The following is a 288,358-nucleotide window of genomic DNA, read 5'->3' on the forward strand; positions in this document are numbered from 1 at the left end:
TCGGCAACAATAGTCCAATGGCCATTCCGGCGGACTTTCGTCAGACTTTTGATGGACTTCCGACGGACTTTTGAACGAACGGACTTGCCTACACACGATCACACCAAAGTCCGACGGATTCGTAAGTGATGACGTACAACCGGACTAAAATAAGGAAGTTGATAGCCAGTAGCCAATAGCTGCCCTAGCGTGGGTTTTCGTCCGTCGGACTAGCATACAGACGAGAGGATTTTTCGACCGGACTCGAGTCCGTCGGAAAGATTTGAAGCATGTTTCAAATCTAAAGTCCATCAGATTTTCGACTGGAAAAGTCCGCTGAAGGTTCGATGAGGCCCATACACGATCGGATTGTCCGCCGGACTCGGTCCATCGGACCAGTCCGGTCGAAAAGTCCGCTCATGTGTACGCTGCATAACAGGTTTTCTTCTAAGAATGCCCTGCATTTGGCTCTATCCATCTTTCCATCAACTCTGACCAGCTTCCCTGTCCCTGCTGAAGAAAAGCATCCCCACAACATGATGCTGCCACCACCATGTTTCACGGTGGAGATGGTGTGTTCAGGGTGATGTGCAGTGTTGGTTTTCCGCCACACATAGCGTTTTGTTGTTAGGCCAAAAAGTTAAATTATGGTCTCATCTGACCAGAGCACCTTATTCCACATGTTTGCTGTGTCCCCCACATCACTGCTGCTCTCTAGGCCCTCCAATCTGATCTGCCCAGATGGAAGGGGACGAATTCCCTTCTATTTTTTTTTTTTTTTAGAGGGTCGGATTGGAGGTAGGCGGGCGTAAACGGACAAAAGTCTGTTTACATTTGCCGTCTGTAGAGGTGAATCGAGGGTCCGATTGGGTAGGACCGATCGTGTGAAAAGGGCCTAAGACTGCTTTTACACTGATGTGCTGCGATTTACCCACACCGCGGGTGCAGCGTAGTACACCTGTGTCTATCCTGCGGGTTAGCTGAACTTTGCCATAGGCTTCGCCTGTGGCAAAAGCGTTGTACAGGAAGCATCAGCTTATGGGGCTCTACTCCGCAGCCGCTTTCTTCCTCTACCACCAGCTTCATTCATAAAACTGATGCTGTGGTATGACGGGTCTGCAACCTGCGATCTGGGCTTGCCAACCCGCCATTCCAAAGCAGGAGGTCGTGGGCCACATCAGAGGTCTCCACGGGCCACTGGTTGGCCACCCCTGGTTTAAGTAGACGGCCATGTCTTGGTAGGTTTGCAGTTGTGCCATACTCTCCATTTTCGGATGATGGATTGAACAGTGTTCTCTGAGATGTTCAAAGCTTGGGATTTTTTTTTTATAACCTAACCCTGCTTTTTGAAAGCTTGAGATATTTTTTTATAACTTAACTAACCTACTTTATAACTTCTCCACAATGTTATCCCTGACCTGTCTGGTGTGTTCCTTGTCCTTCATGATGCTGTTTATTCACTAAGGTTCTCTAACAAACCTCTGAGGGCTTCACAGAACAGCTGTATTTATATTGAGAATCAATTACGCACAGGTGGACTCTATTTACTAATTAGGTAACTTCTGAAGGCAAATGGTTCCACTAGATTTTAGTTAGGGTATCAAAGAAAAGGGGGCTGAATACAAATGCACACCACATTTTTTCAAATACTTATTTGTAAAAAAAATTGAAAACCATTTATCATTTTCCTTCACAATGATGTGCCACTTTGTGTTGGTCTATCTCATAAAATCCCAATAAAATACATTTACGTTTTTGGTTGTAATATGACAAAATGTGGAAAATTTCAAGGGGTATGAATAGTTTTTCAACGCACTGTATAGCAGTAGACTAATTAGGGGAAGGTTTACCTGGAGGGAGCCCGCTCCTCCTTAAAGTGGTTGTAAACCCTTACAATGGAGGTACCCAGTGAAGTGTCTTGCCGCTTCTTTACATCTGTTCAAACTGCTAAAATGGAAAGGTTCTCTGAGCTGTCAGAAAAGAGGGCATGAAGTTACACTCTGTAGAGCTCAGTGAGGAGAGCTCTGAGAGCTGATTGGAGGGAAGAGACCCCCCCCCCCTCAACACAGGAACAAAGCTGAGGCTGTCAATCTGCTACAGGTCAATTCCCTGTCACCATTTTTCTCTTGGTGCCAGGAAAACCTGTCAGAAGTGACTCATGCTGATAGCAAAGGAATGAGGCAGCAGACATAGGTGACACAGTGCTCTGAATCGAGACAAGTACACACTACAGAGGGATATGTTTTGTTCATATTTCATGTCTGAGGTTTACAACCACTTTAAAAGTGCAGAAACGGCAAGTATTTGTGAGACTTTGCATGAGGGCTAAGATAAAACACTGTAGCACATATTCTTTAGGTGGTAAATACATTTTTTCTTAAGCCTGATTTTGTTAAAATATACCCTAATTGTAATGACATACACCTTTTTTAATATGAAATAAAGCTATTTGCATTTTGGTTTAGGCTGTAATCAAATTTAGTGCATTTTTTAACATGGTCTTCCCATAGCAACCTGCCTGTATGTGAAACACTGAAATAACTGAATAGACTGGAAGTTTCAAAAAGTTGCCTTTTTTTTTTTTTTTTTTTTTGTCCACGAAGTTAGTGAATATTCAGTGTCATATTAACTCCAAACTTATTGATGGCTAGCACAGAGCAAAACTGATCTGCTGTAAAAGACACAAAAAAATAGAGGCAAAAAGAATAGAGCCAGCAGGAGTAAACATAAGCGCATACAGCAATCAGCAATGTGTCAGCTACCAGCTCGGCATGTCAATCTGTGCCGAATTGATGCTGGTTTCCTGCAGTGCGGAGAAGTTTGCAGTTCTGTTTCTATACTATCCCAGCCATGACTGGAGCAGCAGTTATCGCTCCCCTTATATTAACGCAACATCCCCTTACAAAGATGCAAGCTCTTGCAAGAAGACATTTACACAGTTGTTACATTGGAAATATTAAGGCTCATATACATATACGTCGGCAGCTGCTGCCACAACCGAGGTATCCATCTCTAGAGCCGACGGTTCTGTTTACGATAATGGTGGTCTCTGCAGTGGATTCACCACGAGATCACCGTTATCGACGGCAGGATAGGTGCCACCCCCCTCCCGCTGCCCTCCCGCGCCCACCGCCGCTTACCGAAGCCGTCGGTAGCGGCGGAGGCGATTGGGTCCTTTCACGTCTGTGGTATGGAGATGAGTGAGGGGAAGATGGCCCCCACCCGTCTCCATGCCATAGGTGGGCGAAAGCGACTTCAAAACATCACTTCCGCCCACATTTTTCTGTTGTCATTTTTTCAAATGACAATTTTTTTTTTTTTTGCATTTTAGTCCAAATATGAGATCTGAGGACTTTTTGACCCCAGATCTCATATTTAAGAGGACCTGTCATGCTTTTTTTCTATTACAAGGGATGTTTACATTCCTTGTAATAGGAATAAAAGTGACCCAATTAAAAAAAAAAAAAAAAAAACTGTGAAAAAAATGTATAAAATCAAGTAAAATAAATAATAAAATTTTTTTTTTTAAAGGGCCCTATCCCGACGAGCTCGCACACAGAAGTGAACGCATACGTGAGTAGCACCCGCATATTGCTCACACAGGTCATGGGCATATGTGGAATTGCACCCCAAAATACATTCTGCTGCTTCTCTTGAGTACGGGGATTCTTGAGTGTGTGGGACTTTTTAGGAGCCTAGCCGCTTACGGGACCCCGAAAACCAATTACCGCCTTCAGGATTTCTAAGGGTGTACATTTTTGATTTCACTCTTCACTGCCTATCACAGTTTCGGAGGTCATGGAATGCCCAGGTGGCACAAACCCCCCCCAAATGACCCCATTTTGGAAAGTAGACACCCCAAGCTATTTGCTGAGAGGCATGGTGAATATTTTGCAGCTCTCATTTGTTTTTGAAAATGAAGAAAGACAAAAAAAAAAATTTTTTTTTTCTTTTTTTAATTTTCAAAACTTTGTGACAAAAAGTGAGGTCTGCAAAATACTCACTATACCGCTCAGCAAATAGCTTTGGGTGTCTACTTTCCAAAATGGGGTCATTTGGGGGGGTTTTGTGCCACCTGGGCATTCCATGGCCTCCGAGACTGTGATAGGCAGTGAAGAGTGAAATCAAAAATTTACGCCTTTAGAAAGCCTGAAGGCGGTGCTTGGTTTTCGGGGTCCCATACGCGGCTAGGCTCCCAAAAAGTCTCACACATGTGGTATCCCCGTACTCAGGAGAAGCAACAGAATGTATTTTGGGGTGTAATTTCACATATTCCCATGGCATGTTTGAGCAATATATCATTTAGTGACAACTTTGAGCAAAAAAAAAAAAAAAAATTTGTTTCTTTCCCGCAACTTGTGTCACAATATAAAATATTCCATGGACTTGACATGCCTCTCAGCAAATAGCTTGGGGTGTCTACTTTCCAAAATGGGGTCATTTGGGGGGGGTTTGAACTGTCCTGGCATTTTATGCACAACATTTAGAAGCTTATGTCACACATCACCCACTCTTCTAACCACTTGAAGACAAAGCCCTTTCTGACACTTTTTGATTACATGAAAAAATTATTTTTTTTTGCAAGAAAATTACTTTGAACCCCCACACATTATATATTTTTTTAAAGCAAATGCCCTACAGATTAAAATGGTGGGTGTTTCATTTTTTTTTTTTCACACAGTATTTGCGCAGCGATTTTTCAAATGCATTTTTTGGGGAAAAAACACACTTTTTTACATATTAATGCACTAAAACACACTATATTGCCCAAATGTTTGATGAAATAAAAAAGATGATCTTAGGCCGAGTACATGGATACCAAACATGACATGCTTTACAATTGCGCACAAACGTGCAGTGGCAACAAAATAAATACATTTTTAAAAGCCTTTAAAAGCCTTTACAGGTTACCACTTTAGATTTACAGAGGAGATCTACTGCTAAAATTACTGCCCTCGATCTGACCGTCGCGGTGATACCTCACATGCATGGTGCAATTGCTGTTTAAATTTGACGCCAGACCGACGCTTGCGTTCGCCTTAGCGCGAGAGCAGGGGGGACAGGGGTGCTTTTTTTTTTTTTTTTTTTTTCTTTATTATTTTTTTGCTTTTTTATCTTATTTTAAAACTGTTCCTTTCATTTTTTTTTTTTTAATCATTTTTATTGTTATCTCAGGGAATGTAAATATCCCCTATGATAGCAATAGGTAGTGACAGGTACTCTTTTTTGAAAAAATTGGGGTCTATTAGACCCTAGATTTCTCCTCTGCCCTCAAAGCATCTGACCACACCAAGATCGGTGTGATAAAATGCTTCCCCAATTTCCCAATGGCGCTATTTACATTCGGCGAAATCTAAGTCATAAAATGCTCGTAGCTTCCGGTTTCTTAGGCCATAGAGATGTTTGGAGCCACTCTGGTCTCTGATCAGCTCTATGGTCAGCTGGCTGAATCACCGGCTGCATTCTCAGGTTCCCTGTTGAGACAGGAGAGCCAGAGAAAAACACGGAAGACGGTGGGGGGGGGGCATTCTCTCCCACTGTTTGTAAAAGCAGTCTAGAGGCTAATTAGCCGTTAGGATTGCTTTTACATGAAAGCCGACCGCTGGCTGAAAAGAATGATACCAAGATGATACCTAAACCTGCAAGCATCATTCTGGTATAACCACTCAAAGTCGTGAATGGTGTACCTGAAGACAAAAAAATGGTTAACAATAAAGCACAGTAAACGGTAAAGTATAAAAAATTGCATACCTGAAAAGCAAACATGATAAAACATAATAACAATAAAACATTGCAGAATAGAATACAGTAAAAAAGAGCAGAACAATAGAGAGAGAGAGAATAGAGAGAGAACAATAAAACGACAACTATTATTTTTTATTTTATATTTTTGTTTGTGTTTTTTTTTTTTTTTTTACACTTTTTTTGTAACTGTAACTTTTATAACTGTAACCGGTTCCAGGTTCGGGTCTCTCAAAATGCGATGGCATCTTGGGAGACCCTGTGAAAGTGTGTCCTAGTCTGTGCAATGCTGTACCCTACGCTAATACTCAACTAGTGAATGGTAGCGTTCAAAACATTCACCAATGCAAAGACCAGGATTGACAGGAGGGACAATAATAGCGGGTGTCACGCCTATATCCGCGTTTGCTGCAGACACAACATCTTTTTTGGGGGGGTTCGTTGGGTAGGGGTACTCGGGAGGACATAAAAATGCCTCTCATGCAGCCGACTGCATTTGGTTGGGGATGTGAATGGGGGAAGTACGGGCGCTGCAGAAGTGGTGGGTTCCCAATTAGGATTGGCGAATGCAGCAGGAAGGGCATTATGGGCACGACGGGCCTGTGTTTGTCTTTTTGGTGGCAGCGGGACACTACTTGTGCTTGCCACCTCACCAGCTTGAACTGCACTTATGGGACTCGCCACGTCACCAAGTGTTACTGCAGTGCTGGTTTGACTACGACCGGGGTGTACTAGGCAGCTGGCGCTTGCCAGTTCACCAAAACGCTACCAAAAAAACTGTTAACGATCGCAGGGATCAGGCCTGACTCTGCGAACGCTGCAGTTATGCGTTTAGTGTTTTGTAAGTGACAGTGATCGATCGATACTGCACTTGGGTGGGCTGGGCTGGGCCAGGCGGAGGGGCAAAACGCAGGTGCTAGCAGGTATCTGGGCTGATCCCACTAACACTGCGTTTTTGGGAACCCTAAACTGCTGGGGACGCCAGTATAGATCTGATCGGATCAGATCAGATATTGATCAGTTCAGATATTATACCACTAAGGGAGGTGTACGGTGCGTGCGTGGGTGTTAGCGCGACCGGCGCTAACCTGACGCTGCCTGGGGCTGGTGCTTGCCAGTTCACCAAAACGCTACCAAAAAAACTGTTAGCGATCGCAGGGATCAGGCCTGACTCTGCGAACGCTGCAGTTATGCGTTTAGTGTTTTGTAAGTGACAGTGATCGATCAATACTGCACTTGGGTGGGCTGGGCTGGGCCGGGCAGAGGGGCAAAACGCTGGTGCTAGCAGGTATCTGGGCTGATCCCGCTAACACTGCGTTTTTGGGAACCCTAAACTGCTGGGGACGCTAGTATAGATCTGAACGGATCAGATATTGATCCGATCAGATACTATACCACTAAGGGAGGCGTATGCTGCGTGCGTGGGTGTTAGCGGTACTGGCGCTATTCTGACGCTGCCTGGGGTGACGCATATCACCGCCGGGCGATCAGGGGGCTAAACCTTTATTCGGTAATAAACGGCGGGTGCCCTGACACTATAAAAAATAAACGAACTAACCAGCGTCACCCGTAACGGTTATACAGTGATCAGTGGTGAAAGGGTTAACTAGGGGGCAATCAAGGGGTTAAAACATTTATTAGATAGTATATGGGGGTCCCTGTCGCTATAAAACGCTGACGGCGAACCTAAATATTTACGTCCCTAACTAGCGTCACCAGCGACACTAATACAGCGATCAGAAAAATGATCGCTTAGCGACACTGGTGACGGGGGGTGATCAAGGGGTTAAAACTTTATTAGGGGGGGGTTAGGGGGGTATCCTAGACCTAAAGGGGGCCTAACACTCACTGCCCTAACACTGTAACTGTCACAAACTGACACCAATACAGTAATCAGAAAAAAAAAAAAAACCTGCTTGGTGTCAGTTTGTGACAGGGGGGGGTGATTGGGGGGGATCGGGGGGGCGATCGGGGGGGGGGGATCGGGGTGTTTTGTGTGCCTGGCATGTTCTACTGTGTGTGTGTGTGTTGGTGCACTCACATTACAGTCTTCTCTCCTCAGCCCGGAACGGAAAATACCGAGCCGAGGAGAGATGACATCATTTCCTCTGCCTCTGTGTACAATACAGAGGCAGGGAAATGATCCCATTGGCTGGGAGCGATCGCGAGGGGGGGGGGGCCACGAATGGATGGCCTCCCCCTCACCACCGATCGCCGGGGGAGATTTGCCGACCGCCGCAGACACCGGGGGGGGGGGTCCGATCGGACCCCCCACCCGCGGGCAGGCAAGGACGTACCTGTAAGTCCTTTTGCCTGCCCGTGCCGCTCTCTCGACGTACATCATCGTGCGGCGGTCGGCAACTGGTTAAGTGGTTAAATAAGATAAGATATCCTGGATGAAAACCTTCTCCAGAGTGCTCAGGACCTCAGACTGGGCCGAAGGTTTACCTTCCAACAAGACAATGACACTAAGCACACAGCTAAAATAACGAAGGAGTGGCTTCACAACAACTCCGTGACTGTTCTTGAATGGCCCAGCCAGAGCCCTGACTTAAACCCAATTGAGCATCTCTGGAGAGACCTAAAAATGGCTGTCCACCAACGTTTACCATCCAACCTGACAGAACTGGAGAGGATCTGCAAGGAGGAATGGCAGAGGATCCCCAAATCCAGGTGTGAAAAACTTGTTGCATCTTTCCCAAAAAGACTCATGGCTGTATTAGATCAAAAGGGTACTTCTACTAAATACTGAGCAAAGGGTCTGAATACTTAGGAGGATGTGATATTTCAGTTTTTCTTTTTTAATAAATCTGCAAAAATGTCAACAATTCTGTGTTTTTCTGTCAATATGGGGTGCTGTGTGTACATTAATGAGGAAAAAAAATGAACTTAAGTGGAGTTCCACCTACTTTTACAACTCTTCAGCATCCCTCACTAAACTGTGCACTGTAAACAAATCGGATATTTTTTTATTTTTTTTCTCAGCACCTACTGTATATCTGCTGTATTCATTTTTCACTTCCTCCTCCCTGGCCGCGGCCCATCGCATCATTTCCTGTTTACAATACCTTCTGGGAAGGGGCAGCAACTTCCTCTGAAACTGCCGTTGCTATGGAAACCTGACCTGAAACCTATTACACTGCTTGTGCTGCACTGAGCATGTGCGAGATCTGCAAGGATGAGATCCAGGAAGAAATACATTCTGGCTTCAGATGCCCACACTTAAGATGGCCATGGCCTGCTGTAAGTTTATAAAATAACAAACTACTGCTATAAACTAACAAAACAGACCTTAGTTTACAGACTAACTTTACTAGAATACATTAAGCTTGTGTATTATGGGGGTATTTTTATTTAAAAAGTATAATTTCGGACGGAACACCACTTTAAATGATTTTAGCAAATGGCTGCAATATAACAAAGAGTGAAAAATTTAAGGGGGTGTGAATACTTTCCGTCCCCACTGTATATATATATATATATGGTGTATACAGTAGATCTGGTGTTTTTGGTGCATTTTCTGAAAGTGCACCAAATTCGTGCATGCTGCATCTTTGGTGAGCTTTCAGAGAATGCACCAAAAAAGCCTGATCCAATAGAACCCTAAGACCTCTTTCACACTAAAAATAGCATCTGTAAAGCCCCTGAAAAAAGCCCCAGCTCCAAACCCAGTGTGAAAGCCTGAGTGCTTTCACACTGGAGCGCTGCGCTGGCAGGGCGTCACAAAAAGTCCTGCCAGCAGTTTCTTTGCAGAGGTGGAGGAGCAGGGCCGTGATACTGCCGGCAAAGCGCCGCTGCAGGGGCGTTTTGCGGGCTGATTTAACCCCTTTTCGGGGCTTTACCGCTGACGCCCTGGGCGGCACAGTGTGAAAGGGGTCTAAGTGAAAGTGTGGGTAACCCACATGAAAACTGCAGGTACAATGCATTGCACCCACTTGCTGCCAAACCGCAGTGTGAAAAGGCCTTAAAGTCATAATGAAATGGAAAAGGGAATCCAAGTGTACCAAGTCTCCATACATTTCGACTGCTATTCATGTAAGCTTAGCTGTTAGTTCTTCATTCCTCATAATGTGACTGAGTTCATTAACCCATTCCTGAGTGCTGGGTATTGTTGGCCAACACCTAGGGATCAGAACTCGACCTGCAAATAGGAAGAATTGAAGGATGCCCAGGCAAGAAGGACAGTAAGGCCACTTTGGGGGGTCTCTGGCCAGGGCCTGTAACTTAATAACATATTTTAACATTGTTCCCAAGTAAGAATTAGTATGAGTGCCGTCCCACCAAATGTGGAGCATAGTACTACCTTTGTGCCCAGATCTCCAGCACCAGTTAGGGACTGATGGAAATCGAATTTTTGCAAATCAGGTCTCTACAGTGCCTTGCAAAAGTATTCACCCCCTTGGCTTTTTACCTATTTTGTTACATTACAGCCTTTAGTTCAATGTTTTTTTTAATCTGAATTTTATGTGATGGATCAAAACACAATAGTCTAAGTTGGTGAAGTAAAATTAGAAAAATATATACATAAAACTATTTTTCAGAAATAAAAAACTGATAACTGGCATGTGCGTATGTATTCACCCCCTTTGTTATAAAGCCCTTAAAAAGCTCTGGTGCAACCAATTACCTTCAGAAGTCACATAATTAGTGAAATGATGTCCACCTGTGCAATCTAAGAGTCACATGATCTGTCCTTACATATACATATACACACCTTTTTGAAAGGCCCCAGAGGCTGCAACACCTAAGCAAGAGGCACCACTAACCAAACACTGCCATGAAGACCAAGGAAATCTCCAAACAAGTAAGGGACAATGTTGTTGAGAAGTACAAGTCAGGGTTAGGTTGTAAAAAAATATCCAAATCTTTGATGATCCCTAGGAGCACCATCAAATCTATCATAACCAAATGGAAAGAACATGGCACAACAGCAAACCCGCTAAGAGTCGGCCACACACTGGGCAAGGAGGGCATTAATTAGAGAGGCAGCACAGAGACCTAAGGTAGCCCTGGAGGAGCTGCAGAGTTCCACAGCAGAGACTGGAGTATCTGTACATAGGACAACAATAAGCCGTATGCTCCATAGAGTTGAGCTTTTATGGCAGAGTGGCCAGAAGAAAGCCATTACTTTCAGCAAAAAAACAAAATGGCATGTTTTGAGTTTGCGAAAAGGCATGTGGGAGACTCTCAAAATGTATGGAGGAAGGTGCTCTGGTCTTATGAGACTAAAATTTAACTTTTTGGCCATCAAAGAAAACGCTATGTCTGGTGTAAACCCAACACATTACATCACCCAAAGAACACCATCCCCACAGTGAAACATGGTGGTGGCAACATCATGCTGTGGGGATGTTTTTCAGAAGTCGGGACTGGGAAACTGGTCAGCGTTGAGGGAAAGATGGATGGTGCTAAATACAGGGATATTCTTGAGCAAAACCTGTACCACTCTGTGTGTGATTTGAGGCTAGGACGGAGGTTCACCTTCCAGCAGGACAATGACCCCAAACACACTGCTAAAGCAACACGAGTAGTTTAAGGGGAACCATGTAAATGTGTTGGAATGGCCTAATCAATGCCCAGACCTCAATCCAATAGAAAATCTGTGGTCAGACTTAAAGATTGCTGTTCAAAAACGCAAACCATCCAACTTGAAGGAGCTGGAACAGTTTTGCAAGGAGGAATGGGCAAAAATCCCAGTGGCAAGATGTGGCAAGCTCATAGAGACTTATCCAAAGCGACTTTGATAGCCGCAAAAGGTGGCTCTACAAAAAAAAAAAACCATATTCAAAGTTGTGGGCATGTTCTGTAAATTAATTGATGCAAATCCTCAAACAATCCATGTTAATTTCAGGTTGTGAGGCAACAAAACACGAAAAATGCCAGGGGGGATACTTTTGCAAGACATTGTAGATCAAGGTGTTATTGCCCCAGTTTCTGTAGCATAATAATTCCAGAGGGTTTTACTCCAATCTGTTCAGTTTCCAAATAAAAAGGAGGAATCTACCACATCTAGGATCTTAAAGCACTAAACGTTTGTATTTGAGCTCAGAAATTTTACATGGAATCCACCAGGTCTGTCATCACCTCCCTTCATTAGGGGCGCTTTTTGAATTCTGTGGACATCATGTCCCCATCTTTTCAGTGCATCAGCAGTCCCTGGTGCTGTGCTGTGGGTACCCTGCTTTTAGCTTGTGGCCCTGCCAGTTGGCCTCTGGCATGCTCATTGTGGGATACTTAGATGACTTGCTGTTGAGGGAAAAGTCGCTGCAGTCTCTTTCTGACAATGTTGCTTTGATTGTCCAAGCAATACAAGGGTTTGGATAAGTCTTGAACATTTAGAAATAGTAGTTAGAATCAGCTTATTGTTTGGAGTGTCTGCATCTAGCCCTAGAAACAATGCAGGCCAGAGTGTTTCTCCCTTGGCAGAAACATCATACTCTCCCATCCCAGGTTCAAATCTCTGATTTTTGCATGCAAGTCCTTTTTCTGATGAAGGCATTTCAATTTGCCCATTTTCACTCCAGACCCCTTCAATGCAGCATTCTGTCATTGTGGGACAAGTAAGTCCAGTCTCTGGACAGACTAATTTGTTTGGCCAAGAGACCAGGTTGTTTTTGGCTTGATGGCTCAGAAATCTGGCTCTGGAATTAGAGAAGCCCTTCCTTCCTGTCTTTTGGAAGTTCCTCACAATGGATACCAGCCTATTGGGCTGCTGAGAAGTCCTGGGCACCCTGTCAGTGCAGGAGACTTGGTCTTTGAAAGAATCCCATCTTCTTATCTTCAACAGTGTGGAGCTTCAGGTGATTTGGATGTGTTTGCAGCAATGGACCATCCTACTTGAAGGTTATCTGATCTAGATTCAGTTGAAGAATCCCATGGCAGTGGCATACATCAACCATCAGGAAGGAATAAGAAGTCTTGCCACAGCCAGAGAGGTAGAGAAGATTTTGTCCTGGGTAGAACTTCAAAATCCAGCCTTGTTTGCCATTTACATCCCAGATGTGGACAATTGGAAGACAGACGTCCTCAGCCAGCAGCATCTGGACCCAAGGGATTGGTTCTTACAGCTGGAGGTGTTCCAGAACCAGTGTCACAGTTGGGGGGGGGGGGTCACCAGATGTGGAACTTCTGGTCTCCAGGTTCAACAAAAAAAGCACAGGTTTCTCTCTAGGTACAGGGATCCTCCAGCAATGGATGCTCTGGTGGCTCAGTTGGATCAGTACACCCTGATCTATGCTCCCCCCCCCCCCGAAATTTTTTTTCTTGTATGCTTTGCAGGATCTAGATGAAGGGCATTCCAGTGATCCTTATTGCTTCAGATTGGCCCGGATGATGTCATACTCTGACCTGGTTTGACTCCTAGCCGACACTCTGTAGACTACCAGATTGTCTGGATCTTCTTTCTGTAAGAACCAATTTGCCATCCTGGGCAACAGGGGGATTCTTGGAATCAGTAATTCATCAAAAAGGTCTATTATTGGATGTGGGAGGCATAATTCTGTCCTTTTTACAGCTGGATTTGAACCAGTTTTTGGTTCTAAGCACTATTAAGGGTCAGGTTTCTGTATTGTGATCTTGTTTCAGAGAACATTGGCCTCTTACCCCCTGTATGTTCCCCTGTGGATCTAAAGCTGGATCTCTCTGCACTTTTATATAGGGACAAGGTGGTGTTAAGACCTAGGACTGCCTTCTTACGTAAGGTAGACTCTGCCTTTCACCTTGTTGCTCTCTCCTCCTCCAGTTAACCCCATGGAAACTTCGTTCCATTGCCTGGATTATTTTGAATGACAATTACTCAGTCATGCAACACTGTACCCATATGAAACGTTTGTCCTTTTTTTCGCACAAATAGAGCTTTATTTTGGTGGTATTTAATCACCGCTGGTTTTGTTTATTTTTTTGCGCTGTAAATTAAAAAAGAACATTCTGCAAAAAAAAAATGAATTTTTCTTAGTTTAGGTTATAATATTTTGTATATTAGTAATTTTTCTTCATAAATGTTGGCAAAACTTTATACTGCTACATATCTTTGGTAAAAATAACCCAAAGCAGTGTATATTATGTGGTCTTTGTGAAAGTTATAGAGTCTACAAGCTATGGTGCCAGTCACTGAAAATTGATAACACCTGATGTACTGATGGCCTCTCATTTCTTGAGACACTAACAAGCCAGGATAGTAGAAATACCCCCCAAATGACCCCTTTTTGGAAAGTAGACATTCCAATGTATTTAGTAAGAGGCATGGTGAGTTTTTTGAAGTTGTCATTTTTTCCCACAATTCTTTGCAAAATGAAGATTTTTTTTATTTTTTTATTTTTATTTTTTACAAAATTGTCATTCTGACAGGTTATTTCTCACACACAGCATATACATACCACAAATTACACCCCAAAACACATTCTACTACTCCTGAGTATGGCGATACCACATGTGTGAGACTTTTACACAGCATGGGCACATACAGAGGCCCAACATGCAGGAAGCACCATCAGGCATTCTAGGAGCATAAGTTACACAGATAATTTCTTGACTACCTCTTGCACTTTTGAAGGCAACAGGACAATGGAAACGCCCCAAACATGACCCCATTTTGGAAAGCAAACACCCTAATGTATATTCTATGAGGCATAATGAGTCTTTTGAACATGTATTTTTTTCCACAAGTTTTTGGAAAATGTGGAATGAAAATGAAAACGCATTTTTTTTTTTTACACAAAATTGTCCATTTATACAATATTTGTAACACATAGCATGTACATAGCAAAAATGACACCCCAAAATACATTCTGCTACTCCTCCTGAGTATGGCAATACCACACGTGTGAGATTTTTCCACAGCCTGGCCACATACAGAGGCCCAACATGCAGGGAGCACCATTAGGTGTTCTAGAGGCATAAATTTCAAATCTAATTTGACTACCTATTACACTTTTGTGAGGCACTGTAGTGTCACTAATGGGCACTGTAGTGGCATGGATGTGGCATGGATGAGAACTGATGTGGCATGGATGTTGCATGGATGAGGCATGGATGAGCATGAATGAGGCATAAATGAGCCATGGATGGTGATGGATGAGCCGTGGATGGGGATGGCTGAGCATGGATGTGGGTGGCTGAGCCATGAATGTGGATGGATGAGCCGTGGATGGGGATGGATGAGCTGTGGATGAGGATGCATGAGCATGGATGGGGATGGTTGAGCCATGAATGTGGATGGATGAGCCATGGATGGGGATGGATGAGCATGGACGGGGATGGCCGAGCCATGAATGTGGATGGATGAGCCATGGATGGGGATGGATGAGCCATGGATGGGGATGGATGAGCATGGATGGAGATGGATGGGGATAGCTGAGCATGGATGGGGGTGGCTGAGCATGGATGGGGATGGCTGAGTATGGATGGGGATGGCTGAGCATGGATGGGAATGCCTGAACCATGAATGTGGATGGATGAGCCGTGGATAGGGATGGATGAGCCATGGATGGGGATGGTTGAGCATGGATGGGGATGGCTGAGCATAAATGGGGATGGCGGAACCATGAATGTGGATGGATGAGCTGTGGATGGGGATGGATGAACTGTGGATGGGGATGGCTGAGCGTGGATGGATGGGGATGGCTGAGCAAGGATGGGGATGGCTGAGCATGGATGGGATGGCTGAGTATGAATGGGGTGGCTGAGCATGGATGGGGATGCCTGAGTATGGATGGGAATGGCTGAGCATAGATGGGATGGCTGAACCATGAATGTGGATGGATGAGCCGTGGATGGGGATGGCTGAGCCATGAATGTGGATGGATGAGCCGTGGATGGGGATGGATAAACTGTGGATGGGGATGGCTGAGCATGGATGGGGATGGCTGAGCATGGATGAGGATGGCTGAGCATGGATGGGATGGCTGAGTATGGATGGGGAAGGCTGAGCGTGGATAGGGATGTCTGAGTATGGATAGGATGGCTGAGCATGGATGGGATGGCTGAGCATGGATGGGGATGGCTGAGCATGGATGGGGATGGCTGAGCATGGATGGGGATGACTGAGTATGGATGGGGATGACTGAGCATGGATGGGGATGGCTGAGTATGGATGGGGATGTCTAAACATGGATGGGATGGCTGAGTATGTATGGGGATGTCCGAGCATCCATGGGATGGCTGAGCATGGATAGGGATGACTGAGCATGGATGGGGATGACTGAGCATGGATGGGAATAGCTGAGCATGGATGGGGATGGCTGAGTATGGATGGGGATGTCTAAACATGGATGGGATGGCTGAGTATGGATTGGGATGTCCGAGCATGGATGGGATGGCTGAGCATGGATGGGGATGACTGAGCATGGATGCGGATGACTGAGCATGGATGGGGATGGCTGAATATGGATAGGGTTGGCTGAGTATGGAGGGGAAGGCTGAGTATGGATGGGGATATCTGAGCATGGATGGGATGGCTGAGTATGGATGAGGATGGCTGAGTATGGATGGGGATGGCTGAGTATGGATGGGGATGGCTGAGCATGGATAGGATGGCTGAATATGGATGGGGATGCACGATTCATACAATGTCATAGCACACCCTCTCAGAGTTATCTGACCGTGCTGTAGCAGTCATTCGGCTATGGCCTGGTCAGCAAGCCTGTGGGACCCAAAAATTTTGAAGGCTTATATGTAAGTTATTGGCCATAGAAAGGGTATGGGGGCCCGCGTACTGCCCTGGGGTACATGCATTAATGCAATTTTTTTTTAAAAGATCATTTTTAAAGGAGCAGTGATTTTAATGATGCTTAAAATGAAACAATAAAAATGAAACATTCTTTTAAATGTAGGGCCTGTGGGGTCCCCTTAGTCTGCCTGTAAAATAGGGCATCTGTACCATGTATAGAGCCTGCTGCAGCAAAACTGACACATATAAAGAAAAAAAAAGATGGGATGGCTGAACCATGAATGTGGATGGATGAGCGGTGGATGGGGATGGATGAGCCGTGGATGGGGATGGATGAGCCGTGGATGGGGATGGATGAGCTATGAATGTGGATGGATGAGCCGTGGATGGGGATGGATGAACTGTGGATGGGGATGGCTGAGCATGGATGGGGATGGCTGAGCATGGATGGGATGGCTGAGTATGGATGGGGAAGGCTGAGCGTGGATAGGGATGTCTGAGTATGGATAGGGATGACTGAGCATGGATGGGGATGGCTGAGTATGGATGGGGCTGTCTAAACATGGATGGGATGGCTGAGTATGGATGGGGATGTCCGAGCATGGATGGGATGGCTGAGCATGGATGGGGATGACTGAGCATGGATGGGGATGATTGAGCATGGATGGGGATATCTGAGCATGGATGGGGATATCTGAGCATGGATGGGGATGGCTGAGTATGGATGGGGATGTCTAAACATGGATGGGATGGCTGAGTATGGATTGGGATGTCCGAGCATGGATGGGATGGCTGAGTATGGATAGGGTTGGCTGAGTATGGATAGGGTTGGCTGAGTATGGATGGGGATGGCTGAGTATGGATGGGGATGGCTGAGTATGGATGGTGATTGCTGAGCATTGATAGGATGTCTGAATATGGATGGAGATGCACGATTCATACGATGTCATAGCACGCCCTTTCAGAGTTATCTGACCGTGCTGTAGCAGTCATTCGGCTATGGCCTGGTCAGCAAGCCTGTGGGACACAACTTGAAAAATTTGGAAGGCTTAAATGTAAGTTATTGGCCATAGAAAGGGTATTGGGCCCCGCGTACTGCCCTGGGGTACATGCATTAATGCAATTTTTTTTTAAAAGATCATTTTTAAAGGAGCAGTGATTTTAATGATGCTTAAAATGAAACAATAAAAATGAAACATTAAATGTAGGGCCTGTGGGGTCCCCTTAGTCTGCCTGTAAAATAGGGCATTTGTACCATGTATAGAGCCTGCTGCAGCAAAACTGACACATATAAAGAAAAAAAAAAGACATTTAAATTGATTTTCTCTGCAAGCTTTCTTTATTTTGCAAACAATGGCTTGGGGAGCCAGTCCCTATGATGTGATAGACCATAAATACTCATAGTTACATAGTTACATAGTAGGTGAGGTTGAAAAAAGACACAAGTCCATCAAGTCCAACCTATGTGTGTGATTATGTGTCAGTATTACATTACATATCCCTGTATATTGCGGTCATTCAGGTGATTATCTAATAGTTTCTTGAAGCTATCAATGCTCCCCGCTGAGACCACCGCCTGTGGAAGGGAATTCCACATCCTTGCCGCTCTTACAGTAAAGAACCCTCTACGTAGTTTAAGGTTAAACCTCTTTTCTTCTAATTGTAATGAGTGGCCACGAGTCTTATTAAACTCTCTTCTGCGAAAAAGTTTTTTCCCTATTGTGGGGTCACCAGTACAGTATTTGTAAATTGAAATCATATCCCCTCTCAAGCGTCTCTTCTCCAGAGAGAATAAGTTCAGTGCTCGCAACCTTTCCTCATAACCAATATCCTCCAGACCCTTTATTAGCTTTGTTGCCCTTCTTTGTACTCGCTCCATTTCCAGTACGTCCCTCCTGAGGACTGGTGCCCAGAACTGGACAGCATACTCCAGGTGCGGCCGGACCAGAGTCTTGTAGAGCGGGAGAATTATCGTTTTATCTCTGCAGTTGATCCCCCTTTTAATGCATGCCAATATTCTGTTTGCTTTATTAGCAGCAGCTTGGCATTGCATGCCATTGCTGAGCCTATCATCCACTAGGACCCCCAAGTCCTTTTCCATCCTAGATTCCCCCAGAGGTTCTCCCCCCAGTGTATAGATTGCATTCATATTTTTGCCACCCAAATGCATTATTTTACATTTTTCTACATTGAACCTCATTTGCCATGTAGTCGCCCACCTCATTAATTTGTTCAGGTCTTTTTGCAAGATTTCCACATCCTGCGGAGAAGTTATTGCCCTGCTTAGCTTAGTATCGTCTGCAAATACAGAGATGGAACTGTTTATCCCATCCTCCAGGTCGTTTATGAACAAATTAAATAGGATTGGTCCCAGCACAGAACCCTGGGGGACCCCACTACCCACCCCTGACCATTCTGAGTACTCCCCATTTATCACCACCCTCTGAACACGCCCTTGTAGCCAGTTTTCAATCCATGTACTCAACCTATGGTCCATGCCAACGCACCTTATTTTGTACAGTAAACGTTTATGGGGAACTGTGTCAAATGCTTTTGCAAAATCCAGATACACCACGTCTACGGGCCTTTCTTTATCTAGATGGCAACTCACCTCCTCATAGAAGGTTAATAGATTGGTTTGGCAAGAACGATTCTTCATGAATCCATGCTGATTACTGCTAATGATATCATTCTTATTACTAAAATCTTGTATATAGTCCCTTATCATCCCCTCCAAGAGTTTACATACTATTGATGCTAGGCTAACTGGTCTGTAATTCCCAGGGATGTTTTTTGGGCCCTTTTTAAATATTGGTGCTACATTGGCTTTTCTCCAATCAGCTGGTACCATTCCAGTCAATAGACTGTCTGTAAAAATTAGGAACAACGGTCTGGCAATCACCTGACTGAGTTCCCTAAGTACCCTCGGATGCAAGCCATCTGGTCCCGGTGATTTATTAATGTTAAGTTTCTCAAGTCTAATTTTAATTCCGTCCTCTGTTAACCATGTAGGTGCTTCCTGTGTTGTGTCATGAGGATAAACACTGCAGTTTTGGTTACTGAAGCCCCCCAATTCACTCGTGAAGACTGAGGAGAAGAATAAATTCAATACCTCTGCCATCTCCCCATCCTTTGTAACCAGATGTCCTTCCTCATTCTTTATGGGGCCAATATGGTCTGTCCTCCCTTTTTTACTGTTTACATACTTAAAGAATTTCTTGAGATTTTTTTTGCTCTCCTCCGCTATGTGTCTTTCATGTTCTATCTTAGCCATCCTAATTGCACCCTTACATTTCTTATTGCATTCTTTATAAATTCTGAATGCTGTGGATGATCCCTCAACCTTGTATTTTTTGAAGGCCTTCTCCTTTGCTTTTATATGCATTTTTACATTGGAGTTAAGGCATCCAGGATGTTTGCTATATCATGCTATGTGATATATTATACAGCCCTCAAAAATTCCACTCGCTTGCTCGCATTTGGCGAGTGGAATTTAGTTGAAGGCGAGTGTTTTGGCGGGTCCCCTCACTCAGGCGGTAGGCGGGTCTGCTCGCCTCGGTCGCTTAGGCAGGTCTGTTTGGCTCGGGCGGGTCACTCGGCTTGGGGGGAGGCAGGTCCGCTCTGGTTGGGCCAGTTTGGCCTGGCTCGGTTGGGGGGGCAGATCCGCTCGGCTCGGGTGAGAGGCGGGTCCGCTCAGCTCGGGCCGGTTCGGCCTGGCTCGGGCGGGGGGCGGATCCGCTTGACTCAGGCGGGGGGCGGGTCTGCTCAGCTCAGGTGCTTAGGCAGGTCCGCTCAGCTGGCTCAGGCTGTGGGCGGGCCACTGGGCTCAGGCGGGGGCGGATCCGCTCGGCTCACACAAGCCGCCTCCCCCAGCTTCACAAAGGGCTCCGTATGCCGTGCTGCACGCTGGGAACTGTAGTTTCCAGTGCAGCCCCGCGGATTCTCTCCTCACCAACATTGTGTTCCTGAGCGGGTCATGTTGCATATCTCAGGAGGAACAATAGCAATCATTGCAGGTTTTCAAACCTGAATTATCAACTATCCTCTCACAAAGTTACTGACTGACAGGATCATGGACATGAAAACTCCATCTTTTCGGGCCAAAAGTGGCCAGATTGAGCCACTATCATCTCGTGTCTATGGGTACCCTAAACCAGCCCTCAAAATTTCCACTCGCCTGTTTGCATTTGGCAACTGGAAATAAGCTGAGGGCGCGTGTTCCGGTTTGGGCAGGGGGTGGCTTCCCCCAGTCAGCTATACGGAGGGCTCCGTGCTCCGCGCTGCACGCTGGAAAGTGTAGTTTCCAGCCCCGTGGATTCTCTTCTCACCAACATGGCGGACAGGAGGCAGCGGAGGAGACATGCGTCCTAGGACAGCAAGGAGGAGGAGGAGGAAGAGTCCAGCAGCGAATGCGCGGAACAGCCAGGCCTATCAGGGAGAAGTGAGAACTGAGAGGGCGGGGAGACCGTCAGAGATCGAGTCAAGTCTGAGTATGTAAGTGTGCACAGGCCGACAGTGTACAGGGATGGTGGGCACAGGAGCTTTTGCCGCACTCAGTTTTCGGTGGTTTTTTTAATTTATTATTACCACTCATTTTACAGTGTTTGCATCCCTTTGCTTACAGACAAACGCATGTCAGTTTGCGGTGTTTGAGATGCCATTAACAATAAATGGCACAGCAAATGTGATATGGTTTTAGCTCGTTTTATAAATGCATTGAAAAAATACACTTTGCATGCATTTACAAAATGCGCAGGTGTGAGTGGAGTCTTAGGAAAGGGATCGGTGCGAACCTAGAAAGAAGGTGTCACTCCCACTCAGGCACCTAGCGTAGCGCACCTCTCAACCCTGCAGTCTGTTTGTATTTACTTAACAAGGCAGTTACGATGTGCACAGTGCCTATAGTAGTCAATCATATTTTATTCTTATTTTATTTATCACAGTCAGAGCAATGAAATATGCTTTATGTTAATATTGCTAAAGTTGTTGTTAATATTTATTTTTGTAACTTAATTCTGCATAAAACAATTAATAGTGTCATTTCATGAGAAAATTTAAGAGGGCGTGTTTAGGGGCAGGGCAGGGTAAGGGTTGGGTGGGGCAACTAGTGGCGAGTAACTCTTAAGACCTAGCCAGTAGCTCAGGACTTGAAATTTTGAGCCCTGTATGTGAAAAATATGAAAGCCTGCGGCAGCTGTCCCCAGGGTGCTACAACCTCAAATTGTCAAGTAAAAATGTATATACAGTGCTTACACTAATAATAGTGATAAAAAACATCCAAATAAAAAAAATCTATATAAAACACACAGGGGTTGATTTACTATAGGCAAATGGACTGTGCACTCTGCAAGTGCAGTTGCTCCAGAGCTTATTAAATGAGGTAAGGCTTCACTTTGCAAAGAGTACCCAATCACGTTCAAGGAAAATAAAAAAAAAATGAATTTTTGCTTGCACATCATTGGATGGTGGAAATCAGCAGAGCTGCTCATTTATTAAGCTCTGGAGCAACTGCACTTGCAGAGTGCAACTGTACTTTGCAAAGTGCACAGTCTTTTGGCTTTAGTAGATCAACCCCACTGTCTATTGAAATGTGCTAAAGTGCTCCAAATGAAGAGAAAGTGCTGAAGTGCTCAATATATATTGCTGTGCCGTGCGCCACACTCCCCTCTTGTGACCCCACTCAGAAAAAATGGACCCTCAGCTTTGCAGTCTGGGGGTCAAACACGCTGTAATCTGGTGATCTGATTTTGGTAGGGTAAACTCTAGGACTCCTCAGAAGGTTCTCCACACATAGACAAGGTCTTGGGGATGACCAAAAAAATCCACCAGGCTCTATATAGACAAAAAAAGAGGCTGATAGTGAAGTACTGTTAAAAAACAGATTTATTGCGCAATCAAAATGCCACTTACGAGATTGCTGATAAAACAGACATAGGACAGGGAATTAACTCAGCCGGGTTCGATGCGGGTCAGGGTGCATTCCACGGAGGGCAGGAGTAACGTCAATGGTTGAAAAAACGGAAATGCGTCAACGCAACCAAATCTGTTTAACACTACTTCAGCCTCTTTTTTGTTTATATCGAGCCTGGTGGATTTTTTGGATAAATTCTGATGTCTCTTTGGCAGACTTTGGATGGAAATAACACATTTTGGCATCACAGTGAGTAAGCCTTACGTGAAGAAGCCAAATTATAGTACACTTAGGCCAAGATTAACAATTTTTAAAGTCTGGTGTCTCTTTCACAGGCTTTGGATAGAAGTAACAGGTGTGGAAAAATTAGGCTTTGGGTGTTAGTGCTGCCCTCACACCGTAACCCTATAGAGGTACTCTTGAAAAAAAAAAAAAAATCTGTTTATTTTTCTTAAAGCGGAGTTCCACCCAAAAATGGATCTTCCACTGATCGGATTCCCCCCCCCCCCCTTCGGTGTCACATTTGGCACCTTTCGGGGGGGGAGCAGATACCTCATTAATCCAGGTATTTGCTCCCACTTCCAGGCATAGATCGCCTCAGGCGTCCACGTTGACGCACAGCGCGACCGATGCATGTGCAGTAGGGAACCAGGCTGTGAAGCCGCAAGGCTTCACTTCCCAATTCCCTTACCAAAGGTGGCGGCGCCTCCACCCGAGAGCCAAGGGACAGATCGACTTCAGGGGGGCCATTGCGGGCGCCCTGGACAGGTAAGTGTCCATATTTTAAAAGTCAGGAGCTGCAGTATTTGTAGCTGCTGACTTTTTTTTTTTTAAATTTGGGGCGGAACTCCGATTTAACAAAAAATACAATAACAATGTCCAACAATAACCTCAAAAGAGAAGTTTCAAAATAAATTTGCAAAACTAATTTGGTAATGGCTTTATTCTCACAGCTTGCCATCTTCTTCCTCCTCCTCTTCTACTCCTTGTATATACAATACATTATTACACCTTATTAGAACTTCTCCAGAAAAATGTCCAGACAATGCCCCATCAATATACTCTTCTGTGTTGGCGAGCTGCATGTTCATGTAGCCATCTACAAAGACCAGGTATCCCTTGTATTCCATACCCCACTTCAGTTTCACCATTACTGGCTTTTGTGTTTAGTGGCAAACTCATTCTGCTGAGTCCACTGATCTACAGACCAGTGAAAAGAAAGACAAATTTCCCCAGTGGAATGCTCCAAGAACACACCACCGGAGAGAGTAGGAAACAGCTAGAGGTAATCTTGATGAAAGCAAGAATCGGCCTTTTGGTAAAAAATGTTAAGTATAGGCACCTGTCAAACAGGTGTGGAAAAATTGGGCTTTGGGTGTTGGTGGTGCCTTCACACCATAACCCTATGGAGGTACTCTTGATGAAAGCAAGAATTGGCCTTGCTGTAAAAAAATTTAATTTGACGCACCTGTCAAACAGGTGTGGAAAAATTGGTCCTTGGGTGTTAATTGTGCCCAAGAAACCTATACCAAAAAATTACTTCAAGATAAAATGAACACCCACAAAACTAGGCAGCCTAGTCTTGCACAGAATCCAGATCCCAAAAACATTTAATCAGTGACATTGGCATCAGGGGCTTGATAACTGCTGCTAATCCAGGACTGATTCATTTTGGCAAATGTCAGCTGGTCAATGGAGTCTGTTGACAGACATGCTCTTTTATCTGTCATAAAACCTCCAGTAGCACTGAATTCCCATTTGGAAAGTACACTGGATGCAGGGTAGCCCAGCAGCTCAATTTCATAATGGGCAAGTTCTGGCCAGTGGTCTATTCTCATGACCCAGTAACCCAGTGGATCGTCTACTGGAAAACCATTTCTGCCCCTAGATAATCTTGCACCATATGATGCAGATGCTGCTGATGGGATGTGGAAGCTGACAGCCCTGGGTGCCGAGGACTAAAATTTTTTTAAATGCATCACTTAGGCAGTGTCACAGTCTGGATTCAAGCTCAGAGGCCAGTAGCTATAGCAGCAGAGCTGATATTCACACAGGTCACCCTGGCTGATGACATGGGTTCACCTGAGGTACGGGGTCTAAGTACTAACCGGTATTCACCAGAGCTCCTGATGGTGGAGATGGGCTTTGCTGCGTGTTATTACCAGGTCACGGTCCTCAGGATAACCCCACCAGGAGGTGAGCAAGCCAGGGTCCAGTAGCAGATATAGCAGGTAGGGATCAAGCAGAAGCGTAGTCCAGAAACAAGCCAAAAGTCGGTAACAAATAGTTGCAGTTTGGGATTCAGCATTAGCATAGTCGAGGAACAAGCCAAATGTCGGTAACGAATGGTAGCGAAGATATGGTTGGCAGCAGGAGAGACAGGAGCAAGATATTGGCTGGTGAAGGCACAATATTCTGGCGACCAGGAAGTGCAGAGATATGGCTTAAATTAGGAAGTTCATGGGAGGAGCAAAGAGTTCAAGGTGCAAGGCAAACAAGATTCAAGACAAGATCATTCAAATAATTATTTAGGGAATTTCCAGCATTCCAGGTGGCTCAGCAAGCAGAGTCACCGCCAGACACAGCAGAGCCAGGTTCAAGCCAATGTCCTAACAGTACTACCCTCCTCCCAGGATGTACCCTGGATGTATTAGGGCCAGGTTTCTGAGCAAACCTCTAGTGGAATTCCCTTGTTAATCTAGGGGCATGAACATTCTTATCAGGCCCCCAAGAATTTTCTTCTGACCCATATCCTTCCAATTGAACCAGATATTGCAATTTGCTCCTAGAGATCCTGGAGTCAAGAATTTTTCCCACCACAAATTATTCTTCACCCTGTACCTCAACAGGTGGAGGAGGAGGATGAAATCTTCCAGAAAAAGGATTTTCATGAAACGGTTTGAGTAGTGACCAGGTTGAGTTGGGCAGAGATCTCAAAAGGTTCCACAAACTTTTGACCCAACTTAGCACATGGAATCTGAACCTTCACATTTTTGGTAGATAACCAAACTTTGTCACCTACGTGAAAGGTAGGAATAGACCTACAATGTCTGTCAGCAGCCTTCTTGTAATATTCCTGCGCATGTATCAGTCAATTTCTCCTGGATTTCCTGTAATGAAGTTAGTCTGTTGGTAACAGCAGGAATTGGAGTTGAGATAGGGAGATCAGGAATAAAAACTGGATGATACCTTGTTTGTAAGAAAAATGGGCTTTGGGAAGTGGAGCTATGTTTAGAGTTATTATAAGCAAACTCTGCCGTAGGAAGGTAGTCCACCCAGTCATCCTGAAGATAACTCACGAAACATCAAAGGTATTGCTCCACAGTTTGATTGGTCCTCTTGGTCTGACCATTACGCCCTGTACACATGGTTAGACATTGATCGGACAATCCGACAACAAAATCCATGGATTTTTTCCGACGGATGTTGGCTCAAACTTGTCTTGCATACACTCGGTCACACAAAGTTGTCAGAAAATCAGATCGTTCTGAACGCGGGGACGTAAAACACGTACGTCGGGACTATAAACGGGGCAGTAGCCAATAGCTTTCCTCTCTTAATTTATTCTGAGCATGCGTGGCACTTTGTGCATCGGATTTGTGTACACACGATCGGAATTTCCGACAACGGATTTTGTTGTCGGAAAATTTTATAGCAAGCTCTCAAACTTTGTGTGTCGGAAATTCCTATGGAAAATGTGTGATGGAGCCTACACACGGTCGGAATTTCCGACAAGGCCTTATCACACATTTTCCATTGGAAAATCCTATCGTGTGTACAGGACATTAGACTGTGGATGAAAACCCGAGGACAGATTAATTGTTACACCCAAAGCTGAGCAAAAACTTCTCCAAAATTTTGAGGTAAACTGTACTCCTCTGTCAGACACCACATCATCAGGAATTCCATGAAACTTAAAAACTTCTCGAACCATTACCTCAGCAGTATGTTCGGCAGAGGGTACCCCCTTTACTGGAATAAAATGAGCCATCTTAGATGGTCAACGACTACCAGGATGGTGGTCATCCCTTTTGAAAGAGGAAGGTTGACCACAAAGTCCACAGAAATTGACCGCCATGGTCTTGATGGAGCAGACAGTGGTAGAAGTAACCCCAGAGGAGAAGATTCGTGGTGTCTTATTGCAAGCACAGGTTAGACACAAAGCCACATAACTCTTTACATCTTTCTTGTACCCTTGCCACCAAAAGGAACGTGATAAGAGTTCTTCTGTCTTAGAAACCCCAAAATGACCAGCAAGTTTAGAGTCATGAACCAACCCCAGAGCTTCTACCCAAACTGATTCACGTACATAGAGGCAATGCGCTTGAGTCCAAAAACCGTTGTTGTACTTGAGGTAAATGTCCTTAGGAGGATTATTAAGAAGTGGATCATTCTTATACCCCTCCTTGAGAAGATTAAGAAATGTCTTCAAACTCATGGCCCCTAGAAAGTTCTTTTGAGGCACGATCATACATTCAGAGTTGCTTTCCTGAAAATGCCCAGACAACATCCACAATAGGGCATCAGCCTTACCATTCCTTGACCCAGGGCGGTCAAGATAACAAAATTGAACCTGGAGAAGAATAGGGTCCAACATGCTTGTCGAGATGACAATGTGAAATGTTGAAAAGTTGCAGGAGCATTGCAAAGTCCAGAGGGCATGACCAAAGACTCAAAATGTCCATATCTGGTTCTGAAAGCAGTTTCCATTTATCTCCGGGACGAATGCGGACAAGGTTGTATGTCCCCCGTAAATCTAATTTGGTAAAGAGCTTGGTGGAGTGGAGTCTCTCAAGCATTTCTGGAATCAGTGGGAATGGATAGCGATTCTTAATTGTGATCCTGTTTAAATCTCTGTAGTCAATACACTGACGCAGGGTGGAGTCCTTTTTTGCCAAGAATAAGGCTGCCCCAGCAGGAGAGGTCGAGTGTCTGATAAAACCCTTCTCTAGATTCTCATTAATCCACTCCCTGAGCACCTTCAGTTCAGGTTCTGATAAAGAATAAAATGTGACCAAATGGTATTTCTGCCCCTGGAAGCAATTAAAATGTGACAATCTTAAGAACATTGAGGAGGCAGCTGATCTGCGTTCTTTTCATCACAAACGTCCCAAAACTCAAGATATTGTGGAGGTAGCTTGTCGGATTACTGGGGAGTTGTCAAAACTGCTTGTAAATCTTTGGTTGGTGGAGGGCTTATTTGATAAGATTCTTTGCAATGTTTTTTGCAATGGTCAGATGTAAAGTGTAAAGAACGTGTCTCCCAGTTGATGGAGGGATTATGGATAGAGAACCTAGGAATGCCCAGGATGATAGGGAACTTGGGTGATGTGATCAGCTGAAAGCTGATAGTTTCCTGATGGTCAGTCTTAATTAGGAGTTTAAGCGGGACGGTCTCGTGGGTAACAGGTCCTGAAGAGAAAGGTGAGCCATCCACAGTTTCCATATCAATAGGGGCGAGTTTATTTCTTATTTGCATGTTATAATTTTGGTTAAATTCAAAGTCCATGAAGTTTCCCTTGGCTCCTGAGTCCAGCATAGCAGAACAAGGTATTTCATCGCTTTCAACGATAATGTCAGAAACCATGAATCAGACCAAGACAGAAGTACAGTTAAATCACACTTGTTTAATAATAAAAGTAAATAGAACAAACATAGTCAAAACATAGCCAAAGTTCGGTAACCAGAACGGATAGTCAGACAAGCCAGAAAGTCAGGAAGCCAGGGAACAGCGTAGTGGAACAGCAAGCAGGATCTGCAGCCAGAAGGAATGTCAGCCAAGCAAGTCTTTAACAGGAACGCAGGAGACAGTCTCTGTGATGTTGACCAAGGCAAATTCAGAGATCATCTGGGCTGGACAGCTTAAGTAGGCAGGACTGACGAGCAGGATATCATCAACAGGTGTGTCACTGTGGAGAGATAGGAGCTGGCAATTAGATGACAACTGAGCAGCCAGCTCAGAGAAGGAAAGGCTGAGCCCAGCCCTGACAAATATCCTTAAAGGGATGACAAAATGAGTTGATAAAGAATTAACTTTATTTGCTTCCTAAATCAAAGGAGAGACAGATTGAGAAATTGAGTTTATTTGTTCAGATACTGTAACATCCATTGCCGCAATTGTTCTTTTAAATCTATTGGGACAATTAACTGCATAATGTCCAGAGTCTCCACAATAAAGACATAAGTTCTCTGAACGTCGTCTTTCTTTCTCCTGAGTAGTAATCCAGCTGCATAGGTTCAGGAGTGTCAGAATCCAGAACAACTCTTGGACCCTTAGGAGTATACTGAGTAGTAGAAAAACGCATGCCACCATTACTGCCTAGGATTCTCAGTCTCTCCTTTCTTCTTTCAGTAAGTCTCTGATTAATTTGAATACATAATTTAATAAAAGCCTCAAGGTCGTCAAGACTTTCTACACTGGCAAGCTCATCTTTCACTTGTTCAGAGAGTCCTTGACAGAACTGACTCTTTTGCGCTGCTGGATTCCAATTGGTATCTGAGATCCAACGTCGGAATTCAGTTGTGTACTCTTCAACAGAGCGTCTACCCTGCCTTAATTTGTGCAATTTTGCCTCAGCAGTAGAGCAGCGGTTAGGATCATCAAAAACTTGGTTCATAGCAGTCACAAAAGAATTGAAATCATCCAGCATGACATCATCTTTCTCCACATAAGGGGAGGCACAGGCTAAGGCTTCCTCAGTCAGGAGGTTGATAATATACAGCACCTTTTTCCTTTCAGAAGTAAATGCAGCAGGTTGCATCTGAAAGTATATACGACATTGATTAAGGAACCCTCTATAATGGTGGTGGTCTCCGTTACACTTGAGTGGTAGGGGCATTCATGCGTAAGTATTTATGGCAGCAGCATCTCGGGCGCGAAAGTCCCACAATTGTTTATGCAGATCAAGGATGTCCTCTTATAGCCCTTTCACTTCAGTTTGTAACTCAGAAACCCATCTCCACCATCAGGAGCTCAGTTTCCTGGTAGTTAACACCAAATGTCTGCAACTTGCTACAAAGGCCTCCATGTTTTGGGCCAGCAGAGCAGATATTCACACAGGTCACCCTGGCTGATGACACGGGTTCACCTGAGCTCCTTTTTTTTAAATCAAATAAGTTTTTTATTTCTTTTATATACAAACATCATAGACAATGATAACAACATACAACCCAAGCACGTATGTTGTTATCGCCCCTGGCCCCCATGCTCCCCCCTCTCTCTCCATTGCTCCCACATCCATCCAGACCCCTCTCGTCATACATCCAGAATATCAAACCATCTTCTCCATATTTTTTCAAATTTCCCTAGACTGCCTCTATGTAAAAAGATATATTTTTCTTTAATTATGGTTTCCCTTACTTGCATTTTCCATTCTGCTACTGTAGGTGGATATGGTGACAATCATATTTGTGCTATAAGCTTACGAGCCTGAAATAAACTTCTATTTATTGATACTGTGTATTCCCCCGGAACTCTTAGTTCATCCAGGATACCCAGGAGACATCTCAATTTCAAATACATTATTAATCATAGATAACACCCCGTACCAATAGCGATGGAGTGTAGGGCATCTCCATATAATGTGTATTAAGTTGGCTGCCCTCCCTTTACATCTAGGGCATTGATCTGTATCCCTCTGTTTCCATTTAAATAATTTCTCTGGTGTATAATGTACCCTATGTAGGATGAATAGTTGTGTTAAATTTTGAGTTGGAGATAGAGAGGCCAGGGGTATTGTCGACAGTGCCAATGCCTACTGTTCATCAGAAATGGGCCCTATATTGCCAGCCCAAGCTGATCTTGCAGGTATATCCACAGCACCTTTAGATTTGTCATATAATATATCATATAATTGTGATATCAAACCCTTTTTTATTACCATCTTATTGAGCAAGGCTATTATCACTGATTTATAAAACTTCAGTTCATGCGATCGACCCTGTGCTTTTAATGCATGCCTGAGCTGTAAAAATTGAAAAAATCTTTGGTTTGGGATATTATATTAATTTCTTAATTAACTAAAGGTTTTCATCTCATCTTCCTAAAATAACTATCATGTACCTTAGACCCTTCAGCCTCCAAATCTCAAACCCTTCCAGTTTCAACAGTTCTGTATAGCTACTATTGTTCCATATTGGACTACAGGGGGTCCCCGGGTTACAAACAAGTTAGGGACTGTAGGTTTGTTCTTAAGTTGAATCTGTTTGTAAGTCAGAACAGGTACATTTTTTAAGTGTAGCTCCAGCCAAAAAAACTATTTTTAAGCTTTTTGGATAGCATAGGGAAGGGTTATTACCCCTGTAACATTTGTTTTGCTGTGTGTGCCCCTGTTCAGAAGATTTCACCTCACTTTCTGTCCCAATGACAATTGGATTTTGAAAATTTTGGGTTGTTGTGGAAACAAGCCTTGGTGTTAAAGCATCAGTAGAGGTACCTTTTTCTCATAATAACTCTTACAGAAATGAATTTCCTCTCCTAGGGGTAGATTTCTTCTCACTTCCTGTTGTCTCCCTTCGTTTGTAAGTAGGAGTCGTTTGTAAGTTGGATGTTTGTAACTAGGGGACCCCCTGTATATGACGTATATCCCTTTATTCCAGTAATTCTTCCTCATTTCCTGCCATACCTTGTCAAATAATATTCCCGTAAAAAATCCTTTATCGGACAATTGATTTCTTGACTCTAGTAGGGAAATCAACGGGTAGTCTTCATAAACTGATAGTTACAGCCTCTGTATAGGATCAGAGTCTGATACTATTATCCAACCACAAAAATGTTGTAATTGAGAGGCTAGAAAATAATTTTTTGGATGGGGGATCGCCAGTCCACCTTCTTCTTTGGTTAGCATTAATGTTAACTTTATACGTGGTTGCTTTTTCCTCCAAATGAGCTCTCTAAAGAGAGATTCTATTTTTCTAAACCAAGGTACTGTAATCCATATAGGTAAATTATTAAACACATAAAGTAGTTGCTGGGTCCAAATCATTTTGATAAGATTTGCTCTACCTATTACCGTCAGGGGTAACTTACACCAGCTTCGGCATTTATCCTTAAATTTTACTAATAGAGGTTTCAAGTTAATATAGTCTTTTACATCCCAAGAGATCTCTATCCCCAGATATTTCACTGTATCCTTAATTTTAATTTTGGAGGCTTGATTTAATAGAGGGGTTTTTAACTCATCTAGGGGTAATAATATGGATTTATCCCAATTAAAGCGGGAGTTCCCCCCAAATTTTTTTTTTTAAAAGTCAGCAGCTACAAATACTGCAGCTGCTGACTTTTAATAAATGGACACTTACCTGTCACAGGGTCCAACGATGTCGGCAGCCGAAGCCGATCAATCGATCGGTTCTCGGCAGCTGCCGCCACCATCCTCGGTGAGGGAATCAGGAAGTGAAGTGTTGCGGCTTTACTTCCCGGTTCCCTTCTGCGCATGCGCGAGTCACGCTGCGCGTCCTAACTGGTCCCCACTATTTCCTGGGACCTGTGTGTTTCCCAGGAGACAGCTGGGGGGGGGGGGGGGAGGGGCATGACTCCCACGGGAGTCTACAGGTATGTGCACCCCCCTCCCCCATGAAAGGTGCCAAATGTGACACCGCTATAGCAAACAATAATGGGGACAGGGGGCAACCCTGCCTTGTCCCGCTGCGATAGTTATCGGGCCCTCTTGTGCCCGGGCTATCACCGCCAACATACGACCCACCTGTTCCCCCATCTCATAATGTTTTGGTTTTGAAAAAATCTGCTATGCTATTTTAGTTAAGGCTAAAGTTTTATAAATTTCCTGGGCCTCCTGCCATGCTAACCGCTTTTCTTCTATGGGATCCATAATGTAATCCTGCTCTGATTTTGCATTACTTCCTCCTCTCGCCTCCTAGTTGAGCTCCTAATTTTATCGATTTCTTTAATCATTATTCCCCGCATAAATGCCTTCATAGTATCCCAAACAACTAATAAAGATGTCGAGTTTTTATTTTTTTTTTTAAATTCAATCAGCTGTAAATCTATCTTGTCTTCCTCTGTCATTAACCACTTCAGCCCCGGACCATTTGGCTGCCCAAAGACCAGAGCACTTTTTGCGATTCGGCACTGCGTCGCTTTAACTGACAATTGCGCGGTCGTGCGACGTTGCTCCCAAACAAAATTGACGTCCTTTTTTTCCCCACAAATAGAGCTTTCTTATGGTGGTATTTGATCACCTCTGCGGTTTTTATTTTTTGTGCTACAAACAAAAAAAGAGCAACAATTTTGAAAAAAAGCAATATTTTTTACTTTTTGCTATAATAAATATCCCCCAAAAATATATAAAAAAACTTTTTTTTCCCTCAGTTTAGGCCGATATGTATTCTTCTACATATTTTTTGTAAAAAAAAAAAAAAAAAATCGCAATAAGCGTAAATTGATTGGTTTTCACAAAAGTTATAGCATCTACAAAATAGGGGATAGTTTTATGGCTTTTTTATTATTTTTATTTTACTAGTAATGGCGTCAATCTGCGATTTTTATCGGGACTGCAACATTATGGCGGACACGTTGGACACTTTTGACACATTTTTGGGACTATTGTCATTTTTACAGCAATCAGTGCTATAAAATTGCTTTGATTACTGTAAAAATGTCACTGGCAGTGAAGGGGTTAACCACTAGGGGGCAGTGAAGGGGTTATGTGTGTCCTATTATGTGTTGTAACTGAAGGGGGATGGGACTGTGCATGGAAGATAACAGATCGTCTGTTCACACTCTGTATGAACAGACGATCTGTCTGTTCTCCCCTCAGAGAACCGGAAACTGTGCCCTGAGCGTTCGTGGGAGCCTGACGGTGATCGCAACCGCCGGGCACTCGCATCGGCTCCGGGTGCATCGGAGCTGATGCGAGTATAACTGCGGCGGCTGGTCGGCATGCAGTTAATAATAGCCATTGTGGATTAATTTTCCAAGGAAGAGAAAGTGTCTGTCCCTCAAACTGTATATTCATTATAAGTGGGGAATGATCTGAAAGCCCCCTAGGACAGTATTGAATTGACTCTACCCAAGGGAGAAAGTTATCATTTCCCAGAGCCAGATCTATTCTTGACAAAGAGCCATATGTGCTTGAGCAACATGAGTATTCTCTTCTTAATGGATATCTAATTCTCCACAAATCTATTAACCCCATCTCTTGTAGTTGTCCAGCAAACCTTGTTCTCTTCATTTTTTGTTTACCTTTTTTGGTGATATACCTATCTTCCTCTTCGTTCATTATGTTATTAAAATCTCCCATTACTAGTGTTGGTAAGTTCAGCCATTGTGCCATTTTCCCAAAAACATATTTCAACACTTCATCATTATAAGGGGAGGGGATATAGGTATTCACCAACAAAAAGTTTTTGTCATTTAATAAGCACCGTAGCAAAATGTAACAACCTTCTGGGTCTAAAAAACTCTTTGCATGAGAACCGTACCAAGCGAGACATTAGGATACTAATACCTCGTGATTAAGTAGTATATACAGCATGGAATTGATCCGGAAATCTTGAAATTTCAAAAAAGCATCGTGTCCTCTTGCTCAAGGTGGGTCTCCTGCAAAAATATTATTTCGGGTTTGTAGAACTCAATTGACTCAAAAACTGCCTGTCTCTTCCTCCTGTCTCCCAACCCCCTCACATTCCATGACAACACCGTTATCTTTCTATTCATTATTTCAGTTCACCCAAAGGTATTGAACTAGAACTCCAGCAGACCTAACAAGATATCCATAGGCCTCAAAAAATTATCTCTCAAAAAAAACCATGGCAAAGAGAGTCCCGACAGAATGCTATGAGTAAAAACAAAGGGGGGGGGAGAGAGAGAGAGAGAGAGAGAGAGAGAGAGAGAGAGAGAGAGAGAGAGAGAGAGAGAGAGAGAGAAAACGGGGCCAAACACACAAAAACAAGAGAAAAAAAAAGGGAAACCCCCCAAAAACAAATCCTCCCCCTCTTACGTGCCCAAACATTCCTGGGAATACCAAAGAAAAAAACATTTTCTCCATAATTCTCAACTTAACTGGAAATAACATTGAATATGTTATCTGTCTTAATCGCAGACTGCGCTTTATCTCTTTAAATTTTGCTAGTTTCTTCTGTACTTCCATCGAAAAATCTGGGAAGAAGGAGATTTTTTTACCATTATATTCAATATTTCCTATTTGATGTGCTTTGGAAAGAATTACATCTCTGTAATTTAACATCTTAAAATTCACTGTTTTGGGTTTGCTTGAAGAGGGAATTGGACGGCTGGGAATGCGATGGGCCCTTTCAATTGTATAAAGTTTTGAAAAACCCTCCATGCCCAATGTATGCGTTATCCATTTTTAAAAAAAAAACGGTTGTTGATTGACCTTTTTCATGTTCGGGAAAGCCCAAGATACAGACGTTGTTACGTCTTTGCCTATTTTCCAAATTATCCAGTCTCTGGGCTTGGTTCTTTACTTGAACTTGGTTTGTTGTAGTTCCCGTTTTAAAGAAGGCAAGGCGTCCTCTGTTGTACTGACCCTATTTTCCAGGTCCATTGTACATTCAACCATAATATCCTTTTTAAAATCTAACATTTGATTTGTTAGAGATAATAAAGAGTTATTGCATGCCTGTATAGCAGAAAAAACATCACTCAATGTTGGTTCCTTTATTTTAATTTAAACATTGCTACCGTATTGATTTAAGCTTCCAGCAGCTTTATTCCCTCCTATACCCTGTTGGTCGCATTCCTCCGTTCTTTCTTGTTGCTCTTGGATCTGATCCTCATTGGGAATAGTGTCTGGTGTCATATCCGATATACATCTTGCCTCCATGCCCCAGGATACCCGGGGAACCCTCGGGGGCTACATTTTATTAGGGTCCTCCTGTATATCATCCTTTGAGATCAGGTCTTTTTCATCCCTGGGTCCCAACCTGGACATACTGCGGGCTTCAGGCATCAACTTTGTCATATCCTCCCCGACACCTTTCTTAAGGATATCCAGCGTTTGTATTTTATTTATACTCCCAACGCTTTTCTGGAGTTGGTCTTCCCCCACATGCGTTTTCTTTTCATTTTTTTTGTTCTCCTTCTTCCCTCTTTTACTTAACATCTTTCAAATTAATACTTTCACCTTCTCCTCTTAATTTAAATCAAATTCTAAGCGCAACTCTATCTTTCCCTCTCCTTTTGCCTCCTCTCTCCCCCCCCACTCCTCTCTGTTCCACCCTTCTCCAACTTCACCTACCCCTCTCCAGTCTTGCCTGTTGGTTCTACCCCGAGATCAGGCCGTTTTAAAAAAAAAAAAATAATACCCGTTCAGTGATACTTTCAATATAATATTTAAAATTCCATATTCAGTGCTGTATACAGTATTAATATATATATTTTTTTTTTTTCTATTTTTAGTAATCACTACTCAGCACTGTACAATATTCATAAGCAATGACTGTTCAGCATTCAATGTTCGGCTTTCAGTACACGTTATTCAGTGTTCGGGGCTCTACACAGTAATTATAACCATACGTTATTCAATGGAGTATTCCAACATCCACACACGACTTAATATTCCTTAACCGTGTCCTGTTCAGTTTCCAATGTTCAGTACTCAACACCAGGGCCGTCTTTAATATGGTTTGGACCCCGGGCAAACATTTTTTTTGGGCCCCCCCCAATTCAATTTTGCTCTTCACCCCAACATCTCAAAAAACAGACACAAACATAGATTTATCTTTAAAAAACATTACAGCCTCGTCATATCACAGCTCCCATTACATTGCAGCCTCCTCATATCACAGCCCCCATTGCATTGCAGACCTTTCCACATTATAGTGCCCCTTTACACATCACAGCGCCCCTGTTACATTAGAGTCCCCTTCATGTCCAGGGCTGGACTGGGACAAAAATGTGGCCCTGGACTTCATCCAGACCGACCCAAGGCATAACACATCAGGGGACAGGACACAGAACATCATGACACAGCACATCAGGGCACAGCACATCAGGGCACAGGGTACAGCACATCAGGGTACAGAGCCCAGCACATCAGGGTAGAGGGTATAGCACATCAGGACACAGCACATCAGGGTACAGGGTATAGCACATCAGGTCACAGCACATCAGGGTACAGAGCCCAGCACATCAGGGCACAGGGCACAGCACATCAGGGTACAGAGCCCAGCACATCAGGGTACAGGGTATAGCACATCAGGACACAGCACATCAGGGTACAGGGTATAGCCCATCAGGACACAGCACATCAGGGCACATCAGGACACAGCACATCAGGGCACATCAGGACACAGCACATCAGGGCACATCAGGACACAGCACATCAGGGTACAGAGCCCAGCACATCAGGGTAGAGGGTATAGCACATCAGGACACCGCACATCAGGGTACAGGGTATAGCACATCAGGACACAACACATCAGGGCACATCATGACACAGCACATCAGGGTACAGAGCCCAGCACATCAGGGTAGAGGGTATAGCACATCAGGACACCGCACATCAGGGTACAGGGTATAGCACATCAGGACACAGCACATCAGGGCACATCAGGACACAGCACATCAGGGCACAGCACATCAGGGTAGAGGGTATAGCACATCAGGACACCGCACATCAGGACACCGCACATCAGGGTACAGGGTATAGCACATCAGGACACAGCACATCAGGGTACAGCACATCAGGACACAGCACATCAGGGTACAGAGCCCAGCACATCAGGGCACAGGGTACAGCACATCAGGGTACAGAGCCCAGCACATCAGGGTACAGGGTATAGCACATCAGGATACAGCACATCAGGGTACAGGGTATAGCACATCAGGACACAGCACATCAGGGTACAGGGTATAGCACATCAGGACACAGCACATCAGGGCACAGCACATCAGGGTACAGGGTATAGCACATTAGCACACAGCACATCAGGGCACAGCACATCAGGGTACAGGGTATAGCACATCAGGACACAGCACATCAGGGCACATCAGGACACAGCACATCAGGGCACAGCACATCAGGGCACAGGTCACAGTACATCAGGGCACACGACATTGGGGCACAGCACATCAGGGCACGGGGCACAAAGCACATCAGGGCATGGGGCACATCAGGGTACATTGGGGCACATCAAAGCACATGGGGCACATCAGGGTACATTGGGGTACATCGCGGCGGACCTCACCGCAGAACAACTGGGAAACGATGCAAAAGGCAAATTAGGCGGCCGCTGGAACCGGCCCACTGAGCCATCGGCCCACCGGGAAACTCCCGGTAGTCCCGATGGCCAGTACATGCCTGTTCATGTCATAGTGCCCCTTTACACATCACAGCACCCCAATTACATTGCAGCCATTGTCACATCACACATTCACATGTATGTGTTTTGGCGGCCCACATTTGCGCAGGCACAGCAGCCCATTCATTTGAATGGGCTGCCATGCCTGCGTTTCCTGCAGAAAAAAAAGTTGCATGCAGCATTTTAAAAATGCAGTGGCCTTGAAATTCATTCGGCTTTTGCACCATGCGACTTACCTGCAGTTCCTGCGCACACAAATGTACTGTGTCTTTAAAAGCGTGGCCTAAACATCTAAAAATGCAGCAAGTTTGCCGGAGCAGGAACTGCAGGTAAGTCACATGGTGCAAAAGTATAATGAACAGACAGTGCTGTATTTCATTGCTTGATGGGCATAGGTGTGTGCAGCCCTATTAAATGCTGCATGCACCTTTTTTTTTTGCAGGAAACGCAGACATGGCAGTCCATTCAAATGATTGGGCACTGTGCCTGCGCAAATGTGGGCCACCAAAACACATACATGTGAACCAGCTAGGCCCAAAATAAGCCCATCAAGCAGTTCACACTGAGGCGCTTTGCAGGCGCTATAGCGCTAAAAATAGTGCCTGCAAAGTGCCCTGAAACAGCGGCTCCATTCACTCCAGTGTGAAAGCCCCAAGGGCTTTCACACTGGATCGGTGCGCTGGCAGGGCGTCAGAAAAAGTCCTGCCAGCAGCTTCTTTGGAGCGCATTAGGAGCGGCGAACTCACCGCTCCTAAAGCGCCCCTGCCCATTGAAATCAATGGGCAGCGCCGCTGAACCGCCGGCAAAGCACCGCCGTAGCGGTGCTTTACAGGCGCTTTTAACCCTTTTTCGGCTGCTAGCAGGGGTTTAAAGTGCCCCGCTAGAGGCCGAAAAGCGCAGAAAAAACGAGGGTAAAGCGCCACTAAAAACAGTGGCGTTTTACCACCAATGCCCGGGTGCTTTCAGTGTGAAAGCAGCCTAAATACAGTATGCCATGTTCCTGTAAATCATGCTGTGTGCTCTCCTCTGAGGCCTCACTCAGCCTGGACAGTGGACTACAGAATTGCTAAGTTTTTTTTAACTTTCTTTTATTACACAAGACATGGCATGGGGATAGGGGGAGCATGAGCCAGGGGAGGAGAAAAGACCTTACCTGGTCGTGGAAAGCTCAGCTAAATTCTCCACACTGCTCCTTAGTTTTTTCACTTCACCAGGCTTCAGTGCACTCTCCACTCCGCGCTGCCCAGGGCCCTGTCTCACTCCTCCTCCGCTTCTCCGCTCCTCCGAGTCAGTGCTAACACAGCACTGTCTGCACGCATAGCAAGGGGCGGGGCCAGAGCGTCAGTGGAGCTCAAGGCCCCGCCCACCCATGGACCGCTCCTCAAATGGAAAAAAAAAGGCACTGGCAGTGTGGGCGCCATGCGCGCCACCGCCGCTGACATCACATAATTCAGCGCCGATTTGCGGGCAGCGCGCAGGGGTAACGGGCAGCTCTGCTTTGGGCCCCAAGCAATGACAGGGCCCTGGGCAGCTGCCCCGTTTGCCCTGCGCTAAAGACGGCCCTGCTCAACACGGTAATCCGAAATAGTCTCAATTTAGTATTCGATACTTAGCATTAATATAATCTATACTGTCCATCCAGTCTTCTATATTCAGAGCTCCGTACCACACTCATTTATAATATAGTTTTGGTATTCAGTTTTCCAGCACAATGTATAATGTCAGTGCCATTTCTGTATTCACTATTCAGAAAACCGTATCAACCTCACTAATGGGTTTATTTCAATATTCAGTATTCTTTATCCCGCACAGTATTTAGTGCCCATGCCAGAACAGTTTTTATTGTTTAACGGGGTGTTCAGTGCAAACAATAACCCATCGGCTTTAACAGTTTATATATTTAAAGCCTATTTGGATATTCACAGTGGATTCCTCAAAGGTTTTCTCTTAACCTGTGTAAGTCCTTGGTAAGTTCCATGGGAATTTTAAACTGCATCCATTCAGACTGTTTTGAAACAAGTTTAGACAAACAGCAACCCACAGCCTATTAACAGTTCACTATTCATTAAACAGCTGGATTCTAGCTATCTCATATAGTATGTTATATCCCCTGTGGGTAGATACAGATATATAGCTTCCCAACCTCTTAGCCCGTGCCCAGGTGCCAAAGTCCTCCACATAGTCCAGCAAACTGACAGACAAATATAATGAAAGCGAATATCCAAAAACAGATTGCAAAAATATAGTATGAATCCTTAAATGCAGCTATATAGTGTAATACCACGGTTCTGAACTTCTATGTTCTTGAATAGTGCTGGATTGTTATGTAGACAGAGTTGTTACTATGCCATATAACAGTGATGGCGAACCTTGGCACCCCAGATGTTTTGGAACTACATTTCCCATGATGCTCATGCACTCTGCAGTGTAGTTGAGCATCATGAGAAATGTAGTTCCAAAACATCTGGGGTGCCAAGGTTCGCCATCACTGCCATATAGAATGCAATCCAATATGATATGATACTTTTGCACTATATTTCTTACGTTCCTGAATAGCTTCCTGGATAGCAGTAAGTGATAATATAGTGATATTATAGTGAGGATACACTGATAACATTTGTATAGTAGTATACTCAGTCTGTAGTGTACTGTGACCTGTGCGAGTCTCTGACTTTCACTCACTGGATCCGATCCTCCAGACGCTGCTTTGTTTGTTTAACACAAGCAGACTCTCACGCTGGCACACTGTCAGCAGAACTGACTAATCAGGCAGGCAGACGAGCGGCTCCTCTCCTCACTTCTCCCCCCCATCCTGACTTTCCGAAATCGACTTCAGTCAACTTCAACATCAGCTTCAATTTCCAGGGTACAGCATAGGATTATAACAAGGTCTCTGTTGTTGTGGAAATATGGAGGACACAGGGAGGCAAGTAAGTAAAGAGCAAATAAAAAGCACACTGCACAGGACACAAAGCTCGGAGCTTACAGTCAATATCAAAAGTCCATTCCACTCTGCTCTGCTGTAAATACACTCCTCTTCACTGCACTGCTCCGCTATTCTCTGAGCGAATTCCTGACATATCCAGATATCTTACTGGGCTGCAGTGTTGCCGTTCCTCTCCAAACCCAGATGGATACTGGATGGCACCTGGAAAGCTCCTGGTTAGTCCGCCGGCGATCCACTTGCACTTACACTAGTGCTTCTGCTCTGCCGACCGAATCGGGGAGGTTTAGAACAGGCTAGGTTAGGAAAGCAGGATTATTCTTTGAGTAGATTTTAAGGGCAATGTAATGATAGAGAAATTATTAAAAAAGAGAATTTTATTAATACAAAAAACGAATAGAATACAAATAGACGTACAAATCAATGATGTGTGTTTGAAAATACAAGATAATTATAAAAAACATCAGATACATGAGAATAAATGATGCGTCCTGCTGCTGAATACAAGTACCACCGAAATTGATGCGATGGCGTCCTGATAGCAGATTCCAACGCGTTTCAACTTTTAATATCAAAATGAAGTCTTCCTCAGGGAAGGACTGCATCACTTTCTAGAATTTCAAATAACAATATGGTTACTAGTATATATGTATGTGTACATATCGCCTATAATCTAAGACAATCGCATTTCCGCTAGAGAAGTTGTATAACATATGCGACTTACATTGAGGCATGTAGCTATGAAAAGTGCTTTCTCAGTGCTGGCAGGGGCCCTAATCACCCATTGTCTGTATCGCTCAAAAAATCCTCTACGGGGCGGCCTGGTGTATTTTTGAAAAAAACAATATTTGGCAGCCAACAAAGCATAGAAGGCTGAAATGACATAAACAATAAAGAAAGTATTGAATAAAAAGTTTTTTGATAATGATGGTATTTCTTAGGAAACCAAATTTCCCAAGGCCATCAGAAAAAGAAAAAGAAAAAAATGGAAAAAATTCATTCAATACCTTAAGCTGGTGTTAGGAAGGAGTTCCAGGTTGTCAGTGATAGAGAGCTCAGGTCCAGGAGTACCTCTCTGTGGAAAAGCCAGTTATAGAATGCTGCCTGTGGCCGTCCCTGGCGTCCTAATATAGGGGGTATGGGCGTGGTTGTGTAATGGGTGTAATGTGCATCTGTGGATAGTCTCTAGATCATTGGTGGTGCAGTGGGAGAGGCGCGGCCTCAATTGGCCGCCGTCAGTGTTGAATAACAACCTTATATGGTATCTTAAAAGGAAGCGTCACCTAGCTTCCTGTTGTCTAGGTGATGGACGCCTAACTCCCTCCCTCTCTCCTCCCCGGCTGTGATGTAAGGATGAAAGCCTTCCACTTCTCCCATGGAGTGTGGGCGCGGCCGGAGGCGGGGAGAGAGGTGCGTCGAATCACCGAGGCAACCTCTCCTGTGAGGGATATTCGATGTGTGTGACGTCGGAGTCACATGGCTCCGACGTCCATTCACTGAGAGGAAGAGGCGCTGTATGATCTTATACAGCGCTATTGGTTGCTTCGTCTGTGACGCAAAAGGCGTCAAAGCATAGAGACTCTGCTGCCTGTCTGTGGGGCATCTAGGTATATGAACACCGCTGATATATGCAATGTTGTGGGGATCACTGTGGAGATGGCGTTTTATAATCCTTAATAAGTGATTTAGACTGGAAAAGAGTAAAGAGGAGTGTGTGTTAAAAAAGGCTCTTTTTAGTTGCATTCAATCTGGGAAGTGATGGATTAAATTTCTATGTTAAATAAAATGGGAACTTAGATGCATTATAGATTTGTTTATTAAACTTAGCCCAACCCCCCATGATACGTTTTGACAGGCACTCGCCCCGAGTGGCAGAAAACGGATATTAGGGCTTATAACCACCGGCACAGTGGAAAAACCCCCCGACACCGCATTGAGATTGGTGTCTTCGGGGTATTTGGTATTTGGGCCATGATCAACCATCATGGCCCCCCCTGTGCCGGGTAGGGATGAGAAGAGCGGGAAAGACATCGGTAGCCTGGACCCAATTTTTGCAGGACTGAGAGACATAATCACAGAACATGGTTACATGCAAAATTGCTTCTATAATGATAACAGCGATCAGAATATTGTACATGATAAACATACAGTTTAAATTGAAAAATAATAATACAAAAAATAGTAAATTTAAAGGTAGGAAAAACTCTTCTGAATTTTTTACCGGGTGAGGTGTAGGATTTAAATCCTGGCAATTTAGAGCACATGACAGTGGGCAAAGAGATCCCCTCTGAGGACCATAGGCCTATTTTGTTGTTAATGGGACCCTTTTTGTATATATGGGTAACCCAGAGGCTTTAAGTGGAGATGATAATTTTTACCGAAAATGACCCCTATTTATATAAGGATAAAAAAACAAAAGAAAATATAATGAACTATTTATTAGTCCGTTTTCCCCGAGCTGAAACCCTCTAAGAAAGGTCTGAAACTTTCGGTTTCATTTAAACCTGGGGGGGTGGTGGCCCTAAGATACCTTATCCAGCGCATTTCCCGTTGAAAGAGGACCTTGTTCCAGTCACCCCCCCTGATTGGCAGATGAATCCCATCAAGGACTGTAAAGTTCACAGAAGGTAGTCGATAATTATGATATCTGGCAACATGCCTTCCCAAGGGTATGTATAGATTGCCAATATACATACTCTGCATATGCTTGTCAACCCGTTTTCTAAATTCTTGTCTGGTTTTACCTACGTAGAAGGCACCACACTGGCACTGCATGAGGTAGACCACACCCTGCGTTTTGCAGTTAGCAAAATGGTGCAGGGAGAAGCTCTCCCCATTGGGCAGTGCCAGTGTGGTCCTCCTACCAATAACTTTGCATTGGGCACAGGATCCACATGGGTAGGTACCCCAAGTTTTGCATGGATCCTTTCTTGCCGTGCCCTTGTATTCACTTTGAACAAGTGCGTTTCCTATTGAGCCAGATTTTCTGTAGGTAATTTGGGGTTTGGGACCAATTAGTCCATTCAAAGTTGGATCATCTGTAAGGATAGACCAATACTTGGAGATTATTTTATTGATTTTAAGATGCTCATTGGAGTATCTTACAATGATCCTTGTGGAGGTATCCTCTTTAGTGGATTTTTTTGAGAAAATCAAATCCCTTCTATTAGTTAGTATGACTCGGTTAAACGCCTTCTTCAAAGATGATTTGGTGTAACCTCTGTCCATGAGCCTGCTGGTAAGTTTATCCGCTTCACATTGAAAGTCTCCGTCATTGCTGCAATTTCTTTTAAGACGAAGAAACTGGCTGTATGGAATAGATCTTTTTAAGGGTTCCGGGTGGAAACTATCTGCGTGCAACAAAGTGTTGCCCGCGGTTTCCTTTCTAAAGAGTTTACTGGACAGTCCACCATCAGGATTTTTAAAGATGGTAACGTCCAGGAAATTTATTTCATGGATGTCGGATGTCATCGTAAAGAAAAGGTTATAGTCGTTGTTGTTCATCAATTTGAGACAGTCCCTCAATTGTTCAGGGGGACCGTCCCAGATGATGAAGAGATCGTCTATGTACCTCTGCCACATGCAGATGTGGCGAGTGTACATAGACGCTGCCTCCCCCTGCAGGAAGTCTTTCTCCCACTCCCCCAGGTACAGGTTGGCATAGGAGGGTGCGCAGCACGTCCCCATGGCCACACCCTGCACCTGGAGGTAGTGGGAGCCTTTGAATAAGAAGGTGTTATGTCTGAGGATATACTCCAGCATGGTTAAGACAAATGCGTTGAATTTCCACTCAGTTGTTGCCCTCTGTTGTAAGACACGTTTGATGGCTGTTATACCTAGATCATGTGGAATGCTATTATAGAGGGACTCCACATCCACTGTAACAAGTAAGGCTGAATTAGGAATCGATATTCCATCAAGAATTTGAAACAGGTGTATGGTATCCCTTGTGTACGATGGTAAATTTTTCTAAGATTGCTCCATATTCTTGCTTTATCTTCATAATGGTGGAACCTGATAATAACGTCTCTAGGTGTATCTTCACTGACGCTTGGGGGTTTCCTTAACCTATGGACCCGATCAATCTTCAGTTCTTCATTTGGGCCTCTATCTAGGATTGGGTTGAAAATAGCATTCATTTTGGTAGGCAGATCTTCGCCATGTTGTTCTGGTAAGGCACGCAGTCTCAGATTTTGTCTGCGACTTTGGTTTTCTTGCTCATCTAATTTATAAAGAATGTCTCGTTGGGCCAACTGCAGATTCCTTACTTGAAGTTTTAATTTGACTATTTCTCGATTCTGGTTCTCAGAGGCCTCCTCCACTATTTCCACTCTCTTCAGCAAATGGCCCATATCAGTTCTAACGTTATAGATTTCTGTTTTGATTACATTTTCCAATTTGGCGAACATTTCCAGAGATTAAGTTTTTGTTGGTAGTGATTCCATGGTACTATCTTCCGCCGGCCAGGTGTCTTTCCTTTCCTCCTCGGATGTTTCACCGTGAGCGCCTTGATTCTTCCCTGATTCTTTCTTTTTATCCTTTCCACTCTGCTGTTTGCTTTCTTGGGCTGGATTCTTTGGGCTTCCCAGGTTTGGTTCCTTCAGGTACTTCTGTATGGAATTTGAATTTAGACTCTCTCTTGGCTGCTTCACTTCCGCTCCTCTTTGAGAGCGCCCTCTCATTTTCTCCTCCCCTCGCGGGCCTCCTCTCACTCTTCCGGCCTACAAAATTTGTTCACTTCTCACTTTCCACACCCCGCTCCGAGCCTCCCCACTGATCCTTTAAGCAAATTTATCACGGAGCCCTGCGATACTACGGTTCGTTCAGACACCTTTGGTGTATAAATGATTCAACTCTGATAGGTTCGCGGCTTTCTGCACATACACCCCTCTTTATCAGTGATGCTGTAGCAGTGGTCCTGACATTCGGCCTGCTACGGTGTGTTATTGAAGTGAATATTGTAATTATTTTCCTTTTTTCCTATATTTTTCCTTTTTTTCCCATTCACGGCGACAGAACTTGGCATTTATTATAGTGCAGCCACCTCCACAGACCTCATTGAACATTGAGCTAGACAGCAACCGAGCAGCTCTTTATACATGTTTAAACTGACCTCCACAACCATTGTATGACTTCAAATAAACATGCTAGCAGTAAACAGTTCTCAGCACATTACCTCAGAGACCGGTACGAAATTCCCAGGGATTCCTTCCAGATTCTCGCTGTTTGACACGGTTCCCGTCTGCCTCGCAGGTTGGGGTCTCAAATAAGGCTTTTCAGCCAGCCGCCCATTTGGACCAAGCCCCGGAATGACCGGAAGATTAAGAAATTGTCCTCCTGCAAGCCGCAGCTTCTCGTTGTACTTCCGGGATGTATTGCGGGTGGTGTGCTGCCTGACCCGCCGTAGATCCGGACAGGGTACAAAGATATCAGAGAGGCTTGCGGGGCTGGGGGGGGGGCAACCGGCGGAAGCCGCGGGGAACGACTCACATCCAGCACAAGTCTGGTGTGGTAGGTGGGGAACAGGACGGAGAGCCCGCTCGGAGCGCGCAGCATCCCATGCAGCCCGGGATCCGAGACAGCCAATCTACTCACGGCTCCGGCAGGGTCGGTGGCTCCTTGTCTCGAGTGCAGCTGATGTTCGGATCTCGCGCTGCTCCGCCAGCCCGCTTCCACGGCGCCGCCGCCAGGCCACTCCCCCATTCGTCACTCACTGGATCCGATCCTCCAGACGCTGCTTTGTTTGTTTAACACAAGCAGACTCTCACGCTGGCACACTGTCAGCAGAACTGACTAATCAGGCAGGCAGACGAGCGGCTCCTCTCCTCACTTCTCCCCCCCCATCCTGACTTTCAGAAATCGACTTCAGTCAACTTCAACATCAGCTTCAATTTCCAGGGTACAGCATAGGATTATAACAAGGGCTCTGTTGTTGTGGAAATATGGAGGACACAGGGAGGCAAGTAAGTAAAGAGCAAATAAAAAGCACACTGCACAGGACACAAAGCTCGGAGCTTACAGTCAATATCAAAAGTCCATTCCGCTCTGTTCTGCTCTAAGTACACTCCTCTTCACTGCACTGCTCCGCTATTCTCTGAGCGAATTCCTGACATATCCGGATATCTTACTGGGCTGCAGTGTTGCTGTTCCTCTCCAAACCCAGATGGATACTGGATGGCACCTGGAAAGCTCCTGGTTAGTCCGCCGGTGATCCACTTGCACTTACACTAGTGCTTCTGCTCTGCCAACTGGATTGGGGAGGTTTAGAACAGGCTAGGTTAGGAAAGCAGGATTAGTGCTCCAATACTCCGGTGGCATTCATCCTCTTAGAATGGGAATGGCGGCACAGCACAGCATGGGCTGTTGGAAACGCCCACTCACATTGCTTCTGTCTCAGACCACTTCCCCTCCTTTCATATCGCCAGTACCTTGATCACCTGAGCTCCTTAAGGTGGAGATGGGCTTCGCTGCATGTTAGTACCAGGTCACGGTCCTCAGGATAGCCCCACCAGGAGGTGAGCAAGCCAGGGTCCAGTAGCAGATATAGCAGATAGGGATCAAGCAGAAGCGTAATCGAGAAACAAGCCAAAAGTTGGTAACAAATAGTTGCAGGTTGGGATTCAGCAGAAGCATAGTCGAGGAACAAGCCAAATGTCAATAACGAATGGTAGCAAAGATACGGTTGGTCGGCAGCAGGAGAGAAAGGATCAAGACATTGGCTGGTGAAAGCACAATATTCTGGCAACCAGGTAGTGCAGAGCATAGGTGTGCGCAGCCTATTGCATTAGGGTGTGCACCCCAAAGCTCAAACACACACTACTCACTACTACTCACATCACTCACCATGTTCATTCAGAAAGGGAAGGGGCTGATAAATACATATTTACCAGCCCATTCCCTCACTCATCCTAAAACATCTCCGCAGCAACAGCCTGCAGGAGAGGAGAGGAGGGAAGCCAGAAGTGCTGCAGAGGGAAGGAGTGGGGAGCCAGGGCAGTAGGGGGAATCTGTGCTGCGCAGGGTGATTAGGGTGTGCCTGGGCACACCCTGTGCGCAAGCCTATGGTGCAGAGACATGGCTTCAATCAGGAAGTTCATGGAAGGAGCAAAGTGTTCAAGGTTCAAGGCAAACAAGATTCAAGACAAGATCATTCAAAGAGTCTAAAGGAACTGTACAACATTCCAGGTGGCTCAGCAAGCAGAGTCACCACCAGACACAGCAAAAGTCCCAGGTCCTAACAGGCAGCTCCCTTCTCCACACCTCCTCTTTTGACCAACAGAAGCCTCAAAACTACCTTTTCCACAAGACTGTAACCTACTAGAGCCTAGAAAGGTGTTATATAAACTCCTCTTTAAGGTGTCCTCAAGATATTTTATCCTGTGCTCCCTCTGCGAGGGCAAGATAAGTTCCGAAACTTTCCCATTGTAACAGTGGTCAAGGAGGGTTGCCAAACAATAATGAATCTTCTTCTTGATGCCATGAATTCTTGGGTCCTTTCGCAGGCTTTGAATCATAAGGGAGCCCATGCACCGCAAGTTTGCGGCAGCATGAGAAGCAGAGTCCTCGGGGTCACTGAGGATTACACCATCTAGAAGTCCTCCTGTTCCTCCCACTGCTCTGCTTCGAGTGCCCTGTCTATAATACCACAAAGAGTATGCTCCAGCAGGAACACAAGAGGGAAAGTGTCACTGATGCATGCATTGTCACAGCTCACCCTTCTTGTCGCCTCCTCAAATTGTGACAGTGCAGTGCATGCATTCTTTATCAGCAGCCATTGGTGTGGAGAAAAAAAGCTGAGCTCCCCTGAGCCTGTGACCTGGGAAAAGTGTGTCGGCTGCTCAGGCTCGATAGAGAGGGGGTATATGGACAGTGCATCTGCAGCTGCTGCTAGAGTGCTGACAGGGAATGGAGCCCGTCCTGGCTCCTGCAAGAGGTTCAAGAAAGGAAGGGTAACCCCTGGAAGTCGCACATCTATGATGTCCTACTGCAATGAATGGAGTGGCAACCTCAGCCTTGACTTCAACCAGGCCACGCCCCCAACACGTTTCACTCCACCCCCCGGAACTTAGTCATGGGGGATGAGCCTGTGCCTGTCCTTGTGCCATACTCACACAGGTACTCAATGATGGCCCGTCTGCTGCATGTGCAGCCACTGCAGCATTGCCAAAGTTGAGTTCCACCTGGTGGGCATGTCACAAATCAGCTGGTGTACAGTCAGGTGGAATTTCTGCTGAAATTCAGCCAACCAAACCCTGGCTATGTATGACCACCTGAAATGGCTACAGACTCTTCTGGCCTGCCTTAGAAGATCTTGCAAACCTGGGTACCTGTTTAAGAAATGCTGCATCACCAAATTGAGGACATGTGCTAGGCATGGCACACGTGTTAACTTCCCTTGTTGAAGGGTGGACAGAAGGTTAGTTCCATTATTGCACACCACCATTCCTGGCTCAAGCTTTCATAGTGTGAACCACCTCTGGGCCTGTCCATGCAGAGATTAAAGAATCTCTGCTCCGGGGTGGCTCCTGTCCCCTAGACATACCAGCTGAAGCACTGCATGGTATCTTTTAGCCTGAGGGATGTTAGGGGATATTGGTGGTTCATAGGACAATTCAGCAAAGGAGGACATGGAGGAGGGGGAAAGGGTGGAGCTGTCATATCTTGCATCATCACCACCAGCTGCATGGGGATGTGGTGGCAAAACAAGCTGCCGCACTGAGCCTTGTCCTACATCCTTCCTAGTTGCAAGCAGAGTTACTCAGTGAGCTGTGAACAAAAATACATCATACCTGACTATGCTTGCTGGACCATGTATCAGCAGTAAGGTGAACCTTACTGCCTTGCCCAACGATGCCAAAACATTGCCTCCCATGTGCTGGTACAGAGCTGGAATGGTCTTACGTGCAAAGAAATAGCGACTAGGAACCTGCCATTGTGATACAGCACATTCTGCAAATTCATGGAAGGGGGTAGCTGGGGCAGAGAAATTTGCCTGCTATACTCTACAGCTGGTGGTGTACTGCTGGCAGATATGTTGCAAGGACCTATGACACCCTTTGCTATACTATCATCCCTGTCAGTGGAGGCTGCTGAGAGGTCATGAGACTGTATAGCAGGGGTAGAGATGAAAGGTGAGGAGAGAGGAGGAGAAGAATTGTGTCCCTTTTGTGTGGCTTTCGGTTGCTCTTTCCAATGTGCTGAGTGGTGGGAGGTTAAATGCCTTTGCAAGCATGTGGTAACCAAATGGGGGTGTTTTTGCCACGCTTGATCTGCTTGCTGCAGGGATTGAAAATTACAACAGTTTGATCAGCTACACATGTGCAAAAAAAGGCCCACATACTGAGCTGTGGGAGGTGGGCCAGGAGATAACAGCTCCACAATCTGATGGAATAGGGTGGCTACTCTCTACTGTTCCATGATGGCTGCCTCTGGAGGACATCCTGCCTCATTGGGGTTGTGCTGAAGTAGCAGAATATCGGTAAAATGACTGCTGGACAATGAACTCTGGTATGAGAGATTTTTATTCCACTCTTCTGGCCAGAAAAGAATGGACACTCCTGACCCGACTCGTGTCTACACGCCAAGAGATCCTCTCGATACATTTCAAAGTGTTCATATAACTTCCATCATATTACGTCATAAGCGAACAGACAATACATTTCCGTTATAAGACATTCTAACCTTTTAACCCTTTTAAGCAGCCAACCTACTCTTATTGGTGCAAAGTAATTTAGCAAAGCAAATTCTTTTTGTACTCTTGCAAAGTTTGCAGGTTTTGCTCTTGCGGTTTCCTTATCTGCCTTATTAATCAGCTTGACATTCTCTAGCTATAGGGAAGTGTGCATCAGTGTGCTGAGCACAGGTGTCTGTGTTAAGGGGGGTGAAAGGGTGAATTCAGTGTCTTAACCACAGCCTGTAACAAATATTACAGATCTCACAAATGTTCTTAGCATAGTATATAGGAATGGCTTCTTAGCTGAAATTCTAAATCAGTCTTACTACACACATAACCATGGCCATATAAACTGATCCCCGTTCCCACTTCATTCCCCCCTTTGATCATAATCATAGCGATTAATATGAGCGAGATTAAGCATCACTAGATAACATACAGTTTTTTATTTTTTATTTTTTTTATGGTGACCTCACTAGCAGGCACAAAACATTCTTCTACCAAGATTATTCCCCATTGTCGGCTCCAGCCGGGTCTCTCATTAACTTATAAAACACTGGGATAGTGACCCTTGGCCCATGGTAACAATAAGAATGCAAAAAGAGTAAAAAATATTAGCACTCCATACACTATAGGGAGAATCAGAAAATAATTAAAACTTATCTCTGCAATACTTGAGTTGGTGATCAGGGTATGGTTTACCCGCTTACCGGTGGAGCTAAAGCTCCGAATGGTTAGCCAAGTTTTATAGGGAGCATAAGTAGGGTTATAACAGGTTATCTGATTTTCGACGGAGAACATTGAATAGGTAGTCCCATTATGTATGCAGGTACCAGTCTCTGTGCCCTTGCATTGATAATGGGAGTGCCACAGTAACATCTTGGTAGCTATGGATCCTACTCTGGTGGTCCTTATACAAGGGTCACATGAATTACCCTCCCCCTTTTTAGCTCGGCCAGTATCACTGCTATGACTATCAACAGTCTCGTTATAAAGATTTTAGTAAACATTACACCGATGAATATCCTCAGGCTTCAGCTTGTGCGTAGACCAACCAGCGTCCGGGGTGTGGTTGGAGCAGAGCTTAGTAGATATCCTTTATCTTCCGCCGTGTGTTGAGCCAGCAGCTTCCAGGAGTGTGTTGGCCGCAGGGCTGCAGTCTGTCTATCTTCTGCCGTGCGTAAATTCAGCAGCTTCCAGGGGTGTGCTGAACACAGGGCTGGAATTCTTCCTTCTGATTTCTCTGGTCAATCTCAGTCTCAAAGGATCTTGGGGATCTACTGTACTGTGCCAGGAGTCTGTGAGGTCAGCAGCTCGTTTTACCCTGGAGTGGTATATCCAGGGTGTCACCTCAGCTACCCTAATGGCTGTTGGGGTAGATAGCAGAACAGTGTAAGGACCTCTCCATTTTGGCCCTAGTGGGGTTAAGTTCCACTCCTTTACCCACACTGTATCTCCTGGTTTAAAGGTGTGTACTGGGTTCGACAAGTTATGGGAAGTTTCTCTTGAACCCATTTCCCTATGTCTTGCTTACTCTCCCCAAGTCTCTGTATCAGTTCACGGTTAACTACCCCTCCTATCTGATGCAAGTCTCCTCTTATCCCTCTAATGATGGGTGGGGGCCTACCATACAGTACCTCAAAAAGAGACAGATTTGTCCTCTTTGTTGGGCTACTCCGAATTCTCAGTAAAGCAATGGGCAACATCAAGGTCCATTTCATTTGGATTTCCTGACAGAGCTTGGTCAGTTGTGACTTGAGCGTGCGGTTCATCCGTTCAACTTTTCCAGAACTTTGTGGCCTATATGCGGAGTGTAGTTTCCAAGTAATCTTAAGTGCTGTTGCTAATTCCTGGAGGCACTTGTGGACAAAAGCAGGGCCATTGTCTGAGCCTATATCTGGGGATAAACATCTTTTACAAAACTGCTTCCGTCAGTAAAGTACTCAACGTTTGGATTTTCCAAGGGGCTGTCTTTCAAGTCTGGTCGGCTTGCATATCCATTACCTGGAGACAGTCATGAGTTAGGGGTTCTTGTGAGGTGGGGAGCAGAGTGGCTGGGTTTAAAGTGTTTACAGTCTCTAAGTGGATACGAGGATTTTCACACAGCATAGCTTGATATTTAACCATTTTCGACTGTTAGTAAACCAGTGATTTCCATTGTAATCCATTAATGCCTGTACTTGGTGTGGGACTCGGACATAAGTCTCCTGACCCAATGACAACTTGTCAGCTTCGACCACAAGGAGGGCTGTTGCTGCGATAGCCCGCAGGCAGGATGGTCATCCCTGAGCTACAGTGTCCAGTTGTTTTGAAAGGTATGCTACAGGGCGCTGCCAAGACCCAGAGTATTGTGTCAGGACTCCTACTGCTATTCCTTGTTTTTCACTGACATACAAATAGAAGACTTTTTGGCTATCTGGCAAGCCTAGCGCAGGAGCCTGCATTAGGGAGACCTTAATGTCTTGGAATGCTCTGTTTTGTTGTTCTCCCCATTGAAAGGGTTCCTTTTCTCCCCCCTTTGTGGATTCATAGAGGGGTCTGGCTTTTGTGGCAAAGTCCGGTATCCAGATTCAGCAGAATCCTGCCACCCCCAGGAATTCACATACTTGCCGTCTGGTAGTCGGGGTGGGAATCTGACAAACAGCTTCTTTCCTGCCTTCTCCCAATTGTCTCTGTCCTTGTGATACTCTGAATCCCAGGTACTTTACAGTCTCTTGTCAAAATTGCACCTTTCTCCGGGACACCTTATAACCTGCCTCCCACAATAATTGTAACAGTTCATTAGTGACCGCTGGGTACATGATCATTACAGCCTGATTGACCGCTCTGAGGTCTTGAACAGGATGACAGTGAGCTGTTTTGGGTTTCTGCACTGGGAGTAGAGGTGTATTCCAGGGAGACTGACAGGGTTTTAGAATTCCATAGTGTAGGAATTTGTATTCCTACTAGGGCTTTTAGAGGGACTGGGTACTGTTTCAGGCTGACTGGAGTGGCTCCTGATTTTAATTCAATAAGGATTGGGGAAATGTGTCTGGCTAATCCTGGTGGGTTGTCTTCTGCCCATAGTCCCGGGATGTCTTGCAGTATGCGGGCTTCAAAGGGATGGGGCAATTTTAGGATAGCCTGTCCGTCAGATTGGAAGTATATGTACACTCTGAGTTTAGCAAGTAAGTCTCTACCCAGTAAGGGAATAGGGGAATCCGGCATGTACATGAACTGATGTTGGACTTGATGCCCCCCCCCAAAACTACAAAGTCTTTCTAATTGGAAGGGTCTTTTGCCTTTATACTTCTGCACTGCTTGGTTAATTCTGTGTCTCTCCTCAGTATTAAAAAGGGTCAATAAAAGTTGCTGGCAGTCCGACCAAGTGGGGTTATGGGTCTGAGTTATTGACCGGAGCAAATCTGTGATGGCTTGGGGCTTCTCAGAGTAGGCAGGGTTATGAATCTTCCAGTTCAGTAAATCTGTTGTGTTAAAAAGGGGTGTAAACTAGAGTCCGATGTTCCTCCACCGCCTGTTCTCTTAAGGGCATTTGCAGAGGTATGTTGAAAGACGGGGCAAGGGTCCGGCTATTTGCATCAGGATTTCTCGGAGTGGAAGTGGACACTTGATTGGGGAGCCCATTGACTACTACTGAGTTCCCTATTTCTGTCCTGCCTATACCCAGAGTGTTACGGTCAGGAGTATATTTACTGAGATTTGGCATTGACAAACTTGCTGAATCTGATGTAGGTGGACAACAACTTGAGTCCCCTTGTTTACTGGATGGGGCATTTGGACATGGCTCTGACCTGTCTCTATCTGAGGTCCGTTCATCTACATACGGGGGAGGCTGATCTGTCTCTTCGGGTTGAGAATATATGTGTCTTGTTTGTTTTGTCAGTGGTACTACTCTTTGTCATAACCATAATTCTACACTGTTCCTCTTTTTGTGGCTTCTATCCACTGCAGGTCTTTATCTCCCATTTGTCCAAAGGATGCACAATCATCCAGACGGACGTTTTCTCCTAGCTGACTGACTGACTGACTGGCTGAAGATTTGTCCGAAAGATGCACAATCATCTGGACGAACATTCCTCCTGACTGACTGGCTGAGGATTTATCCGAGAGATGCACAATCATCTGGACGGATATTCCTCCTGACTGGCTGAGGATTTATCCGAGAGATGCACAATCATCTGGACAGATATTCCTCCTGACTGGCTGAGGATTTATCCGAGAGATGCACAATCATCTGGACGGATATTCCTCCTGACTGGCTGAGGATTTATCCGAGAGATGCACAATCATCCGAACGAACAGTCCTCCTGGAAGGTGCGTCTTGGTCATGTTTCTGTGAGTCTGACATAATAGACATGTGCATTCGTTTTCGTCCGAATGCATTTTCGTCCGAATTTCAGGTATTTTCGTTATCGTTTTAACAAACGATAACGAAAGTGCAGAATCCGAAAAACGAAACATCCGACATTAACAAATGCTTTATTTTCGTTTTCGTTGCTACAACAGTTCGATATAGATAGGAGATTCGACATGATGATGACAATAACAATCTGTGTCCATCAAACCTGTGGTCGAATGTGCCTAACCTTAACTCTATTAGTCCAAGATTATTCTACATAGAGAGAAAAGATTCGACGTAGGGGAGAAAGATTCGACGTAGGGGAGAAAGATTCGACGTAGGGGAGAAAAGATTCGACGTAGGGGAGAAAAGATAAATAAAAATAATGATGATGATGAATGTTATTGGCTGATTGTAACCAAAGAGGAGGAGCAGTAAAATAGCTAGAACTAAGTACACACGTACTTTGGCTTATGGTGTCTGTTGAAAGTTCTAAGAAGATTCAACGGAGCAGGTAAACTATACGGCGTCGTACAGTTTAGCTGCTCCATCGAATCTTCTTTGAACATTCGACAGACACCATAAGCCTTCAATGACAGATTCGACCTCAATTTGGATTTTCGGACGAATGCAATTTTTAACGAAAAACTAAATAAATAAAAACGAATTTCGGGAGTAACTAAATAAATTTATTTTTTGGACAAAAACGAAATTCCGAAACGAAATATTTCAGTGTGCACATGTCTATGACATAATATTCTCAAATAATCAGTCAATGGTCTCTAAGTCAAGGGTTCCCTGTGGGGGCCACCGCGCTCCATAGCAGGGCCAATCTTTCTCACACAATGTTATCACTTTCTCAGCGCTAAGTTTTAAATTGCAGTTCTTAGCAAATCCCTTCCTAAAGTTGGAGATCATGGTTTGTAGGGGAGATTCAACACTATGTTTCCCACCCATTCTTATAACCTAACAGACACCAAGACAGACACAGAGGGTAGGGTAGATGATGAGAATTCAGTAAGGGGTCTGAATCCTCGACACAAGTAGGAACAATAGACAACGCTTCCCTCGGTCAGTGGCCTGGGCGCGGTCTCCCGGCCAGGAGCCGCACTTAGAAGAGGACCACGGTCACTTCACCACAAAGTGATGTCTCATACACACATCAATCATACCAGACATTCCCACCCAAAAATTACTGACTGACTGAGGATTCGTCCGAAAGACGCACAATCATCTGAACGGACGTCTCTCTCGGAAGGTGATCAGGCTTCCCTTCTCTAGATCCGTCGAGAGGCTGGCTGGCTGTCTGACTGTTATCCAAAAGCAGAAGTAAAAAGACTCTCACCTGTTCCCGTTGGAGCTCCAGCTATCTACTTCTCAGATTCCCAGGTCCTTTTGACGCTACGAAGGTCGTCCACAGCAGGCCACCAAATGGGATACAGCGCAGTCTCCTAGATAACAGTTCTAGAAGGCGCCTTTTGAGACTACGATATAGCCCACAGGGCTGGCCTCTCGGACCACTCCTTGTAGGTCTGGTGGAAAACAGTGCCACCTGCCTCAACAGGTCACACCGATATTCCCCCCCACGGCCAAATGCACCAAATGAAGTAGCAGAATATCGGTAAAATGACTGCTGGACAATGAACTCTGGTATGAGAGATTTTTATTCCACTCTTCTGGCCAGAAAAGAATGGACACTCCTGACCCGACTCGTGTCTACAGGCTAAGAGATCCTCTCGATACATTTCAAAGTGTTCATATAACTTCCATCATATTACGTCATAAGCGAACAGACAATACATTTCCGTTATAAGACATTCTAACCTTTTAACCCTTTTAAGCAGCCAACCTACTCTTATTGGTGCAAAGTAATTTAGCAAAGCAAATTCTTTTTGTACTCTTGCAAAGTTTGCAGGTTTTGCTCTTGCGGTTTCCTTATCTGCCTTATTAATCAGCTTGACATTCTCTAGCTATAGGGAAGTGTGCATCAGTGTGCTGAGCACAGGTGTCTGTGTTAAGGGGGGTGAAAGGGTGAATTCAGTGTCTTAACCACAGCCTGTAACAAATATTACAGATCTCACAAATGTTCTTAGCATAGTATATAGGAATGGCTTCTTAGCTGAAATTCTAAATCAGTCTTACTACACACATAACCATGGCCATATAAACTGATCCCTGTTCCCACTTCAGTGCCTCCCCTTCACTTTGATCCTCTGCTCTATCCAGCACCCAAGTCGTGTTAGTGACCTCATCATCATTAGCCCCTCCATCCTCATCATCACTGGAGCCAACTTAGCAAAATGCTGCGGCTGGGGGAACATGACTGCCAATTTGTTGTTTATCAGTGTTCTCCCCTCTCTGTAGGCTCATGTTGGTTCAACCTCAGAACCAACATCAGAATCAATTAATGCCTAGGCATCGTAATAAATCAAGTGGCTGAAGCTGTATTCTGATAATTCAGCTAACTCCTCCATGCATGATGCTGGGGCTATGGCAGAAGTAGCTGTGGACAAGGAGGCAGAATAAGCCACTTTGGCAGCTGCGGTGGACTGTGCATTAGTCTAAGCTTGGGTGACAGAGGATGAGGATGGTTTAGTAAGCCAGTCCACCACCTCCTCTGCATGCTGTGGCTGGATAGCACAGGCAACATCACTAAACAGAGAAAGATGTGCCCTGCCTGAGGACTGACCACGTCCACCTTTGCCTGTGGACATAGACGCTGCTGGACCCCACATAGTGGAATGGGAATGTCTGCCTCTCCTTGTTGGCCTCCAAGACATGATGAGGGTTGGCTTATTACCCAAATTTAATAGATACTGGGAAATGTGTATTTGGATGCCCTTTATTCAATGAAAAGTGGTGTTTTGTGCTGCCGCTGACAGAAATGTAAAAACAAAATTAAAAAGGGGGAAAAAAGCGTTGCAGTCAGAAAAACTGCGGCTGACAATTTAAAAAAGGGGGCAGGCACAGGACAGAAAAAAAAACGCAGCAACCAAAAAAAATGGGTATACAGCACTGTATATAGCACTGAATGTTATATAATGCTGTGTTAAACACTAACACTACACTGACACTACAGTATACTGACACACTATACTGACACTATAGTGATACACTACACTATGCTCACACTACACTATACTCACACAACACTAACACTTCACTGACACTACACTATACTCACACTATACTCAGACTACACTAAAACTACACTGACACTCTACACTCAGTCGAAAAACCACACTAATTGGCTAGTAGCAAACAGAACACTACTCTATCTCCACTCCAAAAACACACAGCAAAAGGATCATGTGGGAAGGAACTCTTTATAGTGTATAGTGGGACTATGAGCACTGACTTGGTCTTTGTCCAATAATGGCTCTGACTGTGCTCTGTGCCCTGATTGGGCAAAGCCTTGCACCTGACCAGCGGTCAGGTGCATTGTTTCATCCAATTAGGGCCCTATAATGCACTGTGCAGTGCACAGTGCATTGTGGGGCGCAACGGGCGAACATCCTGCCAAGCGCCCCGCAACAGTTCAGCTCAAACTGTTCGTCCATACCTAATTGGGATGTATCCATCGTAGGGGAACTTCTTAGTCCCAATTCCCCAAATCTCCAGTTCATCCAGTTTGTATAGAGGGATGTGTTTCAGATATCAATCATAGAAGTCTCTATACAGCAGCGTGACTTGTGCTCCAGTACCTTGGTATATATGCCTTCTATTTGCATAGACACGATGGGAGAGGGCCCTACCAGCCTCTCTGGCAAATCATCTGGGCTGTCCCTTGGGAGGGCCTGCCTTTGGTTCTGCCTTGCTAACTGCTGGGAGGTCCTGGTAACGACCTTTGGGGCTGGTGAGGCATTGACTTTCTATGCCTGTTTTCCCAACACCAGTGATGGGTTACTTGTCTTGAACGGTGGCAAGGTGGTTTGCCCCAAAATCTTCTTCTGATGTTTAGTGTGGGTCTTCTTTCTCTTTACTCCTTTGGAGCTCTTCATTTCTTCGGGGTTCTTAGTAGGCTCCTGAGACCCCCTGAAGTTTCCCGCCTTCTGACTCAGAAGCAGTTTCTGCAGTACCTCCGGGGCTATCAGATCTGGTTCCCTCTTCCTCTGAGGGCACTGTGCCCTAAAGTGTCCAGGATCTCCACTAAAGGAAGCATTTCCGGGAATCAGGCTTATCTGTCTGCATCTTGGCTTGAGCCTCCATCACTTGCAGCAAGGTCTGCTGCATCTTGGTGCGGGGATCCTGAGACTCTCACTTATCTTCTGTCTCTTCACCAGTTCAAGCACGCTCCATTCTTCCATAACTTGTGTGGCCTGATCCATCCAACTTTCAAACCCCTCCTCCCCTCCATGATGGAGATGCGTCCTGAGAAGAACTGAAGCCTCCTGTGCCCTTTATGGGCTGAGATGGTACTGCTCTTTACCAGACTCTCAACTAGCTTACTCACGTCTGCATAGAAAGAGGCAGACGGCAGGCCGTCTGCTGGGGTTTCAGCTTCCTCTGATGTTGGACTTACTGACCTGAACCGAGAACATTCTTCTTCCAGGTCCCCGGCCGACAACCCCTCAGCCAAGCTCACAGCATCCTTCTGAAAGCAAACAGTACAGTCTTGTTCAGGCTTGGTTTTCATGTCCACAAAGTGAGTCTTCTTGACTCCGGGTATCTCCCTCACTGTGCACAGTTCCAAATTATTGCCTTGCTCCTGGCCACAGGCAGTGGCCTCTCTCTCTTTAGCTCTTGACTTGTCACCTGGCATGCTTGGGCAACCCATTAAGGGTATCCCAGATGAGCCCCCAAATGCAGAGATACCCCCATGAGGGCTGCTTAAAGATACTGTACCCCAATGGTTGCCCTGACCTTGCAAATCTCGTGACACCTCTGACACACTGGGTTGACATTTCAATGAAGAAATATGAATACAGACACAGAATAGTTCAAGGTAAACCCAATAAGTTGATTAGTATTGTACACTTAAATGAACAAGCAAAGAAATTATCTACGGTATCTCTCTGAGAAACAATTAAACAAATATGACTAATTGTGGTCTGTGGCTGTAGGTCAGAAAAGGGTAGGAGAATGAGTAATTCTGCAGTCAAACTTTTCCCTTTACCTCCTGATGCCACAGCCCCATCAATGTGTAACTCCGGTTTTAAACTAAACAAAACACTTTGCAGTTCTTTCACCTTTTTCTGTAACAAAGAGAGTCCTTGGTGTAAATATATATATTTAGGCATTTGTGGCTCTGAATGTTCTTATCCCTTGTTGGGGGATATTCTCTAGTCCTTTAAAGAAGTGGGCTTGGAAGAAGTTTTTAGCTTTAGAGTCTTTAGCTAGCTCTTTAAAATGTGCACAATGTGTTCTGACAAGCAAGATGTTTACTAGACTGTTTCTCTGTGAGGGTTGCAGTATAACAAGGGTCCCCTTGCAAGCTTGATGGGATGTTAAAGACAATGGTGTCTGCATGCAGTGTACTTTGGTGTACAAAGAAGGGGCAAGTGCCCACCTAACAATCCCAGCACCCTTCGGGGTTGAAAAGTGGCATGAGGGCTCCGCAGCAGGCCTCTGCAGAATCTGGCTAAAGGGACAGCCCTTGACCTCGCGTCGCACCCTGCTACCGCCCGGCTGGATTTGGCATGGATGTGATAAGAGCAGCTCCCACCGAATGACCAGTAGTGGCACCCCCTCGCGATGACTCTCTCTCTGTAGTACAGACCGCAACTCAGCCACAACATAGTCTGGCACTGGTTGCAGATCCAGGTTGTGGTCCCAAGAGAGCGATTCCGTGCCCACACAGGCTTTTTATTACCTCTCCCAGCATGCCCTTTTGTTTACCAGCCTGGTATTTGTAGTCCACAACAGTCCAACTGAATGTGAAACTTGACTCCCTCTACTACATGACCCCAGAATGCTTTGCCCCACTCCTGGGTCTCCTTCACCCTGCATTCAGGATGTGACGAAATAGAGTTCGAGCTGAGCACTAAAAAAGAACAGTCCTTCTGTATGAATGCTGCAGAGTGTCTCCTGAACATGCAGGCAATATTTGACACAAAAACTATAAGGCTCTCAGGCCAGTCATTATACAGGGGAGATAAGGACTGCCAAAGACATGGAGACAGGGGATCAGGAGGAACCTTCTATACTACAGCTAGGGGAAGCCAGGGGTGCAGAATAAGACACAGACACACAGCCTGAATCTGCAGTACACCCTGATGACACTGACTAGCCCACACTGGGAGAAATATTAAAAGCAATTAACAAATGTATAGCATCTGCTGACAATCTAAAAGAGCGCTTTGGAGGGCTGAGAGAAGTTTCCTTATTGAAACAAAATATCCCAAAAATCAGGGAAAGCACCACTGCTGTCCATAGAGGTTTTAGTGGCATTGAAGACCAGCTGACCCTCTCATTTAAGAGTCTACTACACAGCTAGCCTTTACTATTAATGCCAGAGCAGATGATTTGGAAAACAGCTTGGAGCGTAACTATGTTTGTATTGATAGCAGGCCTGAAAGAGTAGAGGGGAAAAACTACATTGAGTTTGTCAAAACTTGACTTCTTGAACTCTTTGGCAAGGATGCCTTCACACCCTTATTCTCTGTTGAGTGGGCCCACAGAATACCAACGCGCCCCCACTTCCACCAGGGCTTCCTCCTAGGCCTATTCTGGCACATTTTCTCAAGTACAAAATTTGGGAGATAGTCTTATGCCGTAAAGGAGCTAACATTCAGTATAATTGAGAGAAATTCTATTTCTACTCTGATTTCTCCACAGAAGTTCAGCACAAATGAGCAAAATTTGTAAAAGTTAAAAAACGCCTGCAAGGGTTACAGATGGCCTATGCCATGCTCTACCTGACCAGGTTGAGGATTTCAGTGCGGGATCAAGCACAGTTCTTCGACACAGCAACAGAAGCCCCTAACTGGCTGGTTGCGAACTCGGGGTCCCTACGTAATCGCCTCCTGCAAGGAGAGGAAGCCCGATAAAAGATACCTGTTCTGTTCATTCAGACCTGAATAGTAACTAGTTCAAATTGCTTACAACATGTTGATGCCCTGGCTGGGGGTCAGTTACTTTATATCTCCACCGCGATCTCAGTTTCCTTGAGCATAGTTGTCCTTCCCACTTGTTTGCTGTTAAAGCTGAGTTCCACCCCCCCCCCCCCCTGGAAAACTTAAAAGTCAGTAGCTACATATACTGTTGCTGCTGACTTTTTATATTAGGACACTTACTTGTCCTGGAATCCAGCGATATCGGCACCCCAGCTGATGTTTCCATCAGCTCTCGGGTGCTGCCACCGCCATTCGTAGTAAGGGAACCCAGCAGTGAAACCTTTTGGCTTCACAGCCGGTTCTCTATTACACATGCGCGAAGCGCGCTGCGCTGTCTGAATGGCCCGGTGGCATTGAAGGAAGAGGGGGCAGACTCAAGTGGGGACAGGTACCTGTCAAAAACAGGTGCCTATTGCCACTCTCCCCCCCCATGAAAGGTGCCAAATGTGGCACCAAAGAGGGGGAGGAGACAGATAGGTGGAGCTTCCACTTTTGGGTGGAACCCCGCTTTAAAGTCCTCTCTTCCAGAGGAGTTGGTAATGCTGTGTTCTCCAGCTTGGAATTTGTTTTAAAGAGCCTTTTAAAACATACTAAAGCTCCATGCCCCCCACGCAACGACCTGAAGATAGAGGTGCCTCAATAATGCTGGTCACTCTCCACTAACAGATGTCCCAGGACAGTACGCATTTTGCAACCACAATGGAGGATATACCTATAATCTCTTGGAATGTCAGGGAAATTAACAATCCCTTAAGGAGAATTATGATTGCCACCTCTCTCCAGAATTATCAACTGGCAATCTATGTCTCATAAATCTACGAAACTGTTTATTGTTCTTTATCTGCTTTAGTACCCTGGTGTAAGGGGATTTTCTTGCTCTGGAAATGTTTGAACTTTTTCTCAATAACCCCTTCCCGTCGACCGTACGCACATATGCGGCCTCAGCTTTAAGGGGTTATACCGGGATGATGCCTGCAGCTGCACGCATCATCCCAGTACTGTTTTTTAGAGCCAACAGTTGGCTCTTCAGGGTTAACAACCGATGTGGCTAAAAGCTGCTCAGCTGTTATCCCAGAGGAGCGGGAGGGGACGTTCCCCCCTTCCGCCGCCTTCCGCCCCGAGCAACAATCCAGCACTTCCGCTGGCTAGAGTAAGACTGTAAGGAAGCCGGAAATGGCTTCCTTCCAGTCTCCTTTGTGTAAACACGGAAGCGACGTCACGTCGTCACTTCCGGTTTACTCGGTTGCCAATGGTGTCGGTTTTAAAAAAAAATACAGTATTCAGAATCGCCGTTTTTGACGATCTGAATACTTTGAAGTGCAAAGGAGGGATATGGGGTCTTTTAGACCCCCGATCCCCCCATAAAGAGTACCTGTCACCACCTATTACTGTCACAAGGGATGTTTACATTCCTTGTGACAGCAATAAAAGTGATCAAATTTTTTTTTTTTTAAAGTGACAATGTAAAAAAATAAAAATAAATAAAATAAATAAGAGGACATAAAATATTTTTAAAGCGCCCCGTCCCCGCAAGCTCGTGCAGCAAAGAAAACACACTCGTAAGTCGAGCCTGCATATGTAAACGGTGTTCAAATCACACATGTGAGTTATTGCCGTGATCGTCAGAGTGAGAGCAATAATTCTAGCACTAGACCTCCTCTGTAACTCTAATCTGGTAACCGTTATTTTTTTTTAAAGCGCCGCCTATGGAGATTTTTTTAAAGCGCCGCCTATGGAGTGTGCGCAATTTCATAGCATGACATGTTAGGTATCTATTTACTCGGCATAACATCATCTTTCACATTATACCAAAAATTGGGCTGACTTTACTATTTAGTGTTTTTTTAATTAGTGAAAGTGTCTTTTTTCCTAAAAAATTGCGTTTGAAAGACCGCTGTGCAAATACAGTGTGACATAAAATATTGCAACGATCGCCAGTTTATTCTCTAGATTCTCTGCTAAAAAATACATATAATGTTTAGGGGTTCTGAGTAACTTTCTAGCAAAAAATACGGATTCTAACTTGTAAGCAAGTTTTGTCAGAAATAGGCTTAGGCATAAAAGGGATAAAGTCTTTCTTTATGGTTTAAAAAAAAATAATTTTAGTGTATTTTTTTTTTTCTAGAAAATATGACGTAAATATTAATTAAGAAATATAGCCACCCAAGTGGTCAATAGAGCTCACAGCTGTGGGGAATTTGTAGTCTCTGTATAATACTTTTCTCTGAGCCATTTTCATGTTGGGTGATTATGCCTTGTCAATGATATTCTCAGCTATTGCATATATTATCTTGGTTATGGTATAAGGTTTAAATGTCTTGCATTTCTGTTATTACTGTCATTGTAAAATATCTTTCAATAAAACTTTATTCTTAAAAAAAATGTAATACATAAAAATAAATATGAATTATGAAATAAATATGAATAAATAGCTGCTTGGATATCCTGCAACATAAAAAATGACCACCTTTTTATTCTCCAGGGTATTCGCTTTCGGAAAATGTATAATTGTTTGAGGGTTCAAAATAATTTCTAGTAGATTTTAATGTGTGGGCGATAAGCTGCAGGCATGAGGTAGAGAAATGGTTAATGTTTACAACAGACTAAATGCAGTTTAAAAATTCAGTATTTCACCCCGTTCTCACTGAGCATGCTTTTACTAGCTCATGTTTGTACCGGTGTTCTTTTGACACTTCCTGAATGCATTTTTCTGCATTTGAAAGTCACCAAAAACAAATAAACAAGTCAGCAGGCGTAGCAAGGTAGAGAAAAACAATTAGCACCTTCTAGGAAATAAAACATTATTTTATAAAACCACAAGACAAAGACAAAGTAAAAGAAATAGTTTCACAATTTCCACGTCATATGCCTTGGATCACTTATGCCGCGTACACACGATCAGAATTTCGGCCCACAAAAGATCGATGAGATTTTTTCGTTGGAAAATGCGACCGTGTGTATGCTTCATCTGTCTTTTTCTGGCGGATTTCCCTACGCATGCTTGGAAACAATTTGACGCATGCTCTGAAGCATTGAACGTCATTTTCTCGGCTCGTTGTAGTGTTGTACGTCACCGCGTTCTTGACAGTCGTAATTTCAGTGAACTTTTGCGTGACCATGTGTATGCAAGGCAAACTTGAGCGGAATCCCATCGGAAAAGTCGTTATATCTTTTTCCGACGAGAAAACTGATCGTGTGTACGCAGCATTGGACTCCCTAGATACCACTTTCTAAAGTACTTATCCCAATACTCAGAACCTTTGGAAACCAACAAGCTCTTGCTCCAATGGAAATAAGGTTCCTTTCCAATATCTCACTATTAGGTTTTAACCTGATGTTAAATGCTTAAAGGGGTTGTAAACCTTCGTGTTTTTTTACCTTAATGTATCCTATGCATTAACCTGAAAAAAACACGCGGCAGTGACCGGCCGTCCAGCCCCCCAGTTTTACGTACCTGAGCCCTGGAATTTGACCCAGCGGGGACGAGCTGTCTCTCTGCCCGGGGTTCTCGGCTCTTGATTGGATAGATTGATAGCAGTGCAGCCATTGGCTCCCGCCGCTGTCAATCAAATCCAAATGACACGGGGCCGAGTCATACATTTGGTGGCTACGGACGCCGAATGCTGGATTCGGGAGCGCGCCCACAAGGTAACCCCCTCGGGAGAGCGCTTCTCCTAGGGGGTTAACTAATGTGGAGAGGAGCCGCGAGAGCCGCCGGGGGACTCCAGAAGACGAGGTTCGGGGCCACTCTGTGCAAAACGAGCTGCACAGTGGAGGTAAGTATATGTTTGTAAGGGTTTTTAAAAAAAAAAAAAATAACAATCACTTTAGGACTAGTTTACACTTGTTTTGAAACATGGCTTTGGACACGCTTTGTTAAAGCTCTCTGAACACCAGTCAAAGCCCCTGTCACTAAATAAAATGGTTAGCTTACAGCCCTGTTTACACTTGCTTTCGCTTGGTGCTTCGATGAGCCTTTGATGAGGCTTCGTGGGGCTTTGATGAGGCTTCGGTGGGGCTTCAAGCAAGCTTTGCCATAGACTTCTATGGAGGCTTTGCAGGCGCTTGGAAGCACCACTGAAGCTACATGGGATATAATTTTTGAAGCGAAACCAAAGCAAAGCAAAAGCAGGTATAAACAGGACTGTAAGCTAACCATTTTATTTAGTGACAAAAGCTTTGACTAGCGTTCAAAGAGCTTTAACAAAGTCTATTCGAAGCCTTGTTGAAGCCAAAGCAAGTGTAAATGAGCCCTTATTAGAGTTACAATGTTAACGTAACATGTCTTACATCATACATCTTGTATGATTTGTTTTTGTAATACATTCTATTGTGCTTGTTCTCCTTCATTTCCAATAAAAACCTTAAGGGGAAAAAAAAAAAGAAAGAAATATTTTCATGTTAGGATTTTCCATAATCGATGTGGTATTAATTTATGTTAACACACCTAACAACAACAATAAATGCACAAAGTGTTTTCCTGCCTAAGGTAAGAAGTGAGAGCTGGATGTCAGTATCAATTAGGGGTTTGTTTCAATGTTCCCAATAAGACAATGTTGTACATAACCAGTGACAATATGACAAGAAGCAGCAAATTCTTCGACAGACTCTTACACTGGGGTAAGACTTCCCCTTCCACAGTGACGCCCTTTCTAGGAGGAGAAATGATTGCATCACGGTGATAAGACGTCCCTGTACAGTACGTACATGTATGTCACACAGGCGACTAGGTGAGTGAGCCCCACTAATACCACTATAAATCAGGGGTGGAGGGGAGATGGGAAGATTCCATAGAATTGGTGAGAGAGGAGTCATGACTTTCTAACTTTTAGGACCTGTGAAGCTCAGCTATGGAGCACACAACTAAATGAAAGAAACTCTGAGATACATGACTTCCTGTTAGTCAGCATGTCACTCTTTGTCACCGTGGCTGTATCTCAGTCTAAAGTTTTCAGTCAGGAAGAAAAGATAATCACCTGTACATAATAAATGTCACTGCTAACAATGTTACTTTAATAGAACTCTGAATAGAGATAATATTGTATATTGTGCATATGCTTTTTATTCCCATAAAGGACAGCAGCTATTTGCTAAATATAGAACACAAACCCACCCCCTGGATTTCAGTTTGTGGTAAAGTTCCAGGCGACCAGCTAAATACACATATTAAATGCCCATATAAAAGCTGTTTTAGGGCGGGTTCACACCGTGCACGCGCTGTGCAGTCCTGTGCGTCAGACCGCATGCAAAATGCACTCCATTTGCAATCTGCAGCAGGTGTCAATAGAAAATTAATGACACCCCAAACGCAGATCAAACGCAGTGCTTTGTCCACACCTGCCCACAATGCCTTTTAAAAACTAGTGCAGTGCGGTGTGATTTTAGTCTATTCAAAATGAATGGGCTGAAATCGCACTGCACAGAACTTCATGTGAATCACACACAGCGCGTTCCTGTGCAAAATGAATGGGCTGAAATCGCACCGCACAGAACTGCATGTGAATCACACACAACGCGTTCCTGTGCAAAATGAATGGGTTGAAATCGCACTGCACAGAACTGCATGTGAATCACACACAACGCGTTCCTGTGCAAAATGAATGGGTTGAAATCGCACTGCACAGAACTGCATGTGAATCACACACAACGCGTTCCTGTGCAAAATGAATGGGTTGAAATCGCACTGCACAGAACTGCATGTGAGTCACACACAACGCGTTCCTATGCAAAATGAATGGGTTGACATTGCACTGCACAGAACTGCATGTGAATCACACACAGCGCGTTCCTGTGCAAAATGAATGGGTTGAAATCGCACTGCACAGAACTGCATGTGAATCACACACAACGCGTTCCTGTGCAAAATGAATGGGTTGAAATCGCACTGCACAGAACTGCATGTGAATCACACACAGCGCGTTCCTGTGCACAATGAGTGGGCTGAAATCGCACTGCACAGAACTGCATGTGAGTCACACACAACGCGTTCCTATGCAAAATGAATGGGTTGAAATCGCACTGCACAGAACTGCATGTGAATCACACACAGCGCATTCTTGTGCTTAATGAGTGGGCTGAAATCGCACTGCACAGAACTGCATGTGAATCACACACAGCGCGTTCCTGTGCACAATGAGTGGGCTGAAATTGCACTGCACAGAACTGCATGTGATTCACACACAATGTGTTCCTGTGCAAAATGAATGGGTTGAAATCACACTGCACAGAACTGCATGTGAATCACACACACAACGCGTTCCTGTGCAAAATGAATGGGTTGAAATCGCACTGCACAGAACTGCATGTGAGTCACACACAGCGCCTTCCTGTGCAAAATGAATGGAATGAAATCGCACTGCACAGAACTGCATGTGAATCACACACAGCGCACTCCCGTGCAGGCATGAGGTGAACTGGCCCTTAGGCTCCATGCACAGGGCTGTAATAAAACTACTGATCATAAACGCAGGATCTTGCTACCAGAGAGATCCCGCCTAAAAACACGCAGGTATGGTCCATAAAGCGCATGAGTCACATACTTACAGGTAAGTAACAGGTGCATGTTTATACACCTAAAATCCTTTGCACACATATACCTGCATACATTTTTACATGCATAAATTTGTAAATGGCTAACCTCAGGTGCAGATTTTTCTATCCAGAATTTACAGATTTAAACGAAGCACAGTTTTACTGATCTTTATGCACCAAAGACATGAGTCCATAGAAAACGACGATAGAACAATAGTTCTGAAGATAAAGAAAAACACGATGTACTGATGAATGCGCAAATTTATTTACAGTGTCCATGAACCCTTAGCTGCCAAAGGATTTGCTTTTTTTTGTCTATCCAGTCCTGAGATTTACACATGTCTGCTACACAACGCAGCCTTATCTGACAGTAAGGGAGACACAATTTTTCTTTTCTGCAGTTTGGTAATGCTTACAGGTCTACTCCCCACTCCCAGCATGTGACAGTGAAAGGAAAAGCAGGAAAAAAATGAGCTTCTCTTGTCACTCTGCTCTCTGCTACTATCAGCATTCTCCTCACATTTCACCACAGCTAGTTTACTCCTCTTACTGCTTCTTCCTCCGCTAGTACCCTCAAGTACCTATCAAGTCAAAGTTAGGTATTTACTCTTCTTGTATTTGAAAAAATACACTTAAAAGAAGAAGAAGGGCCAAAGCTCCTTTGGCCATACTTCCCCTGTGGGTCACAGGAGTTCACTTAGTTCTGCACTGTCAGCCGACGTCACTCAGCTGGCCCAAGCTCTGGATCGATCTCGACTTTAATGTTGGGATCTGCCCAGATGCCTGACTGGCAGCTGACTCAGCCTCTCAGCGAGCTGCTGAGAGCCTGATCCAGCCACTACCGCCCCCCTCATAGGCTGGCACTCCAGTGAGCACTGCAGGGGCAGAGCAAAGAACCAATGACTGTTCTCTCTTTGCTCGCTGTAGACCAAGAACGAAGCAAGTCTTTAATCGGTCAGTTCAAGTGCAGCATCGGACCAATGCTGCATCCACCTACTGTAGGTGAGTATAATTGTTTTTTTTCAATTCATGAACTTCCCTTTTAAAGCAGACCTTCCATTACTGTATGCACTGGGCATCATTGTTCTCTCCCCTCCAAATATTGTTTTTTGTTTACCTTTGTTTTACATTTTTGGACTGAACCACACTCCAGCTACCATTTTCACCTTGGCAAGAATGGTGTTTTCACCACTTTGAAGCCTTCTGGGATATGTAGCATGAATATGCTTCACGTTCCATTCACCGTTGGAGGAGGGCGGACTCAGCAGTGTGTCATCAGTGGAATGGGTGGGGGGAATTAAGTTCCTCCTTAAAGTGGATGTAAACCCAATGTCATCCTTTCTAAACTACTACCATAGGGGTTATCTATAAGGATATACATGCCTCCTGCATGTATCTTTACCTGTCAAATGTCTCCCCTCTGTCTGTTATGAGACCCGAAAAACTGCATATTCTGTGGGTGGGTCTGTTGTCTGGAGCTGGATGGGTGGAGTCATGATGTCAGTAGACTCCCCGCCCACCTCTACACTCCCCTTGTCAATATTAATTTTCTCCTGTGTATTTCTAACACTGAACTTCTGCTATGATCTCTAACATCCAGTGAAAAGACAGGAAAGTAACCACATGACTTCAGCATGCCAAATCATGCTGAGCTGTGGAACAATCCTTGCAGAACTGCTGAAGAAAGGAGTGGGGGAGGGAATTAAAAAATACTGCATGTGTCTTAGTCTAGTGCACAAGATATGTAAATCACCTGTCACTCACAGCAAGGGGGAGGATTTGACAAAGTTTTTCTCAGTTTGTCAAGAATTATCTCAATGAACAATAAAAGAGGATTGCTCAGAGATGGATTAACTCTGTGTGGCAAGACTGGGCTCAAATGATAGGAAATCTTATACTCTACAGTATGATATATATAAAAATAAATAAATAAATAAATAAATTTCGGGTTTACATCCACTTTAAAGCGGGATTCCGACCGTAAAAAAATAAATAAATAAAAGTCAGCAGCTACAAACACTGTAGCTGCTGACTTTAAATAAGTACTTACCTGTCCTGGGTGCCTGCGATGTCGGCCGCCCGAGGCCAACCCGTCCCTCGGCTCTCGGGTCCCGGCACCGCCATCCTAGGTAAGGGAAACAGGCAGTAGAGCCTTGCGGCTTCACTACCACTTTCCTACTGCGCACGCGCGTGCGCCGCTCTTTGAGGAGCAGAAGACGCAGCGGAAAAGGAAGAGGCAGATTAGGAAGACTGCCCAGCAACAAGGGTTTAGGTAAGTTTAAATGTTTCTTTTTTTTCAAATGTTTTTTTTTATTCTTTTTAGGATTTTTGGTGTAATTTTTTTTTTTCAGGGTGGCCCTCCACTTTAAGGAACTGTTAGCAAGTACAGAGATTTATTTGTGTCTGTTATGTCAGCCTGGAGTTCAGCTTTACCAGTGTGGAGGAACAAAATTATTTTTGTAGGCAATAACTACATAACAATTTGTTAAAAAGGATTTTTTGGAAAAAATAAATAAATAAAGTCAGCATCTACAAATACTGTAGCTGCTGACTTAATAAATAGACACTGGCCCCATATACAATCAGGAGATAGCTCTCCTGATTGTTGCAGCTTTAAATTGCAAAGCAATGTGTGGCCCAGAGTTTGAGCAATGTGTCCCCTACCCCAAGTCAAGTTCCATTGCTGCAGTAACCTCATCTTTCCTCCAGTCCTGTTTCCAGTCCTCTGTGTCCTCTAGTGTTCACTGTACTGCCCCTACAATGACCCCAGTGTGCCCCTTGAGTCCAGTGACCCCTGAGCATCCTATGTCTTCTAGTGACCCAGAGCATCCTTGTGTGCCCCAGGACTTCAGTCACTTCTGAGCATTCTTTATCAGCTGGTGACCCAAATGCACCCCTTGATTCCAGTGACCTCTGAGCATCCTCTGTCAGCAGTGACCCCAGTGCACCCCTCAATTCCAGTGACCCCTGAGCATTCTGTGTGATTGAGTGACCTCAGTGCACCTGTGCGCATCTTCTGGGGAACTGAGATCATGATGGCTAGTCAGAGGTCTTACAATGGAAGGAATCCTCAAATCCTTCTTAAAGAAGACTTCCAAGTATTGTATATTTTTACATAGTTACATTGGTCCAGCTTGTAACTATGTATATACCATACCTGGCTGTTCCGCCTGGAAGCAGGAAAACACAAAAGTGGACACTGCTACTTTAGTGATCTACAATTGCTTCCAGGTCCCATGCTCAGTGGCCAGCATGCTTCATGGTGAACACAGGAGGTCGGCTGCTCCGCATCAGCACCATTGAACAAATGCAAAGTGTTCTCTAATTGGACGAGGTGGAGAGGCAGAAAAATGACATCTCGCTTTCCACCTCATCCAATTGGAAAAACATTTGCATACCTTCACGAAATGCAATACATTTTTTAAATGGCACCAGCACAGGACTCAGGAGCAAGTGGAAATCATTGGAGTAGCAGTTTCTACTTCAGTGGTTTCCAGCTTCCCCTGGGCATTAGTCAGGTATAGTATACACACAGTTACATTTGTCTAAGCTTGACCAATATAACTATGCATAAAATATCCATACCTGGAGTTCACCTTTAATGTAGTTTCCAAGCCTGGTTGCATGGCAGTGGTTCAGCCAGGGGCATTGCAAGGTCTACAAAAAATCTAGGGCTAGAGCCCATAGCCCTTACATCAGGGTCTCCAGAGATCCTCCCCCTTACATCAGGGTCCCCAGAGAGCCTTCCCTTACATCAGAGTCCCTAGAGAGCCTACCCCTTGCATCAAGGGCCCCAGAGAGCCCCTTTCTTACATCACGGTCCCCAGAGAGCCCCACCTTACATCAGGGTCCCCAGAGAGCCTCCCCCTTGCATCAGGGTCCCCAGAGAACCCCCCCTTACATCACAGTCCCCAGAGAGCCCCTCCTTACATAAGGGTCCCCAGAGAGCCTCCCCCTTGCATCAGGGTCCCCAGAGAGCCCTCCTCTTACATAAGGGTCCCCAGAGAGCCCCTCCTTACATCAGGGTCACCAGAGAGAGGGCAGGCAGTGAGAGATGATGTAATCCCTTTGCTGCCCATGGCTGCACAGTGAGGGCAGAACAGTGTTAGTACAGGGCGGGCAGTGAGAGATGATATCATCTCTCTGCTTTCTCACCTGCCGGCCCGGCTCTTCCGTGCTGCCTGCCTGCTCTCTGGCTCTCCCATGCTGCCCGTCGCACTCGCAGCCCGGCTGCAGAGAGGCCACTGCCCGGTAGTGGGCCGCGGCCCTGTGGTTGGGAAGCCCTTCAGAGACTCTGGGCTAGGGGCCCCAGATTCTGAGCTATAGTCCCAAAAGCCACCCCCTAGCGACGCCACTGGATTCAGCTCCGATGTGGTGACATTCAGGAGGGAAAGTGCAGGACACGGGTCTTCTTACCAACTCTTACTGACACAAACGGGTCCTTGCACATTTCCCAATATGGCATGGACAGGAGCCAAATGTATAATGCTCACAAGGCCTTGCAAATCCTTGGTTACAGGTTGGGTCCCTAGGACTAGCCCATGCCATGGCTAAGGACCAAATTATAGTAGCCCAGCCACCCAACAGATTGTATCCTGGACCACCCCACCATTGGGACCTTCTATCACCCAGCAACCACTGCTCCCATCACAAGCTGGCTGCTTCCCCTTCCTTCTCTCCTTAATACCCATAGGGTCCTCACTCATCCATCTTTCCACCACACAACAATGAGGCTATGTAGAATAAATGTAACTACTTTTCCAAATATCATTAATAGTGCAATTCATATCTCTTGTACCCAAGAGGGGGAGGCTGCAGTATAAACATTAACAGACTGAAACTACAACTTAACTGACAAGTATTTAAAGACGAACTCCAGAATAAGCAAATATTCTCTAAATACATCAGCCATTTGTATCCTTACTTGAATTCGGGTGTGCTTTGTGTATTTCTTCCAGATCTGTGCAGTAAACCAGTATGAAACATTGTCTTTGTGCAGCAGCTTCCTGTAATAAAGACTGATCACTGCTGATCTCTCTTCTTGTGCAGGGTGTCTGGTCTTATTCATGCCCCCTCCTGTTATTCTCTGTAGGCAGCCTGTAGTGGATGGGGCCTGCTGGGTCCCTCCCACAGTTCTGCTCTCTGTACAGGCTATAAACAGCACAGTGATGATGTTACTGCTACTTAACAAGGTAAAATCTGGGTTTAAAAGTATATATATAAAATAAAATGTGTCACTATTCAGGAATATATTTGAATGAAGGTTTTTGTGGCTGGAGTGCAGTGCAAGTACGGAGCCCGCTCAGGAATACCCGCTAATGGGGACAAACATGTAAAGTAAAGTACACAGTTAAATCCAACTTATCCTGAAGTCACTCCTTCCCATCTGCACTCCCACCTACAGTTCAACCTACATTATATCACTACAGCATGGGGCATGGAGAGTGCTGAACCAAATCAGGAGGTAAGGACCCAGGGAATTACCATCACAGCAGCAAAACATATGAACTCTTCCTGCTGACATGCCCTGTGACTGTAATGACCCCTGCATTTTGTGTCATCCAGGTACTCATAGTGCACTCTAAGCACCTTCTTGACACATGTGTCTCTATGAAGTCTCTGGCACGCTCCATAATCAGTACCTTCTGCTGCTTCTCCACCCTCAGGTACGCTCCTGCAATCATCCAGACCAGATCATCTTTCTCTCAGTGGAAATGGAACCCTATGTGTGAAAGGCTGGGCCTGGATACAGTATCCATCAATGTGTAGACATTAACTTTTTCTCCAATATCTTCAGTTATGGTAAGTGTCTGGAACTCTTACATATTCAAAATGTATGTGGCGATTATTAAAGCGGAACTAAACCCAACAATTTAACGGTTTCAAAAATCAGTTAGCATTCCCAACATGCCAGGAATGTAACTGTCACATTTGCTTGTGCTCTCAACCAAACCGTCAAACTATCAAATGGCCGGTGTCATAACTGATTACATGTGGAGCACCATGGCAGTTGGATATCAAACAGAGACTAAAATGGCAGCTTCTTTGGCTGAAAAGAGGGTTTACTTTTGCTTTCATTATCCCTTTAGGCTTAATGTACACGGGATGTTTTTAAAACCTCTCCTGAACGATTTGACTTGACAGATAGTAACCCACGTTTAAAACATCCGTTTTGCCGCGTTTACATGCTGCGTTTAGCTATGTTTTTTGCCGCGTTTGTGTTTAGAAGCATTTGAAAAAAAAAATATATTTTTTTTTTAAATAGCCAAAAATGAAAAACACCTGTAAATGAAATGCGGCTAAACGCGAGTTACCGCGTTTAGCCGCATTTAGAAGCGTTTGGCGCTTGAAATGCCTCTAAACTCAGTGTCTGAACTCTTTTGCTTTCCAAAAAAGGCCTCTAAACTCAACTGCCTAGAAACAACTATAAATGACCCTGTGTACATGTACTGATAATATAACATAGAGGAGAGTTCAGGAGCAGTTGAAAAAAATGCCCAACTGCTCCTAAACGTCCGTTTAGCAGCAGCAGTGTACATGAGGCCTTATGCAAACAAAGTTGTACTTTAGGTGCTACTAGCAATCTGCGCAAAGCTTGGCCAAGTTGTTTCATCTCTCGGATGCATATAATGCTCTTTTCTAGGACATCCAGTGGCTATTCTGTATAGTGACCTCTTATTCTAGGAAACACTGTAAAGGGTACCTGTAATGAATAGAGTGATTGCCATTGCTGACCTCCTAAAATTTCCATCTGCCTGGTTGTCTCTGACCTCAGGACTTGGAAGTGAAGTCAGAACTTTTAAACTTCATACTCCATCCAGGTCAAGGATTCGGAAATAATGAAGACTTTAAACCACCATCACAGCCAGGCAACTAATATTTTCAGGAGTTACTCAATGCAAGCCTATATATGTTATATATGTTCTCTTGTGTTTCCACACACACATATTTATATATAACGCAACATGCACACTGGGATTGATTTCCTAAAGAAGAACATTTTTCACTTTGTAAAGCCAATCATGGTTAAAGTGAATTCAGTTTTACAAAGCTAAAGCTGGCCATACACTGGCTTAGTAAAACTGTATCCACAAATTAAGTGGATGGACTATATGGACTGTAGGCAGGTGCAGTGTATTTTCTACACTGCAGGAAGCACTCATCTGCAGCAGCAATTCAGGTGGAGGAGGTAGTCGAGAGGAACTTTTATGGTCAAATTGGATGCTGGCACCCCAAGTGACTTTGGTGGCCATCTTGGGTCAAGAACAGTCTATTTAAGGTCCTGGCTTCTGGGTTTGTTGTAGGGGTGCAACGGATCAAAAAACTCACGATTCGGATCGTTCCTCGGATCAGCAGTCACGGTTCGGATCTTTTTCGGATCAACAAAAAAAAAATCTCTCCCACTGTAATATCCACAATCTCCCTATTGGCAGAGTATTGGCAGAGTATTGGCGGGTATATTGGCAGGGTATATTGGCAGAGTATTGGCGGGTATATTGGCAGAGTATTGGCAGGGTATTGTCAGGGCATGGCAGAGTATTGTCAGGGCATGGCAGAGTATTGTCAGGGCATGGCAGAGTATTGACACGGCATTGCAGAGTATTGACACGGCATTGCAGAGTATTGACACGGCATTGCAGAAGGGTATTGGCAGAGCATTGCAGAAGGGTATTGGCAGGGCATTGCAGAAGGGTATTGGCAGGGCATTGCAGAAGGGTATTGGCAGGGCATTGCAGAGTATTGGCAGGGCATTGCAGAGTATTGGCACTGCTGCCATCCGATCTCTCCCCTCCACTGTACAGATCAGTACACAGAGGGGAGAGAGAGGAACCGGCTTCATGACATGACGCCAGTTTGTTACAAGTGATTGCTCTGTCATTCGACGAAGCGATCACGTGCTAAACGGCCGCCGGGTGTACCAAGATGGCCGCCGCTCCGGAGCTAGGCCAAAGCCGCGGCCTTTCCTATGGCCGAGGCCACAGAGTGCTCCGCGTATCGCGGGTGTCCCGTACGAATCAACCTCCGCGGATCGGATCACGGATCGATGACAATCCATTGCACCCCTAGTTTGTTGTGCGTTTTGCGAGTGGTTAGAGTAGGGACAGGTCACCCGTTTGTCAGACAGCCAGGATGTCTGAGGCCGAGAGAGGTGCTTCTGCGCTTGAAAGCCTCTGTCAGCAGAGGGCGGCACTGAGGCAAGCAGTCAAGAATCTGCAGGAGGGTTATTTCCAGCTTGATGGACGTTTCCATGCCCTCACAGCTTCTATGACTTCCGCTGAAGCTAGCCAAGCCACAAGTCCCAAGCCACAAGTCCCACAACAGCGTCCTGCAATTCCGCTGCTGCCGCTTCACCCTCAGTTTTACTGCCTCCTCCAGAGTCCAGAGTTCCCACTTCTGAGCGCTTTTCAGGGGACCGGCGGAGGTTCAGATCGTTCAGGAATGACTGCAAATGTTATTTTGCCCTTTGCTATAGTGACTGTCTGTGTCACGTACCTGCTAGGTTTTGAGCCCGAAGTGCAGAGAGAGACCTCCCCTATGGCTCCCACTCGCGGCCCTCTGGAATGGGGACAGAGGACACAGGAGTGAGGAGTGGTATGGGTGCCTGGCAGGATCAACAGTCACCCAGAAGTCCAAGAGTGGTGAGGACCCAGGAACCTGGAACTGAAGAGAAGGCTGGAGACTGGAACGCTGACTGGAGCCAGGAACAACAGTAGGTAAGCAGGCAGAAGACTGGAGTGCTGGACTGGAACCAGGAACAACAGCAGGTAGCAGGCTGGAGACTGGAACCAGGAACAACAGCAGGTAGCAGGCTGGAGACTGGAATGCTGGACTGGAACCAGGAACAACAGCAGGTAGCAGGCTGGATACTGGAATGCTGGACTGAAACAACAGCAGGTAGCAGGCTGGGTACTGGAATGCTGGACTGGAACCAGGAACAACAGCAGGTAGCAGGCAGGTATCAGGGATCAGGCAAAAGGATAGTCAGACAGGCCGGTGGTCGATATCAGGTGGACAGTAAGGTACCAGGGATCAAACAGGAGAATGGTCTAAGCAAGCCGGGGGTCAGATGCAGGCAGATAGCTGGATGGTCAAAACAGGTAGCCGGGTCAAGTAACAGGAAGTCTCAGATCAGATCAGGTTTTGGCACACAGAATGCCGTAGAGCAGACAGCGGGGACTGAGTATGACAGGCAGGTTTAAATAGCCCGCCTGGCGCCAACAGGGATGCGCGCGCACGCGCCTGTGTGCGCGGTGGCGCCCGCGGCCGTGCACCAGTGAGCCTGGGACGCCGATTACTGGCAGGATCTTCCTGACAGTCCAACTGGGGTTCATAATCTCCCTCTTGTCTGATGAACCACAATCCTGGGCTCATAACCTCCTAGAATGAAAGGATGAGGTGTTGAACTCAGTTACCATGTTTTTTGAAGCCATGGCTACTTTATATGATAACCCGCAGAAAACTGCCACCGCAGAGTCTGCCCTTCACTCCCTGGTGCAGGGAAGACAACCAATAGAGGATTACATCCGGGAGTTCCATAGATGGGCAGCCGATACCGGATGGAATGACGCAGCTTTGAAGTACCAATTCCATATAGGCCTCTCTGAAACCATAAAGGATGAGCTTGCCAGGGCTGCAGCTCCCACCACGCTAGAGGCTCTTATCCAAGCTGCCATCCAGCTGGATAGGCACCTGCGGGAGCGATGCTCTGAGCGCTCTCCGACCTTTCGGCCAACCTGGGTACTGCCCAAGGTCCCGGCTCCAACAGTTCCTGCCGCTACTCCTCAGAATTCCTCCGATATAGAACCAAGGCAGATTGGTCTGCTCCAACCCACTCTAACCCCCAGAAGAAAGAAAACGCAGGCGACAGAGCAACCTTTGTATTTACTGTGGAGCGTCAGGCCACTTCCTACGCAACTGTCCGGTTCGGCCAAGTAAGTCCAGGCACTTGTACCCTTCATACCTTCAGCTATCTGGGACTGCATCTGCTCACATTATTCTCCCCATATCTTTGCAGGTGGCTGGAAGGGAGGTCAAACTGCGGGCAATCATTGACTCTGGAGCTTGCAGCTGCTTCCTGGACATCAACCTGGCTAAAGACCTGCACATTCCTCTGACTCTCAAAGATCGAAAACTAGATATACACCTAGCTGATGGCATGCCACCCAGTTCAGGACCTATTACACAGGAAACGTACAGGCGTATAGATACAAAGATATTTAAAAATATGCGGCCGGCTGCAGTACACACGCCCATGCAAACAAACAACGGGACGTGTCGCGCAGTGACGTCAGCACGTTGCTCCTCATGATGCGTTTTGTCACTAATCTGACGTCATCCTGGGTGTCCGACCGCATAATTTTAAATATCTTTGTATCTATATGCCTTGTTGGCATTTGTGGAGGATTCGTCCAGCTACTTTCCAGATCAGACGCTCCCGTTGATGCGGTGATTAGACTGGTGTCGGAACACTATTGAAGAAAAGGCCCTGGCTGGGTGTTAGCCACAGGCATTTCTAGCCTGTGCAGCTGGTAAGCTCACATCCTTTTACGGTGGTGGATTCACGGTATCTGTCAAGCAAAAGTCACATGAATTTCACTGAGCTGTTCACAAGCTGATGCACCTTTTGCAAAGGATTTCTTGTTTGACATTGTGATTTTTTTTCATAGAATCATCCACAGGGTCACTAACTTCTTAGTTGGGACTCTGTTTGAACTATCTATTCATCACTTATCATAAGTTGTAAAGGGTTAAGGTTCACTTGCACATTAGTTAGAGCGCAACTATATTTTGTATACACCATCAAGAATAGGTACCCTCTTCCCCTCGTCCCGGAGTTGTTCAAGAGGTTCCGAGCAGCCCGGTATTTAGGAAACTGGACTTGAGGGGGACATATAAGCTGGTGCGGGACGAGTGGAAAACGGCCTTCAGAACGCGCGTTGGCCACTTTGAATACCTTGTGATGCCCTTTGCACTATGCAATGCCCCCGTAACATTTCAACACCTGATCAATGATATCTTCCAAGAGTACCTTGCTTATTTCTGATCGTCTATCTGGAAGATATCCTGATCTTCTCTGCCTCTCTCAAACTCCACAGAGACCATGTCAAGAAGGTACTGAATACCCTCTGCAGGCACGGTTTGTACGCCAAAGCAGAGAAGTGCGATTTTGAAAAACAATCCATTCAATTCTTGGGGCTCATAATCTCCGTTAAAGGGATTTCCATGGATCCCCAGAAAGTCTCAGCAATCCTAGACTGGCCTGCACCTTCAGACAGAAAGGGTGTCCAAAGATTTGCAGGCTTTACCAACTTCTAGCGGGCCTTCATAAGAAAGTCAGCCCTTGGCTGAAGTGCTGTTTGATCTCAGCTGTTACCAACGTTCCTGTGTTTCCTGTTTCCTGTGATCCTTGATTATCGACCCGGCTTGTTCCAGACCTGTCTCCTACCTGCCTCCTGACCTTGACTTCGGCTTGTTAAACGGATCTCCTTGGCCTGCTACCTGTCTTGACCTCGGCTCCCACCTAACCTTGTCTCCTCTGCTATCCACCTGGCACCGAGGCTAAGGGGGACCTTTTTCATATCCAGTAATTACAGAAGCCAGGACAAGCTCCCTTCCAGACCGGCACTCATAGCAGTGGACATTGAGGATTTACACCCCTTCTGAGAGCCTGAGCGGCTCACACATGGGTCTTTTGGCTCGTGATGTATTTAAAATATAGCTGTACTGCACCACACTGCAAATGCACCAAATGAAAAATGTCAAGATGTGAATTTAGCTTAAATTGGAACTACACTTTATCTGAGCACCACAAACCAAAAATTCTATTCAATTCATTTTTAATATTCAAAGCAAACTCTCCCATCCATCCATGTCTCTATGCTTTATTTTAAAAACACTTTGAAAAACACCCCCCTAGCATTTCCAGCCGTGGCCATCTTGAGTAAGGGCAGATTATTCATGTAGCATTTACTTCCTGTGATCTACCTGCTCTTAGATCAGGCATGCAAGCAGAAGAGGGGTTGTTTAGCTGAGAAAGCTAAAGCATCGTCCATCATGGGAAATACATCTTAAATTGTTTTAAGTCTACACCCAGAGGCACCTCTTTTTTTTGTTTTCTTCTCAGGATTTGGAATCTGGTTTCAGTTCTCGGTGAAGGCAGCCCTACTTGTGGACTTATTGTCTTGGTTCTTTGGATTCCTGGACTTTTCCTTGAAATGTTTATGACTGTAATATAAATACCAATATTTATATATCCACGAATGTGGTCTCCTCCCACATACCTATTTATCACATTTCCTAGTTTTAAATCTTTACTGTTTCATATGTGTTGTTTTTAGAGATACTTTTTTTCTAACCATTCATATATCACTTTGGAGGCTGTGGGGGGGGATGTTGTTTTTGTTTTTATTGCCGTCTCCAGTTTATTGCGCCTACACTTGTATACTTAGCTGAGAAAGCTCCTCCTCCTCTCATGAAGACTCCTGGGATGTAAGACATAATTTGCCTTTCGGCTTCACGCACGGTTCCCTACTGCGCATGCGCGAAGCACGCTGCGCATTCCAATTGATCCGGTGGCGAAGAAAGGAGGAGGGGGCCAGACTAATAAAGTACCTCGCCGTGGCGAAGTCCGACAGAAGTGGGGACAGGGTACCTGCCAAAAACAGGTCCCCCCCCCCTGAAAGGTGCCAAATGGTGCACCTGAGGTGGGGGAGGAGACAAATAAGCGGGAGTTCCACTTTTGGGTGGCACTCCGCTTTAATATAAAAACTGTGAAATACCTTTTCTCATCAGCACTATATAGCAGTCTTATGACTTCTATCAGTGTCTGGTTAAAGCTTGTAGAAGGATTTTTCATTCTACTCTGACTGTCCTATGAGGCTGCAGGACAGTGCTGATTGGCCCTGTACCCATCACATGCACCCTCCCAAGAAAGAAAAAGTAACTCTCTAGCAATACACAACAAACAGAGCATGTGCCGAGTGCCCCCAAGGCTCTGTACTATCAGGAGATGGATTGGGGAAAGTAAAAGAAGGGGGGGATCAGAGAAGACAGGATCAAACTGCCTTTTTACACAATGAGCAGGATTAACCCTTTAGGTTCCACAGTGAGTATAACAAGCATGCTTTACTGCATATACAGACTGATTTTACTGTTGTGGCTTTAGTAACACTTTCATTTCTATAAATAGGGGTACTGTATATTTATAAAGTGGCAAATGGACAGTTTGCTAATCCCTTTCCACTTCCCAGCTACTAGACACCCATCGACCAATTCATTGTGGTTTTTTAAAGATCACTAGCCCTTCAACACACTTTTCTAACTATGCAGAGAATATATTTATGTTGATTCAAGTTTTCAGATCACATTATGCCTTTTGCTTTTTTTTTTTTATAGATATAATGGACTGAATCTGTGAGAGATGAGTAACATTAAAGAGTTATCCATTAAGTCACTTTCAGAATGGAATCTTATTGGCCAGGGGCACTTTGGAGATGTTTTCAAAGTGAAGCACACAGAACTCAGGATACCTGTAGCAGTGAAAAAACTTAAGGGGTAAGTATCACCTATACAGTTTTTTGGCTGGCTGGTTAGTTAGTTTCCCAGATAAAATCATTAGTGTTTTTGCTTTTTACACTGTGATCTTGACAACGTTGTAGCGTAATGTATGAAAACGTTACTTGGTGTAGATTCCAGAGAATAGTACCAGAGAACACACAGGACTCAGAACAGATCCACCTGTAGCAAGGTCTCCGGCCTCCTTCAGTCCAATGAGAACCTCCATGGCCAGAGATAGCTGACATGCTTCTGTATGTGGTGGGTTGTAAGGCATAGTGGGTGTAATGCATATATTGATTGGGCGCCAGACACTTCTTGAATGCAAAGAGATTTTTATTTCTCTTGAATAGAACTTTGGGAGAGAGGGTTAGGGCCAGGACTCCCTTAGGTTATGCAATGTTAATTGGCAGACTCTGAGATTTCAACAGGAGGACAGCCATGCAGGGAAAGGCATCCAGCAAGACTCTACATCTGCATGTGTAGGAATGCTGTCTCCTATGGCAACAGTCTTTAACAGTTTCTAACACAAGGTGTAACAGTGCCTTTGCTTCCACTACAATCACTTCTTGTATTTCTTCAGCCCACTGAGCTCCCAGTCTGTCTCACTAGATTGGAGGATTCAGTGGCAGTGAATCATCTAATCTTCACTGTAGTATCTTACTCAAGCGTCACCCCCGCTTCTCTGCTGGGTCCTTAGCTTGGCACTCAAGATACCTCTCAAGCTTCACCCCTACTGGCCTGCTCGGTCCCTGGCTTGACACACAAGGCTGCTCTGCAAGCATCACCTCTGCTGGCGCAGAATCTGAAGTTTCCAGATTCTTCAACGTCCCCGGTTGTTGAGATTTCTGCTCTGGTACTTGCTTCAGCTACTCATTGTAGTCCCTGGTAAAAAAGTGGTTGGTCCCTTAGTGGCGACAGCTTCCCCTCTACCTCCGACAATGATAGGTTCTCCGAATTGTCACTTCTGGTTGGACTGCAAGCCGCAATCCCATCCCTGCGCTGCTCTCTTGCTTCTAGATAGGCCCTCAGACAGCCTAGCAGCCAGATGTGCCCGGGATAGGCCCAAACTCTGGCCTAGCAGCCCAGGCAATACGACACACGTCCACCCAGACAGCCATCCAGGTGGCACAGAACACTGATCACCTGACTTCACCCAAATATTAAAGTTCTCCCAGCAGGCCAAGGGATTTTAGAAAACCCCTGCCCATTCGCTAGGATACCCCATATACCCATAATCTGACCTTGCATTGCCCTTCTCGTATCTAATGCCACCGGGTACCCAGCCACCAAGCGGCAAAAGAGAGAAGTGCATCAATTACAGACTCATGCCGCGTACAGAGAATCGGATTTTCCGACAACAAAAACTGTATTTTTTTCCAACGGATGTTGGCTCAAACTTGTCTTGCACACGGTCACACAAATGTTGTTGGAAATTCCAATCACCAAGAACACGCTGATATACAACACGTATGACAAGCCGAGAAAAATGAAGTTAAATAGCCAGTTTGGCTCTTCTGTTTGATTCAGAGCATGCGTGGAATTTTGTGCATCGGAATGGTCTACACACGGTCGGAATTGATGACAACGGATTTTGTTGTAGAAAAATTTGAGATCCAGCTCTCAAACATCTGTTGTCGGAAATTCCGACAGCAAATGTCCAATGGAGCCTACACACGGTCAGAATTTCCGACAACAAGCTCACATCGAACATTTGTTGTCGGAAATTCCGATCGTGTGTACGCAGCATTAGAGTGAAATCAATTGATTCCAAACAATGGGCCAAGGTAGCTATACCTGGCAGGTAAATTTAGGAGCAACCCTGCCTAAACACCAGGGTGCTACACACCACTCCAACCAAACAAAACCACCATGTGGAACATCCGTAAAATATTTGAATTACTGTAATAAACATAGACATAACTGGGTAGCCACACACCCATACTTTTTTGAATTCTTAACATAATCTTATTGTGCCAGTTTTACTAAATCTCTATGTGATTACTTTGCTGTGTAAAGGGCTACACTTTAAATGAGTCAATCAATAAAAAACATGTTTGAAACCAAATACAGCAACAAAATGGAGACCAATACAAACATTTATTTATTATTTATTTCAGGTACTTATATAGCGCTGTCAATTTTACGCAGCGCTTTACATATATATATTATACATTCACATCAGTCCCTATACCCTCAAGGAGCTTACAATCTAAGGTCCCTAACTCACATTCATACCTATACTAGGGCCGATTTAGACAGGATCCAATTAACCTACCAGCATGTCTTTGGAGTGTGGGAGGAAACCGGAGTACCCGGAGGAAACCCACGCAGACACAGGGAGAACATGCAAACTCCAGGCAGGTAGTGTCGTGGTCGGGATTCGAACCAGCGACCCTTCTTACTGCTAGGCGAGAGTGCTACCCACTGCGCCACTGTGCCGCCCATGCCTTTTGGTGGCTTTGGCACATCACTGGAATGAAATATGATTAAAATGAAAGTGTATCTAAACGCAAGATAAAAATGTAATATATTGCAGGTTACCAGTCCTTACGTAGATGAAGTGGTTGCATTTGTTTTCTTTTTTTCCGGGCTTTTTTTCCCTATATTTTCATCTTGTGATCTTGTCAGGAACAAAAACTCTGGCTTATGGTGGCAACACTCACTGTACTGTATTTGCATTTTCAATTGAGTTCAATTAATAGAAAAAAATGAAAAAAAATATTGTTGGCTTTACATACACTTTAACTATTTGAAACATTAGGTGATTATAAGACTTCAAACCCAGCAAAAAGAGCTCAGCCATTTTCACTAAAAGTAGACTTATATCCAATTCAATTACATATTCCTAGATGCTTCCTTTCCTTCCTTCTTATACAAATGCAGTAAAAAAAAATGTTTCATGTTCACTTCTACAAATGCTCACCTACAGTAGGTCAGGATGACATATCTGGCCACCACTGTCTCCTAGGATGTCACACACATTCTAGGAGGCCATGCACCAGATTCCACACATGCGCAGACAAGCTGTGGGTCTATGGGACCTGGCAGAGACCCACGGAGTGTGTGCACATGTGCTGGATCTTATTTCAAGGGAGCAGTGCATAGCAAGTGGAACTTCACATGTAAGAAAGTAACCCTGGATTCCTTGGACTAGTAAGTATGTTTTATTTTATTTTACATACAGGGACGAGTATTAGGGATTTTATGTTTTATTTAGGATCAGTAGGCAAAAGTTTCTCTTTAAGATCTAATATACAAAATGACCACCACACAATTTTAAAAAAGCCCTCTATTTGTGACTGCTGCATCTCTAGTAATGCCTAAAGCCTCGTAAGCATGATCGGATTTTCGGCAGGGAATTGTGTGATGACAGACTGTTTGCCTAAAACCTGACCGTTTTGTCTGATGGATGACGCTCCATCAGACAATTATTGGTGAAATGTTGGTTAGCAGGCTAGTAAATTTTCGGCGGACAATGGTCTGTTGTCAGATTTTTGCATTGTGTGTACACAAGTCCGTCACACAAAAGTCCAAAGTACAAACACGCATGCATCGGAAGCAAGAACGAGCTGAAAGAGGTCAGTCTTGTTAACTAGCATTCGTAATGCAGATTTAACATTCGTGACGCGGCAAATTATGAATTGGCGAAATGCACCGCACAATTCTCTTCTTCTTTAATGGGATAATAATGAAGCTGCTTTGCTGGTGATACTGATGGAGTTATGGCAAACGTATTTGAAAATTCTTTTGTTTTCTAGTGATATCAAGAATAATAATAATATGCTTGTTTTTTTTTGGCCAAGTTACCACAACACTATTATCCCAGTAGTTTTTAAGATCAAAGATACAACTATGTTGGTGTCCCTTGTTAATTTTACATTGTATTTTTGAAAATGTACTGGCCTACTCCCAAACTGTCATTTGAAGTAAAACAAGTATTATTCTACACAATTTTTTTTATTGTGCATTAAAAAAGAAAACAAATAAAGACATGCTATCCGCCAAAAGAACTTAACCAAAAAGTGCATTTTATGCATCCAAAAATATAGAAAATATAACACATGCATGTGTCCTGCTTCTTAATATAGGGGGTCAACAATGCCAAGAGTTGGTGAAAGCAGGGGTCTGTCATCCGGAGATAATTCCGAAAATCATCCGGATTATTCTCCTGGAGCTCCCACAGCAAAGGCATATGACATAATTGGTCACGATTAAGCAACCAATTTTTGGTCCAAGAAATCCTCCTCCTCCTGTTCCTGGACTTGGGTCAAAGCAATAACTCCATGGCCAATAATAGCACGTTCTATCCTCCGATTGTCCGCAACATGGCTGGTTGACGAACGACTGTTCAGAAACAAACTGAAGAGCGCGAAATGAAAAGCACAAAATGAAAAGCACAAATCAATACTCAACAAACTTCTACTAACACGAAATTAGCAGAAGGAGCCCAAAGGGTGGCGCTTGACAATTGAGCTTCCTCTTTATCGGCTCGTAGTATGTCTAGTATGTCACTACGTTCGTGTTTGTTGTCGACGATTGTGTACCATTTGTATGCAACTCAAGTTCCCCGCACACGCCCTTCCGACAAAAGTCTGTGTTCAATCTTAATTTTATTGGAAAATTATTATACAAATAGACAAATATGCATACATTAATGGCATAATCATACCAGTCAATTTACAAATACATTATACAAGCTTACATAACAAAAAGATTATTATGTCTTATTTAGATTCTGCTTAAATTCCAATAAATCATTCTAATTTCCTGATGACTCCCTATAAATCCTCCAGGGGGCCCATACCTGACGGCATTTTTCATATGTATCTAATTCGTGTGCCAGGAGGGTCTACATCCTCTCAATGTAATCCATTCCAATTATCCATTCCTTCACTGATGGCAATTGTATTGATCGCCAATGTCGCGGGATAACCAATCTTGCCGCTGTTAACCAGTGTCTAAGTAGACCCTTTTTAATATTTTTATAGTAGCCTGGGAGAACTGATAGCAGAGTAATTTGTGGTGTATTGGGGACTAGCTCTCCTGTAATTGTAGTATGCACCTGCATGATCCTGTCCCAAAAATTATGAATTTGGGGGCATTCCCACCAAATGTGTATCAACGAACCCTTAGCAGAACGACACCGCCAACATATGTTAGATGCATCTGGGTATATACGCTGCAGAGATGCTGGACATCGATACCAACGAGAAACAAGCTTATAGCTTGTTTCTTGGGCTTTAGTTGTCAGTGACAAGCAATGTTTGAGAATAAATGATTTCTCCCACTCTTCAGCTCCAATTTGAACATTAAGATCGTATGCCCATTTATTTGTAAATTCTGGGGGCTCATGATGATTTTTTGCAATAAGAATCTCATATATTGCTGATAGAACATGTTTTGGTTTAGTACTTTGTAACAAAATAGACTCAAACAAATTTAGATCTCTATCAAAAGATTGGTTTAAGGGAGTAGAGGACAGGAATGATATTACTTGCTGATATTCCAACCATTGCATAAGTGAGGGCTGTTGTGTAGAAATTAAATTCATTATGGATGGAAGTTTGCCCTGACAGAGAATCTGGCTCACTCTTCGGTGAGACTCCTTATTCCATATTAAAAACTGTAAACGATCGACTGCAGGTGGAAATTGAGAATTGTCAAATAAGGGTGTCATGGGTCCTACTTGCAAAGAAAGCCCTAACCGCAAAATCATTTTATACCAAATGCTCAATAAATGAGATGTAGAAAAGGTAAAGAAGAGAGCATGTCCTATATCACGGAAAGATAGGTTTAACCAAGGAAGTACCTGAAGATCAAACTGATTCAACCCCTCTTCTATTGATACCCATTGTTTGGTATCTGAATGGTGAAACCTGTTCACATCTAGTCAGAACTGCCGCAACATAGTAATAATATAGATCTGGTACACCCACTCCTCCTTTCACTTTTGGTAATGTTAATGTTTTCCTATTTAATCTAGGTCTCTAGTGCTCCCATATAAACTTTGCAAAAGCAGATTGTAGAATCGAAAAAAAAGATCTAGGAACAGGAACAGGGATAGTTTGAAAAAGGTACAGAAAGCGGGGTATTATGTCCACTTTCAGTGTGTTAATCCTCCCGAACCACGAATATAGATTAGAATCATATTTTTTAAGATCTTGAAGAGTATGTTGCATAAGAGGGATATAATTTGTCAAATATAAATGGGTCGGATCTGAAGGAATATTACTTCCTAAATATTTTGGTGTAGATGAGCAGAATCTAAACGAAAAATTATTCTTCATTGTTGTCCCTTGGTGTGATGAAAGTGACACATTAAGAATGTCTGATTTTGATACATTTACCTTAAAATTACTCAGCACTTCAAAACGCTGAAATTCAGATAAAATAAAAGGCATATGCCGCGTACACATGGTCAGAATTTCCGACAACAAATGTTCCTTGTGAGCTTGTTGTCGGAAATTCCGACCGTGTGTAGGCTTCATCGGACATTTGCAACAAAATCCGTTGTCGAAAATTCCGATCGTGTGTACACAATACCGGCGCACAAAATTCCACGCATGCTCGGACTCAAGCAGAAGAGCCGCACTGGCTATTGAACTTCATTTTTCTCGGCTCGTCGTACCTGTTGTACGTCACCATGTTCTTGACGTTCAGAATTTCCAACAACATTTGTGTGAACATGTGTATGCAAGACAAGTTTGAGCCAACATCCGTCGGTAATAAATCCATGGTTTTGTTGTCGGAATGTCCGATCGTGTGTACGCGGCAATAGAGATATGTGTTTATTTCCGGCTGATATAGCTTTATGCCAGTGATAGAAAGATTCTGTCTGATTGCTATTGCTAAATGCCCCATTACTAGAACATAAAGCAAAGGAGACAGAGGGCATCCCTGGCGAGTACCATTATGTATAGGAAAACTTGTAGTCAATGATCCATTAATCCTTATTCTATCCTTGGGTTTAGAATATAGCGCTAAGATCTTATGAAGCAAGTTTGGGCCCATCCATATTTGTCTTAAGGAATGCTAGAGGAAAGGCCACCCGACCCGTATAAAAGCATTCTCAGCGTCAACCGAGAGAAGGCATGCTGGTATTTTATCTGTTTGGGCATAGCCCATAAGCAAGAGCGTTTTTATCGTGTTATCACGTGTTTCTCTTCCTTGAACAAAATGTCTACTCCGATTAAAGATTGGACGATAGCTGGAACATAGCGTCAAGTCCTTATCAGGTTTAGGAATCAAAGTAATTTGGGCTTCCAGTGTTTGAGTTGTAAATAGGTTAGTGGAGGAGATGGAATTAAATGCCTGGAGCATAAATGGGGACAAATATTCTTTAAACGTTTTATAAAATTTTGGAGTGAATCCATCTGGGCCAGGGCTCTTACCTGATGGAATATCCAAAAAAACTCCCAATAATTCCTCACTTGAGAAAGGGTAGTCCAATAATTTCCTATAGTCAGCGTCTAATGTTGGAATAGCAGTTTCCTGTACATAGTCTTCAATAGAACAAGTATAAAATCCCATATCTTCCAGAAACGATGATTGAGCCAGATTATAAAGAGCTGAAAAATATTCCCTGAATGTTTGTTGAAGAAATTGTGGGTCTGAGGTAGTTTCCCCCGACAACTTCCTAATACTAGCAAAACAAGTTTGGGGATAACGGGGATGCAATATACGTGCTAACTGTCACCCACATTTATTCCAATATCTGTAACTACTTAAGGCACACCTATGTTGATATGAGCTGTGAGATGCTTCTAACAACTCTAATAACAATGCACTAGTAGACGATATTTTAGCAAGAAGTTCTGTAGATTGTGAGGCTTTATGTAGAGTTTCTAGGGAATGAAGCATTAATAAAGTATTTTCAATAGCCACGGTTCTTTCTTTTTTGAGACGAGAACCATGTTCGATGAACAACCCTCATAATACCGATTTAAGAGCTTCCCATTTTAGTGGTAGTGCTGTTTCATTCTGTTCATGATCAGTGACAAAGTTGCCAATTGCCTCCACAATTGCTTTGTGACAAAGTGGGTCTGACATGAGCGTATCATTCAAACGCCAAGATCAACTTGTGCCCCGAGTCTGAGGGGGATATTGATAAAAATAGCGGTGAATGGTCAGACCAAATAAATTATCCTATTTCCAAAGGAGGCTTCCACTCCAAAACCTATGTTGATATGAACTGTGAGATGCTTCCAACAACTCTAATAACAATGCCCTAGTAGATGATATTTTAGCTAGAATTTCTGTAGATTGTGAGGCTTTATGTAGAGTTTCCAGGGAATGAAGCTTTAATAAAGTATTTTCAATAGCCACGGTTCTTTCTTTTTTGAGACGAGAACCATGTTGGATGAACAACCCTCGTAATACCGCTTTAAGAGCTTCCCATTTTAGTGGTAGTGCTGTTTCATTCTGTTCATGATCAGTGACAAAGTTGCCAATTGCCTCCACAATTGCTTTGTGACAAAGTGGGTCTGACATGAGCGTATCATTCAAATGCCAAGATCAACTTGTGCCCCGAGTCTGAGGGGGATATTGATAAAAATAGCGGTGAATGGTCAGACCAAATAAACGATCCTATTTCCAAAGGAGGCTTCCACTCCAAAACCTTTGGGCCCAATAAAAAATAGTCTAGTCTACTATAGGAGTTATGGGCTGATGAAAAATATGTATAATTACGATCATTAGGATATAGGATATAGGATATAGGATCCGCCATAGATCAAGTAACCTATGATCAAACAATTGTTTTTTGAGAGCTCTCATTCGGGAGTGAGGAATACTGGAACACTGAGCAGAGGTGTCCAACTGGGGCTTTAAGGCTAAATTTAAATCTCCTCCTACAATGATGACAGCTTTTGCAAAATCCGCTAGGAGCCGAAGATAACGAGAAATTGTCGTAGTCTGAACATGATTCAGAATATAAAAATTAGCAATTGTAAAAAGTTTATCCCACAACCGAAATTTAAGTAAAAATATCTACCATTAGAATCAGCTATATGTTCCAACTACTGAACCGGTACATTTTTATGAAAAGCGATGGAGACCCCTCTTGCCTTTGAATTAGGCATAGTGTTATGAAACCACTGGGGAAAGTGTTTATTAGAACATACAGGAATGTCATCAGTACGAAAATGGGTCTCCTGAAGGACTATGATGTCAGCCCTAGCTTTATGCAAACTATATAAGATCTGACCTCTTTTTGAACCATTATTAAGGCCTTTGACATATTTAAGTGCAAAATTTCAATAAAGATACCAGAATAGAACTTGTTGCCATCTTTAACCACTTGCCAACCGCCCCATAGCCAAATGACGGCTGCAGGGCGGTTGGATAACTCTGGGATCATGTCATATGATGTGATTCCAGAAAACTGCTCCCGCGCGCCCCATGGGGCGCGCACACGGGAACATCCGTGACCGCTGGGTCGAGAGGACCCGGCGCATCACGGATCACGGTAAACGGCCACTCATCGCGGCCGTTTACAATGTGATCGCTCCGTCAAATGGGGCGTCATGTCATGATGCCGGTTCCTCCCTCCCCTCTCTGTACCGATCGGTACAGAGGGGGAGAGATCGGATGGGAGCCGCGCTGTGGGCTGGATGTGTAGTGCCCACAGCGCAGCTCAGTGACATGTACAGTCACATCCATCCATCCCTCCATGCTCAGCCATCCCCCGCATGCTCTGCAATGACCCTGTGCAATACTCTGCAATGACCCTGTGCAATACTCTGCAATGACCCTGTGCAATACTCTGCAATGACCCTGTGCAATGCCCCGCAATACTCTGCAATGCCCCGCAATACTCTGCAATGCCCCGCAATAGTCTGCAATACTCTGCAATGCCCCGCAATACTCTGCAATGCCCCGCAATACTCTGCAATGCCCCGCAATACTCTGCAATGCCCCGCAATACTCTGCAATACTCTGCAATGCCCTGCAATACTCTGCAATACTCCGCCATACTCTGTGATACCCCGCAATACTTTACCATGCTCAGCCATGCTCTGCCATACTCGGCTGTACTCGGCCTCTGTATGTGGCCAGGCTGTGGAAGTCTCACACATGTGGTATCGCCGTACTTAGTAGGAGTAGGAGAATATATTTTGGGGTGTCATTTTTGGTATGTGCATGCTATGTGTTAGAAATATTGTATAAATGGACAACTTTGTGTTAAAAAAAATGTGTTTTAACCACTTCCCGCCCGCTGGCCGTCATGCGACGTCCTTGACTTTGTGCGGGGATATCTGAATGATGGGTGCAGCTATAGGCATCATTCAGATATCAACTTTTTCAGCCAGCGATTCCCTACACCATAGGAATGATCATAGCGGCTGTTCCACTGCTTGATCATTCTTACGGGAGGCGAGAGGGGACGCCCCCCCCTCTCGCCGCCCTCATGTGCTTCTACCGACTCACCGCTACGATCGAAGCCAGGATCTTTTTTTTTTTTTTAATTTCAGGCTTCCCAGCCTAGAGGTGAGATGTGGGGTCTTATTGACCCCATATCTCACTGTAAAGAGGACCTGTCATGCCATATTCCGATTACAGGGGATGTTTACATTCCTTGTAATAGAAATAAAAGTGATCAAAAAATGTATTTTTTGGAAAAAAGCCTCAAACTAAAATAAATAAAGTAAAATGAACAATAAAAAAAAAAAAAAATTTCCCTGTGTCCCCGTGTGCTCGCATGCAGAAGCGAACGCATACGTAAGTCCCGCCCACATATGAAAATGGTGTTCAAACCACACATGTGAGGTATCGCTGCGATCGGTAGAGCAAGAGCAATAATTTTGGCCCTAGACCTCCTCTGTAACTCACGACATGTAACCAGTAAAAAATTTTAAAGCGTCTCCTATGGGGATTTTTAAGTAGCGAAGTTTGGCGCCATTCCACGAGCGTGTGCAATTTTGAAGGGTGACATGTTAGGTATCTATTTACTCGGCATAACTTCATTATTCACATTATGTAAAAACATTGGGCTAACTTTACTGTTTTGTTTTTTTTGAAAGCATAAAACTGTTTTTTTTTTTAAAAAAACGTGTTCGAAAAATTGCTGCGCAAATACCGTGCGAGATAAAAAGTTGCAACGACCGCCATTGTATTCTCTAGGGTCTTTGCTAAAAATATATATATAATGTTTTGGGGTTCTATGTAATTTTCTAGCAAATAAATTATGATTTTTACATGTGGGAGAGAAATGTCAGAATTGGCCTGGGCACTCCAGAAGGCCTGAAGGTGCTCCCCTGCATGTTGGGCCTCTGTATGTGGCCACGCTGTGTAAAAGTCTCACATATGTGGTATCGCCATACTTGGGAGTAATAGCAGAATGTGTTTTGGGGTGTAATTTGTGGTATGCATATGCTGTGTGTGAGAAATAACCTGCTATATGACAATTTTGTGAAAAAAAAAAAAGAAAAAAAAAATCTTGATTTTGCAAAGAATTGTGGGAAAAAATGACAACTTCAAAAAACTCATCATGCATCTTTCTAAATACCTTGGAATGTCTTCTTTCCAAAAAGGAGTCATTTGGGGGGTATTTGTACTTTTCTGGCATGTTAGGGTCTCAAGAAATTAGATAGGCCGTCAGTACTTCAGGTGTGATCAATTTTTAGAGATTGGCACCATAGCTTGTGGACTCTATAACTTTCACAAAGACCAAATAATATACACCGATTTGGGTTATTTTTACCAAAGATATGTAGCGGTATAAATTTTCGCCAAAATATATGAAGAAAAAATTACTAATTTGCAAAATTTTATAACAGAAACGAAGAAAAATGCATTTTTTTGCAGAATTTTCGGTCTTTTTTCTTTTATAGCGCAAAAAATAAAGAACCCAGCGGTGATTAAATACCACCAAAAGAAAGCTCTATTTGTGTGAAAAAAAGGACAAAAATTTCATTTGGGTACAGTGTTGCATGACTGAGTAATTGTCATTCAAATTGTGAGAGAACCGAAAGCTGAAAATTGGTCTGGTTATTAAGGGTGTTTAAGTGCCCAGTGGTCAAGTGGTTAAAAAAAAAAACACCTTACAAATAAAAAGTCTGGAGCTTTGCCTGTGAAAATCCGATCGTGTGTACGAGGCTACCAGACCCAATGGGTCGCTAGTTATAAAATTGTATGAAATAAAAATTGCTGAATATAAATAAAGACAAGTTTTTATTTTTAAAAACATTATTAAAAATAAAAAACATGGTCGCCACTTAGCTGCACGGATATATTCAAAATGATAAAGCATTCCATCTTGTTTCACTGCAAACTTTAACCAAGAACCAGTCTATTGTTATATATTATAATATATATTATATATTGTTATATATTATAGTTGATCAAATCTTATCATAAAACATATGATCCTGTAATAACCATCAGTCACATGAAGGATCCTGTAATGATTGGATCAAATTGCACTTGAAAGCAATAAATTAACCTGCAAATCTAATAATATAAAGTGACAGGAGTTTCACATCTATACATGTTGATACACAAATAATGTCAGCTGGATGTTTGTCAGACAATGTGTAAATACATCCCGGATAATGGCTACTCCAGTACCCTCAGTGACTGTGAAAATGATAAATAGGCTCCTGGCAGAGGATGCACATCCACATTTTCAAGACCTATTTATAGTGTGACCTGTTTGTGGTACTGAATAAATGTGACTATATTATGCAGTCTCCTTATATAGAATAAAGATTTTTCCATCATTGAGGTTAGGGTTTATACACCATGCAGCTTATGCACAGTAGGTACATTTACAATTGCACAAATGTATGCATATCCTTAGAATAGCTTTTCTTGACAGTATTATCTGTAATGGACATACTTAGGGAGTGGAGGCCAAGTATGAAGCCTCTTACCCATGGCAGTATGGTATAGAAATGAGTATGAGTAAAGCAATAAAGGAGTCATTTAAACCCTTCTGCGCTAAATTATGCAGCATGCCAACCTCTGGTCTTTGTTGCAATCAAGGATTATTACAACACAGTGGGGTTGATTTACTAAAACTAGAGAGTGCAGATAAGCTGATTGGCTACCATGCACAGCTTCATCAGATTTTGTGCTCTTCAGTTTTAGTAAATCAACCCCAGTATGTCATCACAATGTAGGTTCCGTTATTTGGACTTTAGTAGAGTCCAAGTAAGGGCACATGACCCATGCCCTCTGAATAAATGGAGGATACTGAAAGGAATTGGGTACAGGTCCAAAGCAGATCACTGGGTTGGATTTGATGGATTACCAAAAGAGCAAAACCAAGCAGATTCACACATAACTGTTGGGGAAAAAAAACACACAAATATAACAGATAATATATATATATTAAATATTGAGAGCAAAGGGAAAATACTTCAGTTATATGATTGTGAAGAGTGTTATTGAATAGTTACTGTTCTGTTAGTTCAGGAAGTGCTGGCTTTTCCTTTGGTTTTTTATTGGAAGTAACACTTATGCCGCGTACACACGAGCGGACTTTACGGCAGAAAAGGTCCGACGGAACGATTCCGTCAGACATTGCGATCGTGTGTGGGCTTCATCAGACCTTCATCGGACCTTTTCTGTCGAAAATTCCGACGGACCTAGAAATAAAACATGTTTTAAATCTTTCCGACGGACTCGATTCCTATCGAAAAATCAGTTTATCTGTATGCTAGTCCGACGGACCAAAAACGACGCAAGGGCAGCTATTGGCTACTGGCTATGAACTTCCTTATTCTAGTCCGGTCGTACGTCATCACGTTCGAAACTATCAGATTTTGGTGTGATCGTGTGTAGGCAAGTCCGTTTCATTGGAACTCCATCGCAACTCCGTTGAAAAGTCGACAAGAAGTCCGCTCATGTGTAGGCAGCATTAGGATAGTGCATTTGCTGGCTGCAATCTTGGCTAGAGTACAATTTACCATTAGTTTACTATTAAAAGGAAAAAACAGTTTGAGGTATGCAATGCAATCATGACAATTATTCTGAGTCCAATCCAGGCCAATTCTGACAAACTAAACACACACCTACACTTTTATATAAATTTAAAGTCAATGTAAACCCTTACATATACCCACTTAAAAAAAATTACACTCAGTGCTTTGGACTGAGGCTAGTACACACTTTAGAGGGATATGCTCTGTTCTTTTTACATTTCAGAAGTTTACATCCACTTTAACCCTTCCCAAAAAAGGTTTTTTTGGAAGGTTGGTAAGTGAATGCCGCTCCTGACTGAGGTTTAGAGCATTTGTTGAGTGCAGAACACCTCCTCATAAACATAATTTACTCAACCCCTGGGTCTTGGCATCAATCAGGGATTCTGGTCAACATGTGAAGTGCCATTAGGCTGCTTTAACTAGAGTATAGGGAGACTTCAGTTAATGCTCCCTAGAACATGTATTCGAATAACATGAAAGGACTTCCAGTTAAAGACATTTTTACATAGCAAGCACAGGAATGTTAGTGAATGCCCTGTTGGGTGTTTAAAATGTCAAAGTAAAGTAATTTCTTCTTTTGTATATATTTCCCAGGGACCACTGCCTGGAGTCCCTGATGTAAAACACACTCTAGTGAGGTTGTGTATAAATTGCCTAATCAATACGATTATAAAAATGGGTCTTGTTGTGCAGTGGATGGGACTTTGACCAAACAAACATTCTCTGGTGGAGAATCAATCACTGTCATGTAAACACATGGACCTGGAAGATTCTCCACCAATGTTTGGTGAAAGTCACATTCACTAACTTTATAATTAGATCCCAGAGTGTTTAGTGGGGTTTCTTTGTAATTATGCTTTTCTGTTATCCTTTCACAGGAATGTACCACATCTTGAGGAGTTACTTGCTGAGGCTGAGAAGATAAAGCATGCCTCCGAAAACTACTACGTAATCCAACTGTTTGGGATAGTGAAAGAACCACCATGTATTGTAATGCAGTGGATGGAGTGTGGCTGCTTAGGCAAACTAATGGAGACAGTTCAAGAGATTCCATGGGCCTTAAAATATCGCTTTCTCCATGAAGTGGCATTAGGTATGAACTGGCTGCATCACCTTTCCCCTCCTCTATTGCACCTGGACCTCAAGCCAAGGAATGTTCTATTAAATGATGCACTCCATATAAGGGTAAGATTCAACTCTGGGCAAGAAGCACAAAACATTAGTACTTGTTATTGTTGTAGCATATACAGTGCCTTAAAAAAGTATTCATACCCCAAGACATTTTCCACACTTTGTCATGTTACAACCAAAAACTTAAATGTATTTTATTGGGATTTTATGTGATAGATCAACACAAAGTGGCACATAATTGTGAAGTGGAAGGAAAATTATGAATGGTTTTCAAAAATGTTTATAAGCAAATATCTGAAAAGTACGGTGTGCATTTGTATTCAGCCCCCTTTACTCTGATACCCCTAACTAAAAGCTAGTGGAACCAATTGCCTTCAGAAGTCACCCAATCAGTAAATAGAGTCCATCTGTGTGTGATTTAATCTCAATATAAATACAGCTGTTCTGTGAAGCCTTCAGAGGTTTGTTAGAGAACCTTAGTGAACAAACAGCATCGTGAAGGCCAAGGAACACACCAGACAGGTCAGGGATAAAGTTGTGGAGATGTTTAAAGCAGGGTTAGGTTATAAAAAAATATCCAAAGCTTTGAACATCTCACAGAGCACTGTTCAATCCATCATCCAAAAATGGAAAAAGTATGGCACAACTGCAAACCTACCAAGACATGGGCGTCCACCTAAACTGATTGGCCAGGGCAAGGAGAGCATTAATCAGAGAAGCAGCCAAGAGGACCATGGTAACTCTGAAAGAGCTGCAGAGATCCACAGCTCAGGTGGGAGAATCTGTCCACAGGACATTAGTTGTTCACTTCAAGCCATTGTTGTAAGAAAGCCATAAGAAGTCCCGTTTGCAGTTTGCGAGAAGCCATGTGGGGGACACAGCAAACATGTGGAAGAAGGTGCTCTGGTCAGATGAGACCAAAATTGAACCTTTTGGCCTAAATGTAAAATGCTATGTGTGGTGGAAATCTAACACTGCACATCACCCTGAACACACCATCCTCACCGTGAAACATGATGGTGGCAGCATCATGTTGTGGGAATGCTTTACTTCAGCAAGGACAGGGAAGCTGGTCAGAGTTGATGGAAAGATGGATGGAGCCAAATACAGGGCAATCTTAGAAGAAAACCTGTTAGAGTCTGCAAAAGACTTGAGACTAGGGTGAAGGTTCATCTTCCAGAAGGACAACGACCCTAAACATACAGCCAGAGCTACAATGGAATGGTTTAGATCAAAACATATTCATGTGTTAGAATGGCCCAGTCAACGTCCAGACCTAAATCCAATTGAGAATCTGTGGAAAGACTTGAAAATTGCTGTTCACAGACGCTATACTTCCAATCTGACAGAGCTTGAGCTATTTTGCAAATAGGAATAGGCAAAAACTTCACTCTCTAGTTGTGCAAAGCTACTAGAGACATCCCCAAAATACACTTGCAACTGTAATTGCAGCGAAAGGTGGTTCTACAAAGTACTGAATAAGGGGGGCCGAATACAAATGCACGCCACACTTTTCACATATTTATTTGTAAAAAGTTTGGAAAACCATTTATCATTTTCCTTTCCCTCCCAATTATGCGCCACTTTGTGTTGGTCTATCACATAAAATACCAATAAAATACATTTACATTTTTGTTGTAACATGACAAAATGTGGAAAATTTCAAGGGGTAGGAATACTTTTTCAAGGCACTAAGATCAGGGTGAGTACAGGGCTTATGCATCATATAGTTGTAGGGTTGCTAAGTGATGTGGCCCACCTGTCACCCTGCCCGGCCCGGCATTCACTTCCCAAACACTCCAAGATAATGAACAGTCCGTTGCTTTGTTTTTGTTATTTTATTGAGGGAATTTAACTTGGATGGGGTACGATAAATATGGGATGCCCAGTAGAATAACAGCAAAATTGCTAGGGACGATTGTATACACTCTTCGTGCACTCTTTCAGGCTCCTCCTGCACACTCTTGCTTGCAGACTATTGCTCTCTCTCTCTCTCTAGGAGCAGCTAGCACATGGTCAGGCCTGACACTGGCTCAGCCAGGCCTTAGGAATTTGCTCTTTGCAGGTAGGGACCGCGGGCCCCTATAGCGTAGCAGAAGTAGAAAGTCTTTAGTACTAGCTGTCCTTATGGTGGACTACTGCTCCCAGTCAGTCCTCTTCAGGCCCTGCTAGCCCTCCTGGCTGCTGCTGCCCGACTTCACTGCCCATGACATTGCAATCCTCACTACTAGCTCCACACCCAGCTCTGACTGTTTCCTCTCAGTCCTCTCTGGCATGCCTTTCCAGTCCTCCCGAATGCACATGTCACTCACCAGCCCTCCTGGCTGCAACCGGTGGTTCCCTCCACAAGACTTGCCCAGCAGTACTAGCTCCTGCTGTCCTCTCTGACTCCTCCTGTGCCTCCTGTCCAGATCCTTCATGCTTTCTTGAAGGGCTCCGTCCTGCACCCGAGTCCCAGGCCCAAGATCACCCCCCTACCCCCCCAGACTGGGGAACACCCTCAAAGGCCCCGATAGCCTAGTACTCCATACTCAATTCTTCCACCCGACAACTCCTACCCAGCTGGGCTGACCCTATGTATTTCAAGTAGGCCTGCCCCCTGCCAATCCTAGTTGGGGATCGGTCAGGGCTCCCTGAGACACCCCAGACAGCTCCACCTCTCTTGCCCTCCTCCTCTTCTATAATCCTCTAGAAGAAAGAGGGAGGTGACAGTGGAGTGATGCTGTCTGTGAGTCACAGCTGCTGCTCTGAGCCACTCCCAGCCCACACAGATTAGAACAAACAGGCCTAACTTCCAGCTAGGCCTGCCTAAATTTGCCTGTACTACAAAAATCCTAACTTCTAGCACCTACCTAGGTAGAGGGTGCTACACAGTAGCTCAAAACAAGTTTTGGATAACTATAGTTGGTTGCCAACCAGTGGTGTCACCTAGTGCCTGCATAAGGATTCATGCACACAAATGCATTTGTAGGCATATGGGCGTACAGTATAAAATACAGCTCTATTAGTGGCGTCCAGGTTCCCCCAGCTTCTGTGTGATTCTTACCACTGGATTGAATTACAAAATATGCTGTTCACAGGTATATGCATGTAAACACCAAGACTTGTGTTTACAGACACTCGCATATGGGCGTATTTTCTTGAATGTGAAACTTGTGATGCACTTAACAAGTGCAATAATGTGTGCTACTGTATGTTAGGGCTTTTGAATAGACTACCTAACATACTATGGACCTGCAGCATTTTCGCTTGTGCAGAACCCCCCAACTCATGGTAATGCGTTACCACACGTTGCAATAGGCTGTAGTACAGATAATATAGCGTGTGCCATGCTTTGCGGTGCCTTACAAAATTTCTGTCACGAATAGACATGTGCAATTCGTTTCGTTCTGAATTCATTTTCGGATGAAATTCGGCATATTCGTTCGTTCGGAAGCATCCGAATGAACGAGACTCTTTTGACGAATGCATATGAAAACAAATTTTCAGAAGAACAAAAATCCGAAAGAACGAAAACCTGAAAAAAATGGAAATGAGAAAATCAGAAAGAAGCAAAATCTGAAAATAAGAACGAAAATACGATAATAAGAATTCAAAAATCCGAAATAACGAAAAACGATTCAACCTACGAGTTTAATGAGTCGATTACATTCGGATAATTTCTTTTTTCGTATACTATTTTCTATTTAGATTTATATATTAACTATTATTATATATTTTGTTATTATTATATTTATTATTAATAATAATAAAAAAATATATATAATAAACTATAAACTATTAAAATATAGGTATTGGAATTTCCTTTCAAATTTAACTAACTGTTAGTGAATGTAACGAATACGAATGCATCTGAATTTACGAATTATCCGAAGTAACGAATACCGCATCTAAACGAAAAAAAGGAAACAAATAGGAAGGCATTCCGAAGTTACAAATGATCCAAAGAAACGAATAATCGGATAACCGAAAAAGAACAAAAACAAATAAAACGAAAAAAAAAATATTTTTTTTTCAGTCATGCACATGTCTAGTCATGAAGCAGAGAGCGCTCAATGGTTGGAGAAGTGCCAGTCATATGACCAGGTTCTCCTCCCAGCTTTTTTTTTCTTACAAGCCTGATTCATTTTTATGACACTCCACCAGGTTAATGCCCTGTACACACGGTTGGACATTGATCGGACATTCCGACAACAAAATCCATGGATTTTTTCCGACGGATGTTGGCTCAAACTTGTCTTGCATACACACGGTCACACAAAGTTATCGGAAAATCCGATCGTTCTGAATGCGGTGACGTAAAACGGGTACGTCGGGACTATAAAAAGGGCAGTAGCCAATAGCTTTCGTCTCTTAATTTAGTCTGAGCATGTGTGGCACTTTGTGCGTCGGATTTGTGTACACACGATCGGAATTTCCGACAACGGATTTTGTTGTCGGAAAATTGTATAGCAACCTCTCAAACTTTGTGTGTCGGAAATTCCGATGGAAAATGTGTGATGGAGCCCACACACGGTCGGAATTTCCGACAACAAGGTCCTATCACACATTTTCCGTCGGAAAATCCAACCGTGTGTATGGGGCATTAGATGCTCTCCACATAGGGGGCTGCTTTGCCCCCCACCCCACCCCCCCGAAGCACCTTGTCATTCTTCCCCTCCGCGATCGCTGGGAGAAGGACTCCTATTCAATCCCGCCTACCGGCGGTGCTGGCCCTCCCCCCTTCCCAGGCAGCCCATCCTTGCCAGCCCTCATTTTCCACAGTGGAAAATTTGAGGGCTGTCTTTAGGGTAAAATATTATTCCTCAGCCCAGTGCTCCAGTGAGCAGGGGGGACAACAGATGCAGCATCCACCTAGGTATGATTTCTAAAAAAAAAAACATACTTCTATTTTAGATTGCTTAGGCCATTCTGTATTTTGGGATGAAGACATGTCATACAGTGCCTTAAAAAAGTATTCATACCCCTTGAAATTTTCCACATTTTGTCACGTTACAATCAAAAACGTAAATGTATTTTATTGGGAATTTATGTGATAGACCAACACAAAGTGGCACATCATTGTGAAGTGAAAGGAAAATGATAATTGGTTTGGCGTGCATTTGTATTCAGCCCCCGAGTCAATACTTTGTAGAACCACCTTTCACTGCAATTACAGCTGCAAGTCTCTTTGGGGATGTCTCTACCAGTTTTGCACAACTAGAGAGTGACATTTTTGCCCATTCTTCTTTGCAAAATAGCTCAAGCTCTGTCAGATTGGATGGAGAGTGTCTGTGAACAGCAATTTTCAAGTCTTGCCACAGATTCTCAACTGGATTTATGTCTGGACTTTGACTGGGCCATTCTAACACATGAATATGCTTTGATCTTAACCATTCCATTGAAGCTCTGGCTGTATGTTTAGGGTAGTTGGCGTGCTGAAAGGTGAACCCCCAGTCTCAAGTCTTTTGCAGACTCTAACAGCTTTTCTTCTAAGATTGCCCTGTATTTGTCTCTGTCCATATTCTCATCAACTCTGACCAGCTTTCCTGTCCCTGCTGAAGAAAAGCACCCCCACAACATGATGCTGCCACCACCATGTTTCACAGTGGGAATAGTGTGTTCAGGGTGATGTGCAGTGTTAGCTTTCCACCACACTTAGCATTTTGCTTTTAGACCAAAAAGTTACATTTTGTTCTCATCTGACCATAGCACCTACTTCCACATGTTTGCTGTGTCCTTTGCTGTTCTTATGGCTTTCTTTCAACAATGGCTTTCTTCTTGCCATTCTTCCATAAAGGACAGATTTGTGGAGTGCACGACTAATAGTTGTCCTGTGGACAGATTCTCCCACCTGAGCTGTGGATCTCTGCAGCTCCTCCGGAGTTACCATGGGCCTCTTGGCTGCTTCTCTGAATAATGATCTCCTTTCAGTCAGTTTAGGTGGACAGCCATGTCTTGATAGGTTTGCAGTTGTGCCATACTCTTTCCATTTCAGATGATGGATTGAACAGTGCTTCTTGATATGTTCAAAGCTTGGAATATTTTTTTATAACATAACCCTTACACTTCTCCTGTCTGGTGTGTTCCTTGGCCTTCATGATGTTGTTTGTTTACTAAGGTTCTCTAACAATCCTCTGAGGACTTCACAGAACAGCTGTAATTATACTGAGATTGAATTACACACAGGAGGACTCTATTTACTAATTCGGTGACTTCTGAAGGCAATGGGCTCCACTAGATTTTAGTTAGGGGTATCAGAGTAAAGGGGGCTGAATACAAATGCATGCTACACTTTTCACATATTTATTTGTAAAAAATGTGGAAACCCATTTATAATTTTCCTTCCACTTCACAATTATGTGCCACTTTGTGTTGGTCTATCACATAAAATCTCAATAAAATACATTTACGTTTTGGTTGTGACAGAATGTGGAAAATGTCAAGGGGTGTGAATACTTTTTCAAGGGACTGTACGTATGCTCTTCACGATCAGGAAGTGAAAAATAGTGGGCTTACTCCTGGAGTGGCAAATGGCCTATTAAGAGCTGGTTCTTTTTCTGCCTTCTGTCAGATTTTCATGTCAGAAATATTCTATTGTGGCCTTAACCTATGAACATGCAGGTATAAATGTCAGGTACTACAACATGCCTGACATCTATTAGGTCTAACTACAGCCAAATTTGTTGTATAATTTAGTGGAGTGTGGGGGACAGAAACTCACTTCCTATTGGATGGATGTTAAACAGAACAGAAAGAAAAATGTATCCGATGGAAACAAATGGGAGCAAAACAGGTTCAGAATGGCAAAGAGCATGCACACACTGTAGAATAATACAAAACAGATTATGAAAGCTGCACATAAAGGAATTCTTCACATCCATGCCGTCTTTCAGGGTAACATGTGGCTGCATAGAATAGTCTATATAACACTCTACTTGCACTTACTCACTTAATTGCACTTACTCACATAAACAACATCCTTCTGAGTGAAATCCAGGGTAACTCTGGTAACACAGGTAAACAGCTGGAGGAATCCATGGAATCATTTCTGCTGCATCTGTGCAACCTGCTTATGGACAGCAGCCTATGGCAAGTAATCAAAATGTGCCTTGTATACCACTGATGTGCTTGAAAGAGGAATAATAACTACAGTGTCAGTTTACTGAGCTGCATTCTGTATCTTTGGTGAATGGACTGTGAATCTGCGCCTTATATGCTAACATGAGAGCTGTTTACTCCACTTTTGTAAATATCATTTTCCACTGCTGCTTATCCGGCAATTAAAGTTACTTCATTTACAATATCACGCAGTGTATCCCTCTATAATACAGCCACACAAATTGCCCCGCTTACATTTTGGCATAGTCGGCAGGATGTCAGAACCATCCTCAACGGTGGCGGAGTGGCTAGAGGGTTAACCATGGCACAATATGGAGCAGCTGATTCCTAAATTTACTGGCACAAATATCTAGACATGTGCAATTCGTTTAGTTCTGAATTCGTTTTTTAACCTCTTACCGACCGGCTCCTGTACATATACGTCGGCACTTTGAAGATGGTTATCTCGGTAACGGCAGCAGCTGCTGCCACAACCAAGGTATCCATCTTTACAGGAGCCGATTCTGTGTACGATAATGGTGGTCTCTGCGGCAGGTTCGCCGCGAGATCACCGTTATCAGCGGCGGGAGAGGTAAGAACCCCCCCTCCCGCCACTCTCCCGCGCCCTCCGCCGCTTACCGGAGCCGTCGGTAGCGGCAGAGGCGATCGGGACCTTTCAGTGCCTGGGTATGGAGACGAGTGAGGCTAAAGATGGCCGCCACCCGTCTCCATACCATTGGACGGCTGAAGCGACGTCATTACGTCAGCTCCGCCCACTTTTCTTAAAGGCATATTTTTTTTTATGTCATTTTTTCAAACGACTTTTTTTTTTTTTTTTTTTTTTTTGCATCTTAGTCCAAATATGAGATCTGAGGACTTTTTGACCCCAGATTTCATATTTAAGAGGACCTGTCATGCTTTTTTCTATTACAAGGGATGTTTACATTCCTTGTAATAGGAATAAAAGTGACACCATTTTTTTTTTTTAAGACAGTGTAAAAATAAAAAAAAATAGTAAAATAAATAATAAAAAAAAAAAAAAAAAATCTTAAAACCCCCCGTCCCGACGAGCTCACGCGCAGAAGCGAACGCATACGCGAGTAGCACCCGCATATGAAAATGGTGGTCAAACCACACATGTGAGGTATCGCCGCGACCGGTAGAGCTAGAGCAATAATTCTAGCCCTAGACCTCCTCTGTAGCGCAAAACATGCAACCTGTAGAATTTTTTAAACGTCGTCTATGGAGATTTTTAAGGGTAAAAGTTTGACGCCATTCCACGAGCGGGCGCAATTTTGAAGCGTGACATGTTGGGTATGAATTTACTTGGTGTAACATTATATTTCACAATATTAAAAAAAATTGGGTTAACTTTACTCTTGTCTTATTTTTTTATTCAAAAAAGTGATTTTTTTCCAAAAAAAGTGCGCCATTTTATTCTCTAGGGTGTTAGAAAAAAAACAATATATAATGTTTGGGGGTTCTAAGTAATTTTCTAGCAAAAAAAAACTGTTTTTAACATGTAAACACCTAAAATCCAAAACGAGGCTAGTCCTTAAGTGGTTAACGAATTTTGACAAATTCGTTAATTCCGAAATTTCCAAATTTCTGAATTTTTCAATTTCCAGAATTTCAGAATTTCAAATTTCCTAATTTCCGAAATTCCTAATTTCCGAATTTCGAATTTCCTAATTTCCAAATTTTGGAATTTCCAGAATTACTGAATTTCAGATTTTTGAATTTTCGGATTTCAGAATTTCAAATTTTTGGATTTCCGAATTTCCCAATTTCGAATTTTCAGATTTCCGAATTTTTGGATTTCCGAATTTGGAATTTTCGAATTCTGAATTTTCGGATCTTTGGAATTCGAAAATTCGGAAATTCAAAAATCCGAAAATCTGAAAAAAGAAAGAAAAATCAGTAAAGTTTGAAATTATAACTAACTAATAATAACTAACTATTAAATTATAGGTATTGGAATTTCATTTCAAATTTGGCTGTTAATGAACGCAATGAGTACGAATGTATCCAAAGTTACGAATTATCTGAAATAATGAATGCCGCATCTAAAAGAATAGAAGGTAACGGTCTAATAATAATAAATAATAATAATAAAACCTTTTTATTATTATTATTCATTATTTATTCCATTCCGTTTGTTTATATGCGGCATTCGTTATTTCAGATAATTCGTAATTTCACATAAATTGGTATTCGTTACGTTCACTAACAGCCAAATTTGAAAGGAAATTCCAATACCTATAATTTAATAGTTAGTTATTATTAGTTATTATTTCGAATTTTACTGATTTTCTTCCTTTTTTCAGATTTTCGAATTTTCGGATTTTCAAATTTCCGAAAAATTCAGAAATTTGGAATTTAAAAATTCGGAATTCCAAATTTCACAAAGTCCAAAATTTGAAATTCGGAAATCCGAAAATTTGAAATTTGGAAATCCAAAAATTTGGAAATTCGAAAATTCAGAAATTCGGAAATTCTGAAATTCGAAAATTCAAAAATTTGAAAATCTGAAATTTTCAAATTTCCGTAAAAAGCAAAAAAATGAATGAAACGAAAACAAAAACAAACAATTTTTTTGTCAGTGCACATGTCTAGAAATATCCCCCTGGCAGACTGGATTGGACAGCTCAGCCCGCTTGTTCCAAATACCCGCTGAGCACATTGCAGATTTGGCTATTAAAGCACTAGAAGGTGAAGCACGCCGGGCTGTAATGGTTCTGCCAGAAAAGGACAGAAACAGCAGAACAGCTATTGTGGTTCATATGGAGAACTTGTGTGGGCAGAGTACACCTATAGCTGAACTCCGGAGGAGATTATATACTTGGAGCCAGCATGACCAAGGGACTATGTCTCAATATGCTGTTGCCCTGCAGGAAATCTGGTGCGAGCTGGAGAAACAAATGGCACCCACTGGAACAGGAGTATCTAACCCTGATCAACTCATCCGGGACCAGTTTCTCTTTGGGGTACGGTCCTCTTCATTAAAGAGAGCCTTAAGGGATAGAGTGAGGGCTGATGACACAGTAAAGTTTGCCGTTATCCTGCAAGAGGCCATTGAGCAAGAACAGGAGGAGCTGGAACATGAACAGGCTATTTCCAGAAGCCAGGTTACCTTTACTCGTGGAGTTGGGTGGCAGTGAGAGCTCAAGGAAGTGACTGCTCCATGCCCCTCATCAAACCCAGCTGCTGTGTTGTCCTCAATAGTAAGAATTGTAAAGGACCTAGCTGATTCCGTGACCTCCCTCAAACAGCAAATGTCAGCTACTCAGAGCGGGTCTACCCAACCCTAGTGCTTCACACAACCCACTCCGGAGAGACCCAGATATAGATCGCAGGTGCTGGCAGTGCGGACGGTTAGGTCACATTTCCAGGAACTGTGTGGGAAAGGGAGCAAAGATTGCCCAACAGCATCCTTTAAACTAGAGGTTCCCGTGGCAGAGGGGCAACTCATGGGAAGCGTTTCTTCACAGCCCCAACAAGATCCTATGATGATATCCACATGCACGTTAGTAACTGTGACTTTCAACGGCCAGCCGGTCAGCTGTTTGATGGACACTGGATCAGAAGTCACTACCATGGCATCTCACTTCTACCTGCACCATTTTGGCAACACCCCAGCTCAAGATCCTTCCTGGCTAAATCTGAAAGCTGCAAATAACCTGCCTATTCCAGTGATAGGGGTCACCTGAATGTCCTTAAAGGTCTATGGGCAGACCCTCACCCAGGTCGGGGTGGTGGTGGCCCATGATGCTTCCTTCCCAGATATTCCAGTGATGTTGGGCATGAATGCCCTGAAGGAACTGGACTTAACCCGCCTCCTTCGGGAGGCTTCTACAGAGGGGTCTAAACGGACAGAAACCCAGCTACAGAATCTTATTAATGCTTGTCAGGCTGTTCAGACATCATGCCACAAATATACAGAGAAAGTTGAGGTCATCCAGCTTCCCGCATGCCAGCGGGTTACTGTACAAGCCCGTCAAGACTTGGTGTGCCCCCTTCCTGTTGTGGCTAGAAGGCACGTAGAAGGAGCCACTGTGATGGTAGAACCACAACGCAATCTAGAAATAAAAGGTGAATGGTTAATAGCCAGGACTTTGTCTGATGTCCAGCAGGGACAGGTATTGGTGCAACTTGTTAACCTAGGGCCTGCCCCTCTCCACTTAACCACTGACTTAGCTATTGCAGATGTGTATACAGTACCTAGAAACTGCATCACTAATCCTTGCAAACTGCATCACTATCCTTGCCCTGGAGAGGAAGCTGCATGTGCTTCTTTGCAATCTGACTAAAGAACATAAAACCAAGCCATGGCATGTTTACAGCATAGTTACCTTTGAGTCCACTTTTTCCCAACCTCAAAGAAACTCATGATGAGAAAAAAAAAAAGAAGAAGAAAAACAGAAGAAAAAAAATTCAGAATGGCATCCTCTAGGACGTGTTTGCCATACAGTATATGGCATTCAAGAAGGCATGAAAAAAGTCAAAATCTGTTGTCCCATGTTGTTTCGTTTTGTCTATCCCACAGAGACGACCTAGTATAGCCTTTTAAGATGCAGTGTCGATATCTATTCACTTAGATAGAACAAGAGCAAGGGAGAGTCAAGAAATTCTATCCAAGGGGACCACACATCCCTAAACTTAGAGTGCTTATCATTCGCTAAAGCTATCATCTCTTCCATGCGCATGATGTTATTCATTTCCACTACCCATTCCCGAATTTATGGTATTGCAGAGGATTTCCAATATCTGGGGATCAGTGCTCTCCCTGCTATCAGCAGAAATCATAATATTCCCATCTTAAAAGATTGGAATGATCCTGGGATCATGGATAGGAGGGCTACTTCTGGGGTCTCTGGCCATACCTTGCCCGTGATCAAATGACTAAGCTGAAGTATGGTCGACCAAAATAGTTTTATTGATGGGCATGACCACCACACATGTAAGTATGTACCTCTTGACTCGCCACATCTCCAACATAGATCTGATGTAGCTGGATTGATTTTTTTTAATAAAGTCAGGCAGCGATACCATCTGGTTAGTATTTTGTAGTTTCTTTTCTGTGAATGGGAAGCTAAAGTGGACTTGAAAGTAAAGGTGAAAGCTTTATCCTAATCCTTCGGAGGCAGGCTCTTGCCCAATTCCCGCTCCCAGTCTCGAACGTAAAAAGAGGCGATTGGGAAACATGTGAATTAATAGCGTACCATATATTTTAGATAAAACATGCAAACATTTGGAGTCAGAAAGACACAGCTCCTCAAATTGAGTCAGCTCCCCATGATGACAGTCCTTAGCCAGCCCTTCCTAAAAGTGTCCCAATTGGAAATATTGTAGCCAATGTCCACTATTTGAACGAGGGAGGGAACTAAGTTCTCCTAGAGGTTTCCGGCCCTTCCAATTTAATGCATGCCAGATGGGTGATGGACGTGATGGTTGCCAGCAAAGAAATCCGTTATCTGATTGACCGGGTAAAAACTCTGGGTTGCCCAATATCGGAGTAAAGGGTTCCGGATGTGAAGATATTCCATTTTTTGTAATGGCCTTGTCCCAGACATACAGGAAATAGGAAAGTAAAAGTGTTAGCTGTGCTGTAGGTGGACGATCAATAGGCAGCAACCAAGGAAGGGAGGTTAGGGGCACAGGTTATAGGTCTATCTCAAGTCTGACCCACTGCTTGACAGATCCATGATGAAACCAATCTAAAACCCTGCTAAGTATTGCCACAGTATGATATAGTTCCAAGTGAGGCAAGCCTGTACCACCGTCGTTTTGCCTACTCACTAAAATGTCATATTTAAGTCTAGCTATAGATCTAGGCCAAATATATTTAAGTATAATAGACCGTGGTGAACAAAAAAATGAGCGAGGTACCCGAATCGGAACAGTTTGAAAGATACAAAGAAATCTGGGAAGGATGTCCGTCCCAGCCAAGAATGTCTTATAGGGGACCATCTATTATAGCTTTGCTACATACTGGACAAAAGTGGACAGTAATTTAGCTCATATAGTTTATGAAGTCGCAATGGTATTTGTATTCCCAGATACTTAATAGAGTGTTGCACCCATTGAAATGGGAATTTATCAACAAGGGAGTCTTGAGTACCTGCAGGAAGAGAGATGTCTAAACAGTACAATTTTGTTGCATTATTTTAAAGTTGCTCAGGGTACCGTACAGTTCCAATTTATTTAAAAGCGAAGGAAAAGCTATAATGGATTGGTGATATGGAGCAAAATATCATCAGCAAATAAACTGATTTTGTACACTGTCCACCCTATGGATTGATTTATTTTTGTTTCAATGTTTTTATTAACGTTTTCAGTTAACAATCCATTAAAATAAAATTAAAATAAAAATAAAATCAGAACAGTCCAGAAGATCTTGTAAAATACATATCTCATGATAACAAATACTTGGTTGCAGACTGGAAGGAGGCACTTTGCAACAGGAAAAAGGTAAAACACTTAAGTCTGAACAAAAGATGCAGTGTGGTTAAATGCGTATAAGAGTTAGTACAGGTGACATATCGAAAGGGACTCGAGATGTTGAGATTGAGGCAACTAATACGGGAAATGAAAAAAGAAAAAGGCACCCCAGTGCCACCCATGGACCCAAACACCCGTATTGGGAGCTTTACTGTGCATGGGTGGGGGGACTGGGCGGGGGCAAGAGACATAGGAACGGAGAGATAGAATTTTTTTACAAAAAAACAAAAAACAAAACAAAAGGATGTAATCGATAGATGAGGGGGAGGGGGGGTGTAAGGGAGGGGCAAGCGGGGGGTGGGGTATCTGCTTGTATGTAAAAAGAACAAAACCAGTGTATTGTGGTAAGGCCGAGTCTGGGGGTTTGGTGTTTGTGTAGCTTGAAGAATGGCTTGAAATTCCATGGATTCTCTGAAGTGGTGCCAGCATGCCCAGGTTTTTTGGTATTTTGTAGGTGTATCTTTTGCTTGGTGGATTAAGTTTTCCATTTCTGCTATTTGCTCAATGCGGCGGAACCAATCCGCAATAGTGGGGGGTTAGGACTTTTCCAGTATACTGGTATACATTGTTTGGCCACATTGATGAGGTGGAGGGTAAGGGATTTTTTGTAAGCTGAGTGGGGTATGGATATGTGGTGGAGTAGATACTGGGTCGGGGTAAAGTCTGGGGTGTAAGTGGTTATACTTGCTGTCAGTCGGTGGACTTCTTGCCAAAAGGGTTGCAAGATTGTGCAGTCCCACCAAATATGTAGCAGGGAGCCTACAGCTGAGTCGCATCTCCAGCATAGCGGGGAGCCTGGGGGGTGAATTTTGTGAATCTTGTCTAGCGTCCTATACCATCTAGAGTATATTTTATAACCATTTTCTTGTGTCGAAATGTTAATTAATCCTTTATGAATGTGGTCGTACACTCGCTCCCACTCATCCTTCCCATTGCTGGTTGATTTTGTTTGCCTTGGGATCATAATCGCTGAAAAGGATCGAGTACACCACCGAGATCAAGTGTCTTAGCTGCACTGTGCTGGTACATAGTGCTTCAAAGGGGGAGTAGTCTCTGTACCATTTAGAGAGGGGTTTTATCTTATTAAGAAAGTGCCTGATTTGTAAATAGTGGAAAAATGGGATGGTGCGATTAGGGAATCGTGAGGCAATGTTCTGAAACGGTATCAGCTGGTCATTAAGAAAAAATTGTTCTGCCTTAACGACCGAATTACAGCTTGGGCTGGTCGGGTCGTATGCCCTAAGGCCGGGAGGGAATTCTGGGTTTAGGTCTAACGGGGTCAGAGGCCCGGGGGACGGGATCAGGGTGAGTTTTTTGCAAGCCGTCCGAAATGTGAGTAAGGTAGGGCCTATTAGCGGATGGTCTATTTGTTCTGCCGGGATCGAATTTCGTTCGATCCAGGGTGTATGGGCTATTGGTACCTATGAAAAAGAGTCTTCTAAGGTGATCCAGTCTTTGGTCTTCGTGTGTATGTGCCAGTCTATGATTCTTGTGAGTTGGCAAGCCCATTGATATTTTTGTACGTCTGGAAGTCCAATCCCCCCTTTCATCTTGGGAAGGACCAATCTATCCCAATTTATTCTAGGGGTGTTGGCTGACCATATGAAGTTTCTGCACAGTTTTTTATAAGAAGTGAAGAATGATGGGGGGGATTTTGGCAGGGTTTGAAATAAGTATAGGAGTCTAGGTAAGATGTTAATTTTAATAATGGCCGCTCTCCCAAACCAAGAAAAGATTCCGAAGAACCATTTACGGAGGTCCTGCTGTATGGATTGTAGTACCGGTGGGAAGTTTCTAGAGAATAGCTCGGCTAGGTTTACCGGGATTTTTATACCCAGATAGGTGATGGCATATCTTTCCCAGCTAAAGGGGAAGTTGGATTGGCAGCATTATAATGGGTGTGGGGAGGGATACGTTCAGTGCTTTGGACTTTGAAAAATTGATTTGGAGGTTGGAGATATGTTTAAAAAGGGTAAAGTCTTTTAGTAAGTTTGGTATGGTTGTTATGGGGTCTGACAGGAATAGCAGAATATCATCTGCGTATGCCGCAATTTTGTATTGTTTGTTGTTGATGGAAATTCCCTTGATGTCTGGGTTGGCCCTTAATCTACGCAGGAGGGGTTCCATGGTAAGTACAAAAATAAGGGGGGGAGAGGGGGCAACCCTGGCGTATACCGTTTGATATCGAGAAGGCGTCCGACAGGCGGCCATTGACCAGGATTCTGGCTGTTGGGGACGTATAGAGTGCCAATATCAGTTGGAGTAGGTTGTCTGGAAAATCCATCACTTGTAATGCTGCCTTCATATAGACCCAGGCCACTCTGTCGAACGCCTTCTCCGCATCAAGGAACAGCATAAAACCTGGCTTGGATTTTGTTGTGAGCCAATGATGTATGTTAATGGCCTTTATGGTATTATCCCTGGCTTCGCGTCCAGGGATAAATCCAACCTGGTCTAAAGAGATTGGGGAGTAAGGGTAGTATTTGGTTTGCGAGAACTTTGGCATAAAGCTTCAAGTCTACATTCAAGAGTGAAATGGGCCGGTAATTGGATACTATAGTGTTATCTTTGCCAGGTTTTGGTATTAATGTCACGTGGGCTTCTAATATGTCTTTGTGGGCATGTGGGGACGAGGATAAAGAGTTGAAGGCTTTCGTGAAATGATGTATTAATACATCAGTGAAGGATTTATAGTAGCTTACGGTTAGGCCGTCTGGGCTGGGGCTCTTGCCAGGTGATAGTTGTTTTAGGGCGGCTAAGGTTTCATCTATTAAAATCGGTCCATTCGCTTCCTGTGATTCCTCTATCGTTAGGGGTGTGGGGCAATACTGTCTTAAGAAGCTGTCAATGGTTTCCCTGCGATCTGGGGTCTGTCCAGATTCACTAGTGGTGGGTATGTTATAAAGTTTGGTAAAATAGTGAACAAACTGGTCGGCAATGGCTTCAGGGGTGGCGAGTGTGGTGCCCGCTGGGTCTTTGATAGTGTGAATGGTTGATGCGGCTTTTTTTTAGTTGTAGCGCCCTGGCTAGGAGTTTCCCCGACTTATTTTCATGTTGATAGAATATTTTTTGTGTGAGTGTGTATTTGCGTTTTAGTGTCTTGTTTAATTCCTCTAAGAGCTCCTCTCTAGCTTTCAGTAAGTCGGAGAGCGCTTTGGTGGCTAAAGTTTGTTTGTGTGTCTGTTCGAGATCGCGGATACGTATGGATAATTCCTCAGTACGTGTTTTTCTGTCTTTAAAGCGTTTGGTAGCCATGGAAAGGTCCCCCCTGATTACGCATTTGTGTGCCGCCCACAGCGTAGCCAGTGAGGAGTCTTGGGAAGCGTTTTCTTGGAAATATTGTGAAAGTCGCTTGGATATCTCTGTCTGGGATATCTCGAGATCCGTCAGTAAGGAGTTATCAAGGCGCCATATGGTGGAGGTGGTGCGTGTGGTGGGGACTGTCAAGGTCATGGAGATGGGATTGTGGTCTGATAGAAGCATGGGGTCTATTGTTGCTTTGGTTAGGAGTATCAAGTTGTTCTGTGACAGGAAGAAATGATCAATCCTGGAATACTTGTTGTGCGGTGGGGAGAAGAACGTAAAGTCTTTGTTGTTTGGGTGGAGCGTGCGCCAAGTGTCGTGTAGGGTCAAATCACTAAGTTGTGTTTTGATGGCTTTTAGGGCTCTGTAGGTAATAGTGGAAGTTCCTGTGGAGGTGTCCTGGGAAGGGGAAAGTGCTACATTAAAGTCTTCCCCTACAATTAGGATACCATTTTGGAAGGATGTGAGAAGTTGTAGCGTCTCACGGAAAAAAGGAACTTGGTTTTTGTTAGGGGCATAGAGATTGGATAATGTTATAGGTCTGTTGTGAATTGATCCTTTGATGAACAAGTATCTTCCGTTAGGGTCGCGTTGGATATCTAGCACTTGAATAGGACAATGCTTGGAGATCAGGATCATAACCCCTTTAGTTTTGGAGTCCGCGTTGGAGGCATGGTATGCTTGTGGAAAGAAATTGTTGTGTAGTTTGGGGATGTTGTCGGTAATAGCATACATAAACTATAGGAGTAAACATACACTATAAAACAGCGCTAATGTTGAGCAAAACTATATAAGAAATCATGCGGCCAACTACGCATAATAAGACAGAGAAGTAGAGAGTCCGTGAAGTGGTCAGAGGAATGTCCATAAGTGACAATACAGCCGTATCCCAGTGTGCGCCTTCCACCGGTCAATGAAATTTCACCCTGTGTTGACACTCTCCCCCTAGGGGTTCAGACTCACCAGATCTGCAAATCATAAAAGCCTCCAAGAGCAAAAAGATCTCCTCAACACCTCTCTCTCAATACCACTCCGGGGGGTTTTCAGGGGGGGTCACAACTCCACACAGATGAGTAAAGAAAAAAGAAAAATGTGCACATAGCATAATTCTGTTTATTGAAGTCAAAACCCACAATCTTCAAGAAAACCCTTCAATCTATATACGTACATATAAAACAGTCAATCAAGCAGAATAAAGAAGGCTGCGTGTCACCATTCAAAAGATCAGCCGGCTCGGTGTCCAGGGGAACAAATCACTTCCTGGTTGTAGATCGGGCTGTGGTGGAACGCAAACCTCACTTCCGGCGTCGTGTAAGCCACGCCCTGACGCGTTTCGTCATATCCTGACTTCGACAGAGGGCGTGGCTACACGGCGTGATGGGAGGCTTATAACACCCGCCCCAATCCTGACCGCCAATCACAAGGCAACAAGTCAGACGTCAGGCGCACGACGTCAGACCAGGAGCCAAGCGGTGGCTAAGCATAGGAACAGAGGAGGGGGCGTGTTTAGCCTCACTGCACATAACGAGTGGCAGTAACAATGTATTGGGATCCATGAGATGAGCGGTCGCTCATCACAAACGTCCACATAATGCACACTATTACAAAACCACTAGCCGGCATGCGTACTAATTAACATACGAGATGCCGCTACAATAGATAAAAATAGGTATGATTATACAAACAATAGATACAAACAGGCATGGATATGCGAACTACATTAGCACTAGGAGCAAATTAAACTAGTACTAGAAATCAACATAATATAATAGTAGCGGTACAACGACCACTTGCAAATCATAATTGCAAAACAGTATATATTAAAAGGAGCCATATTCATAAGAAAGTAAATATATAAAAATAATACTGGTTAGTGTAAACCAGACATCATTATAAATCTGCATAAATGAAAATAAATGAATTGAAAACAATGACATATATCATACATATATAAAAATGTCATACTGAGGACCAGAATAGAAATTAATAACTTAATATAGTCAAATTATTAATAATTAAGATTAGTAGAGTAATTGAAGAACTCTATAACAGAGATAAATATTGCTCATAAACCAACATTAAAATCATTAAAATTAAAATAATAAAAATTATAATAATAATAAAAATGATACTGATATTTACGAATCACTGATAAAACAATTGATGTCTAGGTCAACGTTTAACCCCTTTGGCGCCAAAGTGTCAGCCAAAAATATCCACTGGGTCTCTCTTTTAGAGAGATCACGGACCAGATTGGAACCCCTCCATTTTGGCTTAAGGTGGTCAATGCCCCAAAACTTAAGACCCGACGGGTCCTGGTTATGCACAAGCTTGAAATGCAGAGACACGTTGTGGTCTTTGAAGCCTAGTTTGATGTTGGCTATGTGTTCTGCAATTCTTACTCTTAGACGCCTTTTTGTGCGACCGATATACATCAAGTCGCACGGGCATTGAAGGGCATAGACCACATGTGACGTGTTGCATGTGATAAATTCATCAATGGCAAATTCTCTGCCATTGGAGGTCGACCTAAAATTCTCCACAGCTCTGAGAGGCCTGTTGACCTCTCTGCAAGCTCGACATCGTCTACAGCAAAAAAAGCCATTTCTATCCCAGAAAGTGGGCATCCTGGACGGAGGGTCCAGTACTTTCTGCACTATTTTGTCAGCAAAGCTAAGAGACTTTCTGTATATAAATCTGGGCCTCTCAGGCAAAGCAGAGTGAAGAACTCTATCCATCAGCAACACATGCCAGTGGGTCGAGATAATGTTTTCCACCTCCTTATATTGGGAGTGGAATGCTGATAGAAAGCTCCATTCATGGCTCTCTCTAGCCATTAAAGGTGGAGCTTCATCCAGCAGCGACGATCTTGGTTGGAGGGCTAATTCATGTATAATGGAATCAAGCATCACCTCTTGATACCCCTTCTCCATGAATTTTTTCTTTATAACCTGTGCTTGAATCAGAAAATCTGTATCATCCGAACAGTTCCTTTTTATTCTCGTTAGTTGTCCTTCAGGGATGTTCTTAAGCCACATCGGATGGTGGCCACTAGTGATGGGTAAGTAGCTGTTAGAATCAGTGGGTTTGAAATAAACTTTAGTTGCCAGACAATTCCCTTTCCTGAAGATGGTGACATCCAAAAAATGTATGTCACTCTGACTAGCCTCACTAGTCAATACAATGTTATTCGTATTAGAATTGAGTTCTCTCAAAAATTCATGGAGGCTGTCACTGGTACCATCCCAGATAAAGAATAAATCGTCAATATACCTCCTGTATAGCAAGAGTTGATGGCGGGCGACTGAAAAGATAGTTTTGTCCTCCCACTCACCCATGAATAAGTTTGCTATACTAGGGGCAAATTTTGCCCCCATAGCTACACCTCTGCACTGAGAATAGAACTGCCCATCAAACCAAAAGAAGTTATGGCCTAAACAGAAATCTAAGGCATTCCTAATAAAAACTTTGTGACTGTGCGACAGGTCGTCACGCTGGGATAGGGCCCAATTAAGGGCTAAAAGAGCATCGTCATGTTGGATCACTGAATAAAGTGAAGCAACATCCGCGGTTACCAGATACACTTCTTGTTTCCCTGTTAAGTCAATCTGCTGAAGAATTTGCAGAAGACTTTTAGTATCCTTAAGGAATGCCTTGGTGCATATAACACTGTCCTGTAGGAAATGGTCAAGGTATTGGCCCATACGAGATGTAATGGAACCGATCCCATTCACAATAGGCCTACCTGGAGGGTTATTAAGATCCTTATGTATCTTCGGTAGAGTGTAGATCGTGGGGATTCTACTACTACTCGGTACAAGATATTTTTTCTCTCGGTCAGATAGCACACCCAAAGCATATCCACTTTCAACCAGATTTCTCAAATCTTTCTCGTACTGTACAGTAGGATCTTTTGACAACTTCACATAAGTATTGCTATCATTGAGCATTTCAGTAAGTTGATCATGATAAAACTGTTTATCTAAAATCACTACTCCTCCTGCTGCCTTTTAAGTATTCAGTTTAGATACTGTAAGTCTTTTTATCCTTTATATATTTCAGTTTGTAGTTCTATCTCTGTTAAAACATTAGCTTATCCATTTGGCGCTGAGTGGTGTGCTGCAGGCCTGAGCAAACCTATCCCCATATATAGTTTGGGGATGTTGTCTGATCGGAAATGGGTTTCTTGGACAAATACTATGTGGGCTTTGATCTTTTGTAAAGTATATAATCGTTGGGACCTTTTGCCTGGGGTGTTAAGTCCACGGATGTTCACTGAGTATAGTTTGACCTGAAGTGGGGTCTGGGCTGGGTTGTGATGAGTCATAATGGGAAAGCTGTGTTCTGTAATGCCCCGTACACACGATCGGACTTTGTTCGGACATTCCGACAACAAAATCCATGGATTTTTTCCGAAGGATGTTGGCTCAAACTTGTCTTACATACACACGGTCACACAAAGTTGTTATTAATTAAAGAAAAAGGACGATAGCTTGAACATTTAGACGGATCTTTCTGAACTTTATCTATAAGAGTGTTATGGGCTTCCTGCGATTGTCGCAAGAAGAAACATGTGTCTGAAATTAAATTAAGAGTGTTATCAAGAATAGGGGCTAGAACATCTTGAAATTGTTTATAGAATGCACTTGGGAAACTGGTCCTGGACTCTTGCCAGGAGGTATCGCTATAATCGTTTTACGTATTTCTTCAGCAGAGAAGGGAGTATTCAATGCATCAGCTTTAGGCTGGTCAATTTTGGGTAGGGCTGTTGGGAAGATGTATTGAAGAAGCTTTTTATGTCCCTGCTTATTAGCAGTGAAAGTACAAGGATTGGGAATGTTATAGAGACTTGAGTAATACTCAGAACGTGCGTGCAATATCTTCAGATGATTGCACCAGCCCTCTCTAAGGGCAATGTAATTTAGGAATATGTGTGCGTCCCGATTTTGTGTGAACTGATTTTGCTAATGGTCTACTCACCTTGTTGCCCCACTCGTACATGATTCTACGTGAGCAATCCTTATATCGGAAATATGTCTAAAGTATTTGATAAAGATCTTTGTGTTTACTTTCCAATTGCTGAAAAAGATCAACCTGGAGTGTATGTTTATGAGCAAGCTCTAAAGTTTGAACTTCCTGCAGAAGCCGTGTAATGTCCTTGGAGCGTCCTTTTTTCAATTGTGCAGCCTCTGATATCATAGTCCCTCTTATAACTCATTTTAAAGCCTCCCATTTAAATGGAAGCGTTGTTGTATCTTGTGTATGAGTCATTAAGAAGTGAGCGATTGTAAGTCTTACTGCCTTGCAGGTTTATTCATTTTTTAATAGAGTTTCATTCATCCTCCAAGATGCTATTGATCTTGGAAAGTGTGGTAAGGTAGTAGCAAAAAAAACGATAAATGATCCGACCAGATTTGAGATCCAATCGATGCACCTGGTTATGTGAAACAAAGAATAAGTCAATCCTACAATAAGTAGCATGTGTTCGGGAATGGCATATGTAATCGCGTGCAGTGGGATGGAGCACCCGCCACACATCTACTAGTTGAAATTCGTACAGTTGGCGCTTGAGTCGATTAAGCTGGGACAAAGAAAACCGGGGGGAAATGGACGTTGCGTCTGATAATGGATCAAAAATAATATTTTAGTCCCCTCCCAAAACTATTCTACCTTCAGCCAGGTGATCTAGTTTACGTAAGAGCCTAAGCAGCATCGGGATCTGTCTCTGATTAGGAGCATAGACATTAATCAACGTAAATGGCATGTTATTAATTTTACATTTAAGAATAAGAAATCTTCCCCCAGGGTGGCTTACCGCTTGAATGTCCGAGACTGGGAGCGAAGTATGGAAGCCTATAGCCACACATCTTGATTTGCGTACTGGATTGTTACTAAAGTACCACTGAGCAAAGCGACGAGTAGGCATCGGCAGGGCTGATAAAGTTTTCAAATGCGTCTTTTGTAAAAAAGAGTACATGAACTCGCTGTTTATGCGAATTATATAGGATTTGTGATCGTTTCTGTGGGATATTAAATCCTCTTACATTGAAGGATCCAAATTTTAACGTAAACATTCTAACAGGTTTATCGTCATAAGTGTTTCTCCACTGCAGGCTGGGGATGTTCGGGTATCCACATGTAAATTTTAGCAGAAAAAACTGACCCTCATAGCGTACCACCATTAAAAAGAAATATTTTATTTATAAAAATATATGTAATGCAATAGCCTAATAAAATCAGGTGGAGAGCTGACTTACGCGTTTTGTCATAAGACGTCGTCTGAGGCGCGGCCATCTTGGAACACCCTACGTCTTATATAGTGCGGATGGAGGTGTAAGTATGGCCGCCCGCAAATTAGCCAAATTGCAATCAATAGAAACCATGAACGGAATGCCGTAGACACCGCGCAATCCCCAAACACAGCTAAATGACCAAACTGAGAGAAATGGGCAAGTAAGGCATGACACAGGAAGCGATCCCCAGTGATCAATATTGATATCGCATTGCATGTTAAGGTCAGAAATTGGACAAAAAACAGTTGAGATCTATGTCAACGTTTAAGCCTTTAGGTACTAAAGACCCCAAGCGATATATCCATTTAGTCTCATTCTGAGACACCTGGATCTTCTTATTATCCCCTCTCCAGTGATCATTGATGAGATCTATGCCATAGAAGATTAATCCACAGGGGTCTCTTTGGTGAAATCCATCAAAGTGCCTAGAGAGATTATGCTTAGGGAAGCCTTTCCTGATATTATTAATATGCTCTCTAATCCTGACAAAAAGAGGCCTGGTGGTTCTACCCACATATTGTAAGCGACAGGGATAATCAATCACATATGTTACATGGGTGCTACTGCAGGTAATCAGTTCCCTGATTTGGTATTCTCTGCCAGTCCTAGATTTAAAGACTTCTTTTTTCTTTGGATGTTTTCTGCTGACACGACATGGTAAGCATCTCTGGCACCTATAGAAACCCTTCATCCCTGCGAACAGTTTGATGCTTTTAGGGGGGTCAATGACGTTGTGGACCAATTGGTTTCTGAGAGTGGGGGCTTTTTTATAGATGAATCTTGGTCTCTTTGCAAGTATTTTAGTTAGTGTCCTATCAGATTTCAAAATCGGCCAGTATTTCCTTATAATGTTTTCAATAGACTGGTATTGGATATTGAAGCCACTAATGAATGCCACGTCCATATGGGGGCTTGTAATCTTTTTCTTCTTGACCAATAAGGAATAAATATTATTTATTTATTCCTTATTGGTCAAGAAGAAAAAGATTACAAGCCCCCATATGGACGTGGCATTCATTACTGGCTTCAATAACCAATACCAGTCTATTGAAAACATTATGAGGAAATACTTGCTGATTTTGAAATCTGATAGGACACTAACTAAAATACTTACAGAGAGACCAAGATTCATCTATAAAACAGCCCCCACTCTGACTCTCAGAAACCACAATGTGGTTTCTGAGAGGAACCACATTGGTCCACAATGTCATTGACCCCCCTAAAGGAATCAAACTGTTCGCAGGGATGAAGGGTTTCTATAGGTGCCAGAGATGCTTACCATGTCGTGTCAGCAGAAAACAACCAAAGAAAAAAGAAGCCTTTAAATCTAGGACTGGCAGAGAATACCAAATCAGGGAACTGATTACCTGCAGTAGCACCCATGTAACATATGTGATTGAATGTCCCTCTCGCTTACAATATGTGGGTAGAACCACCAGGCCTCTTTTTGTCAGGATTAGAGAGCATATTAATAATATCAGGAAAGGCTCCCCTAAGCATAATCTCTCTAGGCACTTTGATGAATTTCACCAAAGAGACCCCTCTGGATTAATCTTCTATGGCATAGATCTCATCAGTGATCACTGTAGAGGGGATAATAAGAAGATCCAGGTGTCTCAGAATTAGACCAAATGGATATATCGCTTGAGGTCTTTAGTACCTAAATGCTTAAATGTTGACATAGATCTCAACTGTTTTTTGTCCAATTTTTGACCTTATCATTATTAATCCTCTGTACTGCTTTTTCATAGTTGTGACATGTTTATGGGTGTATGCTGTAGCATACATGTGTATATGCTTTTCCTTGATGACTATCCTTTTTCCTTGATGACCATCTTACTTCCAGTTATCCTTTATGCATACCATCCACCACTACTCAATATTGATCATCCTTTTTGGGTTTGTCTTTCTATTCCCCCTATTTGGTCATTTTCATGCATATACATTTCTATTACACTGTTTGGGGTTTTTGTCACAAATTGCCCCTTTAGTTTTTCTTGTGGGGGCACATAATATCATTATGGGTACATCTGCCCCCTCATGGACGTACACGCCTTTGATGCCCATTTTTGGGAATATATGGTACGTGTCCCTTTATCAAGGATTATTACCATCTCCTTATCGGTTTCTTCTAATTGTAGAATTATCCTTTACGCACTTCACCATTTGTGCATTTGACATATCCATATGGACTTACCTACCTCAGTTACATTAATTTTAAATATATATATATATATATATATATATATATATATATCATACATTATATGTTATATATATATTTTTTCTAACAGTTATTTTTAATATATTTTTATTGTGTTATATATTCCCTTCATGTATTCATTCTAAGGATATATTGCTTATTATGCACATTTATTAACCTTCCTTTATTGTATATGTCTCTATGTGCCGGTTTAGTTTTACTTGATAATATCTGTTTTGCACATTGTTGGAGGTTTATGTCGCCGCATGCAATATCAATATTGACCACTGGGGATCGCCTCCTGTGTCATGCCTTACTTGCCCATTTCTCTCAGTTTGGCCATTTAGCTGTGTTTGGGGATTGCGCAGTGTCTACGACATTCTGTTCACGGTTTCTATTGATTTCAATTTGGCTAATTTGCAGGCGGCCATACTTACATCTCCATCCGCACTATATAAGACGTAGGGTGTTCCAAGATGGCGGCGCCTCAGAACATGTCTTATGACGAAACGCGTAAGGTAGGACTCTTGGTACTACATCATTTATCACTATATACGGCTTGGTACACTCGGTTTACCCAGATTCTCACCTATGTTGGGGATCATTCTCCCTTGTATCGCATTCCAATCTTAGCATCCCTTATATACCACACATATGAGTTTTACATATAATTTATTTTTTGTTGCATAGAACAGCGCCATTTTCCTCTCTTTGTACCTTTTATTGTAGATTTCACTTTGTGAAGTTCGTTTTAGGGAGGCAGCAGTTCTTCCTACTCCTTAGCGCGGAACCCTTGATTACTTTTAAAGATTATAAAAAATAAATAAAAAAGAGAAAGAAAAAAATAAAAAGCTAAAAAATAATAGAAAAAAAGAGGAAAAAATAGTGAGCCCAGTTGTATCTGAACTCAACAAAAAGAGTGTGTCTCATTTCACGCTCTACTCGCCTAGGAAACCCTAGGCGAAAACCTATTTGGGGCTAGAGCCTGTTGGTGGTGCTAATCCCACTCCTGCTTGTAGATATTTATGAAGGGGGCAAGAGAAAGGAAAAAAAAAAAAAAAACAGGAACATTCTAAACACCCACCCCTCTCTAGGGGTTTCATCTAACGCATGGTAGATGCCTATACAAGTCTTCCCACAGACCCCCAAGGAGGATATAAACCCCCTACCAGAAAAAAAAAATAATGTTTAAGGGACTATTGGCCTGGGGGTAACCGGGGAAAAAAAAAAAAAAGCATACACCATACTAGTCCTTTTGGTCACCCTATGTATGCGATAAAGCAAACTAAGTAGTATTCTTTTTAATGGTCTCAAGCTGCTAGACCAAAATTTCTAATCGCATAAGAAAAAAAGAAAAGAAAATAAAAAAAATTTTTTTTTTAAATCGGGGGGGTGGGGGGTGGGGGGGGGATGGTGAGGGGAAAGGCTGTAAGTCCTCGGAGAGCGTTTCCACTTCTATTTCAGCTAATCCTTTATAATTCCATCATGCATTTCCGGCACATCCGGTTTCTCTCGACGCGGTCTGTGGAACGCACAACGTTCAGACCCCGAGACTGTCTTGCTATACCTTGCATGGCTGTTGGAGCATTGCAGCTCCCCATCCGATTTTATTAGGCTATTGCCTTACATATATTTTTATAAATAAAATATTTCTTTTTAACGGTGGTTACGCTATGAGGTACAGTTTTTTCTGCTAAAATTTACATGTGGATACCCGAACATCCCCAGCCTGCAGTGGAGAAAGGAGAATTAGTATTGGTGATTCACTAATAGCTTGTGTATACTCCACGTTACGCTACTCACCCCAGGAGGGACTAGGAGGGACCAGGACTCCAGGCGGAGATCCGATCGGCTGTACCAGGCAGTGGAGGAGGATACACTCCAGGATTGGTCCAGCAGGGATAGGAGTATATCCCATCCATACGCCTTTCACCCCTGCAGGGGTAAGTCGCTCTGGTGAGTGCAAATATGAGAGTAGAGCACGGAAAGTCACTTATATTTCTGGCACTGGAACTTTGAACAGACAGTCACCGTTTATTTTTTGAGTTTGCACCAGTCACTTTGGGATTTTTTTATTTTTTATTTTATCTTCATTTTGTTATATGGACATTTATTTGTGCTTACTGCACATCCATTGGGCCTTTGATTATATTAATTTGTTTTCTGCATTTGAATACGATGTTTGGACATTAATTGGGTTTTTATACCTTATTATTAGTTGTACACCACACCACCATAATTCTTTATATTACATTATTTATTTATTAGGTTTTTTGTTGGGTTCATCATATTAGCCTATATACGGCTTGGTACACTCGGTTTACCCAGATTCTCACCTATGTTGGGGATAATTCTCCCTTGTATCGCATTCCAATCTTAGCATCCCTTATATACCACACATATGAGTTTTACATATAATTTATTTTTTGTTGCATAGAACAGCGCCATTTTCCTCTCTTTGTACCTTTTATTGTAGATTTCACTTTGTGAAGTTCGTTTTAGGGAGGCAGCAGTTCTTCCTACTCCTTAGTGCGGAACCCTTGCTTACTTTTAAAGATTATAAAAAATAAATAAAAAAGAGAAAGAAAAAAATAAAAAGCTAAAAAATAATAGAAAAAAAGAGGAAAAAATAGTGAGCCCAGTTGTATCTGAACTCAACAAAAAGAGTGTGTCTCATTTCACACTCTACTCGCCTAGGAAACCCTAGGCGAAAACCTATTTGGGGCTAGAGCCTGTTGGTGGTTCTAATCCCACTCCTGCTTGTAGATATTTATGAAGGGGGCAAGAGAAAGAAAAAAAAAAAAACAGGAACATTCTAAACACTCACCCCTCTCTAGGGGTTTCATCTAACGCATGGTAGATGCCTATACAAGTCTTCCCACAGACCCCCAAGGAGGATATAAACCCCCTACCAGAAAATAAAAAATAATGTTTAAGGGACTATTGGCCTGGGGGTAACCGGGAAAAAAAAAAAGCATACACCATACTAGTCCTTTTGGTCACCCTATGTATGCGATAAAGCAAACTAAGTAGTATTCTTTTTAATGGTCTCAAGCTGCTAGACCAAAAATTTCTAATCGCATTAGAAAAAAAAAAAAAGAAAATAAAATAAAAAAAAAAAAAAATCGGGGGGGGATGGTGAGGGGAAAGGCTGTAAGTCCTCGGAGAGCGTTTCCACTTCTATTTCAGCTAATCCTTTATAATTCCATCATGCATAGCTATTGCTTTTGAGAGAATCTATACAAAACAATGAACAATCACCATCACTCTAAGACAACAGTCCACCCAGTGAACCACTATCAACCTCTCATGACACCACACATATATTATAACACTTGCCCCACTCCTTTGATATGTGCTTAAGCACCCTGTTAACCATAACAAAAAAATATTTAAAAAGGGAAAGAAAAAATATACAAAAAAGATTATATTCAGTTCCTGCATACATTATTTAAAAATGGTATAGTAAGAAGGAAAAAAAAAAAAGGAAAAAAAAAAATCATATTTGTACTCAACACGGCCATACAGACTGAGCTCATCCTAGAATTTCAGAATCACTGTATGAGTTACTTATAGATCTGTTTACCCCTATCAACGGGGGCGGCCACTCTGATGGTTTTGGAGATTTCCCAGAGTAAGTACGTGCTGGATGCCACGGTTCCTATTCTGGAACAGCTGGGAATGTCAACATCGGGGGATCTGGCCAGAGATCCAATTCCACCGCCGGTAGACCTAAATTTTTGATGAAACTTGGGAGATCCGCAGGAGTGCGGAAAATATAGGTGCTACCATTTTTCTTTGTGTACAAATGAAATGGAAAACCCCACATATATTAGAGCTCAGCTTCCTGGAGAGCTTGTGTTAATGGTCGAAGCGCTCTTCGCTTTGTTAAAGTTTGTTTTGATAAATCTGAATATAAGTTAATTTTTGCATCCTCAAAGTCTATGTTGCCCATCTCTCATGCTTTATTTAGTATTGCTTCCTTCTGTTTGAAGAACATAGAACATCAAGGGGTAACTTGGCAGATGGATTCTATGTGTCCGATCGATATCAATTGAATCCGTGCCTTTGTTGCCTAATATTCTATGGAATATACTAGTAGCTGTAGATATACTGTCACATACCAGGTGCGAGGCTGAGGTGAAGACATAAAAAGAGAGAGGGGCGCACCGGCCATGTGCATTATCTTTTGTAAAACATTTATTAAATAAAATAATAAAAGAAATTACTCACAAGCAGTAGTACAATCAGGTGCCATAAAACTCGAGCAGCAACAAGCAGCAAATAGTTATAGTGATGAGCGAAGCTTTCCAAAGGTCTTAGAGGAACATACAGGCATCACTACAGTGGATGTCTTCCAGGTCATCGATATGGGTCCATAGAGCTTGAATCTGTGCGCGATGTTCAGAAATCGCTATTTGGTGATTTTCTTGCACAGACTGAATCGGTGAGACAACTTTTTCTACCGCCTCCAGCCATTCGTGGAAACTTGCCTGGAGATCCATAAAATGGATACAACTTTTATATAATACCATGAGCGCTAGGGTACAGGTAAATGGACATATATCAGCCCCCTTCTCACTGTATAGAGGAACAAGGCAAGGTTGTCCTATATCTCCACTTATTTTCACGTTAGCCTTAGAACCACTGGGGGTGGCTATCCGTAGTTCCCCGGACATTGTGGGATTTCGGAGAACCACAGGCGAAGACAAAATAGCACTCTATGCGGACAACACCTTAGTGTTTTTGGGGGACACATTTTCAACTTTGTCTGCAGTTATGTCCTTAATTGATGTTTACAGGTCCTTTTCCGGATTTAACATTAACTGAGACAAATCGGTAATATTACCTCTTGACCCTATACATATGGAGCTTTCGCTCCAGGCTCATCAAATTGCTCTGGTTACATCATTTAAAAATTTGGGAGTGAGAATTATTTCCAAGGCTACTGAATTTATAGATACGAACTTGGTTCCTTTGATTGATAAATTTCGGCACGTAGGCAAAACATGGAGTAAATTTCCGCTGGCAGTGATAGGTAGCACAAACTTGGTGAAAATGGTGTGGATGCCCCAACTGTTATATATACTGCATAACTGCCCCGTATGGTTGACGTTGTGGATATTTAAGACTAACGACTCTTTTTTTAGGGATTTTATATGGAAATATGGAAAACCTAGAAACAGACTTGAAGTATTGCAGTTGGTGAAGGATAGTGGGGAAATTGCGATACCCAATGCAAGACTGTATTTTATTGCATCGCAATTACAACATTGGTATGGTTGGGAGGATGTATATATGCAGGACCCCATACAGAAGATCATATTATCTCAAGTTAGAACGTTTCCCTTAGTCCAATCAGTAGTGGCTCATCAATTCCATATTAACCACTTGAGCCCCGGACCATTATGCTGCCTAAGGACCAGAGGTCTTTTTCCAATTTGGCACTGCGTCGCTTTAACTGCTAATTGCGCGGTCATGCAATGCTGTACCCAAACGAAATTTGCGTCCTTTTCTTCCCACAAATAGAGCTTTCTTTTGATGGTATTTGATCACCTCTGCGGTTTTTATTTTTTGCGCTATAAACGGAAAAAGACCGAAAATTTTGAAAAAAAATGATATTTTCTACTTTTTGTTATAAAAAAAATCCAATAAACTAAATTTTAGTCATACATTTAGGCCAAAATGTATTCGGCCACATGTCTTTGGTAAAAAAAATGTCAATAAGCGTATATTTATTGGTTTGCGCAAAAGTTATAGCGTCTACAAACTAGGGTACATTTTCTGGAATTTACACAGCTTTTAGTTTATGACTGCCTATGTCATTTCTTGAGGTGCTAAAATGGCAGGGCAGTACAAAACCCCCCCAAATGACCCCATTTTGGAAAGTAGACACCCCAAGGAAATTGCTGAGAGGCATGTTGAACCCATTGAATATTTATTTTTTTTGTCCCAAGTGATTGAAAAATGACAAAAAAAAAAAAAAAAAAAAATATTTACAAAAAGTCGTCACTAAATGATATATTGCTCACACAGGCCATGGGCCTATGTGGAATTGCACCCCAAAATACATTTAGCTGCTTCTCCTGAGTATGGGGATACCACATGTGTGGGACTTTTTGGGAGCCTAGCCGCGTACGGGGCCCCGAAAACCAATCACCGCCTTCAGGATTTCTAAGGGTGTAAATTTTTGCTTTCACTCTTCACTGCCTATCACAGTTTCGGAGGCCATGGAATGCCCAGGTGGCACAAAACCCCCCAAAATGACCCCATTTTGGAAAGTAGACACCCCAAGCTATTTGCTGAGAGGCATATTGAGTCCATGGAATATTTTATATTTTGACACAAGTTGCGGGAAAGTGACACTTTTTTTTTTTTTTTTTTTTTTTTTTCATAAAGTTGTCACTAAATGATATATTGCTCACACAGGCCATGGGCATATGTGGAATTGCACCCCAAAATACATTTAGCTGCTTCTCCTGAGTATGGGGATACCACATGTGTGGGACTTTTTGGGAGCCTAGCCGCGTACGGGGCCCCGAAAACCAATCACTGCCTTCAGGATTTCTAAGGGTGAAAATTTTTGATTTCACTCTTTACTGCCTATCACAGTTTCGGAGGCCATGGAATGCCCAGGTGGCACAAAACCCCCCCAAATGACCCCATTTTGGAAAGTAGACACCCCAAGCTATTTGCTGAAAGGCATGGTGAGTATTTTGCAGCTCTCATTTGTTTTTGAAAATGAAGAAAGACAAGAAAAAACATTTTTTTTTTTTCTTTTTTCAATTTTCAAAACTTTGTGACAAAAAGTGAGGTCTGCAAAATACTCACTATACCTCTCAGCAAATAGCTTGGGGTGTCTACTTTCCAAAATGGGGTCATTTGGGGGGGTTTTGTGCCACCTGGGCATTCCATGGCCTCCGAAACTGTGATAGGCAGTGAAGAGTGAAATCAAAAATTCACGCCCTTAGAAAGCCTGAAGGCGGTGCTTGGTTTTCGGGGTCCTGTACGCGGCTAGGCTCCCAAAAAGTCTCACACATGTGGTATCCCCGTACTCAGGAGAAGCAGCAGAATGTATTTTGGGGTGTAATTTCACATATTTCCATGGCATGTTTGAGCAATATATCATTTAGTGACAACTTTGTGCAAAAAAAAAAAAAAAAAAAAAAAAATTTGTCTCTTTCCCGCAACTTGTGTCGCAATATAAAATATTCCATGGACTCGACATGCCTCTCAGCAAATAGCTTGGGGTGTCTACTTTCCAAAATGGGGTCATTTGGGGGGGTTTTGAACTGTCCTGGCATTTTATGCACAACATTTAGAAGCTTATGTCACACATCACCCACTCTTCTAACCACTTGAAGACAAAGCCCTTTCTGACACTTATTGTTTACATGAAAAAGTTTTTTTTTTTTGCAAAAAAATTACTTTGAACCCCCAAACATTATATATTTTTTTAAAGCAAATGCCCTACAGATTAAAATGGTGGGTGTTTCATTTTTTTTTTTCACACAGTAATTGCGCAGCGATTTTTCAAACGCATTTTTTGGGGAAAAAACACACTTTTTTTAATTTTAATGCACTAAAACACGCTATATTGCCCAAATGTTTGATGAAATAAAAAAGATGATCTTAGGCCGAGTACATGGATACCAAACATGACATGCTTTAAAATTGCGCACAAACGTGCAGTGGCAACAAAATAAATACATGTTTAAAAGCCTTCAAAAGCCTTTACAGGTTACCACTTTAGATTTACAGAGGAGGTCTACTGCTAAAATTACTACCCTCGATCTGGCCTTCGCGGTGATACATCACATGCATGGTGCAATTGCTGTTTATGTTTGACGACAGACCGCCGCTTGCGTTCGCCTTAGCGCGAGAGCAGGGGGCGACAGGGGTGTTTTTTTTTTTTTTTTTTTTCTTTATTATTTTTTTGCTTTTTTAATCTTACTTTTAAACTGTTCCTTTCATATTTTTTTTTTTAATCATTTTTATTGTTATCTCGGGGAATGTAAATATCCCCTATGATAGCAATAGGTAGTGACAGGTACTCTTTTTTGAAAAAATTGTGGTCTATTAGACCCTAGATCTCTCCTCTGCCCTCAAAGCATCTGACCACACCAAGATCGGTGTGATAAAATGCTTCCCCAATTTCCCAATGGCGCTATTTACATCCGGCGAAATCTAAGTCATGAAATACTCGTAGCTTCCGGTTTCTTAGGCCATAGAGATGTTTGGAGCCACTCTGGTCTCTGATCAGCTCTATGGTCAGCTGGCTGAATCACCGGCTGCATTCTTAGGTTCCCTGTTGAGACAGGAGAGCCAGAGAAAAACACGGAAGACGGTGGGGGGGGGGGGCATTCCCTCCCACGGCTTGTAAAAGCAGTCTAGAGGCTAATTAGCCGCTAGGATTGCTTTTACATGAAAGCCGACCGCTGGCTGAAAAGAATGATACCAAGATGATACCTAAACCTGCAGGCATCATTCTGGTATAACCACTCAAAGTCGTGAATGGCGTACCTGAAGACAAAAAAATGGTTAACAATGGTTAACAATAAAGCACAGTAAAGTGTAAATAATTACACACCTGAAAAACAAACATGATAAAACATAATAACAATAACAATAAAACATTGCAGAATAGAATACAGTAAAAAAGAGCAGAACAATAGAGAGAGAGAATAGAGAGAGAGAGAACAATAAAACAACAACTATTTTTTTTTATTTCATATTTTTTTTTTTTTTTTTACACTTTTTTTGTAACTAACTTTTATAACTGTAACCGGTTCCAGGTTCGGGTCTCTCAAAATGCGATGGCATCTTGGGAGACCCTGTGAAAGTGTGCCTAGTCTGTGCAATGCTGTACCCTACGCTAATACTCAACTAGTGAATGGTAGCGTTCAAAACATTCACCAATGCAAAGACCAGGATTGTCAGGACAGGAGGGACAATAATAGCGGGTGTCACGCCTATATCCGCGCTTGCTGCAGACACGACATCTTTTTTGGGGGTTCGTTGGGTAGGGGTACTCGGGAGGACATAAAAATGCCTCTCATGCAGCCGACTGCATTTGGTTGGGGATGTGAATGGGGGAAGTACGGGCGCTGCAGAAGTGGTGGGTTCCCAATTAGGATTGGCGAATGCAGCAGGAAGGGCACTATGGGCACGACGGGCCTGTGTTTGTCTTTTTGGTGGCAGCGGGACACTACTTGTGCTTGCCACCTCACCAGCTTCAACTGCACTTATGGGACTCGCCACGTCACCAAGTGTTACTGCAGTGCTGGTTTGACTACGACCGGGGTGTACTAGGCCGCTGGCGCTTGCCAGTTCACCAAAACGCTACCAAAAAACGTTAGCGATCGCAGGGATCAGGCCTGACTCTGCGAACGCTGCAGTTATGCGTTTAGTGTTTTGTAAGTGACAGTGATCGATCGATACTGCACTTGGGTGGGCTGGGCCGGGCCGGGCGGAGGGGCAAAACGCAGGTGCTAGCAGGTATCTGGGCTGATCCCGCTAACACTGCGTTTTTGGGAACCCTAAACTGCTGGTGACGCTAGTATAGATCTGATCGGATCAGATATTGATCCGTTCAGATACTATACCACTAAGGGAGGTGTACGGTGCGTGCGTGGGTGTTAGCGGTACTGGCGCTAATCTGACGCTGCCTGGGGCTGGTGCTTGCCAGTTCACCAAAACGCTACAAAAAAAACTGTTAGCGATCGCAGGGATCAGGCCTGACTCTGCGAACGCTGCAGTTATGCGTTTAGTGTTTTGTAAGTGTCAGTGATCGATCGATACTGCACTTGGGTGGGCTGGGCTGGGCCGGGCGGAGGGGCAAAACGCAGGTGCTAGCAGGTATCTGGGCTGATTCCGCTAACACTGCGTTTTTGGGAACCCTAAACTGCTGGGGACGCTAGTATAGATCTGATCGGATCAGATATTGATCCGTTCAGATACTATACCACTAAGGGAGGCGTATGCTGCGTGCGTGGGTGTTAGCGGTACTGGCGCTAATCTGACGCCTGGGGCTGGTGCTTGCCAGTTCACCAAAATGCTACCAAAAAAACTGTTAGCGATCGCAGGGATCAGGCCTGACTCTGCAAACGCTGCAGTTATGCGTTTAGTGTTTTGTAAGTGACAGTGATCGATCGATACTGCACTTGGGTGGGCTGGGCGGAGGCACAAAACGCAGGTGCTAGCAGGTATCTGGGCTGATCCCGCTAACACTGCGTTTTTGGGAACCCTAAACTGCTGGGGACGCTAGTATAGATCTGATCGGATCAGATATTGATCCGATCAGATACTATACCACTAAGGGAGGCGTATGCTGCGTGCGTGGGTGTTAGCGGTACTGGCGCTAATCTGACGCTGCCTGGGGCGACGCATATCACCGCCGGGCGATCAGGGGGCTAAACCTTTATTTGGTAATAAACGGCGGGTGCCCTGACACTATAAAAAATAAACAAACTAACCAGCGTCAACCGTAACAGTTATACGGTGATCAGTGGTGAAAGGGTTAACTAGGGGGCAATCAAGGGGTTAAAACATTTATTCGGTAGTATATGGGGGTCCCTGACGCTATAAAACGCTGACGGCGAACCTAAATATTTACCTCACTAACTAGCGTCACCAGCGACACTAATACAGCGATCAGAAAAATGATCGCTTAGTGACACTGGTGACAGGGGGTGATCAAGGGGTTAAAACTTTATTAGGGGGGGTTAGGGGGGTACCCTAGACCTAAAGGGGGGTAATACTCACTGTCCCAACACTGTAACTGTCACAAACTGACACTATGCAGTAATCAGAAAAAAAAAAAAAAAAAACTGCTGGTGTCAGTTTGTGACAGGGGGGGGGGGGTGATTGGGGGGGGATCGGGGGGCGATCGGGGGGGGGATCGGGGTGTTTTGTGTGCCTGGCATGTTCTACTGTGTGTGTGTGTGTTGGTGCACTCACATAGATGTCTTCTTTCCTCGGGCCGGAACGGAAAATACCGACCCGAGGGGAGATGACATCACTTCCTTTGCTGCTGTTTAGCATACAGCAGCAAAGGAGTGTTTTCATTGGCCGGCGGCGATCGCGAGGGGGGGGCCACGAACGGATGGTCTCCCCCTCATCACCGATCGCCGCTGGACAAAAGACGACCGCCTCGGGCACCGGGGGGGGGTCCGATCGGACCCCCCACCCGCAGAAGGCAAATCACGTACCCTGTACGTGATTTTGCCTGTCCGTGCCACTTTGCCGACGTACATCGGCGTGAGGCGGTCGTCAAGTGGTTAAAAGAACGTTTCTCACTTACTGTTTATTTCATAGGTTATTGGAAGCAGTACAGACTATTACTCAGCATAAAGGCTATACAAAACACATGCCTATATGGGATAATCCTTGTCTATGTGAACTAAATAAGCTGCCTGAGTTTGTAGGGTGGAAGAAGGCTGGTATAGTACTCCTACATCAGTTATATGAAGTGGATGTTTTGTTATATTTTAACCACTTCAATACAGGGCACTTACACACCCTTCTTGCACAGACCAATTTTCAGCTTTCAGCATTCTCACACTTTGAATGCCAATTATTCAGTCATGCAACACTGTACTCAAACAAAATGTTTATCATACAAATGTTTTTTCATACAAATAGAGCTTTCTTTTGGTGGTATTTAATCACCACTGGGTTTTTTTATTTTTTGCAACATAAGTGAAAAAAGAGCAAAAATTTTGAAAAAAAAAACCCACTTTTTTTTAGTTTCTATGATAACATTTTGCAAATAAGTCATTTTTGTTCATAAGTTTGGGCCAAAATTTATACTGCTACATCTCTTTGGTAAAAATAATCAAAATTAGTGGATATTATTTAGTCTCTGTGAAAGTTATAGTCTACAAGCTATGGTGCAAATCATTGAAAATTGATCACACCTGATGTACTGATGGCCTATCTCATTTCTTGAGGCCCTGAAATGTCAGGAAAGTATAAATACCCCCCAAATGACCCCTTTTTGAAAAGTAGACAGTCAAAGGTATTTAGTAAGAGGCATGGTGAGTTTTTTGAAGTTGTAATTTTTTCCCACAATTCTTGGGAAAATGAAGAATTTTTTATTTATTTATTTTTTCACAAAATTGTCATAATAACAAGTTATTTCTCACACACAGCATATGCATACTTCCAATTACACCCAAAAATACATTCTGCTACTCTTCCCAATGTATGGCAATACCACATGTTGGTGACTTTTACACAGCCTGACGAAGGGGTCCTGCGCGGCCCTGAAACGTTGCACCTTCTTTGTGATGTGACCGTTTCCGATTAAAAAACCTTTTTTGGACATGTTTGTTTGCTGATCCATGGTGTGCTGGCGAAGATGTACTTCTGTTTGATGCTTCCAGAACCCAACTGGTAATCATTACAGCACCCATTAATGTTTTTGCCATTTGTCCGGGAACGTGAGCGACTGGAATATTGAATTGACTTTTACACAGCCTGGCCACACTGGGAGGTCCAACATGCAGGGAGCACCATCAGGGGTTCTAGGAGCATTAATTACACATCTAATTTCTAACGACCTATTACATTTTTGAAGGCCCTGGAGCACCAGGACAATGAAATTACCCACAAAATGATCCCATTTTGGAAAGCAAACACCCCAACGTCTATTCTATGAGGCATAATGAGTCTTTTGAACGGTTCATTTTTTTCCACAAGTCTTCAGAAAATGTGGAAAGAAAATTAAAACTTATTTTTTTTTTTTTTAACACAAAGTGGACAGTTTATAAAGGTATTTCTAACTCAAGGCATGTATATAGCAAAAATTACACCCCAAAATACATTCTGCTATTCCTCTGGAGCAGTGATCATCAACCCTGTCCTCAGGGCCCACTAACAGGCCAGGTTTTATGGATTACCTTGGGGAGATGCAGACTAGAATACTGCAATCACTGAGCAGCAAATGATATCACCTGTGATGTATTTCAGTTATCTTGCAAACCTGGCCTGTTAGTGGGCCCTGAGGACAGGGTTGATGACCACTGCTCTGGAGTATGGCAATACCACATGTGCGAGACTTTTACACAGCCTGGCCACATACAGAGGTCCAACATGCAGGGAGCACCGTCAGGCGTTCTAGGAGAATAAATTACACCTCTAATTTCCAATTACACTTTTGAAGGCCCTGGAGCACCAGGACAATGGAATTACCCACAAAATGACCCCATTTTGGAATGCAAACACCCCAACATATATTTTATGAAGCATTATGAGTATTTTGAACGGTTAATTTTTTTACACAAGTCTTCAGAAAACGTGAAAATGAAAACCTATTTTTTTTTTTTTTACACAAAGTTGTCAATTTGTAAGATATTTCTAACTCATAGCATGTATATAGCAAAAATTACACCCCCAAAACACATTCTGCTACTCATCCTGAGTATGGCAAAACCACGTGTGAGACTTTTACACAGCCAGTCCACAACATTGAAGTAGTACCTTCAGGCGTGCTAGGAGCATAAATTACACATCCCATTTCATTCCTACCTATCACACTTTTAAAAGTCCTTGAGCACCTGGACAGTGGAATTACCCACAAAATTACCCCATTTTGGAAAGCAAACACCCCAGCGTATATTCCATGAGGCATGGGCTGCAGATAGGTACTCGGGTACTCTGATGGGCTGGAGACAGGTACTCGGGTAACCTGATGAGCTGCAGATAGGTACTCGGGTACTGTGATTGGCTGGTGATAGGTACTTGGTTACTCTGATGGGCTGGTGACAGGTACTTGGTTACTCTGATGGGCTGGTGACAGGTACTCGGGTACTCTGATGGGCTGGTGACTGGTACTCGGGTACTCTGATGGGCTGGTGACTGGTACTCGGGTACTCTGATGGGCTGGTGACTGGTAATCAGGTACTCTGATGGGTGGTGACAGGTACTCTGAAGGGCGGTGACAGGTACTCAGATGAACTGTGACAGGTAGTCAGGGACTTGGGTACTCAGATGGACTGTGACAGGTACTCAGATAAACTGTGACAGATACTCAGGTACTTAGGTACTCAGATGAACTGTGACAGATACTCGGGTACTCAGATGGGCTGTGGCAGGTGGTCAGGTACTCGGGTACTCAGATGAACTGTGACACATACTCAGGTACTCAGATGGACTGTGACAGATACTCAGGTACTCAGATGGACTGTGACAGGTATTCGGGTACTCAGATGAACTGTGACAGGCACTCGGGTACTCAGATGGACTGTGACAGGTACTCAGGTGCTCGGGTACTCAGATGAACTGTGACAGGTACTCAGGTGGGCTGTGACAGGTACTTTGATGGCTGGTGACAGGTACTCTGATGGTGTACTTTGATGGGTGGTACTTTGATGGGTGTTGACAGGCCCTCTTTATTAGGGGGGGGGCACTGTAAGCGGTAACTGCAATCTCCTTCTCACACACATATAATATTTGTTAGATTCCGCGCTTAGGTGTAAGTTAGGCTGCTGCCTCCCCAAAGGGGCTCCAACTTGAGTACCAATAGTAAAAGTGTATAAAAATAGGGGTGGGTGGTGCTGCCCGTCACCTGAAAAGTGCTCCACCAATGGGTCACTCTTCCCAGGTGAATGTGCAATAAGTAAGTGAAAAAACATAAATGAAAAAAAAATACTGCCGTCACCTAAAGGGTAAACCTCCACAGTGAATCACTCTTTTAAGTGGTGGGTGCTGAGTAGTGTGGTTGCACGAGAAACATTTAACGGGTGTTCCCACTGTGTTTTAAAGCAGGTTTATACAAAAGATAATTAATAAAATAAAAATAAGCAAATCCCTAATGGTGATAATGATTGCAAGCTGACGTGTCAGTCTGCAATATAAAGTGAATGTGCTTAGTGTAATATTGGGTGTTCCCGCCCAATCAGCAATTTTGATCAGATTTTCAACTATTTTTCCTCAGCAACTAGTAACAAAATTCTATTATAAAAAATTTCTCCATAAAAAAAACACATAAAAAACAACATATAAAAATAGTGGTTGATATAAGTTCAGTCTTTTAGTAGTGCAAAAAGTGGCAAAATTTGAAGTGACTTGTGCTTGTCCAAAAGCGACTCGTGCCTATCTAACAGCTTAGGTGACTTCCATGCTCCCCTTCAGTTCCCCACTCACCAGATCCCTGCACCCCTGCAGGGGTAAATCGCATGCAGTGAGTGTAGTGGCAGTCCTCAGGCCATTCACCTCCTCCTTAGCTCCACACATAATGGGATATCTGGATCCTTGTACTCCTCTGAGGATAAGCCGTTCCCGAAAGATTAGGTTAGAATAGTTGCCTCCTCCGTGGTAAACCACAGATTAGCCTCCTTTAGTGGTATACAGCAGGTTTTATGTCTGAGATGTCACTCCTTCTGGCTGAAAAATTCAGCCCGGGAGTGAAGTGGTTAATGTACTTTACCACTTACAGACCGCCCGCCGTCGTATAGGTCTGTATTTTGAAGAGGGATATCGTTGTTATGGCAACAGCTAGCTACCCATAACCCCGGTATCCTCTTCTTCAGTGAGCGGTCTGCTTTCAGATAAAAGTGGTCTCTGCAGCGGATTCACCGCGAGATCACTTTTATCGGCAGCGGGAGAGGGGCGCTCCGGTGCCCTCCGCCACTTACCGGAGCTGCCTACAGCGGCGGAGGTGATTGGGTCCTTCTCCCTGTTAGGTATAGAGACGAGTGAGGGGAAGATGTCCCCCACTCATCTCCATACCATTGCAGGGCGGAAGCGACGTAAAAAAAGACGGCTACAGCGCGGGCCCTAATTGCCGGGAGGGCGTTCATGAACGTCCTCCCGAGCAAGCGCAGTCTGCGCATCCCTGAGAGTCTATGAGACTCGGCTGATCACAGATCAAAGTAAGGGATCGATCCCGGCCCCTTACCATATGATCAGCTGATCACGTGATGTAAACAGAAGCTCGGTAATCGGTAATTTTTTTCCCCTCACGCTGTAAAAAGCCAATCACCGGCTTCTTTCAGAGGACATCGGTCCCTCACAAAGAAAGCCGCGGCTGCATTTTCTGTGCCCACCAGTGTCAGCTGCCAGTGCCCACTGTGCCACCTACCAGTGACACCTATCAGTACCCACCAGTGCCCACAGTGCCACCCATCAATGCCCACAAGTGCCTCATAATCAGTGGCCACAGATCAGTGCTGCCTATCAGCGTCACCTACCAGTGCCTACCAGTGCCCATCAGTGCCACCCATCAGTGATTAGTGCCTATCATTGCCACCTATCAGTGCCCTTCATTGCCACCCACCAGTGCCACCCATCAGTTTCACCTCATCAGTGCTTATCAGTGCCACCTATCACTGTCCATTAGTTCTGCTTTATCAGTGCCTATCAGCGCAGCCTCAACAGCGCACATCAATGAAGGAGAAAATTTACCTATTTTCAAAATTTTATAACAAACTATGAAACTGTGTTTTTTTTTTTTTTTTAATTTTCGGTCTTTTTTTTTGTTTTATTTAGCAAAAAATTAAAAACACAGCAGCAATTAAATACCACCAAAAGAAAGCTCTATCTGTGTGAAAAAAAATTATAATAATTTCATTTGGATACACTGTAGCATGGCTGCGCAATGTTCCATTCAAAAAGTCACAAGGCTGAAAGCTGAAAATTGGCCTGGGCAGGAAGGGGGTTTAAGTGCCCAGTAAGCAAGTGGTTAAAAAAAAAAAAAAAAGACACCTTGCACTCCTCCACCTACTGTTTGAGTATGCTCCAACAAAGACTCAATAGGGTTTACATCTGGAGACATGCTTGCCCAGTCCATCACCTTTACCGTCAGCTTCTTTAGTAAGGCAGTGGTTGTCTTGGAGGTGTGTTTGGGGTCATTATCATGTTTAAATACTGCCCTGCGGCCCAGTTTCCGAAGGGAGGGAATCATGCTCTGCTTCAGTATGTCACAGTACATGTTGGCATTCATGGTTCCCTCAATGAACTGTAGCTCCCCAGTGCCGACAGCACTCATGCCCCAGACCATGACACTCCCACCACCATGCTTGACTGTAGGCAAGACACACTTGTCTTTGTACTCCTCACCTGGTTCCCGTCACACACGCTTGACACCATCTGAACCAAATAAGTTTATCTTGGTCTCATCAGACCACAGGACATGGTTCCAGTAATCCATATCCTTAGTCTGCTTGTCTTCAGCAAACTGTTTGCATGCTTTTTTGTGCATCATCTTTAGAAGAGGCTTCCTTCTGGGACAACACCTATGCAGACCAATTTGATGCAGTGTGCGGCGTATGGTCTGAGCACTGACAGGCTGACCCCCCACCCCTTCAACCTCTGCAGCAATGCTGGCAGCACTCATATGTCTATTTCCCAAAGACAATCTCTGGATATGACGCTGAGCACGTACACTCACTTCTTTGGTCAACCATGACTAGGCCTGTTTTGTGTGGAACTTGTCCTGTTAAACCACTGTATGGTCTTGGCCACCGTGCTGCAGCTCAGTTTCAGGGTCTTGTCAATCTTCTTATAGCCTAGGCCATCTTTATGTAGAGCAACAATTCTTTTTCAGATCCTCAGAGAGTTCCTTCCCTTGAGGTGTCATGTTGAACTTCCAGTGACCAGTGTGAGAGCGATAACACCAAATTTAACACACCTGCTCCCCATTCACACCATTCAGACCTTGTAACACTAACGAGTCACATCACACAGGGAGGGAAAATGGCTAATTGGGCCTAATTTGGACATTTTCACTTAGGGATGTACTCACTTTTGTTGCCAGCGGTCTAGACATTGATGGCTGTGTGTTGAGTTATTTTGAGGGGACAGAAAATTTACACTGTTCTACAAGCTGTACACTCACTAATTTACATTGTAGCAAAGTGTAATTTCTTCAGTCTTGTCACATGAAAAGATATAATAAAATATTTTTAAAAATTTGAGGGGTGTACTCACTTTTGTGAGATACTGTGTATATATATATATATATATATATACACACACACAGTGTGGACGGAAAGTATTCAGACCCCCTTAAATTTTTCACTCTTTGTTATATTGCAGCCATTTGCTAAAATCATTTAAGTTAATTTTTTTTCCTCATTAATGTACACACAGCACCTCATATTGACAGAAAAACACAGAATTGTTGACATTTTTGCAGATTTAGTAAAAAAGAAAAACTGAAATATCACATTGTCCAAAGTATTCAGACCCTTTGCTCAGTATTTAGTAGAAGTGGAGGGCTGCAGTGTTGGTTGACTTTCTACAACTTTCTCCCATCTCCCGACTGCATCTCTGGAGCTCAGCCACAGTGATCTTTGGGTTCTTCTGTACCTCTCTCACCAAGGCTCTTCTCCTCCAATAGCTCAGTTTGGCCGGACGGCCAGCTCTAGGAAGGGTTCTGGTCGTCCCAAAACGTCTTCCATTTAAGGATTATGGAGGCCACTGTGCTCTTAGGAACCTTAAGTGCAGCAAAAAATTTTTTGTAACCTTGGCCAGATCTGTGCCTTGTCACAATTCTGTCTCTGAGCTCTTCAGGCAGTTCCTTTGACCTCACGATTCTCATTTGCTCTGACATGCACTGTGAGCTGTAAGGTCTTATAAAGACAGGTGTGTGCCTTTTTTAATCAAGTCCAATCAGTATAATCAAACACAGCTGGACTCAAATGAAGGTGTAGAACCATCTCAAGGATGGTCAGAAGAAATGGACAGCACCTGAGTTAAATATATGAGTGTCACAGCAAAGGGTCTGAATATTTAGGACCATGTGATATTTCAGTTTTCTTTTTTAATAAATCTGCAAAAATGTCAACAATTCTGTGTTTTTCTGTCAATATGGGGTGCTGTGTGTACATTAATGAGGAAAAAAATGAACTTAAATGATTTTAGCAAATGGCTGCAATATAACAAAGAGTGAAAAATGTAAGGGGGTCTGAATACTTTCTGTCCCCACTATGTATATATATATATATTCAGACCAACCAGGAAATACTGTTTCCTGTGCTTGTGGCCCACTTTTTTTTTAACCACTTCAGCCCCGGAAGGATTTACCCACTTCCTGGCCAGGCCATTTTGTGCGATATAGCACTGTGCCGCTTTAACTGAAAATTACGCAGTCGTCCAACGTTGTACCCAAACAAAATTTATGTCCTTTTTTTCCCCACAAATAGAGCTTTCTTTTGATGGTATTTGATCTCCTTATTTTTTGCTCTATAAACAAAAAAACAACAATTTTGAAAAAAAAAACAAAACTTAATTTTTTTACTTTCTGCTATAAAACATTTCCAAAAAAATGTAAAAAAAACAAATTTACTTATCAGTTTAGGCCGATATGCATTCTGCTACATATTTTTGATTAAAAAAAAAAAAAAGGCAATAAACGTGTATTGTTTGGTTTGCGCAAAAGGTATTGTGTCTACAAAATAGGGGATATTTTTATGCCATTTTTAATATTTTTTTTTTTTTTTACTTGTAATGGCGGTGATCAGTGATTTTTAGTGGGACTGCGACATTCCGGCGGGCAGATTGGACACCGAACGGACATTTTTGACACTTTTTTGAACCAGTGACATTATTACAAATCAGTGCTAAAAATATGCACCGTTATTGTACTCATGACACTGGAAGGGAAGGGGTTAACATCAGGGGCAAGCAAGGGGTTAAATGTGTTGACTGCAGGTGTTTTCTAACTGTATGGGGGACTGTGTGACTGGGGAAACACACAGATCCGTCTTCCTGCTTAGCAGAAAGACAGGATCTGTGTGATCTCCCCTGTCACCTGTCAGAACGGAGATCTGTCTTGTTTACACAGGCAGATCCCCATTCTGTCACTGCGGGGAACGATCGCAAGTGGCTGGTGGACATTGAATCTGCCAGATCCACTGATTGGCTTCCCCACTTGCCAATGGGAGCGCGCATGCGCCCATAAAAGCGAGTTCCCGAGCCGAAGTACAGCTACGGCGATTCTCGGGATCGTTCCACGTTGCCACATTATAATGACGGTGGCTGGTCGGCAAGCGGATAAAGAAAAAGTTCACATGTAACTTACAGTGTTACCCTATTTCCAAAACTTCAAAACCAATCCAGACCACATTTCAGATTCACAGCACCACTGTGCTCATGTACAAATTCTGTATCTGTATCTGTCTCTCTTTCTCTCTCTTTCGCCGCAGCTACCTGCTGTACTGGCCCAAACCCAGACCTCTGGGCAGGAGATCTCCTGTCTCCCGTGTGGAGTCCTGAATTCAGTCAGACCCTTGATTATGAAGGATATGCACACCTGTACACATAGCCTGCTAGTCCCCAGTAAAACCTGGACCCAGAGTTAGAAACTTCTGCCCTTTCAAGTCTCTGGGCTCCAGAACCCAATCCAGGAGTTACCAATCCCGGAGAAAACTGAAAAAACTAATTTCCTCCGTTCAGCATAGACTTTCTGGAGCCCCTCAATCTGCAGAAGTATAGTTTTGGATCCTCCTTTAGGTTTAAATTGCTGTTGGTGTCTCCACTAGAGAAATGTCTTTACTTCATGTCCAGGTGACAGGCATCAGACAGAACAGGAAGTGAAGAGAATATACCTTAGCAAAGACACAAACAGTATTAAAAGCTTTAGGCCCCTTTCACACTGGGGCGGTGGGGGCGTTGGCGGTAAAACAGCGCTATTTTTAGCGTTGCTTTACCGTCGTTTTCGCGGCGGTATTCGGCCGCTAGTGGTGTGGTTTTAACCCCCGCTGGCGGCCGAAAAAGGGTTAAAACCGCTCGCATAGCGCCACTATAGCCGCGCTGCCCCATTGATTTCAATGGGCAGGAGCGGTGAAGGAGCAGTGAATACGCCGCTCCTTCACCGCTCCAAAGATGCGGTTTACAGGAGTTTTTTTTTTCTCCTGCCAGCGCACCGCTTCAGTGTGAAAGCCCTCACCGAGGCGCAATGCAAGGCAAATTACTTGTTATGGTATAACCAGATATGCTGAACTATTTAGCTCAGTGAGATTGTTTTGCCCCCTTAGAGACATTATAGATATGTACACAATGGGGGTTATTTACTAAAGGGGCAAATCCCCTTTGCACTACAAGTGCAAGCTACAAGTGCAAAGTGCACTTGAAATTGCACTGCAAGTGCACTCGCTGTAGATCTGAGGGGGACATGCAAGGAGAATAAAAAACAGCATTTTAGCTTGCAGATGATTGGATAATAAAATCAGCAGAGCTTCCCCTCATTTCAGATCTACCCCTCAGATTTACAGCGACTGCACTTCCAAGTGCACTTTCAGTGCAATTCAAGTGCACTTTGCACTTGTAGTTTGCACTTGTAGTGCAAAGTGGATTTGCCTTTCGTAAACAACCCCTCAATATGCTATAGGCAATATTAACATAAAGTGCTTTCTAAACAGCTTATTGTTTGAACTACAAATAACTAATGCTGACAAATTCAATAGTTGATAATTGCTGCATTTAAATGGGCACAAAGAGCCATTTTAAGCTTAAAGTATTGGTGACTGTAGTCAAAATTGTCTTTGAAGATTCAGATCTTTCCTTTCAGATTACAGATTTTGGTTTGTCCAAATATAGAAGTAGCTCCAATGAAGCAAATGGGGGAACTTTAGAATACATGCCTCCTGAAGCATTTCAAGAGGGATACAACCCAAGTGAGGCCTCTGATGTTTACAGGTACTCAAAGTTTGTATTTTTTCATTAACAAACATAAATCTATCCCTTATGCAGGGTACCTGTCCTTTATTTACTTCAATGCAAACCTGTGGGCATAGAATTATGGGGGCTGACATTTCTGATTTGCTTATTAGACTAAGTTCACACTGCTGTGACATGATTTTGATCTGACTTTCAATTATATTATGTTGTACTACTTTGATAAGGTTTGTATAATCTATGGGGCCACAAAAAAATTGCGCTGGAATCACACTAAAGCAGTACAGGAACCATTTCCAAAATTGCTTTGTGTTGAGTAACATTTCTATGAACAGACACCATTAAAAACATGTCATGCTTTTATGTACGACTCAAGTCACAGCTGAAATCTCATTAGTGTGAACTAGGTAGAGCTGCACGATTCTGGCTAAAATGAGAATCACGATTTTTTTGCTTAGAGGATAGATCACGATTCTCTCACGATTCTCGCGGTGTAACATCATCTTTCACATTAAAACAAAAAAAAATTGCGCTAACTTTACTGTTTCTTTTTTTTTATTTACTGAAGTGTATTTTTTCCCAAAAAATTGCATTTGAAAGACCGCTGGGCAAATACAGTGCGACATAAAATATTGCAGCAATTGCCATTTTATTCCATATTATAAAATATTAGAATATATATATATATATATATATATATATATATATATATATATATATATATATATATATATATATATATATATATATATATTTATTATCTCTAATGTTTGGGGGTTCCAAGTAATTTTTTTTAGCAAAAAATATTGATTTTAACTTAAGAAAGAAGTGTCAGAAAAAGATTTAGACTTTAAGTGGTTAAACTTCCTGCATTTACACGTTGTTTAAAGCTTGGCAGATTGCCCAGATTATTTGTTTACACAGAGAAGTTTATCCCTTTGATCTAAGAAGGAAGTTAGATACAATGTTTCAAGTTCTAAACTTGGCAGAATGCCTGGATGTTTTCTTTTGACAGCTGAGTGAGCAGATAATCTCTCCACTTGTTTATATGAAAGAATCGTCAAACTCAGCAGGAGAGATCGTCAGGGGAGGTGAATCGAGATCACGATTTTTTAACGATTAATTGTGCAGCTCTAGAACTAGGCCTAAAGGCAAAGGATCCTGGTCTCTAATCTTGAACCCTGTAATCACTACCTAATGAGTAAGTTATTGGCCTGGAACAAGTATGCAGATGGAAAGTCAGACTTTCCTGATTTCCCTAGCTGTATGTTTGTGTTAGGTCAGTAATGGAGGGGCATGAATGAAGTGGTGCAAGGTCACAGTGTCTCTTTAATGGCGGTATAAAGCAGGAGTCCAGGAATTATGCTAACACACACATTTGAAATATATACAGTATACATAAATAAATCCAAGAGAGTCAACCACACTCTGAAATTTCTTGCTCAAAACTAAATTTCTTTATTGTCAGTATTAAAGAAATCTTTTCAGAGTAAGGTGAATTTCAGAGCGCGGTGACTGTGTTGGATTTGGATTGGAGTCTGCCTGATATATATATATATATATATATATATGCATATACACTATATTGCCAAAAGTATTGGTATCTTAAGGCGTCAGCATACCAAGACATTTTGGACAATTTCATGCTCCAAACTTTGTGGGGCCCCTTCCTGTTCCAACATGACTGCACACCAGTACACAAAGCAAGGTCCATAAAGACATGGATGAGCAAGTTTGGGGTGGAGGAAGTTGACTGGCCTGCACAGAGTCCTGACCTCAACCCGATAGAACATCTTTGGGATGAATTAGAGCGGAGACTGCGAGCCAGGCCTTCTTGTCCAACATCAGTACCTAACCTTACAAATGCGCTTTTGGAAAAACGGTCAACCATTCCAATAGACACAAACAGACAGCCTTCCCAGAAGAGTTGAAGCGGTTATAGCTGCAAAGGGTGGGCCAACTCAATATTGAACCCTACGGACTAAGTCTGGGATGCCATTAAAGTTCATGATAGTGTAAAGGCAGGTGTCCCAATACTTTTAGCATTATAGTGCATAGCCTAGTCTGGCAAAAGAACTGAGGTCGTTTGATGTAAACGTTAAAATGTAATTTCAACTGCAATAAGTCATAAGGAGAAATAAAGATGCTGGGCTCCATTTTGCATGTGATAAAATTAATTCTAGTGGAGTGCTGTTCATGAACAGGCACTAGCAAAATATTTGGCGCAAACTGCATTATTATTTATTAATTTTATTTTTTTCAATTTGTTTCTGAGATTCCCTAGAAAAGTTTATTCCAGTAGTTGTGCAATTAAATTACTACAACTCTCCATTTTATACAAAGATCCCACATTTTCAACTAGTAAAACAAAGTTGTCATAACCACCCTCCCTCCCCATGCATACACAAGCACATTAACTCAGAAAAGCAACAAAAATTCCAGTGGGTATGATAAAATTTTACAGTATGCCCTACCTAGGGCTGGGCACCAGCCTATCCACAGGTGGGTAAGGACATGCACATATAAATCACCTTGTCTACCTTCCAGTTCTGTACTTCAAAGTGCATGAAGTGAGGGCAAGCAGAAAAGTGTCATTAACATTAATTTAAGTTTAAAATGTTAACAATTATACAATTGTTTAAACAGTTTTCTTTGGAATATAAAAAAAAAAAAATTCAGATTTTAATCTGAGGGCCAGATAAACACTGACTAACTATACTGCTAGATTTTAATTTGCAGCTACAATGAGTATACTGTATAATAATGAGTGTTTCTTGCTTCCCTTTCCCTGCCTGGGCAGTCCTGTTTCTATTTGGTTTAGGCATATTGTATTGATAATTTCACTTTCAGAACAACTGCTCTCTATATTAATTAGGATGATCATTTTTTTGTTATCAATAATCTTTATATATAGATATATAGATAAACTTTGAACAGCGCCATATACAAGAGCAGGGAAGGACTGCTTTACTAATTACCGAGCATATGAAAACACATGTGTAAAGAAAAAAAAGACAATGTAATATTGACTATATTATAGGTAGAGTTGAAAATTCAATATGTCCCCAGATGGGTGAGGTACAATTGAGAGGGAGAGAAGGAAGGGAGGGAGTAGGAAGATGAAGGGGGGGGGGGGGGGGGTGGATAGCAAAGGGAAGCAAGCATGTACCAAAGGGGTATAAACTGGTATAACAGGTAGGAGATGACAATTCACAGATGGCTCTACTCGGTCTAGGAAAGGAGACTATGAGGTTTACCCCCAGTGCTGGGAGTCCAAGACCACAAGTTTCTATCTAAATGGAGTTTAAGAACTTGAAGCGGCTCTGGGATCTGACAGCCAGGGTTGCCAATGTTCATATAATTTGGCAATTCTCAGATGGGTTTTGGCGAACAGAAATTCCATGCATAAATGACCATTGAGTATGTCAATGGTTGTTCATAGAGTGGGTGGGTGAGGTTGCATTCAAAGCCTGGAAACGGAGAGGCGAGCTGCAACGAGTATGTGTGTGATGATGGGGTGAAATTTCTAGGGCCAGGTTGAGAATCCCAGGCCGAAGAGAGCCATATGCGGGGTCAGCGTATTAAAGAGATAAGTAGCATTTTGAATGAGGGTGGATATGTTCCTCCAAAATGGGACAATGGAGGGGCATTCCCACCAGATGTGGAAAATAGATCCATCTTGACCACAGTTCCGCCAGCACTTCCGGGAGTGAGTTGGGTATATACGGTCCAGTCTTACAGGGGTATAATACTGCTTTTCATTAGGGTTTCCCAGTGGGTAATGTTCTTGGAGAAAATGGTGGGAGTACGGGCAGCTTGGTACCAGAAGTAGGGGGAAATCGGAGTTTGTAGGGTGGTTCCTACTGGACCATAGCTGGGAACTTCACTTCCTGATTGGGTCTCAAGAGTAGGTCATAAATGTGAGATATGGCCCGAAACGTATTAGACGTTGAGTTGTAAAAGGCCATTAGATCTTTAGTGATGGTGTTGGATGTATGAGGTGAAGTTTAAAGGATGTGGCGGATTATTAAATAAATGCAGAAATCCTTATTAGAGATATTATAGCGGCCAGAGAGTTGTTGGAAGGATTGGAGCTGTTGTTGGTGATATAAATTGCCCAGTTTGTGGAGATCTGCTGCAGTCCAATGGTGTAAAGGGAGGTCCGAAGATAAGAGCTGCAGGTCCAAGAGCGGAAGTTGGAGTAATGCTTGGACATGGAGCCCATTTGAGGCTTGTCGCACAGCTATCCATGTTGACATAGTGGCATTATGGTTTGAAGAAAAGAGTGAGAAGGGTGATGTCCCAGCCACAATGCTGCCAATAATATAGAGGGATCCTGAGTAAGTGCCGAAGCCCCAATTTGGAGCCAGATCAGCAAAGGATGTGAGGACCACCATTTTTTTGCTTTGTCTAAAATAGTTGCTTTGTAGTATGAGTTAGGATTGGGGGCTCCGAGTCCTGCGTAGGTTCTAGGAATACTGAGTAGGGAAGATTTGATGCAAGGTTTACGTGCGGCCCTAATGAATTGGTTGAGGAGATGTAGGAGCTTTGATAAATTGTATTGTAGAATAGGTATTGAAAGAGTCCTAAAAAAAAATACAATATATGTTGCAACATAAACATCTTGGACATGGCTATATTTCCTGCCCAAGAGGCTTTAACCAAGAGGAGCATTTTAGATACATTCTGGATTTTCTGACATAGTAGAGTGAGATTAGAGCCTAGAAGCATATCGGAGGGGGAGGTTAAGTGAATGCCCAGGTATGTCATGGAGGCGTTGGGAGCTCACGTAAAAAGGGGAAACTTTAGTAATAGCATTCTTAAAATGTGGATGAAGGGAAACTCCTAACATGGCTGATTTATAATGCTTCAGTTTATACATAGATAAATTCCCAACATGCTCTAACAATTGGCAGATGTCATTCGCATCCAAGCCAATCTTGTGGGATACTTGACCAACCGGTAATCCTACAATGAGGGGGTATGATCGGATGCCTTGAGCCAGGGGTTAGATCACAAGCGTGAAAATTAAGGGTGACAATAGGCATCCCTGTCGGGTCCCATTGGTTATCAGAAAGGGGGTGAATAGCATACCCAACGTCCATACTTTAGCGCTAGGGGTGAAATAGAAGCCCAAAATAGCATGGAGGAAAGGGCCATCTATACCGAATTTCCAGAGAACAGAATCCAAGTATTGCCAGTGAACCCTGTCAAATACCTTCTCTGCATCTACAGAGATCAGCAGAGAAGGTGTTTTATGTTGCTCAGCTCAGTGGATGAGGTCTATGAACTGACCTGTTCCATCTGAAGCTTGCCCATGCGGAATAAAGCCCACTTGATCAGGGTGAATGAGCATGGGCATACAGTGGGAAAAATTATTATTTAATTCCCTGCAGATTTTGTAAGTTTTCCCACTTACAAAGAAATGAAGTGTCTATCATTTTTATCATGATAAATGATGTTGGCAAGCACAAAGGGAAGACGTTTCTTGTAGCTGGTTATTAGGTTTGCACACATCTCAGAGGGATTTTGGTTCACTCTTCTATACAGATCTTCTCTAAATCCTTAAGGTTTCTTGGCTGTCGCTTGGTAATTTAAAGTTTCATCTCCTTCCATAAATGATCTATGGGATTAAAGTGTGGAGACTGGCTAGGCCACTCCATGACCTTAATGTGCTTCTTCTTGAGCCACTCCTTTGGTGCCTTGGCGGTATGTTTTGGGTGATTGTCATACTGGACTCATCCACTACCCATATTCAGTGTTCTGGCTGAGGGAAGAAGGTTCTCAAAGATTTTACAATACATGGCCCCGTTGATTGGCCCCTCAATGCGGCAAAGTTGGACTATACCTTTAGCAGAGAAACAGCCCCAAAGTATAATGTTTCCACCTCCATGCTTGACTGTAGGGATGGTATTTTTAGGTTCATAGTCAGCATTTTTCTTCTTCCAAACACAACGAGTCACGCTAATGCCAAAGAGTTTAATTTGGGCCCCATCTGACCACAGCATTTCTTCCAATCCTTCTCTGAATCATTTAGATGTTCATTGGCAAACTTCAGACGGGCCTGTTCATGTGCCTTCTTGAGGAGGGGGACCTTGCGGGCACTGCAGGATTTCAATCCACGGTGACGTATTGTGTTACCAATTATTTGTTTGGTGACTGTGGTCACAACTGCCTTGAGGTCATTCACATGCTCCTCCCGTGTAGTTCTGGGCTGATACCTCACTTTTCTCATGATCATCCTTACTCCATGAGGCGAAATCTTGCATGGAGCTCCAGTCCGCTCAAACAGCTGTCTCCTTCTCACCAAGCTTCTTGCTGATGGTCTTGTAGCCCATTCCAGCCTTGTGTAGGTCTACAATCTTGTCCCTGATGGCCTTTCACAGCTCTTTGGTCTTGCCCATGACAGTGAGGTTTGAATGGAAGAAAGAGATTCTGTGGACAGGTGTCTTTTATACACATAATGGGTTGTCCTTAGGAGCACCTTCTAAAAATTGACAGGCCTAATCTGTGTACCACATGAGCACATACAGTAGCCAGTCTGTAGGAGCCTGAATTATTGTTGTTTGGTAGGGGATCAAATACTTATGTTACTCACTGAACTGCAGCTCAATTTATAACATTTGTATCATGTTTTTTTTTTTTTCTGGATTTTTGGTTGATATTCTGTATCGTTTAAAATATACCTATGATAACAATTGTAGACTCGTCATTTCTTTGTAAGTGGGCAAACTTACAAAATCTTCAGGGGATCAAATAATTATTTTTCCCACTGTATACATCATGAGATGGGTAGCTAAGATCTTTGGATAAAGTTTAAGATCAGTATTTAGGAGAGATATGGGATGGTAATTTGTCGGATCATGAGAGGGTTTGCTGGCTTGTGAATGGTGACTATGAACGCCTCGAGTGATTCCAAGGGTATCTCACAAGTTGCTAGGAATCTGTTGAAGGTATTATAGAAGTACAGAAATAGGGTACGATTTGGTCCAGGTAGGTTTTGTAATATTCGTTAACAAAACCATCAGATCCTGCCACTTTGTGAGATGGGAGATCTTTGATGGCTTTGATAATTTCTTGATGGGTGAATGGTTGCGAGAGGGATTCTAGTTGTGCCAAGGTGATTAAGGGGGGTTGGAGAGGGATCAAAAAGTCTTATATCAGCTGACAGGAAGGTTGGGTTTCAGTAGGAAAAAGTTGTAATTTATATAATTTGGAATAAAAGGAACTAAAACAATCAGCTATGTCTTTTGCGTTTGTTAGTTTACGTCCCTGGGCATCTAAGAGTAACGGTATTTTGGCTTGTGCGACTCTGCGTTTGTATTGTAGAGCTAGGGTTTTACCTGCTTTATTCCCCTGAGAATACCAGGTGAGGCGGAGGCGTCTGAGGTAGAAGTCATGGCCTCTTCGTTAGTAAGAGCTAACCTTATTTCTCAATTTACGGAGTTGAGCGATGTGATCCTGCCCAAGCTGTCCTGCTCCACATTTGTAAAAGTAAAGGACACTGCGGAACAGACTGCGATCATAGCCCCCCTGGCTTTCTTATCAGCTCGTGCTTGGAAGCAATGGGGGTACAATTTGTGAGAGCATTTGGGTGATTAAGTTCCTGAGAAATGCGTCTCCTGGACACAAAGAATATCTTAAAAGGGCTGTTGAGACCCTTGGCATTCAATGAGACAATTTTGAGGGACATGGTAGGTTGACAGGGTACATGCTGTGACAGCTCTGTAATGAGAGATCCCTCTAATCATGCTAGGAGTGTACAAAAGGTGCAGGAAATAAGAGTTCTGACAGAACACAGAGGGGTTGATTTACTAAAGGCCAATAGACTGTTCACCTTGCAAAGTGCAATTGCACTCTGCAAGGGCAGTTGCTCCAGAGCTTAGTAAATGAGGTAAAGCTTCACTTTGCAAAGAATACCCAATCACATGCAAGGAAAATAAAAAAACTACATTTTTGCTTGCACATGATTGGTTGATGAAAGTCAGCAGAGCTTCTGCTCATTTACTAAGCTCTGGAGCAACTGCTCTTACAGTGTGCAACTGCACTTTGCAAAGTGCACAGTCTTTTTGCCTTTAGTAAATCAACCCCAATGAGTGCTAAAGACAAAAATAATCAATGTGAAGGTTTCTGTGTTCCAGAGATCTCTGCACTAATATACAAGAACAATGCAATTCCAAACAAGTGTATTAACCAAAAAATCTAGCCAGGTACAGCAGTTGAAAAAAAGAACATGTGGCTAGTAACCTAGAACAAGGAGGTGTGCTTGGCACACTGCAACAATTGAGCGTGGAAGGGTTATCATCATTGCGTCCACTTTTCCACTGCAGAGTTAAATTATATCATATCCAGTCTGAAGCATGTGCCCCCGTGGAGAGGAGCAGTGAATAAAGGGGCATGCTGAGTGCTACGACAGAGCTCGCAATTCCCAGGGGTTGGAGATTTTGGATGGTTTCGGCTTTGGAGTAGCTGGGAAATATGTGGGATGACACCCTAGTTGTGCAGCTGCTTGAGCCCATCTTTAGGGGTCAGTATTTCTGCCCATCTTTAGGGGTCAGTACTTCTGACACATTTTTGGGACCATTGACAATTATACAGCCATCAGTGCTATAAAAATGCACGGATTACTGTGTAAATGCCACTGGAAGGGAAGGGGTTAACACTAGGGGGCGATCAAGGGGATAACTGTGTTCTCTATGTGTGCGTTCTAACTGTAGGGGGGTGGGAGTGACTAGAGGAAATGACAGATTGTTGTTCCTAGCTAGTAGGAACTCACGATCTGTCTCTCCTCTCCTCACAGAATAGGGATTTGTGTGTTTACACACACACGTCCCTGTTCTGGCTCTCGTGCCCACGATCGCGCGTGACCACCGGCCACGCGCATCGGCACCCCCGCAGTGCAGCGGGTGCGTGCCTCTGGCGGCATGTGCGCACCTGCTATCCCACATAAAGGGACCGACGTACAGCTACAATGGTTTGCGGGATCGTGCCGACCTGCCGCAGTTAAATTATATCATATCCAGTCTGAAGCATGTGCCCCCGCGGAGAGGAGCAGTGAATAAAGGGGCATGCTGAGAGCTACGACAGAGCTCGCAATTCCCAGGGGTTGGAGATTTTGGATGATTTCGGCTTTGGAGTAGCTGGGGAATATGCGAGATGACACCCTAGTTGTGCAGCTGCTTGAGCCCATCTTTAGGGGTCAGTATGGGAACCTTCTGGTTCTGATAAGTTACTAGTAACTTTATGGGATAGCCCCATTGGTAGGTGATTTTATGATCATTGAGAACAGAGGTGACTGGGGCGAAAGCCTTGAGTGCCTGCAAGGTGGCTGTCAAGATGTCATTATAAAGCGATATTTTGACAAAAGGCTCCGGGAGGGAGCGTAAGGATCTCGCCACTTGCATGATATTTCCCTTGGTGTGGAAGAAGTGCTCACGAGCAAGGATATCTCTAGTGATGGAAACTGGCAGGTGTTTCGGCTTGTGGATTCTATGAGCCCAATCAATAAGCATACCATTCGTTGTGAGTGAGGGGATCAGTTTGTGAAACAGCTGGTGCAGGTAAGGTACAATTTCAGAGGAGGAAAGCGATTTGTGTACCCCTCTGACGTTAATATTTTTCCACCTAGAGTGGTCCACCGAATCCTCAACAACTTTTAGAAAGAGCATATGTATAGCTGCAGCTTGTTCACCCTGTATATTCATTATGGGATTATGAGTCTTAGTAACAGCACAGAGATGTTGCTCCTCCAGGCATTCAATCTGATCATGTAAATGGTTAATGGTGGCCTAGAGATCACCTTGAAGATCAACAGGGTTGTCAGTAGCATGGTATACCCCTGGAACTGTGTGGGGAGAGGATTAACATTAAAGAAAAATAAAACTTTGAAATGCTGAACCTGTTTTGAACACAGTTCCCCACTCCAAACCAGGGAACATTTGGAATATTGTGCAGGGCAGAGTGTTCAGTGAATTTTAGAATAAATCAACATTTACTGTATGATTAATATGATTAATAGTACCTTAACCAATTCCCGACCGACTCACATACTTATACTGCGGCACAATGGCTCTCCTGGGCGAAACCCCGTATGGGTACGTCCCTTCCTTTAAGAGCTGCCAGGGAGCGCGCGCCCGCTGCACGGTGGGGGACCCGATGGCGAGAGTGATCGTGTGCACGAGAGCCAGCACAGAGATTTGTGTGTGTAAACACACAAATCCCTGTTCTATCAGGGGAGAGGAGACATATCGTTTGTTCCTACTAAGTAGGAACAACGATATGTCTCCTTCCTCAGTCAGTCCCATCCCCATACAGTTAGAACACATCTAGGGAACACACATTTAACCCTTGATCGCCACCTAGTGTTAACCCCTTCCCTACCAGTGACTTTTACATAGTAATCAGTTAATATTTATAGCACCGATCGCTGTATAAATGTCCATGGTCCCAAAAATGTGTCAAAAGTGTCCGATCTGTCCGTCACAATGTCGCAGTACTGCTAAAAATTCATCGCCATTACTAGTTAAAGATAAATAAATAAATAAATAAAAATGCCATAAATCTTTCCCATAGTTTGTAGACGCTATAGCTTTTTCACAAACCAATCAATATTCGCTTATTGCGATTTTTTTTTTTTTACCAAAATTATGTAGAAGAATATATATTGGCCCAAACTGATGAAGAAATTTGTTTGTTTTTTTTTTAAATTGGGGAATATTTATTATAGCAAAAAGTAAAAAATATTGTTTTTTTTTTTTTTTTTTGTTTTTTTTTAAATTGTCGCTCTTTTTTTGTTTATAGCGCAAAAAATAAAAACTGCAGAGGTGATCAAATACTACCAAAAGAAAGCTCTATTTGTGGGGAAAAAAGGACACAAATTTTGTTTTCGGTACAGCATTGCATGACCGCGCAATTGTTTGTTAAAGCGACGCAGTGCCAAATTGTAAAAAGTGCTCTTTCATCTTGTTTGATGAAATGTAAACATGGGCAAATCTTGTTTATAAAAGGAACAAAAACCACTGTGATAAATACAGTGAATGTGGAAAATCAATATAGGGCGAATGTTGGGTGAATCTTTTGTTAAGTCAATGATAAATATACATCCCATAGTGTTGACCTTTCAAAATTAACCACTTCAGCCCCGGAAGATTTGGCTGCTCAATGACCAGGCCATTTTTTTGAGATACGGCACTGTGTCGATTTAACTGACAATTGCGCGATCATGTGACGCTGTACCCAAACAAAATTTACGTCCTTTTTTCCCCACAAATAGAGCTTTCTTTTGGTGGTATTTGATCATCTCTGCGGTTTTTATTTTTTACGCTATAAACAAAAAAAATAGCGACAATTTTGAAAAAAGAAAACAATATTTTGTACTTTTTGCTATAATAAATATCCCCAATTTTTTTTTTAAAAAAAGCTAATTTTTTCCTCAGTTTAGGCCGATTATGTATTCTTCTACATATTTTTGGTATTAAAAATCGCAATAAGCGTATATTGATTGATTTACGCAAAAGTTATAGCGTCTACAGAACAGGGGAAAGATTTATGGCATTTTTATTATTATTATTTTTTCTACTAGTAATGGCGGTGATCAGCAATTTTTATCGGGACTGCGACATTATGGCGGACAGATCTGACACTTCTGACACATTTTTGGGACCATTGACAATTATACAGCCATCAGTGCTATAAAAATGCACGGATTACTGTGTAAATGCCACTGGAAGGGAAGGGGTTAACACTAGGGGGCGATCAAGGGGATAACTGTGTTCTCTATGTGTGACTGGGGGGTGGGAGTGACTAGAGGAAATGACAGATTGTTGTTTCTAGCTAGTAGGAACTCACGATCTGTCTCTCCTCTCCTCACAAAATAGGGATTTGTGTGTTTACACACACGTCCCTGTCCTGGCTCTCGTGCCCACAATCGCGCGTGACCACCGGCCACGCGCATCGGCACCCCCGCAGTGCAGCGGGCGCGTGCCTCCGGCGGCATGTGCGCACCTGCTATCCCACTTAAAGGGACCGACGTACAGCTACAACGGTTTGTGGGATCGTGCCGACCTGCCGCAGTATGGCGAGAGCAATCGCGTACACGAGAGCCAGCACAGGGATTTGTGTGTGTAAACACACAAATCCCTGTTCTATCAGGAGAGAGGAGACATATCGTTTGTTCCTACTAAGTAGGAACAACGATATGTCTCCTCCCTCAGTCAGTCCCATCAGTTCCTAGCTAGTAGGAACTCACGATCTGTCTCTCCTCTCCTCACAGAATAGGGATTTGTGTGTTTACACACACACACATCCCTGTTCTGTATCTCGTGCCCACGATCGCGCGTGACAGTGGTCACGCGCATCGGCACCCCCGAAGTGCAGCAGGCGCGTGCCTCCGGCGGTGTGTGCGCACCTGCCATCCCACTTAAAGGGACCAACGTACAGCTACAACGGTTTGTGGGATCGTGCCGACCTGCCGCAGTATAATGGCGGCGGCTGGTCAGCAAGTGCTTAAGGGGTTCTAAAGGAAGTTTTTTTTACATGAATACATTCTCTGTATTAAGGTAAGTAAGTTAAGTAACCTTCCGCTGTTTGTACTTCTCCCCCAAACACTTCCCTTACACCAGTCTCAATCTAGAACTGTCCCTGCCGGCAGGCCCGCTCTGCTCTCTCTTAAATCAAGATAGAAACAGACAACTAATAATTTTGGGTGTTTGGTTTGAAAGATCAATTAAATTATTAAATTACACAAGCCCCGCCCACTTCAAAATCTGACATTAATATATTAATCATGTATTTTTTTTTAAATCCTAACACATTTTCCACTGTAGAAAATTTTCTGGAGTTCTGTAATCTGCAAACTGCATGTTGTATAAAAAAATTGCTTTGCCGTGGTGACAAATATATACTCTATGTATGCAGCTTTCTTATAAAAAAAAAAAAATGACAATTTTAAATAAAGATTATAAAAAAAAAGTTTGCTTGCATTTATATTTACCTTATATTATTGACATATTTCTTTCTTTTAGTTTTGCCATCTTATCGGCTGTGGTACTCAGAGGTGCTGACCCTTATCCGGGTAAGATATTGGACTTTATGTCTTGTGGTCTGCTATGTTTGATTTGTAAATGCAGCTACAGGTGCAGAGCAATATACCGTATCTCACTTTCAGCTGTTTAAAAGGGTTAACTTTAATACTTTAAGATACAGAATAAAGTATTCTACAGTAAAAGAACTATGTCAGACACATTTTCAACAACTATTAATGGCTCGTTCACACGAGAACACAGTGCAGGAAACCTGCATTCCTTGCTTGTTTCCCGCACCACATTCAAAACACTCCGGGGGTCAATATATTCCTAATGAGGCCTCAAAGGCAGATCACAAATGCAGTGTGTTTGCCTGCATCAGATCACATTGTACCATGCAATTTGGTGTGATGTGTTTTTGAAAAGTAGTGCACGCACTATGTTTTATGGTATTTCAGTGTGTGTTTTTGTGCAATTCGGGTGTGAACCAGCCCTAAAGGTATTGCCCAGATATGAAGCAATTGTGGTCCAAGTTTGAAAATGACTTGTTAAAGGCTAAGTTCACCTTTGTTCACGTTTTTTTTATTTTTTCTAAATTCCAGCCCCCTATGTACTTATTTAGCAAAAATATCAGATCTTTCCATTACATCTACAAACACTTACTTACTTCACTTGTCCTCATGCATGTTTCCAGATGTATCCATTGGTAATGTCTTACATCCTGGACAGACTAGAGGTCATGGCACAGGAAGGAGTTGACCAGGTGACTTCATTAGCACACACCATGCATCATCCACCCTCCCATTCACAGCTGCACGTTTTTTAAATAAAATGCAATCAATCAGTGATCACCCTTCTCACTAAATACACAATACACAGATTGCATAGTGTATGGCCATCTTTAGAAAAAAGTACATAGAAGGGAGTGGACAGAAACACTCAGCTGTCAAGCCCCGTTCACATCTCTGCAAAGCTGGAACTCACATTCTCACATGCGTCTTTTTTTTTTTTTTAAGAGAGGGGGGGGGGGGCATTTTGCAGCCTTTTTACTCATCACACATAGGACAGCCCATCCACCTGAATGGGCTGCCCTAAACACAGCAATCGCCCCAAAGAAACTTCAGAACTTTTTTTAAAGCGGAGCTTGGTGCGTTTTTTACTGTGATTTTTGGTGCAGCGCATTTCTGAAATGCACAGATGTGAATGGAGCCTCATTGTTCTTGTGTTACTGCACAAATTTCACTTTCAGGCCCCATTCACATCTAGCAGAATGGGAGCGCACGTTTTCTGGATCGTTTTTCCTGTGACACGCATAGGGCAGCCTGTTGATTTCACTTTAGTGAAGTCCCGGCAACCCTGCCAATAAATGAATAAAAATGCCAACCCTGTCAATTTTTTCTCCCAACACCAACACGGACACTCCCTCCTCAAGGTTCTGCAAGACAAAGTACAGGACCAGCAACCTCACTTTCGGCCCCCTTGCTCCATCTCGGCCTGCTGCAACAAAGACAGCCACTCGTGCCATACTTTACTATATGTAGCCCACGTCGTATCACTTACAGACCGTCTGACCCATCCGGCGACAACCCCAAGGCAATCCTCCACAGCCATTCGGGACAAGGAACCCCGCGTTGCTCCAACGCCGGCGCCAACTTCCGGAACCTGTCCCACTGAAAGCGAGACAAAGTGTCAGCTATGACGTTCTCGACTCCGGGGAGGTGAACAACATAGATAAAAACATTTAACTGCAGACATCGCAACACTAGGTGTTGAAGCAGTCGAACCACGGGCGGTGATGAGGCCGTGACCTGGTTGATGGCCTGTACCACCTTAGGGTTGTTCCTGTGGAAACGTACTTTCAGGTCCCTGAAAGACTCCCCACACTTCCATGGCTAGCACCACCGCAAATAATTCCAGGAGCACCAAATTACGGAGAAAACCCACCTCTTTCCACTAATCCGGCCAGGGCCCAGCACTCCAGCGGCCCTGAAAGAAAAGTGAAAAGTTCCAGCTCAAAGTTACTCACCGACCCGGACATCCACAATGCCCGCCCATTAAAGGATTGCAAGAAAGAGTGCCACACTTGCAAGTCATCCCTGTGCCGTTGCACAAGGCGCACAAAATGAGTGGGCGATTTTACCCCGGCTCAATATTGGATTTTGCCATCATAGCCCCTTGCCCATGGTGTTGCACCCAGGAAAACAGCCGCATCAAAGGAAGTGTAGGATACCGAACACGCCTCAGAGTCAATCGCATCATTGACTGAACCTGGTGCTGAATAAGCCAAAACTTAAGGGGCTCTTTCTTCGGCATGACCCCTAAGGGCGAAATAACCAAATCCGCTAAAGGGAAAGGGCTAACCATGCGGCACAACGCAACTTCCTTCCGCAATTTCTCAGAAACCACTTCCGAATGTTGCAAGGCCGAACGCAAGTTCCGGGACACTGGTGGAACCGTGTCCAGGGTAAAGGGTATGCGAAATCCCTCTGAGAAACCCAAGACTAAGAACCGCGCCACCTCTCTATCTGTGTATCTATCGAGGAAAGGCTGCATCCTTTCCACCTTCACTGGCGTCATCCCTTTTGTTAACAGATTCACTGGCACGATCCTTCCCCTGCTTGAAGCAGCGGGACAAGGAGTGAGCACCTCCGCAGCCGGAGCACTCGTGCCTCATTATACTGCCAACATACACCCCTCTTCTTTGCGGCCAGTTGTCTGGGGGTAGATGAGCCACCGACCCCCCCCCCCCCCCAGAGAAAACAGATTAGGGGCCCGCGCCGGGGTCATAAGTCGCATCCACAAACTAATGTCCTTGTGGTCCCACCGCAAGAACAGGCGGATCGCTCTCAGCTGCCGGAACTGCTCGTCATATCTCAACCATGCGACAGCGTTCAGATAACAGAAGAGCGCGAACAGTGTTCCAGATTCTTCTCCCCAGTCACACTTGCCATAATGGGAAAAGCCTGCAGCCAATTAGGGAAAGTCCGCAGGATAAGCCTGTACCACATTTTTTCCTCATCCTCCTTATTCTTCTCTGGCTTGACCCCATCCAGATTCAATGTTTCCAGCGGTAGCAGCGAGAATATCTCCACATACTCACCTTTCCAAATTTTTTTCCGGACCTCTGCTTTAACGTGTATGCCCAGAGGCCCCTCAAAACACACATACACCTCACATTTTGCCAAATTGGCCAGCCTAATGGTATCTTGTTTGGTAGCGGCCTCCCAACCATCTCGACCTTGTCCCCCGATGCTGACTTACCTGCCGCCGCAGACTGTCCCGGCGCCGTGATTGCCATTACGGCTGGCGTCACGGCCTCAGGTGATGAGCCCCAGACCCTGAAGCCCCTGTCGCTGCTGCCCCACCCGCAGGTGGGACCCAGGGTGCCAATGGATTGGCCTGGGCGCTTATCCCAGGTTCAAACCTCTGGACCAGTTCTTTCAAACCCAAAAGGAACCCCTGCAACCCCCCATCTGACCCGGCAGAGACGTGATTGCAGACCGAACTAGCAGGGGAAGACCGCGCGGGCGACTCTGACCGCATGTGCGCAAACTCCTTAGGGACCTAGGCCCACCCCTTAAACTCACATCCTCTTCCCCTTCAGACAATGCAGAACATGTAGAAGCAAAAATGGACTTACCAGGCTGCCTAGGAAGGGTCCCACCAGCCAAAGGTCCTTCCTCCATCGCTGCAGCGCGTCCATGCGACTCCTCCCCTTCTGATGTGGACAGCTCGCCCTCCGATCTCTCAACCATCACCTCTTCTTCCATCTCCGACAGCTCTCCTGGAGATGTGGCCCTGGATGCCAAGGATTCGTGCGGCCGTTGGCCCGCCTCCTCGCACAGGATCCGCCCACCGATTTCCGTGACGCTTTGCCTGGGCCTTGTGGGCTTGCTGCTTGTCTCCCCACTACACTCCTCTGTGTCTCAGACCTCCGCTGGTGCTGTCAGGGCACAGGAGAGCCGCCGGCTGCTGCAGTAGAGGGCCCGGCGGCCGCAGCAGAGCGATTCCCCCGCCGAGGCCCTGCGCCAGCTGACTCATCGCCAGGGGCGAAGCCTGCTTGTTCCTGCTCCTGATGCGGGGCAGGCCTAGGAGAGACACAGACACTCCCAGAGGCCCCGCCGAGCTCTGTCTGTGAAGTGGATTTTTTCCAGGACCACCGCCCCTGGGCTGAGAGACCGTTTCGCAGATGGTCCTGAAGGGGCCCGTACAGGACTGCCGGTATGATGCCAAGCTCTGGGGGAAGAGTCCAGGGAGAAACGCTCTGGCGGCCAAGACCTCCAAGCTTGTGTGGACTCCAGCCCCCCCGTCCCTGACCCGAAGGCCCGATCACCAAGGACAGATGAGAGCTGCTCCTGCAGCTACTCGGCTCCTCTGGATGCCACCTCCGCCCGAACCTGGGACAAAAGCCTGTCCTCCTCCGCCATGACAAGCTTGCTACCTTGCCACGCTATCCACTGGATGCTGGGGCGGGACCATCTCCTTTTAACTACTTGTGTCCCCTCCTCTCCCCCAGGCTGCCCCCAATCGGGTAATCCCTCTTATTTTCACTTGCCCTGTCCCCTGTTCTCACTGTCATGCCAGCCCTTCGTTATTTTTTTTTTTTTTTCTTTCGCTCCAGGCCTCACTTTCCCTCTGGTGTATAAACATCCATAGGGACCTCTCTGGATAACTGCCACTGCTTTAGAGAACCAAGGCGCAACAGAGAAAGACAGTTCAAGAAGAAAATTCTGTCATCAAAGCAGAAAAGGCTCTCTCAGCAGGGAGTGACAGGTCCATCACTTACACACACTAGCATAAAAACAAGGCAATGCTGAAAGTGGGGGAGGGATATGCTGTGCGGTGTCAACCTTTGCTATTTACTAGTGTCCAGTCACCTGGAGGTGGAACATAATCCAATAGTTTAAGAAATAACTCTCCTGTGTCCTGAGAAGTACAATTCATTTTGGGTTGATTTGCTATAACTGGAGAGTGCAAAATCTGGTACAGCTCTGTATAGAAACCAATAAGCTTCCAGGTTTTATTGTCAAAGCTTAAATGAACAAGCTGAAGTTAGAAGCTGATTCGCTACCATGCACAGCTGCACCAGATTTTGCATTCTCCAGTTTTAGCAAATTGAGTAATTGAGTAATGAATAAGGCTTAATGGTACTTGAAAATATTCATGTTCTTGTTTTGCTTCAATTTGACAGTTCACTGTTCTTCATTGATAAGTGTATGCATACCTCAAGGTCAGCGTCCTAGTTTTAAACCCTTGGAGAATATAAAATCTGTGAAGAATCTAGAAAAGGCCATTGCATTTACTATGTGTTGCTGGGATAATGACAAGCGACAAAGACCTTCTTTTGTTGGCAAGTAAAGATTCTTTTTATTCAAGAAAGCAGTCAAGCTTGAGTTAGAGGATGAGTAACAATATTATCTTCCTACAGAATGCTGTAACGAATGGGAAACATTTATATCTGCATACCAAGACAAGGAGATTAGAGATGCTGTAAAAGCTGTACAAAACACGATGGTAAGTAACATGATGGTCATTTTAAACAAAGCTGTTACTGAAAAATACTTCCCAACTTTGTGTTAGAGTGGAATGATACTCCAGCCATTATTCATTTGCAGTATTTCATTAGATTAAAATTGTGAGTAAGGAACACACAGCAGCACATACACTATATTACCAAAAGTATTGGGACCCCTGCCTTTACATGCACATGGACTTTAATGGCATCTCAGTCCTAGTCTGTATGATTCAATATTGAGTTGGCCCACCCTTTGCAGCTATAACAGCTTCAACTCTTCTGGGAAGGCTGTCTACAAGGTTTAGGAGTGTGTCTATGAGAATGTTTGACCATTCTTCTGTTAAGGAAATGATTAAGAGCTCCAATTGAGCCCAAGGTTATCTGCTGCTGTCTCTAATTGGAAAGTGTGGCTATGCATGCATATAAAAGTAAACACTCTGAGACACCATCAGCACCGTTACTTTTTACACTTCTAATTTATTCAAGGCGGTGCTAATGTTTTATACACAAAAATACGTCATTGCTATGTTAGTTTAATAGGTACATCTCATTGGTTAAGATAGAAAAGAAGATGGAGATTCTTCATAACGAGGTTTGGCTGTCCTTGGTTTTATCTTCAGTTCCGCGTTCTTCTGATGTGTGGGATGTAGGGGGTACCCGCCATCTTGAGAAAAATATAGGAACAGCGCAAACCTGTATACTTATATAATGAGTAAGGAGAAAAATATGTATGCACATAAGAAAATAGACATTTTCAGATTATTATTATTATTATTATTATTATTATTATTATCTACATCACATTCCTTCACAGTCCCCCCTACAATGACTATTTTCTCTTTTCTGTCCCTAATACTAAAGGTCCTACTTTGGCCTGGCCCTTCTCCTCAGCAACTCTTTTAGGCTGTATATAGAATTGGGCAGCAACTGTTCACTACCCTCCTCAATACAGCTGGAGAGGTGCAGTCAGGTGCTATCTATCCCTATAACCCTATAGGATTGTGAGGTTATGGACAGGGAGTGACTGTAGAGGAGTGAAGGGTTTGTCATCTTCCATCATAAGGGGGTCCTCTTCTTCTTGGTGGAGAAATGTAGGCGTGCTATTGTCTACAGCCTTGCTCATTAACTTTTTACGAAAGGTAGAATACAGCATACAATCAGGACTAAAAGAACCAGGATTATTAATACCATTACCCCTATCTGGGCGAGCACCTTCTGCCACCCACTCATCCAGCTAAAGTATTGATCCCATGGGTCTGTGATACCTGAGTTCTTCAACTCCAATGACAGATCTTCTAATTTCTTTATAGCAAAAGTAACCTTACCATTTGGGCCAGTATTATCAGGAATGTATGTACAACAGGTTCCCGTTTTTTCCTATGATTTTACAAACACCACCTTTCCCAGCTAGCACCATGTCCAAGGCCATCCAGTCCTGGAATGTCATGTAGGAAGTGGGGGCTAATTGGTCAGCAATTCCCTGGAGGGCATCTTTAGTGTAATTTACAAATCTCTGTTGGTTATAATATGTGTAGTGTCAGGTCACCTAGAGGCTGGGTGACAGATGCACACCCCTGGGATCAGGAGTGCACCGCAAGGTAGTGGACCATATGGCTGACTGCTGCGGCTTGAACCCTGGGAGGTTCAGGAAGCAGGTCTACTGGATCACTGACACAGATCCCACTGGGAGCTAGAGCATAGATTCCCCAGGGCGCGGAGTCTAAGAGCCAGCAGGTGTTCACCAGAGCCTTTAATGGTAAGGATGGACTGCGCTGCAGTCTGGCTCCAGGTCGAGGCCCCCAGGGTCTCACAGCTCATGGTAGACTACAGGAGAAGAGGAAGGAGGCAGCAGGCTGGAACAACAAGGAAAGTAAGGGACAAGCCAAGGTCGGTAACAGGAATCAGATGTAGGAAACACAGCAAGTACACACAGAGGCTAACACACAATGGTTGATCAGCACTGCTGGCTTTCAGTGCACAGGTTAATATAGGTTAATATAGATAGGGCCTGGGGTGGGGCCATGCTTAGAGGAGAGGTTACAAAAGCAGTCAGGTGAGGGTCAGCTGGTCTCTAGAGATGAACACATGGAGACAGGTATGCTGATCGACAAACTCTATTGCATAACCATGACATGTATTTAATCCAATCTACATTCTTGTTGACAGTTGTTATGGGGATCAAAGACTCAAAACCAGCTTTTACCAGGTCCCTGGCTTTAAACTCATCAGGGACCCCCCTTGTAACCCCTATGGCATCTATGTACACATGAGGGTCAAAGCTTCCGGAGAGAGCTGCTCGCTTCCTCCTCTGACTGTGTGCTGGGTCAGTGTATGTATCAGGGGTATCTTTGGTTAGAATATGGGGTGGGGGAATAATGACCTTTTGCAAGGTCACATTCACTGGTCCAGATTCCCTCTTAGATCAAACAGAAAAAGGATATGCAGCACCCGAAAACACGCTCTCCTGCAGTGATAAGCGTGCATTCAGGTGTTCTTCCTGGCCAACTTGACTGAGGTGGCTGTGGTCAGCAAAACTTGGAATGGACCATCATAACTTGGCTCAAGTATCTCCAGACAGTAGTTGGTGTGTTCCTGTATCTAATTCAGGATCTGGAATGGAAGAAAACACCTGGACATGCATTCAGGTTAATTCTCGTGATAATGTGGTTACATAATTAGTCAACACATCAGACTGCAACTGTAACTGTTGTGGAAAGTAACAACCAAGTCTGGGAGCTGAACCAAACAAAATTTCATAATGGGATAGGGCATGTTTCCCCCGGGGGTGTGTCTGACACTGAACAGGGCAATGGGCTAACTGTCTGGCCAACTCATGTTAGTCTCTTGGGCCATCTTTAACATCCTGTTTTTTTTTTTTTTGTTTTTTTTTAGTGTCCCATTCATCCTTTCTACCTTCCCGCTACTTTGAGGGTGGTATGGGGTGTGTAGTGCCAACTGAACCCCCAGTGCTGCCCAAATCTCTTTTGTAAGGGTTGCTGTTAAGGCTGGGCCCTGATCTCTCAATATCACCTCTGGGACCCCAAATCTACATACTATCTCACTCAGTAGTTTCTTAGCTGTGGTCCTGGCAGTTATGACCACTTCCACTAGGGCGTTTTAGAATCTGCCACTTCTTGGCACTTGAGAATGATCAATTTGCATCCTCTGGAATGGGGTATAGGGCTTTTGCCAGGTGCTTCTTCTGTGTTTTTTCTGTGCGTCCTGGGTTACATTTTGTGCAGATAATGCATTATCTGCAGAAGTTGTCCGTCAGTGGAGTAACTCTTGGTGCAACACTTGTTGATAAGAGAGTTCATAAAAGTCTTTGTCAAGTGGGCAGCTCCATGTGCCCATTGCACCACGGCTGGGTACATACTCCTGAGTAGACAAGGCTTCTTGTTGCACTCGAATAGTCCATTTCTGAGAGTTGCTCCTTTCCGTTTCCAGCTTTCCTTCTTATCCGGACTTGCGGTTTCCTGTAGTTCTTTTAGATAAACTCTGTCCACTGGGAGAGTCTGTAAGGTAAGCACAGGGTGGTCTTCTTCTACCACCCTGCTGTCCACTTCCCATGGACCACCAGCTGTCTGTTTGGCAGCTGAATTGGCTAGATGATTGCCTCGAGCTTCCTTTGAGTTCAGTTTGTCGTGTGCTTTTACTCAGAATAGTCACTTGGGTTGGGAGAAGCAAGGCATCAATCAAGTTTTTACAGGTGTTCCTGCAGCCATCAGGAATCCTCTGTCCTAGATAACACCATAATCATGGGCAATGCTGAAAGCATATCTTGAGTCCATATGAATGTTGGCTCTTTTTCCCTCTGCCAATTTACATGCTGTAGTAAGTGCTTACAGCTCTGCCTCCTGTGCAGACATCACCGGTGGTAAGGCTTCAGCTTGTAGAACAGTGTTTTCAGTGGTGACCGCGTGTCCTGTGTGGTCATGGGGTGACAAGTCAAGACTCTACTCCTCCTCCTCCTTTCCCCCCTCAAGAAGTGGAAGAAGGGTGGTAGGGTTCAGTGTTTGACAACTTAATAGAGTAATGCTGTCCAGTAGGAGGGAACACAGGAGTCTCAAGTGTCTGGTAGTGGACAAGTGTTTCGGCTGGATCTTGGTTGAATATGACAACAACGTCATGGGGAGCAAGCAGAACGAGGCAGTGTCCGAGGACCAAGTTCAAAGTTTTGTCAAGCAAGGCTTGTGTAGCAAAGCCAGCTCGCAGACACAATAGGCCTCCTCTTGCTACTGCATCCAGCCAACAGGAATAATATCCTACGGGGCGTAGGCTGATGCCGTGTGATTGGGTGAGTACACCTGCAGCATGTCCCAGATGTTCGGATACAAAGAGCTTGAGCTTTTGTCGTAGTCTGGGAGCCCTAGCACCCGAGATGGCACACTTGAGGGCCTCAAACTTAGATATTTCTTCAGGAGACATCTGGAAGGGTCTGATTGCAGAGCATCAGTAGGAAGGCTTCTGGAATCCAGGCTCTGCACTAGGAAATTAGTCCAAGGAAGGCATGAAGGGATTTCTGACCTTGTGGCAGTGGGATGTCAGAGATTACTTGCACCCTGTCTTCAGTGGGGTGTCTTGTCCCATGGGACAAACAGTGTCCAAGGAAAATGACAGGTGTTGAGCACCACTGCAATTTGGGCTTTGAGGCTCTGCACCCCTGGTTGGCAAGATAGCACAACAGGCTTTCTGAGGTGACTTCAACAGGGGGTAAGTCAGCTGCACAAAGGAGAAGGTCATCAACATGTTGGAAGAGAATCACTTCCGGGTGTTCCTCTTGTCATGTGTCAAGGATGATAGCCATAGTTTTTGCAAACTGGCTTGGAAAGTTCTGTGCCCCTTGTGGCACAACTGTTTAGGTATGTTGCCGTTTCTTTCCGTGGATGAATGCAAAAAGGTACTATCAGGAGGGGTGAGGGTGGACACTGAAGAAAGCGTTTGTAAGGTCCACCTCTGTGAGGTACTTTGCAGTCAAAGGCATCCACAGCAGGTACCTGGTTCTCTTTTAGGATTCTCTTCTTGGGGTTATTGTGGTTTCCGGGGCAATGATGCGCCCTCTTTTAGCTTGACTGAAACTGGTGGCACCTTTAAGTGACCGTTGTCTTCCGGTCCTGTGGACCATAGGCACGCAGGGATTCTGTCAAGTTCTTCCTGCAGTATTGAGCTTGAAGTTTTTGCTTCATGAAGTGTCGTCAGGAGAAGCAGAGAACACAAAGCAGAGGAGTCTTCTAAAGATAGGGGAGTATGTAACTTCATCCCCCCTTCAGGCGTGTCCTGATTGAGGCCTGTAGTCCGGACAACACATCAGCTCCTAGTAGATTCAAGGGACATGTAGAGGACACCACAAATCTGGCAAGCAAATCAGGAAATGTCCCCACTTGGAGTGGCTCAGTAAGTGGACTGGAGCGGGGCACCCCATCCATTCCCACGCAGGAAACGTGTGTGTCTCTTTTCATAGTGGGAGAAACTCAGATCATCAAAGGCCGGTACGAGTCTAGCATGATACTTCTTCAGACTCCCCTTTATCTTGGGTAATATCTTGGATTGTGGTGGTCTGATCCGTCAACTTCTCCTTTGCCCAGTCGTGGAGTTGTGCACAGAACTCCACGCCTAAGGTGTAGGAAGTGGCACTTGTCAGGCTGGCATCATTGAAGGCCGTCTGCATGACTGGCCAAAAGACATGTCCTGCTTTGATTTGGCATAGGCTGATCAAGTCTCTCCAGGCAGCTGAGTAAGTGTCTTGTATCTGCACTATCCTGTGGTAGAAGGGAATTGGCTGCTTCTCTGGGTCAGGCAGACTTGTCACGAAGGCCTCTGCTTGTGATGGAGTAAAAGCGACATACATCACTGGTGCCCCTTCTGGTAACCGAGACTGTTGTTGGGGCGGGGGCTGGCAAGGGGCACTGTTCCTTACGGTTGCCAGGATGTGTTTGAGATCCTCTCGGAAATGAGAGTCTGGAGCCAGATTGGGGGTTAAATCAGCAGGTGGCCTTGCTGCCTGCTGTTGGGCTTCCCACTCAGATGCTTCTTCATCATTAACATATCCGGCCTGGGAATGTGATGCTCCCGTATTGGGGAAGACAGGTGTGTGGTATGAACCATCCTGGTTTAAAACAGGGAGGGCTGGGTACAGGCTGTGTTTAAGCTTACTGGGTGTACCAAGATGGCCGCCGGCAGGAAGTGCACTGGGCTGGGTAGAAAGTGAAGGCATGGGTGCACCAAGATGGCCTTCGGGCGGAGTTGTCACAGTGGGCTGTGCTTGGGCTGGGGTGGAGAGAAGGGAGTGGATGTCAGGCGGAGGGCAGGGTTGTCCCTCCCTTCTCTCGGTCCAGGTTTTTTGATAGGGGGGTGGTTTAGGCACATTATCAATTCTGTGATACACATACATAATACAATTGCCAGCTTTCTTAACTTCCTTTATCCAATTTTCTTTATCACACAGGATTTTTCTCCCTGTTTCTTTAGCAACATAACCTTCGCCACTTCGTTCAACTTTGTTAACTATTTCAACATCTTCTCTCCTCTTCACAATATCACATTCTTCACAATATCACATTCTTTTCTCTCTCTGTTTCTCGGCTAACGGCTTGAGAGGAGAATACGTACAACTAAGAGGTTAATATTCTTCTCACTGCTCCTTATCAACAAATTCCTTGGGTGGGGGCACATAAGGCTGCGCTCCTAGCTGCTACTGTCTGATATAACCCTGTAATGTACGGTTAATCTCAGAACAAGAACAAACACATGAGGGGTAATGGGGAGCAACGGCCCACGACCCAACAGATCCCCCGGGCAGCCCCCCTCCGAACTTAACCAGTCCCCACCCCAACCCCTCTCGTGTATAGCAAACAGTAAACCACAAATACACTCACGACAGGACATTACACCTGCCACTCTTCGAAATGCTAAATCTCAGCAGGCTAAGGTAACCTCAGGGGCAGACAACTCCCCTTAAACCCAGTTTATAGTCGTCATTACAGTTACTCCCAGAGGCCGACAGCTCATCTGGGGGTGAGACTTCTGTAACATTTTCAGACTGCAAAGCCAGCAGCTGAGTACCCTCGTAGGTCCTGGAAACCCCGAGACCCGACTATAACCGTCTACTACAAGGACCGTCTCACTCCAGAGGCCGACAGCTCGTCTGGGGATGAGCACACACATGTAGCACTTTTAGACTGCTGAATTTCGTAGCCCAAAGAATGGCAGACAGTGAACAAATACAGACAGCAGAAACCCATTGGCAGATTCGTTAAAACAGCCTCAGGCGAGGAAATACCTGCCTCTAAAACAGTCTCAGCATACTGTCAGAATCCAGCGGTCAATCGAAAGATAAGAAAGTCGTACAGTGGTAAGAATATAAATCAACTTACCGTACTGTTAGGGCTGCGCAAACCCCCTCTTATCAATCAATTAACGCTCGAATCCTTATCTCGGTATGGCTTTGACTGTAGCCTGAAGCTCCCGGGTTTTGGCACCATCTGTTAAGGAAATGATTAAGAGCTCCAATCGAGCCCAAGGTTATCTGCTGCTGTCTCTAATTGGAAAGTGTGGCTATGCATGCATATAAAAGTAAACACTCTGAGACACGCTCAGCACCGTTGCTTTTTACACTTCTAATTTATTCAAGGCGGTGCTAATGTTTTATACACAAAGATACGTAATTGCTATGTTAGTCTAATAGGTACATCTCATTGGTTAAGATAGAAAAGAAGATGGAGATTCTTCATAACAAGGTTTGGCTGTCCTTGGTTTTATCTTCAGTTCCGCGTTCTTCTGATGTGTGGGATGTAGGGGGTACCCGCCATCTTGAGAAAAATATAGGAACAGAGCAAACCTGTATACTTATATAATGAGTAAGGAGAAAAATATGTATGCACATAAGAAAATAGACATTTTCAGATTATTATTATTATCTACATCACATTCCTTCACACTTCCAAAAACGCATTTGTGAGGTAAGGCATGTTGGAACAGGAAGGGCCAACCCCAAACTGTTCCCACAAAGTTGAGAGCATGAAATTTTCCAAAATATCTTGGTATGCTGATGCCTTAAGAGTTCCCTTCACTGGAACTAAGGGACCAAGCCCAACCCCTAAAAAACAACCCCACACCATAATCACCCCTCCACCAAATGATTTGGACAAGTGCACAAAGCAAGGTCCATAAAGACATGGATAAGCAAGTTTGGGGTGGAGGAACTTAGCCTCAACCGGATAGAATATCTTTGGGATGAATTAGGGCAGAGACTGCAAGCCAGGCCTTCTCTCCCACATCAGTGCCTGACCTCACAAATGCACTTCTGGAAGAATGCTCCTAAACCTTGTGGACAGCCTTCCCAGAAGAGTTAAAGCTGTTATAGCTGCAAAGGGTGGGCCAACTCAATATTGAACCCTACGAACTAAGACTGGGATGCCATTAAAGTCCATGTGCATGTAAAGGCAGGGGTCCCAATACTTTTGGTAATATAGTGTATGTGCTGCTGTGACTGTGATGACATTAAAGTGCATATGTGTGTCCCAATACTTTTGGTAATATAGTATATCTATAATAGGATAAAATATTCAGATAATTTGCGTTTGTGAGATAATCTATTTTTTTTTATTATTCAGAAATTTTCAGTATGCATCTGTTTTATACATTGATACAAAATTCACAAACATTTAGTCTATATATTGTGAATGTATACTGAGTTAAATAAAAGTGTCTCTATATTATGTCTATACCTTGCAAATTAATGGTGTGGCAGTGTGCCTGCTCCTATGTCACTAGAATAACATATCTGCTCCTTCAACCCTCTGAAACCCCTTTACAGACAACTATAAACCTGAAATCTGAAAACTAGTAAATTATTGTTTCCCCCCTCCATTTCTTCATGTGACATGACCAGTCTATTCCAGATATCCCCAACTCTTTCATACCACCCCATACCCTTCCAAACCCCCTTTTACATCTCCCCTTTTTCTTACCCCCCTTTTATTACCAATAATGGACCACACAGGAGTTTGGAGTCTAACTGGCCATAGCAGCCTTTTATTAAACAAATATTAAATCCAATATTACTGTATATACTCGAGTATAAGCCGAGTTTTTCAGCACATTTTTTGTGCTGAAAGTGCCCCCCTCTGCTTATACTCGAGTCACTGTGCCATCTCCCTACCTGATCAGCCGTGTAATGCTCAGACGGCAGCCGACCAGTGTTCAAAAGCCGCACCTCCTCCTCGTCCTTGTCCGTGATAGAGGAATACTTAGTTTCCCAGCAGTGAGTCAGTGTTCAGTGTTCCGCCTATCACGGACGTCCTCTCATTCTCATCCCACGAATGAGAACGAGAGGATGTTCCTGATAGGCGGAACACTGAACCCTGACTGCTGGGAAACTGAGTGTTCCGCCTATCACCGAGGACGAGGAGGAGGCGCGGCTTTTGAACCCTGGATGGCCGCCGTCTGACTGCATGACATGGCTGATCAGGTAGGGAGATCGGCAATGCATACACTGAGGCATAAACAGGAGGCATACACTGAGGCTGCAATCCATACACATGAGGCATACACTGAGGCTGCAATGCATACACAGGAGGCATACACTGAGGCTGCAATGCATACACAGGAGGCATACACTGAGGCTGCAATGCATACACAGGAGGCATACACTGAGGCTGTAATGCATACACAAGAGGCATACACTGAGGCTGCAATGCATACACAGGAGGCATACACTGAGGCTGCAATGGACACAGAGTGAAATACCGTTTAAACCAATCAGTTTTATTAAAGAAAAGTAAATAGGGTACTCACATCATACATTTAAAAAACAGCGCTATGTATCCAACGTGCGGCGAGCTCGTAAGCCTCTGACAATATCTGCAGCCTGTCTCATCCCTACGCGTGACGTCACACCACACGTGACTTCAGAAGTCACGTGTGGTGTGACGTCACGCGTAGGGGCGAGACAGGCTGCAGATATTGTCAGAGGCTTACGAGCTCGCCGCTCGTTGGATACATAGCGCTGTTTTTTAAATGTATGATGTGAGTACCCTATTTACTTTTCTTTAATAAAACTGATTGGTTTAAACGGTATTTCACTATTGGGATCCTTCCTGCCTTTCATATACTCCCCCCCCTGCACCACACCTGAGGGATTACATCCCGGATCCAGGACCGCGAGGGACGTGCTGGAGCCCCTTAGGTGGACACCCCAAAGGCTTATTTTGACCATATGCGCATGCCCTATTACCCTAAGGTAAAGGGCCATTACTCACCTGTGTGTCTGTATACGAAGACACTTGTGATGTTACCCACGTTGAGCACGTTTACTACAACGGCCGCATGCTAAACCGTTGCTGTCACCCATTTCAGCTATATCAAAGGACCCTGTGTATTAGAGCACCGTTTGCACCTTAATGTTTGGGACATTTATCAATTATTATCTCTCACTCACTTGGATGGATGTTTCTTGCACCTATGTCACTTATTAATATGGGGCTCAGACCCATATGATTGCCAATGTTCATTTTACACTGTCACTTTCCTAGTGTCATTTGCACACAGTGTTACCATTTCCTCTCATCCCTATATGCTTGTTTATGATATTTATGATTGCTAATGTTCATTGCACACTGTCACTTTCCTAGTGTCATTTGCACACAGTGTATATTATTTCCTTTTATCCATATATGCTTGCTTATGGTATTATCACTTTATGGTTAGATGCACCTATCGCTTAGAGGTTTCATTTTACCCTCGCCTATTTTCTTACATTACTAATTTTTAGACTTGATATTTGCTACTTGCTGTCACGTGATCTGGTTGTATTTTTTATATTTCCTCACTTTGGTCTATGATAAGTTTTATTTGACACTTGGATTTTTTATTCACCTTTTACACACGGTTGTCTAGTGAGGATAAGCGCTGCACCACTTATTTTTATATTCTTTACTCTGTAGGTCAGGTGTGTACCCTTATCGGTGCTAGCAGCTTTTCCTGTTTTAGCCTTTTTCCATATTTGATAGCGCGGGAATAATTTTATTCTTTTAGTCTCCCTGGTGGATCTGACCCCCAAATCGTTCCCTCCCACATGTAAGACCAGCACATCCCATGGCCTATCTAGCCGAGCGTACTGTTGCACTTCTGACACCACCCTGCTCCATCCCATGCCAGGGATTCCTAACCACCGAATGCACGCTTCCCTTCGCGAGATCCCCAGTTGCCTGCCGTCTGGCCTAACGTCTGCTCTCCTATCCCCCCAAAGTACATAATAATGCCCTAGGATCCAGACGAGGTGTATGTGACCTCCATCTGAAATGATGAGGGGTACAACGAGAGGTAGCATAAATACAACCACATCAAAACTCCCACAAAGCATAAAATTGACAAGTAAAAACACACCCCTTAACCCCAACCCCCCTTGTTTCAACCCCGTCCACTAACAATTGAGGACGCACGTAAGAAAGGAACCTCCTGAATTCCCACCTCCAAATCCTTTTTACCGCCACCTCATCCAACCCACACCTGGCAGCCTCTGTTGCTGCCCCGATGAGAAAGGAGTGTGAGGCGATTTGCGTGCAGTCCAGCCCCACCGCTCTAAGGCATTTTCGAAAAACTGCAACAAACTGAAACCTAAATAAAAAGGAACCATCCTCATGCAACAAGAACGGCCCACCCCTTACAGGACGAACCCCTAAAAATTCCCTCACCACCCTCACTGGGCAAACCCGGGAACCAGGTAGTGTAAACAGCTGCACATTCACCCCTCTCTCCCTCTGATCTGTTTTTGACTTGCGCAACTTTAACACAACCCTATCGTCCCTGACATCCACATCCTGCATTATAAGACCGCCTTCTATACGCCTCACCAAGCTCACCAATTCCCCCACTCGAAATGCTCCAAAAAACGCAATAGAAAGCGCTGCGCTAAACAAAATTACCTCATAACCTGAGGAACACTCACTACCCAATTTCTCGCAAATGACCTGCAAGACTGAAAAAGAGACCGGCCTCCTAGCATCCTTCTGAGAGTGACTCTTACCAATAACCACTCCTTCCATACCTTGGTGTAGGCCACCCAAGTCGACCCACTTACCGACCTTCTGATCCATCCCGCGGCGACTCCAAGGCAACCTCCCAAAGCCAACCCGGGCAAGGAATCCCTTCCTTCTCCGCAGCTGGCGCCAGCTCCCTGAACCTGTCCCACTGAAACCGAGACAGGGAATCAGCCAGGGTGTTGTCAATGCCCGGGATATGTACTGCATAAAGAAAAACGTTTAACTGTAAGCAACACAACACCAGGTGGCGCAGCAATCGTTTTACCGGCTGAGACGACACGGAGATCCGATTGATGGCTTGAACCACCCCCATGTTGTCACAGTTCAACCTAATCTTCAAGTTCCGACAGGCCGTACCCCACAACTCCAGAGCCGGGACCACCGGAAACAATTCCAACAGTACCAGGTTACGAGTAAACCCCGCCTCCACCCAAGACCCAGGCCAAGCCTCTTCGCTCCATTGCCATTGGAAGAAGGCCCCATATCCCGTAGACCCTGACGCGTCTGTAACCAACTCCAAGTCAAAATTACTTACCAGCTCCGCCATCCAAACCGATCGCCCGTTGTACGTTTCCAGGAACGTATGCCAAACTTTCAAATCTTCCTTATGTTCCCTGGTAAGTCTAATGAAATGGGTCAGGGCTTGCACCCCTGCTGTAGCTGCCGACAGCTGTCGGCAAAAAACCCTGCAGTAGATCCATTTCTCAGCATGTGGCTGAGAGTCGTAGCCAACCATGTCTGTTTCCTCCCCAGCCTTGCACTTCAGTGAGCGCTGGAGTAGCAGAGTGGAGAGCAGTGACTGACAGTCACTGTTCTCCACCCTGTGCAGACCAAGAGCTGACTGATTAAAGGTAATGTGATTGCTCAGTTCTCAGTCTAAAGCCCCATACACACGATAGGACTTTGTACAAACTTTCCCTTGGATTTTTGTACAAAGGGCGTTGCCCAAAAGTTTGTCTTGCATACAGACAACAGGACTTTTCCAGCCAACTTTCACCAAATCACGTGGTTTTTCAGCTCTTTACCACCACCCTTTGGTCAACTTCTTTATTGTTGTCTGATATTGTGTCAATCTCGCCACTTTTATTGGTGAGATTGACACCTTGCGAGCCGGGTTTACACTGGTGCGGGGATCCGAGTTGGATCCTCGCCAATACCAGGCACTGTGTTTGGTATGAATCTTGAGGGGGAACTCCACGCCAAATTTTAAATAAAAAACCGGCATGGGTTCCCCTCCAGGGGCATACCAGGCCCTTAGATCTGGTATGGATTTTAAGGGTAACCCCCTACACCAAAAAAACGGCGTGGGGGTCCCCCCAAAATCCATACCAGACCCTTATCCGAGCAAGCAGCCTGGCCGGTCAGGAAAGGGGGTGGGGATGAACGAGCGCCCCCCCCTCTTGAGCCGTACCAGGCCGCATGCCCTCAACATGGGGGGGTGGGTGTTTTGGGGGAGGGGGGCGCCCTGCGGGCCCCCCCACCCCAAAGCACCCTGTCCCCATGTTGATGAGGACAAGGGCCTCTTCCCGACAACCCTGGCCGTTGGTTGTTGGGGTCTGCGGGCAGGGGGCTTATCGGAATCCGGGAGCCCCCTTTAATAAGGGGGCCCCCAGATCCCGGCCCCCCAACCTATGTGAATGAGTAAGGGGTACATCGTACCCCTACCCATTCACCTAGGGAAAAAAGCGTCAATAAAAAACAGTACACAGGTTATTAAATAATTTATTAGGCAGCTCCGGGGTCTTCTTCCAACTTCGGGGGTCCTCTTCCGACTTCGGGGGTCCTCTTCCGACTTCGGACGGTCTCTCCGGCGTCTTCTCCCGGTGTCCGCATCTTCTGCCGGCTCCACCGCTATATTCTGCCGCTCTTTTGCCAGCGGTGGCCTGGACTTCTGGATCGTCTTCTTCCCTCTTCTCTTCCGGAGATGTTGACACAACGCTCTCTCCAGTTGGAATGCTCTCTGAGCGAGAAAGAAAGAAAAGTATTGTTGCGCTACTAAAAAGATTTTTCTCTTAAAAGTGTAAATCAGCAGCCAGCATCACCAGTATGATAACCGTATACAAAATGTGATAAATAAATAAATGCAGCGCTAAGTAACATTAACCATGCGTTTTTCTATGGTTAAATAAATGTGTAATCAAACATGCGTTTTCAGCGATTATACAAACATATAATCAAACATATCACCTTTCATAGGTTATAAGGATGTTCATCCGAAAAAATGTGATGGTGATTCAAAAAAAATATAAGTGAAAATTAACAACAAATTATAAGTGCAGTGTCTACACACATGAATCATCTGATTAGAATAATATATATCACCCTACATTATTGTATAGTAGTATATAAAGGAATAAAGTCCATACATAAAAAATTCTAGCGATAACGCTGTGCAAACTGTCGCACTGATGAGATCCCGTAGTGATTGTTACATCTGGTGGGCAATCTTCCTGCATACAGATTTCATATAGAAATAGTAAGGTGGATGCGCTTACCAGAAGGGATGGACACTCTCACCGTACGGCGGGGTGTCATAAGGGCTTGTGGATCCAGATGATCCTATGGATGTTCACTGGAAACTCAGTGAGGCGTGCCAATGGACAATACCGGAAACTGCATACACAGCGACTTCGGAGACAGAAACTGCATACACAGCGACTTTAGAGACGAGGTAGACTGTAGGTCATCAGATGGATGGATGGATGGATGGATTCACCTCTCCCAATACACTAGTGGCCGAAAGGATGTAGTTCTCACCACGTCACAATGTCATCCACATAAGGAAAAAAAAGGGGAATCTCCACATCTCCAATCTCCACATGTTTCGGACGATTGTCCATCTACAGGGGCATATGCCCCTGTAGATGGACAATCGTCTGAAACATGTCGGGTTGCTGACTGCTGTTACTCTGTTACCACGCTAATTTCCAATCCTATTTTTATTCAACTTGTGATCACTTGTTTAACTTTTTTATCTGATGCTTGTGAAATGTCTGCTGTACCGCTGATGGTTTCAAATAAACCTGCTTTTATCGGTTCATGCACCATGTGGAGATTCCCCCTTTTTTTCCCTATGTGGATGACATTGTGACGTGGTGAGAATTACATCCTTTCGGCCACTAGTGTATTGGGAGAGGTGAATCCATCCATCCATCCATCCATCTGATGACCTACAGTCTACCTCGTCGCTGAAGTCACTGTGTATGCAGTTTCTGTCTCCGAAGTCGCTGTGTACGCAGTTTCCGGTATTGTCCATTGGCACGCCTCACCAAGTTTCCAGTGAACATCCATAGGATCATCTGGATCCACAAGCCCTTATGACACCCCGCCGTACGGTGAGAGTGTCCATCCCTTCTGGTAAGCGCATCCACCTTACTATTTCTATATAATCTGTATGCAGGAAGATTGCCCACCAGATGTAACAATCACTACGGGATCTCATCAGTGCGACAGTTTGCACAGCGTTATCGCTAGAATTTTTTATGTATGGACTTTATTCCTTTATATACTACTATACACTGCTGTAATATAGGGTGATATATATTATTCTAATCAGATGATTCATGTGTGTAGACACTGCACTTATAATTTGTTGTTAATTTTCACTTATATTTTTTCGAATCACCATCACATTTTTTCGGATGAACATCCTTATTACCTATGAAAGGTGATATGTTTGATTATATGTTTGTATAATCGCTGAAAACGCATGTTTGATTACACATTTATTTAACCATAGAAAAACGCATGGTTAATGACACTTAGCGCTGCATTTATTTATTTAATGCTCTCTGAGCGCTCCGCAATGGACTTATATAGGCGGTGACCCCACCCCCCTATGACATCACAGTCCCGGGGCATGCTGGGACTGTGAGGTCATAAGGGGCGTGGTCATGTCATCCTATGACCACGCCCCCTTATGACCTCATAGTCCCAGCATGTACCCTTTACTCATTCACATAGGGTGGGGGGCCGGGATCTGAGGGCCCCCTTATTAGAGGGGGCTCCCGGATTCCGATAAGCCCCCCGCCCGCAGACCTCGACAACCAACGGCCAGGGTTGTCGGGAAGAGGCCCTTGTCCTCATCAACATGGGGAATAGGTGCTTTGGGGTGGGGGGGCCCGCAGGGCATGCGGCCTGGTACGGCTCAGGAGGGGGGGGGGGCGCTCGCTCGTCCCCCACCCCCTTTCCTGACCGGCCAGGCTGCGTGCTCGGATAAGGGTCTGGTATGGATTTTGGGGGGACCCCCCATGCCGTTTTTTCGGCGTAGGGGGTTACCCTTGAAATCCATACCAGACCGAAGGGGTTGGTATTCTCCAGAGGGGAATTCCCTCTCACGCCCGCCGCAGTAGGAAAATGTGTTTTTCCTATTGCAGCTAGCGCAAGATGTACAGTACCCTGCCGCCGAGAACCAGCGCGATCCGATCGCGCTGGAAACATTCTCGCGGCTGCGTACTGTAGTTTGTACAAAAGTCTGATGGCTTTGTGTACACACGATCGGACTTTGCTCCATCGGACATTTGTTGCCGGAAAGTTTGTCCGTTCGCACAGCCAACAAAAGTCCGATGGAAACAAAAAGTTTGTCCGATGGAGCGTACACACGGTCGGATGTTGCTCCAAAACAGCTAATTTGCATGTTTGTTGTCAAAAAGTCCGATCGTGTGTACGGCCCTTTAGAGACATCATGGAACAGCTGCAGCATCACACCAATGTTGTAGCATGGAAGTGAGTATCTTTTTTTAAAAATAATTTCCTACTTCTTCCTTTAATTTAGACAAGGGGCTCAAGTGTATTTGTTTACTGCATCGTGTTTTAATGAATATACATTAAAGCATCCGATACTTTTTTTTCCTTAGCAGACAACATGATACAGTAGGTGTGTGGCTTTGAAATCTTGATTTTGATATAGCTGAATGTATTTTAATCTATTAAATGATTTTGCTTTTTTTGCCATTTCTAATCTCTGCACCTTCCAGGGCTACAGTTGTGTTTCTTAAAATGTTGCTTCTATATTGTACAGTATTAGCTATTCTTTGTGGTACCCCATAAAAGAACATAAACAGTTATTAAAAAGTCCAACAGCTTAGTAGTCCTGTATGTCCCTTCTTCACTGGTTTTCCTTTGTCTTTTTTAGTATTAAGCTGGCCATACACCAAATAAAATGTGGCCAGTTCAGCAGGGACCGGTCAAATTTCGATTAGTGTGTGGCTGTCAATGCTCAACAGAATTAGATCATTAAAAAAAATAAAAATAACCATGGGGCCAGGTTAGGCTTGAATAATATGTTACCCCAACATTTCATATTCCTGATATGTGTCAGTTGTATCATGCACTTCTGTTAAAAGCATTCTGTTCTCTTTGTATTTCTTCCTTTGGGTGTAATACCTGGTGATCCTGCCAGTACCCCTTCTCTCCTATTTCAACTGACCACACTAGGCATGAGAGCACATCCATCCCAGCATGGTCAATTTTCTGGCTGTGCTGAAAGAACACTCTGCCTGTCCTCCAATGATCAGACTTGTGCTGACATGCCTCCCTGCACAGCCATTCACTGGGAAGATAAGTTTACTGCTGTGAATGAAATATTTAGTATCAACACAGAGTGATACTGTGGATACTAAAATACTAAAATACTCTGTGCCACGTCTTATAATTTGAGTAAAAAACTTTTGGAATAGAAGGCTTGGACTTTTTAGGCACGACCACATGGGTAATTGATATATAAAAATGTATTTATTATACATAGAAAAAACATTAAAAAATATATTGACAATAGAAAAAGTCAGTATAACAGGGTTGAATGGTATATACTGTACATAGCCATAGAACCTAGCACGAGCAACTTGGAGGTGAAGAACCACTCATTCCACAGTCAAGTTTTGGATTCCAAGAGTAGGCTATGTAACAGGTTAAAATGATACTCATATCCTGGGCTCTACATGTTACACGCCTTGCGCTTCTTCAGGAGAATCAAAAAGACTTACTAAATAAAAAACAGAATATATAATAGGATCAAATATAAATAAGACATAAAATTATACATTTAAAAATTGGTATAACACTGCGTTTATGGAGAGCTCTAATGGAATGGAAACTGACTGATCACAATGGGGGATGGAAGCACCAAAATTCGTGAACTATGGGGACATGTGTAACATAATCACTATCTTCATATTGAGAATAAATTATTTTAAGGAGCGCATAAACAGGGAAGGTGTGGCAGCACATAACAAAAAATAAACAAAAAAGAAAAGCAGGGAATGGGGGGGGGGGGCGGAGAAGGAAGGGGGAGGCGAAAGGAGACAGGAAAGAAGGTGTGGAAAAAGGAGAAGAAACAGAAAAGAGAAGAAGGGCAAAAAGGAAGGGGGAGAGAATAAAGGGAAACAACGAGGAAAAAAGTTAAATTCTAATTATAAAAGATAATTGAGCTTCATTGTGTATAAACGTGTAATGATATTCAAATTGACCAATCACAAAGATAAAAATTGTAAATAGGTGTACTTACGTGAATATTAGCAATATTACGAAAATAAGTTATAAAGTAGACGCTATATTAACTATACAAAAAAGTGATGTGAGCCAAATGACTACGAAGTAATTGGTGATCTTGGTAACACCAGGTGTGTCTAAAACAAAAAAGAGGTGCTGTAATTACTTGATACTAATCGAGTGTAATTAAAACAGATATAATAATGGAAAAAAAGTGGTAAAATGTTAGGGTGTGAAAACTCACCAATAAACAATACAGGTTGAGGTGACTGATAAACACCAGAGAGACTGGCGGGGTACTAAAACAAGTATCTCAGGATTAACCCAACATTCAAAAAGTTCCTGGGTAAGGAAAACTTTAAAGCAGAAAGGGATAACAAATCCCACAACAATATTAAAAGGAGGATTTTACAACATAGCCAAATTGCTGGTAGTCCGAGGGTATATAGGCAGATCAGAAACCTAGTAGATAGAGAAACAAACAATAAAAGACAAGAGCCTGAGTTAATATAATATATTATTACTGCTAAATAGCAACACCATACCTGATTATGACCATGTAAAGTGAAAGCCCTGTTATGAGCCTCCGCTCGGGTAGGAACAGCTGTGGCAGGGAGTCAAATGACGGACGCTGAACAGCGTCCTTAAGTACACACGCCCCACCTGTAGTCAACCAATCGGCGAAAGCCGATGTGACATCATCCAGACCGGCCGCTCATCGCAAACTGCACATGCGCCCACAAACCTCATCAGCGTTGATGAGTGATACGACGCACAGCGGCGGAGAGGGGAACAGCAGATGCAAAAGAGGACCCAGGCAGAGGAACAGCGCCCTGTGTCTGGTCCAACATCCACCAACACCCCACAGGATAGCAGAATGTGGCACTGGGCAGCCACATAGTACCAGATTAATGGGCCCAATCTGATCGCAAACCAGGCAGGTACCACTAGAGGAACAGCAAATGGATTAGCCACACTAACACACTGCTGTTTCTCCACCCCCAGCTCTCTAAGCCCCTTATGCAGCTCAGTACAGAGATTAGGTGTTCACTTATACTCACATATACTTTTTGTACATTTTTTTTATAGTTTGAAAAGCTACTTAACAGAAGTTTACAATGAAAAAAAAAATTATAAAGGAATTTTGTGCGTATGCGCTGATGTTTTTTTTTTAGGTCATATGCTGTGCTTAGTTGTATATCTTTTTCGTAGGATTAAATGACAATCATGAGAGTATTCATTAATAAATGTTTTTAATGTCTTGATATAAGGATTGTACAGATTCTGCTAGCTGCAGAAGAGATGTCCAACAAAGTGCAAGAGTACCAAACACCAAAGATATGTCAGATATGATTAGGTCAATGCAGACTATCACCATTGGAGAAAATCCATCTGCCAAGCTGGGTAAGATGGGGATATGGGAAGTATATTTAACTTTTTTTTCAGATCACTATTTTGTGCTATCTGGTTTTATTCTTAACTTGCAGATGAGATACACACTATATTACCAAAAGTATTGGGACCCCTGCCTTTACACACACATGAACTTTAATGTCATCCCAGTCTTAGTCCGTAGGGTACAATATTGAGTTGGCCCAACTTTCACAGCTATAACAGCTTCAACTCTTCTGGGAAGACTGTCCACAAGGTTTAGGAGTGTGTCTATGGGAATGTTTGACCATTCTTCCAGAAGTGCATTTGTGAGGTCAGACACTGATGTTGAACGAGAAGGCCTGGCTTGCAGTCTCTGCTCTAATTCATCCCAAAGGCATGTAAAGGCAGGCGTCCCAATACTATTGGATATATACACATATATATATATATATATATATATATATATATATATATATTACAAACACTATACTGTAATTCACCAAATAACTACAGTATGCTGTAATTCACCTGAACCCTTTTTGACAGATTATGGCAATATCATGAAATCATTTTCACTTGCAGAGGCTGTACCTTCAAAAAACTATGGCAGCAGTCATCTAAGAGGAGGTTATAGCCAGCATTTACCATCAGCAAACCAACCAAGGACAAATGTAGGTAAAAAAACACATCTCTGGTATAGCATATCTGGTAAGCCAGGAAAGGGTTGCTCCACCCATAATAATTAGTATAGTGTTCAGTGGACCCTACATAGGTAAACCACTTAGGGCTTCTTATGTCTCTTGAGGCCACCAGTGATAAAATATATGTTCTCAAGCCTAAACATTGCTGCACACTCTTCCTATCTATGTACAAATGTACTTAGAACAGTCAATGAAATCCTGAATTTTTAGATGCTATAAGTGTAATGAACTGAAGTGTGTCTCTAGGCAAAACCTCTTTTTTTTTTTTCATTTAGTGAGTGGTGAAGGGTTAGACCCTCTGTCAAATAGTGTCATTGTCCACTTTGGGGAAATTTGTCCCTCTATTTCTACTGTGATCACCGAGAAATAAAGTGGGGGAAACAGGAGGTAAGGGGAAATCTTCCAATGGGGACACCTGTTCCAGGGACGGCTAAGAGGGGAATTACCCCACCTTGGGAGATTTGCTCTAACTTACTTGTATATCTCTGGGACAAGAAGTAAACAGAAATGTCCTCAAATGGTACACAGACAACAAAGCAAAAACCTAACAGTTTTTTAAACCCTTCCCCTTTCCACTTTAATCAGATGACAATAATAGATACAGTAGATACTTTTAGTCACTCCACCTAAGACCTTTAAAACACATTTTATTATACTATAAAATGATTATGTAGCTTGATTAATGCTTTGTCTTTTAAATCCAGGTTGTTCATCATGGACCAAGTACTCCAAATTACAGGACAGGTAACCTTTCATATCTTTTATACATGCAGCAGCGCACTGATTAATACTGTGCCTAAAAATACCAGTATACATAATGGAACATCGTCATAAAATTAGCTAACAATACACTGAATTGAAACTACTGCAAGCATAATGTTTAAACAAGTGGTAATTAATAAAGAATAATTTCAGGCATGGGTATGTAATACATAGCTGCACTGGTCCAGCCGGGACAAATGTGACTATGTATATATAGCGCCACCCCGATGAGGGCTACTGGAAGATGACTGACCCCAAAGGTTGCCCTGACCTTGCAAACCTCCCGACACCTCTGATACCCTGGGTTCTGACATATTTTAAAGTGATAGTACAAGTACACAGACACCAGACTGTAGCAAAGTAACACGTATTTTACTTAAGTTTCTTGAAGTAGATAAGAGCAAGGCAGATATCTTTCAGTGTTAAACTCCTACTCTTGGTGAATATACAAAGGGTATGCAATGCAAAGAAAATCATGAGTCAAACAGTAGTAACCAGTAGGTCCTAAAAGAACCTTTGACCCCAGGTATGAAAGGGAAAAGAATGACCTTTTATGTCAGACTGCTCCCTTCAAATCCAGATGCCACGGGCCCAACAAGTTTGTGGCACAATTAATAAACAAGTTACAAGTGATGCAATATTTAATCTCTGAGTAGAGTTCCCCTTATGCGTGAGATTGAGTCCTTTAAGTGGGGGGGGAGAAGAGGAGAGTGAAAAAGTGCTTGTGATGTAGATGTTCAGTGTGTAGCACACCCCCTAGGGAGCTGCAAGTAGAATGGCATTCCCCACCCTGCACAGCCAGGCACACATCATTTTCACAGTTATTATTGAGTTAGAGAACAGTCCATGTCTTGGATAGGGATGGGAGTTTATGAGATGTCGACTTGACTTCAAACAAACTTCAGGGACAACTTTTCCTATATACAGTCTTATAAACAGTCTCTATATGCAGCTTCTCTTCTTCCTCCAGCATACTCTTGCTTTTGTAGTGAAAGCTCATTACAAGCAGGGACTTGCAGCCCCTATACTTGGAGAACAGATAGGGTGACACAGCTCACACTTTCCCAGTACTTCCTCTCTGTGGTCACTGCTCCCAGCACCACCTCTTCAGGTCCCGCCAACCATCCTGGCTGCAGCAGCCCCTTTCACTAGCCCTCCAGGCTAACTTCCCCCACAGTTCTCTAGACTGACACCAGCCCACCCCTACTGACTCTCAGGAGATCTCCCTGATGTGCTGACCTACTTCTGCTGTCCTCTCACTTGTTCCCGTGTCTCCGGGAAAAGATTCCTCCACGTGTTGTAGAGTGTCCTCCAGCACCCGAGCCACAGGCCCGAAGTCACCCCCCCAGATTAGGGGGCACCCTCAAGGGCCCCTGACAGCCTCCTCAGCACTCCATCTCCATCTTCCACCCAACTTCCCCTGCTGGCATGGCTCATGGCTATTTATGAGATGCCCTACCGCCTTCCAACACCTTTCTGCTGGGGATTGGCTGGGGCCCTCATAAATTATTCCAAACAGCCCCTCCTAGCCTCCACCCACTGCATCTCAAAGCTTCTCCAAGGTTCCAGAAAACAGGGGAATGCACCAGAAGAACTGTCTGAATGAGTCATCCAGCCTCTGTGAGTCACTAATCCCTGATCCAAATTCAACCCAGGCCTGGCTCTCAGCCAAGCCAATTTACCTACAATAACAACTAAACTATGTACACTAGCACACTAGCTAGAGGGTGCTACAAGTGTCTTCAGCTAGCTCAACAAGGACCCAGAAGGATTGCTGTGCAATAGCAAGCAGCAACAGAAAATAGCATATGCAAAGTGTTTCTTTTTCGATGCTTTAATGTAAAGAGATGGGATAAAGGTGTTTGCATGCAGTGTTCTTGTAGTGTGTACACGGGGTGGGCTTCTGCCCGCTCACCAATCCTGATGATACCAAGGCTTAAGGGAATAGGATGTCTTGGAACAGGCTCTCGAAGAGTCTGCAACCAGTGAAGGGTGCCTGGCCGCTGGGATTCAGCTAGGTCTGTACCGCTGATGATTAGAGTGACCCCCAGCAGTCACTCGGCCGACAGGGAGCTAGCAATGGTGGATCTGCTTGCCCACTTGCTGAAGACTCTCCACGCCGCCTAGGCTGTGACGCTTGCTCGCATCCCCCAGAGAGGCCGGACCCCTGCTCCCAGCTGAAGGCCGTGGTCCCAAAAGAAAGACTCCTCCCTGGACCAGGCTATTTATTTCCTCACCCAGCATTGCTCACTCTCTCCCAGGAACTTGTAGTGTGCAGCAGTCTGGCTCCAATGCAAGTCCTGGCTCCTCGGACCTCATGTCCCACAATCCCCTGCTCTCAGATGTGGCCTTTGCTTGATCTGCATTCAGGAGATGATGACATAGTGTCCAGGCTGAGCACTAGAGGGAAGCAGGGTCACTGCAGCTGGGGTTACAGGAAGTCCCACAATGACACAGGCAAAGTTAGCCAGCACCTGGCTACATACAGTACATACCATACCTGGCTGATACCCCTGGAACCTGGAAATCACTGAAATAGGCACTGCTACTCCAGTGATCTCCACTTGCTTCCAAGTGCAGCACTGAGTGGCTGCACTTCTGCTTACTGAACACAGGCAGTCAACTGCTTGGCACCATTCAGAGAAAGCTTTGCATTTTCTTAATGAATGCTAAGTGTTCTCCGATTGGTTGAGGTGGAGAGGTGACATCATGCTCTTCGCCTCATCTCTATTCAGATAAGGAAAAGATGGGTGTCTTTGAATAAAAGCTATTATGTAAAACTTACAGGTTTTTAAAAATCAAGGAATATATCATTTCAGTGTTGTGTCAATATGGTCTTCAGTGGCCATCAAATACTTTAAGGCTAAGTTCACCTTTTCTTTCTAAATTCCATCTCGCCTATGTACCAATATACCAGTAATGTTCTGTTGGAGAAGAATAAAAGCTTTCTATGTTTTTAAGACAGGGCTTTACCTCAGCCCCTGGTGTGTTCCATAGAAAAATTCATGACTTCCTTGTATGTAGATTTAGACATAAAAACCAGTAAGACACAGGAAGGAGTTCACCAGCTGACCTCATTAGCACACACATCCTGCACCCATCAGCTATGTTTGCACGGCTTCCCTTTAGGCGTGCATTTGCCTGGCTTGTCAATGTAGGCTGGCGCGGCTGCTATGTTTCCACAGCATCCTCGGCGCCCCTTCATGGTAAACTCTTTGGGGCCTCATGTGGCCCATGGGTTGGACACCCCTGATGTAGTGCAAGGGCCTGCCTGATTGGATACAGAGTGAATTGATTGATAGGTGTTTCCTCCTGTTCCATAGTTTTGGTAAATCTAAAGGGAATTATACAGAGATTGTACAATCAGATTGTATAGTGTATGGCCACCTTTATACACCTATAAAGAACTAGTCACGTTTTTAGTGCCATTAATTGCTAATGGTTCCCCAAATGCAGAAATAGACACACATTTTGCCACATGAAAAAACGAGCATCAAACACAGCAAAACACACAGTATAAAATGTACAAACCACAACACGCCAATGAGCTACTTTGCTGCATATGAAATCAATGGGCTGCGCTACGCATGACATGGGAAAAACGAGCCAAAAAACGTGCGGTCCCACTACGTTAGGTGTGAATGGAGACAAAAGGGGAAATTGGTATGTTTACACAAGAGGTTCTATCCACATCTGCGTGTTTCTGAACAGAAAATGTACACTTTGCTGCGTGTTTCGGAAACTCGCTGCAAATGTACTTGGTGCTTGCGTTGCCATTAAATGTTAATGGCACCCCAAGCATGGGTATTAGGCGCATATTTGCCCTGCGTTATGTCGCACAACAAACATGCTGCAAACGCACCAAAAAGCAAGGTAAAGAAACATACCACACTTCACTCAAGAGTTCTGGAGCTACTTTGGAGCGTTTGCCATGTGTAGGGCAGTCCAAGTGAATTGGCTGCCCTATGCGCGATGAGCAGAAAAGAGATGTGAATGAGGCCTGACAGCCTCTGTGTCTCTGTCCACTCCCTCCTATATACATGCATAAAGTGTAGCCATACACTATTCAATCTGAATGTACAATCTCTGTACTATTTACTTTAGGTTTTCCAAAACTAAGGAACAGGTAGACCCACCTATCTATCCATTCACTCTGTATCCAATCAGGCAGGTCCTTGCACTAAATATGGGGGTGTCCAATCCGTGGCCCCAGAGAGTTTAACATGCAGCCCGGGCCTGTTTGGAGGGATGCTGTGTAAACATAGCACCTGCGCCAGCCTACATTGACAAGCCAGAAAAATGCATGCATGGACAGATGCCATAGATGCCGTGCAAACATAGTTGATGGGTGCAGGCTGTGCATGCTAATGAGGTCAGCTGGTGAACTCCTTCCTGTGTCTTACTGGTTTTTATGTCCTAAATATACATTGAGGAAGTCATGATTTTTTTTTTTTTTTTTATGGAACACACCAGCGGTAAGGCCTTCTCCTAAAAAGCATAGAAAGTTTTTATTTTTCTGCAACAGAGGCACATTAATTTTATATTATATTGGTACATATAGGAGCTGGAATTTAGAAAAAAAAGAAGTGAAAATGAGTGACGCTTCATTATAATTGGGGCTCTTGTACAGGGGCGCCCTTATCAGTGCAATATAAATTCTAGCATATTTCTTCCACCCATAAAGTCCAAATGTTGCATACAGCTACTCAAAGACATATGGGCATATGCGAAGAATAGACTTTTTTTTTTTTAAACGTCTGTGAACTATATGAGTGTTTTCGCATGTTCCAGTGTATATAGTATCTGATTACAGCCAGACACAGCCATTTATGTCTACGGTGCTGTACACAGCACCTAGGCTTCCTGATAAAAAAAATACACCAGAATTGACGTTGCAGAGGCTCAGGGCGCCCTTGTGCAGGAGCCTTGACAGTTTGAGGTTTGTCTTCTCAACTTTGAGTCCTTCAGTGCATTGTCCTATTTTTCTTTCACAGGGATTGAAAGAAACCCTCAGAGCCAGCATAGAGGACCACTTAACCCCAATCAAGGACAAGCACATCAACAAGGGCAAGTGGTAAGAGGACCACTTATCCCCAATCAAGGACAAGCACTTCAACAAGGGCAAGTGGTAAGAGGACCACTTATCCCCAATCAAGGACAAGCACTTCAACAAGAGCAAGTGGTAAGAGGACCACTTATCCCCAATCAAGGACAAGCACTTCAACAAGGGCAAGTGGTAAGAGGACCACTTATCCCCAATCAAGGACAAGCACTTCAACAAGGGCAAATGGTAAGAGGACCACTTAACCCCAATCAAGGACAAGCACTTCAACAAGGGCAAGTGGTAAGAGGACAGGCACATTTTCAGTGCATAGTAAGGGGTGGATTTACTAAAGGCAAATAGACTATGCACTTTGCAAAGTGCAGTTGCTCCAGAGCTTAGTAAATGAGTTAAACCTTTCCTTTGCAATGAGTACCCAATCACGTCGAAGGCAAATAAAAAAAAACAGCATTTTTGCTTGCACGTGATTGGATGATAGAAGTCAGCAGAGCTTCTGCTCATTTACTGAGCTCTGGAGAATCTGCTCTTTCAGAGTGCAACTGCACATTGCAAAGTGCACAGTCTATTTGCCTTTAGTAAATCATCCCCTTAGCCTCTGGAATTCAATCCACTTTTATGTATAGGTGTCTGTACTGTATGCACAGGACTGCAAACTTGGTTCAATCCAAGCATTTAAAATCAGCAAAAAACAACATTTTTATTACCTGCTCTTATGGAAAAAAGCCATTCTATCAGGCTATAGCTATACCAGGCATTATCTGCCAAGGCGGGGGACTGCAGTAACTGTATGAGTTTGGGATGACTGAGGATTTTTATATATTGCAGGAATTATTTCTCAATATGTCAATAATAGACCCTGTTTCTTTTTTTCAATCCAGGGATTTAGTCACAGAACAAATTCTTCAGTCTACGGGACAGGTAATCTTTCATCTATTATATATATATGTGTGTGTGTGTGTGTATTCGGTACATTTTATTGAAGTCTAAACCTGAATACTTAATAGGTGAAAATATCAGATATTAAAGTGGTATTAAACTCAATAGCAAAATTTTAATATATTGCAGCTTATCAATCATTGGATGTGGTGGCTGCATTATTATTTTTTTAGGCTTTTTCCCCTCTGTTTTCACCTGGTGATCCAGCCAGTAACACACCTCCTGTATTAGTGAGACACAACTCTGGATAAAGGGGCAACAGAGAATGGCCAAACTCCAGTTAACACTTTTTTAAGTAGTTACAGCAACAGTTTTGTTTCCTTTTGGGATTAAAAGGTTTTACATAAATAGATGATCATTGTAAGCACCCCGTCAGTCGTACATGGTTTGTCTCAACTATCTAGCTGCTACATCTACAGGACAGCTTGTTCTTTTGAAATACAACATATTTATTGGCAGGATCACTAGGTGAAAATAAAGGAAATAAAGCTTAAAAAACAAATGCAGCTACCAAACCTAAGAATTGGTAAGCTGCAATATAATAAAAGTTTGCTTTTGGGTTTAATACCGCTTTCAATGTCTTTTTAATTTTTCAAGGTATTGAAAAGAATCTCTGATTTCCATTTGTAGTGATTTAATCCTTGCCTTTGAATTGCAATACTAGTTTAGGATCACCTTTCAGAGATCACTTGGTTTTTTTTATTACTTACCTGTATAATTTCCCAGTCAGAGCACAAGCGTCAGGCTGTAAAGCTATCCTATTTCCTACCTGAGCTCAAAAATGTCATGTGGAAAAGGTGCCGGATTGAAAGTACCAGTACAAAATTAATTGTGAGTGGTTACTCCTGGTTATTGCACTTAAAGCCAAACTTTAGCCATAATATACTCTTTGTTTTTTGTTAACATGGGGTTGGGTTATAAAGCGTAACAGGTTAGGCATGGTTTGACATTTGGGAAAAAATACAAATGGCAATAAAAACAATAAATAAGAGACCAAAATAATAGGAAATCATGTCACTCCATTCTGATTGGATCTTAGCAGAATCCGTACAAAACAAAAAAAGAGACGACCAAACTCTCACCAAATGCCCCCCTGTGTAGTGATGATTACCGATCCAATGCCACTCCCCTTGTCAGAGGCTACAACCGTAACCAAAAAGCAGCATAAAATATTTTCTAAGGAGGGTCACAAAAGACGAGACCTCCCAAAGAAACGAAGACGGCTACTATGGCTGTAACGGGCAATTAAGGATCAAAAAAATAGTAAAATTTACAAATATTTTATTAAGTATCACAACTAAGCAGTTTAAAAAGATTTACTCAGCAAGTTGAAGCTGTGAAAAACTGGTCTTGCTGGGTATCAGAAAGCTAAATACCATGAATGCAACAAGACATAAGGTGCACAAAACAACCAAACACATAGACAAGAACAAACAATTAACAAACAAATAACCAAAACGGTCCAGGCGCCCAAATCACCACGCATGCAATGAGACCCTGCGGTCAAGCCACAAATGGGGAAGTTTAAACAATATTACTTGATATAAGGGGAATCAGTGCATGTGTGGCCCCCAGGGGTGTGGAAGGATTGCAGATACTAAAGTGCATAACTGACTGTTTTCCTGATGTCACAGATGGTTTCCAAACTAAAGAGCAATTAATTCATCCTTTGCTGTTCTGAATAAATGGAACATGTATGATCAAGTGCATGTGCAGGAATCAATTCGTCTATTATAAGATTAAAGTTCCTGGATAGTATGTTGCTGCTGATGCTAGGTCTGGACATCAAAGGAAGACTGGATTCAAATGTAAGGCAACCACTGATAAGGAGTTTGCTGATAGCTGGTGAGTTATCTATCCTTGATCAAGGTTTCATTGATAGTGCAGATGCTGTTTTTCATTTACCATAGCTATCATATGTATTGTGTCATCAGTGGCCTTGTATCACGCCAATAATGCAGTTCATGTAGAGCAATAAAGTCTATCAGATAACATATGTTTGCATGGTGGTGATTTCCTACATTACCGCTTCCTTTCACTGTGTAGATATGCTGGCCAGTATTTGCTGTATCACCTGCACATGCACTTGATCATACATGTTCCATTTATTCAGAACAGCAAAGGATGAATTAATTGCTCTTTAGTTTGGAAACCATCTGTGACATCAGGAAAACAGTCAGTTATGCACTTTAGTATCTGCAATCCTTCCACACCCCTGGGGGCCACACATGCACGGATTCCCCTTATATCAAGTAATATTGTTTAAATTTCCCCATTTGTGGCTTGACCGCAGGGTCTCGTTGCATGCGTGGTGATTTGGGCACCCGGACCATTTTTGTTATTTGTTTGTTAATTGTTTGTTGTTGTCTATGTGTTTGGTTGTTTTGTGCACCTTATGTCTTGTTGCATTCATTCTTGTTTAGCTTTCTGATACCCAGCAAGACCAGTTTTTCACAGCTTCAACTTGCTGAGTAAATCTTTTTAAACTGCTTAGTTGTGATACTTAATAAAATATTTGTAAATTTTACTATTTTTTTTTTATTCTTAATTACCCGTTACAGCCATAGTAGCCGTCTTCGTTTCTTTGGGAGGTCTCGTCTTTAGTGACCCTCCTTAGAAAAGAATTTGTTTATCTTAGCAGAATCCAGTTAGAGAAGGATGGGAATGAGGCATGAAATTCTGCTTCTTAACCCTACGCTAGTTTGTGCAAGAAATGGTGCCAAAACTAATAAATATTGGAAGTAAAAAGGCAAGACATTTTTCACCTTAATGCGTTCCCTGCATTAGGGTAAAAAAATGTTCCAGTATTTTTATACCCCCTCACCTCCCTATATACTTACCTGAGTCCTATCTCAGTCCAGAATTATGCCCTTCTGCAGCAGCGCTGGTCACTGTTCCTTTCCTCATAGGACAAAGAGGCAAAAGCCATTGGCTTCTGCTGCTGTCAATCAAATTCTTTGAGGAGGGCGTGGGCCCGAGCTGCGCTATGTGTGTGTCTATCGACACACACAGCCTAGCTCAGGAGCAAGACCGCAAGTGTGGCCTGCTGTGGTGGCAGGCACAGAAGATGAGGAGCCAAGAGTGCCAAAGGGGAACCCCAGTAAAGAAGGTTTAGGGTCCCTCTGTGCAATGCCATTGTACAGACTAGGTAAGTATAACAAAAATGTTAGCCTTTACAACTGCTAAGGCCCTTTTCATAATTCACATAGTGTGAAAACTCTCATTTTGGGTGGGCGATTTTCACACGTAGGACAGCCCATTTACTTCAATGGGCTGTCTTATGCTTGTTTGTCACTCAAATAAAGATCCAGCGCTTGCCACACGATTTGGAATCACGGCAGAATCGTCAAGTGTGAATGGGGCCTTTATTATGAAAAACTATGTTAACCTAAAACACACAGACTAATGTTTTTTTTTAACTTTCAAATCTGTGTCTCCAACCCTTTCAGTCACTGCTTTATTCTGCTTTACCTTCACAGGGAATGTAAGAAGCCCTCAGAGAGTACAGAGCCAGTTTACACGGCCTAGTTCAGGACCAGCATACCCACCAGGGGTACATTATATGGTAAGGGGAATCAATTACATCCGAACAAAAAATAAAATAAAAATAGTTACAACCAAAAAATATAGAGTAACACTGAATATGACACAATTGGCATATACTGGACCTTACATAAAGAACAGCCCCGACAGGTTTTATTTACTCAAATTTTCCTCATATCTTGACTTGGACAACCTTTGCCCAGCAGGCTACTGGCAGCAATATAAAAAAATGGCCTATAATTCCACTTCTATTTGTATATACTTTTCCTACGATAGAGAAGCACTGAATTCTTAAAGAATATGCAAACCCAACATTTCATATCCCTGATAGGTGCCTGCTGTACCATGTACTTGTATGAAAAAATATCCTGCTTTCTTTGTATTGCTTCCTTTGTGTGAAATCCCTGGTGTTCCTGCCAATCCCTCTGCTTCCCTATTAAAAACTGACAATACTAAGCATGAGAGCACAGCATGGTCAGTTTTTTGGCTGTGCTGGGAGCTAATCCTATGATCAGACCTGTCCTGACACCCCTCCCCCTCCACAGCTTTTCACTGGGAAAACCGGTGTGCTGCTGCTTCTCCTTTCTGAGCTCCTTATGCAGCGTACAGAGTATTTTATCACTTATAAAAAAAAGAAAAAAAAAATTTTTTTTTGTATGTATACACAAATGTTTTGCCTTTCATTTCTGTTTTAAACTGAATGGGTTGTCTTAGAAGATGAAGGTTTACATATACTTTAACCCTGTGCTTTACCTTTATGCACACATTACACTTTGCCTTTGCCAAAACTCCAAAAAAATATTGACTCTACCTAACTAGTGATCGCCATGGCCTTTCCTGTTCTGGATTAAAATGTGTAAATATGGGTAAAGGCTTACAACACTTTTGTCTTAATATTATTCTTAGGACGTTTTGAAAGCTGACAAAAAAGAAAACCCTGTAACAGGAGAAGAAGTCCCAATACAGGGTAGATAGGGTTTACTTACAGTATATGAAAAACCTGGCTTCTATCTAGTTTAAAATAACAGTTTTATTAAACACTTTAAAGAGCAGTACACAATTACTAAAATTCTGCTAATATTCAAAAAACATAAAACGTTTTGAATGCTGTAGAAATAGTATATAAAACAATGTACTTTAATTTGTGTAAGTTAAACCTATATGATAATATTTTATTTATATATTTATCTTGCAGTTCTCACCTTCCAGTTTCCAAATGGCACATGCCCCACAAGGTATTTTTCCATTTTCAAACTTCTCTTCCATTTGCCATTAAATAAATTGGACGTAATGCTTGTTAGAATCAGAGAATTCCAAGGGGGTGTCCCCACCACTGTGGTGAGAGGTTTATGGACAGCATTGCTTCTTAAAAAAACCTGTAATGAAGAAGTATGGGAGCATTTTCACATCTTCCAGCGGAAAAAACACAAGGGGAAAGGAGCCTTTGGGTGCAGTATAAAACCAATTTATTAAAAGTCGATGTGCAAACAACTCACATTTAGAAGATTAAAAAACAGCATTTAGTGGATTGAGGAGGTGATCCATCGTGGGAACAGTCCGTCAGGTCGGCCACAATAACCTCTGCTGGCTTGCCGAGCGTGTGGCTGCCATACACCGCTGAAGCCGGCCACGGTGATGGTGACTTCAGCGGTGTATAGCAGCTGAAGTCACCACCACTATATCCTTTAGAAATCTGGAGCTCGGTTTCAGTTCTCCTGGAAGGCAGCCCTGGTTATGGATCCCATATCATTATCTCATTCCCCCATGCTTTCTACATGGACTTTCATGGACTAACATATCATTCCCCTCCCCCTCAATATAGTATCATATATACCTATTTTATTTATGTTTAACATCCGCCCATGGTGATGGTTTTATATTTTTCCAGTCTTTGCGCCCTTACTTGTGTATCACATCTTCCAGCCAGTGGCGTCTTCAGCTTTCATATTTAGGGGGGGGCACATGGGGGGACAGGGACTAAAAAATACAAATATATATATATATATATATATATATATATATATATATCCTGGGGCCCTATACTACGATCCCACAATGGGCCCTTTCACATGTTCTGCAGTGAGCTCCCTTCCTACTGGGTGGCAGGGTGCCAGGGTGGCAGAAAACAAGAGATATATGTCATCAGCATACCAAGAAAATATAAGGGTCCAAAGCAGTGGGAGAACTATCAGGGTTGCAAAGGATGTCTTGCCATCGGGCCCTGGTGTTCTGCCACTGTGGAGTTCCCCAGCCTCCTCTTGCTGTCCTGCTCCTGCTATTGACAGCGCTAGTCTGGCATCTCTTGGAATTTACAGGCTGGTTCTCCTGTCCTAAGGACGGGAGAAATCAGTCTGTTTTTTCAGTAACTGAGAGTCCTGGTGGAGTCCTTCCTGCAACTCGCTCTTCTCCCTGCCAATGAGAATGCAGGGGAAGGAGCAGATTGGGCGGCCGTGGTTGTGTGAGCGTTCTCATTATGCAGTGTCAGCGAGCAGAGGGAGGGGGGAGGAATCACCCGCAGGAGCTGACTGGGGACGCTCTCCCTCTTAGACATTGCCTTTTTGTAAAAAAAAATATATTTTTTTTTTATTGGGGGGGGGGCACATGGTGGGGCACAGCATAATGTTGGGGGGTCAGGGCCCCCTCTGCCCCCCTCTAGGGACTCCATTGCTTCCAGCATCAACTGCTCTACATTTAGTCAGACATATGAAATCTCAGAGCTATAAAACAATTAGGCATTGGAGTACTTCTCTCTGCCATATACTGTGATTAAAAATCAAAGCAGATAACTCCTATAATGCCCAGCATGTGTCAATTAATGCAGGCCCCTTTGTGATCAGTGTCGCAATAGTAAAGCATCTCCAACCCAACATACCTTTTTAGCACTGGCCCAGGTAGCAGATGCCTCTCAGCCCAGTCCTCCCCTGGTGAATCTTAGTACTAAAGATGCAGCCTGGCAATTAGCATTTTTAGAAGGTGATTTCTAATCTCCAGCATTGTGTCAGCACACTTCACCTCAGTCTTGTTTCTCACTAAAAGGTGCTTCACTAATCCATTTAGGGTACACAAGTCACAATTCTGAGACACAATTGAGGCGATTGAATATGAAACATATGCTAAGAAATGTTTTTTGTCTCCTATGGCAACTAATTCACGTCTGTCAATTCTATAATGGGAATTAAACAGGGATTCTGAATGGTTGATATAAGCAAGAAGAAGTTCTCTTGTTAGCACAATTTTTATTTGCAAACCTTTGAAGGTTCTATGGCAATTGTTATTTTCAGTAATTAGAGCTCAGAAATAATTAGACTAATGTCATATGTAGGTAGGCTTAGTGACATTCATCCATTCATGTTGAGTCTTCATCTAGGTTTGTTATTCTAACAATAAAAAATATGGACTTTTTATTATGATCAGGGCCGTCTTTAATATGGTTTGGACCCCGGGCAAACATTTTTTTTGGGCCCCCCCCCCAATTCAATTTTGCTCTTCACCCCAACATCTCAAAAAACAGACACAAACATAGATTTGTCTTTAAAAAACATTACAGCCTCGTCATATCACAGCGCCCATTACATTGCAGCCTCCTCATATCACAGCCCCCATTGCATTGCAGACCTTTCCACATTATAGTGCCCCTTTACACATCACAGCGCCCCTGTTACATTAGAGTCCCCTTCATGTCCAGAGCTGGACTGGGACAAAAATGTGGCCCTGGACTTCATCCAGACCGACCCAGGGCATAACACATCAGGGGACAGGACACAGAACATCATGACACAGCACATCAGGGCACAGCACATCAGGGCACAGGGTACAGCACATCAGGGTACAGAGCCCAGCACATCAGGGTAGAGGGTATAGCACATCAGGACACAGCACATCAGGGTACAGGGTATAGCACATCAGGTCACAGCACATCAGGGTACAGAGCCCAGCACATCAGGGCACAGGGTACAGCACATCAGGGTACAGAGCCCAGTACATCAGGGTACAGGGTATAGCACATCAGGACACAGCACATCAGGGTACAGGGTATAGCCCATCAGGACACAGCACATCAGGGCACATCAGGACACAGCACATCAGGGCACATCAGGACACAGCACATCAGGGTACAGAGCCCAGCACATCAGGGTAGAGGGTATAGCACATCAGGACACCGCACATCAGGGTACAGGGTATAGCACATCAGGACACAGCACATCAGGGCACATCATGACACAGCACATCAGGGTACAGAGCCCAGCACATCAGGGTAGAGGGTATAGCACATCAGGACACCGCACATCAGGACACAGCACATCAGGGTACAGGGTATAGCACATCAGGACACAGCACATCAGGGCACAGCACATCAGGGTAGAGGGTATAGCACATCAGGACACCGCACATCAGGACACAGCACATCAGGGTACAGGGTATAGCACATCAGGACACAGCACATCAGGGTACAGCACATCAGGACACAGCACATCAGGGTACAGAGCCCAGCACATCAGGGCACAGGGTACAGCACATCAGGGTACAGAGCCCAGCACATCAGGGTACAGGGTATAGCACATCAGGACACAGCACATCAGGGTACAGGGTATAGCACATCAGGACACAGCACATCAGGGCACAGCACATCAGGGTACAGGGTATAGCACATCAGCACACAGCACATCAGGGCACAGCACATCAGGGTACAGGGTATAGCACATCAGGACACAGCACATCAGGGCACATCAGGACACAGCACATCAGGGCACAGCACATCAGGGCACAGGTCACAGTACATCAGGGCACACGACATTGGGGCACAGCACATCAGGACACGGGGCACAAAGCACATCAGGGCATGGGGCACATCAGGGTACATTGGGGCACATCAAAGCACATGGGGCACATCAAAGCACATGGGGCACATCAGGTTACATTGGGGTACATCGCGGCGGACCTCACCACAGAACAACTGGGAAACGATGCAAAAGGCAAATTAGGCGGCCGCTGGAACCGGCCCACTGAGCCATCGGCCCACCGGGAAACTCCCGGTAGTCCCGATGGCCAGTACATGCCTGTTCATGTCATAGTACCCCTTTACACATCACAGCACCCCAATTACATTGAAGCCATTGTCACATCACACATTCACATGTATGTGTTTTGGCGGCCCACATTTGCGCAGGCACAGCAGCCCATTCATTTGAATGGGCTGCCATGCCTGCGTTTCCTGCAGAAAAAAAAAGTTGCATGCAGCATTTTAAAAATGCAGTGGCCTTGAAATTCATTCGGCTTTTGCACCATGCGACTTACCTGCAGTTCCTGCGCACACAAACGTACTGTGTCTTTAAAAGCGTGGCCTAAACATCTAAAAATGCAGCAAGTTTGCCGGAGCAGGAACTGCAGGTAAGTCACATGGTGCAAAAGTATAATGAACAGACAGTGCTGTATTTCATTGCTTGATGGGCATAGGTGTGTGCAGCCCTATTAAATGCTGCATGCACCTTTTTTTTTTGCAGGAAACGCAGACATGGCAGTCCATTCAAATGATTGGGCACTGTGCCTGCGCAAATGTGGGCCACCAAAACACATACATGTGAACCAGCTAGGCCCAAATAAGCCCATCAAGCAGTTCACACTGAGGCGCTTTGCAGGCGCTATAGCGCTAAAAATAGTGCCTGCAAAGTGCCCTGAAACAGCGGCTCCATTCACTCCAGTGTGAAAGCCCCAAGGGCTTTCACACTGGAGCGGTGCGCTGGCAGGGCGTCAGAAAAAGTCCTGCCAGCAGCTTCTTTGGAGCGCATTAGGAGCGGCGAACTCACCGCTCCTAAAGCGCCCCTGCCCATTGAAATCAATGGGCAGCGCCGCTGAACCACCGGCAAAGCACCGCCGTAGCGGTGCTTTGCAGTCGCTTTTAACCCTTTTTCGGCTGGGGTTTAAAGTGCCCCGCTAGAGGCCGAAAAGCGCAGCAAAAACGACGGTAAAGCGCCACTAAAAACAGTGGCGTTTTACCACCAATGCCCGGGTGCTTTCAGTGTGAAAGCAGCCTAAATACAGTATGCCATGTTCCTGTAAATCATGCTGTGTGCTCTCTTCTGAGGCCTCACTCAGCCTGGACAGTGGACTACAGAATTGCTAAGTTTTTTTTAACTTTCTTTTATTACACAAGACATGGCATGGGGATAGGGGGGAGCATGAGCCAGGGGAGGAGAAAAGACCTTACCTGGTCGTGGAAAGCTCAGCTAAGTTCTCCACACTGCTCCTTAGTTTTTTCACTTCACCAGGCTTCAGTGCACTCTCCACTTTGCGCTGCCCAGGGCCCTGTCTCACTCCTCCCCCGCTTCTCCGCTCCTCCGAGTCAGTGCTAACACAGCACTGTCTGCACGCATAGCAAGGGGCGGGGCCAGAGCGTCAGTGGAGCTCAAGGCCCCGCCCACCCACAGGCCGCTCCTCAAATGGAAAAAAAAAGGCACTGGCAGTGTGGGCGCCGTGCGCGCCGCCGCGGCTGACATCACATAATTCAGCGCCGATTTGCGGGCAGCGCGCAGGGGTAACGGGCAGCTCTGCTTTGGGCCCCAAGCAATGACAGGGCCCTGGGCAGCTGCCCCGTTTGCCCTGCGCTAAAGACGGCCCTGATTATGATCAAGTTGCAGTTTTACTTTTCAAAATTGGGATGTTTATATAAATTTAGTTAAACATAGAGATAATTTAATCAGTACATTGACCCCACCCCTTAGTTCAGGGAGCGGCAATCCTGGAGAGGTGGAGATTTAGCTGAACAACATGGAAGAGATCAAAAATCATCATGGGAGGAGACAAAGTGCTTGTTTTAACGGATATAACATAACAAGGCTCAATTGAAAAGTAAGGAAAATTGGGCAAGTTTAGGGGTCAGTAATAAGTAATGCAGAGTTCAGAGAGCAATAATATGCAAGGCAGAATAAAGAAGTCACTAAAAGGTAATGCAGAGTGCAGGGTTCAGGAGCAAGTAACGAAGAGTTCAGAAGTCAGTGACAAACTAGCTGGGGTCAGGAGTAAGTAAGGCAAAGTGCAGAGGTCAGTAGTATGTAACACACAGGGGTTGATTTACTAAAGACAAATCAAAGGGGAAGATCTGAATTGAGGGGAAGCTCTGCTGATCCAATCATGTACAAGCAAAAAATGCTGTTTTTTATTTTCTTTGCATGAACCCCTCAGATCTACAGTGACTGCACTTCCAAGTGCACTTGTAGTGCAAAGTGGATTTGCCTTTAGTAAATAAACCCCACAGTGTAGAGGTCAGTAGTACGTGACACACAGTGCTGAGGTCAGGAGTAATTAATGCACATGTCCTGCTCATGACACAGTACAAACATCTACCCCCTAACCTCCAATCATCCACAGAACATATTCCTACCTCCCTCTGTAAAGTTCACTCAACAGACCTCAGATGCAGCAGTGCCCAGCAAAGTGAAGGAAGTCCTTCCAATATTCCCTCAGCATCATATGACACCTGATGCCGCATACACACGAGCGGACTTTTCAACCAGACTTTTCGACAGACTTCCGACGGACTTTCCTAATGAACGGACTTGCCTACACACGATCACACCAAAGTCCGACGGATTCGTACGTGATGACGTACGACCGGACTAAAATAAGGAAGTTGATAGCCAATAGCTGCCCTAGCATCGGTTTTAGTCCGTCGGACTAGCATACAGATGAGCGGATTTTTCGACCGGACTCGAGTCTGTCAGAAAGATTTGAAACATGTTTTATTTCTAGGTCCGTCGGACTTTTGGGGAAAAAAAGTCCGTTGGAGCCCACACACGATCGAATTGTCCGACGGAGTCCGGTCCACCGGACCAAGTCTGCCAGAAAGTCCGCTCGTGTGTACGTGGCATAATACTTAATCTCTGCAATTTCTTTTGCCGCTCCGATTTGAGGTCTGAAAGGCGGCAGGAAAAGTAAAGAGCTGTTGGAACATCACAGTCTACCTATCACATGACTACAATCAACTGGTAGATTGTGTTTGTGTTTGACCGGTTGCCGACATCCACTTTAAATATTAGGAATTAAACTGGAAATAGGATTATTGGCCTTCATTTCCATCTCAGGTCATCTTTTCACAGACCATTCACAGAAACTCCAGCTTTGGGGATAGATCTAAATATTTGATGTGTTTGTGAGCCTGAATGTTACTTGATAAAACACACTGTACGTGATACAAATATTTAACAAATCATAAAACATATGCACATTATTTTAATGCTTCTAACACGGTATATGAGTAACTTTCTTTTTTCCTATGGGCTCTTGTTTACTTGCAGGTTTTCAGCCTTCCTTCTACCCTTCAAATTCTCTGCCTTCCTTCTTCCCTTCAAATGTAAGTCAGTGGCAATTTTTTTTTCTGATTGAATGACAGGTAAAGATACTACTGACCCCCACACAAAGGCATAATCAAGACAGATTCAGATCAATTTAGAATGTATTATTACCTAAATTAAATTAATTGCAAGTTAACAATTTAATGTATGATTCAATAAGGTTGATTTACTAAAGACAAATAGGCTGTTCACTTCACAATGGAATTTTCCTTTAGTTTAGTGGATACGGTGAAAACTCACTTTGCAAAGAACACCAAATCACATGCAAGGATAATAAATACAAAAAAATATATATTTTGCTTGTACGTGACTAGAATATAGACGTCAACAGAGCTTCAACTCATTCACTGAGCAAAGTAAAATTTGTGAGCAGCCTATTAGTCTTTTGTAAATCAACCCCATTCATTTAAAAAAGGAAATACATACAAATCAGGCAGGCAGAATATCCTTTACATGTTCTGGAACTGGCTGGGAAATACGATTTAATCTGCCCTCATGAAAAGTAATAGATAAACTGGACAAACCTAAAGGGTATATTTGCTAAAAAGCAAATGTACTTTCTTGTACTTTGTGAGTACCTTACTTAGTGCCTTATTTAGAGTACTTGTGTTCAAAAACCCCTCTATAGCAGCAACAGGACAGAAGGCTGTATGAGTTCAGATGTTTAAAGCAGAATGTACACTGAGTAAAATTATAAACGCAACACTTTTGTGTTTGTCCCTATTTATCATGAGCTGAACTCAAAGATCTACGACTTTTTCTATGTACACAAAATGCCTATTTTTCTCGAATATTGTTCACAAATCTGTTTAAATCTGGGTTAACGAGCACTTCTTCTTTGCCGAGATAATCCATCCACCTCACAGGTGTGGCATATCAAGATGCTGATTAGCCGCTTGCCGACCGGCTCACGCTGATCTACGCCGGCAGAAGGGCACGTACAGGCAGATTAACATACCTGTACGTTGCCCTTTAAGAAGCAGTTGGCGGGCATGCGTGCGTGCCCGCCGCGGCCTCCATGAGTGTGATGGCGGGTCGTCTCACGGAGAGGAAGAACGGGGAATTGCTGATGTAGACAAGCATTTCCTCGTTCTGCCTAGTGACACTGACACTGATTACCGCTCCCCCCACAGTTAGAATCACTCCCTAGGACACACTTAATCCATACAGCGCCACCTAGTGGTTAACCCCTTCACTGCCAGTCACATTTACACAGTAATCAGTGCATTTTTAATTGCACTGATTGCTGTATAAATGTGAATGCTCCCAAAATCACGCCATAAGTGTCCGATTTGTCCACCATAATGTCGCAGTCACGCTAAAAATTGCTGATCGCCGCCATTACTAGTAAAAAAAAAAATTATTAATAAAAAATGCCATAAAACTATCCCCTATTTTGTAGACACTATAACTTTTGCGCAAACCAATCAATAAACGCTTATTGCAATTTTGTTTTTTTTTTACCAAAAATATGTAGAAGAATACGTATCAACCTAAACTGAGGGAAAAAAATGTTTTTTTATATATTTGTTGGGGATATTTATTATAGCAAAAAGTAAAAAATAATGTGTTTTTTTTCAAAATTGTCGCTAATTTTTTTGTTTATAGCACAAAAAATAAAAACCGCAGAGGTGATTAAATACCACCAAAAGAAAGCTCTATTTGTGGGGAAAAAAGGATGTCAATTATGTTTGGGAGCCACGTTGCACGACCACGCAATTGTCAGTTAAAGTGACGCAGTGCCGAATCGCAAAAAGTGCTCTGGTCTTTGGGCAGCCAAATGATCCAGGGCTTAAGTGGTTAAACAGCATGATTATTGCACAGGTGAGCCTTAGGCTGGCCACAATAAAAGGCCACTCTAAAATGTGCAGTTTTTATCACACAGCACAACGCCACAGATGTTGCAAGTTTTGAGGGAGCGTGTAATTGGCATGCTGACTGCAGGAATGTCCACCAGAGCTGTTACCCTTGGATTGAATGTTCATTTCTCTACAATAAGCCATTTGCAAAGGCATTTCAGAGAATTTGGCAGTACATCCAACCGGCCTCACAACTGCAGACCAGGTATAACCACACCAGCCTAGGACCTCCACATCCAGCATCTTCACCTCCAAGATCTTCTGAGACCAGCCACCCGGACACCTTCTGCAACAATCGGTTTGCACAATCAAAGGATTTCTGCACAAACTGTCAGAAACCGTCTCAGCGAAGCTCATCTGCATGCTCGTCGTCCTCATTGGGGTCTCGACCTGACTGCAGTTTGTCCTTGTAAACAACTTGAGTCTGCAAATGCTCACATTCGATGGCGTCTGGCACTTTGGACAGGTGTTCTCTTCACGGATGAATACCGGTTTTCACTGTACAGGGCAGATGACAGACAGCATGTATGGCGTCGTGTGGGTGAGCGGTTTGCTGATGTCAATGTTGTGGATCGAGTGGTCCATGGTGGCGGTGGGGTTATGGTATGGGCAGACGTATGCTATGGACAACGAACAGCACAGAGATACCGTGACGAGATCCTGATGCCCATTGTTGTGCCATTCATCCACGACTATCACCTAATGTTGCAGCATGATAATGCACGGCCCCATGTTGCACAGATATGTACACAGTTCCTGGAAGCTGAAAACTTCCCAGTTCTTGCATGGCCAGCATACTCACTGGACATGTCACCTATTGAGCATGTTTGGGATGCTCTGAATCGGCGTATATGACAGCGTGTTCCAGTTCCTGCCAATATCCAGCAACTTCGCACAGCCATTGAAGAGGAATGGACCAACATTCCACAGGCCACAATCAACAACCTGATCAACTCTATGCGAAGGAGATGTGCTGCACTGCGTGAGGCAAATGGTGGTCACACCAGATACTGACTGGTTTTCGGACCCCCCACCCCCCCAATAAAGTAAAACTGCACATTTTAGAGCGACCTTTTATTGTGGCCAGCCTTAGGCACACCTGTGCAATAATCATGCTGTATAATCAGCATCTTGATATGCCACACCTGTGAGGTGGACGGATTATCTTGGCAAAGGAGAAGTGCTCACTAACGCAGATTTAGACAGATTTGTGAAGAATATTTGAGAGAAATAGGCCTTTTGTGTACATAGAAAAAGTCGTAGATATGATATAAATAGGGGCAAACACAAAAGTGTTGCATTAATAATTTTGCTCAGTGTATATAGCGAATGCATAACTGAAAGCTCCAGCACTAGAAAGGTTATGCTTTCCATCTCCAGGCCGCCAGGTTCACTTCATTTTGGTCACAGCAAGCAACTGTAGAAAGATGCACAACTACAAAATGGTGCGCTTCTACTGACAGTCCCACCTGTTAGTAGAAGGTTAGAAAAGCTCAGTAAAGAAAAAAGCTCTCACAAGTTCTTTAGCAAAGTATTGAGCATCATTGGAGAATGATTTATAGGATAATCAAAGAGTGGGCTGAAAAATCCATTGCACATAAGAAAGAGAGAGCCTGAACTGGTGATAGTAGAGAAAACACAAGTGGGCTCTAAAGGGGGTAGGTAGACTTCATACACAGTACATACATGGTTTAATATAAGCTTGTAAACACTAGTCTGAAGGCATCATATTTAATAAGCATTTACAAAGCATTGAACAAGTTGCAATCAGCTCTATTCTGTGTAGAATACAGATCGTAATGTGGGATCTATCAAAGCCTGCTAAAAGCTTGGTCAGACCTACAACCAGCACTCCCATTTATATATTTAACTGGCTCTCACTGGAGCTGTAGAATGCTTTAAAGTGAAATTCCAGGCTCTAACTAACTAAGCCTAAACAGCCCCCACCCCTTAACTCCCCTTTCTAACTCTTACTCTAACTACCCTGTAAAAGGAAGATGCCTATACTTACTTACCTATTCTCTGGTTTGGTCATATTATCTCCCCAGCGGCTGGCTTCAGGGGAGAGGAGAGAGCACCAACAACAAATGGAATGTCTGGGCAGTGACATCACCTATAAGCTTACAATGGGCCATCCACTGTCAGCTATTCCTCCTCTCCCCTGAAGCTGCCGCTGGGAGCTGATCATGTGACTGGACTTCTTTCTACAGGGTAGTTAGAATAGGGGTTAGAAAGGGGATGGGTTTAAGTTTAGTTAATTAAAGCCTGGACCCCCACTTTAAGGACTTTAGGAAAGTTGTTTGAAGCTTGTTAAAAGCTTGGTGACTACTTTCTGAATCTAGTGCTCTTCAGACTAGTGTTTATAAAGTAAGATGAAAACAATGTTCACGTGTATGAGGCCTTCCTAAGAAACAAGCGAGAACTGATTTCGGTAAGTGTTATAAGCATGAGCAACAACAGTTATGCCGCGTACACACGATCGCACATTCCGACAACAAAATCAATGTTTTTTTTCCGACAGATGTTGGCTCAAACTTGTCTTGCATACACACTGTCACACAAATGTTGTCGGAAATTCCGAACGTCAAGAACCGGGTGACGTACATCACGTACGACGAACTGGGAAAATTAGGTTCAATAGCCAGTGCGGCTCTTCTGCTTGATTCCGAGCATGTGTGGAATTTTGTACACATGATCGGAATTTCTGACAACGGATTTTGTTTCAAATTTGTTTGTCGGAAATTCCAATGGAAAATGTCCGATGGAGCCTACACACGGTCGGAATTTCCGACAACAAGCTCCCATCGAACATTTGTTGTCGGAAATTCTGACCGTGTATACGCGGCACAGAGAGATTAATTACAGAGAGAGATTAAAGTGATGTTAAACCCTCAGTTTTTTTTAAGCACTTTCAGCCATTGGATGACCTGTCCCTACACTACCCACATGCTAGAATGTGCACCAAACCCAGGAGCCAGAGTGTTAAAAGGACTCTGCCACATCTAAGATGGCTGCCAGAGTCACATCGGTGGCCAGCATCCAACTGGATTGAGCTGGGCACATATATCTTTAGTGTTTTCTTACTCTCTTTAAAGCACTAAGTCCTGTGGCCTTCTCCTGCTCCATTCTTCTTTTATCAGCATGATAACTTCTGACAAGTTCTACATCAACTGATAAAACCAGCCTGAATTTTGTGTCCTGGGAGGTTGCGATAAATAGATTAACAGAGAGCTGAACTATTCACCCAACAGCTCTACAAGTTTCTGCCTGTCTCTTCCTATGTGGATGGGGGATGCCTTTTCTCCAATCAGCTGTCTTTGCTGTATGCCCAGACTTCACTTCCAGTGCTGAACAGGAAGAGAAAATCTGTAACACGATGTGCATTTTCTAAAGAATATATAAAGCTGAAAACAGCAGATATACATGTAAATCTTATGTAGGAAGATTTGTTTCATCCTTGTGTATCATCTGAGGCTGTTCACTTCACTGGATATATGTGAGGGTTTACATCCACTTTAATGGAAAAGATAAGAGAGTAGGAAGACACACTGCCTATGTATGGAGAAAAACAATGAAACTATGCAATTGCAATATTTACAAAAAAAACCCTGAGATGTAACAGTTAAAGAATCCTGCTAATAAAAATTGAATATTGTAAGTTTATGTTTTTGTTTTGTGCTCAAAAATGGTTATACAGTTATATAAATTCCTCAGACCCCTACTAATATTATTATAAACATATTAAGCTAGTATTGGCTCCAGTGTTCTATTAAAAGGATTCCCAAAAGACCAGGTAGAATGGATATTCTGTAAAAAAATGATCATGTTTATATCCAATGCTTTCTTCTTTATCTGAAATTATAAATCATTAAGGATATAAAATACAATTTACTTGTAAGGTCAGACAATGGGCTGCCATTTAATTTCTTTTTCTTTTTTCATTTTTCCAGTTTAATGTCCCTTCACCACCTCCAACAGGCAAGTGCTTTGATCACAGGAATCAAACAGCTACATCCATTTGGACCTGTACCCAAATGTTAATGTAACATAACTGTATAATAACAATGTTGTCAGAATTGAAAAAAGTAATACAAAATATATAAAGAGTGACAGGAAGGCTGATATGTACAAGTTTCCCTAAGAAAATAAGAACAGTTACTTGTTCTCAGAGATAGCCAGGTCACATGATATTGGCATCATACATGTGGACATGTATACAGGCTGTAGTGAAAATCCACACCCGCCTGAACTCTCAGCACTGGAGAAACCCTGCAGTTTATCATGTAATTGTGGTATACAGATCAGCGAAAAATAATAGGTATATAGTGGCAGTATTTGAATGTAAAAAGAAGATTTAGAAGCTGTGGAAGCTGTGGACACTGTGGGGGGTAGGCAGATGAACTATTTTCATATTACTGGGTTTATTAACACTTTAAGAATGAACACAGGAGTGATCAGTACAGATCACTCACTGTGTCCATTCTGAAAAGGAAGGATACGGTAATTTAAATATTTACTGGCCCCTTCCCCTGCTCTCCATCCTGAAACATTCCCTGCAGCAGCCAGCGGGAGAGGAGGGAAGCTGGCAGCACTGCAGGGGGGAGACAGAGGGCACCAGAAAGCAGAAGGGAATCGGCACCGCATAGGGTGATTAGGGTGTGCCCAGGTACACCCGGAACACCCTGTGCGCACACCTATGCTCACTAGTCAATCATTTTTGTGGCCAGCATTAAAGAAAATTTGAAGCAATATACTCTTTAAAGTGGTGATTAAAATTTGCTGACAGGCAGGGTTTATATGATGGAAGAGCCCCTATCAGTCTCTTCTGTCTTAAATCTTTCCTACTGCCTGTCAGGTGTCAGGTACACTGAGTAGTGTATGCACAGCTCAGCAGACATGTACGGCACCTGATTTTTACCGCAATGATGTGACTCGCGTGTGCATGCATGGGAGTGACATCATCGCAACTTGGCCATATAAGTGGCCGAACAGCCAGAACCCTGATAGAAGACAGTGTGAAAATGGAAGCACCTGGGACCCGCAGGATCGGTGACAGTGCAGTGCTTGAGGGCACATTATGACAAGTAAGACTGCCATAATTTGCTAACATGCAGTGAATATTAGCACATTATGGCATACCACACCCAAGGGCCTATATAATTAAATAAAAAGAAAAAAAACTTTACTACCGCTTTAAGAAAACCAAACATGACAATAATCGAATGTCTTTAGCAAACTTTATATCAGGTCACTAGACTGCACAATTCACAAAAAAAAATAGAAAAGTGAAAGCTGCTACCTTCAACAACAATGCAAACATCTGCACCTCTGCAGACTACAACTAGCTTTTCTTATGCAATTCCTTATGGTGATTTATTGGCCTCTTCCAATATAAATCTACATTTAGGGTGAGCAACTGGAGCACAGTCTATAAAAGGTTAGACTATTAATGCAGACACTACAGAGCCAGCACAATTTTAGTTTAATGACCATATACACATAGATGTTTCGGATGTGTGATGCATAGATGTGTGAGATCAATAATCTCACGAATACTAGTTACAGTATAATAGCCAAGCAGATTTCTGTCTGTGGGAATAACAACACAGGCAAAAATAAGCTTCTCACAGTGTTTATTAGAAGCTATAGCAGGTCAGACAGAGCCCGCATCATTTCCTGGCTGGAAGACATCTAGCATAATCAAGTTCTTTTCTCCTGAGCCTTACAGTCCCTGGCCCACTCTTTCCATTGATTGGATTTCAGTTCTTGCAAACACAGAGGCTACTGAAGCCTTTTAGAAGTCATGTACAGCACTCTGCTGGTCCCTCCCACCAGCCATGGTCTGCTTGCATTGCCTAGAGAAGCACAGAGAGCCAGGAATGTAATGAAAACCATGTTTATTTAATAATGTAACTAGCATGTTAGTAAAGGGCAAAGAAAAACAAATGAAGGCAAAATATAGGCAGAATAAATTTCAGTTTTATCGACTGTTATGGTATTAGTCATTCAAGAATGCATTCTTTTCAATGAGTTGGCCAAATTGTAGACTTGCATTGTGAGAAGGAGCTTTTTGTAACACTGTAAAGGAGGCAGAAGAAATCAGGACAAACACATATTGCTAGTTTTTTTTTAAAACCTATGACAAGATTATTTACAACAAACCAATTTCTTCTTTTCAATACATTTTTATTTAGTTTTAGAACAAGCTAATTTCTTGAATATTAAACACACATTGAAGAGAGTAAACATTCCAATGCTTCTTAAGGAGTTCAGATTGCGAACCTATACATGCCAGACAAAATGTCTCTCTTTGTGTAATCTAGTCTGACCTCTGGATTATGATGAAGTGAAAAGAAAAATGTAAATTAGTAATTAAAATGGTTGTGACTTTTTTTTTTTGAAGGCAAGGTAAATAAAAATCGAAATCTTCAATGACATACTGAAAAGGAAAATAATTGCATTATGCTCTTGTCGTTTCAGCTAACAGTACTAATATATCAATCATTGACAATAAGGGACCATGTCAATTAGGTGATAATAATACCATGGTTTACGGGACAACAGGACATAGTCATCATAGCAATATTAACCCAAGGAATCAATATCCTGGCGGGACCAGACCCAAAAGTTACCCTGCACAAACTCAGAGTAAGCATTTATAAACTAACATTTGTAATATTTTATTCTGCTGCCATATTGAAAAGAATAAAGTACCGTAAATGGTAAACTTTATACATCTGTCATTTCAGCTTATAATATTCAAATCAGTAATAACAATGGTCCACTACAAATTGGAGACAACAATACAATGTATGCTAGGGGCTCAAGTCAATATCAGAGGCCAAGCACCAAACCTAGCACTCCACAACCTGGCCAAACTGCACGTATAAACTCCCTCGCCCCAACAAAAAGTGTACATATTTCACAACCATCCCATACTTCAGAAGTGTGTCTCCCCACAAAGGCAGGAGAAGATTTTTCTGATGCAGCTCTGCCTGCACAAGAGACTGAAAGGCAAACTGATCAACCACTAGAAATACCAACTACAAAGGATACAACTGTGAGCAACTCATTACAAGGAAAGGACAATATTAATTCAAGCAGCTCTTCAGGAGAACAGGAGAACTCTAAGCAATGATTATTGGCATTAACTATAGCAGTGCTTCCTACAGTGAAAAACGTGGTGCATAGCTCGATAAAAAACATGGGTTGACTACTGCACCAAAGTCTGCTTACTCCTGGCACACTATGAAAAAAAGAACATTACCTTGCAGAACTGCAGTTTACAGCCCATTCCAGACTTATGTGCAGAAGCCTGAAACCCTACCTACAATTTGTACATAACATTAAATATGGATGAGGGTTTCCATTTAAACTGTCCTTTTAACCACCGGAATTGACAATTTCAAGCATCCTAACCTGTGCTTCCAAAAATTGGGCTTTGAATACAGCAACCCCATCTCATCATGCTCTTCCCAGATGGCAGCTATATCATCCTGAACTCCCCCACTTCTACCTTCAAGAACCTGGACTTCATCAGCCACAGTTCTCAAGCATTCTGTCAACTACAGTTGCAAAGTTTTAAAATAACTTCATATTCATGAGTATCCATACCTTTGTCTTCATCTAATTTCTTTTATTGAACTATGACTTTGACACTTTAACCCCTTTCTTCTCTGCAACAGACTACCTTTACAATAAAATCTCACCCTTTTCCTGCCCTGATCTTGCCACTTCTGTCAACAACTGCTCGCTTAGTCCTCTGTGGACACACTTGCCACCATCATCAAACACAGATTTTGGCCCTGGACACCAAAGCCGTGGCAAACAGAAGACACCAGAGGTCTCAAAAGACATAGTTATGCTCTTAAGTGACTGTGGTGTAAATCTAAATCTAACCCCTGCAAGACTTCACCCCATATAAATCTGCCCTCCAAAAATACAGTTTTTGGGCTTGCCCTGCCAAAGACCAAGACCTGTATCATCACTCTCATTAACCCCCTCATCCAATCATCATCAGCTTTTTTTCTACCCTTAACATTCTACTTCATCTCCCACCGCCATCACCCACTAACTTATTTACTACCCAGGATATTTCCAATTATTCACACAAGACTGATTTTGACTGTCCAGATATCTCCCACACCTAACATAACATGTCTAACACTACATTCAATATATTTTTCCCTTCACCCTTTTATCACAGAGGAAGTTGCTATACTTTTGTCTGACACCCACCTAACCACCTGCCCCCTGGACCCCTTTCCCTCAAAACTACTCTGGTTACTTTCTTGCTCTATTCAACACTCACATCTCTAATCTCTCCCTCTCTTCCAGCATCTTCTACACCCCTCTAAAACTTGCACTGGTTGCCCCCCCCCATACTTAAAATGCCTTTCCTCAGCAACTTTAAAGTGTTACTAAACCCACAACAGTAAAATCTGTCTGTATATGCAGAATAGCATGCTTGTGATACTTACTGTGAAACTTAAAGCTGACCTCCAGTCATTTTTTTAACTTTCCATCTATTAAATCTTCTCCCCTTGTTGTTTTAACTTTGGATAGTAAAACATTTTTTTTCTGCCAGTAAATACCTTATACAGCCCACTTCCTGTTTCTTGTCTGGTAAAAAGCCTAGGCTTATGACATCATGCACAGCTCTCGCTCTCACTCTCATGAGAGTTTGCCAGGAAGGGAGGGGGATGAGTCATATGAGAGCTGCAGGGCTGCAAAGCTGGAGATGTGCCTCTTTGTGTCTGTGTAAATCCAGGAAGTGAACAGGCAGCAGCTTCAGCTGCCCACAGTTAAAATGGTTGCAGCCAGACTCAGTGGAGGGAGATTTCTGCAGCATATTTGGCAAGTACAGAATCACAGTATATATAAAATAATATGCAAAGTGGTTGGATCTTCCTCATCGTGTAAAAAGGCTGTTTGATCATGTATGCACAGATCCTCCCCCTCCTGCAGGGTCACACTGGACAAGTCCAGATAAGACACAGTCAGAGTAGGCCTGCTGCACATGCTCAGTTTGGTCTCTGTTGTTGGAGAGAATATTTCCTGTTTGAGCTGAGCTAGTCAGGTTACATGATATTGACATCACACATTTAGGCTTGTATACAGATCCTAAATGACAGCCCAGTCCTCCCTCCTCCTTCATGCCCAGTAACTAAAAAAGAACACAGTGGGTGGCATGTCACATCTTGATTGATGGATGATCCGCCTCCCATAAAAGCAGGACACAGGCTATAGTGGATTTCAAGAGGCAATGACTCCCATAAACGAGATAACATCACTGTACATGTTTTTGCAGCATCAGTTACAGCCTGCAGACGTGCATATTGAGGTAATAGATATGTCTAAACATTGATTTCCCAATTTCTAAATTCATAAATAATACAGATTGTGCCAAAAATGTGTTATGTTTTATTTTTTTTTTCACATTTGTGATCCTTCTTTCTCGCTTTCTGTGTTTTTCCTCTTTTTCTCTCTCCCCTGTCATCCTTATTCCACCTGGCCCCCCACTGCCACCTTGCTAACACACTACCCCCTGTCATCCTCATCCTCCTACTACCTGGCACCCCACTGCAACCTTGCTAACACCCCACCCCCTGTCATCCTCAGCCTCATGTTCATCACACCTGGCACCCCACTGATACCTTGCTGACAGCTCACCCTCTGTCATCCTTCTCCTCATGTTCATCACACCTGGCCCCCCTCTGCCACCTTGCTAACACACTACCCCCTGTCATCCTCATCCTCCTACTACCTGGCACCGCACTGCAACCTTGCTAACACCCCACCCCCTGTCATCCTCAACCTCATGTTCATCACACCTGGCACCCCACTGATACCTTGCTAACAGCTTACGCTCTGTCATTCTTCTCCTCATGTTCATCACACCTGGCCCCCCACTACCACCTTGCTAACACACTACCCCCTGTCATCCTCATCCTCCTACTACCTGGCACCGCACTGCAACCTTGCTAACACCCCACCCCCTGTCATCCTCAGCCTCATGTTCATCACACCTGGCACCCCACTGATACCTTGCTAACAGCTCACCCTCTGTCATCCTTCTCCTCATGTTCATCACACCTGGCACCCCACTACAACCTTGCTAACAACCTACCCCCTGTTATCCTCATCCTCATGTTCATCACACCTGGCACCCCACTGCAATCTTGCTAACACCTCAACCCCTGTCATCCTCATTATTATCACACCTGGCACCCCACTGAAACCTTGCTAACAACCTACAATCTGTCATCCTCATCACACCTGGCACCTCACTGCAACCTTCCTAATACACTACCCCCTGTCATCCTCATCACACCTAGCACACAACTGCCAGCTTGCTAACACCTTACCTCCTGTCATCTTCATCCTCATCACACTTGGCACCCCAATGCCACCTTGCTAACGGCCTACCCTCTGTCCTCCTCATCACACCTGGCATCCCACTGCCGCCTTGCTAACACCCTACCCCCTGTCATCCTCATCCCCCTATAACCCATTGCCTGCTTCCAAACACCTGCATTGACAAAGTAGCTTATTACAATTTTGAGAGGACAAGGGTCTCTTCCCCACAAATGTGTGGTTGTGGGTAACGTGGTCTGCGGACGGGGGCTTATTGAAATATGGAACAATATGTTAACAATAAAGATGCCACCCCAGGTAAATGATTAAAGTGTTACAGTAAAATCAGTCTGTATATGCAGTAAAGCATTCTTGTTATACCCCTTAGCGTGGAACCTAAGGGGTTAATCCTCTGCATTGTGCAAAAAGGCTGTTCGATCCTGATTGTCTCCTTCTTCCACAGACTCCAAAAAATAACCTGATATTTACAGTCTTTGGAGTCAGGCTGCACAGTTTGGTGTGTATTGCTAGAGAGGTTTTTTTTTCTTGGGAGGGTGCATGTGATCAGCACAGGGCCAATTAGCACTGTCTAGACAGAGGATCAGGAGTCTTGAAGCCTTATAGGACAATTGTGGGAGAAATGAAAACTCCTCCTACAAGTTATCAGCGCACACTGATAGAAGTCACAAGATTGCTCTAACTGCTATATACAGCTGATGAAAAGGGTATTTATCAGTTTATATTTACTAAAACTATTGCATTTCCATGTTCTGTGTACTGTGGGAGACCAGATATATAGTGAATGCAGGATCTGGGTTCAGTAACACTTTAAATGCCACCTTCTTGCTCCCATTTATCTCCAAACTTCCAAAAAACCTAGTCTACAATCATTTGAGCCACTACCTCACTGATAATGACCTTCTTAACCCCTTTCAATCTGGATTTTACCTGCAACACTGTGGAGAAACTGACATTACTACCGGTAATTGCTAAAACTAATGGTAACTACTCAATACTCATATTCTCAGACCTTTCTGCTGCTTTTGACGCAGTTGGCCACCCGCTCCTCCTAATAAAACTGCACTGACTTGGCCTCCAAAATGTTGTTGTTTCATTGTTCTCCTCCTACCTACTTCAAAAGACCTTCAATGTTATCTACAGCTCAATCTCTTCCTCTTCTCGTACAGGTCCCCCAAGGCTCAGTTCTCGGGTCCCTTTCTGGGTCTCCATTACACCTGCTCCCTTTGTCAGTTGATAGCCTCCCACTGCTTCCAATACCATCTTTATGCTGACAACACCCAAATATAGCTCTTTACTCTTAACATCACCCCTTCTATCTCTTCATGCATTACCAATGTACTTACTGACATATCAGCATGCCAGATAATTTCCTCAAACGCAACCTCTCCAAAACTGAGCTCATAATGCTCCCCCACCCCTGTGTCCCCTCCCCCAAAATTTCTTGATTGTGATCAACAGCACAACGATCAACCCCTACCCTCAGGCCAGGGTGGGTGTAATCCTGGATTCTGACACTCTCCTTTCATCCCCATATCCAACCTCTGTCCAAATCTTTCCATCTTAACCTATGCAACATTTTCAAAATTTACCCATTTTTAACAAATAACACAGTAACAAAGTTTCTAATGTATTCCCTTGTTATCTCTGACCTCTCAGGCCCAATGCCCACCTTCTGGAATAAAGAATGATTTACTGAAGAATAACATAAGCAAACTTGGAACAACAGGTTGGCATTCTCACTTTTTCTTAATTACAGTGCAGAACATTTCAGTGCCACTTACACGAAGTCCAGCCATCTTCCCAAATACTCTTTCTCGAGTACCCCAGCATTGAGTCCTCACATGAAGTCTCTCTCTAGGTCTAGGTCGTGACGGTCTACTACTATTCAGGGTGCAAACCTACAAGCATTAATTCAGGGGTAGTCAGTTCCCATCAATCTTTTACTCAGGGCCCTACCCACACCAGAATATAAAGGGCAAAGTACTCGACCCACTAGCATTACCAGGTGAGTATTCTACATTTACTACCCTCTTACATTTCTTACTTTCTACCCCTAGCATTACTGCCACCCATGCTTGCATCCAGGACGTCTCCAGAGCCTAACCCCTATTCTAAAACTTCCTAACCCATGCTACTGCCATTGCGCAGTCTTCATAAGCGCACTGTTTCAAGGAAGCCTATTATGCCTTCACCTAAAAACTGTACTTTTATTTTCTCCATCACCTCACAATTAATTCCCTTTGTATCACATGATCAACATAATTTCTCAAGATATGGCAACCCTGGATATCTTACTTTTAACCTCCAGATTCTGATAGATCTCTAAATCCATTTGAATGTCTGAGGTGATGCCTCTGCAAGGCCACTTTAACCCACGGTACTAGATGCATTATGTCGTTTTATGTTTACCTGTCAAACATTCTGATCTGCTGATTTTTATGATTCCTTATTGATCCTCTCTATTTCGTTCTGGTATTTCTCAATAAACCTATTGTGAAAGAAAAACTTTAGTTGGGTGGTAAATGCAGTAAAATTGGAAACCTGTATACATTAAACTGAGTCAAAATAATATATTACTTTTACTTATTAACCCTCTTGTACACAGGACCATCTAGGGGCAGTACATCCTTCCCGGAGTTTTGCAGGGAGCCTGTCAAAGTCTATGGCAGGCAGTGGTTGGGCCGAATACTGTACCAAGTGGTACCTGTGTTTAATGCTGGCCATACACTATACGAAAAATCGGCCGAACACATTTTCGAAAAACGAACGTTCGACCGTGACCGCAAACGATCGTGCCATCATGTAATTTCGGATAAATTGTTCAGTGGACATGAATAAATAATTTTTTGTTCGTTTTTTTACATATACCTAGTGCAGACAGTTCGGACGGGAAACACATTAACCTTGCAATTTATCGTACGTTCGGCAGAAATTTTCCAAACTTCCCGTTCGTTTTTTTTCCACAAAAACGTCACAAACGATTATCGATTTGTGCCCATTAACTTGCCGAAAAATGAACGAAGTGTCTATATGAACGATTTTTCGGCTGATTTTTTGTATAGTGTATGGCCAGCATTAGGTTCTGTGTATTCAGGGCCAAATACCTATTTGCAAGGGACGTTACAGATAGGGAGAAAAATCTCTGGCCTAATTCACTGCTGGTGTTCCAAAAGCCATGGCCAGATTCATTGCCTCTGTTCCAGTAAAGAGATACAAAGAGCAAAAAAGAGATTACATCAAAATATATTGTACAATTTAGAGATTTAAAAACATATTGGGAATTGTAGGAAATTCATTAAATAAAAATATTTAAATCGTTTTTTTCCTTTTAGTCATTTATAATATTTTTTAATATGTAAAAGGTAACAGACACTTTTACAAATTTATTATTATTATTATTATTATTATTATTATTATTATTACAAATACGCAGATGGCTAATTAAATCAAACAATTCGGGTCTGTTTACACCAGAATGCGGTATGGGATACCCGTGTTCCATGTGCATTTCCAGCAACGTGTTTAAAATGCACTGCATTTGTGATCTGCAGCTGGAAATAGGCCAACCGCAGGTCGCAAACGCTGTGCGTTGCCTGCACCAGATTGCATGGTACAGTAGTACCATTTGATTTGGTTGCTGTGTGTTTTATAAAGTAGTGTATGCACTAATTTTGCTGTGCTCCGGTGCAATTTCAGTCTATTCATTGCAGGTGAGTCACACGGGAACACACAACACATTCCTGTGCAATTTATGGTGTGAATTGGCTAAGGCTTTGGAAAAAACAAATCTCTCCCTCTATCAACATTTAAGGATGTTTTTCTTTTAAAGTAGTGTTGCTAATATGCAGTGTCCACCATCCTCCCATCAACTGAGAGTTTTTATTATATCTAGTGAAATATAGTAGCCGACTCACCCTTTGACATTCTGAGAAAGATCACTTTTCTTCACCAGGGGGCAGCCTTGTTCTATATCACATGTCTGTGTTTCCATGTTTTTCTTGTATAGCATTTGGAAGGGATCACAACAATCATCAATGTGGAACTAAAAAAGTCTCAAGCAGCACAAGAACTTCCCCAAGCTTGCATTCAAGCTGTTTTTTTATTTATGCTTTCCTTAAGTCCTAAGAACCTGCCATCCTGCATAGTCTTCTGCTAAAAACATTTCAGTGAATTTCTCACTTTTGGGTGAAATGGAGTCAGGTTTGAGTCCCTTCAGATCTTTTCTGCAGTCCAGCATGCTAACAGAGAGATACCCACAAATCTAGGACAGGCATGGCATATTTAAGCTTTTTATCAATTTTCGTTTTTATAAAATTGTCTCTTTCCCAGTTAAGCTTTTAGGTATAGGGATGAGGCTCAGGCTCAGGTTCGCAGCAGAACCAGGAGGTTCGAAATTCACAGTCCCAGAAAATGAATGCAGAAATTTGTCAGACTGAAACCTTTGTATAATATTGCACTTGCCTGACTTTGGACAGCTGGCTCAGAAGAGCCAACACTGGTCCTTTTTTTTAAAAAAAAAAAGCTAGCTCCCTCACGTTAAAAAATTGAGGTCACAGCAGCCATGATAACAATGTGCTTTATCTGTGATAGGGGAAGCATAGGAAGTGCTGCTGACAAACTGTATGAGAAGAGAGAATAGTGTAGGGCTTGTAGACACTCGCAGGTCTGTTAAAGCAGATGTAAACACTTACTGAATGTCATTAATGTATCAAAATCTGTCTTAGGCCCCTTTCAGATGGGCGTTCCAATCGGGTCCACCTGTCAGTTTTTCAAGCGGACCTGATCGGAAGGTCAATTCATCCCTATGGACATGTGGACTTGTGTCTGTTCACACCCTCCATCTTCCGTTTAGGTGGAGCAGATCGAAGGTAGCTAGGTGACCAGCCACCCATAGAGCAGAGCGGGCTCTGTCCATGTCTGCTCTGCAGATACTGAGCAGACATGGATGTGTTATTTGTCTGCTCTGCTCCGATTAGCAGGGGATCAGCTCACAGCTCCCCTGCTGATCGCAACAGAATCTGCCACGTGTGAAAGGGCCCTTAGAGAATTAGGGGGGTGGGGTTAAGATTTTTTGATAATTTTTTTTTTATCCTTTGCTACATCTTAAAGTGGATGTAAACCATCACATATACCCAGTAAAATGAACAGCCTCAGATGATAAACAGAGATTAGAAAAAACTCCCTACATAAGTTTTACATGTATATCTGCTGTCTTCAGCTTTCTACACTCTTTAGAAAGTACATATCATGTTAGAAATCTCTCTTCATTGTTCAGCAGTGGGTCTGGATTCTGGGCGTACACTGTGTGTGAGCTAATTGGAGAAAAGGAACCCCCCCCTTCACATAGGCAGAGGAATGAAGAAACAGGCTGCGCTGTTATCTGAATAGACAAGCTCTCTGCTAATCTTGCTCTATGCTCCCCCCCCCGCACAAATTTTCAGCTGCTTTTATCTCCTGGGTCAGTTTCCTTTGAGAGAGCATGTGACAGGATGATTTACGGAAAGGGGACTGTGCAAGAGAGGGGCAGAGCATTGTTACCCCATAACACAAAGTGTCCAAACAAGGACCTTTATATTAGTATCTTTAGCTCATATTTTCATGAAAGCTAAGGATTCAAATAACAATAGATTAACCAAGTAATATTATCGTGTTATATGAGATGAGATTTTAGTGGCTGGGTATACATCTACTTTAACCACTTGCTTACTGGGCACCTAAACCCCCCTCCTGCCCAGACCAATTTTCAGCTTTTAACCCTGTCAATCTTTGAACGACAATTGTGTGGTCATACAACACTGTACCCAAATGAATTTTTTATCATTTTTTTCCCACAAATAGAGCTTTCTTTAGGTGGTATTTGATCACCTCTGGGTTTTATATTCTTTGTAAAGTCCGACATTTTTAGAAAAAAATACAAAACCGTTTTATATTTTGTTAATAAATTTTGCAAACAGGTAATTTTTCTCCTTCATTGATGTACGCTGATGAGGCTGCACTGATGGGCACCGATAGGCTGCATTGATGGGCACCAATAGGCTGCATTAATGGGCACTTATAAGGCGGCACTAATAGGTGGCACGGATGGGCACTAATAGGCGGCACTGGTGGGCACTGATGAGGTGGCACTATTGGGCAGTGATAAGTAGCATTGGTGGGCACTGAGAGGTGGCACTAATGGGTAGCACTGATGGGCGGCACTGAAGGGCATTGATAGGTGGCACTGATAGGGGGCACTAATAAGGGCAGTGATGGGCACTGATGGGTGGCAGTGATGGGCACTGATCGGCACTGGTAGGTGACTCTGATAGGCAACGCTGCTAGGTGGCACTGATGAGGCACTGACTTGGTGATCACAGCGCATGCCGTGCGTGCCCTGCGTACCCTGCAGGGGGCGCGCGGGGAGCCTGCAAAGGGGAGATTTATTGACGGCCTCCCAGCAAAGTAGATCCGCGCTGTAGCCGTCATTTGGCTATAGCACGGATTTGAAGGGGGTTTATGCTTGGGCTCATTAAATTGAAGTGTTGGGGTACATTTTTATGTGCATATGTCTAAAAAATTTCCAGCACCAGAACAATACATAAATGTGTGCAGGTAGAATAGGCTACAATTCAAGTGTATCCTCACAGGGACACATATAAAAAAGGGGGAAACAACTTAGATACAAGTCAGGTTTTGTTACACTAAAAGTATAAGCATTCTGTCCACTTCTAACACTTCATAAAAAAATGTGTAGCGATCCCCCTTCCTTGGTGGGAAGGAAAACCCCCAGTGCTGGAGTGGGCTGACATGACCCCAGGGTGGATCCATGGCTGTAGTGGAGGATTGAAATAACATTGGGTGCTAGTCACTTTTGTCTTTTCCTATTTTTTTAATTGCTTCAAGCTCACAGAGAGAGAGGGCTTGGGCTTCAGATACCTCCAGCAATATGTTTTCCAGACTCCTGCTGTTGCAGTGCATAAAGAGAACATGGACTACAGTGTATTGCAAAAATAAGGGTAATCAGGCAAACACCAGCAGGTGCTGTCTTTAGAGCCTCACAGCCAGGAGCTCTAAAGGAGTGGGTCATGATACAAAGTTCCAGCATGACAAAGGCATGCTGTATGCCTCTACCTATAATTGAATTACAGTGGCATGCCCCTTCTGTCAACTGCTGGGCCTTGGCATTTAACAGTTTTACAGCAGTTGGACCACCAAACTGCCTGCACTTGTTTTCAATTATAATCAAAAGGTATAATTGATATGAATGTTTATTTGTATACTACCACTGCCAAAGCCACATAAAGTGACACATTTCTGAATAGGTTGCTTGAAAAAAAAAAGCATCCTTTACCAGCAAAATGTATATTTTAGAAGCAATCAAATGATATATTCCCAGTGTCACTAGAAAAAATGATCACAATATTTTTACAAAGTCACCCATCAGGACAGTATAATCCGGTAAAACAATGTTAACATGTAAATCGACTGCATCTATATAATGCAATTTACATTTTGCATGAAATTCAAGTTGTATGGAACTTTAAAGCAGAACTCAATGCAATCATTTTTAATTAACATCTGCAATGTAAAAAGTTAACTTACATGAGATTTAATTTCTTTACTATGTACACTTTTATTCAGGCCAAATAGTATAGCTCTTGCCATACCTCCAGCCCACTGCGGTTCTCATACATGGAAGCTGCACTGATGCCACTCCTCTCCCCTTGTCCAATAAAAGAACACCTTGTATTTTGTGAATGGTTCATGAGAGTTAACATTTTTTACACTGTAGATTTTACTAAAACATATTTGCCTGGAGTTCTGCTTTAATTTTACAGTGTGGTATTCACATATTTGTAGTGGATTAACCACTTCAGCCCCGGAAGATTTTACCCCCTTCCTGACCAGAGCACTTTTTACAATTTGGCACTGGGTCATTTTAACTGACAATTGCGCGGTCGTTTCTAGGCTGTACCCAAACAAAATTTGCATCCTTTTTTTCCCACAAATAGAGCTTTCTTTTGGTGGTATTTGATCACCTCTGCAGTTTTTATTTTTTGCGCTATAAACAAAAAAATAGCGACAATTTTGAAAAAAACGCATTATTTTTTACTTTTTGCTATAATAAATATCCCCAAAAAATATATAAAAAAAACATTGTTTTCCCTCAGTTTAGGCCGATACGTATTCTTCTACATATTTTTGGTAAAAAAAAAAAAAAAATCGCAATAAGCGTTTATTGATTGGTTTGCGCAAAAGTTATAGCGTCTACAAAATAGGGGATAGATTTATGGCATTTTTATTAATAATTTTTTTTTACTAGTAATGGCGGCGATCAGCGATTTTTATCGTGACTGCGACATTATGGTGGACAGATCGGACACTTATGGCTTGATTTTGGGACCATTCACATTTATTACAGTAATCAGTGCAATTAAAAATGCACTGATTACTGTGTAAATGTGACTGGCAGTGAAGGGGTTAACCACTAGGTGGCGCTGTAGGGGTTAAGTGTGTCCTATGCCACACCTGTGAGGTGGATGGATTATCTCGGCAAAGGAGAAGTGCTCACTAACCCAGATTTAAAAAGATTTGTGAACAATATTTGAGAAAAGAAGGCATTTTGTGTACATAGAAAAAGTCGTAGATCTTTGAGTTCAGCTCATGATAAATAGGGGCAAACACAAAAGTGTTGCGTTTATAATTTTACTCAGTGTACATTCTGCTTTAAACATCTGAACTCATACAGCCTTCTGTCCTGTTGCTGCTATGGAGGGTTTTTTGAACACAAGTACTCTAAATAAGGCACTAAGTAAGGTACTCACAAAGTACAAGTAAATACATTTGCACTATAAACAAAAAAAGAGTGACAATTTTGAAAAAAAAAACAATATTTTTTACTTTTTGCTATAATAAATATCCCCAAAAATTACAAAAAAAATTCTTCATCAGTTTAGGCCAATATATATTCTTCTACATATTTTTGGTAAAAAAAAAAATCGCAATAAGCGTATATTGATCGGTTTGCACAAAAGTTATAGTGTCTACTATCTATGGGAAAGTTTTATGGCATTTTTATAATTTTTTTTTTTTTTTTACTAGTAATGGCGGTGATCTGAGATTTTTAGCGGTACTTCGACTTTGCAACAGACAGATCGGAGACTTTTGACTCTTTTTTGGGCCCATTGGCATTTATACAGGGATCAGTGCTATAAAAATGCACTGATTACTGAATAAATGACACTGGTAGGGAAGGGGTTAACACTAGGGGGCGATCAAGGGGTTAAAAGTGTGTTCCCTCAGTGTGTTCTAATTGTATGGTGATAGGATTGACTAGGAGAGGAGACATATCTTTTTCCTACTTAGTAGGAACAAGCGACATGGCTCCTCTTCCCTGACAGCACAGGAATTTGTGTGTTTACACACACAAATCCCCGTGCTGGCGCTCATGCCTGGCCAGCGGCCAAGCACATCGTGGCCCCCGCATGCAGCGGTAGCCTCCAGTGGCGCCTCCGCGCCCTCTGGTGGCCGCTAAAGGGAAGGACGTACCCATACGGGATTTCGCCCAGGGGAGCCATTCTGCCGCAGTATAGCTGCGTGAGCCGGTTGGGAACCAGTTAAAAAGGGCATTAGGCAAGATAACATAACATATACCTAGTTTTCATTGTACTAACATCCTGGTTATACTAGATTTCATTAATGTATTTCATTCCGATTAACTAGTTGTCTTCCTTAAAGTACCATAAAACACATCTTGACTCCACCAAGAAACCTTTTTATTAGCGTAGCTGAAAGCAAGCAGCATAAAAAAGCAACAGTGCCAAATATGTGTAAACATAGAATGTGATATCTCCCAGTTTTTTTATAATGGTAAGAATTCCTTTTGAAACACTCAATTGTTGTCACAGATCAGCTGCGGAGGATCAAATGCAAAATCTAGTTCAGAGACTTAACTCCCAGCAAGCAAATCAAGAGCAAATAATGCTGGTCCTTCAGGATCTTGCCTCCCATCTGGATCGTCTGCAACTCGCTGCAACTTCAGCTCCTCCCGTTTCTGCTACTGCTTCAGCTGCTCCCGTATTACCTGCTAAACCTGGCTATCCCTGCTTGGATCTGCCGCCACCACCTTGTTTTTCTGGCAACCCTAAGGCTTGTCGGGGCTTCATTAATCAGTGTTCCATCCACTTTGAACTTTCCAGCCACCATTTTCCAACTAATCGCAGCAAAGTCGCATATATCATCTCTCTCCTTGCCGGTGATCCTCTAGCTTGGGCCTCCCCACTCTGGGAATCACATGATTCTATCACCTCCGACCTCCAGTCCTTTTTGGATGCATTTCAGAAAACTTTTGATGAGCCCGCCAGAGTGCCTTCTGCTGCTGGGTCCCTCCTTCGTCTTCGTCGGCAAGGAATGACAGTCAGCCAATATGCAATTCAATTCTGTACCCTGGCCGCTAAACTCAAATGGAATAATGAGGCCCTTACTGCTACCTTCTGGCAAGGCCTATCTGAGCGTGTAAAGGATGAACTCGCTGGACGCACCATTCTTACCACATTGGATGATTTAATCGCATTGAGCATTCACATAGACATTCGCTTTCAGGAGTGGGCCCTGGAGAAATCCAGATCCAGTGATCCCCCTGCTGGCCGTCCAGCACAGGTAGTCCAAAGACCTGTGGAATCCTCTCCGTCTTCAAGCTCTCACACGTTGGAAGAACCTATGCAGCTTGGGCGAACTTGCCTCACTCCGGAGGAACGTGCCCGGTGCATGGGATTGGGCTTGTGCCTTTATTGTGGCGATAAAGGACATCTTTTGAACTCCTGTCCAGTCCGCCCGGGACTCCAGGGTCTAGGTCACTTGGAGGGAGGTGATCTAGACCGATCCTTTAATCTTGTTCGCTTCTACTTCAACATTACCTTTCGTCCAGGTGCCAAAAACCTTTGAGCCGATGCCTCGTCCAGGTCATTTGATGTCAACGATTCTGAGAATCACCTAGATCCGGGTCCCATCATCCCTCCGCATCGTATTCTAGCCACTACTCAGCTCCGGTCTACACAGCCTCCTCCAGGTAAAACTTTTGTAGTTCCTGCACTTCGTCCCAAACTCCTTGCCTGGGCACATGACTCTAAGTTCTCTGGACATCCTGGTATACCTCGTACTTGTGACAATCTTCAGTGTCATTACTGGTGGCCCTCTCTTCGTAAGGATGTCAAAGAGTACGTTTAAGCTTGTACGGTTTGTTTACTATGCAAGTCTTCCACGTCCACCCCAGCTGGGTTGCTTCTGCCCTTACCAGTTCCTGATATACCTTGGCATTGTATTTCCATGGATTTTATCTCGGATCTGCCCCCCTCAACAGGTTCTACAGTCATCTGTGTAGTGGTGGATGGTTTCTCCAAAATGTGTCACTTGATTCCTCTCCCAGGCCTACCTTCTGCTCCCAGTCTTGCCACAACTTTCATTAAGGAGATCTTTCGTCTTCATGGGATGCCTTCACATATCAGCTCTGATAGAGGAGTTCAATTTAATGCTCGGTTTTGGAGAGCCTTGGCAAGCTCCTTTGGGATTAAATTGGATTTTTCATCTGCCTTTCATCCCCAGTCCAATGGGCAAACGGAACGCATCAATCAAAATGTAGAATGTTTTCTCCGTGCCTTCATCTCAGCCCACCAAGATGACTGGGTGGAACTTTTGCCCTGGGCAGAGTTTGCCTTAAACCATCACTCCAATGCCAGTTCTGGAAAATCTCTCTTCTTCACTGTTTACGGGCAGCATCCATCTGTTCCCTTTCCTGTTCCCATTTCTTCTCTCTTTCTTTCTTCTCTTGTACCAGCAGCAGCTGAGACCCAAAGGTCCTTCAATCTGGAAAGAAGTCTCTGAGACTCTTCATCTAGCTGCTTCCAGGCATAAAACAGCAGCAGATCGTCATCGCCGTCCGGCTCCTAAATTCCTGCCTGGCGATAGAGGTTGGCTCTCTACCAAGCACATCCAACGCCAGGTGCCCTCAATGAAATTTGCCCCTCGCTTCATTGGTCCATTTCCCATTCTCCGCCAAATCAATCCAGTTGCTTTCAAGCTCCGTCTGCCCTCTCATCTCAGGATACCCAACGCCTTCCATGTCTCCCTGCTCAGGCCACTGGTCCTCAATCGCTTCTCTCGCACTTCTTCTCACCCCACTCCTGTGGCTGATACCATGGATCAGTATGAGATTAAAGAAATATTGCACTCCAAGTACTCCCGAGGGAGGCTACTCTATCTGATTGATTGGAAGGGCTATGGTCCAGAGGAGAGGTCTTGGGTTCCTGCCACCGATGTCTCAGCCCCACGTTTGGTGACCAGATTCCATCGGATATTTCCCTCCAAGCCAGCCCCCAGACGTGTAGGGGGACCTCGTAAGAGGGGGGTACTGTCACAGATCAGCTGCGGAGCTGATCTATGTCTCCATTTTACTGCTGTAGGCCGGCTGGCACCTGTTGTTCCACTAGCTTGTGTTCAGCTCTGCTGCACTTTGCAGTTATGGGTGTCTCCGCCCTCACCTGTTGCTTAATATATGATTCCTTCCTGCTACTTCCTGTCCAGCCCCTCATGTGCTTCTCTATTTAAATCCCTCTCTGACCAGTTCTGGTTGCTTGAGCAACATTTGTTTCTGAGCCCCCTTTGTGTAACCTGCCTTAACCTGACCTCTCGTGAACTGATCTCTTGTGTACCGACTCGGCTTGTTCTGATTACGTTGTTTGCAGCCCGCCCTGACCTTAGCTCACCATCCGGCTCTCCTTTGCTTCATCCATGCATCCTTGTCTGACAGTGTCTTCTGGGACTTCCCTAGCGAGCGGGGTGAACCCGGGGGTCGTGACCTGGGGTCAGCACGCAGCTAAGCCAAACCCTCGTGAAGGGGTTCCTGGCAGAATACAGGCTGGCCCTTAGACTCCACGCCCTGGGGGATCCCGTGTCACCTGCTCGCCTGTGGGACCACTGTAAGTGGTACCGTGACAATTGTAAAACAGAATTTCCACTGGAATTACCAAGACTGCTCCATAAATACATATGTGAGAATCCTTTGACTGCAAGTAAGAGGGCAATAGCTTGAAAATATTACATTCAGTCATTTTTGGCATTTATTAAATGCAGAATTATTACTGAATGGCGCCTGCTGGTCAGTTCTATTCAATGTCTATATTTCATATTTGTGTTGCTTCTGGGGAGATTGATTATAGACTAGCTTCTCTGTCTTTAATTTCATCCTTCTGTCACAGTCATTACAAGCTGACATTATGGTGTTTACAATACAGAAAATCTATGCCAGAAGCATGAACAGACTGGCAGGTCCAGTTACCAGGTCATGGTCATATGAGAGTGGGTGGAGAAAAGGGTGGGTTAGCCTGGGGGCAAAATATTATGTGGTAGGACCCCAAGATATTTTTCACAACAGAAAATAGCATGACTGATGAAATGAATTGGTCATTCTTAGTTACTGGCACAAGATTCGCTTTCCATTTTATTGGCGTGGTTGCTACATCCTTATACACATTATCATACCTGGGGGGATTTGTAACATGTGAGCATAGGAATGTGCAAAGGTATGCATAGTCTATGCAGCTTGCATTGTACATGGTGCCATAACCAGTTTATCATTGTTTTAAGGGAGCATGATTTGATTATATCTATAACAGATAAAGAATCAGCACTTCAGCCAGCTTCAATTAAAAAATGTATAATGCAATGCAATGCAATGCATAATGTGAAGAGAGTGTTGGTGCAAATCTACAATACTAGAAGAAAAAGCAGCATATAGGACAAAAGGCACCAAAACCAGACACCTGGTAGCAGGAATAGGTGGAGATGGTCAGATGAAGTTTTGGTGTGAAGATCCCTATATCAAATCCGAATACCCCTGATTTTATAATAGTTGGCCTTTTCAGGAGAGTTAAAGTGGTTGTAAAGCCTCACATATACCCAGTGAAGTGAACAGCCTCAGATGATACAAGGAGATAAAACAAATCTCCCTCCATACGTTTTACATGTATATCTGCTGTCTTTACCTTTCTACATTCTTTGGAAAGTGCAGCTCGTGTTAGAAATCTTTGTTCCTGTTTCAGCAGTGGGTGTGGGGTCTGTGATTAAACTGTGTGAGAGCTGATTGGAGGAAAAGCACACATCCCCCCTCCACATAGGCAGAGGAAGCAGGGCCGTCTTTAATATGGTTTGGGCCCTGGGCAAACATTTTTTTTTGGCCCCCTGCCCCTCCAATGCAATTTTGCTCTTCACCCCAACCTCTCAAAAAACAGACACACACATAATTATCTAAAAAAAAAACCCTTTGCAGACCCCCTTCACAGCAGTCCCACGGTGTCCTCAGTTCCCTTTACACATCGCAGCACCCCAATTACATTGCCGCCATTGGCACATCACTCATTCACATGCAGGCGTTTTGGCGGCCCACATTTGCACAGGCACAGCAGCCCATACATTTGAATGGGATGCCATGCCTGCGTTTCCTGCAGAAAAAAAAAAAGGTGCATGCAGCATTTTAAAATGGCAGTGGCCTTGAAATCCATTCTGCTTTTGCACCATGCGACATACCTGCAGTTCCTACGCACACAAACGCTCTGTGTTTTTAAAAAGCGTGGCCTAAACATCTAAAAATGCAGCAAGTTTGCCGGTGCAGGAATTGCAGGTAAGTCACATGGTGCAAAAGCAGAATGGACAGACAGTGCTGTATTTCATTGCTTGGTGGGCAGAGGTGTGCGCCGCCTATTACATGACGCATGCGCCTTTTTCTTGCAGGAAAAACACAGTCATGGCAGCCCATTCAAATGAATAGGCTGCTGTGCCTGCGCCAATGTGGGCCGCCAAAACGCCTGCATGTGAACCAGCCAGGCCCAAAATAAGCCCATCAAGCAGTTAAATACAGACAGTAATGCCATGTGCTGTAAATGATGCTGTGTGCTCTGTAATAAAAAAAATACAGACACAGCCTCGCTCAGCCTGGACTGCAGGTCTGGTCAGCGTTTTGGGGAGGGGGAGCCAGGGGAGGAGAAAGAAGACCTACCTTGCCCTGGCAAGCTCAGCACCAGGCAGCCGCGCCGTGCCGCGGTCTGACTCCTCCTACCGAGGCCTCTGCTCCTCCGATCAGGTACAGACAGGCAGCAGTGACTGCGCACGCCTAGCAAGGGGTGGGGCCAAAGCGTCGGTGGAGCTCAAGGCCCCGCCCACCCACAACCCGCTCCTCGATCGAGAAAATGCAGCACTGCTGCACCGTGCACGCTGATGACAGTGACAGAGTGTCTGTCTGTGGGGATTTTCAGCGCCGATGTGCCGATTTTGCGGGCAGCACGCAGGGCTTAACGGGCAACTCTGCTTTGGGCCCCAAACAGTGACAGCGCCCTGGGCAGCTGCCCCATTTGCCCTGCGGTAAAGACGGCCCTGAGAGGAAGGATGGAACATGTAGAGCTGAACTGTGAATAGACAGGCTCTCTCCTTGTCTATCTCTAAGTTCCCTCCCCGACACAAATTTTTAGCTACTGTTATCTCCTGTGTCAGAGAACTTGTCAGAAGTGACTCTGCTGATAACAGTGGAACGAAGCAGCAGAAAGACAGGGGACCTAGAGCTTTGGCGAGAGATAAGAAAACACGACAGATATACAGTATCTCACAAAAGTTAGTACACCCCTCACATTTTTGTAAATATTTTATTATATCTTTTCATGTGACATCACTGAAGAAATGACACTTTGCTACAATGTAAAGTAGTGAGTGTACAGCTTGTATAACAATGTAAATTTGCTGTCCCCTCAAAATAACTCAACACAGCCATTAATGTCTAAAACGCTGGCAACAAAAGTGAGTAAACCCCAAAGTGAAAATGTCCAAATTGGGCCCAATTAGCCATTTTCCCTCCCTGGTGTAATGTGACTCATTCGTTTTACAAGGTCTCAGGTGTGAATGGGGAGCAAGTGTGTTAAATTTGGTGTTATCGCTCTCACTTTCGCATACTGGTCACTTGTAGCTCAACATGGCAGCTCATGGCAAAAAACTCTCTGATTATCTGAAAAAAAGAATTGTTGCTCTGCATAAAGATGGCCTAGGATTAGGGTTGCACCGATACCATGCCGATACTAAGCATTTTTAAGGGTATCGGTACTCATGGAAATGTACTGATACCTTCTAGTTCGGTTTTTCAGCTGTCAGCAAGAAATGAATGTCGGTAATTATTGGTTGTTAAGATGAGAGGCTGCCGCGCTCTTAACAACCATGTCAGCTGTCCATGGGATTCCCCTTCCTGCCCCCATTCTTCCCGCCAGCTGTCACTAGGCCCAGACTGGCCTGGGGCCGCGTGTCCTCGCTGGGTCGCAGTGCTGGGTGTACTGACAGGCAGGGTCATATCTACCAAGGCAAACCAGGCATTTGCCTTGTTAGGTGGTGCTGACCAGTTATGTTGCTACAGAGGGGCAAGGGGGGCGGACTCAGGGTGAATGGATGATAATGAAAGTGTTCAGCTGCCTATCGAGCCTCCAAGTCTGGTTCATGTAGAGCAGATCCCCCTCCCTCCTCTCTTCAGCCATCTCTCAGGGACTCCACTCACCCCCATCTATGGAAAATGAACGGGGTGGACTCTGCTTCCTCCAAATTGCTCAGTATCACAGCTCTCCCTATTCTCGTGTGTGTGTGTGTGTGTGTGTGTGTTTGTGTGTGTGTGTGTGTGTGTGTTTGTGTGTGTGACATGCTGTGCGATGCTGGCTCCTTTCTGATGATTTGTATGTTGCTCGGACTGCAGTGTGTGCTGACATCCATCAATGTGCACTGTAAAAGTGCAAAGACTAGTGCGCAAAACCACAATCTCATCAAAGAAACTAAACAATAGTACCAGATAAAAGCTGCCAACATAAAAAGGTGTACTCACACACTCTGGTGGATACGTAATTGAAAGTAAAAGGAATATGTGGCGCTAATCTGTCTTAATGTACCAATCGCAATTACGGAAAGGACCTCCCAAAGTTGCACTAATCTGTATAATTCAAACCTTCCAATTCACGGTGCAAGTATGTATCTAAAATATCAATACCCTAGAGTCAGTATAACATCCGGTAAACACCCACAGATAGTTACCATAGAATACAATCTACCTTCCTACTTCCAAGTGCAAAATGCATGAATGTTCAAGGTGACTCATAAAAACCATATGCTTCAATACTGATTAATAAATCCTCCTGTTCAAAAAATAAACTATATTAAAGTGCTTAGTGCTGGTTGCAATTCCTGGTGCAAATAATAAAACAAATCATACAGTGTTCAAAATAATCCTAAATCGCGATAATCAGTATTGAAGCATATGGTTTTTATGCGTCACCTTGAACATTCATGCATTATGCACTTGGAGGTAGGAAGGTAGATTGTATTCTATGGTAACTATCTGTGGGTGTTTACTGACTCTAGGGTATTGATATTTTAGATACATACTTGTACCGTGAATTGGAAGGTTTGAATTATACAGATTAGTGCAACTTTGGGAGGTCCTTTTCGTAATTGCGATTGGTACATTAAGACAGATTAGCGCCACATATTCCTTTTACTTTCAATGTGCACTGTAAGGCTCTGCAAGCTGGAGGGACAGCGGGGATGTGATCACTACATAGTTACATAGTTACATAGTAGGTGAGGTTGAAAAAAGACACAAGTCCATCAAGTCCAACCCATGTGTGTGATTATATGTCAGTATTACATTGTATATCCCTGTATGTTGCAGTCATTCAGGTGCTTATCTAATAGTTTCTTGAAACTATTAATGCCCCCCGCTGAGACCACCGTGGAAGCGAATTCCACATCCTTGCCGCTCTTACAGTAAAGAACCCTCTACGTAGTTTAAGGTTAAACATCTTTTCTTCTAATTTTAATGAGTGGCCACGGGTCTTGTTAAACTCCCTTCTGTGAAAAAGTTTTATCCCTATTGTGGAGTCAACAGTATGGTATTTATATATTGAAATCATTTCCCCTCTCAAGCGTCTCTTCTCCAGAGAGAATAAGTTCAGTGCTCGCAACCTTTCCTCATAACCAATATCCTCCAGACCCTTTATTAGCTTTGTTGCCCTTCTTTGTACTCGCTCCATTTCCAGTACATCCTTCCTGAGGACTGGTGCTCAGAACTGGACAGCATACTCTAGGTGCAGCCAGACCAGAGTCTTGTAGAGTGGGAGAATTATCGTTTTATCTCTGGAGTTGATCCCCTTTTTAATGCATACCAATATTCTGTTTGCTTTATTAGCAGCAACTTGGCATTGCATGCCGTTGCTGAGCCTATCATCTACTAGGACCCCCAGGTCCTTTTCTATCCTAGATTCCCCTGGAGGTTCTCCCCCCAGTGTATAGATTGCATTCATATTTTTTCCACCCAAATGCATTATTTTACATTTTTCTACATTGAACCTCATTTGCCATGTAGTTGCCCAACCCATTCATTTGTTCAGATCTTTTTGCAATGTTTCCACATCCTGCGGAGATGTTATTGCCCTGCTTAGCTTAGTATCGTCCGCAAATACAGAGATTGAACTGTTTACCCCATCCTCCAGGTCGTTTATGAACAAATTAAATAGGATTGGTCCCAGCACAGAACCCTGGGGGGGTACTACCCACCCCTGACCATTCCGAGTATTCCCCATTTATCACCACCCTCTGAACTCGCCCTTGTAGCCAGTTTTCAATCCATGTACTCACTAGACATGTGCAATGCGTTTCGTAACGAATCGAAATCCAGCCGAATTTTGTATCTTTCGGACATTCGGATGCATCCGAATATATATATTTAAAAATCCCCATAGGCGATGCTTTAACATTTTTTACTGGTTACATGTTTTGAGTTACAGAGGAGGTCTAGAGCTAGAATTATTGCTCTCACTCTGACGTTCGTGGCGATACCTCATATGTTTGGTTTGAACACCGTTTTCATATGTGGGCGGGACTTACGTATGCGTTCGCTTCTGCGTGCAAGCACACGAGAACAGGGGTGCTTTAAAAAAAAAAAAATTTTTATTGTTAATTTTACTTTTCAAAAAAAAAAATTTTTTTTATCACTTTTATTCCTATTACAAGGAATAAACACATCCCTTTTAATAGGAATATGGCATGACAGGACCTCTTTACAGTGAGATATGGGGTCAGTAAGACCCCACATCTCACCTCTAGGCTGGGAAGCCTAAAATAGAAAAAAAAAAAAAAAAACGATCACCGCTTCCCAGCCGAGACGGCGCTGTTTTTTGAATGCAGAGGCTGGGCATGACGTCATAACATCGCGCCCGGCCTCCGAACGATTATAGAGACTCTGGCGACCATCTGGTTCGCCGGAAATCTCTATGATCACCATCCGGGGCTGGCGGATCCGCTCTCCGACTCACCGATCGCTGAGGTGAGTCGGTAGAAGCACCGGAGGGCGGCGGAAGGGGGGGACGTCCCCTTTCGCCACCTGTAAGAACGATCAAGTGGCGGAACAGCCGCTATGATCTTCTTATGGTGTACGGAATCGCCGGCTGAAAATGCCGATATCTGAATGATGTCTGTAGCCTCAGGCATCATTCAGATATAACCCCAGAAAGTCGAGACCGTCATATGACGGCCTAAGGATATCACATTAAAAACCCCTCTAACTTTTTGGCCATCTTCATTTCCAACTGATCTGCACCCTCCTCATTTAGGTGTAGTCTGTCCCTTCTATAGTACCGGTTATCGACTGAGAAGTCGGCCCAGTCCTCCAGGAACCCAAACCCCTCCTTACTACACCAGCTCTTCAGCCACTTGTTTAGTTCCCTATTCTCCCTCTGCCTTTCTGGCTTGGCTCGATGTACAGGTAGTATTCCTGAGAATACTACCTTGGAGGTCTTTTTCCTCAATTTAGCTCCTAAGTCCCTAAAATTGTACTTTAGGACACTCCATCTGCCTCTGACTTTGTCATTGGTGCCAACGTGCACCATGACAGCCGGGTCTTCCCCAGCCCTTCCCAGTAATCTGTCCACCAGATCTGTGATGTGCCAAACCCGACCGCCAGGTAGACAACATACTGTTCGGCGTTTCAGGTCTTTGTTACAGATTGGCCTCTCTGTCTTTCTAAGAATTGAGTCCCCTACCACCAGAATCTGTCTTTCGTTTTCCTTCGCTTCGCCCCCACTCTCACTGGAGAAGTTCTTTCCCCGGCAGCTAGTAGAGTCCCTCAGCTCCGGCAGTGCTGGTCCCTGACTGGTTTCACCAATGTCACTCAATGGAGCGTACTTATTGGGATGCTCCAGCCCTTGATCGGCCTCCCTGGCACTTCCCCCTCTACCCTTCCTGACTATCACCCATCTACTCTTTGCTAGTGCCTGCACCTCTTTGTCTCCACCCACCTCTGTGCTGGCCCCAGCCGGCACCTGCCGTGTACATTCCTGGCTCTCCTTTAGTACGGAGGGACTTCTCAGTGCTGACAGTTGCTTCCCCAGATTCAGAACCTGGGCTTCCAGGGAAACAATGCGCTTACATTTTGCACAGCAGTATTCACCCTCGATCAGATGATCAAGGAATGCATACATGCCGCAAGATGTACAACAAGTCGCCTCTCCACACCCGCCGGGCATCGTACATATTAAATTTAATGAGGCTTGGGGATTATACCATGTCCAAATTGGCTATATGGAGAGTGATGGATGAAGGGCGCGTGATCAATTGCTCACATCAAAACGTGTAAAAATGTATTCATATGAAAATAAAAGCAAATAAAAGCAAATAAAAGCAATTAAATAATGCCAATACTACGTATCAATACAAACAGGTAACAAAATATAAAAAACATGGAAATTAAAAATGGGTTAAAAGTATCATGAGCCCATATTGAGGCGGGTGTTTAGAATTGGCTAATTCCCCGGGGTCAATTTCTGGGCAGCGGGACATGCAACACCATCTCTTTTAGCTTTGCTATAGTTCACAATACTACTCTTCTCAAACCCAAACAGACCCTCACAAGCGCAGGAGTAATCTTTCCTTGTCCACAATTTGCACCCTGTCCAAATTACCTAACAACTAGCTTCCTGGCTGACACTAATACTCAAGAAGACAATACACAGGTACTCAAAAAGACAATACACAGGTACTCGCAGACCTACATGCACTCGCAGAACTACGTGCACTCGCAGACCTACCGGAACAATACACAAGTACTAACGATCCACACACTACTCAGACAACACTCAGGTACTCACACTACACAGGTACTATGACCTGTTATAACCTCCTGTTTTAAACTCTGGTTTTAAACTCACCACTTATGCCCCGTACACACGGTCGGATTTTCCGATGGACATTGTCCGATCGGAGCGTGTTGTCGGAAATTCCGACCGTGTGTGGGCTCCATCGGACATTTTCCATTGGATTTTCCGACATACAAAGTTGGAGAGCATGAGATAAAATTTTCCGACAACAAAATCCGATCGCGTCAATTCCGACCGTGTGTGGCCTGTTCCGACGCACAAAGTGCCACGCATGCTCAGAAGAAATTCCGACACGGGACAGCTCGTTCTGGTAAACTTAGCGTTCGCAATGCATACAGCACTTTCGTCACGCTGCAATGTTAAAAATGGTTTAATACAGCGCACTCTCTTCTTCTTTATAATGTGACAAGAATTAAGTAGTTTTGATGCTCATATTCACACACACTTCTCACAAACTTCTTTCGTTACTATTTATCGGGATTCCCTCAATATATTTTGATTTCTCACATCTGACAACATAATTTTTTTTTTTTTTTTTTACTTTAATGTAGAATCTTTTTTTGTGTTTCTCTTTTTTAATTTTTTTTTTGGTGATTTTGATTTGTACTCCCGAAAATGTTTGTGTGTTTTTTGTGACAAGTTCCCACAATACCATTGATATGTTGTTCTATTTAATCTGTAGGAGATTGTTTGGTGTTGGTGTCTCTTGTTAATTTAACATTGTACTTTAGAAATGTACCTGAATCGTCACCAACAAACTGTCCTTTTTGGATGAAAACACACACAGGAGAGTAGAATTTACCTAAAAAATGTTATTAAGGGGTCACAACTAAACAAAGAGGGAGGCAACGCTGGAGAAACTGCAGAAGTTGGTGAAGCCTTGGACCCCCAGGGCAGACATCAATTATTTAAAAGCAAAATTGGTGGCCTGAGGAGTCCTTATCTAAGGGAGGGCAGTCTGGTCCAGAAGTCCCAGAGATCATGAACAGCAGCAGATGACATCTGTGTCCCCAGGCTGTGGTCATACGAGAGACTGCATCTTCTGTCAGACAGACTGAACCCAGGGTCATCACTCTTTGGTCTTCCTTCCACGCCTCCTTCCACGCTGTGGCTGTGGTGGTGGAGTTGTGGCAGCAGGAGGAGGATCGTCGATCTCAATGACATCCGTCTTGTGTGTTAGTTCCCCACTCTCCCCCTTACGTAGGACTTTATAAATCAGGTCCTCAGAGATCTTGCGTTGGCCCTCCTGCATGCCCAGCAATTTGGTGGCAGCCATGCAGGCAAAGGCCTCTTCAGGACTGGGGAAGGCTCTGAGGGACGCCGAAGCCTCCTGGATCAGCCTGTATGCTGAATCCTGCACAGGACTGGAAGTGACCTTCCTGGCCCTTTTGTATGGAAGGCGGAGGGGAGGAACCTGAGACTCAGTCAGGCTGTGACTTGTCCCAGGCTTCTCTTGGCTGACACTTAGCCCCGCCTCCTCCTGGCTGCCACTAATCCCCGCCTCCTCCTGGCTGACACTAATAATCCCCGCCTCCTCCTGACTGCCACATTCCACAACCTCCTCCTGGCTGAGGTTTTCCTGTGTATGAAAAAGGGACATAGTTTTATTATTTTTTACATCAATCACACACAATTTTCAACTCCTGACTGCTGCAAATTGAATGTTAACAAATATAACAGACTATCCTTCTGAGCCCAGCATTTTGCATTCTTGTCCCAATTTTGGGTGCCCCCTACTGTCTATTGATATGTAAAACACTTTTTTTAATCAGCAATTAATGATCAATAATAACATCTAGTAAACATCATTTATTTATTGACCAGAAATCTGTAGAAGAATGCTATACCTGACTCCAGCTGGGCTCCTCCACTTCTTCCTGGCTGGAAGGCCCAGGTTGGACATCAGAAGCCTCAGCTGGGGTGGAAGGAAGAGTGGAAGGAAGAGTAGAGAGGGATTCCCTGACTTCAGTGTGGTCTGACAGAAATCGCAGTCTCTCATAGTACCACAGCCTGGGGACATAAACATCATCTGCTGCAGCTCCGGATCTCTGGGAATCTGTGACCTTCTTGCGCTCCCTAAGATAAGTGCTCCTCAGGCCACCAATTTTGGCTTTTAAATAAGGGATGGTTGCTGTGGGGACCACCGGCTTTACCAACTCCAGCAGTTTCTCCAGCGCTGCCTACCTCTTCTGTTTGTGATTATAGTGGGGGTGTCTCACCTGCCACAGACAGGGCAGCTCCCTGTACTTGTCAATAAACAGGGGCAGGAAATTGTGGTCGTTGAACCCATCCATTTTCTCTGCAAGACACAACACAAGACAAACCCTAACGTCAGGCCAAACTCCTCTAATCTTGTTACAATATAGGCTTCCATTTCGAAGCAGTATAGGCCCAAGTTTAGATCCTACCTTCGTTAGCACGATCGGCGTCTCCGATGCTCCTTCCTCCGCTCACAGATCGTACGTAAGACGCGCGCGTTACGATTTATACACACTGCGCATGCGTATAACTCCGCCCGCCCCTGACATTCTTTCTATTCTATTCCCCGCCCCTTTTCATTCGGCGCAGTGGAGGAAGAGCACATGGCGGATAGACAGCAGGATCGTGCTAAGTACAGCAACGAGGAGGAGGGGGAGGAAAGGCCGGAGCCTGAAACGTCCCAATCCAGAAGGAGATTAAAGGACTCAAATATGTCCTTTGGGGAGATGTTGGAGATGGTGGACATCCTGAAGAAGACCGACTATGATGGAAAGTATGGGCCTTACCCCAACCCCAATGTCCGAAAGGCCAAGATCGTGGCGAAAGTGGTCAGGAGTCTGCACCGGAAATTCAGGGTACGACGATCGAAAGATCAGCTCAGGAAGCGGTGGTCGGACCTCAAATTACGAGAACATGAGCAGTACAGAAAGATCCGGAGAGTGCTGCAAAAAAGTAAGTAGTTGTGCTGTGTTCCTATTCTTTTTGTGTTTATTACGTTCGTGCTGCTCCATGTGCTTTTAGGAACTGTTGTACAGTTTAAAATGGCAACTTTCATGTTCATGGGCACATTATTTGTTCGGATCACACATTTTTATTTCGGACTATAAAATACCATTGTTTAGGCCATATGCATTTGGCCACCATTTTGAGGCCCTATACTTGTCTTCAAAGAATTGGGTTGTGTAGATGGGTTTGTTACTAGAATGAAATGCAAACTAGATTGTGTGTAAGGAGAGGACACTCAGCAGCTGTTTTCACATCTGGACGCTGGAGCACTAGTGTGGGACACAAGAACACCATTTTTATTAGGGGGGCCACACAGGTGCTCCAGTGTATACTATAGGGGGGGGCTACATCTGTGAAGCTTGTACCAAACAGGTAAAGTATTGCAGGTTGACAAAGGACACTAAAAAAGCTACATCTTGGAACTCGGCTAAAATAGACAATTGTACCCCACTTCCAAGCAATGTTTCATCTTTCTAGTTCTGCCATCAAATATCTGTGTGCTAATTATACCATTTTTGTTTTACATAGGGGAGAAAAGACTCGGAGGACACCCCTCATCCGAGGAGACCAGAGCCCCCCCCCCTCTGGAAGAAGGTGAAATCCCCCCAACACAAGCTGAGCAGGAGGATGAAGACGTGGCGGAACTAGTCACCACAACAGGTGAGTGTCTGCGACCACAGGCTCAGATAAGAGATGGATGGCGGCATTTTTTTTAGACCTAATTTATTTTGGGTTTCCTCTCTTTTTAGGTGATCGTGAGGTTGTGGATGAAGATCCTTTCACATCAGAAAGTGCCCAGATCGTGATCGGGGAGATCATGGGGTGTAATTTACAATTGGAAATCATCAAGCAAAACATCAATGATGTTATTCCAAAATATAAAAACATCATTGATGTTTTGGGGCGAGTTTAAAACCCCTCCAAATCACTTTCTTCTTTTGTGTGCTACAATGTGCGAAATGTTTTTGTGATTTTTCCCAAAGCCAAATTTGGAGGATGCACACAATGTGTCAACATGTGCTATCTGCCATCACGGGAGATCAATGGACGCGTTTTGGGGGTGCAACCCCTTCCACAATAATAAAGTAGTGGTGAGGAAGGGCTTTCTCCCCCAAAACACGTCCCTTGATCCCCCGTGATGGCAGGTCGCACATGTTGACATTGTGAAATTTGTGTGCATCTTCCAAATTTGGCTTTTCCAGGGGTGATTTCACCCCATCTGAACGCAATATCAAACACAGTTCCTAAATACTCATGTCTGATATTGCCTTCCAGTTCTACCAAATGTGAACTTTGTAAGATCAAGATTTGTGTCTTTCTTGTTGGTTTTACACAGGCCTGTTTTCTATAAAATGCACATTTTGATTTTGGATAATGACACCACAAAAATTGGTATACAACAAACATGTTGGTTTGTCAGAAAAACCTTTGGTAAATGCACATGTGATTGTGCAGGTATTAAAAAGATTGTTCATCAAGAATGTGTGGATTATTGTCTCAACGCTACAACACTTTTGGGGTGATGTAATTGTTGTTTTATGAGAAAATGGGGGTAATTTCCTAAGGGCAAATCCTCTTTTGCACTACAAGTGCAGTTTCAGTGCAGTTGCAAGTGCACTTGTAGTGAAAAGTGTCTTTGCATTTAGTAAATAACAGCCAACAGTGCTTTGTATAAGGTTACACAATCACGACATTTTCTGCACTCCACACATTTCTGTCAGGGTCAGCTAAAACAAACACAAGCAGTAAATGTACACAAAGAAGAGCCTGGGGGGAGATGCCTGTCGATAACTTGAGGTCCTGCAGACTTCTCCCTGTGGCCAAATACCGCAAGGTAGCGACCAACCTCTGCTCCGGAGTGATGTCTTGCCTCATGCAGGTATCCTGCCTGCTGATATAGGGGGTCAGCGAAGCCAACAAACGGTGAAATACGGGGTCCGTCATCCTGAGAAAGTTCCTGAAATCATCAGGATTATTCTCACGGATATCACGGAGCAAAGGCATATGACAGAACTGGTCACGCTGAAGCAACCAATTCTTGGTCCATGAACTCCTCCCCACCCTGTTCATGGACTGGACTTGTGTCAAGGTCAGGACCCCAACACCAAGCCCCTGCACAGCACGAACTGTACGAGGAGTACGCATATGAAACATGGCTAAAAAACGGTCGGCTGCTCAGAACGAGGTAACAGAACGCACTGAAGAACAGCAAGGCCTGTGAAGAGCGCCCTGAAAACCAGTAACGAACGAACAAGAATACAATGACTACCTAAAGTCACGCAGAACTTTATGCACGCACTGAAGAGCACATACAAACCCACAAGCACAAACTGAACGGCAGAAAATGATCTGAAAGCCACGAGTCTGAAAAAGCGCGAATCGTCTCTCACCAAACTTTTACTAACACGAGATTAGCAAAAGGAGCCCAAAGGGTGCCGCGCTTGGTTCTGAACCGGCCTTTTCTAGTCTCGTTGTACGTGGTGTACGTCACCGCGTTCTTGGCGATCGGAAATTCCGACAACTTTGTGCGACCGTGTGTAGGCAAAACAAGTTTGAGCCAACATCCGTCGGAAAAAATCCTAGGATTTTGTTGTCGGAATGTCCGAACAAAGCCCGACTGTGTGTACGGGGCATTAGACCATTTCCACTAACTCTGGTTTTTACTTCACCACTTAGACCAGTTCCACTAACTCTGGTTTTTAACTCACCACTTAGACCAGTTCCACTTGGATAGAGTTCCAGCAGACTCAAAGATGAGCAGGCTCAAAATGAGTTCTGCACAAGGTTATATAGGCCTCAAGCACCTGTCCTGACCTGACCAATTAACCACTCCCCTTAATTAATAGGCTAAAGAAAGCAAAAAAAAAAACTTGTTTAAAAAGTAAGTAACTAAGTGCAGTCCGGAATACACAAGATTCCTCTATTCTGCCTCTGTGTCGGTAGATCCCTTCATAAGAATGCAGGTTACGGGAACAAGTTTGGGTTACTGGGGTGAGTCTTCAGGTAACCTGAAGGCTGTGCTGTGTGAAGTCACACCTCCACCTAATGTCTGCCTTAGGGATAGGCAAATGAAGGGTTATCTGTCATCATCCGGTCAACATGCTGATAATCCTCTGATAGCAGTGCTGGGATCCTCACTGATTATTGAGGGCTCTCTGACAATTTCCTATGTAAATATCATGTCATCATACTATGCGCCATTTCCGCAGTCTCTGACAATCTGAAATACCCCCCACCTTGCCCTCCCTCACCCTCCTGCCCCCCCCCCCCATCCTCACTTACACCCTACTCCCCCCACCCACCCTGCCATTAAAAAAATGGTATCGGTGCATCCCTACCTAGAGTATAAGAAGATTGGCAAGACCCTGAAACTGAGCTGCAGCATGGTGGCCAAGACCATACAGCGGTATAACAGGACAGGTTCAACTCAGAACAGGTCTCGCCCTGGTCGACCAAAGAAGTTGAGTGCACGTGCTCAGCGTCATATACAGAGGTTGTCTTTGGAAAATAGAAGCACGAGTGCTGCCAGCATTGCCTGTCAGTGCTCAAACCATACTCCACACACTGCATCAAATTGGTCTGCATGGCTGTTGTCCCAGAAGGAAGCCTCTTCTAAAGATGATACACAAGAAAGCCCACAGACCATTTGCTGAAGATAAGTAAACTAAGGACATGGATTACTGGAACCATTTCCTGTGGTCTGATGAGACCAAGATAAACGTATTTGGTTCAGATGGTGTCAAGCATGTGTGGCATCAACAAGGTGAGGAGTACAAAGACGAGTGTGTTTTGCCTACAGTCAAGCATGGTGGTGGGAGTATCATGGTCTGGGGCTTCATGAGTGCTGCCAGCACTGGGGAACTACAGTTCATTGAGGGAACCATGAATGGCAACATGTACTGTGACATACTGAAGCAGAGCATGATCCCCTCCCTTCGGAGACTGGGCCTCTGGGCAATATTCCAACATGATAACGACCCCAAAAACACCTCCAAGACGACCACTGCCTTGCTAAAGAAGCTGAGGGTAAAGGTGATGGACTGGCCAAGCATGTCTCCAGACCTACACCCTATTGAGCATCTGTGGGGCATCCTTAAATGGAAGGTGGAGTAGTGCAAGGTCTTTAACATCCACCAGCTCCGTGATTTCATCATGGAGGAGAGGAACGGGACTCCAATGGCAACCTGTGCAACTCTGGTGAACTCCATGCCCAAGAATGTTAAGGCAGTGCTGGAAAATAATGGTGGCCACACAAAATATTGACACTTTGGGCCCAATTTGGACATTTTCACTTAGGGGTGTACTCACTTTTGTTGCTAGCGGTTTAGACATTAATGGCTGTGTGTTGAGTTATTTTGAGGGGACAGACAATTTACACTGTCATACAAGCTGTACACTCACTACTTTACATTGTAGCAAAGTGTCATTTCTTCAGTGTTGTCACATGAAAAGATATAATAAAATATTTACAAAAATATGAGGGGTGTACTCACTTTTGTAAGATACTGTATGTGCTTAGGTCAAATTTCATGAATGGAGTTTACAACCACTTTAACTTGTAAATGATGTGCTTTCTAAACCAAAAAGTGCCGATTTGGTCACGCAGTCTAACTATAAATGTACACACCCTAATTATAAATGTAAATGCTTCAACCAATGATCTAAATTTTACTTTTACTCAAGCAATCGTTGATGCAATGTGAAATAATAAATTCATAAATTCTATAAAAAAAGTGCATTAAACTTTTGTGCATGAAAGTGGAACTTTTTTTTTCAACTTTCCATCTATTAAATCTTTTGCCCTTGTTTTAACTTTGGATAGTAAATCATTTTTTTTCTGCCAGTAAATACCTTATACAGCCCACTTCCTGTTTCTTGTCTGGTTATTAGCCTAGGCTTATGACATCATGTACATCTCTCTCTCTCTCACTCTCCTGAAAGTTTGCCAGGAAGAGAGGGGGGATGAGTCATAAGAGGTCCAATGAGAGCTGCAGAGCTGGAGGTTTGCCTCTGTGTGTCTGTGTAAATCCAGGAAGTTAACAGGCAGCAGCTTTAGCTGCCCACAGTTAAAATGGTTGCAGCCAAACTCAGCAGAAGGAGATTTCTGCGGCATATTTGGCAAGTACAGAATCACAGTATATATAAAATAATATGCAAAGTGGTTGGAGGGAAGCTTCAGAATGGCAAAGATGTTTTTATTACAAATTATGTGAGCAGACTGCAGTTCCTCTTTAATTTAAGCTTTTCAAGTGTCCATCCGTTGGTTGACGGTTTTAGTGAGGAGAGGCTAGATGGCATAGGGAAGCCCTTTATACCACAAAACTGGTCCTTTGGAGCAAGTGGAGCAGAATGGCGTTTTCTATTTATGCACAAGGTATATTAAAGATTGCACACTGGTGGAGGAAACAGAAGATTTATTACATTCCTATGAACACTTGAAAAGTTTAAATGAATGCACAAAAGAGGACTTAAAATGGATGTAAACACTCACATATACCCAGTGAAGTGAACAGCCTCAGATGATACTCAGAGATAAAACAAATCTCCCTACATAAGTTTTACATGTATATCTGCTGTCTTCAGCTTTATATACTGTTTAGCAGTGGGGTCAAGGGGTGACTATTGAGGCTGGAGCCCCAAATCTGGGGCCAATAGCCCTGAGTCCAGGGTCGTCCCTACTATGAGAGAGTCACAGGCTGTTGGACACAGCGCTTCTTACACAGCCGCGGCACTCTCACTGAGTCTGCACTCAGTGCTTCAGTAACACAGACAGAGCCAGAGATCAGTGTGAAAGTCAGTCTCCTCCCTTGCTCCGCCCATATCATAGATCCGGGAGGAACTTTCTCACACAAATCTCTCCTGAGCTGGTAAGTGCAGACCATATGGAGGGGGAAAACTCTGTATACCCAGCCTATCTTCTGTATACCCAGCCTCTCTGTATACCCAGCCTCTCTGTATATACCAGCCTCTGTATATATCCAGCCTATCTTCTGTATACCCAGCCTCTCTGTATATACCCAGCCTATCTTCTGTATACCCAGCCTCTCTGTATATACTCAGCCTCTCTGTATACCCAGCCTATCTGTATATACTCAGCCTCTCTGTATATACTCAGCCTCTCTGTATACCCAGCCTCTCTGTATATACCAGCCTCTGTATATATCCAGCCTATCTTCTGTATACCCAGCCTCTCTGTATATACCCAGCCTATCTTCTGTATACCCAGCCTCTCTGTATATACTCAGCCTCTCTGTATACCCAGCCTATCTGTATATACTCAGCCTCTCTGTATATACTCAGCCTCTCTGTATACCCAGCCTATCTGTATATACTCAGCCTCTCTGTATGTACTCAGCCTCTCTGTATATACCCAGCCTCTCTGTATATACCCAGCCTCTCTGCATATACCCAGCCTATCTTCTGTATATAACCAGCCTCCCTGTATATACCATCCTCTCTGTATATACCCAGCCTCTCTGTATATACCAGCCTCTCTGTATATACCCAGCCTCTCTGTATATACCCAGCCTATCTTCGGTATACCCAGCCTTTCTGTATATACCAGCCTCTCTGTACATACCCAGCCTATCTTCTGTATACCCAGCCTCTCTGTATATACCCAGCCTATCTTCGGTATACCCAGCCTTTCTGTATATACCAGCCTCTCTGTACATACCCAGCCTATCTTCTGTATACCCAGCCTCTCTGTATATACCCAGTGTCTCTGTATATACCCAGCCTCTCTGTATATACCCAGCCTCTCTGTATACACAATCCACATCTGGTGGCAGGTGGCGTGACAAGCTCTCTGGTGACCCCGATGTAATGAGGGGGCTTTGGGGACCCTTATGTAATAATATATGATATATATGTATATATATATATATATATATATATATATATATATACACACACACACATGTGTATATAATATACGTGTGTGTGTGTATATATATATATTGTAGCAGAGCGTCCCAGAGAGAGCCAGGAAAAGTCCTGTTCGGGGTTTATACATCTCACAGGCTCCTCTCATACACGTTCAGGGATCTCTGATCTATGGTCCAGTTCAGGTCTTGGTTCTCTCCCCCAGGCTAATTTAAGCTAACCTGAGCAGACAGCCTTTGCTCTTGGCTTGGGATACTCAGACAACTTCTGTGTAGGAGAGCAAAAAGGTATGTGGAAGCTGACAAGCTAACCTGGGGAACAAAAATAGCAAAAACAAAACCTAGCCGTGTCTCGGCACTAACTAAACAATATTTACAGATCCTAACTACCAGGCTTAGCAAGTCTACAGCTTGTCAGCTTCCACATACCTTTTTGCTCTCCTACACAGAAGTTGTCTGAGTATCCCAGGCCAAGAGCAAAGGCTGTCTGCTCAGGTGAGCTTAAATTAGCCTGGGGGGGAGAACCAAGACCTGAACTGGACCATGGATCAGAGATCCCTGAACATGTATGAGAGGAGCCTGGGAGATGTATAAACCCCGAACAGGGCTTTTCCTGGCTCTCTCTGGGACGCTCTGCTACATATCCCCCCCTTGTTTTAACCCCAGGCTTGGAACACCTGTAGCTCAACAGGAGTGAACACGGGACAAGGCATCTACATTTCCCATCTCAACACCTGGCCTGTGTTTTACAGCGAAGGAGTAATCCTGTAGAGCCAAAAAACATCAGTTCACCCTTCTATTAGTCTCCTTCTTTTGGGCCATCCATTTCAGGGGAGCATGGTCAGTTATTAACTCAAACTGGCGTCCTAATAAATAGTACCTGAGTGCGTCGACAGCCCACTTTATGGCTAAACATTCTTTTTCAATGACTGCATACTTTTTCTCATGGTCATTGAGCTTTCTGCTTAGGTACACCACAGGGTGTTCTTCCCCATTGTGTACCTGTGACAGTACTGCCCCGATACCAACATCAGACGCATTTGTCTGAACCAAAAAATCTTTGTAGAAATTGGGGGAGTACAGTACTGGCTGTGCACAAAGAGCCTTCTTCAGGACTTGGAAAGATTCCACTGCTACTGAGGACCATTTCACCATTACACAGTCTTTCCCTTTCGTAAGGTCTGTCAGTGGGGCAGCTATAGTTGCAAAATTTGGGATAAATCTTCTATAATACCCCGAAATGCCAAGAAAGGCCCTGACCTGCTTTTTGTTTGCAGGACGTGGCCACTCCTGGATGGCTTCTATTTTATTCACTTGAGGTTTTATGACACCACGGCCAATAGTGTAGCCCAAATACTTGGCTTCCTCTAGACCAATGGCACATTTTTTTGGATTTGCCGCAAAACCTTCTTTGAAGAGGGATTTAAGGACAGCCTGGACACGGGGCAAGTGAGACTCCCAATCAGTGCTATGTACCCCTATGTCATCTCGATATCCTGCTGCATATTGTCGGTGGGGTCTTAGAGTCCTGTCCATGGCCCTCTGAAATGTCGCGGGGGCATTTTGCAACCCAAAAGGCATTTTTTTGTATTGAAAGGAACCCTCTGGGGTCACAAATGCAGTCTTCTCTTTGGCGCTACCAGTCAGGGGTATTTGCCAATAACCTTTTGTCAAGTCCAAAGTGGTCAGATAGCGAGCCTTGCCAAGACGGTCTATAAGTTCGTCCACTCTGGGCATTGGGTACGTGTCAAACTTTGTCACTTCATTAATCTTCCTGAAGTCATTACAGAACCTCCAAGTGCCATCTGGTTTTGGGACTAACACAATGGGGCTAGACCAGTCACTATTGGATTCCTCAATGACATCTAGCTCCAACATTCTTTTAACTTCCTCGCTGATGTCCTTTCTCCTTGCTTCAGGAATTCGGTACGGTTTGAGCTTGACACGGACCCCAGGTTCAGTAACAATATCATGAAGCTGAACTGCTGAAGTCGTGCCAGGTAACTCTGAAAATGTATTTCTTATCAGGAATTCTCTAGTTTCCTGCTTTTGGGAACATGACAAGGTGTCTGGAATAGTGACCTCGGGGATCAGAGGGGACTCAGTACCCTTAGGCGTTACCGGGAGGTTTATATGGTAAATCTGTTCGGGCTTCCTTTTCCCTGGTTGATATACCTTGTAATTGACCTCCCCAACTCTTTCAATTACTTCAAAGGGACCCTGCCACTTAGCCAGGAACTTGCTCTCAACAGTGGGAACTAACACCAGGACCCTGTCACCAGGTGAGAAAACAGGGAGTTGGGCCCCCCTGTTGTATATCCTCTGTTGGGCTGCTTGGGCCTGCAGTAAGTGTTCTTTTACCATCGGCATGATTGCTGCAATCCTGTCCTGCATTTGAGCGATATGCTCAATGAAACTTTTATGGGGATCACACTGCATTGGTTCATCTGTCAATGGACAGTTTGCTGCAACATGTCCCAGTTCTTGGCAACGAAAACACCTGATGTTTCCCCAGTTTGGTTTGCTGACAGGCAGTAGCTTCCCTTGTTTGGGACGCCAAACTTCAGTCCTGGCACCAAAAATCCCCCCCCCCCTATATCCTTGCCATGCTTACCACCCACTTCCCCTGGAACAGTCTTACCGGTTGCCTGGGGAGACCGTGGCTTTGGGTGGAAAGTCCGTGCGGCTGTAGGGGTGGTGACCAGGCTCTCTGCAGCAAAGTACCTTTCAACGAGTTCCACGAGGTTGTCCGCCTAGTTGGGGTCTCCTTGACTCACCCACTTCTGCAGGGGAACTGGTAGTGACCTCAGGAACCGGTCCATGACCACACGCTCCACTATTTGTGGCCCAGACAGGGACTCCGGCTGTAGCCATTTCCTCACCAAGTCAATTAGGTCGAACATCTGCGATCTTGGGGGCCTCTCGTCTTGGAAGAACCAGCTGTGGACCCGCTGTGCTCGAACTGCCAAGGTGACACCAAGTCGCGCCAGGATTTCCCGATTGACCTTTTCATAGTCTCCTGCTTCTGCTGACTCCAAATCATAGTAGGCCTTCTGCGATTCTCCAGACAGCAAGGGGGCGACCAGTCCTGCCCACTGGGTTTTGGGCCAACCTTCCCTCTCAGCAGTCCGTTCAAACGTTAAGAGAAAGGCCTCTGGATCATCATCTGCAGTCATCTTAGAAAGAAAGCGACCCACATGGATGGCTGAGGGCTTGTCTCCAACAACATTAACTTTAGCAGGTAACCACTGTGCTAGCGTCTCCACAACCCCAGCCAGGGTTTTCCTATCCTCTTTTGCATCAGTGGCTAGCTGTTCAAACAGCCTCTGCGATAGCTCCTGTACAGCACCAATCTGTTGGCACAGCGCCTTGGTTTGCTGCTGTGCGATAGCGTTTGTTTGATGCTGTGTAGCGTTTGCTTGATGCAGTGCAGTGTTTGCTTGTTGCTGTGCAGCGTTGGATTGTTGCTGTGCAGCACTGGATATCACCAATTGTTTTAGGATTTCCTCCATGTTTAGTCGCTCTAGGTACTGGCCTTTTAAGTAGTAACTTACTACAGCTGGTCACAGTCTCCACCATATGTAACCTGGGGAACAGGTAGCAGGTACAAAGCCTAGGACATGGCTAGGTTTTGTTTTTGCTATTTTTGTTCCTATTTGTTTTTGGAACACTGTACAGCACCTGTATATAGACTTGTATATATCACAAATAAACACCGCACTGTTTGTCACTACTTCACTGGATTGGTATCTGTGCCTGAAAGACTGCTCATCCCAGGGAGCTTTGTACCTGCTACCTGTTCCCCAGGTTACATTATATATATATATATATATATATATATATATATATATATATATATATACATATATATATATATATATATACATATATATATATATATATATATATATACACACACACACACACACACACGTATATTATATACATGTGTATGCCTGCCCAAGCGTATGACTCTCTTTACTTCACTGCTATGAGCTCTAGCCCCAGATCTTTTGTAGACCTAGCAATGGCCCTGCTGTTTAGAAAGTTCAGATTGTGTTAGAATGTTCTCTGCCTGTGTCAGAGAACTCACACATCAAGCACCCGTCTCCGTGCAGCAGCTGCCAATCCTCGTTCCTCCAATGCCATTGTGAATGCACAGAACCGTAGCCAGAGACAAATGAGATTCAGGGTGGGCATGCACAATGGCACATCTATGCGAACGCACGCATGCGCTAACGTGCACCCGCGAGTGCCAAAGCGATAATGTGCTAACGTTCATGCGCCAATGTGCTAAGGTGCTAATGCGCACACGCACGTACGCTGGCGCGAATCCTGGCACACAGCACCCTATATAAACAGAGAATCTGCCTAGCATCAGTACTGGATTGTCTTCAGCTTGTTCCTGTGTTCCTGTTGTTACTCTGCCGGATTGACCTTGTTCCTGAAAACCCGGCTATCTTCTGACCATTCTCTTGGATCTCCCCTGCCTGCTGAACCTGCCTCTACCTGCAATACTGACCTTGGCTTGGACTTATGATTATGGCTATGCCTTCTGATTCTGTACCCCGCTGCCTGTCTAATTCCAACCTCTGCCTGTTTCTGACTAAGGATTTGCCTTCTGATTTGGTACCCCAACCTGTTGCCGACTCCTGCCTGTTCCTGGTTCTGCAGTTGATCCTGATCTAGCTCCCGCTGAACAAGTCTGGTGATCAGTTTCCACATCCACATTTCCTCAACAGAGGTTTCTGTATCTCCAAGTTCCATCCTCCTGCCTGTAGGCACCTGCACCTGTTGCCCTCGCACTCCTTGTACCCACCACCAGGGGTGTTTGGACCGGAACCGTGCAAGAGGCCACCCTCATAATTACGGGCTCCGCTGTAAGGTACGTGACAGCCTGGTTCCCGTGTTCCCCAGTAGGTGTGGATACTTGCTATACAAAGTAAAAGACTGTGAGACAGCTGATTGGAGGAAAGGCACACACCCCCTCCCCACACATGCAGAGCGTACCTGTGTATAGTTTAGCTTTGTGCCAATCTATTTATAGCAACCTCCTCTGACACACACTTCAGGCTCCCGTCTCAGGGAACCTGTCAAAAGTTATCAGGCTGATAACAGAAGAACAGAGCAGGAGAAAGCTATGGGACTTTGTGCTTTGGAGAGAGATAAGTAAACACTACAGATATATGGTTTACATCCACTTTAAGTCTATAGAACTCCGCAGTTTCTCTGTGCAATTGGACTGAAATCTGAGCCAGCCTGTGCTATATGCAGTAACATAGGTAAATTAATACATCTTTTGTGGCGATGTCCGAAACTTCAAAGATACTGGGTGGAGGTTATCAGTACCTTAAATAGAAGGGATTTGCTGGCCTCACACATAGGGATAAGTTGTATAAAAGTGTACCATCATCCGAGTTTAATTCAGAACAGAAATTTTGGGAGCAAGGACCCCAACTCCAAGCTCTCGAAGGTAAAGTGCAAGCGGACTATCACGGTACAAGTGAAAAGGGATAAACAGCAAAAATACAGAACATGTATATAAAACCAAAATTTATTTATACAACAATAAAGGGAATATAAAAATACAAACTATATAAAGATGTGCACAGATAACATGGAATATTGACTAGTTTCGCGGAAAACCCGCTTCATCTGGAAATGTATCTGTGGATAAAATACAATACAATCAAATATATATATATATTTTCAAAGGAAAAGGTGTGGAAAGTAATGCCAGGATATGAGGGAAAGGGGGGGGGGAGGATTAGAGAAAATATTTGTAAACAGATGTAAGGGGCTGCTTACCCATGCTGATGTGCAAACAGAGTTCAGGCCAAGCCCAGCAGGGTCTCCCACGGCGACTGGGGAAGGCACATATAAGACCGCAAAGGGGCAAAGGTCTAGATGGGTAATGAAGGGGTATATAAAAATATAGCATATACGTTGTATGTCTATGAACCAAAAGGTATGGGTAAGTGTGTGGAAGCACCAGGAAACGGGAAGAACCAAGAAAAGTTGAGAAAGGATCCAGTACCAAGAGACCAACCTGAGGAGGGAGGAAAGGTAGGGATGCAAAGAAAGAAAGAGAAAAAATGTAATGGAAAAAAGGGTGATGATGATTGAAAAAGAAAAGTAATCCAGGGAAACCAAGTGATGACTGAATAGTGGCGGTAAGGGTAGATTGAGAAATACCCATACTAAATGAATGAGAAAGCAAAAAATGCATGAGTGAAGGAAAATCTGAGGCAAAGGGGAAAATATGTGTAAACCAACTGTGGGGACAAAAATAAATAAATAAGTGCAGGCAGTGAATGGTGAGGCCCAAGACAAGCACAAGAGCAAGGTGCATGCAAGTGATGAACGTGAGGATTAAAACCAATAGATACCTGTACCAAGTAATATAAGAAAGGAGCCTGGATATACCCTGTTTCCCCGAAAATAAGACCTAGCGTGATTATCAGTGATGGCTGCAATATAAGACCTACCCCCCAAATAAGCCCTACCCTGTTTCCCCGAAAATAAGCCCTACCCTGAAAATAAGACCTACAAGGACTTTAACTAGGGCTTATTTGGGGGGTAGGGCTTATATTGCAGCCATCACCGACAATCACGCTAGGTCTTATTTTCGGGGAAACAGGGTAGAGTTCTATTCATTGACCAGCAGATGGATAATGACCGGAAAGGAACAATAGCTGTATACTTGGAGTACAGACTATATGTCTGTTAAGTATCCCTTATCTAACATTCCGGATGAAGGTCTGGAAGGTAAAATAAATGTAATAAATATGACAACCAAGCTAGTCCATCCGCACCTAGAATTAAATAAGTGCGGTGGGCAGATTGCACAAGGGAAAAATTAAAGACTGGAGCTGGTCAAGGAACCATCCGGGTTCCACGCTGGCCTGTGAGGACTGCGGAAACACACCGCAGTTTAAGTGTCTTCCAACCCACCGACGTCACGACAGCGCCAGTCATGGCGTGAGGCTGCGTCAAGGGTCCCGCAGGGAGCGTGCGTGATACGATCGCACACGCGCGCCTGCGCACAGCACCTTGGAGGGGCCAGGAAGATGCCGTGCCCACGCAGCTGGCGCGGTCAACTGAACACCACCCAGCAGAGCCATGGCGATGCGCACAAGGTACCCGTGCGCACATGCGCGATGGCCAAATTGGGTCCACATAGGAGGCATGTGCAAGTGGCATTTAGGGTCCCACAGGGAAAAGGGAAGGGGTGGAAGGACGATCAGTGGAACCCATATAGCCACCAGGGAGCCTACCAGTCGCCGCGAAAGAGACAGATGCCGGGGGGGAGGGGGCACACTCCCCCCCCCCCCCTTCCCTCATATCTTGCCATTACTTTCCACACCTTTTCCTTTGAAAATATATATATATTTGATTGTATTGTATTTTATCCACGGATACATTTCCAGATGAAGCGGGTTTTCCCGATATCTGTGCACATCTTTATATGGTTTGTATTTTTATATTCCCTTTATTGTTGTATAAATACATTTTGGTTTTATATACACGTTCTGTATTTTTGCTGTTTATCCCTTTACACTTGTACCATGATAGTCCGCTTGCACCTTACCTTGGAGAGCTTGGAGTTGGGGTCCTTGCTCCCAAAATTTCAGTACCTTAAACAGGGTATTGGATATTAACATTAACATTCCGGTTGTGCTTATTTGTATATTGGGTTTCTCTGATACCTCTATCCTCATCTCCCCTACTGATAATACTATAAGGCGCGCACTTTTTGTTGCCCGTAGACAGATTGCTCTTAAGTGGACCTCTCCACATCCACCGACTGTGTACGATTGGATTGTAGATCTCAATAGGATCATTCTTTTTGAAAAACATACATATTCCCTAAGGAACTCCCTGAATAAGTTTGATGTTATCTGGTCTAGATGGCTTCAATCTATGACTTGGGTATCTTGGGTATCATGTCAACCAATGGGTACTGTGTACTTTGTAATACTGGATATTGTTATTCTTTTTTTTTCGTGTGTCATATATATGCTCCGAGCGGGCGGGGGGGGTGGTGGGATGGCGGGGTTTGTTGAAGGGGGTGGTTTGGGGGGGTTTGTTTTTTTTGGGGGGGGGTTTGGTTTGGTATGATTTCTATTTTTGTGGTTTTGTCTGTATTGTGTCAATGTTGTTTTCATTTAAAGTAATAAAAAGGATTGTATTTTTTTTTAAAAGTTAATCTATGTTTAATGCACTTTTTTTTATAGAAATAATGAATTTTTATTTTACATTGCATCAATCATTGCTTGAGTAAAAGTACAATTTAGATTATTGGTTGAAGCATTTACATTTATAATTAGCTGTGTAGCATTTTTTTTCTTGTTCAATTTCAAATGTGAGAAACAAAATGGCAATTGTGCCATATAGGTAACAAATGTGGGCAATACAGTGGGCATATGTGGGAAAGACTGGAAATTGTGGGAATATGTGGAAACGCACTTGCGAAAAACTTAGTGCATTGTATAAGCCAAAGCCACAAAACAATTTTTTAAGATACTACCAGTGACGGCTGGTGAAGTTTTAGGATGGGGAGGCGCAAGACCCCGCCCTTTCTTTTTGACCCCTCCCACTTGGCGAAAATGGATGCAGTTTCAGTGAAATAGTGGGCGTGGCTTAAATGGTGTGGCTCTAAGGGGGTGTGGTTAGCATCTGAGATGAACGAGGGATGGAGGGAGAGAGGGAGGGACAGCAGGCCCAAATCCTACACAATAATAGAAATATGTGTATTCTAGAAAGTTTAACAATCAGCAGATAAAGATTCTCCAAACACCTGGCGTTAGCACTTCAATCATCCCGACACCATGGTTGTTATGCTGTCAGGATGATTGAAGTGCATTATTTATATTATTACATTGTAATATAGAATTAAATCACTCAACTCACCATAATGCAGAATCAGTGGGAGCCCTGAGTGTGACACCTGCCATGTCGCCTGCCACCAGATGCCATCAGGTGTCCCCAGCAGAGTCCGTCCTTACATCAGGTGTCCCCAACGGAGTCCGTCCTTACATTAGGTGTCCCCAGCGGAGTCCGTCCTTACATAAGGTGTCCCGAGCGGAGTCCGTCCCTACATCAGGTGCCCCCAGCGAAGTCCGTCCTTACATCAGTTGCCACCAGCAGAGTCCGTCCTTACATCAGGTACCCCCAGCGGAGTCCGTCCTTACATTGGGTGCCCTCAGCGGAATCCGTCCTTACATCAGGTGCCCCCAGCAGAGTCCATCCTTACATCAGGTGCCCCCAGCGGTGTCCGTCCTTTCATCAGGTGCCCCAGCTGAATCCGTTCTTACATCAGGTGCCCCAGCGGAATCCGTCCTTACATCAGGTGCCCCAGCGGAATCCGTCCTTACATCAGGTGCCCCCAGCCGAATCCGTCCTTACATTGGGTGCCCCAGTGGAATCCGTCCTTACATCAGGTGCCCCCAGCAGAGTCCCTCCTTACATTAAGTGCCAACAGCAGAGTCCCTCCTTACATCAGGTGCCCCCAGCAGAGTCCCTCCTTACATCAGGTGCCCCCAGCAGAGTCCCTCTTTACATCAGGTGCCCCCAGCAGAGTCCCTCCTTACATCAGTGTCCCTAGCGGAGTCCATTCTTACATCAGAGTCCCCAGCGGAGCCCCTCCTTACATCTGTGCCCCCATCAGCGGAGTCCCTCCTTACATCAGTATCCCCAGCGGAGTCCCTCCTTACATCAGTGTCCCCAGCGGAGTCCCTCCTTACATCTGTGTCCCCAGCAGAGCCCCTCCTTACATCTGTGCCCCTATCAGCGGAGTTCCTCCTTACATCTGTGTCCCCAGCGGAGCCCATCCTTACATCAGTGTCTCCATCAGCGGAGTCCCTCCTTACATCAGTGTCCCCATCAGCAGAGTCCCTCCCTACATCTGTGTCCCCAGTGGAATCCCTCGTTACATCTGTGTCCCCAGCGGAGCCCCTCCTTACATCTGCGTCCCCAGCGGAGCCCCTCCTTACATCTGTGTCCCCAGCGGAGCCCCTCCTTACATCTGTGTCCCCAGCGGAGCCCATCCTTACATCAGTGTCCCCATCAGCGGAGTCCCTCCTTACATCAGTGTCCCCATCAGCAGAGTCCCTCCCTACATCTGTGTCCCCAGCAGAATCCCTTGTTACATCTGTGTCCCCAGCGGAGTCCCTCCTTACATCTGTGTCCCCAGCGGAGTCCCTCCTTACATCTGTGTCCCCAGCGGAGCCCCTCCTTACATCTGTGTCCCCAGCGGAGCCCCTCCTTACATCTGCGCCCCCAGCGGAGCCCCTCCTTACATCTGTGTCCCCAGCGGAGCCCCTCCTTACATCTGTGTCCCCAGCAGAATCCCTCCTTACATCTGTGTCCCCAGCGGAGCCCCTCCTCACATCAGCGTCCCCAGTGGAGCCTCTACTTACATCTGTGTCCCCAGCGGAGTCCCTCCTTACATCTGTGTCCCCAGCGGAGTCCCTCCTTACATCTGTGTCCCCAGCGGAGCCCCTCCTCACATCAGTGTCCCCAGTGGAGCCCCTCCCTACATCTGTGTCCCCAGCAGCACAGCCCTCCTTCATATCGCGTCTGTGACTCTCCCCTTCAGCTAGTTCCTGTGTTTCTCCGTGTGTTCAGTGGAGAGGGGAGGGGCCTCCCCTCTCCACTGAACACAAGGGAATTAGGCGGTGGCCATATTTTGTGTAGCCCGCCGGGCGCCGGAAGTGACTTTGTTCTCACACTGAGAACAAAGCACCCGGCCGGGCACCGGGCGGATGCTGTTCGGTGCAATGGATCGCGCCACAAAGCAGCTCCAAACCCCGCCAATAAAGCGCTGCGTCTGCAATCTCGTGATTGCATAGACGTGGCTCTTCCGATGCACATGACACAGTGCACTGTGTCATGTTTAAAGAAAAATTTTTTTTTTTTGTGACTGCCTGAGGGGGGGGGGGCGGCGCTGGATACTACAAATAGCAAAACTACGTTATAAGAAAACAAATGTCATGCTAAGCAAACATATTTTGCCAGAAATGAATAACTTCCTGTTTAGTTAGACAAATTCAATACACAGCTCATTGGCAACAGTCACTGTTTAGTACCTGCACAAAGTAATACTACTATAGGGGAATATATTATACTTTACTACTACAGTATAATATAAAACAGCAGTACTTGGCTCACAGACACTTCTGTATAATTGAACAAAAAGAGGTTTCAATGGTGTAAAAGAGAAACCTGTATGCTGCTGATTAATTAATTTTGTACATTAATGTCCTTTGCAGTGTTTTACAGAATAAGTCTGTATGTCCCTTAGTACTTAGCACTACATTTCTGTGAAAAGAAGTTCTCTTAAGAAAGTAACATACCACTGTATACTGAATATTGTACTCACGACAGCATTTACAGTTGAGAAAGCTCAGCTGATAACTAATATTTCGGACTAAACATGATTACAGTCTTGTTTGAATAAAGTGAACAGCTGTATATTTCTTGCAGAGTATCCAGAATTTGATCACTGTTTTCAAGCAGTAATCAAAAGAGTGCAGAATTAGCTGTAGCACAAGGCAGGATAAGCAGCTTATAGAGGGTGGGAATGAGCGTGACTAGCTATTATGAATAAATTATAATTGAACAGAGATATTGAATTTTTACAGTTGTGGAGGATATGAAATGCAGGACCTTCTTGTAAAAGGTTCACGGGCTAGGGCAAGCTAAAGAAGGCCACTGAGCACCATTTGTATCTGACATAAATTCAAGAAGACAATCAGACTGACTGGAGATTAGAAATAGAATAGAACTTCCATAAATGCAATTAGCTTTCCAAACTTGCAGACATAGGAAGCATCCAGCAGACAGCATGTCACAAATCTGTACAAAAGGGAGGTGGCCTGACAGTTAAAGTGATTGTAAACAATCACCTTGTAAAACAACCCATTCAGTTTAAAAAAAGAATTGAATGGCAAAACATTCATGTATAGATAAAAAAATACATAATAAACTCCTTTTCCCCCTTTTTATAAGTGATCACATGTCTTCTGTTCTTAGTTGCACAAGAGCTGGAGGAGGAGAACCAGCAGAACACTAAACTTCCCAGTGAATGGCTGTGCGGGGGGGGGGGGGGGGGGGGTGCAAGGACAAGTCTAATCATTGGAGGAGAGCAGGCTGATTTCCCAGCATAGCTAGAGAACTGACCATGCTGTGCTCTCCTGCTTAGTATGGTCAGTTTGTAAAGAGAAAGCAGAGGGACTGATAGGAACCAGGGATTTCACACAAATGAAGCAATACAAGAGAACGGGATACGTTTTCATAACAAGTACATGGTACAGCATGCACATATCAGGAATTTGAAATGTTGGTTTTACATACACTTTAAATATCAAGTCTCAACTTGCACCTATTCAAAAAGACAATTCCAAAGAAACAACTGGGAAGTTTGATCTTTGCCTACAATGTATCCATTCATATGTTTGCAATCTTTGAAATGTGTTTTTGATGTGATTTACAAGCAGTGCAATCCATTCAGGAAACTACATTCCCAAAGTCACCTGTGCTTGGCTTGCCCTTCCTCCTCCATTGTCCCATGTGCTAAGCTTGCTTTCTTTTCTCTATTGCTGTTTGTGCAATGCTCGCTCTCCCTCTTCCATGGCAAGTGACACCTGCATGCATTTCCCCTCCTTTGCTTCTTGAATGTATCTCCATGTTCCTGAGCTAGAGAAGTACTTCTTCATTTGAAATTCTTCAAAATGCTGTCTCCCACGTGTGTGTACCTGGCAAAGGTGGTGGTTATTTTACACAGAAGCCCCTGCATTTTTAACAGAAGCTCTTGCTATGTAATATAAAACAAATTCTCTGCTGTCATTTTGACAACCAGTAATTGCTGGCTAGAGCAGCTAGGGGAATGGTGGCTGGGGGAAAGCAGATGAACATACGAAAGAAACTTTGCTGAAGTTTTTTAGGACGCAACGATTAATATAAAACATCTTTAGGTGGTTACTACATCTATATCCCATCCATCTTTTTTTTTCCAATTGTTTTCAGAGCCATCTTCAGAACCTAGGCTAGGTTAAATGTCTTTTGTTTATATTCAGCTTGTCGCCAGCCTGCACTGCTGAACAGCAAAGTAGAATAGTTACTTTATTTGATTTAGTGGGGTCAAGCCACTAAGTTTTACCGCATGTGGTAAGGGTATTATGTTACTCATGTTACTCATTTACATCAATTATCGTATGTGATAAATAAAGTTCAATTCATGAAAAAAATAAAAAATAAAATAACAATTTTGCGGTAAGCAATGAAAAAAAAGGTGTGATATTCAACAACACCCTTTTGGTGGTGGTAACTAGTAGGGGTTTCGAATATAATCACAGCATCGGTAAATCGCGATTCAGACATTCACGATACTGCACCGATGCTGCAAGTTGACCCAATTGATTTCTGATGACGTCATCCGTTGCTCCGTGCAGTGCTCTGCCTCTCCAGGAGAAACACAGAGGGCAGAGCCTGCCTGGTGGATAAAGCAACCCTCCTCTTCACTGAAGCAGAAAGTATTATTTGTCTTTTCAGCGCCTTCAAAGATCTACAACATGGTTACGTGATCTGAAAAGTATTGTTTGTAAAAAAGTTTATGGTTAACTGTTAATAAAATGGCTGGTATGGCCAATTTTACTCCAAAAGGGTGTCGTCTGGTTATTTAAGATGGTAACCTAATAGTAGGGTAGGTGCAAAGGTAATAAGGCTAGCTTGCATCTGTCTTACCATAGTCATGTAACAACCGGAAGAAGGTAGCTGCTGCATAACTTTAGCATCGCTCTGATAGCCAATTACAGAGAGCAGAATGCACACCTACAGAGATGTTTGATCTCTTTCATGGTCTCTACAGCCCAGAACTGCAGAAAAGACAGACTGCAGACTGGGTACAATAAAGCAGAATTTACATTGGCCTGGGCCTGTAAAAGGTTTAATTTCTAAAGTTTCTTAACTTTTAATATATCCCAAAATGCTATGTTATGCTTTACCTCCAATGATCTGATACAGTTAGTGACTAATATCCCTGGAATCCAAGTACCGAGGCTCTTTTGATTCTGCCTATTGTGGAGTGTAATGACTCAAGCGTGTACATTATGTATGGTCTGTCAGCAATGAGGCAATCCTGGGGTGAAGAAGGGGGTGGGTGGTTGGTGTTTGGGACACCCTTATAACTACTGTATCTGTGAAGTAATCATCTGACACTAAACATAATGCAAAATCTTGGCTCCTGTTGGAACTTGTTGGAATCGGTTGACTGCCATGGTTATCTATAAGCAGGGCAGTCCTGACATTACATCAGTGGCATTTGATACAGCCACCTTGTGATGGATTTGACAAACACATTATAGAGTCATTCATTCCCAATGTAACCTGTCCGCACCAATGCATTGTGTTAAAAAAGCCCAGATACTTTGTAAGTTTATTGACCTGCATTTTGCCATTGAAATCAATACAATTATTTTAAAAATGCAGGGTAAGCTACCTAAAGCATGTGAAGGCATGCTTTATAGTGTGAATGAACCTTTATCATTCATCTCTATCTCTGGGAACCTAACTGGGTAGATTTCAAAAACAATAAACCCTCTATGAGGAAAGCTTGTAAATATGTAAGCTTTAGCAAACATTTTAAACCAAATGGAAATTCATTCTTATTTCAGTGCTTTTTAAATATACAGTATGTGTCTGATGTAACCAGAAAATGTCAACAACACTACACCTTTTGAATGCCTATTAGCAATTAGCTCTCTCAAATGTGAAAAATTTGACAAACTGCGGGAAAATAAAACCGCATAAATACTTGTTTGCATAAATTGTATATCTACTGCACGTTGAATTAACCAGCAAGTACTGGTGTGTACAAACACGTGTGCCTATTATGTGCTTCTTCTTATCTTTATTGTTATCATTTTATTATTTTCCATCCCTTTTCCTCTATATTATTTGAAAAAAAATCAATAAACATTTTCAATGTTAAAAAAAAATAAAAATATACAGTATGTGTAACAGATTAGCTGGATGTAAATAATTTTATATATTTGTTAATTATTAAAATAAAAAACATTGGTTATATATATATATATATATATATATATATATATATATATATATATATATATATATATATATATATATATATAGCTCATCATTATTTATGTAATTATAGGAGGCCATAGTTATTAATTATATTGCAAGACCTAGTCCACTTTTTGCAAAAATGTAATTAAAAAAAAAGTGCATTTATTAAATGTTTGCAGTGAAGCCTGCAAAGCATTGCAGCCAAGATTAGTACATCACAGGTGTACTGCACAGACACCTGCATTGGTTATTTTTGCCCGTGATCCAGAATGCCTAGGTGTGAATGGAGCCCAAGGGTTCAGGATACTCCAAAATGATAGCAAAAATCAACAGCCATGACTGGAGGTAATATGGAATGGCCAGTAATTCTAGATCTCTGTGAGGCTGGGTTCACACAGGTCCGGCTGCGTTTTTTCCCTGAACCAGGACCCTTTTCAAATTTGCACCACAGCCACTCCGGACATGTGGGAACCGGTTCCACCGAAAGCAGGTCACACTCACATGTTATGTGAATTCAATGCGGTGTGAAACCCAGCCTAGCCTAAGAGCAGACCCAGTTTATTCAATAACTTCTGACACTCAATTCCTGCTAGCACATGCACGCCTGCAAGTCCAAAACTAGGTCTTACTCACAACGTCTTAGAAGCTGTCTGTCACCTACCTTCCACACGACACTCTTCAATGAGTCTTCTTAGTGAATTGAACATTTTGTAAAATTGTTTCCGCATGCATTATTTTGATGCATTTTTTCATTCGTGTTTAAAGTGGTTGTATACCCAAATTATGAACTTATTCCTACAGGTAAGCTTATAATAAGGCTTACCTGTAGGTAAAATGAACATCTCCTAAACCTTTAGGAGATAATCACTTTGCATGCAGCCGCTGACGCCAGCGGCGCATGTGCTGTGAATGCCCGGCTGAAGGTCCGGCAGATTCTGCTGGACCTTGCCGGGAAGAAAACTCCCGCACGCATGCGCGGAAGTGACGTCATGGCGGCTTCGGCCATTCACAGCGCACCCGGAAGACATGCCGAGGGCAAAATGTCAGCTCCTTCGGCGTGGACCGAGTGAGATACCGACGCCTCGTTCTAAGGTAAGTATTTCATAATGAGCTAGTATGCACTGCATGGTGAGGCCTGTTCTGAGTGAAACCTGTCCTGTTAAACCGCTGTATGGTCTTGGACACCATGCTGCAGCTCAGTTTCAGGGTCTTGGCAATCCTCTTATAACCTAGGCCATCTTTATGTAGAGCAACAATTCTTTTTTTCAGATCCTCAGAAAGTTCTTTGCCATGAGATGCCATGTTGAACTTCCAGTGACCACTATGAAAGAGTGAGAGCGATAACACCAAATTTAACACACCTGCTCCCCATTCACACCTGAGACCTTGTAACACTAAGGAGTCACATGACACCGGGGAGGGAAAATGGCTAATTGGGCCCAATTTGGACATTTTCACTTAGGGGTGTACTCACTTTTGTTGCCAGCGGTTTAGACATTGATGGCTGTGTGTTGAGTTATTTTGAGGGGACAGCAATTTTACACTGTTATACAAGCTGTACACTCACTACTTTACATTGTAGCAAAGTGTCATTTCTTCAGTCTTGTCACATGAAAAGATATAATAAAATATTTACAAAAATGTGAGGGGTGTACTCACTTTTGTGAGATACTTTATATCAACAAATACATAGAAACTTAAACCACAACACTTACACAGGCAAAAACATACCTTCTCTTGCTGTCTACAATGCACCAGCCCACAATCTTACTTCAACCCCCCCCCCCTCTCAATCACACATGGAGAAGAGGTCCAGAGGGAGTGGTGGATGGGATCGCTCAGCACAGCATGACACATACTGTAAATTATAAACACATATATACCGCGCTGTCTATAAAAGAAATCAAACAGCAATTGAAAAAACTAAAGCAGCCAGTGGATAAAGTTGCAAAAATGACAAATTGGGTGAAATGTGCAGCGCTTATGTGATCATATAAACCATAACAAATAATATGAGTACAAAAAACGCACATCATTTATTATTCACGTTTTTTGTACTCATATTATTTGTTATGGATTATATGATCACATAAGTGCTGCACATTTCACCCAATTCAGCATGACACAAATCCCTATATGCATTGTGATAAATACCTGGCTCCCAAAACATGTGATGCCAGACATCCAGCTCAACACCAACAGGGGGAGAAGTAGAATAAAAGGCAATTTCCCCTTCTCCTTATTGCTGTAGCCCAGCAACTGGCTAAATTTTGGCAGGGCACTACATCTACATCATAGTCTCAGGTCTGTATGCAGGTAAACACTTGTGCTGGCTTGATCCCTGTGAAGGGGTCATGGCCATCCATGGCTTAAAGTCAACAAGATGCTCCAGGGCAGTGGAGGAACTACTAGGGTTGCAAAGGCTGCACTTGCAACCAGGCCCTGGTGTCACGCTACTGTCAGGGGGGCCTCACTGGAATTGCTGGCCACAGGTCTCTGGGCTGAGAGTGTCTGTCTCATAGAGCCCAGAGCCTGCACTGACAGTTCCCCCTCCCTCGCACGGATGGGACTGGAGAGAGTAGATCTGCTCCTTCCTGTCTCTCTCTCCTCTCCCATCCGTGCAGGGGAGGAGAGAGGAAGAACTATCAGTGCATGCTCTGAGCTGTATGAGAGAGATGCTCTCAGCTCAGAGTCCTAATGAAGAGGCACTGATGAGGAGGCACTGATAGGCTGCACTCATGGGCACTAATAGGTTGCACTGATAGGCAGCATTGATGGCCACTGATAGGCAGCACTGATATGCTGCACTGATGGGCACTGATAGGCGGGATTGGTATACAATGATAGGCAGCACTGATAGGTGGCATGGGTGAGCACTGATGGGCTGCACTGATAATTAGGGCACTGATGATTAGTGCACTGATGATTAGTGTAAACAATGTAATGTAGCGCCCCCCTGGGTCTACTGGGAGCAAGAAGGCTACCTCCAGAGGCAGAGGGCAAGCTTACATTCACCCCAGGGCTCCAGAGTCCATGGCTATAATGGGAAGTTAGAACAGAATTTGGGCGTCAGTCACTTTATATATTTGTAATGCTTTAATAAGGAATTTGGAAGAAGTAGTAAGAGAGAGGGTTAGGGGAGGTTTCAGATACCATTTGCAGATCACTTACAGACTCCTTGAATTCAAAGGTAAAGCAGCTTTCTCTTTTAGCAGATCTTGAATACCTGGATAGGCCTCTCACACAGACCTAGCAGCCAGGAGAATTTCTGGACAAGCCTCTCTCACAGACTTAGCAACCAGTAGCACTCTTGGATAAGTCTCTGTCACAGACTTAGCAGCCAGGAGCTAGTTACCATGTTTAGATTATAATATAGAATTCAATTCAGCTTCACAGTGTCAGGATCTTTCAGCCATCCAGCAACACTGCAAGAGTAGTTCAAGATTAGTCCAAACGAGTCACCAGGCCCTCCTGAGAGACCAGCCTTCATCCTGGCTCTCTCCAGTAAGGGTCCTCCCATCTATCTCCTCAGCTTGGTTTGGCTTCTTCCACACAGGAAAGACAGCCTAAGGACCACCACAGGATTAGTAGGCCCTAGACAGGCTTCTGGGCTGACTTGCAGAACTTGTAGCAACACACCCTCAGGCCAGGAGGGCCCAGAGGTAATGAATGATACAAGATCACATGGCTCTGCCCAATAAATACCCCCTTCCCAGAATGCACAGCTGCCAGGAACCTCCTACTGAGCTGTTCTGAAGAAAGAATATTCATTACATAGCTCAACCTAGTTGTAATTCTCATACTGGCCTGTGGTACCAGTGATACCTACTGGCAAAAGTGATAAATGCACAACTCAGTTAAAGAGGAGTTCCGCTTAAAAAAAAAAAAAAAAAAAAAATTAAAAGTCAGCAACTACAAATACTGCAGCTGCTGACTTTTAATAATCGGACACTTACCTGTCCCAGGGTCCAGCGATGCAGGGGATCGAAGCCCCGCTCGTCTCCCCCTCCGCTCAGCGGCGCCGGCATTGTAACTGTGGGCGCCTGGCTGTGGCTTCACAGTTGGGCACCCACTGTGCATGCGCGAGCGGCGGCGTGCGCCGTGATTGGCCACGCAATCATCTGGGACCTGTGATGTGTCCCAGATGATTGACAAGAGGGAGGGGGCATAGCTGATCTCCCTTCCTGCGCCGAGGGAAGTGACGTCAAGAGCCCAGGCGCTGAAGGAGGCAGACTACGAGGGATCCCCTAGCAACAGGCATTTAGAGGTGAGTAAAAAAAACATTTTCTCCAAATGTTTTTTTTTTTTTTTTTTTTTATGCACATAAATGACATTTTTTTTTGGGGGGGATGGAACTCCACTTTAATCAGAGAAGGTTGGAAGCCTGATCCCCAGTCAGGCGACCAAAATTGGGGGCAGGTTGGACTATTCCGGTACGGTAATAGTAGGTAATCATATAAAGCATATAATGACAGTAGTAAAATTATAATCAATTTTATTGATGCGGAGAACAAAACATGGTGATGCAATAACACTTAATAAAAGTACAAGTATAAAATAGTGGCTTCAGTAGTATACAGTACAACACAAAATCTCAGATATCATATTCCTCGACTAGTTTCGCGGACACAAGCCGCTTCGTCAGGAGGGAATCTGGAGATGAATAATTCTGACTAAACAGTCTGAACCTGACAGATAAAAAACATACAATGAAGTATACACAAAGTACATAATTAAACAATTTGTGTTCCAGCATCAAATTAACAATTGCGTAATACCATTTTTGTGGGGGGAACAGGGACGAGTCTGCTTACCCAGGCCCCAGTGGACCCCACGCGCAGGGCCCCATCACCAGACGATGATCTCCCACGGCGACCTGGGGGAGCTAACGAGATAACGGTGGTAGTAAGAATAAAATTTGTACAATATATTATATTATAGGGGATTACGGTAACCTAGATTGCCATATACAGGAAGTGAGGCAAGGAGTGATGAGGGTAATAATGGAAATAGTGATGAGCAAGGGAGGGTGACTAGTGAATGATGTGTAAGTGACAAGACTTAAGTTGCATTGTGCAAGGAAAAAAAGATTGCATACAGTGACCAAAAGAGTTAGAAGTGATGATAGGGATATAAAAGGTGTTGAAGTGGTGTGGCAGTAAAGAGGGTAGATCGGTGAGGGGAATTGGGACAAGGGAGAAGGGGGAAAGAGAGGGTGGAGTGAGGAATGGTAGGGAAGGGAGGAGGAAGGTAGGAAATAAGAGGGGAAGCCGGGGGGAGGGGGGGAGGGAAAAAAGGGAAAAGGAAGGGGAGGGATAGGAAGGGAGAAAGCGGGGAAGGAAGGGGGGGGGGGGAAACGGGATTGGAGGGGAGGGGGGAGAGAGACAGGGGGGGGGAGAAAAGAAAGGGGGAGAGGGTGGGGAGGATAAAATTGGAAAGAAAGGGAGGGAGAGGAAAGGACGGGAGTGTGACAGTATAAAACTAAGGAGTGAGGAGGGGCCTAGCGGTACCTGATAATAGTATGAGCCTAGAAGGGTTGCCAAGGAGGGCACCCTGCCACGGGCTGATGCCATAGTAGGGTAGATGGAGAGATAATAAGGGCTGCAAACGATGAGCGAACATAAAGCAAGGCATGTTCACCTGAGCCCAGGGCAACTGAGGAGAGAAACCAGTATATTAGAAGTAAAAATTAATACTACTGCCCAAGGGTATGGGACTTGAGTAAACAGGTAGGTAGGTACTCACCATAAACTTGCACTGGGCTGGCCGGGGCATGAAGACCCGGAAACAACAGACCGAACCATCAGACTAGCAGGCAAAGCCTGCTATTAATAGCTCCCAACCCTGCGACGCTGCGCCGAGTGTCAACAAGGCGCCGGCGCGTGACGTCACAGGGTCAGAGGTTCCACACAGCGCGCGCACGAAAGGGTCGCGCGCGCACGCATGCACACCGGTCGTAGGGCCACGGGAACATAGTCCCAGCCAAGACCAGTGCAAGAGGAGGGGGCGGTCCCGTGTCCGAGACCGATCCCACCACCAGGAACCTCACCAGGCCGCCGCGGGAGAACACCGGAGGAGGGGCCCGCGCAGGCGCCCTGGCCGGGACCAGGACTGGGGAAGCAGAGGTCCCAATACAACAATTGTAAAAAACAACAATATGAAAGTTGGTCAAGGATAATATGAGGATAAAACCATAATTGGAAAAGCTTGAAAAAACTTAAATTGGTGAACAAGGGAAGGTAAATACCCTAGAAACCGGTGCAGCGGCCCCCCCGAAACATAAACCCATAAACACCTAATTGCATATATGCATATAAGTAATGGAGGGCCAAAGACAGCACCACATGGTTGGGTAGAAGCATGTGGAAAAAGGGGCGGGTAGCCAGGGTAAAAGTGTCTGGCCAACCTAATGGGCATCTGTCTTGGAGGTTTGCATCGGGGCTGATAATTAGCCATAGTGGTAATAAGGAAGGGTAAAAGTACAAATAAATAGAGGCCCCCCCAAAAGCAACACAAATGTGTCAGTGGGGGTTGATTAAAAATGAAGGGTGGGGCACATGGGGTCTGCAGGGTGGGGGGCACAAATTGGCCCCTCCACTAAAACAGCCCACCCAAGTGTCCCGCTCGACATAGAGACGGGTGTGTTATCCACCCAATGTATACGATTAAATAAGTGGCCTCTCTAGTTTGAAAATTAAGGTAACATTAATACAAGTGTACCATCATCCAGAAATCAATAATCAGAGAAGGTTGGAAGCCTGATCCCCAGTCAGGCGACCAAAATTGGGGGCAGGTTGGACTATTCCGGTACGGTAATAGTAGGTAATCATATAAAGCATATAATGACAGTAGTAAAATTATAATCAATTTTATTGATGCGGAGAACAAAACATGGTGATGCAATAACACTTAATAAAAGTACAAGTATAAAATAGTGGCTTCAGTAGTATACAGTACAACACAAAATCTCAGATATCATATTCCTCGACTAGTTTCGCGGACACAAGCCGCTTCGTCAGGAGGGAATCTGGAGATGAATAATTCTGACTAAACAGTCTGAACCTGACAGATAAAAAACATACAATGAAGTATACACAAAGTACATAATTAAACAATTTGTGTTCCAGCATCAAATTAACAATTGCGTAATACCATTTTTGTGGGGGGAACAGGGACGAGTCTGCTTACCCAGGCCCCAGTGGACCCCAAGCGCAGGGCCCCATCACCAGACGATGATCTCCCACGGCGACCTGGGGGAGCTAACGAGATAACGGTGGTAGTAAGAATAAAATTTGTACAATATATTATATTATAGGGGATTACGGTAACCTAGATTGCCATATACAGGAAGTGAGGCAAGGAGTGATGAGGGTAATAATGGAAATAGTGATGAGCAAGGGAGGGTGACTAGTGAATGATGTGTAAGTGACAAGACTTAAGTTGCATTGTGCAAGGAAAAAAAGATTGCATACAGTGACCAAAAGAGTTAGAAGTGATGATAGGGATATAAAAGGTGTTGAAGTGGTGTGGCAGTAAAGAGGGTAGATCGGTGAGGGGAATTGGGACAAGGGAGAAGGGGGAAAGAGAGGGTGGAGTGAGGAATGGTAGGGAAGGGAGGAGGAAGGTAGGAAATAAGAGGGGAAGCCGGGGGGAGGGGGGGAGGGAAAAAAGGGAAAAGGAAGGGGAGGGATAGGAAGGGAGAAAGCGGGGAAGGAAGGGGGGGGGGGAAACGGGATTGGAGGGGAGGGGGGAGAGAGACAGGGGGGGGAGAAAAGAAAGGGGGAGAGGGTGGGGAGGATAAAATTGGAAAGAAAGGGAGGGAGAGGAAAGGACGGGAGTGTGACAGTATAAAACTAAGGAGTGAGGAGGGGCCTAGCGGTACCTGATAATAGTATGAGCCTAGAAGGGTTGCCAAGGAGGGCACCCTGCCACGGGCTGATGCCATAGTAGGGTAGATGGAGAGATAATAAGGGCTGCAAACGATGAGCGAACATAAAGCAAGGCATGTTCACCTGAGCCCAGGGCAACTGAGGAGAGAAACCAGTATATTAGAAGTAAAAATTAATACTACTGCCCAAGGGTATGGGACTTGAGTAAACAGGTAGGTAGGTACTCACCATAAACTTGCACTGGGCTGGCCGGGGCATGAAGACCCGGAAACAACAGACCGAACCATCAGACTAGCAGGCAAAGCCTGCTATTAATAGCTCCCAACCCTGCGACGCTGCGCCGAGTGTCAACAAGGCGCCGGCGCGTGACGTCACAGGGTCAGAGGTTCCACACAGCGCGTGCACGAAAGGGTCGCGCGCGCACGCATGCACACCGGTCGTAGGGCCACGGGAACATAGTCCCAGCCAAGACCAGTGCAAGAGGAGGGGGCGGTCCCGTGTCCGAGACCGATCCCACCACCAGGAACCTCACCAGGCCGCCGCGGGAGAACACCGGAGGAGGGGCCCGCGCAGGCGCCCTGGCCGGGACCAGGACTGGGGAAGCAGAGGTCCCAATACAACAATTGTAAAAAACAACAATATGAAAGTTGGTCAAGGATAATATGAGGATAAAACCATAATTGGAAAAGCTTGAAAAAACTTAAATTGGTGAACAAGGGAAGGTAAATACCCTAGAAACCGGTGCAGCGGCCCCCCCGAAACATAAACCCATAAACACCTAATTGCATATATGCATATAAGTAATGGAGGGCCAAAGACAGCACCACATGGTTGGGTAGAAGCATGTGGAAAAAGGGGCGGGTAGCCAGGGTAAAAGTGTCTGGCCAACCTAATGGGCATCTGTCTCGGAGGTTTGCATCGGGGCTGATAATTAGCCATAGTGGTAATAAGGAAGGGTAAAAGTACAAATAAATAGAGGCCCCCCCAAAAGCAACACAAATGTGTCAGTGGGGGTTGATTAAAAATGAAGGGTGGGGCACATGGGGTCTGCAGGGTGGGGGGCACAAATTGGCCCCTCCACTAAAACAGCCCACCCAAGTGTCCCGCTCGACATAGAGACGGGTGTGTTATCCACCCAATGTATACGATTAAATAAGTGGCCTCTCTAGTTTGAAAATTAAGGTAACATTAATACAAGTGTACCATCATCCAGAAATCAATAATCAGAGAAGGTTGGAAGCCTGATCCCCAGTCAGGCGACCAAAATTGGGGGCAGGTTGGACTATTCCGGTACGGTAATAGTAGGTAATCATATAAAGCATATAATGACAGTAGTAAAATTATAATCAATTTTATTGATGCGGAGAACAAAACATGGTGATGCAATAACACTTAATAAAAGTACAAGTATAAAATAGTGGCTTCAGTAGTATACAGTACAACACAAAATCTCAGATATCATATTCCTCGACTAGTTTCGCGGACACAAGCCGCTTCGTCAGGAGGGAATCTGGAGATGAATAATTCTGACTAAACAGTCTGAACCTGACAGATAAAAAACATACAATGAAGTATACACAAAGTACATAATTAAACAATTTGTGTTCCAGCATCAAATTAACAATTGCGTAATACCATTTTTGTGGGGGGAACAGGGACGAGTCTGCTTACCCAGGCCCCAGTGGACCCCAAGCGCAGGGCCCCATCACCAGACGATGATCTCCCACGGCGACCTGGGGGAGCTAACGAGATAACGGTGGTAGTAAGAATAAAATTTGTACAATATATTATATTATAGGGGATTACGGTAACCTAGATTGCCATATACAGGAAGTGAGGCAAGGAGTGATGAGGGTAATAATGGAAATAGTGATGAGCAAGGGAGGGTGACTAGTGAATGATGTGTAAGTGACAAGACTTAAGTTGCATTGTGCAAGGAAAAAAAGATTGCATACAGTGACCAAAAGAGTTAGAAGTGATGATAGGGATATAAAAGGTGTTGAAGTGGTGTGGCAGTAAAGAGGGTAGATCGGTGAGGGGAATTGGGACAAGGGAGAAGGGGGAAAGAGAGGGTGGAGTGAGGAATGGTAGGGAAGGGAGGAGGAAGGTAGGAAATAAGAGGGGAAGCCGGGGGGAGGGGGGGAGGGAAAAAAGGGAAAAGGAAGGGGAGGGATAGGAAGGGAGAAAGCGGGGAAGGAAGGGGGGGGGAAACGGGATTGGAGGGGAGGGGGGAGAGAGACAGGGGGGGGGAGAAAAGAAAGGGGGAGAGGGTGGGGAGGATAAAATTGGAAAGAAAGGGAGGGAGAGGAAAGGACGGGAGTGTGACAGTATAAAACTAAGGAGTGAGGAGGGGCCTAGCGGTACCTGATAATAGTATGAGCCTAGAAGGGTTGCCAAGGAGGGCACCCTGCCACGGGCTGATGCCATAGTAGGGTAGATGGAGAGATAATAAGGGCTGCAAACGATGAGCGAACATAAAGCAAGGCATGTTCACCTGAGCCCAGGGCAACTGAGGAGAGAAACCAGTATATTAGAAGTAAAAATTAATACTACTGCCCAAGGGTATGGGACTTGAGTAAACAGGTAGGTAGGTACTCACCATAAACTTGCACTGGGCTGGCCGGGGCATGAAGACCCGGAAACAACAGACCGAACCATCAGACTAGCAGGCAAAGCCTGCTATTAATAGCTCCCAACCCTGCGACGCTGCGCCGAGTGTCAACAAGGCGCCGGCGCGTGACGTCACAGGGTCAGAGGTTCCACACAGCGCGCGCACGAAAGGGTCGCGCGCGCACGCATGCACACCGGTCGTAGGGCCACGGGAACATAGTCCCAGCCAAGACCAGTGCAAGAGGAGGGGGCGGTCCCGTGTCCGAGACCGATCCCACCACCAGGAACCTCACCAGGCCGCCGCGGGAGAACACCGGAGGAGGGGCCCGCGCAGGCGCCCTGGCCGGGACCAGGACTGGGGAAGCAGAGGTCCCAATACAACAATTGTAAAAAACAACAATATGAAAGTTGGTCAAGGATAATATGAGGATAAAACCATAATTGGAAAAGCTTGAAAAAACTTAAATTGGTGAACAAGGGAAGGAAAATACCCTAGAAACCGGTGCAGCGGCCCCCCAGAAACATAAACCCATAAACACCTAATTGCATATATGCATATAAGTAATGGAGGGCCAAAGACAGCACCACATGGTTGGGTAGAAGCATGTGGAAAAAGGGGCGGGTAGCCAGGGTAAAAGTGTCTGGCCAACCTAATGGGCATCTGTCTCGGAGGTTTGCATCGGGGCTGATAATTAGCCATAGTGGTAATAAGGAAGGGTAAAAGTACAAATAAATAGAGGCCCCCCCCAAAAGCAACACAAATGTGTCAGTGGGGGTTGATTAAAAATGAAGGGTGGGGCACATGGGGTCTGCAGGGTGGGGGGCACAAATTGGCCCCTCCACTAAAACAGCCCACCCAAGTGTCCCGCTCGACATAGAGACGGGTGTGTTATCCACCCAATGTATACGATTAAATAAGTGGCCTCTCTAGTTTGAAAATTAAGGTAACATTAATACAAGTGTACCATCATCCAGAAATCAATAATCAGAGAAGGTTGGAAGCCTGATCCCCAGTCAGGCGACCAAAATTGGGGGCAGGTTGGACTATTCCGGTACGGTAATAGTAGGTAATCATATAAAGCATATAATGACAGTAGTAAAATTATAATCAATTTTATTGATGCGGAGAACAAAACATGGTGATGCAATAACACTTAATAAAAGTACAAGTATAAAATAGTGGCTTCAGTAGTATACAGTACAACACAAAATCTCAGATATCATATTCCTCGACTAGTTTCGCGGACACAAGCCGCTTCGTCAGGAGGGAATCTGGAGATGAATAATTCTGACTAAACAGTCTGAACCTGACAGATAAAAAACATACAATGAAGTATACACAAAGTACATAATTAAACAATTTGTGTTCCAGCATCAAATTAACAATTGCGTAATACCATTTTTGTGGGGGGAACAGGGACGAGTCTGCTTACCCAGGCCCCAGTGGACCCCAAGCGCAGGGCCCCATCACCAGACGATGATCTCCCACGGCGACCTGGGGGAGCTAACGAGATAACGGTGGTAGTAAGAATAAAATTTGTACAATATATTATATTATAGGGGATTACGGTAACCTAGATTGCCATATACAGGAAGTGAGGCAAGGAGTGATGAGGGTAATAATGGAAATAGTGATGAGCAAGGGAGGGTGACTAGTGAATGATGTGTAAGTGACAAGACTTAAGTTGCATTGTGCAAGGAAAAAAAGATTGCATACAGTGACCAAAAGAGTTAGAAGTGATGATAGGGATATAAAAGGTGTTGAAGTGGTGTGGCAGTAAAGAGGGTAGATCGGTGAGGGGAATTGGGACAAGGGAGAAGGGGGAAAGAGAGGGTGGAGTGAGGAATGGTAGGGAAGGGAGGAGGAAGGTAGGAAATAAGAGGGGAAGCCGGGGGGAGGGGGGGAGGGAAAAAAGGGAAAAGGAAGGGGAGGGATAGGAAGGGAGAAAGCGGGGAAGGAAGGGGGGGGGGAAACGGGATTGGAGGGGAGGGGGGAGAGAGACAGGGGGGGGAGAAAAGAAAGGGGGAGAGGGTGGGGAGGATAAAATTGGAAAGAAAGGGAGGGAGAGGAAAGGACGGGAGTGTGACAGTATAAAACTAAGGAGTGAGGAGGGGCCTAGCGGTACCTGATAATAGTATGAGCCTAGAAGGGTTGCCAAGGAGGGCACCCTGCCACGGGCTGATGCCATAGTAGGGTAGATGGAGAGATAATAAGGGCTGCAAACGATGAGCGAACATAAAGCAAGGCATGTTCACCTGAGCCCAGGGCAACTGAGGAGAGAAACCAGTATATTAGAAGTAAAAATTAATACTACTGCCCAAGGGTATGGGACTTGAGTAAACAGGTAGGTAGGTACTCACCATAAACTTGCACTGGGCTGGCCGGGGCATGAAGACCCGGAAACAACAGACCGAACCATCAGACTAGCAGGCAAAGCCTGCTATTAATAGCTCCCAACCCTGCGACGCTGCGCCGAGTGTCAACAAGGCGCCGGCGCGTGACGTCACAGGGTCAGAGGTTCCACACAGCGCGCGCACGAAAGGGTCGCGCGCGCACGCATGCACACCGGTCGTAGGGCCACGGGAACATAGTCCCAGCCAAGACCAGTGCAAGAGGAGGGGGCGGTCCCGTGTCCGAGACCGATCCCACCACCAGGAACCTCACCAGGCCGCCGCGGGAGAACACCGGAGGAGGGGCCCGCGCAGGCGCCCTGGCCGGGACCAGGACTGGGGAAGCAGAGGTCCCAATACAACAATTGTAAAAAACAACAATATGAAAGTTGGTCAAGGATAATATGAGGATAAAACCATAATTGGAAAAGCTTGAAAAAACTTAAATTGGTGAACAAGGGAAGGTAAATACCCTAGAAACCGGTGCAGCGCCCCCCCCGAAACATAAACCCATAAACACTTAATTGCATATATGCATATATGCCACTTTAGTTTAGAACAGAATCAAATAAACTATACAAACTATACAGCTCAGCCAAAAACTAAATTTTCACTATAGCCCCATTTTTAGGAACAGGGGGCTACAGTAATGACAATATAAAAAAGCATATAATACTCACGCTATGGACTAAAATTCTATTGATAATAATAATCCTCTGCAGCTGCTGTACACCAAATGTTAAATCACTCACCAATTATTATTTCAATATAATGACAGTCTTGCCAGTTAACGGCTCTCCTTTCCTCACACAGACACAGCGTGGGAGGATAACCGGTAAATCTGTTTACATGTGACCAACTGATCACATGATAAATGGCTGCTGTGATTGGCCCTTTATCATTATCTGTGCACAGAGTCACAGAGTGCTCTGGATGCGTGCCCTTAGGGGGCATGCGGGAGGCAGGGTTCTGGGAGGATATCAATGGACACTCTCCCAGAACTGGAAGCTCGGGGCACGGATAGAAGGGGGGGTCCCTTCATGGTTTCTTCACTGGGGCCCTGAAGGTTCTAGTTACAACTCTTTTCCAGGGAGCACATCATGTAAATAGAGGTTGGGTCGGGGTATTTTGGGAATGTTACCATGTTTCATTCTGCTCCCTAAATAGGGGAGTAATATGAAATACGGTCAGAAAGTCTTTAACCACTTCAGCCCCGGAAGATTTGGCTGCTCAATGACCAGGCCATTTTCTGTGATACGGAACTGCGTCATTTTAACAGACAATTGGGCGATCGTACGATGCTGTACACAAACAAAATGAACGTCCTTTTTTTCCCACAAATAGAGCTTTCTTTTGATGGTATTTGATCACCTCTGCGTTTTTTATTTTTTGCGCTATAAACAAAAGAAGAGTGACAATTTTGAAAAAAAACACAATGGGGGTTATTTACGAAAGGCAAATCCACTTTGCACTACAAGTGCAAACTACAAGTGCAAAGTGCTCTTGAAATTGCACTGAAAGTGCACTTGGAAGTGCAGTCACTGTAGATCCAAGGGGGACACGCAAGACAAATATAAAAAACATTTTAGCTTGCACATGATTGGATGATAAAATCAGCAGAGTTTCCCGTCATTTCAGATCTACCCCTCAGATTTACAGAGACTGCACTTCCAAGTGCACTTTCAGTGCAATTTCAAGTGCACTTTCCACTTGTAGTTTGCACTTGTAGTGCAAAGTGGATTTGCCTTTCGTAAATAACCCCCAATATCTTTTACTTTTTGCTATAATAAATATCCCACATTTAAGAAAAAAAAAAAAAAACAAATTTTTTCCTCAGTTTAGGCTGATATGTATTCTTCTACATATTTTTGGTAAAAAAACATTGCAATAAGTGTATATTGATTCGTTTGCACAAAAGTTATAGCGTCTACAAAATAGGGGATAGATTTATTGCATTTTTATTATTATTTTTTTTTTTTACTAGTAATGGCGGCGATCTGCGATTTTTATCAGGACTGCGATATTGCGGCGGACAAATTGGACACTTTTGACTTTTTGGGACCATTGACAATTATACCACGATCAGTGCTATAAAAATGCACTGATTACTGTATAAATGTCACTGGCAGGGAAGGGGTTAACACTAGGGGGTTTTCAAGGGGTTAACTGTGTTCCCTAGGTGTGTTCTAACTGTAGGGTGGATGGGACTGACTAAGGGAAGAGAGAGATCGGTGTTCATACTTGGTATTAACACATGATCTGTCTCCTCTCCCCTGAAAGAACTGGGATCTGTGTGTGTTTACACACACAGATCCCGGTTCTCGCTCTGTCACTAGGGATCGTGGGTGCCCGGCGGTCATCGCGCTCGCTGGGCACTCGCATCGGCCACGGGGAGGCCAAAAGGCCAAAGGCTAAGCAATGTAAGGTAACGTCGTTTCGCCCAGCCGTGCCATTTTGCCGCAGTAAAACTGCGGCGGCTGGTCAGCAAGCAGTTAAAGACTCTGGTTCCTGCTTTACAGTGATATACAATGGTTGTGCTTAAAAGATAAATAAACCCGTAAACAGAAATGTAATATACTGCAGCTTATCAGTCCTTAGATGTAGTGGCTGCATTAGTTTAAATTTTTAAGGCCAAAATTATTTTTTTTAATGATTACAGAAAATACCTGTTTACAGTATCTTGTCAGAAATGCAATGTCCTTGGAAATTCCTGTGAAATGAACTGGAAGCAAAAACTATTTTATCTTTGTACGTAAATTACTAATCCCATCATATAATGAGATGAACAAAGGCAGCCATGTCTGAAGTCTAGTCTGGGTGGTAATCAGAGTCCCTGCCATAGATATGATGAAGAAGAGAGCATACCCACCTAGGGATAGGAAGTATTATCTGCAGGATTACCAGGTGAATAAAGGGAACACTGCCTGAAAGGATAAAACTATTGTAGCCACCACCTCTAAGGACTGTTAAGCTGCAATATATTACATATTTGTTTTGGGTTTAGATATGCTTTAATGCTCTTTCTCACTATATTAGTTTATAAGTCAGCTGACTGTTAACATTTGACCGCCTGCATAGTTCCACGGTTATTTTCTTGTGGCTAATATACAAATCACTACATTTAATAAAGTAAAAAAAAAAAAAAAAAAAAAAAAATGTAAAAGTCACAATCATTTTTTTTTGCCCTTTGGAAACAGGAAACCTGTCATGAGAGAAAAATGCAAGCTGGCAATGTTGACCTATGCTGCTGCAAATGCTAAATTCCTGGTTGTTAAGGTGAGGTTTTGGCTTAAAGTGTAGCTGACAATTATAGAGTTGTGCAAAAAGTGAGTTTCCTCACTTTGCAGAGATTTCCCATCACTTCCAGCTGTATAAATGGAATATAAAGGGACATTTAACCAACAGGTAGGTTACAAACAGCAAATGAAAAACTCTTCCTTAACTCTACCCGACACAAAGAAAAAACATTTTTCCTATACATATGTAGCGCTACCCCCACAGGAGCCATTGGTGAATGTTGGTTATCTCCTACCCTGCACAGACAGGCACAGGAATTTATCATTCACTCCAGACACAAGAAGCAGTCCTTGGAGCTTGTTTGTTTTTCTTATTTAGGGCGATTAAACTTGGATGGGGAAGGGTAGCTTTGGGATGCCCATTTGATTAGTAGAAACCTTTCAGGGACAGTATATACACACTCCTCTTCTTCTACCTTCAGCACAGACTTGCTTGTAGAACTACAACTCCCAGGAACAGCTATCACTTTAAGGATGGTCTGACAAAAGTGTGATCAGACCATAGCAAATGCCCTTTGCAGGCAGGGACCGTGGGCCCCTTTGGTGTAGTAAAATGAGGTCTTTAGTGCTAGCTGTCCTATCCTGTGGCTGCTGCTCCCAGTTCCCAGTACCACCTCTTCAGGCACTGCCAGCCCGCCTGGCTGCAGCTGCCTCATGCACTAGCCCTCCTGGCTACTTCACAGTCTTCCCAGACTGGCTCTGCATCCATCAAAGACTGCTTGCACCCAGTCCCTTCAGGCATGCCTTCTGACTGCAACACTCACCAGCCCTCTTGGCTGTTTTTCTCCCTGATTTGCCCGGCAGTGTTCTCCCACTGTCCTCTCCTTGCTCCTGTGCCTCCTGGTCAGGATCCCTCCGTATGTAATGAGAGGGTCCCTTTTGCACCTGAGCCCAGTCCTGAGTTAACCCCCCCCCCACCCCCAGACTGGGGAGCTACTCTCAAAGGCCCCGGCAGCCTAACACTCCATCTCCATTACTGTATCAAAAATATACACAATACCTTCACAGTAAATATTTACACCATATATACACATAGTTACATAGTTACATAGTAGGTGAGGTTGAAAAAAGACACAAGTCCAACCTATGTGTGTGATGATATGTCAGTGTTACATTGTATATCCCTGTATGTTGTGGTTGTTTTGGTGCTTATCTAATAGTTTTTTGAAGCTATCGATGCCCCCTGCTGAAACCACCACCTGTGGAAGGGAATTCCACACCCTTACAGTAAAGAACCCTCTACGCAGTTTAAGGTTAAACCTCTTTTCTGCTAATTTTAGTGAGAGGCCACATGTCTTATTAAACTGCCTTCTGCAAAAAAGTTTTATCCATATCGTGGGGTCACCAGTAGGGGTGAGAATTATAATTAGTGAGGAAATTAGAAGAAACAAACACACACCTCTCTACACAGGCAGAGAAACATCAAACATACGGTGCTAGACATCTGCTGTGTGCTTGCTGAAAGGATGTCCATTTGCCAGGATAGAATTCTTCTTCAAGTGTCAATTTCTCTTTTTTACAGTTAAGTTTGGCAGTAGAGCCAGAGAGGTGATCTTTGAAATTACCAGACGGAAGTTGTGGCTTTATTGATCAGCGTTCTCACCAGGAGGTGGAGTGAATATGGGATCTGTGCTTACTATTAACCAGCCATTTTATGGATGATGACCATCTAAGCTGTTACCATTTACTACAGGCTTGTTTTTAAAGCCCTTAAGGTGAGGGCACACCTGAAGGGGGAGAGTGCACATTGCATGTAGACACCATTTGTTTCACTTTTTTGACATGTTTATGGACTTTTTCTTGCTTATCAATATTGAGGACTGTGCATATATACACACTGAGCACTTGCACTTTATTTATCTATTACTGATCACTTGCACTATTATTGGGGATATTGTACATAATATCTTTTTATCTGTTTATTTATTACATATTATCATTTTTAGAGTTTTCATATATTGAATATAGTTTTTAGTGCCGCACATTGGGTAAATATGTTCACCAGCAGGGATGAGTTTCGAGTCGGATGTTCGCCCATTCGCCGAACAGCAAATTTTATGGGATGTTCCCAGCAAATTCGAGCGCCCCATAATGCACGTCAAGACCGCAGTGCATTGCTGTATGATGATTGGCCAAAGCATACACCTGACCTGCATGCTTTGGCCAATCACAGCACGCTCCTCAGCGAGAGCCATAATTGGCCAAAGGCAAGGTGCCTTTGGCCAATCATGGCTCAGGGGGACTAAGTCCATGCCCCACACTATATAAGGCTGCTTACACAGCACCCGTATAGTGTGTTATAGTGGACAGTAGGGATGGGCTGTCTGTTCGAGTCGAACATGAGTTCGACTCGAACATCGGCCGTTCGCTTGTTTGCCGAATTTCAAACATTATGGGCCGTTCACGCCAAATTCGAGCGGTGCTTCACAGCCCATAATGCACTGTGTCATCGCAGTGCATTGCTGGCTGATGATTGGCCAAGCATACACTATGACCCGCATGCTTTGGCCAATCACAGTGCCGTCAGCGAAGAGAGCCATAATTGGCCACAGGCAGGGTGCCTGTGGCCAATTATGGCTCAGAGGGTTAAGTACACGCCCCACACTATATAAGGCCACCCGCACGTCAGTCTTGTGTAGTGTGTTGGTGGCGTTTGTTCAGAGAGAGTGTCATTTGATTTAGTTTGAGCAGGCAGGCAATTCCTGGTGTTCTGTTGCTGATATACTTCAGGCAGGCAGGCGATACAATGGAAAATTGTTATCACTTACCGTAATTTTCCTTTCCTGGCCCATCCTCATGTCAGCACATAAGGGGTTAACACCTCCTTTGGAGCCCCAATGACCACATGTTCCAAGCTGAATATAAAAGACAGCCCCTCCCCCAACTAAGATGTTCGATAACTTAGCCTGCGACAGGCCACTAGGGAGGGAGTCCTGTGCTGACGTGAGGATGGGCCAGGAAAGGAAAATTACGGTAAGTGATAACAATTTTCCATTTTCTTGGCCCATCCTCCCGTCAGCACATAACGGGATATACCAAAGCCAATATAGGGTGGGTGAGAACAAATGAAAAGAGATACTGGCAATCAAAGAAAAGCTGCTAAAGCCAAAAAGAATTAATCTCTCTTGTCCCCAACTTGCTGGTCGCATAGTTCGTTTGTAAGGTTGAATGAAGACCATACCAGCCCTTTAAGCTAGCCCTTACCTATATCTTCCAAGCAATCCTGGCATAATTGCCGCAAAGTCTGTCACCCCTCTAGTCAAATAGGCTTGCAATTGTTTCAGAGCAGAAAAGCGTGCTTCCTGCATGCCAATCTAGTCACCCTGGTAACCCAAGAGTGGATGACTCTTGAGGGCCTGATGGCTAAATGAAAAGATTGTACACTTTCCTCTTTTGACCAAGTATACTGTTAGTAACTTGACCATGTGTAAGAAAACTGAAGTCTTCCTGCTGTGCACTCAGTGCCTCTCATGTGAAAACTCCAGAAAAACTGGGAAGTAGTCCCTCTGAAATTGGATACCACTTCAATATCTGTCTGAAGTAGTTGCTGTCAGAACTAGTTTTACTGTGAGGTACTTCAATGGAAATGAAACCTATTGGAGCAAAAGGGTGCTCTCAGATCCAAGCCTAAGTCCCACAGAGGGAACCAGGATTTCCGTCAAGGTCATATGGATCGTCATCTGGAAGAATCATCTAGTCACTGGCTTTTGCACCCATCTGCAGCCTGTGAAAAGATAAGGTAGCGATCTGTACCTTAAATTGATTTGTATGCCAGACCAACCACTAGCGCTGACTGTAAAATGTCAAGGATTTTGGCTAGAGCAGGGAACACAGGAGAGAAAGCTTTTGCTGAGCAGACAAAACAGACTTCTTTCATATCCTCTCCTATGTAACGTTCATGGATGATCTTCTAGTCACCAGGTTCTGAACAACCTCAGATGAGAATCCCTGGACCTCTAGTGTAGCCTATTCCACAGCCAGGCTATTAAAAGTAGTCTTATTGGATTGGGGAGCTGTTTCTGACCATGCCATAAAGGATTTAATTTCGCCAGACTCAAAGATCAAACAGAGAATTCCATGGCACTGTGAACCTCTTGTCTGATGGAGTCTTTGCATTGGTATCCTGTTGCAAATATCAGAAAAAGACTTTTGGTGTCCCCTTTTTAGGCAACGTAGGCTACTACTGTCTTGTTGTCAACCCCTTGAAAATCTTGAAAGGCTTGCAATGCTAGAAAAAGGCTTTTTCCATTCAAGATACTTGGGGAGTCTGCGCTTCACCGCGCTCCAATGGCCTTGCACTTGTTTCTTCAGATTGTGGACTCCCCAGCCCCAGAGACTGGCATCAGGCTACAGAATCATCCTATCGCCTGGGCTGAGAAGCATGCCTCTGAAAGAAGCGTCGTAGCAATGTCCAAAATTTTAGTTTTTGTTGAATTTGTATAGGCACAAAGATTTTCTGATCCATAGACAGCCCAGCTCATAGGCTAAAGAAGGCAAATTGAAACGCCCTCATGTGCCACCACTGCCAACAAGATCTTCAAAAAGATTCCTGGGGCTGTGCCAAGTCTGTAAAAGGCAGACAACTGGAAGTGACCTCTGGCCATCGCAAATCTTACACGCCTCTGGTGTTCGGCATTGATCGGTACATGGAAGTATGAGTCGACCAGTCGAATGATTCCAACTGGTCCTCCTGCTGAACTGTACCTGTAGCTGTCTGTATGGACTCCATCTTGAACCTCTTGATGTATATGAACACATTCCATTCCTTCAAACTGAAACAGGTCAGGAGGCTCCTGCCTTAGGTACTAGAAAAACTGGGGAGAAAGGTCCCCAGATGATTCTATGTTTTCGGCATCATTGGCTTAATGGCCTTGTAGCAGTATAAAAATGTTGCAAACATTTTTTCTTCTGAGATCTTTTCTCCATTGTCCACCCACCTGTCTTTTGGACCCACTGGTCTTTGGCGATTGTTGTCCAAACCCTCCAGAAGGTAGCTACAATCATCTACTTCACTTAGGCCCCCTGGCCCCAACTGGAAGAGACTGGTTGGACGCACCTTTAAAAAGAGACTTTCCAGTCATCTTAGCAGCTTACTCTGGACTTATTTCATGTCAAAAGTAACTTTGAGATACCTCCATTGTGTTCTATTAAATCTGCAGCCTGTCCTATAAGATTTGACCTCCTGCACCCTCTAAAGTTCAGTGGGCTTGAGTGAAGGATGGCGGCTTCCACTTACTAGTTGTGGCTACAGTCCAGACTTTTCTTCCTGTCATTCGCTTAATTGCATTGTTTAGCGTTTGGCCGAACAATAACCTCCCATTATAGGAAATGTCGAAGGCTTGTGAAGTTCCACCTGCCCTCCAGTGGCATAACCACAATGCTCTCCTAGCAGTGACTAAGTGCGCCAGCGCTTGTACTAGGTCTATGAAAAGCATCAACCAAAAGTCAGTTGCCAGGTTCCACTCTTTCCAGAAACTGTGCCAAATCTTGCAGTTTCTAATGTTGAATGTAATGCCATTTCTGAAGTTAATATATCCAAGTTAACTCTATTGCTGGTTGGCAGGCAAAATCTGTCACTGTATAGATTCTGTGCAAGCCTGATGGCCAGATCACCACAGTTTCTGCATTCCAGATGTGTTTCTGCATTAGTGTTTTTGATGCATTCTACATGCGTTTTGCCACTTTCCTGATGTGTTCCTATAAAGAAACAATGCAACCTTCTACTCTTGTTGACGGCATTAGAATGCGCTGTACTGGTGTGAATTAAGTAATTGGAATCATAGTTAAACACTATCCATGTGTTCTTGATGCAGAAATAAAAACGCACTGGACTGCATCTGGTGTGAACAAGTCCATTGAAGGCAACCAAATTATAAAAAGGCAAAGACACTTGCTACACTGGACACAAGAGGGCAGCCACCACCCCTGGAAGTGCAGTGCATAAACATACAGCAGCCATTTTATCTGGATAAAGTTTAGGGAACCCGTTACTGTAAATTGGTCTTCTGACGAGGTCTCTGTAATCCTCCATCAACGAGCGATTTATGCTCTATCATTGTTGGGAAAAGACCATCCTCCAACGAGCGATTTACGCTTTGTCATTATGGGAAAAGACCATCCTCCATCATGAGTGGTTTACACTCTGCAATTCTGGAAAAAGGTCATCCTCCACCATGAGCGATTTACGCTCCGCCATTATTTGAAAAGGCCATCCTCCATCATGAGTGATTTACACTCTGCCATTATGGGAAAAGGCCATCCTCCATCAGCGATTTATGCTCTGCCATTATTGGAAAAGGCCGTCCTTCATGAACGAGCAATTTATGCTCTGCCATTATGGGAAAAGACCATCCTTCATGAATGAGCTATTTACGCTCTATGGTTATGGGTGTTGCTTGTGGCGTGGATATTTGCAGTATACTTTCTGCTATAGCCGCCTTAATAGGTCTTAGAGTTTTGCACAACCCCCATCCTTGAGAGGCAACCTGTGCAATTTCATTGCTCTGCCACTGCAGACTGCATGCAGGCCCAAAATGCACCCCGAGCTGGGCAAGGAATCTTCTATCATGCTGGCATAAGCGCATGTGCCAATTTCCTGGATTCTGTCCCTTCACAGGGTAAGTGGAAACAACTCCTTTAGAGTGTATTGACCACATGCTTAATGAATGTGACAACCTGTTAGGTGTCGTCATCCCGTGATCGTTGGCGGGTCTTATGTTTTTTGGAGCGTTTGCGTTCAGGGTTTCTGCTCCCAAAATAATGCAAAACACCTTAATTTGCATATTTTCCTTGGGCACTCTTTTAAGAACCATGTCCCACGTCGCCCCCTCTTACCTTTGCTAATCTTCTGTGCCACTAACAGGTGTGGCAAGCTCATATTTGCACAAAATATATGGAGAAAAGCATCTTACCTCTCACCAAACAAACATGGAACCCTGTCTCTTTAAGAGCCATCTGCCTTCATCCACTCACCTCAGAAGTCTCTGCAGGTGAGCTTCAGGCAGCATTTCCAAAGGCAGACATCAGACAAAGTCAGAGTCTGAGACAAACACAGAAGTACACAGCATAGCAGGGGAGCCAGGAGAGTACATCCAGAGACAGACAGGAGACTCAGCCAGATTCTGGTAAGTCCTTTACCTGGCAGGACTGCAGAGAGAGAGAGGGAGAGAAGCCCTCCCAACTGCAGACCTCCAAAATCAGTTACACCATTGCATGGCGTCTGGCGGTTCCCATCTTGTGCTCTCCACACTCTGTGACACCATTCACAGCCACTCTCAGACTGATAATAAAGTCAGGAGAGCAGTGCAGTGTGCTGCATATAAAAAGACAGGAAAAAAATCCCAAAGGGAGAGGCAATGATGACATTGCAGAGCTCTTATAATACCACACCTGTATAATATATCAATGCTGTTTAAGCATTATTTTGCCCGCAGCCTTGGCACAAGGCACCTCAGTTTTTAGAAAGATTTACTTTCAGCATTCTGGGTGTTCCAACTCCATGAGAGGCTGAACATGGAGGGGTAGGTTTGGCAGGGGGGGGATGCAGCAAACAAATTACTTACCAACTGCAATCAGCATGTGGCCTGGAGCATGACCAAAAAAAGAACATCTTAGTTGGGGGAGGGGCTGTCTTTTATATTCAGCTTGGAACATGTGGTCATTGGGGGCTCCAAAGGAGGTGTGAACCCATTATGTGCTGACGGGAGGATGGGCCAGGAAAGCTAGATAGCTGCAGTGTATTTAATATATATATATATATATATATATATATATATATATATATATATATATATATATATATATATATATATATACACACACACTGTATACAGTTTAGCTAGATGCTAGATCTCACTGTAGACTGTTCCTGGTGTACTGTTGCTAATATACTTCAGGCAGGCGGGCGAGACAGTTATCTGCAGTGTATTTAGTATATATATATATATATATATATATATATATATATATATATATACATCCTGGCTTTGTATATATATATATATATATATATATATATATATATATATATATATATACACACTGTATACAGTTTAGCTTCATCTCACTGCAGACCATTCCTGGTGTACTGTCGCTAATATACTTCAGGCAGGCGGGTGAGACAGTTAGCTGCAGTGTATTTAGTATATATATATACATCCTGGCTTTGTATATATATATATATATATATATATATATATATATATATATATACACACACTGTATACAGTTTAGCTTCATCTCACTGCAGACCATTCCTGGTGTATTGTTTCTAATATACTTCAGCCAGGCAGGTGACTCACTGAGCTGCGGTGCATTTAATATATATATATATACAGGCTTGTATATATGTATATATATATATATATATATATATATATATATATATATATAGTCTAGCCAAGCCTACCTGCATAGTATTCCAGCCAAGCCTGTACCTGACTGTAGACCATTCCTTGAGTGCGTGTTCAAAGGCACTCTCAGCCAGGCAGGTGACTCACTGAGCTGCAGTTCATTTAATAAATATATATACAAGCTTGTATATATATAGTCTAGCCAAGCCTAAACCTGACTAAGCCATTGCCTGAGTGCATGTTCAAAGACACTTTCAGCCAGGCAGGTGACTCACTGAGCTGCAGTTCATAAAATATATATCCACTGCATTGTATTCCAGCCAAGCCTATACCTGACAAAACAAATTGAATACAAAGAGGCTTGATTAACCATGTGACTATATATATGTAATGTACCATAGGAGCGTGTTTGCCTTTCAGCCCCTGAAAGCCTGCAAATCAATAAGTTGTCCAAAACAGAATGGGGACCAAGAAAAGATGGGGCTCATAAAAAGGCAACACGAAGTATAAGTGTAATATCAATAAATATTTCTTTATTGTGGTACAAAAATATATAACATGTAGATAAAAGAGTATAGACCAAATGACTATACTGCCCTGGGTAAAAAAGATTGACTGGCCTCACGGGGTCAGTCAATACAGACACAGACTGGGGGGACACTACAACATGTAACAAAAGACAAACAAACGTCCGGACGTCAAGGCAATTGATGTCTGCTCAACCAACTACAATGTGAAGTGTTCAGCTATTGCTGAGTGTGGTTGCAAACTGACATCAATCCCCCAAGGGGCGGCTCGAGCCAAGGATCACAAGGAAGGGAGAAGAGAGGGGGGGGGATGGGAAGGAGGAGGGATGGAGGCTGTGGAGAAGGGCACTCAGTGGAGCACTGATAGTTCACAGAGAACTGTGGTGAACAATAGATGTGATGTCCATAAACAGTGCTTGAGTAACCAAATGGAGACAAGGAATCCAACAGTGTGTATAGCAAGGTACATCAGTTTGCACGATGGTTCTGTGCATATGTCCTAATGGAAACTGATGGAGTCAATATTACAGAACCTTGCATGCTATTGGCAAACAGCAAAAATGAATGAAGGTGATCAGGTACGTTACCACTTCCGGGTTCTGTGTATAGATCATCAGATACTACCGTAGTGTTGTGTCACCTTCACTGTATTCTGTTTTCAATTAATGCTGAAGATAGCAAAGCAATGTTGCTTACAGGAGCGCTGTGCTCCAAAAGGCACTGTGAAGATGAACAGATGGCAGTCCATGCAGGTGCACCTGTGTTCTCCTATGGAGCGGCCTCGACCAGCCGGTCATATTCCCTCCCTCAATGTGGGAGCTGACTAGCCCCTTCGGGGGATGACAGCAGAGCGTGACGTCCGAGTGGGATGACGTCAACGCGTTTCACATTACAAAGATGTGTAGCTTCATCTGGACGTATAGGTAGCGTGCGAGGACTCCTTCTTATTGCCCTCCGTTCCTCATACACGCCCACCCAGCTGATAGGTTTGAGGGAGATGCTCACAATCTGTGTAATATCCAGATTATCGATGCTGTTTACTTGCTGCTTATTTTGTGTTGTTAAATTCTTACTTTGGCTGTAATGTTCCTTGCAAATAGCCGGTCTACAGCCAATAGAATGGAAAAACTCTGATAATATTATATCCCATTTTCTCCCATATAGAACCTCCACTTCAAAAAGTATTCTCCTTGATAAATCATACTCTTGCTTACCTTACATGGTAAATTTAGGATTATAAATTCGATGGAGATAAATGTGGGATAAGAATCAAAGACTGGAAGGGAGGGGAGGGGTAGCGGGGGAGGGGGGGGGGGAGGGGGGAAAAGGAGGAGGGGAGGGGAAGAAGGAAGGGAAATTGTTTGTATAAACCGGGGTAATAGCTGACCCGCAACTGCGTATCTCAGCTATGTGTATACATTTACACGATCACCATATGCATATACTGAAAAACATAAGTTAGAGTGCTTATATAGGCTGGGGGAATAACTGGCCCGTAACTGCGTATATCTGCTATGTATATACATTCATGTGATCACCATATACATAAACTGAGAAAACACAGGTTAAAGATATGGGCAAAGTGCACTCCTCAGTATTCAATCAAAAGAGAGAAGGCAAGTACCTGGAAGGAAGAAATAAGAAATAGCCAAATACAACGCAATAAAATAGGTAGAATAGAATAGGATGAAAGAGGAGAAGGAAGAAGAACTGTGGCACTGCAAAAACTACCAAGTTTCAGATAGCCATACTAGGGGATAACTCAACACATATTTGATCTAACTTGCCAAAAAGGGCTGTAAATTCAGTTCCGTGTTAAGGCCTAGTGGAACAAGAGAGCCCAGGCAGAAAATCTATCTTTTTTCTTTTTGCTGTAAAACCTGGTCGAAGTCCCCTCTTCTAGGGGAAAGGTTTAGGGCATATATGCCTTTGACCTGCATGCCAGAGAGTTTATCCCAATGGTACTGGGCAAAATGTCTGGCCACCGGTTTGTCTGGATTCTTTTCCAGGATTTCCCTCATGTGTTCCCCTAGGTGGATCCTGAATTGACATTTGGTTTTACCGATATATGTCTTTTTACATGGACAAGTTAACATGTAAATGACCCTAGTTGTTGCACAGTTAATGGGGCTTTTAATCTCAAAGCTATTTTTATTTTGGGAATCACTAAAAGTAGCCGTCCTGTGTACATATGGACATACTTGACAATGTCCACAGGGGAACATCACCTTACTTCTAGGGAACTGGGATAACCAGGAAGAATCCATACTTTTAATATGTTCGGATTGAACCAAACAATCACCTAAATTTCTGGCTCTTCTTGCTACCATTTTTGGAGCGGGCCCTACTATCTGAGCTATGCCGGGGGTACTTGTAAGTATACCCCAATGTTTCTATAGAATGGATCTGACCGTATCCCACTGGGTACCAAATTCTGTGATGATTCTCACTGGGTCAGAAATAGTGGAAGACGGGAGGGTATGCTGTACTTTTTTTGTTTTATCCAGGAGGCAGGGCGATCCCGCCCTGCTGCCTTGCGCTTTGCTCTTCTTATTTGTTTGTGGGAGTATCCCCGTTCCCGAAACCGTTTATACAGTTTGTCACTTTCTCGTCTGTAGTCCGCATTATTGGAGCAATTTAACCTGATGCGAAGGAATTGGCCTACTGGGATGCTATGCTTGAGCCATTTCGGGTGGTGACTATCTGCCCGTAAGAGTGTATTAGCTGAAGTCTCCTTCCGATAGGTGTGAGTCACTAAGGACAGATCCTTTCTACTAATTGAAAGATCCAGGAAGGAAATTCTCTCTCGGTCCCACGCGTAAGTTAATTTGATGTTTCGATCATTGGAATGAAAAAAATCTATGAATAGCGCAAGCGAATCCTGATCACCCCTCCAGATGATAAACACATCGATGATGTACCTGAGCCACGTATGAACATGGCTCAGGTACATCGGCGAGGTGTAAACCAAATCCTCCTCCCACAGTCCTAAGTGGAGGCAAGCGTATGCAGGGGCCCAGGGTGCTCCCATGGAGGTGCCATTAATTTGTTGATAATTATTTGACAAGAATTGAAAATAGTTGTTTTTGAGGGCAAAGGTCAACAAGTCCACCAGGAATTAATTTTGAGGTCCATAGTTGGGGAAATGCTTCTCTAGAAAGACCTCCACTGCTCGTGGGGGATCGTCGTGTAAAGAGATTCCACGTCGATCCCCACGAGGAGGAGCTCCCCCTGTAGATCAATCTGAGAAATGTGTCTCAAGACATCGCTGGTGTCCTTGACATATGACTTGAGATCAGTAACCATCTCCTTGAGGAGGTTATCTAGATATTTACCTACCCTCTCTAAGGGGCCCTTAATT

General features: G+C 43.9%; 1 protein-coding gene across 1 annotated transcript; it reads left to right on the top strand.

Moving 5' to 3' along the window:
- Window positions 1-65,558: 65,558 nt before the first annotated feature.
- RIPK3 (receptor interacting serine/threonine kinase 3) lies at window positions 65,559-216,273 on the top strand. The gene is made up of 20 exons (XM_073631825.1): window positions 65,559-66,324; window positions 73,792-73,927; window positions 81,521-81,679; window positions 96,486-96,792; window positions 143,633-143,760; window positions 156,762-156,811; window positions 161,953-162,111; window positions 162,190-162,275; window positions 182,078-182,210; window positions 182,763-182,851; window positions 183,586-183,625; window positions 188,638-188,987; window positions 189,584-189,623; window positions 193,121-193,206; window positions 194,380-194,419; window positions 201,476-201,531; window positions 207,342-207,373; window positions 208,264-208,265; window positions 209,872-210,039; window positions 210,141-216,273. The coding sequence occupies exons 3-20, from the start codon at window positions 81,546-81,548 to the stop codon at window positions 210,527-210,529; spliced, it is 2,289 nt and encodes a 762-aa protein (XP_073487926.1). The 5' UTR covers window positions 65,559-66,324; window positions 73,792-73,927; window positions 81,521-81,545; the 3' UTR covers window positions 210,530-216,273.
- The last annotated feature ends 72,085 nt before the right edge of the window (window positions 216,274-288,358 follow it).

Source organism: Aquarana catesbeiana, linkage group LG01 (assembly GCF_042186555.1).
Source record: "Aquarana catesbeiana isolate 2022-GZ linkage group LG01, ASM4218655v1, whole genome shotgun sequence".
Taxonomy (NCBI): domain Eukaryota; kingdom Metazoa; phylum Chordata; class Amphibia; order Anura; family Ranidae; genus Aquarana; species Aquarana catesbeiana.

What these genes read in the sequence shown, in the direction of transcription:
- RIPK3 (XM_073631825.1), top strand. Translation starts at nt 81,546, where the DNA reads ATGAGTAACATTAAAGAGTTATCCATTAAGTCACTTTCAGAATGGAAT. An exon ending in GCAGTGAAAAAACTTAAGGG is followed by an intron (nt 81,680 to 96,485) that starts GTAAGTATCACC and finishes ATCCTTTCACAG; the next exon opens with GAATGTACCACATCTTGAGG. An exon ending in TACTCCAAATTACAGGACAG is followed by an intron (nt 183,626 to 188,637) that starts GTAACCTTTCAT and finishes TTTCTTTCACAG; the next exon opens with GGATTGAAAGAAACCCTCAG.